Source organism: Oncorhynchus nerka, linkage group LG14, assembly GCF_034236695.1.
Source record: "Oncorhynchus nerka isolate Pitt River linkage group LG14, Oner_Uvic_2.0, whole genome shotgun sequence".
NCBI lineage: Eukaryota > Metazoa > Chordata > Actinopteri > Salmoniformes > Salmonidae > Oncorhynchus > Oncorhynchus nerka.
Genome location: NC_088409.1, coordinates 64,414,264 through 64,664,263, shown reverse-complemented (window position 1 = coordinate 64,664,263; position 250,000 = coordinate 64,414,264). Strand labels below are relative to the sequence as shown.

The window sequence follows — 250,000 nt, the reverse complement described above, 5'->3', positions numbered from 1 at the left end:
TTGTTTGGGTCCCCACAAGGATAGTAAAACAAACATGTGTGTGATCACATCAGCCAAATAACAGGGCTGGCCCCGCCAGGGCCCCCACTGTCAGCGCTGTGATCGATGGCCTCCGCTTTTGACTGCCTTCCCAGATTGGTCAGTGGTGAAGAGAGGAGCAAATATAGACCCTGTAAAAAAAGACAGAGGGGTCATCCCATCCAACCCCATCGCATCACTGACAGACGGATAGAGCGAGAGAGAGAACGAGGGAGTGAGAGAGAGAGGTAATGATGGAGAGAGAGAGATAGACGGTAGTGTAGTGTAAACCCGGGCCTGTTGATTGCCAGTCTCTTCTTTGATTCAGAAAGCAGACATGTCGTGCTGTTTTTTTCCCCTTTGTAACGCGTCCAGGAATCGCCGGCCTTGAGACAACGCTACATTTTAGTGATTGCAGCGCCGCAGCTGTGACCACAGGAATGCAGACTATCCGTCCTCCTCTCTCTCTCTCTCGCTCTCTTTTCTCCTTTCTCTCTCACTCTTTCGCTCCATCCATCTGTCTTCCTACCCTTGTCTTTCTATTCCCCCATTTGTTTTTCTTCTTTTCTCCCTTTCCCTCCCTCTCTCTGTTTACCCTGGGGGCTTGAGTCTGGCAACCCAGGGATATCTCTGATTAACACTGAGGCCTTGCTGCCAGGGGCCCTCTCTCTCTGCCCCCCTCTCTCTCTTTCTCTCTCTCCTTTTCTCCTTTCGCTCCCCCCTCTCTTTCTTTCTTTCTCTCTCCTCTCTCTCTCTCTCTCTCTCTCTCTCTCTCTCTCTCTCTCTCTCTCTCTCTCCCCCCCATGTGTTCCTGGAATGAGGTTTGTTTAGCCTGGCCTGTCTAGGCCTCTAGGGGTCACTGTTCAGGGCTCACACACACAGACAGGTAGACAGACTCTCCCTTGTACGACACAGTGGTGATGACACATGGTGCCCTCCCTCCCCTCCTTTCCCTAGCCCTCCCTGTGCCGTCTCTGGCAGGAGAGGCTGGTTCGTCCACAGACAGGCCAGTGTTTAGTCCACAGGAGGGGATAGCAAGCCTACCGCTGGGCCTGATACGGGATGAAGGGATGAAGGGATGACAGAGGCCACTCAGATACACACATATGCACACAGTAATGCACCTGAATACACACACCAACACATCAACACACACACACCTGGGATGACGCAGCAAGCAAGTCCTCTGCCCTGAATGCTGTCGTACACACGCCTGTAATCTGACACTTAGAAACAGCGGCTCCACAGACTTCTTCCAATCCCTGCTATCTGTTTCTGTGAAACAGTCTAGATTGTCAGCCAATCAGCTGTCCTGAGGGACAAAGCTATGAGTTAGCGCTGTAGTTTATTTGGCAGAAGACACACACACACACACACATACACACACACACATACACATACACATACACATACACATACACATACACACACACACACACACACAGAGGAGAGGGACTTATAGGCCTGTCTAACTCAAGAGCTTATTGTTGCCTCTCTCTCTCTGTGTCTCCATATAAGTCAAGCTGAGATGACTGGGTGTACTTGACCCCTCACTCTCCCTCCCTCTCTCCCTCACTCTCCTCTCTTCTTCTCCTCCACTCCTCTCCTCTTCTGCGTGTGGTCCAGCCACCTGTCTCATATAGCCTATAGTAATGGAGCTGTCAAATTCCAGTCCTACTCCTCCTGTGTGTGTGTGTGTGTGTGTGTGTGTGTGTGTGTGTGTGTGTGTGTGTGTGTGTGTGTATGACTGGAGGGTATTTTATCTGCCTGCCAGCCTGGCGTGGGCCTTCCTCTCTCTGGCCTGGCTGTCTGGTCCTGTACTTTACTTGGCAGAGCTACAGGCTGCTCCAAGCTGCTACAGGCTGCTCCAAGCTGCTACAGACTGCTACAGGCTGCTCCAAGCTGCTACAGGCTGCTACAAGCTGCTACAGGCTGCTATAGGCTGCTACAGGCTGCTACCGGCTGCTACAGGCTGCTACAGGCTGCTACAGGCTGCTTCAAGCCGCTACAGGCTGCTATAGGCTGCTACAGGCTGCTCCAAGCTGCTACAGGCTGCTACAGGCTGCTCCAAGCTGCTACAGGCTGCTACAGGCTGCTATAGGCTGCTATAGGCTGCTACAGGTTGCTACAGGCTGCTATAGGCTGCTACAGGTTGCTACAGGCTGCTACAGGCTGCTATAGGCTGCTACAAGCTGCAACAAGCTGCTATAAGCTGCCACAGGCTGCTACAGGCTGCTATAGGCTGCTACAGGCTGCTATAGGCTGCTATAGGCTGCTCCAGGCTGCTATAGGCTGCTATAGGCTGCTACAGGCTGCTATAGGCTGCTATAGGCTGCTACAGGCTGCTACAGGCTGCTATAGGCTGCTACAAGCTGCAACAAGCTGCTATAAGCTGCCACAGGCTGCTACAGGCTGCTACAGGCTGCTACAGGCTGCTATAGGATGCTACATATTGCTATAGGCTGCTACAGGCTGCTATAAGCTGCTACAAGCTGCTACAGGCTGCTATAGGAGGATGCTACAGGCTGCTCCAAGCTGCTCCAAGCTGCTACAGGCTGCTACAGGCTGCTTTAGGAGGCTGCTACAGGCTGCTATAGGAGGCTGCTACAGGCTGCTATAGGAGGCTGCTACAGGCTGCAACAGGCTGCTACATGCTGCTATAGGAGACTGCTACAGGCTGCTATAGGAGGCTGCTATAGGCTGCTACAGGCTGCTATAGGAGGCTGCTACAGGCTGCTATAGGAGGCTGCTACAGGCTGCTATAGGAGGCTGCTACAGGCTGCTACAGGCTGCTACAAGCTGCTACAGGCTGCTACAGGCTGCTATAGGCTGCTATAGGCTGCTATAGGATGCTACATGTTGCTATAGGCTGCTACAGGCTGCTATAAGCTGCTACAAGCTGCTACAGGCTGCTATAGGAGGCTGCTACAGGCTGCTACAGGCTGCTACAGGCTGTTATAAGCTGCCACAGGCTGCTACAGGCTGCTATAGGCTGCTACAGGCTGCTACAGGCTGCTATAGGATGCTACATGTTGCTATAGGCTGCTACATGTTGCTATAGGCTGCTACAGGCTGCTATAAGCTGCTACAGGCTGCTATAGGAGGCGGCTACAGGCTGCTCCAAGCTGCTCCAAGCTGCTACAAGTTGCTAAAGGCTGCAACAGGCTGCAACAGGCTGCTACAGGCTGCAACAGGCTGCTACAGGCTGCAACAGGCTGCTACAGGCTGCAACAGGCTGCTACAGGCTGCTATAGGAGGCTGCTACAGGCTGCTACAGGCTGCTTTAGGAGGCTGCTACAGGCTTCTATAGGAGGCTGCTAGAGGCTGCTATAGGAGGCTGCTACAGGCTGCTATAGGAGGCTGCTACAGCCTGCAACAGGCTGCTACAGGCTGCTATAGGAGGCTGCTACAGGCTGCTACAGGCTGCTTTAGGAGGCTGCTACAGGCTTCTATAGGAGGCTGCTACAGGCTGCTATAGGAGGCTGCTACAGGCTGCTATAGGAGGCTGCTACAAGCTGCTACAGGCTGCTATAGGAGGCTGCTCCAAGCTGCTCCAAGCTGCTACAAGCTGCTACAGGCTGCAACATGCTGCTATAGGAGGCTGCTACAGGCTGCTATAGGAGGCTGCTACAGGCTGCTATAGGAGGCTGCTATAGGAGGCTGCTATAGGCTGCTACAGGCTGCTATAGGAGGCTGCTACAGGCTGCTACAGGCTGCTATAGGAGGCTGCTACAGGCTGCTATAGGAGGCTGCTACAGGCTGCAACAGGCTGCTACAGGCTGCTATAGGAGGCTGCTACAGGCTGCTACAGGCTGCTATAGGAGGCTGCTACAGGCTGCTACAGGCTGCTATAGGAGGCTGCTACAGGCTGCAACAGGCTGCTACAGGCTGCTATAGGAGGCTGCTACAGGCTGCTATAGGAGGCTGCTACAGGCTGCTATAGGAGGCTGCTACAGGCTGCTATAGGCTGCTACAGACTGCTATAGGATGCTACATGTTGCTATAGGCTGCTACAGGCTGCAGCAGGCTGCTATAGGAGGCTGCTACAGGCTGCAACAGGCTGCTACAGGAGGCTGCTATAGAAGGCTGCTACAGGCTGCAACAGGCTGCTATAGGAGGCTGCTACAGGCTGCTATAGGAGGCTGCTACAGGCTGCTACAGGCTGCTATAGGCTGCTACAGGCTGCTACAGGCTGCTATTGGCTGCTACAGGCTGCTACAGGCTGCTATAGGATGCTACATGTTGCTATAGGCTGCTACAGGCTGCTATAAGCTGCTACAAGCTGCTACAGGCTGCTATAGGAGGCTGCTACAGGCTGCTCCAAGCTGCTACAAGTTGCTACAAGCTGCTACAGGCTGCAACAGGCTGCTATAGGAGGCTGCTACAGGCTGCAACAGGCTGCTACATGCTGCTATAGGAGGCTGCTACAGGCTGCTATAGGAGGCTGCTACAGGCTGCAACAGGCTGCTATAGGAGGCTGCTACAGGCTGCTATAGGAGGCTGCTACAGGCTGCAACAGGCGGCTACAGGCTGCTATAGGAGGCTGCTACAGGCTGCTATAGGAGGCTGCTACAGGCTGCTATAGGAGGCTGCTACAGGCTGCTACAGGCTGCTATAGGAGACTGCTACAGGCTGCAACAGGCTGCTATAGGAGGCTGCTACAGGCTGCTATAGGAGGCTGCTACAGGCTGCTACAGGCTGCTACAGGCTGCTATAGGCTGCTACAGGCTGCTACAGGCTGCTATAGGCTGCTACAGGCTGCTACAGGCTGCTATAGGATGCTACATGTTGCTATAGGCTGCTAAAGGCTGCTATAAGCTGCTACAAGCTGCTACAGGCTGCTATAGGAGGCTGCTACAGGCTGCTCCAAGCTGCTCCAAGCTGCTACAAGCTGCTACAGGCTGCAACAGGCTGCTATAGGAGGCTGCTACAGGCTACAACAGGCTGCTACAGGCTGCTATAGGAGGCTGCTACAGGCTGCTATAGGAGGCTGCTACAGTCTGCAACAGGCTGCTACAGGCTGCTATAGGAGGCTGCTACAGGCTGCAACAGGCTGCTACAGGCTGCTACAGGCTGCTATAGGAGGCTGCTACAGGCTGCTATAGGAGGCTGCTACAGGCTGCTATAGGAGGCTGCTATAGGCTGCTATAGGAGGCTGCTACAGGCTGCAACAGGCTGCTACAGGAGGCTGCTACTGGCTGCTTTAGGAGGCTGCTACAGGCTGCTACAGGCTGCTTTAGGAGGCTGCTACAGACTGTTACAGGCTGCTATAGGAGGCTGCTACAAGCTGCTACAGGCTGCTACAGGCTGTTACAGGCTGTTACAGGCTGCTATAGGAGGCTGCTACAAGCTGCTACAGGCTGCTACAGGCTGTTATGGGCTGTTACAGGCTGCTACAGGCTGTTACAGGCTGCTATAGGAGGCTGCTACAAGCTGCTACAGGCTGCTACGGGCTGTTACAGGCTGTTACAGGCTGTTACAGGCTGCTATAGGAGGCTGCTACAAGCTGCTACAGGCTGCTACAGGCTGCTACAGGCTGTTACAGGCTGTTACAGGCTGCTACAGGCTGCTACAGGCTGTTACGGGCTGTTACAGGCTGCTACAGGCTGCTACAGGCTGTTTCGGGCTGCTACAGGCTGCTACAGGCTGCTACAGGCTGTTACAGGCTGCTACAGGCTGCTTTAGGAGGCTGCTACAGGCTGCTACAGGCTGCTTTAGGAGGCTGCTACAGGCTGTTACAGGCTGTTACAGGCTGCTATAGGAGGCTGCTACAAGCTGCTACAGGCTGCTACAGGCTGTTACAGGCTGCTACAGGCTGCTACAGGCTGCTACAGGCTGTTACAAGCTGCTACAGGCTGTTACAGGCTGCTACAGGGTGCTACAAGCTGCTACAGGCTGCTACAGGCTGCTACAGGCTGTTACAAGCTGCTACAGGCTGCTACAGGCTGCTACAAGCTGTTACAGGCTGTTACAAGCTGCTACAGGCTGTTACAGGCTGCTACAGGCTGTTACAAGCTGCTACAGGCTGTTACAGGCTGCTACAGGCTGTTACAAGCTGCTACAGGCTGCTACAGGCTGTTACAGGCTGCTACAGGCTGTTACAAGCTGCTACAGGCTGTTACAGGCTGCTACAGGCTGCTACAGGCTGTTACAGGCTGCTACAGGCTGCTACAGGCTGTTACATGCTGCTACAGGCTGCTACAGGCTGCTACAGGCTGCTACAGGCTGTTACAGGCTGCTATAGGAGACTGCTACAGGCTGCAACAGGCTGCTATAGGAGGCTGCTACAGGCTGCTATAGGAGGCTGCTACAGGCTGCTACAGGCTGCTACAGGCTGCTATAGGCTGCTACAGGCTGCTACAGGCTGCTATAGGCTGCTACAGGCTGCTACAGGCTGCTATAGGATGCTACATGTTGCTATAGGCTGCTAAAGGCTGCTATAAGCTGCTACAAGCTGCTACAGGCTGCTACAGGCTGCTCCAAGCTGCTCCAAGCTGCTCCAAGCTGCTACAGGCTGCAACAGGCTGCTATAGGAGGCTGCTACAGGCTACAACAGGCTGCTATAGGAGGCTGCTACAGGCTGCTATAGGAGGCTGCTACAGTCTGCAACAGGCTGCTACAGGCTGCTATAGGAGGCTGCTACAGGCTGCAACAGGCTGCTGCAGGCTGCTACAGGCTGCTATAGGAGGCTGCTACAGGCTGCTATAGGAGGCTGCTATAGGCTGCTATAGGAGGCTGCTACAGGCTGCAACAGGCTGCTACAGGCTGCAACAGGCTGCTACAGGAGGCTGCTACTGGCTGCTTTAGGAGGCTGCTACAGGCTGCTTTAGGAGGCTGCTACAGGCTGTTACAGGCTGTTACAGGCTGCTATAGGAGGCTGCTACAAGCTGCTACAGGCTGCTACAGGCTGCTACAGGCTGTTACGGGCTGTTACAGGCTGCTATAGGAGGCTGCTACAAGCTGCTACAGGCTGCTACAGGCTGTTACGGGCTGTTACAGGCTGCTACAGGCTGTTACAGGCTGCTATAGGAGGCTGCTACAAGCTGCTACAGGCTGCTACAGGCTGCTACAGGCTGTTACGGGCTGTTACAGGCTGCTACAGGCTGCTACAGGCTGTTACGGGCTGTTACGGACTGTTACAGGCTGCTACAGGCTGTTACAGGCTGCTACAGGCTGTTACGGGCTGTTACAGGCTGCTACAGGCTGCTACAGGCTGCTACAGGCTGTTACGGGCTGTTACAGGCTGCTACAGGCTGCTACAGGCTGTTTCGGGCTGCTACAGGCTGCTACAGGCTGTTACAGGCTGCTACAGGCTGCTTTAGGAGGCTGCTACAGGCTGCTACAGGCTGCTTTAGGAGGCTGCTACAGGCTGTTACAGGCTGCTATAGGAGGCTGCTACAAGCTGCTACAGGCTGCTACAGGCTGCTACAGGCTGTTACAGGCTGCTACAGGCTGCTACAGGCTGTTACAGGCTGCTACAGGCTGCTACAGGCTGCTACAAGCTGCTACAGGCTGTTACAGGCTGCTACAGGGTGCTACAGGCTGCTACAAGCTGCTACAGGCTGCTACAGGCTGCTACAGGCTGTTACAAGCTGCTACAGGCTGCTACAGGCTGCTACAAGCTGTTACAGGCTGTTACAAGCTGCTACAGGCTGTTACAGGCTGTTACAGGCTGCTACAGGCTGCTACAGGCTGTTACAAGCTGCTACAGGCTGTTACAGGCTGCTACAGGCTGTTACAAGCTGCTACAGGCTGCTACAGGCTGCTACAGGCTGTTACAGGCTGCTACAGGCTGTTACAAGCTGCTACAGGCTGTTACAGGCTGCTACAGGCTGCTACAGGATGCTACAGGCTGTTACAGGCTGCTACGGGCTGCTACGGGCTGCTACGGGCTGCTACAGGCTGCTACAGGCTGCTACAGGCTGTTACAGGCTGCTACAGGCTGTTACAGGCTGCTATAGGAGGCTGCTACAGGCTGCTACAGGCTGCTACAGGCTGTTACGGGCTGTTACAGGCTGCTACAGGCTGTTACAGGCTGCTACAGGCTGTAACGGGCTGTTACGGACTGTTACAGGCTGCTACAGGCTGCTACAGGCTGTTACGGGCTGCTACAGGCTGTTACGGGCTGCTTTAGGAGGCTGCTACAGGCTGTTACAGGCTGTTACAGGCTGCTACAGGCTGTTACAGGCTGTTACAGGCTGCTACAGGCTGCTACAGGCTGTTACAAGCTGCTACAGGCTGTTACAGGCTGCTACAGGCTGTTACAAGCTGCTACAGGCTGCTACAGGCTGCTACAGGCTGTTACAGGCTGCTACAGGCTGTTACAAGCTGCTACAGGCTGTTACAGGCTGCTACAGGCTGCTACAGGCTGCTACAGGCTGTTACGGGCTGCTACGGGCTGTTACGGGCTGCTACAGGCTGCTACAGGCTGCTACAGGCTGTTACGGGCTGCTACGGGCTGCTACGGGCTGTTACGGGCTGCTACAGGCTGCTACAGGCTGCTACAGGCTGTTACAGGCTGTTACAGGCTGCTACAGGCTGCTACAGGCTGTTACAGGCTGTTACAGGCTGCTACAGGCTGTTACAAGCTGCTACAGGCTGCTACAGGCTGTTACAGGCTGCTACAGGCTGTTACAAGCTGCTACAGGCTGCTACAGGCTGCTACAGGCTTCTACAGGCTGCTACAGGCTGCTACGGGCTGCTACGGGCTGTTACGGGCTGCTACAGGCTGCTACAGGCTGCTACAGGCTGCTACAGGCTGTTACGGGCTGTTACAGGCTGCTACAGGCTGTTACAGGCTGCTATAGGAGGCTGCTACAAGCTGCTACAGGCTGCTACAGGCTGTTACGGGCTGTTACAGGCTGCTACAGGCTGTTACAGGCTGCTACAGGCTGTTACGGGCTGTTACGGACTGTTACAGGCTGCTACAGGCTGTTACAGGCTGCTACAGGCTGTTACGGGCTGTTACGGGCTGCTACAGGCTGCTACAGGCTGCTACAGGCTGCTACAGGCTGTTACGGGCTGCTACAGGCTGCTACAGGCTGCTACAGGCTGTTACGGGCTGCTACAGGCTGCTACAGGCTGTTACAGGCTGCTACAGGCTGCTACAGGCTGCTTTAGGAGGCTGCTACAGGCTGCTACAGGCTGCTTTAGGAGGCTGCTACAGGCTGTTACAGGCTGTTACAGGCTGCTATAGGAGGCTGCTACAAGCTGCTACAGGCTGCTACAGGCTGTTACAGGCTGCTACAGGCTGCTACAGGCTGCTACAGGCTGTTACAGGCTGCTACAGGCTGCTACAGGCTGTTACAGGCTGCTACGGGCTGCTACGGGCTGTTACGGGCTGCTACAGGCTGCTACAGGCTGCTACAGGCTGTTACAGGCTGCTACGGGCTGCTACGGGCTGTTACGGGCTGCTACAGGCTGCTACAGGCTGCTACAGGCTGTTACAGGCTGTTACAGGCTGCTACAGGCTGTTACAAGCTGCTACAGGCTGTTACAGGCTGCTACAGGCTGTTACAAGCTGCTACAGGCTGCTACAGGCTGCTACAGGCTGTTACAGGCTGCTACAGGCTGTTACAAGCTGCTACAGGCTGTTACAGGCTGCTACAGGCTTCTACAGGCTGCTACAGGCTGTTACAGGCTGCTACGGGCTGCTACGGGCTGCTACAGGCTGCTACAGGCTGCTACAGGCTGTTACAGGCTGCTACAGGCTGCTACAGGCTGTTACAGGCTGCTACAGGCTGCTACAGGCTGTTACAGGCTGTTACAGGCTGCTACAGGCTGTTACAAGCTGCTACAGGCTGCTACAGGCTGTTACAGGCTGCTACAGGCTGTTACAAGCTGCTACAGGCTGTTACAGGCTGCTACAGGCTGCTACAGGCTTCTACAGGCTGTTACGGGCTGCTACGGGCTGCTACGGGCTGTTACGGGCTGCTACAGGCTGCTACAGGCTGCTACAGGCTGCTACAGGCTGTTACGGGCTGTTACAGGCTGCTGTTACACAGGCTGTTACAGGCTGCTATAGGAGGCTGCTACAAGCTGCTACAGGCTGCTACAGGCTGTTACGGGCTGTTACAGGCTGCTACAGGCTGTTACAGGCTGCTACAGGCTGTTACGGGCTGTTACGGACTGTTACAGGCTGCTACAGGCTGTTACAGGCTGCTACAGGCTGTTACGGGCTGTTACGGGCTGCTACAGGCTGCTACAGGCTGCTACAGGCTGCTACAGGCTGTTACGGGCTGCTACAGGCTGCTACAGGCTGCTACAGGCTGTTACGGGCTGCTACAGGGCTGCTACAGGCTGTTACAGGCTGCTACAGGCTGCTACAGGCTGCTTTAGGAGGCTGCTACAGGCTGCTACAGGCTGCTTTAGGAGGCTGCTACAGGCTGTTACAGGCTGTTACAGGCTGCTTAGGAGGCTGCTACAAGCTGCTACAGGCTGCTACAGGCTGTTACAGGCTGCTACAGGCTGCTACAGGCTGCTACAGGCTGTTACAGGCTGCTACAGGCTGTTACAGGCTGCTACAGGCTGCTACGGGCTGTTACGGGCTGCTACAGGCTGCTACAGGCTGCTACAGGCTGTTACAGGCTGCTACGGGCTGCTACGGGCTGTTACGGGCTGCTACAGGCTGCTGCTACAGGCTGCTACAGGCTGTTACAGGCTGTTACAGGCTGCTACAGGCTGTTACAAGCTGCTGCTACAGGCTGTTACAGGCTGCTACAGGCTGTTACAAGCTGCTACAGGCTGCTACAGGCTGCTACAGGCTGTTACAGGCTGCTACAGGCTGTTACAAGCTGCTACGGGCTGCTACGGGCTGTTACAGGCTGCTACAGGCTTCTACAGGCTGCTACAGGCTGTTACAGGCTGCTACGGGCTGCTACGGGCTGCTACAGGCTGCTACAGGCTGCTACAGGCTGTTACAGGCTGCTACAGGCTGCTACAGGCTGCTACAGGCTGCTACGGGCTGTTACAGGCTGCTACAGGCAGTTACAGGCTGCTATAGGAGGCTGTTACAGGCTGCTATAGGAGGCTGCTACATGCTGCTACAGGCTGCTACAGGCTGTTACGGGCTGTTACAGGCTGCTACAGGCTGCTACAGGCTGTTACGGGCTGTTACGGACTGTTACAGGCTGCTACAGGCTGTTACAGGCTGCTACAGGCTGTTACGGGCTGTTACGGGCTGCTACAGGCTGCTACAGGCTGTTACGGGCTGTTACAGGCTGCTACAGGCTGCTACAGGCTGCTACAGGCTGTTACGGGCTGCTACAGGCTGCTACAGGCTGTTACAGGCTGTTACAGGCTGCTACAGGCTGCTTTAGGAGGCTGCTACAGGCTGCTACAGGCTGCTTTAGGAGGCTGCTACAAGCTGCTACAGGCTGCTACAGGCTGTTACAGGCTGCTACAGGCTGCTACAGGCTGTTACAGGCTGCTACAGGCTGCTACAGGCTGCTACAGGCTGTTACAAGCTGCTACAGGCTGTTACAGGCTGCTACAGGCTGCTACAGGCTGTTACAAGCTGCTACAGGCTGCTACAGGCTGCTACAGGCTGTTACAAGCTGCTACAGGCTGCTACAAGCTGCTACAAGCTGTTACAGGCTGTTACAAGCTGCTACAGGCTGTTACAGGCTGTTACAGGCTGCTACAGGCTGCTACAGGCTGGTACAAGCTGCTACAGGCTGTTACAGGCTGCTACAGGCTGTTACAAGCTGCTACAGGCTGCTACAGGCTGCTACAGGCTGTTACAGGCTGCTACAGGCTGTTACAGGCTGCTACAGGCTGTTACAGGCTGCTACAGGCTGTTACAAGCTGCTACAGGCTGCTACAGGCTGCTACAGGCTGTTACGGGCTGCTACGGGCTGCTACGGGCTGCTACGGGCTGTTACGGGCTGCTACGGGCTGTTACGGGCTGCTACAGGCTGCTACAGGCTGCTACAGGCTGTTACAGGCTGCTACAGGCTGCTACGGGCTGTTACGGGCTGCTACAGGCTGCTACAGGCTGCTACAGGCTGTTACAGGCTGCTACAGGCTGCTACAGGCTGCTACAGGCTGTTACGGGCCTGCTCCAATGGCAAAGGGATTGTTGACGTTTCGACACCAATACAAGTCTCCCAACAGTCTAATTCTCCCCTCTCTGGCTGAGGTGTACAGCTGAAACTACCAACATGTTGTTCAGTGACATGGTTGTCCAGTGGTCCTCCAAAGAAAGTTAAGTTAGGGATACTAGGTCCTGGCACGGGGAGAGGAGTGTGGTAGGGTTCAGTCTCTTAGCCTGGTCCCAGATCTGTTTGTGCTGTGGCGTGACAATGACCGTAGGAGTTGGCAAGGCAGCTGAAACAGATCTGGGACCAGGTTAATAGACCGCTCTCTCCTGATTAAGTTGCTTATTGGTTCAGTACCCTACAAGCTGTTACACTGGCCAAGCTGAGTTAGAACAAGTACAACAATAATTGTTTTTAATAAATTAGGTTATGTTTGTTGTACAATTACAGTCTTCTACCCACTTGTTATCATTTTGACTCTATTTGACTGTATTTGAGATGTTTGTGTTTTGTGTGTGTGCGTGTGTGTGTGTGTGTGTGTCAGGAGGCCTAACAGAGCTCATCAACAGACAGGATGTCAGTCAGATCTCACCATTGTAATAAGGGAGATGTTGTCACCCAACAGGGGAAATGGACATTAATGTGTGAGGGTGACTGAGGACGAGCAAGGAGTCTGGCTCTGAGTGTGTGAAACTAGCTACATACACACACACACATGTGCACACACACACACACAGACAAAAGCACACATACACACCATCCCAACAAGGCAGTCCCCCTCCCTAAGCTGTCCCAGATAAATAGCAGCATTGATAGGTTCTCACCTCAGTCTCCTGGTGAGACAAAGGGAAACATGGGAGACATTACCAGGGAGACTGACTGAGGAGCAGACATAGTGGGAATTCAGTCCTATTCCCAAACAACCTGTGTTCCTGTCACCTCCTATTCCAGCTGGTCACTTCACACACAAAACCATCACAAGGCACACTAACACACACGGGTGGGGCCGGCCAGAGATGGGTGGGGCTGGGTGGAGATGGGTGGGGCTGGGTAGAGATGGGTGGGGCTGGGTGGGGCTGGGTAGAGATGGGTGGGGCTGGGTAGAGATGGGTGGGGCTGGGTAGAGATGGGTGGGGTTGGGTAGAGATGGGTGGGGCTGGGTGGAGATGGGTGGGGCTGGGTAGAGATGGGTGGGGCTGGGTAGAGATGGGTGGGGCTGGGTAAGGATGGGTGGGGCTGGGTGATATTAAGGGAGGGATGGAATGCAGATGAGGTAGGTGGAATGGGGTATGGTGGGGGGGTTGGGACAGGGGGGTTTGTTGCTAAATAGGGCAGGGTGGAGTGGGTGTGTGTGGGGTGTTGTTGAGAATATTGGACCACTACATCATGTGGTCTGCTGGTTTAAAACAAAGAGCCCCTGGTCCAATTTGGAACCCCAGAGACTAGGGGGCTTGTTGTGCACTCCGCATCCAGCCTCCAGTAGTGTACTTAAAGGGAGGGGGTGAAGGTAGTTAAGTTCAGGTGGGCCCTGCTCTGGACTTCAAACACTCACATTAGAACCAACAGTCACTCACAGGATATTACACTGTGTGGATGGTGAGAGAGAGGACGCTTTGTATCGGGCCCATTAGAGCATAAACCGATACTAATGAAGCCATTTCCTGTACAAACGGAGCGACTCGGGAAGAAACTGCCTCTGCTTTTAATCCAGTCCCAGTTAAGACGCTGGGATTTGGTACTGGCTCGTTCTTTCACACTGGTTACTGGGTCGTTCTTTCACACTGGTTACTGGGATTTGGTACTGGGTCGTTCTTTCACACTGGTTACTGGGTCGTTCTTTCACACTGGTTACTGGGATTTGGTACTGGCTCGTTCTTTCACACTGGTTACTGGGATTTGGTACTGGCTCGTTCTTTCACACTGGTTACTGGGTCGTTCTTTCACACTGGTTACTGGGATTTGGTACTGGCTCGTTCTTTCACACTGGTTACTGGGTCGTTCTTTCACACTGGTTACTGGGATTTGGTACTGGGTTGTTCTTTCACACTGGTTACTGGGATTTGGTACTGGGTCATTCTTTCACACTGTTTACTGGGATTTGGTACTGGGTCGTTCTTTCACACTGGTTACTGGGATTTGGTACTGGCTCGTTCTTTCACACTGGTTACTGGGATTTGGTACTGGGTCGTTCTTTCACACTGGTTACTGGGATTTGGTACTGGGTCGGTGTTTCACACTGGTTACTGGGATTTGGTACTGGGTCGTTCTTTCACACTGGTTACTGGGATTTGGTACTGGCTCGTTCTTTCACACTGGTTACTGGGATTTGGTACTGGCTCGCTCTTTCACACTGGTTACTGGGATTTGGTACTGGGTCGTTCTTTCACACTGGTTACTGGGATTTGGTACTGGCTCGTTCTTTCACACTGGTTACTGGGATTTGGTACTGGGTCGTTCTTTCACACTGGTTACTGGGATTTGGTACTGTGTCGTTCTTTCACACTGGTTACTGGGATTTGGTACTGGGTCGTTCTTTCACACTGGTTACTGGGATTTGGTACTGGGTTGTTCTTTCACACTGGTTACTGGGATTTGGTACTGGGTCGTTCTTTCACACTGGTTACTGGGATTTGGTACTGGGTCGTTCTTTCACACTGGTTACTGGGATTTGGTACTGGGTCGTTCTTTCACACTGGTTACTGGGATTTGGTACTGGCTCGTTCTTTCACACTGGTTACTGGGTCGTTCTTTCACACTGGTTACTGGGATTTGGTACTGTGTCGTTCTTTCACACTGGTTACTGGGATTTGGTACTGGGTCGTTCTTTCACACTGGTTACTGGGATTTGGTACTGGGTCGTTCTTTCACACTGGTTACTGGGATTTGGTACTGGGTCGTTCTTTCACACTGGTTACTGGGATTTGGTACTGGGTCGTTCTTTCACACTGGTTACTGGGATTTGGTACTGGGTCATTCTTTCACACTGGTTACCAGCGGAACCCCTCAGGAAAGTTAATTACGCATGATTAATGGTGCGGTTTCCTTCCAATGATATCTGTGACGGCACAAAGCTGTCGCAAGGCTTGTCAGGGAGAATTTGAGCTGAATAAGTATTTATGTGATCGTATGTGATGGGTCTCCTCTCACCAGCACCGGCCCTCATCAATCAAGACCTAGCTGCTCACAGTACTGGGAAATTGGTCTATCAGCGTGGCTGGGCTCCCTATACCCCCCCTCCACCCTCCTCCTCCATCCACCTCCCCTCCTCCCCATTCAATCAGGCCCGGGGCTACAATGCTTCTTTAGCTCTTACTTCTGACCAACACAGGGGTCACAGGGGTGTGGGGGGGGAGCGGGGGGGAGTCAGAGCTGAGCCCATCCATTACAGCTCTTGTTTCTCTCAGTGGCAGCCGGACGACGGGTTTCTATTAGGAGCTCCCGTCTATTCAGCACCAAGATTACACTAGCTCCCCCCCCCCCCCCAAGCCAGCCTTGGTCTCCCCACCCCCTCGCCCATTCCTACCCACCCTGGGGGCCTCTGCCGCCTCAACTCCTGCCCCTCATCCCCCTTCAGTGTTTTACACCGCACAGTCAGTGTTTTTTTCTCTGGCCGAGATGACAATAAACAGCAGAGAGAGAGAGAGAGAGAGGGAGAGGGAGAGGGAGAGAGAGAGAGAGGGAGAGAGAGAGAGAGAGAGAGAGAGGGGGAGAGAGAGGGAGAGAGAGGGACCTGGCCACTGGCTGGAGGGGAAGAATGAGAGGAGACACTCTGACCTGTGGTTTAGTGCTGTTGGCTGGGTGTGGATGGGTGTAAACTCTCTGCACTGTCGGCCCGGGTAACGGGATGGCTTTGAAGTACCGCCATGTATACACACAGTCCTTCCCATCCCATCAGTATCCCCTTAACCTCCCCCCCACACACACACATACATACTCTCTCTCTTTCGTAAACAGATGTGAAGAGCTTGAGCACCTGGCTAGAAACATTGGGGCCATCTCGGTCTAAAATGTACACAGTCCTGGATCAGTCCTAGTTACATCATCAATACGAGCCGGCCTAGATTTCATCATTAACACGGGCCGATGGAAGATCAAACCGCCACACCTCCTGTGTTTAAGAAGCTCGTTTGTCTCCCTGGGTTGAAGAGACTCTTCATTTACTTAATATGTGTTAGCACTTGAGTGCCGCAAGAGAGAATACTGTTAGGGTTGCAACCCTCGGGTGAATGGATGGGGGTCTTCCTGTCAACGTGAGAGAGAGAGAGACAGTGCGCCTGTCAAACAAACAGAAATTGAATACGTCGCCTTTTATCAGAATATCCACAGTGTGTAAATACTCCCTCTCTCTAGATTATGACTAACCTCACTTCTTATAAACACCAGGAGTGAACACATTTGTCAGGGACATAGAGCTGAGGGTGTGAGGAAGCTGGAATGTTCTACTCTTCTCAGGGCAAAGGAGGCTCTACTTGGGAAGGAGGGAGGGGAGGAGAGGAGGACAGGGGTGGGGAGGAGAGGAGGGGAAGGGAGGAGAGGAGGGGAGGACAGGGGTGGGGAGAAGAGGAGGGGAAGGGAGGAGAGAAGAGGAGGACAGGGATGGGGAGAAGAGGAGAGGAGGACAGGGGTGGGGAGAAGAGGAGGGGAAGGGAGGAGAGGAGGAAAGGGGTGGGGAGAAGAGGAGGGGAAGGGAGGAGAGGAGAGGAGGACAGGGGTGGGGAGAAGAGGAGGGGAAGGGAGGGGAGGAGAGGAGAGGAGGAAAGGGGTGGGGTGGGGTGGAGAGGGGGGAAAGGAGGAGAGGAGAGGAGGACAGGGGTGGGGTGGAGAGGAGGGGAGGGGAGGAGAGGAGGAAAGAGGTGGGGAGGAGAGGAGGGGAGGGGAAGAAAGGAGAGGAGGACAGGGTGGGAAGGAGCGTGTGTGTGGTCATGCGTGTAGAGAGGAGGAGAGGAGAGGAGGACGGGGTGGGAAGGAGAGTGTGTGTGTGCATGCGTGTGGAGAGGAGGAGAGGAGAGGAGGACGGGGTGGGAAGGAGAGTGTGTGTGTGCATGTGTGTGGAGAGGAGGAGCGGAGAGGAGGACGGGGTGGGAAGGAGAGTGTGTGTGTGCATGCGTGTGGAGAGGAGGAGTTGAGAGGAGGATGGGGTGAGAAGGAGAGGGGATGTGTGCATGCGTGTGGAGAGGAGGAGAGAAGAGGAGGACGCGGTAGGAAGGAGAGTGTGTGTGTGCATGCGTGTGGAGAGGAGGAGTTGAGAGGAGGATGGGGTGAGAAGGAGAGGGGATGTGTGCATGCGTGTGGAGAGGAGGAGAGAAGAGGAGGACGGGGTGGGAAGGAGAGTGTGTGTGTGTGCATGCGTGTGGAGAGGAGGAGAGAAGAGGAAGACGGGGAGTCTGGGTGGGGCACGCCAGTACTTTAAGACTCTCTCACTCTCTCTGGCTGGTTTAGGGCCTGCTGGCAGCGGCTGGACGAGTTCACAGGATCGGAATGCTTCTGCAGGGGCAGCGTAATCAGGACCAACTTCCTCTAATTGAGAAACAAGGTTGCCTCGCTCCCCGGGTCTTTTGTTTCAGTCGGGCCACGCTGACAGAAAGGAGGAAGCTGCCGTCTGACAGCTACGGGACATGTTGTGTGTGTGTAAAAACAGTGTGTCCCTTTGTGTGTGTGTGTGTGTGTGTGTGTGTGTGTGTGTGTGTGTGTGTGTGTGTGTGTGTGTGTGCGTGTGCGTATGCGTGTGCGTGTGTGTCTAAGCATGGACAGTAACTATGGTGTCTATATCTGGGTCTGTGCCACACGTGTACTGTATTTATGTGGGTATGTTTGTTTGTTCTGAGCCATCTCTCCACATGCAAACAGAGAGATTTAAAGGGGCAGTTAAACACTAAATAACTCATACCCTCCCATTGCTAGTCTCTCTCAGTGCAGTCGGACACACCACTAACCACTGTCTTTAACTGTTAAACTAACCCTTAGGTCCATAACGGTACTGTATCCAGATAACTAACATGTTTGTTACTCGTCTGTTCCTGCGTAAGCAAACACCTCCATTGTGGCTTTCCTTTATGAGTATCTCAGAGAAAGACTACTGACCTAGGATCAGGTCTCCTTTGTCGATATAATCATTGTGATCGAAAAATCTAAACTGAGCCAAGATCAGAGGTGCTTTGTGATTGTGAAAACCGGCCCTGATTCCTTCCAGGTTAATGTCCTGGCTTAAAGGGGTTTTGTTGCTTTTCTCCAGCAGCTTATAGAGCGTGGGCCTGGGACTTTTGTCTTTGTTAAATGTTGTGTGACAATGGAATTTTCAGAGGTGCCATCCAGATAAAGAAGTGAATTGCGAGCCAAGGGGAGAGAGGTCGGGTATGATGATGATATGGGTGGGTGTCATGCTCCTTCAGTTGTGCCAGAGCGGGGAAGAAGGGAGGGAGGGATGGTCTGGTCATAGTTCAGCAGTCCTCCATCACTGCAGGCCCCAGATCCACCATCGATCCCCGGCACACCCCGCCAGCAGACACCACCTGTGATTGATCCCCAAATCAGTCCCTCACAAACCAGCGCCGTAAAAACCATAACAACCCATCATAAAAGCTGATTTATCTCTCCCCGGCCCCAGCCTCCGGTTCCAATATTAACCCAAAAGTGTATGACACCAGAATGATTGGTCTGGAATTGAATAAACCTTGAGTATTGACGCACCATGTCTGATGACTCAATCAAGTCGGACTGCTGCAATGTGCCATGGTGTGATTGCATTGTTTCAGGGTTGAGGGTAGACCTGCATGCCCACACATCACACACACATACACACCTTTTGACTGTTGGGGAGGAGATGGGAGCATAATGCATAGTTTCTCAAATAAGTCTCAGATTCCCAGGATTTGTGTGGACTGCAGCTAAATCAGATGTGTGTGTGTGTGTGTGTGTGTGTGTGTGTGTGTGTGTGTGTGTGTGTGTGTGTGTGTGTGTGTGTGTGTGTGTGTGTGTGTGTGTGTGTGTATGTGTGTGTGTGCGTGCGTGCGTGCGTGCGTGCGTGCGTGCGTGCGTGCGTGCGTGCATGTATGTGTGTGTGTGTGTGTGTGTGTGTGTGCATGCGTGTATGTGTGTGTGTGTGTGAATTCCAACTGGAAGCTGTGTCATATAATGAGAGTGTTGGTCTGAATGGCAAAAGCATGTCGGAGCTGTACCATGTACCCTGTACTCAGCACAAAGATCTCAGTTAAATATAATTCTGGCCAAACTCCTCTGGGCCTCTGATGGTGCTGGAAACCGGTGAAGCCTTAAATAGGAGCTGCTCCACTAACCCATGGAAGAGGGTTAGTGAGTTTGTTGGCTTTTTCTGACGTTCTTGAGTATTTTTTTTTGCATTGATAATGCAAATTACTTTGGACTCCAATGAGGATGTTTTCAAAGTAAATCACTGTCTTACAATACAGGCAAGTGCTCACCCACAAAAATGCATGCACTGATTCTTGTTTTGGGTCTTATTATGGAGGCAGAATGTGTTGGTTTCTTAGATCATTGGAAAGTCCTTGTGAATTAAATGTGTGGTTTTGGTATTTTCTGTCATTAAAAGGTGTGTGCAGACCTAACACGAAAAAAATAAACGCTTCAAGAAATGGGGCAATTCATGGAAAGCCGTATTTGGAAAGGCACGCCCTCAAGCCATCAACCCGCGCCTTGACTCTGCGCCTTGGTGACCTGTGCGTGATGCCATGGTTATGTCTGAACACCTGCGTGTAAAAACTAGTCAGGGTAAAACTGGTCATTAACAAGTTTACCTTTCTGAAATGACATAAATCTCACCTAGACACCGAGGAGGGGGAGTTTTTAGGGTGGGATGGATGGAGTGGAATGGGCTCTCTTAGAGAAACGGGTGTTTGAGTGTCTTGCTTCATCAGACATTATATGTGACGGCTATTTCACATATCCCGGAAACAGTCAATATTAGCCTTTCAATTGGTCACGGTGTATGAAAAGCACGCAGTCCCTGTCTCAACTGATCTCCATTTCAAACGTGGCCGGACAGCTCCATAAATGTAATGAATGTGCGACACCCGCTCCTCTGGTCTGAAGTGGTGTGTTCTATTGCATCTTTCCTTACATCAAGGGGCTCTTTTAAAGATGATATCTACGAGCGTTTAAGAAGCAATTTGTTCACCCTGCAGCGACCAACAACATGCTCTAATTACCGGGCTTTATCCGGCCGGGTGGGGCGGGCTGGCTGGCTTGCTGGCCAGGCTTGTTTTACTTTCCAGCTCTCCGACGATGAATTTATGTTTTCAAAACGTTACCTTTGACTCCAGTGCGACTTTATCGCACCCCGTGGTCCACCTACACATACAGAGTTGCCTGTGTGTTGAGGCGCTGCGGAGGAAGTGTCTGTGTGATTACCGCAGCCTGTTGGACCTCTCTCAGACTCAGTAACACCCCCCCCCCCACCCGCGACGGTGCATTCCTCCGGCTGCTCTTTGGAGCAGGGGCACACGCCGGGTAGCTCAAAAAAAATCAGCTGCATGTATGTTTTCAAGTCCTCGCCCCACTCTCTGATTTGTACATTTACCTCCTCCCACAGTGTGAATAGTAGCCTACATTGTACCTCAGGCCAGTGGTCATGTTTGGTCAATGCCTTGTTTTAACGCTCCAGTCACGTCTAGTCATTCCTGCTGTCAATTCAATTTACTTCATTTTAGCTACAGGAGACAATATATCTTATTCACATGCAGAATCTCTTATAGATGTGGATCTTTCTGGAATCGGAATAAAAGCGAATTGAACCGTCAATGTGCAGCAAAGATAATTTTAAGCACACGTTAAAAATACTTTTAAGCACACGTTATTCACTAACATAGATCCGAGTTCATGCATCACATAGCCTATATCTGACAGTATTATAATTATATCAAAACTAAGCTTAACTGTGAGGTTAGACATTCATCACAGCATCCGATTGCTGTTAAAGCCTATACCATAGGCCCATAGGTTAATTAATATATTTTAAAGCAACAGGGATCAAAAAGCTTTTCCTAATTCTCAGTTTATTGCATTGCCTATTTATACTTCGTTTTTTCTAACATCTCCTAGTTATATTTTAGCTGTCAGCATATGTCTGCTTCTCCCCCACTGCTGGTCAGTCTCGGGTGGGAAAGCGCCTGCATGTTGTCGGGATGGAACCTGGCCTGGGCCCCACTGCAGAGCAGAGCTGTCACGGGAGTAGGCTGGGGGGCCGCTAAAACAGAACAGACAGTGCCAAAATGATGGGGTACTAATTCGGAAAACACGCAAGGCCCAGTCATCAAAGGCGGAAGAATTTGTAGGAAATCATCCCTCTCCCGGAATGCCTGTTTGACCCCGGCAAATGAAAATAATCCAAAGGAATTAGAAGTGAGCTGGTCTGGTCCTGAGAGCCCCGGGCGGCAGGGAAAACATAGCGGCCGCGCTGTGTCGCTCGGAGGAGCTGGGCTGAGCCAGGGGGCCGCTGACCTTGTCCACATAAAGCTGTGATTTATGAAGTGCAGGGCACAGCAGCGGGGCTTCTGTCTTCTCCCGGAGAACCAAATTACCGAGGTGGAGATTAACACGCGCTCGCAACGGGTCTACTTCCAGACCAAGGAAATGTTTTATTTAAATTTTTCCCCTTTCATTTCCTCTGCTCTCTTTTAATGCGAATTGGTCCGTGAGGAGACTCCGGGACTTTTTGGAGGGGTGAGGGGTGGGGGTGTTCGGTGTTCGGGGGTGTTCGGTGGGAGAGATAGTAGCCATATGCAAAAATGTCCGTTTCTGCTTTGACTTCAAATTTCAAAAGTATCAATGCAGTGTCTATTTCACTCACCTGGATATGTTTACGATATTGTATTGTATTTGTTATGTATTTTTTAAAATCTCGATTAGGTTACATTATAGATATTAGAACACATATTTAGAACACTCACATTTTCAGCATAATCATTACAAAATAAAGGTGTTGGCTAATTCGCAGTGAAGTCACTATAACTGTTCAAAGTCCTAAAATTACACACCATGACACGGGTGTTGTATCAAAAGTTATATCACTCCTAAATTCGTGTGAGTTTTTAAATATGTTTTTGCCACCTGATTGAATCGCCTCACACTTAACCAAAATAAATAGTCTAGGTGGGCCCGTCTGTAGAGACTCATGATGGAGGCTTAATGCAGCTTTTCGCCCGTGTCAATGGGAGGTCTCTCCATATGAATGGTGGAACTATTTCATGTGGATTTGGCTGCGATATTTTATTTTTCTTCCATTTTTTCTCTCTCTTTGGGAGGATGTGCTGGAATTCACCTTATACACAGTGCTTCCATTAGAGCGACTCAGCAGCCTGACTCGTTTCGGCGGTCGGCATCAGGGAGTAGCTCCCTCATGGAGTCAGTTTGCACCTACCCGGCCCAGGAATCCCCACCGAGGGGCTCGTGGTGCCGTAATGCTCTGACTCATACACAAGCTGAGTGTAGATAAACAAGTCAAACAAATGAAGCCCCTTTATAAACCAGATACTCACTAATGCATTTTGAAGTAAAGCCATATATTTTCAAGGGGATTTAAGTTAAAACTGTAACTAGGCCACTAAGGGACGTTCATTGTCACCTTGTTAGCAACTCCAGTGTATATGTGGCTTTGTGTTTTAGGTTATTGTCCTGCTGAAAGGTGAACATGCCTCCCTGTGTCTGTTGGAAAGCAGACTGAACCAGGTTTTCCTCTAGAATTTTGCCTGTTCTTAGCGCTATTCCGTTTCTTTTTATCCTAAACTGCCTAGTCTTTGCCGATGACAAGCATACCCATAACATGATGCAGCCACCACCATGCTTGAAAATATGAATAGTGGTACTCAGTGATGAGTTGTGTTGGATTGGCCCCAAACATAGAACTTTGTATTCAGAACATGAAGTTATTTTCTTTGCCATATTTGTTGCAGTTTTAATTTAGTGCCTTAATGCCAACAGGATGCATGTTTTGGAATATTTGTATTCTGTACAGGCTTCCTTCTTTTCACTCTGTCAGTTAGTTTAGTATTGTGGAATAACTTAAATGTTGTATATCCATCCTCCTTTTTCTCCTATCACAGCCATTAAACTCTGTAACTGTTTTAAAGTCACCAATGGTGAAATCCCTGAGCGGTTTCCTTCCTCTCCAGCAACTGAGTTCGGAAGGACGCCTGTATCTTTGTAGTGACTGAGTGTATTGATACATACAATATCCCATAATGTCAAAGTAGAATTATGTTTTTAGACATTTTTACAAATCCACAAAAACATTTTTACAAATCCACATTCAAAGGGATATTCAATGTCTGCATTAAATAAAAAGATATATCTACCAATAGGTGCCCTTCTTTGGAGGCATTGGAAAACCTCCCTTGTCTTTGTGGTTGAATCTGTGTTTGAAATTCACTGCTCGACTGAGAAACTCGCCAATTACAAATAATTGTATGAGATGAGTCATTCAAAAATAATTTGAAACACTGTTATTGCACACAGAGTGAGTCCATGCAACTTATTATGTGACTTAGTCAGCAGATTTTCACTCCTGAACTTATTTAGTTTTGCCATAAAATAAAACATTTCAAGACATTTCAGCTTTTCATTTTTAATTCATTTGTAAAAATGTCTAAAAACATAATTCCACTTTAACATTATGATATATTGTATGTATGCCAGTGACACAAAATATGACTTTGATCAATTTAAAATTCAGTCTGTAACACCAGAAAATGTGTAAAAAGCCAAGGGGGTGTGAATACTTTCTGAAGGCACTGTAAATAGCCCACTGATATCCTGTGAAACTCAAGCGTAAATCATTTGTTAAAGCAAAGTAGCCTCATGTTTCCTACACTGCAATATAAATTGGGAAATGCTTTGAAAATGTAGTGATGGATTTGTCCAATACTTAAACTGAGAACATTTTCCCAAGTAATTGAGTTGCTAAAACAAACAACTAATACAAACAAATCAGCATGAAAACCCTTGAGAAATTTCACAGCACTTTTAAGTCGGTGTTCAAAAAACATTATCCGGATGCCGCAGATGTGAAGTGTCACCCAAATCAGAATGAAACGGTAAGTGGCGTAAAATAGGAGAAATAACACAAGCCTCGAGCAGGCTTTTTGGTTTGTAATCTGTTATTAAACAGCTATTACACACTTTATGTGCTATAATCATAATAACAAAGGCTTGGGTTCTTTTGATAAAGCCGAACTATTTAATATACTTACGTAATATAATGGACTAGACTATATGGCGAGTTTTTCAAATAAACATAAATTAGACTATGGTTTAAAACACTATACATGGGGGCTTTAACAAATGAACAAATGTTTTAAAATTCACTTCCACGGCTCCTCTTATTGTGGATCCAAGAAATGTATTGTAGGTCGTTCAGGTGATTATATATTCAGGCCCATGCAACTGAATCTTTCATGTCTCATCTAGCAATTTAACGCCTTCGTGTAGACGATGTTGTGTGCTGCAATTCTGCGGACGAGAAAGCAATGACCCCCATCTCAATAACTCAGCGTCTCCGCGCTTGACTGATGCACTTTTCTCAGGAGATATAGGCACACAGGCTGGGAACTTCGTTCAGTATGGAAGGCTTACAACACAAATTTAGGCTATCCATGAATCTAAACCCTGTTAAATTCTCCACTAAAGAAAACACCTATCAAAATGTGTCTGCATGGCATTAAAGAACGTATTGAAAGGCAACTAATACCTTGTAAAAGTTTGTTCAGTTGAGAACGCCATCTCCCGACTAGGGAGAGAAGTACAGGCTGAGAATCCGTGAGCGGTCTCTGGTCCAATCTACATTTACCCCAATTTACCCTGGTCACTCGGACCTGCTAGTGATACCACAAAACCCTTGTTTATCCACAAACGTTTCCTCCCTTTCAGAAAGAGCTCTGGGTCTCTATCAGAATCCTCGATCAGACCCGGAGAGGCCCGGCCAATCACTTTCCCAGATTACTTGCATTTAATACACAATGGATCATAAAACAAATCCCTCATCCTGACAGGAAGAAAATAGAACAGCTCATAGCTTGAGCTTTCCCAATTTATGGCTAAATTAAAAAGGCTTCCAACAATGGACAAGTCGAGGAAAGGCAGGAAATCAATGAGCTGCGGACCGGGGGCTCTTTTGAGTTCTCAAGCAGCGCGGACTATGGGAATCTCTGGCGAGGTCCACCTTATTTACACATGATTTTTCCTGTCCTTCCTGCACATTTGCTCTGCAATTTCATCAAACAATGGGAATTATCTGGGATAGAAGGTCAATGTCACAGATAGCGGCCACTGAGACATATTAATAATCTCTTCGCCCCCCCACTCCCCTCACCCTCTCCCAGAACATTATAGACTCCTGTTCATGCTTGCCCTGAATAACCAAGTAGGCTATAGCCTACTTTTCTATTATTCTAAGTGGTCTATTTTTTCCCGATTTGATTATCCAAAAGAGTTTAGAGTTGGACATAAATGTTAAGAAAAAAGAGTGAAAATTATTATAAAAAAAAAAGTTTAAACATACAAACAAGCAACAACAACAATCAAATCAGAAACAAGTCTTAATTGTATGCATGTTGGCCCTGCTGTATATGCAAGCTGTTACCATTCATTGCAGATCAAGCTTAGCAGAATCATATTTAGAAAGCTATAAATTGGATTGGCATGTTTAGAAATGTGTGTAACAACACCATGCAGGACGACGGCATGTTTGGTCACCTGCGTCCTACGTCTCTCAGAGCGGCGAGGGCGAGACGGGTCACTGGGGCGCATGCCTTGTCTGTCCCGTAAAGCAGGTGCTCCAAGCAAACAAGGAAAGCGTCACTTAGGCCTAACAATAAAAGTTGTTGTTTTCACTTGGACTATTAATGAGGCTTTATTTAATTAAAACAATGCCTTTTACACGCCATTACGTATTTTATTAATAACACAATTGTTTTTTAACTGTACAATATTCTTAGATGAGAGTCACTGTCATCATTCAGTAGTCTAAGCTAATAGCATTTTGTGCTTTAACTGGGCTTGGAGTGAGCCGCGAACCCACCCCTCATTGCTTAGGGAAAAACGAGTGAAACGCGAATGATTGCATAATTATTCGGTGGTTTCATCAAAGGCAAATTGGGCTGGTGTGTGTATGTAGTCAATCCCATAGAAGCCCATCCCGACCTCTCTCTGACCTCGCCTCTCCACCGGTCCCCTGTCACTTTAAAATTTACTGCGGGTAGCGTCGCTCAACTTCCGACTGCGGACAGGCAAGATAGCCCGTTTTGCATTGCTCTCTATGGATGGGCGAGCAAGATCCTCTTTAAGAGACAGTCCGTGAAACAGAAACACACACATCACACAGTACGGGACGCGCAAGTAGGTGGGCGATCCTTCCATCTCACTATCACGCGCCGGGGGGAGAGAGAAAGGAAAAGTTGAATCGTCGCTCGCTCCGCCGCGCTGACACCTGGGAACAGTGAAGGTTCAGAAAGAGAGGAGCGGACGAGACGGGCTCGCGCGGACGGGCTCAACTTGGACCAAGTTAATGTGCCTAGGGATTATGCCGGTGTCTACATGACAATAAGCGAGCGAGCGAGAGAGAGAGAGAGAGAGAGAGAGGAGCAAACGTCTTGTGGGTCGGAGAAAGAGAAAATACACTGTTAAATCCCTTGGCGCTTTCAAGAACACAGGGCACTACACAAATGGAGCAAAACTAAACGCACGATACATTTTCACATTTTTGTGCTTATTTCTCCATAATTGCAGTTTTCATCAACTGTTTTTTAAATTTTTATTATTTCTGCGCACGTCGTATTTGCAGATATTGTATTGTTGCACCTATTGTGCAGAGGATTTACCACGGTAAGCAGCGATCTATTCTGTAACCTTTTTTTTTATTACCAAACGAACATTCTAACGTGTTCTTTCTCAGTGATACAATTATGGTCATTAATTGTATGAGCTCTCAATATAAATGAATTGTCAAAACTATTGACAAGTATTTTTAAAGAGTGAGTCAATACGTTTTCATCAGACATTATTAAATATTGTAGGCAACATAAACATCGATTGGTGTTCTTAACCGATATTCAGTTATGGATCAGAACATTATGTATTGCTTCTTCTTCACGTAACTGTTATCACTTATCATTTCCTGCGGTTGATTTGTTTCCGAATCAAGTTTATTTTCTATGTCAGTAATAGGCTATATGCTTTCTTTTTTTAAATCGTGTTTATAGGCATATTATTGGTTCGTTTTTATTGATTAAAACATTATTTGTGTTTAAATTATAGGCAATAAGTAAGATGTCATTTTGCATTGTCTTGCGGAATTTAATTCATACTGCAAAGGGAATTGAGCAAATAGATAAAGATTATGTGCATTTTCGACATGTGTGCTTATCACATTTTCAAGGCAGGCCAGAAAAAAACGAGCATTAGGCTATTTTGTTATTTTGTTATATTATTTGTAATTTATGTTATACATTGTGTAGCCTGCAACGAACTCCTGTCCTGGCTGACATTCACAGTGGCCTTTTCACACGATTTATATCTCTCCTTAATTCGTTGTAAAAAAATAAAATAATTATTGAATAATTATCAGGCCTATCATTTATCTATTCCTAGCATCTATCTAAGTAGAATTGCGTTTTATTGTACGTATCGTATAGGCCTGCTTTGGTCATATGGTAATATAGTTAATTTACTGAATATGATAGGGTAGTTAATTATGCCTACATAGCTTATAATAAAGTCGAAATTAGGGAGTTCTTTATAAAACGGGTTGTTTCTTTTGAGTGAATGACGTGCATTAAAGGTTATTTGCATGTCGCAGCCCGCTTGGGTTAACGTGTTTTGGCCCTTTTCACTCCTAAATATTAGGCGCTATTGTTCAATATATCCTCATCATCAAACCTCTGAGAGACTTTTCAATCAACTTCAGCTTTATAATAATATTACGTTTTATTTCAAAAGAAAACCAGTTGATATCAGGAATTGTGGAATAGAGTAAATGTTTCAACAAATGTGTGTAATAATAATTTAATTACACCGTTTTTTTGTTTCGACAAAATACCAACACTGATTATGGGGTTGCTTTTTGTGCTTTAATTTATTCAGCACAACTCAGTATTTCATTTGTTGGTCACTTGATAATAAGCATTGTTATGAAACATGTTGCACACAGTGAAATGGCTCCAATATGTTCGTTTTTATTACCATATTCATGGAATAATTGTAAATGTTCAGCAATAAAGAAATACATTCGTTTTAATGTCTTAAAAACATTGTTTTACACGTCAAGTCATTGAAAGACATGCCTTTTAGTTCAGCACAGTGACATTCAGCACAGTGATATTCTCTATTGCGTTTCACTGCTGTCATAGAGAGTGTGACTGTTCGTGTGTATGAGTTTGAGTGGGTTTTTCATTTGTGTGTGTGTGAGAGAGAGCAGGAACCAGTTCAAGGTGTGTGTGTGTGTGTGTGTGTGTGTGTGTGTTCCTGTCCTGCGTGTGTAATACTGCAGCCTCACAACAGTGTGGCCTTGTTTCTCGGTGGGAGGTATGTGGTTCGTCCATGTGGACACAGTAACCTGTGCAGAATCAGATAGAGATCAAAGTGTTAACCCCCCTCCCCTCCCCTCTCTACCTCTCCAGATCTTGGACGGGTCGGGCCATGTAAAGTTCTGTGTGGATGCCAGCGAGCCTGATATCGGGAGCTGGCTGAAGCACATCCAGTTTTCCCCCACGGCCCACCAACACAACCTGACGCCGTGCCAGATAGATGATCAGGTATGTGAAGAGAAGACCGCCCTCCTACCTGCCACAGGGCCTCAGTGAACCCCCATGTCCTGCCTGCCTGCCTGTTGTTGTGTTATAAGGTGTTATTGTGATCTAGTTCAGATAGCCCCTGTGCAGCCCACTGCGTTCAGTATCAGGTCCCCCCTCTCCTCTCCTCACACACACACACACACACACACACACACACACACACACACACACACACACACACACACACACACACCCTACCTCAGAGGGCCCATCTGTGTGTTGTGTTTCTGTGTAATTGTGTCTTGGCTTCGGTGTGTCGAGGACCACAGGGCCAGATCACACACACCACACACGGCTGCCGTGCTGATAGTCACAGACACTTCACACACGCTTGCACTGTAAACCTCCAGATATGTGTGGAATGCCCCATGGCTCTTTCTCTCCTCACCTGGGAAAGACAGGACAGGAAGTCCTATCTGACACATAGGGGCATTTTCACTTCACTCATTCACTGGTTAAATCGTATTTTATGGACTCAGATTACACACACATACTCCGATAGTAAGGGAGACTTTATTTGTCATGGACAGTGCATTCCATGTCTTGATGGAAGATACATTGATAGAAACGTTTGCATCACTTTTCATTACTTCTTCATAAATAGTTTCTAAATACTTGTATATGTTGCAGATAACAGATAAGGAATCGGTTTCAAATGTAATATTGATGACTGGATGTAATTTGTAACTAGAAACATTGTCATCATGATTGTACTCATCATTAACATTATCATAACGTCACTATACAAACGATTGTTTAACACTCCAAATGATTTAGGAAAAGTGTATTTTGAGAGGAAGACTACTTCAGATCCTTATTTGACACGGTAGTATAATGAATCCCAATGGGTGTGTCCCAGTTGTCACCCTATTTGCTATAGTGCACTGTGTATGCCCCCTATAAGAGCTCTGGTCCAAAGTAGTGCACTATGTAGGGAATAGGGTGCCATTTGAGACGCAGACCAATGTGATGCAGTGTTTGTTCTGATTGGCCCTCTCTCTGAGGTGTGACTGACTGTCTTCACTGTGGTTCTGCTCGGGTGTCTGTCTAAGTCTGGCCTGGATCATGGACAAGGCTGTGATGAGATTATTGTTAGGTACCACACACTGTCACAACACTGTCTTCATATGTCTTCCGGTCAACCCTCGTGTTCCTCATAGCACAGCAACGGCCCACAAAGCCCGTCGAGGCGTAAATTACGTGTGTAAAGTGAAGTGGTCTGGTTGGATGTCAGGAAAGTCTGTCAGTTATGCCGGTTTCTATCAGAGTATGAATGTGTGTGTTTGTTTGTCTTTTATATGCCTCGTAATCCACACGCTGTGCTGGATCGGGCCCTTGAGCAGGACTATGTGAATGTTCATTGCGGTTCTGATGGCTCCCCGTGCTCCTCATCCTAAAGCTGGATGTGAGGAATGTAGTCCCTTACCTCCTTCCAACAGGTTTTACAGCTGCTGGGAAGTGCTGACTGTGAAGTCAGCCTGAAACCACATATTACACCCTCTTACACAATCAGTCCCACATTGTGGACTAGCCTGGCTTCAATCCTCTTATTTCTGACCTATTCCTGTTTATAATAAAACTTTATGTCCAATCTCAAGAGGGTGAGGAAAGTAAAGGAGAGGAAGAGGGGAGTGGAGGAAGGGAGGAGAGAGAAGAAAGAGAGCTAGAAGAACTGTCAGGGGTTCCTACTTGTGTGTGTGTGCGTGTGTGTGTGTGTGTGTGTGTGTGTGAGTGTGTGTGTATGTTCGGGCATAGAGAATAGCAAGGCTTGCGTAGTGCTGCAGCAGTATGGAGTGTGTGATCATGTCTTAGCTATAAAGTATAAACATGTGTAACATGTTATTTTAAACAGTGTTATTACCGATAAAAATAACTATTCATCAACGTTCTGCAATGTAGTCGGTGACTATTGGGTCTCATTCAATCAATGATCTGAGATCAGATCTGTTGGGGGGTAAACTTTTTTTTTTTTTGATTCAGCACCGTAGCGGTGACTAAAACTGCTCTCTGGTCAGATTCACCTGTGATCATCACTGAGCATTGTACAGAGAACAGATTTGAAGTACATTTAGTATGGGAAATGTCTCAACCACATCCCACACGTACAGTAGCCTACATGGGACAGGCTGAAGGGTAAATGGATTAGCGGTGTAATTCTCATGATCTGACGAGCGACTAAAGACTCTTTCATAAGACTGTGGATGGATATGAGGGCTAATCTCATTAGCCATATGGATTCTCCCACGCCGCACAAAGAGACATGAAGTGGATGAATTGACTGTTTTAATGTGTGAAAGGTTCTGTGATCATAGAAATAGACTGGAGAGCTGAGTGTCTCAGTGTGGAAGTGCTGATCTAGTGTCAGTTTTGTCTTTTGGATCATAATGAATACAATTATATAGACAGGGAGGACCTGATCCTAGATCGGGACTCTAGCTGGTGGCTGGCATACCTGATAGATGACCTATCTGAGAGGAAGGACGTTGGAGGAACAGAGAGGGCGGGTCAGTGTCCAGAGGAAAATCGGACTCTTTGTTTGCACTTGTGACTAATGATGTCAAGGCAACCAACTTCTCCAAGATAATAGCCTCTGATACGTCTGTAGTTATGACCTCTACAAGAAACAGAGTGAGAGAGAGAGAGAGTGAGAGAGAGAGAGAGAGAGAGAGAGAGTGTATTGTGTGTGTGTGTGTGTGTGTGTGTGCATGTTTGTGCATGTGTGTCTGCTCATGTGTTTGTCTATGTGTGTGTGTGCGTGTGAGTATGCGTGTTTGTCTAGGTACCTATCCTCAGTGCCTCCTTGTGTTTTATGTTAGCCCAATCCCCCGTTGATAATGCAAGGTAATAAAGTCTAATAATGATTGTGTATCCTGTGACTCCTGGCTGGCTCTGGAGGTCAAGGCTTGGGGTTCTGGAGGTCAAGGCTTGGGGCTCTGGAGGTCAAGGCTTGGGGCTCTGGAGGTCAAGGCTTGGGGCTCTGGAGGTCAAGGCTTGGGGCTCTAGAGATCAAGGCTTGGGGCTCTAGAGGTCAAGGCTTGGGGCTCTGGAGGTCAAGGCTTGGGGCTCTAGAGGTCAAGGCTTGTGGCTCTAGGGGTCAAGGCTTAGGGCTCTAGAGGTCAAGGCTTGGGTCTCTGGAGGTCAAGGCTTGGGGCTCTCTATCCTCGTTGGTTCTCGTCTAGTCCAAAGGTGTGGCTGGCTGGCCCTCACAGTGTGAACTCAAACCCTGTTCTTATCTAGCTCTCTGTTATTTCTAGCTACTGTCCGTTTACAGCCCCAGAATAGGCTTCTCTCATTCTGTGTCAGCCAGCCCTTATAGGGGCAACTCATAAGGCTTTTTGAGAGGAGTTGGAGATCTGTACAGTGCAGAAACGTTCAACCAGTTTGTGTTTTTGTGTGTGTGTGTGTGTTTCGTGGTGTGTACGGTATGTTTATTTGTGTGTGTTTGAGTGTTTGTCTGTGGCGGCCCACAGGGAAGGGGTGTTGCTGAGGGGAATTCCCCCATGTTGATACTCACTGCAGTGCCTGTGTGCCAGATTGTACACCATCTGCACAAGAGCAGAGATACTAGCTGCAGTAACTTGCTCCCCGCGGCCACATTCTGCCCCTTCTGTGCCACGGTCCACTAGCGGCTGTAACCTAAACCCAGATCAGTTTGTGCTGTCTTGCCAACTCTTTGTCACTCATTGTCACGCAAGACAGCACAAACAGATCTGGGATCAGGCTATCAGTGTCTGAGGGCGGAATCCCTGCAGCCCTAGATGGCTGTCTGAACTGGTCTGTTATTGTTCCCAACCATCCATATTATTGTGGCCTGTTGGTCTGAGGGCTAAAGTCCTGGACCGAGAGCTGTTGACCGCTAGACCGGCAAGAAGGAGCTGGGAGGGGGTGAGAGGGGGGCTCTATACAGACGAGGGGGGCAGCTGAGAGAGCTAGCCGCTCGGCTATTTGGACCCTCTCAGTTCCCTGCATTCTCCTCCTGAACAATGGGGTCGAGGCTGGCTCCCCTCTGACCAGGCCGCTTGGCCCTCGCCCTCGCTGCCGCCACGCAGCACTGATGTCATGGGGAGCCGGGTACGTTATCTCCCAGGGCCAGTGTCCCTGTGACCCGCGCCCTTGTCAGTGTCCCTGTGTCTCCCCTGTCATATTCCTAATAACCCCCCCTTCCCGTCCAAATGTCACCACGGTGCTGTATGGGAAGTTAGTAAGTTAAACCTTCAAGGCGTGCCAAAAATAACGCCATCTGTGATTGTTTGGCAAAGCATCTATTGTGTTCGTATGGGAAGTCCCACAGATCTCAGGGTCTCTCAGATGACCCATTCACTATAGCCCCCCCCCACACACACACACACCTTGGAGTGTTTTTTATTGTGTAGATTGTGTGTGTAGTGTGTAGTAGTGTCTGTGAATGTGTGTTTGTGTGTGGCGTAGCGTATACGCTGTGCATGTAAGTGTTTGCCTTTGACTGTGTACTGTATACATGTAGCACCACAGGTAGTCATGTGACCCTTAGTACTGGTCATCTCTCCATATTTATGTCACCGTGCACTAGGACCATGAGCATATAGCAGTCCTTTTTGATAAAGCATAGCATGATACTGGTATTGAGTGGGCAGGTGGAGTTTTGCCTACTCACACACACACACACACACACACACACACACACACACACACACACACACACACACACACACACACACACACACACACACGGCATCACAAATATGTCACCATGCACTGCAGCAGTATCACATCTCCCAACACGATTTACTGCCTCTTCCTCTGAGGTCCAGCCGTGTTGAGAGCATTCTACTACTGACATATTATGTGGTCCTCTCTGCTTCACGCTCGGCCCCCAATATCCTCCCTGTTTTCTAAACTGTGTGTGTGTGTGTGTATGTGTGTGTTGAGGCAACGTTTGTTTGCTTTCTGGATCAGTGTTTTTGTTTCAGTAAAGTGGAGGTGAGTGTGTTTTATATGGTGTTGGTCGACAAGGTTTTGAGTGTGTGCGTGTGTACTCATGTATGGATATACTGTAACGTCATATGTTTAAATCTGTGTGTGTGTGTGTTCTGCAGATTTTCTACAGAGTGACTCGAGAGATCCAACCAGGAGAGGAGCTGCTTCTGTACATGAAGGCAGAGGATTATTTATGTGACAGCATGGCTCCTGATATGCACGGTCAGTTCACACACACACACACACACACACACACACACACACACACACACACACACACACACACACACACACACACACACACACACACACACACACACATACACACACAAATATACACACATACACACACACACACACACACACATCAACAACACACATACACACACACACACTTAAGACATTCTTCCCCTTACTTCCCCCTGTCCAGAGGAGAGACAGTATCGCTGTGAGGATTGTGACCAGCTCTTTGAGTCTGTCTCTGAGCTGCTGGACCACCAGAAGGTTCCGTGTGGGACACCCATCTCAGCCTTCCTGGGGAACCCTGGAGGGGACAGTAGTGACCTGGAAGGCCTGGAGCCCCACGACCTGCACCTGTCCCACAGCCTCAGCCACGATGGCCACGACCACGACGGCCCCCAAGAGTGTAAGGAGTGTGATCAGGTGTTCCCCGACCTCCAGAGGTGAGAAGGCGTCCTCTTTCCACCTTGTTGATAGGACCGGGAAAACTCGGTGCCACTCAGCTCAGAACCCCTCTATGTCACTCAACCTGCACCCCCCTCACATGCCTGATGACGGCTGCATATCAACCTGAATTTATAGGTGTCTTTTGAACTGTTATTGATCCTGGGTAAGGTCCTTGTTTGCACACTTCGTTCATGTTACTTTATTGGGTTGTTTTTAGTTGAGAGGCTAGTGAGGCAGAGGGTTGGAATAATGTTCCTCTGTCTGTCTGTCTGTCTGTCTGTCTGTCTGTCTGTCTGTCTGTCTGTCTGTCTGTCTGTCTGTCTGTCTGTCTGTCTGTCTGTCTGTCTGTCTGTCTGTCTGTCTGTCTGCCTGTCTGTCTGTCTGTCTGTGCATCTCTCCTACAGTCTGGAAGCTCACTCTCTGTCTCACTCGGAGGAGAGGGAATACAAGTGTGACCAGTGCCCCAAGGCCTTCAATTGGAAATCCAACCTGATTCGTCATCAGATGTCACATGACAGTGGCAAGCACTACGAATGTGAAAACTGCACAAAGGTACAGTCATGTACCTGCTCAAAGGTACAGTTGTGTTTGGGTGGGTAGGTAGGTGTATGTTACTAGAGCAGGGCTCTCCAACGCTGTTCCTGGAAAGCTACCATCCAGTACGTTTTCACTCTAACCCTCATCTAGCATACCTGATTCTAATGATTAGCTGGTTGATAAACTGAATCAGGTTAGGTACAACTGGGGTTGGAGCAAAAACCTACAGGAACAGGGTTGGAGAGCCCTGTATTAGAGTATATTTTGTGTTGAATTGAATGTGTGAACAAGTGTACATGTACGTGCATGCATCTCCTATATATACTGTATCCATAGTCGCAGATGGGTGACCCCCCCCGTGTGTCCCCCTCGTCGTCCCCCCCCAGCAGGTGTTCACAGACCCCAGTAACCTGCAGAGGCACATCCGCTCGCAGCACGTGGGGGCGCGGGCTCACGCCTGTCCCGATTGCGGGAAGACCTTTGCCACGTCCTCTGGCCTGAAGCAGCACAAGCACATCCACAGCAGCGTCAAGCCCTTCATATGTAAGTCACTCAGACCCTTCATATGTAAGTCTGCACGCTTTTTCCACATATTCTACTAGCTTGTTAGAACTAATTTAGAAAAATCGCTAAAACGCCCCGTCTCTTATGTTCTGACCTGGTACATAATACTAGTTGACATGTGAGTTACTCCATGATAGATTTTAACGCAGTCCCATACCTATTTTGACCCTCTCATTGTTTTAAAGGGGAATTTCACTTGAAAACCATTTCTTCATATATTCTTCATTAGTCTACTTTTGATACTGTCCCAGAGAATTGTGCATATCAACATTCAACTTTTCAAGATATGTTGCTTCCAGTCTCCTGTAGCCCTAAATCAAGCAAGAGCAAAACATCTCTTTAGGATTCATTTAGCATATTCATGAGAATATTCCAGGAAGTAAACACAGATCTTCTATTATAATAGCTATGAGGCTTGTGCATATATGTGCAAAATAAAATGTTAAACCATATTAACGGTACTCTGATGAGAGCTATGTGAAAAAAGTGGTTTTAGGGTCAAATGCCCCTTTAAATATCAGTCCTTTAAGTACTTCAAAAAACTCCATACAGTAGCACTTTAATATTCATTCATATTATTTGGTATTATTTATTATCTATCAATTTTGAATATCATTGAATATAATATGTTGTGATTGTAGGATTAATTCTATACATTTAATGTAGGAAATGTTGAATGGTACTGACTTTTGAGACATTTTGATAGTGGCATGTTGATGTTGGTAATATGTACATATCTATAATATACAAGATTGCATAAGGAGAACATAAAATGTTTCATTCCACAGGAATTGTAGTCACAGGGGAGTGCTATTTTGAAGGAGAATGGTATTTCTGTTATTAGCTGAACAACAGCAGTACGTGTCCCATGCCCCCATCTCAGCAATCGCACACCTTGTTGACCCAATGACCCCTAGTAATGACCTCACACTATGACCTCACGTTTTAACCCTACTGTTGTCCCACACATTGACCTGTTCAACCATCCGTGACCCCCCCCCCCCCCCCCCCCCCGTTGACCCCAGAGCTCATACATTTGATCCCACTCTCTTTCACACTCCCTGTAAATGCCAACCCTGTGGTCAAACATTACAACCACGACCACAACCACAACACATGATGACCAGACCCCAGTTTTGCTTTCCAGAGAAAACACATTTTCAGAGTTTTTCCTTGTTAGGTCAGGTAGTCAGGAAAATCTTCTGGCCCCAATAATGATTTTTCACACTTTCACCTCAAACACAAAGCACAGTGATCTTCACCCTTTGACCCCATCTCCGTGACCCCACACGCAGGGCAGAGGGGCTTGGTCCGCCTGCGGACCACCATCTCCCCTCTCCCCTCTAAATGCACCATTCCACGCAAATAGCAACCACATGTCCCCTCCACCGTGCTCCGAATGGGAGTACATTTGCAGTAATCAGTTGAAAATATGCAGGTTTGAAAAAAGCTAATGCCTGTGTAAAAAGACAGAACGCCCTCAGCCCTCAGCCATGACAGCCCTGACAGAGACCATGTGTGTGTCCGTCTTCCGTCTTTGTTTGTCTGTGTGAACAGTATGTCGGTCAGCGTGTGTGTGTGTGTACATGCATGTGTGTGTTTGTACCAAGGTAGAAATTCTGTGGCTGTGTCTGTCTGAGGAACATTCCGACCCTGGTCTTTCATTCAGACACATGGGGCTGTCTTACTCAGAGCTGCTCTTCACAGGAATGTGTTTATAATATTTAGTTACAGTTTATGGAGACCTGACAAAACACACGTGTGGAGTGGATCAGGTCCCTCACACCCTGTGTGTCATGTGTGTCTGTTGTAAGTCTGTAAATGTCAGCAGTATGTGATTTACAGCCCCGGGCTTCTACTCGTTCTACAACAGAGAGGAAACGGATAACAACACCCACGTTATCCAACGAGCCTCAGGCGCATCAAATATTTACGCCTAGACTCAACATCTCTTGATCAATTACGACGTTGACTCCTTCGAAGACATAATCATTCACTCGGAGACCTTTGCCCTCGATTCAAAGAGCATTCATTATTACAGCACGGTATGCACGTCATTGTCTTTCACAAGTTTCCCAGTACATTTCCAAACCACCATATGAAAGAATAAACACCGTTAGACGACATACTTTATATTGTGATGAGTAAATATTTGAATCAATCACATTCCTATAAACTACAATATTATTCAATATCATACATCTTTTTTTAAGAGTATGTTTTGATATGAAATTGTCATCCACTTTCCATTTTTACGGATGCCAATGTAAAAATAAAGAATATATAAAATAGAGAATTCCAATAGAGAATATGAAACAATGAATGACTATTATCCAGAAGCTACTGTATGTATAGATATGATCTCTATACTGTTTTTTTTTTTTAAATTTATCTAGCTATCATCTAGCACAGGGATCTCCAACCTTTTCTAGATTGAGAGCTACTTTAAAAAATGTCACAAGCTACTCGGAATACTTTTTTTTTTGTCTGGCCCTTTAATAGCTCACCGAGCGAATGAGGAATGATGGTTCTGTACTGCTGCTGCTCATGTCATAGCAAAGTTTGCAAATAATAGATACAAATGATATACTTCTGCTAAGTAAGGCTACTTTGCAGTTATCATTTAATTGAGAACGTTTTGGGGAAAGTATTTCTGTCAAAACCCACAATATGGTTTTCACATAAACCTGCTTACACACGGAGTGATAGACAAACGTTCGAAGCACACAGACAGACAGGGCAATATTGGTGGAAATCAATTGGCAGACTTTGGCTTTTTAAGCCAATAGTGGCTAACCAGGGGTGAGATAATGATAATGTCAGTGTTGTGTTGATTAGATAGTAGCTGAGAGCTTCAAGTGTCTGATTCTTGTGAGATTTGTTTGTGACAGTTTTCAGTTGAAAACATGAAAAATAGCAGGAACTTTAAGAATTGTTTAGCGAGCTACTCATTTGTGGGCTGTGAGCTACTTGTGGTCAACCTGTTGGAGACCCCTGGTCTAGCCACTATGTTCTGTTCAACAATGTGGTCTGCCACATAGCAGGGTTGGCGTCCATGGGGTCAGACAGGGAAGGGACTGTGGGACTGTGGGAAGGTTACAGTGAGCTAGATGACAGGGACAGGGGGGAGTGGGGGGTGTGAGGGGAGGCGGGCAGCGGAGGACGTGAGCCCTGTCCCTGGGAACCCGGACCTGCAGGATAGGATTCATTCAACTCTGCTTCCTTCACAGGCTCAAAATAGAGCCATTGTGCCGTGTGTCTGCAAGTGAGTGTGTGTGCGTGTGTGTGTGTGTGTGTGTGTGTGTGTCATGAGTTATGTGATATTTTAATATCTGTGAATGTGTCTGCATAAATCTATGTGTGTGTGTGTATGTGTGTGTGTGTGTGCACTCATATGTGTGTTCTTGTCTATTGTGAGTTTTGTGAATATCTATGAATGTGTATGCATGTCTGTGTGCACACGCGTGTGTATGTACGTGTACGTATGTGTTTGTTTACAGTCTCCTTGGGAGTCTGACCCTGGGAGCACAATGCCTAGAGGTGCACTGTGTTTCATGTGCAGGTGATGCCTTCCACTGACTCAGTCTCAGCCCCGAGGAACAAAGCCCCATGACAATGCTAGGATCTGGCGACTCATCTCACCCCCCCCCCCCCTTCACCTCACTGAAATAACATTCTCAGACTAGGACACCCAGCCAGTCTCTCATGTACTGTAGTCCACCATCCTGAAATGCATGTGTAGTGTCACGACTAAAGCCTGGTGGTTTTCCTTACGACTGGATCTAAGGGAAAACTCTTGGCCCTTATGGTCGGAGATGTACTCTGTGTATGTGTGGGTGTATGTGGTGTTGGACATTTCTCTGAATGTCCCGTGTCTGTCTCCCTCTCCCTGCAGGCGAGGTGTGCCACAAGTCCTATACGCAGTTCTCCAACCTGTGCCGCCACAAGCGCATGCACGCCGACTGCCGCACCCAGATCAAGTGTAAGGACTGTGGCCAGATGTTCAGCACCACCTCCTCCCTCAACAAGCACCGGCGCTTCTGTGAGGGCAAGAACCATTTCACGGCAGGGGGGTTGTTCGCTCATGCCCAGGGCATGTCCCTCCCCGGTGTCCCTGGTGCCATGGACAAGGCCGCTATGGGTGGGATGGGGCACAGCAGTGCCAGCCTGGCAGACTACTTTGGGAACCGGCACCACAGTGGCCTGACGTTTCCATCCGCCCCTGGCTTCCCCTTCAGCTTCCCGGGCCTGTTCTCTTCTGGACTGTACCACCGACCCACCCTCATCCCGGCCACCTCCCCAGTCAGACGGCCCCTAGGTCCAGGTACGGAGCACAGCAAGGGCCCCCTCCTGTCGCCCAGCCCCAGGGCCCAGGAGGCCAGAGAGCTGCTCAAGACCCTCCGCAAGGAGGCATCGCCCGGCAACGAGCAGCCTCAGGGGACAGAGCAGCGACAGGCCCAGGGCTCCTCCTCCAAGCAGAGGCATGGCGGCGGCAAGATGAGCAGCCAGTCAGAGAGCAGCGACCTGGATGACGTGAGCACGCCCAGTGGGAGCGACCTGGATACCACGTCAGGCTCGGAGCTGGAGAGCGACATCGAGAGCGAAGGCCAGCGGGAGAGGGCACCCCGGGAGAACGGGAAGGGGCCCAAGAGGAAGGCGGGCGGAGGCCCCCAGAGCCCCACCATCCTGACCAGTAACCATACTAAGGAGTTCCAAGGCGGCCCCGCCTTGTTCCCTCCCTCGCTGGACGAGCACACGGCTGTCTCAGGGGCGGTCAATGACTCCATCAAGGCCATCGCCTCCATCGCTGAGAGGTACTTTGGCTCCACGGGGCTGGCGGGCCTGCAGGACAAGAAGGTAGGCGCCCTGCCCTACCCCTCCATGTTCCCCCTGCCCTTCTTCCCAACCTTCTCCCCACCCGTCTACCCATTCCCAGAGAGAGAGCTCAGACCTCCAGGCCTCAAGGGGGAGCCCCAGTCCCCACCTGATGAACCCACCAAGAAAGGCCAGAGCAGGACCTCTGAGTCGCCCTTTGACCTTACCACCAAGCGCAAGCAGGAGGAGAAGGTCCCCGCCCCCTTTACCCCCGTCTCCAATTCCAAACTGGAGGCCTCCTCACGTTCCACCAATCAGGACCAGCCGCTGGATTTGAGCATGGGCGGCACGAGGCACCGCAGCAGTAGCCGCACCTCCCGGAGGGAGGAGTCGAAGAAGATCCACGTGTTTGGAGAAAACACGGCAGGGGTGGAGCTTCCTAAAGCCGACACCTCTCTGCAGCACGCTAGGCCCACCCCCTTCTTCATGGACCCAATCTACAGGTACTGTGAATCTCTAGAACTAAACCTCCCCAGTTCAAATATCACTCACTATCAGACTCATTTAGACCCACTGTGTGTTATTATATTCTGTGTTAGCAATATGTGTCTTTAACTTCCTATACTTTTTCCTAAATCGTTGGATGTGAATGTATTTTAGTGTCGGTGTCTAAGAACTGATAGAGTTGTAATATTAGCAGGGTTGAGAAGAGGAAGATGAACGATCCGTTTGAGGCTCTGAAAGACAAGTACATGCGGCCCGCCCCCGGCTTCCTCTTCCATCCACAGGTACGTCCTGTCCTATCTCAGTGTTACTGTAGCTTCACAAAGACAGCCAGACCAGGGGCCCTTTTTGGTTTTGAGGCCCAGGCACGGTGAGGCAATCTGGGGTTGGTCTGGAGGTGGTCCGAGGTGGTCTGGTTGTGATGGGGACCAGAGCCAGTGTTCAGCCTGATCCATGCTAAAGCATGTTTGGGTCTGGTCTGTCCTGTTCTCAGATATCTGAACCAGATGTGGGAGAATGTGGGAGACTGAAAAGGGCACAAAGTGACACGTCCTCACATATGTGTCTTTGACTAAAATATAAAAAAATGATACCCTTTTAAAGTTGCAGAATTTTGCCCCCGGACTCTACGCTGCCTGTGATTTCTCTATCGTGTGTAGCGTGACTCAGTGTGTGTGTGTGTATTGACATGCGTTGACATTCATGCGTTCGCTCTTCCCAGCAGTGAAAATTGGCCCGTAGGAAAAGTGAAAACATTTTCTCAGGGTCTGCTGTTTTTCACTGACCGTTTCAGGCCTGGTTTTTACTGGCTGTTTGAGCCGTCTGATTTATGTCCCCTCTCCACACTCTGTGAACCAGTCTCTAACTCTGTAACGCCACATGGCCGTGGCACGTGGCTTAATGAGGTGTCCTATCAGTAGAAACAGTAACAGCGTTTAGGCCATTTTTATTACTTTATGATGTCTGGACACACAAATCAGTTGCAGAAACACTCTGGGGCTCTTTATTTTGCAGTTGTACATTTTTGGGTTAGGGGTTTGTTACCAAGTCACCTGACCCCTTGTGACATCCTCATCCCCCAACCAATGCCCATGTGTTTCCAATAAAAAGCTGTTAATCCGTGGTCTACTTCCTGGTTCTGACTGCTCTTTTCCTTCTGTCCTGCCCCTCAGTTTCGTATGCCAGATCAGAGATCCTGGGTAAGTTTCCTCTATACCTATATGTCTCGGTGCTTCCGCCTCCCCTAGACCCCCAGACTCCCCCTGTGTGTGCATGGGTCCTCATCATAACACCCTCCATGTCACTCAGCCTGCGCATAGCTCTGGCCAATCTCCAGCAACTACTGACCAGGCATCATCCAATCACAAGCCATCAATTCTTATCGATGGATTTTAGACCTGTTTGTTGATCACATTAAAAAAAACAAGGTTTTCTCAGCTTGCGATCTGCTTTCTCACTCATTTTGGTAAAAAATTCATGTAAACGTTTAGATTAATTTCGAATTACTAATTTGTCCACATGACAGGCCTGGGATTTATAGCAGGGTTCCACCCTGTACTGCTAACGACACTGTGGGTTCTATATATATTTGCTTATTTGGAGAGTAAGGCAGTGCTGTTGGAATGGGCACAGAGCGGGTGAGATGAAGGGGGGGGGGACAGGGGGGACTGCTTTGCATCAGCGCGAGGGTAACAGTCACTTAGGGACCCAGGGAGGGAGGGGGAGTTCCTCCCTCTGACATCTGTTTCCAGATAAGATCAACAATTGAGAATGCATCTCACTAATTAAGGCGCTCTCAGCATCACTGACATCTGAAGATAACTAATCAACAGCTGGCCCCACAGAGACACTACGGCAACAAGCAAGTTCAGACAGGAGGGGGGTTACATCTAAGGGGGATTTTAGGGGAATCACATTTAAGTAAATGTGCAGGTATTTATCCACCTTGTTCCCACAATTAGACTTCTCACAATCTGTATTATATCAGATGAGATCTAGAGAACCTGACTTAAAATCTATACAAATCTATACAAATCTATAAAATCTCAAAGGCTTTAGAGCCGTTTCTTCTGATTCTGACTTCTCTCACCGGTAGTAGACGACATGGAGGGTTCTCACAGAGAGAGTAACACAGCTGAACTGAACAGCCAGAGAGGAAGGAGAACGAGTGTGTATCAGAGGGAGGGTTGCCTCAGTAGACAGAAGAACAGCCAGGGTGGGCCTAGCTGTTTTAGCCTCAGCTTCTCGCTCTCAAACTAAAGTGTCTTATCTTGCACGACGGCTCAATATGGCGGACAGTTTTAGGGCTCCTAATGCGCAGGTGAGTTATGGCCTCTCATTGAGCAAGGAGGGAAACAAACTGAGCTTTAGCCCCCATGCCCATAAAGAGCCCCAATGAAATACATATTGCACATTCACAAGAAATATGGAAGCATTTCACCCCCACCTTTCCCTCCCGTTCCCCTTCTCACGAGGGAGCCTTTGATTCACGGCACGGAGCATTGGCATATTCATAATCAAACGGACCTGACACCCCACATCCTCCCGCAGTCGGAACTTTACACCCAACCGTCACTCTTAATCAGCCCTGGCCTATAACGTCTGTGGTCGTTCATCATCGATCAGTTTCTCCATCTCTGTTTTCTCTCTGCTCTTTTTCTTTGTTGTCTGTCTGTCTGTCTGTCTGTCTGTCTGTCTGACTGACTCTTGCTCTCATTCTTCCTTTCACTCCCTCTCTCTACCGCTCCCTCTCAATCTTTCTTTCTTTCTTCCTCTCTCTCTCTCTCTCTCTCTCTCGCTCTCCATCTCGGTAAAGTATCAGAGTAACATGAGGTTGGAACAGTGAGATGGAATGTCAGGCGGTGAACAGGGCCCATGGTGCTGCTGGAGGCCCCCAATCACTACTGATTTGTTACCTTATTGAAATAAGAATAAGGAACACAATCAAAATTCAATACACGCAAAATAATGCAAATTTGTGGCACCTTAAATAAAAAGCTGTCCAATGCTAGATAGGCTGATAGGCTGACAGGTCCCGCAGCCTGCTGGGACATCATCCCCCCCTCTTTCCTCTTCTCCTCCCCCATCCCTCCATCCCGCTCCCTCTCAGCACAGCGATATCATTATTGCCCATGTCTGGCCCTTGATCAGTAATGTCAACATCTTTCATATTGACGAATGTGCTGTCTGCCTGCATTGTGCACCGAATGGTTTAGAGCCCAGCAGTGGATATGAATCACTCCTCTGCCCCTGCACACACACAGCGTGCGCACATTGTGCACATACACGCAAACAGACGTAGCGCATGCAAGCACACACACAGCGTGCGCACATTGTGCACATACACGCAAACAGACGTAGAGCATGCAAGCACACACACAGAGCAAACAAGCACCCAGACACACATCCTCACACAATAACACACTCTTTCTTTCTTTCTCTCACACACACACACACACACACACACACACACACACACACACACACACACACACACACACACACACACACACACACATTCTCTCACAGACATTGTTGGCAGTTAATCAATTATGACCACCAAGCAGCACACACACACACACTAACACACACACACATACACACACAAACACGAACACACACACTAACACAGACATACACACCATCTGACATGTACATATATTTCCACTTTCCTCCAAGGATTTTATTAGTAAATTGCATACAGTCCTTCTGTGTGTGTGTGTGTGTGTGTGTGTTTGTGTAAAACACAGTTGATTACATTCATACTCCACCTGACCTGACTTCCACTGGCCACTAGTCGTGGCATAAATCTGCATAATATTCCCATATACAATACCCTAATACCAGCCCTGGAAAGGACATTCAGTAACACTCTGATCTGTGTAAAGTACAGTATTGGTTTCTATCTTCAATATGGCCTAGTTTGAATACAGCCTTGGTTAGTGGTGTCTTAGTGGTGTCTGCTGCCACTAGCTTCTGGGGCAACTTGAGGAGTGTTTCGAGACATCGGGTTGTATTATTCACTCTTTTGGTTGTGCATCATTCTGGTGGGTGGCGACGGGAATGAACCCTCATCTAATGTGTCGGGCTCCACCAAAGGCATATCCGTCATCTCTAGGAACACTACTTATCAGTTGTAAGGTTAAATGTGTCCCTCGCTATCAAATAAATGTCTGAATCCAACTGCCTAGTTCGACCACGCACTTCAAGCAAAACACTTCCTACCACGTAATCTACCACTGTCTGTACAGCAGCAACGTGGTGCGGTTCGGACATAGTGGGATTCAGAGCTTTATTTGATAGCGAGGGACACATTTAACCTTACAACTGGTAAGTAGTGTTCTAGAGATCATAGATATGCCTTTGTTGATGGGGAGAATGATGCGCAAGCAAGGGAGTCAGTAATACAGCCCAATGTCCCAGAAGACTCCAGAAGTTGCCCCTGAAGTTATGCTGAAACCTGCCAGGTGGTCAATTTAAATAAGGTGTGTTACTAACTGACTGACTTGTTTAAATGAAGGTTTTTCCTGACCATTCATGTGACATGTCTCTTCTCAGATGTCGGCCATTGAGAACATGGCGGAGAAGCTGGAGACGTTTGGTTCACTTAACCCCGAGTCAGGTGACCTGATGCGCTCCGTCCCCTCCATGTTTGACTTCCGAGCCCCGCCCACTGCCCTCCCCGAGACGCTACTGCGCAAGGGCAAGGAGCGCTACACCTGCAGGTAACCACGGAAACCGTTTACCGCAAATAGTACCAGAGGTTGTTTTGGAGATTTTATACAACTGTATTTTATTTTTTACATTTTGTCTTCACACTACTTAATCTCTGATTTTGGCCTTGTGACTTTCTGATTGAAAGTCCCATGGTTTTGGTAAATTCCTATTTCTATACTTCTAAATTCATGAATTGAGTTGGATTTAATTGAATTTGATTGAATTGAATTGGAATAGACCCTGAACCTGAAAAGTTATTATGTCCTTGAGTGTATGTCCTATTTCCATTCCATGTCCTTGAGACACATTTCTACTTAATTTCCATGGCTGGCCAGTGTCAACCCTTTGAGGTGACTGTGTGTGCTGTGTTACTCTGTGAGGGGCTGTGCTTGGCTCCCTCTCTCTCCCACTGTTTACCCAGGGAGTTGGCCCTGATTAGCAGATTAATACGAGAGGTTTTGGGGCCCCGGCGGCGCTTTGATCTAACGCTTTGCTGTGTGTGTGGACAACACCCACTCTCTGCACCTACCCACTGCTACATTATACGCATAAAGTTACTCACACACATTCCATTAGCTTCAACTGCTGAGTGTGGGAGTGAAATGAATATTCACATAGCTATTTGTTAGTGGAATTATGCAACCATAAGACAATGCATAAATTATGTTGCACTCCAGGAGGTTTTATCAGTTATTTGATAGAGGTATTTGTTCTTTGGAATCTTTTTGGATTTATTGTGATAAGGTGTGTTTTTCCTATTGTGTGTTGTGTGTTGTCAATACTGCATGTTCTAAGATATGCCACATACATTTGAATACATCTTCTGATGGTAATTTTACTCTAAGATGTATGGTGACATGAGGTGTTCTCTGCCCATCAGATACTGCGGTAAACTATTCCCACGGTCTGCCAACCTGACCCGCCACTTAAGGACACACACGGGAGAGCAACCGTACAGGTAAGACTCACACACACACACACACACACACACACACACACACACACACACACACACACACACACACACACACACACACATCATGCGTGAACATACCCAGCATAAAAGGAGGGTCAGCTGTGGGATGAGGGATGTGGGAACAGGAAGTGATCATTCCGTGCTGACAGAATAACATCCCTCTAACCCTCCTCCAACGTCAGTTCGTCTCACCCTGCGAGCACAGACAATACTGAACGAAGACAGGACAGCTTTTCATCACAGTATAAGCCATCTGTTAATGTCTGTCAGATAACTACACTGTCTGAGTCCTCCCAGACAGCCATCGTTCATCTATCAGACCCAGTCTGCTGCTACATGGATGTAATCCCAGAGAATTCCTGTCCATAGTTACGCGCAGCATTCTTGTGTTTTCCTACGCCATTAAAAGACTGGGACAATTATCATTCGGCTAAATGTTTTGCCTCATGAAAAATGGTGGCCAACGTCTGGTTGACAGGAGGGGGGTTTGAACTTAAAGGGTGTGGCAGGGAGAGGAAAGGGGGAGGGGAGAGGGGAACACAGAAGAAGGAAGTTTGGTGAAAAATGGGGGTGATGAGGAGCATGGGCAGATGTCCGGGGGTAGTAGCTGGAATAATGACTGTGATGTCGGACTCGGAGCCCGCACACACACACACACACACACACACACACACACACACACACACACACACACACACACACACACACACACACACACACTGACACATACATACAGTACACAGTCCAGGGGAGGCCAGTTGACCACAGGGGAGAACCTCAGGCCTCTGTAGCAGCCTGATAGATTGAGCCTCTACCCGCTGGCACATCATTAAAGATCTCTGCTGTTTATTGTACTTTTTGCGAAGATAACTGGGCGCTCCTGAGGGACGGCCAATCGGGCGAGCTAATTCCAGCTAGAAGAAAAGATGTAATCATCTTGTATAATTTTGCATGGGGGGGGGGCTTGGCTCTAACAGATTTGTTGTATGCCTGTTTTGTGAGAGAAGAATGTGAATGTGTGTATTGCGCTGGCGGAAGATAAGAGACAGAGCTGGTTTCACCTTGAACGAGCTCCTCCATCATGTCTGAAAGAGAATACATGTGTGTGTGTATTCAACCGTGAATGTGTACAGCATCATTTGAATCATTCATTGTTAAAGGGATACTTCAGAGTCAGATGAACTCATGGATGCCATTTGTATGACTCTGCATCCAGTAAGAAGGAGGTTAGAGGTAGTTTTGCGAGCCAATGCTAACTAGCGTTAGCGTAATGACTAGAGAGTCTATGGTATCTACTAGCATGCTAGCAGTTACCATAGACTTCCAGTAATTGCGCTAACACCAGTCAGAAGTTACATTAACGCTAGTTAGCAGCTTCCTTCAAACTGCACGCAGAGACATAGAAATGGTATCTATGAGTTCATATGACTAGTAGATGAAGTCCTGAAGTATCCCTTTAAGGCCTATGTCTTTCTTGTGTTTGCTTTCACTGTATCTACTCCAGCATGTGTGTAGTGTATTTGTACTGTTCCCCATGAGTCCCACCTGTTTTTTGACCTTTGACCTCTTGGAGTGACCCCTTACCTATCTGTCTCCTCAGGTGTAAGTACTGCGACCGCTCGTTCAGCATCTCCTCCAACCTGCAGCGCCACATCCGCAACATCCACAACAAGGAGAAGCCCTTCAAGTGTCACCTGTGTGACCGCTGCTTCGGCCAGCAGACCAACCTGGACCGTCACCTCAAGAAGCACGAGAACGGTAACCTCTCAGGTGAGAGAGCCTCTCAATCAAACAATCAATCAAGCAATCAGTCAAAGCCCTTGTTACATGAGTGGTGCTTCACTGAAACCTAGGAAATGAACCTGTGTAGCAGTAGTGAACTTACATCCAGTAACTTGCAGGTGCAGGGTGTCATGTAAAAATATACCCAGCGTGAAATAGTTCCCAATCGTTCTGATTGTGACGTCATGTTGTAAAATTTCTCGTAGCGTGAAAATGTTCCCAGCTCTTTATGTGGATGGCTTGAGCTCGTGCGGATGTCTCTCTCTCACCGTTGCTCACCCTTGATTTAGCTAGCTAGCCGGTGGAGACGGCTTGTTCTCAGAGGTGTCCAGTTTTAGCTTGTTTGTATAGGTACATACCAGAAATAACGTAATGAAAGAAAGACAGATACACATTTGAATGCTCCCGCAGTTTTATTGTGAAATGTTTCGACCCTTACGAACTCCTTTGGGTCCAAGCGTTGTGCAATGAAACTGCGGGAGCATTCAACAGTGTGTCTTTCTTTCTTGAAATGAACAAAACTGCTGATGAATCAAATCAGATATATTTATATACTGGGTGAGCACTCACTCACTCACTCACCCTCAATTGCCTCCGTAAATTCTCCAGCTGTATATAATGTGAAATGTAATTTACTTACGGTTAAAGAAAGAATTTGGGGAAACTAAGAAATGAGATGAAATGAATCTGTCGCCCGTCTCTGCGACAACACAACTGCGTTCTGACTGTTCACCGACTCTGCTGCAAATCATCGCCGGTTGAGTTTGATAGGCCGCTCTGCGTTGCAGCGACTCACTGAATCACATCAGAAACGTGGAGGCAAGCAGGCGACACCTGGCCAGACGCCCGTTGTAAAGCTAGTCCGGTTGCTAGTCAGCTAGTCAGATACAGTCACTTATTAAAGCAAGCATTGGCATTCTCTGGAGACCTAGAGACTCATACACATGGTCCCGTCACTTATTAGAGTCAACATAATATTGGTTCACTTAAATACTTCCAGGTAATAAGGCCAGTGGAAGTGTGCTATTCGTGCAGGCCTTGGTCCAACACCAACAGGAGATTCAGTACATACTGGTACACCCGGTCAGTGGATTGGTTTCTCGTCAAGTCTCTGATCCTAAATAGTTTCTTGTCATCCAAAGGGAGAATCCAATGGGGCTGACACTGTGTCACTTAATTGTATTCTTTTAATACTAATATTCAAACGGACTGATTACAATGTTGTCTTTCTGTAGGAACGGCTGCGTCCTCCCCTCGGTCAGAGCTGGACAGCAGCAGTGCCATCCTGGACGACAAAGAGGACTCCTACTTCAACGAAATACGAAACTTTATCGGCAACACAGGCCAGAACCAGCCGTCCCCTGACCATTCTGAGGAAGGGTAAGTCCCATGTTTTGTCTGGATGTGCATATACAACATGTATGTGTGTGTCACAAAAAATGCTTGGACAAACAGTACACACATTCATCATTCATCTTATCCTCTGTAGCGCACACCCACACACGCACAAACGAGAGGCCTGCTTTTCTGCAGCACATATCCAGTGCTTGAGGCTAAACATTGAGGTGATTATAGACAAACATGGGGGGACACGGCCTCTCTCTGCTGGCCTGCTAGGGCATTCTGATGCACATCAGCCTTTATTCATTTGTGTGTGTGTGTGTGTGTGTGTGTGTGTGTGTGTGTGTGTGTGTGTGTGTGTGTGTGTGTGTGTGTGTGTGTGTGGAGTCTCAGACCAACAAACAATCATCACTGACGACATCTGGGATAATTACCACGTTTGGAAACGTGCTGGAGCTTTTCACGAATGTTGACTTTGGGCCATGCATGTGCACCGGTATCGGCCTTGCATACAATTATGTCTGATGATTATGCTAATCAATTCTTGTAAAACTATGATCAGCTTCGGGATAGGGGTCGGCTACAGGTCGCGGGTTTGTTTTTACGTGCCCTGGGTTTGATCAGGGAGGTAGAGATAGAGATCTCTCGGTCTTTCTTTTGATTGTGTAAAAAAGGGGTTGTGGGTGCAGCGTCACAGAGACGTGGGGAGAGAGGGGAGAGGAGGGGGTGAGGCAGGAGGACCCGGGAGCGACTAGCTCCCACATCTGGAAGCAACATGTCCGCCTACAGGAAGAAAGTCGGAGAAGGTGGGGTCAGGGGGTCGGCCCGTGTTTCCTTTCAAAGTGCAGCGCTCCTGAGTACCTCTGATAGATACTTTATCCCCAGCAAATTACCGCGTTTGAAAGCGTAATTAACGAATCTGTTTTCATAATCACAGAGGCTCTGGTCTCGGCCCGGGCGCTGCTGGTCTCGCTATGCGGTGCGCGGCGATGTCGACACGACATGGCAACTACCTCTTTGGCAGTCCTGGCCCTCTCCCAGTCCCACCCAGGGGTGCGTTGCTTTTCAACTCTGTCTAATTCCCGCTATAATCGCCCCACTCTGATAAATCTAGAGGTGGATAGCAGATTCTCTAAAATATCTACCGCAATTGTTCTCCCACTCCTTCTCTTCCTCGACTCAGCTTTTCTTCTTCTTCAAATAGATCATTTCCTGGACTCTTCAAGGTCCTCTAATCTATGAGCGATTTTGGCGGGTGTATAAGTAGGGTCCACAGCCAGACTTTGTTTGCTAGCCTCGTCTAGAAGCAGACATAGTTGGGAGCTGACGAGAGACATCCCAGAGTGTAATTAGTGAATCGGTCTTAATGTGGTTCAAGATGATTTACCAAATGGTGGTTTCCTGAGTCTGCAGAGACAGTGGGCAGATACAACCCCAGTCAGGTTTTGATAGCTGGGCCTTTTCTCTCCGTGGGGACCAGGGAAATGGGCCGCTTGGCAAGGCCCTCATAACTCTTCCACCAAATGGGTCTGTCAGCTAAATATTTTGCCTATTAGATGAATCCGAGATAGTAGGAAAATAAACAACGGGAGAGGCCGAGTAGTGCTGTTAAGTGCTGCAGCGATCAGCGAGACGCTCATAGAGCCTGTGCCCAGAGGGGCCCTCGAGACGTGATGACAAACGGGATTCCGGCTCTGCCTCTCTCTGCCCCAGCTCAGCTGCCATGGCTCGCTCCACCCTGCTCTACCCACTCGCTCTCTATCCTCTCTATACTCCCATTGTTCACTCAGGAAGGAGGGACTCTTACAGGGACTGACTGGCCAAAATATACAAGACCACAAGACCACATTTCATTATAAAGTTTGATGTAAAAATGAGTGGGAGTTAGCCTTGTATCCATAACTGCATGGTGCATGGGAATGATAGAAGGTTAGAATTGGCTTCAGAACGTACAGTCTGGATACAATGTGGCTAAGTGTGAGTGTGTATATTGCTTATGTAAAGTTTGTGCAGTACTGTGCTAGTGATGTGCTAGGTTTTACACATGTATTTCCTGGTCTCCGCTCCTAGGTTGAACGGGGGTCCTTTCGAGGAGGAGAAGCCCCTGATGGCCAGCCACGGGTCACGTGACCTGGAGGAGGGGGAGGGGGAGGAGCTTGGCGCCGAGGAGGAGGAGGAGGAGGAAGGGGAGCAGAGCGACTCCGCTGCTGGGAAACCTAGAGACGAAGCTCCCCCCAGCAACCTAGATGATGACATCATACACAACGAAATAGAATTTGACGGACCTAGCGATTTGGACCTCAACTGCAAGACCTCCCCAAGGAGGTAATAGTAGTGAGGATATGCCTCCAGCATAAATATCCACTCACACAACCATGTAGACTAAAATATATGGACACATACATATATGTATCAAGCTGAGACATTGTGACAGTATATTGGCATTCCCCGAAGGGATCATTGGATGAAATTGAGTTGAATTGAATTGAGTTGAATTGAATTAATTTAAGTTGACTTGAGAAGTTGAATTGAATGTTGACAGGGATTCGGTTGTCTCCCTCCTCTCCAGCTATGAGGAGGAAGAGGATCAGAGTAGCTACTCTGCGCTGGATCACATCCGCCACTTCTCTGACATGCATAAGATGGAGGACAGTGAGTTCAGTGACGGGGACGGCACTGCCTTCGGCTCCCCCAGCCTGCCTGAGGCCGTCAAACAGCCCCTGTACAGGAAATCCAAGTCCCAGGTGGATGTGTGTGTTTGATGTGTGTGTGAGATATAACATGATAATGTACAAAAAAGTCTGAAAATGTATGCACTTATTCACTCTGAATAAGAGCATCTGCTAAATGACTAAAATGTAAATGCACGTGTGTGTGTGTGTGACTTTAGGTGTGTATTGGAGTTAACCTGTCCTTCTCCCTCTCCCTCTCCCCAGGCGTACGCCATGATGCTGTCTCTGGCTGACAAGGACGCACTCCACCCAACCAACCACACACCAGCCACCATGTGGCACAGCCTGGCGCGGGCCGCTGCTGAGTCCAGTGCCATCCAGTCCCTCAGCCATGTATGATACCCCGATCCCTGACCTCTAACCCCCCCCCCGACCCCAACCTATCGCACTGGGAGCCCTTGGGGGCCGTCAGCGGGGCCCCTGGCCCTTCACAGACTGCCGAGCAGAACCACGGCCCATCTGACTGCTGAGCAGAATGCCTTACACACGAGCAGGGTCACCGTCCACAGAGAACCGCCCAGCCCTCCAAGAGATCCAACAAAACATCCCTCCTGTGACCTTAAATTGAGTCATTATGTTTGTTATCGACGACAATGATGATGATAGTGATTATTGATTATGGTGAAAATAAAAATGCTAAATAATAATAGCTGTATTTATTCTGGTGAGTTTCTATGTTTTGCACAGCAGCGGCGGCTGGTAGGAGGGATGATGGAGATGGTTTTGTTAGATGTTACATTGCTAGAGCATGTCATGTGTCCACTCAGTGGAACTGTGTCACGTGTCCACTCAATGTCATGTGTCCACTCAGCTGAGAACATTTGTCCTCTGTGTGATGTCGTTTGTATTTGGAGAACCCATTCGGGACCGCGGTCCAACCACGGTTTGATATGTGTACAGAGTACAGACCCTACCTAGCCCCACATAGCCCAACCTATTCTTACCAGGCCTCACCTAACCACCCCTAGCTCCATCTAGAATCACACAATCCTACCTAGACCTACCATGCCACAATACAGCTAACTCACCCCACATTGCCCAACCTAGACGGAGACCTGGCCTTCAGACCATCTCAGCTGGATTGGAGTATCAGTGAAATATGTTACGAGAATGATTCCCCTTAACCCCTGGATATAAACAGGTGTTTTCCATCAACATGTACTTATATAAATGCTAGGATACTTGGAAGGGTGGTGCTGAGTAAAGACTCGGGTCCAAATGAACCACACCTCTCCGAGAAAGATGGTGCTACAAACGCATTACGACAAGATTGTTGATAAATGAAGAACAAAAGAAAAAGAAACATTGAAAACGGAGAAAAAACGGACTGGTTTTACCACCTAAGAAGGAGTTTGCATAGCTGCGTGTGTCTGCACAATCACAGAACTGTACACGAGTGTCTGCAAACTGCGGCTCTGAAGCTGCACTCGGTCCCACCCTGCTGCGCTCTCTGTGAAAGGATCTAAGTAGTTTGTCGTTTTAGCGGAAGAAAAGAAGAAACCACAATCTTTTTTTTTTACTCTGAAAAAGTAGCAAGTGCTGAAGTTTATCGTTATTAAACAGTAAAAAGGGCATCTCTCCCCCTTTCTCGAAACCCCAAACTCATCGTAGTCGGCCAACGATACCACTAATTAGCCTAAATGCTAGTTTTTAGCTACCCCCATCCTCGTGTCTTTCATTTTGTAGACAATCATGTTTTTTTGTTGTTGTTTTTTTCTACATTTTTATTGTTGTTGTTGATGTTATTGCTGTTGTATGTTGAGAATTGTATTTATTTCTTGGCAAACTGTAGTTTGTTTACTGAATAGCACTGCTCTTACCCATAGCGAAGGGGAGATTCCTCACTGGGGCCTACTCCAGAACTCAATGGGGTTTGTAGATGACGTTTGAGTGCCGGATAGTATTAAACATACCATTCACTCTTTATTCTTCTAATGAAACTGGTTGATGATGAATAGATATTACTTTGGTTTTTTTTTGTACGACAATTTATTGATCCAATTGTAAATGGAAAAAACAAACCTTATAAAGACATGAACAAATAAAAAGATGCCAGGTATAAGTTCTTCATAATCGCATGATTGGTCTCCATAGATCTGTATCTGACAGTTTTCTACGGTTGTCTGCAAGCTTGTGTGCCGTTCAGTCATGTTAATCCCTTGTGCCAAACCTATAATAAATAACAGATTATATTCATTTATCCTCCCATTTTGAGGGACCAGACTGTTTGTTTGTCATTGATGTTTCTGTTTTTGTTTATAATCCATTTAAAAAAGTAATCAGCAAGTTGAGGTACTTTGTTTTAATGCTTTCTACAATGTAACTGTAATGCATTTCAATTCAATACTGTGGGAGGAGCAACTAAGAAATAAAGGACTACAATGTGGATTAAGTGTGTTTCTCTCTGTCTCCCGCTTTCTCTTCCTCTCTCTGACTCTCTCTATCTCTCCCTGCCCCCTTCCACTTCCCTCCCTCCCTCATGTCCAGACAGTGTGTTAAAATAAGAACTGGGAGTCAGAGAGACACCTGGCCCTTTCTCCTGGCTCTCTCAGGGCCTCCAAGCGCGAGACTGAACTCTGGTCCCCCCTTTCTTCCCAGATCCTGGCACAGAGAGCGAGAGAGACAGAGGGAAAGAGAGATTGAGCCAGACACAGAGGGAGAGAAAGAAAGAGAGAATGAGCCAGACACAGAGGGAGAGAAAGAAAGAGAGAGAAAGAGAGGCTGAGGGAGAGAGGGATGGAGGAGCTGAATGTGGTAGTGTAGTGGAAGCGGAGGCAGGAATGTGTCCTCTTTATTTGGGGCCATGTTGTGGGCCATGATGGATGAGGCGGGGAGATGTGATGACCTGGCTCATCGCTCAAACGCTCAATAAGACTTCCCATCCTGCAGGCGTCCCTGTCAGAACCCCCCTTGCCCCTCCTCATCCCTCCCACACCCCCTCTGTCACGGCTCGCATATGTGGGCGGACATTGTGGCTGAGAAGCCCCACTCACTTCCATTGTCCAGTCATGAGTGGGGGGTTAGAGTGGGGTGTTTGGGGGACTGACAGTGGCTATCCCAAGCCCAGACTCTCCAACGCACGTACAGTGGCTCTCAATAAGCCTAATGGATGGGATGTTTTTTTAAGCGGGCCTCGTCGATCAGCCCCGCCGTTACGTCAGTTCTCCTCCGAGCAGCTCCGCGGGGTGTCCAGCTTTGATGAGGTCACGGCGGGTCAGGCAGTGTTGATGAGGTCAGTGTGGGTCATCCAGCATTGATGAGGTCAGCCTGTGCGAACGGTGCAGGGTCGTAATGGAGTGGAGGTGATAATAGCCTGGAGTATAGGAGGCTATAGGCTGAATGGACCAGTGGGGACAGTATGTATGTATGGACCATTACTGACCTGGCCCACCACAGGGTCATAACACAACCTGCACTACGCCCTCTGCTGGAGATTATTATAGTAACAACTTAAAGACATGCTCTGGAACTTTGGCAACTGGATGTGTCACAATGTGTAGTTCATATATGCATAATCTATGAGCAGAATGACTGTTTTACCTCAAATAGCCACAAAATCCCTGAGCAGCGCCATTTTCCCTACATTTCCCACCCATGAGCCAGCCCCCTAGCAATTCGAGTTACAGCCAATGAGCTTCAGCCCCTTGTCTTTTGATTGACAGCTAGCAAGATGCACACAGAGCAGAGAGAGAGAGAGAGACAAAGATGAGAGCAATGACGTGCTGCACATATCTGCACAGATATGACGCAGTACAACATTTCCGGGGACCTGTTTTGTCTCTTGAGTGCTACTTTCAGAACTACTAGCTAAAAGGTATGCGAAACTTAAGGAGAATCTCTTTAAGTGTTTTCAATGTCATGCTCAAAGGCTAAACTAAGATACTTGTCATTGTAAAGAATACTAGCCAGGCTATTACTTCACCATAGAGTCAAATCCATAGACCAAAGAGGGGCATTCCCTCTTGAAATAACTCCAAATTATGAATTGAAACTAGGGTAGTGTGTGTATGAATGTGATTGAGTGTGTGTGGGTGGGGGGTGAAGGGGGCATGGGTAATAGCTTGGCAGTGTACCCTGTTGGGCTCCTCAGCATTGCTAATTTGATCATGGTGGATTAGCACATGCCAGTGTCGCCCATGCCTCGGCTCACACTTAATCCACACACTGAGACCCGTTATTACCACCATTAACCCACAGCTCAACATAAAGACCTATGTGTGTGGGAGTGGGGCTGGCAGGGCCGAATGGACACTGTGTGTGTGTGTGTGTGTGTGCGTGTGCGTGCGTGCATGCATGCATTTACCCAGGCAGGGGTAACACAGTACAGCAGTGTGGATTAGTTAATGTGATCTGGTTTATTTAATTGAGGTGTGTGTCAAAGAGGCGGGGTGTGTGGTGCCCCCGTGGGGTGTGTGTGTGCGTGTCAAGTGTGTGTGTGTGCGTGGGCGTAGTAGTGGGCTGTGGCGGTCCTCTCCTCAGTAGGGCTGGGAGCCACTCAGCTAATGGGGAAGCTGGCAGAGGCTCAGAATCCATCAGGACTCATTATGGCCTAGCCCCCCCTCCCTCCTCTCTCTGCTGCCACGGCCACCCGCCCAGTGGGCCCTTGTGTGGCACACTGTCGCCCGTTCACTGGAACATACATCACACCCCAGAGAGAGAGAGAGAGGCAGCTGGCTCTCATACTGATTAACTTGGCACCCCTGCTGACTCAGATGCCAGGGGAAACATCGTTGAAGAGGAAGGCATGGGTGTGTACAGTACAAGGGGCGTGGAGGAATGGAAAGGAATGTGCTTGCTTACAGTTGGCACCAAGCGACAGCCAAAAAGGGGGGAACTCCAACAAATCATCACACTGAGTTTTTGTCTGGTTGTTCAATAGTGGCAACACCCCCAGTGTTTCCCTACATCCCTGGGTACTTGTGTAGTGAAGGGATAAGCCAGCCATCCAGCCTGGTCAGGCTACAGACAGGACAGCCTACCCAGGCAGCTCCTTTCCTCCCTGGGAACAGAGCTGCCGAGCTCCTTAACACCCCTGGTGGTTTCATTGCGCTATTTGTTTTTCTCCCCAGGGGCTATGGGTCATTAATGTTATTGATGGGGGATCAGCACAGGCCAGCTAGAGGAATCAGCTAGAGGAACAGGCCAAGGGAAACAGGCTAGGGGAACAGGCCAAGGGAACAGGCCAGGGGAACAGGCCAAGGGAAAAGGCTAGGGGAACAGGCCAAGGGAACAGGCTAAGGGGAACAGGCCAAGGGAACAGGTTAGGGGAACAGGCCAAGGGAACAGGCTAGGGAACAGGCCAAGGGAACAGGCTAGGGGAACAGGCCAAGGGAACAGGCTAGGGGAACAGGCCAAGGGAAAAGGCTAGGGGAACAGGCCAAGGGGAACAGGCAAAGGGAACAGGTTAGGGGAACAGGCCAAGGGAACAGGTTAGGGGAACAGGCCAAGGGAACAGGCTAGGGGAACAGGCCAAGGGAACAGGCTAGGGGAACAGGCTAGGGGAACAGGCCAAGGGAACAGGCCAGGAGAACAGGCCAAGGGAACAGGCCAGGAGAACAGGCCAAGGGAACAGGCAAAGGGAATGGGCTAGGGGAACAGGCCAAGGGAACAGGCTAGGGGAACAGGCCAAGGGAACAGGCTAGGGGAACAGGCCAAGGGAACAGGCTAGGGGAACAAGCCAAGGGAACAGGCCAGAGGAACAGGCTAGGGGAACAGGCAAAGGGAACGGGCTAGGGGAACAGGCAAAGGGAACGGGCTAGGGGAACAAGCCAAGGGAACAGGCCAGGAGAACAGGCCAGGGGAACAGGCAAAGGGAACGGGCAAAGGGAACGGGCTAGGGGAACAGGCAAAGGGAACGGGCTAGGGGAACGGACAAAGGGAACGGGCTAGGGGAACAGGCCAGGAGAACAGGCCAGGGGAACAGGCAAAGGGAACGGGCTAGGGGAACGGGCTAAGGGAACAGGCAAAGGGAACAGGCTAGCGGAACGGGCAAAGGGAACAGGCTAGGGAAACAGGCAAAGGGAATGGGCAAAGGGAACAGGCTAGGGGAACAGGCCAGGGGAACAGGCAAAGGGAACAGGCCAAGGGAACAGGCAAAGGGAACGGGCAAAGGGAACAGGCAAAGGGAACGGGCAAAAGGAACAGGCAAAGGGAACGGGCAAAGGGAACAGGCTAGGGAAACAGGCTAGGGGAACGGGCAAAGGGAACAGGCTAAGGGAACAGGCTAGGGGAACAATCAAAGGGAACAGGCCAGGAGAACAGGCTAGGGGAACAGGCCAAGGGAACAGGCTAGGGGAACAGGCTAGGGGAACAGGCCGAGGGAACAGGCCAGGGGAACAGGCTAGGGGAACAGGCCAAGGGAACAGGCTAGGGGAACAGGCAAAGGGAACGGGCTAGGGGAACAGGCCAAGGGAACAGGCCAGGGGAACAAGCCAAGGGAACAGGCTAGGGGAACAGGCAAAGGGAACGGGCTAGGGGAACAGGCCAAGGGAACAGGCCAGGGGAACAAGCCAAGGGAACAGGCTAGGGGAACAAGCCAAGGGAACAGGCCAGGGGAACAAGCCAAGGGAACAGGCCAGGGGAACAGGCCAAGGGAACAGGCCAGGGGCACAGGCCAAGGGAACAGGCCAGGGGAACAGGCCAAGGGAACTGCCATGCACATGGTTTTAATATGACAGTCTTAATCAGGGCAGTCGTGTTAGCGGAACCACTTTGAGTTTGTTGTTGAATACCGGAAAAAAGACTAGGACTACCAGTTTAAGTGCGTCCCAAATGGCACCCTTTTCCCTACAAGGCATACTACCTTTGACTAGAGCCCTGCTCAAAAGTGCATAATATAGGAATTAAGGTGCCATCTGGGACAGAGACGATGATTCAGAATAAATACATTCAGATATCCCACACACACACACACACACACACACACACACACACACACACACACACACACACACACACACACACACACACACACACACACACACACACACACACACACACACACAGTTGTCTCATGGTCAGGTAGGGAGAGTCAAGATTTTTCGTATAAATTCTTGTTTTTTTGCACCATGCTCAGCGCCATCCAGTGGTGGACATAGAACAAGTGCACCAGACTGTGTTTCTAGATGAGATCCATTCACTAGGGCCCCAATTCCCACCGGAGTTAAGCACACATAAAGACACATAAAGGGAAAGCTATTCCCTTTTTATGCACTTCTCTCTCTATAATTATTCTGACCTTGAACTTAAGCACGAGAACTGCATGCTATTCACCCGCTATTCATCAGGGTGATGTACGAAATGAAGGTGTGGCGGAGGTGTCTACAGGAAAAGGCATCTACCTTCTTTTTGCAATAGAAATACACAGCATTCTCCATGCATTATCATTTATAGATGGATAAGAGCTAGCGATAAGAGCTAGCGATAAGAGATTCTTCTTGATCCAAATCAGTCAGGTTTTAAGACTAGTCATTCAACTGAGACTGCTCTTCTCTGTATCACGGAGGCGCTCCGCACTGCTAAAGCTAACTCTCTCTCCTCTGCTCTCATCCTTCTAGACCTATCGGCTGCCTTCGATACTGTGAACCATCAGATCCTCCTCTCCACCCTCTCCGAGTTGGGCATCTCCGGCGCGGCCCACGCTTGGATTGCGTCCTACCTGACAGGTCGCTCCTACCAGGTGGCGTGGCGAGAATCTGTCTCCTCACCACGCGCTCTCACCACTGGCGTCCCCCAGGGCTCTGTTCTAGGCCCTCTCCTATTCTCGCTATACACCAAGTCACTTGGCTCTGTCATAACCTCACATGGTCTCTCCTATCATTGCTATGCAGACGACACACAATTAATCTTCTCCTTTCCCCTTCTGATGACCAGGTGGCGAATCGCATCTCTGCATGTCTGGCAGACATATCAGTGTGGATGACGGATCACCACCTCAAGCTGAACCTCGGCAAGACGGAGCTGCTCTTCCTCCCGGGGAAGGACTGCCCGTTCCATGATCTCGCCATCACGGTTGACAACTCCATTGTGTCCTCCTCCCAGAGCGCTAAGAACCTTGGCGTGATCCTGGACAACACCCTGTCGTTCTCAACTAACATCAAGGCGGTGGCCCGTTCTTGTAGGTTCATGCTCTACAACATCCGTAGAGTACGACCCTGCCTCACACAGGAAGCAGCGCAGGTCCTAATCCAGGCACTTGTCATCTCCCGTCTGGATTACTGCAACTCGCTGTTGGCTGGGCTCCTGCCTGTGCCATTAAACCCCTACAACTCATCCAGAACGCCGCAGCCCGTCTGGTGTTCAACCTTCCCAAGTTCTCTCACGTCACCCCGCTCCTCCGCTCTCTCCACTGGCTTCCAGTTGAAGCTCGCATCCGCTACAAGACCATGGTGCTTGCCTACGGAGCTGTGAGGGGAACGGCACCTCAGTACCTCCAGGCTCTGATCAGGCCCTACACCCAAACAAGGGCACTGCGTTCATCCACCTCTGGCCTGCTCGCCTCCCTACCACTGAGGAAGTACAGTTCCCGCGCAGCCCAGTCAAAACTGTTCGCTGCTCTGGCCCCCCAATGGTGGAACAAACTCCCTCACGACGCCAGGACAGCGGAGTCAATCACCACCTTCCGGAGACACCTGAAACCCCACCTCTTTCAGGAATACCTAGGATAGGATAAAGTAATCCTTCTCACCCCCTCCCCCCTTAAAAGATTTAGATGCACTATTGTAAAGTGGCTGTTCCACTGGATGTCTTAAGGTGAACGCACCAATTTGTAAGTCGCTCTGGATAAGAGCGTCTGCTAAATGACTTAAATGTAAATGTAAATAAGAGTTTGGAGAAGGGGATTGTAAATACACATAGTGATTGTTTTAGATCATTTTTCCTTATGTTCCCTGGAGATCAATGTGAAACCATCCACATGTATTGGGCCCCTTTTCCACAGTGAAATGGGCTATAAATAGATGTGCCGTTATTCCGAATTGTAATAGTGTGCCCATAATTTGCTTGGGTGAAATTTGGGCACGCAAGATATAGGCTTCTGTAGAGCTGAACCTGCAGAGTTGCTTTAATTATAGCCTAGGGAACAGGCTAGGGGAACAAGGCTTTTGTCCTTTTACAATTTGTTTCATGTTAAACATTAGCCACAATCAGTAATACCCACAGACATTTATAACTGTCACTTTAGTGTTCATTTTCTTCAATTTGTAGCTTACATTTCACATCATTCCATTGACCTTTCTTTCCTCTGTCACGTCTGTGCAGTTGTTCCTGAGGGTCACTAGCATTACTGGATCATATTAGGCCAACGCTGTACAGTCATTTAGGACATGTAGCCTATTAGAATCACTATGGAACAGACCACACGTAAGCAGGTTAAACCTGGAGCCTGGCGTATGGTTCGTACAGTTCCATGATTAGTCAGAATGAGGGTAGATTTATAGGACTATTGTTCAACCTCTATTGTGCACTTTTGTTTCCCACCTTCCAATATTTCATGGATGGAACTTGAATATGACAACTTTCAGAATGAATCAAACCACTGTATTTTTGATTCATCAATATATTTTGTGCATCAAGGCTCTCCAAACATGTTTTTTTTATTTAAATGATTCATACATACTTTCCTAACCCTAAAATGTGCCTAAATAATCACAATGAGACTATTTTGTTGTTGTAATGATCTTTCTATTAGAATGTTAGAATGTCATTTCACAGAGGTTACAACACAGAGGTTACAACACAGAGGTTACATAGAAACCAAACAAAGTGCACGACACAGACTAAGTAGGAGTTAGAATACAGAAAAACACTATACAAAAAAGGCAGTCAGAAAAAATATAAAAACATCACAATTATAACGTGTCATTTATGGGAGGTTTTCTAAATAGGACCTCAATGGAGACCAGATTTTCAACAACAAAAAAAGTAGGGTTAGAAGTGCAGAAGCTTGAGAAAACCACATTCTCGCAGATGGTACTTCAGGTGTGGGCAAAAATAACAATATGCATTCTTTGGGTAAGTAAACAAGGGTATTGAACAAACGTTCAGTGTCAGGGTCAAACACAAGATTCACAAACAAAGTAGAGCAAATATACATTCTGTGAAAAAGCTCATTGTCTACCCAAGATCTTTTGGATGTGTAAATGAAAAGCATTCCAATAAGACTGGATTCTGCTACAGTACCAAAATAAATGTGCATGAAGGTGCCAGTGTCCTGTTTACGTTCTGTGAAGGCGGACAGGTGTAAAGTAGGTTCTATGAAAAAAATGGGAATTCTTATTGTTTGCTTATGGAGGTGCATTTTGGGGTAGACCCTTTCACAGATGGAAGAGCATTTTTCCTCACCGAGTGCAAGTCCATTGTCTCTCTCCCAAACATGTCTCAACGCATCATAGGATGAGGCACTTCTGTTCAGTAAATTATAATGTATGTCGTGGATTAAACCTCAGTAGGATTCGTAAATAGTTTTTCAACTTCAGTCATTTGGAAACGTAGTTTATCGACTTCCTTCTGACCCTCTATGAAGTGTCTAAATTGTAGGTACTTTAAAAATCTGTTGGGGCCGTCAAACTCAGTTTTTATCTGTTGGAACGATTTAAAAGTGTCCTGAGTAAATAAAGGCCCTTCTTTTTCCAGTCCAGAAGTCCAATACTCCTTATATTTCCAAGCTAAGAGTGTATTATGTGCTGTAAAAATGTCAGATAAGGCCTGGATTTTTTTCAAAGCTATTAATAAATGGCAAGGAAGCTAATGCTCTTGAATGACATGCTACTGATTCCATCCCAACCCAAAGTGAGTGGCATCGGTCTAGGCGCCAACTAATCATGTGCTTGATCTGAGCAGACCAGTAATATAGATTTGGCAAAGAGACCCCTCCTAAATCCTTAGGCTTATTGTCCCAGATATATTCAGATATATTGGCATTCATTTTCTGAAAAAAGGACTGCGATAGATGGCAGGGGATATTTTGGAATAGATCATTTAGCCGAGGAAGGATATTCATTCTGACGACATTAATCCTGCCAAAAAGAGAGTTTTGTAGAGTAGACCAGTTAACCAGGTCCTGTTTAATCTTTGTGAGAAAAGGAATATCATTTGAAGTGAACAGGTCTTTAAGATTTGGAGTAACATATATGCCCAAGTATTTTAAGCCTGTTTCAGTCAATCGGAATAGAGACATCATTTCTAAGTTGATTGTAGAGGGGATATTCAAAAGGTAAAGCCGTGGATTTGTCCACGTTAATTGTATACCCTGACAGGTTACCATATTCAGATATGATGTCCGTTACTCCAGTGACAAAGGTCTCTGGTTTAGACATGTGTATAACCACATAATCAGCAAATGATGAAGTCCTATGCCCTTCGTCACCCATTGAGATGCCCCTGGTGTTATTACTAGACCTTATTGCCTCAGCCAGTGGTTCTATGACTAACGAGAACAGAGCAGGAGATAAAGGACAGCCTTGATGACAGTCCCTACCAATAGGAGATCTTTCTGATAATTGACCATTTGTGTGAACTGACGCTGATGGGTCAGAATAGAGTCACCCAGATTAACTTTTTCTAATACAGGTAACAAGAATTGCCACTCAACTCTATCGAAGGCCTTTTCGGCATCGAGAGAGACCATGAGTGCAGGGTCTTTCATTCTGCCAAGGTGGTTTATGATATTCGAAGCACGTCTCACATTGTCCGATCCAAATCTGGATTTGACAAAGCCAGCCTGATGAGGTCTGGATATAGGACCTCCAACCTGCGATCAAGTGTCTTAGCGACTATTTTAACATCAACTCCTAGCAAACTGATAGGTCTAAATGAAGAGCAGTTTAGTGGGTTTTTGTCCTTTTTTTAGTATCAGGCTAATCTAATGGATGCAGTTTTCCAGGGGCTTCATTTTATAAAATAGACTTACGATCAATTTTGATCTTAAGTATGACTTCACGCAGAAAACCACATATAAGTAGTTATTTATAAAACCTTACTTTGACGTGGAAATGATCTTATCTCTACTCAAAGTCTAGACTTGACGTAAGTGATTTTCCTGCTGGTTATGTAGGGCTATTCTTTTTTATCCCTTGCAGTTTGTCAAACCATTTCTTTTTCACTTCAGCCACAGTTCTGTCTTGCTGCCCCACGTCGTTCACTGCAGCGCGACACACTCCCAAGATACCTGTTTGACTTTGTTTGTCAACCCACTATTTAGAGATCACAGGTGCGTAAGTTACAAATGGGCTTCTTAGAACCTGCGTAAACAAGGTTTTTATGCTCAGTATCTTTTATGAATCGAACGTCAGCACACCGTCGGAAATGATCTTACGACCAAGTTGAAGTATAAATCTAAGAACATTTTTATAAATGAGGCCCCAGAACTTTGGTATGATGTCTCTTTTGGAAAAAAAAGCAGACCTATTTAGGTGAAGTGCTGGCTAACAGAGTGGAACATTACCCTGATGAAGGCAGCTTGTCTGTCGAAACGTTATCAGGGTGATGAAGGCAGCTTGTCTGTCGAAACGTTATCAGGGTGATGAAGGCAGCTTGTCTGTAGAAACGTTATCAGGGTGATGAAGACAGCTTGTCTGTCGAAACGTTATCAGGGTGATGAAGGCAGCTTGTCTGTAGAAACGTTATCAGGGTGATGAAGACAGCTTGTCTGTCGAAATGTTATCAGGGTGATGAAGACAGCTTGTCTGTCGAAACGTTATCAGGGTGATGAAGACAGCTTGTCTGTCGAAACGTTATCAGGGTGATGAAGACAGCTTGTCTGTCGAAACGTTATCAGGGTGATGAAGACAGCTTGTCTGTCAAAACGTTATCAGGGTGATGAAGGCAGCTTGTCTGTCGAAACGTTATCAGGGTGATGAAGGCAGCTTGTCTGTCGAAACGTTATCAGGGTGATGAAGACAGCTTGTCTGTCAAAACGTTATCAGGGTGATGAAGACAGCTTGTCTGTCGAAACGTTATCAGGGTGATGAAGGCAGCTTGTCTGTCGAAACGTTATCAGGGTGATGAAGGCAGCTTGTCTGTCGAAACGTTATCAGGGTGATGAAGACAGCTTGTCTGTCAAAACGTTATCAGGGTGATGAAGGCAGCTTGTCTGTCGAAACGTTATCAGGCTGATGAAGGCAGCTTGTCTGTCAAACGTTATCAGGGTGATGAAGACAGCTTGTCTGTCAAAACGTTATCAGGGTGATGAAGACAGCTTGTCTGTCGAAACGTTATCAGGGTGATGAAGACAGCTTGTCTGTCGAAACGTTATCAGGGTGATGAAGGCAGCTTGTCTGTAGAAACGTTATCAGGGTGATGAAGACAGCTTGTCTGTCGAAACGTTATCAGGGTGATGAAGACAGCTTGTCTGTCGAAACGTTATCAGGGTGATGAAGACAGCTTGTCTGTCGAAACGTTATCAGGGTGATGAAGACAGCTTGTCTGTCGAAACGTTATCAGGGTGATGAAGACAGCTTGTCTGTCAAAACGTTATCAGGGTGATGAAGGCAGCTTGTCTGTCGAAACGTTATCAGGGTGATGAAGGCAGCTTGTCTGTCGAAACGTTATCAGGGTGATGAAGACAGCTTGTCTGTCAAAACGTTATCAGGGTGATGAAGGCAGCTTGTCTGTCGAAACGTTATCAGGGTGATGAAGACAGCTTGTCTGTCAAAACGTTATCAGGGTGATGAAGGCAGCTTGTCTGTCGAAGCGTTATCAGGGTGATGAAGGCAGCTTGTCTGTCGAAAGCGTTATCAGGGTGATGAAGACAGCTTGTCTGTCGAAACGTTATCAGGGTGATGAAGACAGCTTGTCTGTCAAACGTTATCAGGGTGATGAAGGCAGCTTGTCTGTCGAAACGTTATCAGGGTGATGAAGACAGCTTGTCTGTCGAAGCGTTATCAGGGTGATGAAGACAGCTTGTCTGTGAAAGCGTTATCAGGGTGATGAAGACAGCTTGTCTGTCGAAACGTTATCAGGGTGATGAAGGCAGCTTGTCTGTCAAAACGTTATCAGGGTGATGAAGGCAGCTTGTCTGTCAAAACGTTATCAGGGTGATGAAGACAGCTTGTCTGTCAAAACATTATCAGGGTGATGAAGACAGCTTGTCTGTCAAAACGTTATCAGGTTGATGAAGACAGCTTGTCTGTCGAAAAGTTATCAGGGTGATGAAGGCAGCTTGTCTGTCAAAACGTTATCAGGGTGATGAAGACAGCTTGTTTGTCAAAACGTTATCAGGGTGATGAAGGCAGCTTGTCTGTCAAAACGTTATCAGGGTGATGAAGGCAGCTTGTCTGTCGAAACGTTATCAGGGTGATGAAGACAGCTTGTCTGTCAAAACGTTATCAGGGTGATGAAGACAGCTTGTCTGTCAAAACGTTATCAGGGTGATGAAGGCAGCTTGTCTGTCAAAACGTTATCAGGGTGATGAAGACAGCTTGTCTGTCAAAACGTTATCAGGTTGATGAAGACAGCTTGTCTGTCGAAACGTTATCAGGGTGATGAAGGCAGCTTGTCTGTCAAAACGTTATCAGGGTGATGAAGACAGCTTGTCTGTCGAAACGTTATCAGGGTGATGAAGACAGCTTGTCTGTCAAAACGTTATCAGGTTGATGAAGGCAGCTTGTCTGTCAAAACGTTATCAGGGTGATGAAGACAGCTTGTCTGTCGAAACGTTATCAGGGTGATGAAGACAGCTTGTCTGTCAAAACGTTATCAGGTTGATGAAGACAGCTTGTCTGTCGAAAAGTTGCACATAAATATTTTTGCATCTGAGCTCCTAGAGTGTGCGGCTCTCCTTTATTTTTTTTATGTCTCTTTCGATCATATCATTTAGAGCAGACATGAAGATAGGGCATATCTCAGGCCAGAACTTCTTGTAGGACTCTGCCAAGAAGCCATCTTGCCCTTAATCCAGATTCAGCCTCTTTGCCAGAAGGCATTGCCTTAATAGTTTCCCAAACCTCTTCAGGAGTAATTCAGCATCTAGTCTATTTCTATGCTCATCTGATATAAATGGGCAAGAAGATCTTATTCAGATATTTTGGAATTTCGTCGTTGGATATTGTACATTGTGAAGTATAAAGAGATTTATAGAAGTCGCAAAACGTATTATTGATAAGCAATGGATCATAAGAAGTGGAGCCACCTGCCATCCTTATAGACTTAATACATCTTTCATTCCGTTCTTTTTTAATTGGTGTGCAAATAGTGTTTTGTATGATCTAAATTGAGTTTGGCCTCAGCACAAGCTAGTGAATTCCAGTTCTCCTGAGTTGGTGGTTGTTTATGAAGAAGTTCTAAAGGCCTTACTTCAGCCCCCAACCTTTCACTGTTTTCCATCCTGAGCTTCTTGATCAGAGAGGCTTGGGAAATTATATGACCCCTTATGGTTGCTTCAGCAGCATCCAAGACAGTTGCAGCTGAGATGGCTTTGGGGCGGCAGGGTAGCCTAGTGGTTAGAGCTTTGGACTAGTAACCAGAAGGTTGCAAGTTCAAACCCTCGAGCTGACAAATCTGTTGTTCTGCTCCTGAACAGGCAGTTAACCCACTATTCCTAGGCCATCATTGAAAATAAGAATTTGTTCTTAACTGACTTGCCTGATAAAATAAAAAGACAGGAGATTGTTGAGTCAGTAATGTGATAATTAATATTTTATCACAGAGCAGAATTGTTAAGCAGAGACGTATTAAGTCTACAATATCTGGTTATGGGGATTGTTTTGCCAATTTCAATATCTATATACACTGGGGGCATGGTCAGAAATTACTATAGAACCAATAGCACATGACTGGACTACATACATGTAAGTAGAGGGCATAAACAAATGGTCCAATCTAGAATATGAATTGTGGGGTCTAGAGTAGAAAGTATAGTCTCTGACAATAGGATTTAGTTCTCTCCATACATCTACTAAACCAGATAAATCACAAACGCTTCTGAGAGCATTTGAGGCTCTATGATTCGAGACTAGAAAGATCAGAGTATTATTTCATCTACCAGTTGGTGCTGAAACGGAGACGAAGATGCATTCTTTCATTGATCCCTACTTTCTGAACACTTTTCTCAATGTATTCTAGTCTGTCGGCAAAATACAAATGAATGGTACACCGTATTTAAGTGACAGTTTAAGATAAATGTACTGCAAATCCTATTGAATGAAAACTCCATGAGAAGATCTGCTGGCCAGCAAGTGGGAGGGTTTTCAGCAGTTGAATTACAATTGTTCAGAATGCAAGGGAACCACGCCTGCAAATCCTGTTATGTACCTGTCTGTGTAAGTCTGAATACCAACTACTGAGAAGCACTTAGTAGTGGGGATGTTGACGTTATAGTCTCAATGAGCAAGGCAGAGGCAAAAAGCCTGATATGGATAGTGTTGGTGCAGAAATGGCAGGAGCAGTGGAATAGAGACACTAAGGGCAGGCATTTATTTCAAGTACAGAGGAAAGTCGGGGAGGGGAGGACGGCAGTAAGGGACAAAAGAGAGGAGGCTATTTTTACAAGATTAAGGGTGGGACACAGCCAGGTGAATAAGATCTTAAATGTGGTAGGAAAGCATCCAACAAGAAAGTGTGATTGTTGCCAGGAAACAGAGACCGGGGAGTATGTATAGAAGGAAAGAGAGAGGATGAGACATATCAAATCAAATCAAATTGTATTAGTCACATGCGCCGAATACAACCTTATCGAGAAATGCTTACTGACAAGCCCTTAACCAACAATGCAGTTCAAGAGGCTATATACAGGGGGTACCGGTACCGAGTCAATGTGTGGGAGTACAGGTTAGTCGAGGGAATTTGTATAGTGACTATGCATAGATAATAAACAGCGAGTAGCAGCAGTGTAAAAACAAGCCTTTTGGTCTTAGACTTGGCGCTCGGGTACTGCTTGCCGTGTGGTAGCAGAGAGAACAGTCTATGACTTGGGTGACTGGAGTCTTTGACAATTTTTAGGGCCTTCCTCTGACACCACCTAGTATATAGGTCCTGGATGTCAGGAAGTTTGGCCCCAGTGATGTACTGGGCCATACGCACTTATGTTCGGATGCCGAGCAGTTGCCATACCAGACGGTCGTGCAACTGGTCAGGATGCTCTCGATGGTGCAGCTGTAGAACGTTTTGAGGAGCTGGGGACCCATGCCAAATCTTTTCAGTCTCCAGAGGGGGAAAAGGTGTTGTTGTGCCCTCTTCACAACTGTCTTTGTGTGTTTGGACCATGATAGTTCGTTGGTGATGTGGAAACCAAGGAACTTGAAACTCTCGACCTAGTCCAATTCAGCCCCGTAGATGTTAATGGTGGCCTGTACTGCCCTCCTTTTCCTATAGTCCACGATCACCTCCTTTGTCTTGCTCACATTGAGGGAGAGGTTGTTGTCTCTGACTTCCTCCCTATAGGCTGTCTCATCGTTGTCGGTGATCACGCCTACCACTGTTGTTTCGTCAGCAAACTTAATGATGGTGTTGGAGTCGTGCTTGGCCATGCAGTCGTGGGTGAACAGGGAGCATAGGAGGGGACTAAGCATGCACCCCTGAGGGGCCCCAGTGTTGAGGATAATTGTGGGAGAGTATGAGGGAGAAGGGGATACAGGAAATTAGTTTAAAGAATATATTGTGTAGAACTTCATTAGATATAGTCTCAAATATTTTGTTATCTTTTTTAAGAGGGCAGGTAGCATTTAGTTTCCCCCTGTCTCTGGCCCAATCTCCAGTACTGTACGTGGCGGCAATTGGATGCCAACCGCCGATAAACCCCACCGAAGAAGAAGACAACTACTGAGAAGTGCGTAAGAAAGGCACGATCTCTAAGTCGGAATTGTGCCCTAGACTTTCACACTTATGAGGATTTATTATTATCACAGGGCCGTCTTGATTCAACAGTGAGAACATTCAGTTGTTGGAGTAGATATTGTGGGTTGATTGTGATAATAATTCAAGTAAACTACACACATTGTCAGACTAGAACAGATGAATAAACAAAAGGAAGCCTTTGCATCCCTTGCTTGGTGTTAACAGTCAAGAGTGTGGGAGAGTTCCTAGATACCCATCTTTTAGCAGGCTTGGCATTTCACATTTATTTTCCTACGCAACAACCAAACAAATGGCGCAGGACGACGCGTTGAAATGATTTCCCCCTGGGGTTTTATCAGAGCCGCTTGCTTTGTCCGTTCCAGTTCAAATGACTTGCCCTCGTGAGATCTGACTGAACACAGAGGGAGAGAGAGAAGTAGGCTACTAATCTTCACGACGTAAGACAACGAAGTGATAGAAATCGCTCTTTGCCGAGAGAGTGGAGTGTACGCTTAATTACAGCGAAAAATTACCCAGATGTGATCTTACCTTGCAACGGGCTATTTCATCGCCGGTTTCCTGCCTACCCTCCTCCCAACCCCCTCCTGCTCTGATCACCCTCACTTGGCCCTGAAAACTCTGCCTGCTCCCACCATGACCACAGTGCTGTGTTGTGTTCAGGCCTGGCACAGCTCAGCACAGCCTCTGTCTAGCCCAGAGAGATTACAGTAGGTCTGAAGTGAAGGGGTAGTAGTACGGTGGGTTGGGGGATGAGAGGTGGGGAGGGGATGGAGGCCTGTAGAGGTGGGGGCGGAGGTGAGAGGTGGGGAGGGGATGGAGGCCTGTAGAGGTGGGGGCGGGGGTGATAGGTAGATCAATGATGTGCAAGGAGCCCTTTAGTGATGGGAAGGAAGAGGTGGATAAAATATAGGATTAGGGTTGAGGAGGATGGATGAAATACGGGATTAGGGCTGGGGATGGAGGGTTGCTCAGGGGGGACTGGGGGATGAGAGGTGGATTAGAGATGAGGAGGGAGCTGTGTGATGGAAAGGGTTGGGTATTAAAGATGGGGAGGTGGATAAGGGCTGGGAATAGAGCCCTCTGTGGCCACCCAGGTCTGGGAGGATGGATGGCCTCTGTGGGGCTGTTTGACTGGAAACAGGTGTGTGTCATCTGAAGATGAAGGCCCGGCTGATAAACATTATTGGAGAACATCTGTTGCTTGTCACAACACGGGTCCAGGCCGAGTAGCCCCCATCCATCAGCCAGGGGCTCGGTCTTGCGCTCGCGGCCCAGCTTGCACATCACTCACCCGGGGACGGAGGCGGCCGATGTGGGCTGCCTGGTCCACGCCTGGTCCAGACACCTGCCCGGCGGTGGATGCTGGAGACGCTCCACTGCACTTGAGAAATGCCTGGGGGACAGACGGACGTCCCAGCCACCCCCTCCTCCTCTCCACCTCTGCTATGCTCAGGTGCCCCCCCCCCCCCCACACACACACTTTCTGACAGGTTTCGTACTAGGTAACGGTCTGGCTCATTGCTCACCTCTTGACCTCCCTGGCTGATCTGTGGAGAGCCTGTGCTCCCTGGTCTCCAATCCTCCATCACTGCTCTGTGACAGGCCGTCTCAGACCCCCGCTACTCTCCCCCATTCATACCACCCCCACACCCCACTGACATGCCTTTCTCTAAGCTCCCAGGCAGAGGACCCAATACCATGCTACACTGCTCCCAAATAAAATGGCCTCTCTCCTAAATGTGGTGATGCGATATTAGGGACAGAAATAACAGACAGATGTACCACATGTAGTAAAAAGAGAATTTGATAGAAATTCAAGATGTATCAAAATAGCACCATATACATAAAGCCTGCCATCAGGCACATCGTACAGTACATGTTATGCGTGGTATGAATGGCAGTATCCTGATGTACAGTTCAAATGCTTTGCAATATTCTAAAAACCCTTCTACATGAAAATATACTGATTACTTGGCTAAGACGTCTATAGGTCATAGTGCCATTGAACTGAAACACTTACAGTAACAGACAGTAACAGCAGTAATCAATTGATTTGTGACTTACCTGATCTGACAGTGCAGTAAGTGATCCTATCAAATCGAACGAACAACTAAAAGCAATTTCTAAATATATTAACACTTTATGACAAGCAATCAGGCGCACACTGTCAAAAGAAACCAGTAAAATACAACACAAAATAGTCTCACTGTATATGATATGATAGTATGACAGAGTGCCGTCAAAAGGAGAGACAGTACCAGTGGACACTTTGGGAGTGATGGCTGTTGTTCCCATGTCAGTCTGACCAATGACTCTGAGGCTAGGCCACGGGTAAGCAATAGGAGGCTGCAGGCTTTTGTTCCAGCCCAGCTCTAACACACCCGATTCCACTAATCACCTAACCGTGGTCTTTATTAATCATGTGTGATAGTGATGGTCTGCACACACTGTGCCCCTCCAGCACCGTAGTGCCCACCCCTGTACTTGGCTTCCCAAAGCCGCATTGGGGTGAGGACAGAGACGTTGTGAATGTACAGGAAGTGTTTGACCTGTGGTTAATGACAGGCTAGAACAGTTGACTTGGGGCAAGGGTCCAGTCCTGAGACAATCAGGCAGGGAACACAATAGAGCTCAGGTGACATTTCCAATGTCCACCACCAGCAGCACATCAATGTTCCAGGTGCTTGTGTAGCCTGCTCTCTCTCTCTAACTAAACCGGCATTCTGCACCTTTCTACAGGCTCACAAAAAGCCACCGCATATTTCTCAACCAAATGTGCAGAATACAGGTGTAGACATAAGAATACATTGCCTTGTGTGTCTGGTCCAGACCTGAATCACCTTCTGGCTGTATAACTCTGTCCATCTATCCATCTGTCCAACTGTACACAGCCTTCCCTTGATTCCCTAGGATCCCTGATTGCATATTTGGGGAACCTTGCTGAGTGTTCAGTGTTTGAGACGTCTTGCGGGGGTATTTGGGACATCTAGTTTGGGATGTGGGGCCTCCAGTGCGCTACGAGTGGGAAAGACCAGACGGCTTCTTCAGGGAGGGAGAGAAGCCCAACGCTGGGACCTCTGCAGTTTCTAGTAGTCCTGAAAAGAGAGAAGAGGCAGACAAAAATACATTTGGCACCTTCTAGAAATCAAAAGCAAATGTTCTTTGGCGTTCGGGGAGTTGCTGGTGAGCTAGGGTGTTTTCTGGTCGATCTGGACGGTCTCCCGTAAACTGGGCTTGTGGGGGAAACCGAGACAGCTTCAAGCCAGACACCCCTCTGGGTGTGGATTAAAATAACTGTCAGGGGCCGGAGCGGCTATTGAGGGAGACAGGGAGACACACAGAGCTGAAGGCCTGAGGCTAACACACTTGCCAACGCACTATTTCATGAAAACCTGGTTCAGCTTTACAACTCTGGTCCTTGGTGTCTGCTGTGATGGGCTGTAGGTATCATTCACTCATCAGGGCGATGTGTGTTTGCGTGTGTGTGTGTGGCTATGTGTGTGTACGCATGTGTTTGTGTTTGCATGCATGTGTGTTTGTGCGTGTATACAGTACCTTCTGTACATGTGGGGCCCAGCCAGATAACAGGACACAGGCAGCGGCCATTACGAGCGTCACACTGGGCCTGATGGGAACACTGGCACTGCAGGGAGCAGTCCGGACCAAAACGATCTCTTCCACAGTCTGACGGACAGACATGCGAGACGGAGAGAGAGAAAGAATGACAGAAAAGAGTGGAAAGAGTGGCAGAAGAAAGGCCGACACAACGAGGAAAAGATGGAGGGAGACAGCACACAAAAAATAAAATGGCAGATTTAAATACAGTAAATGACTAGTCATTTTTCTATTAGGTATAGGCATATAATCAAATCCAATCAAATTGTATTTGTCACATGTGCCGAATACAACAGTTGTAGACCTTACAGTGAAATGCTTACTTATAAGCCCTTTAACCAACAATGCAGTTTAAGAAAATACATAAAATAGTAAGAAATAATGAAAGAGCAGTAAAATAACAATAGCGAGGCTATATACATGGGGTATCGGTATAGAGTCAATGTGCAGGGGCATCGGTTAGTCGAGGTAATTGAGGTAATATGTACATGTTATTAAAGTGACTATGCATAGATAATAACAGAGAGTAGCAGCAGGGTAGAAGGGGGGGGGGCAATGCAAGTAGTCTGAGTAGCCATTTGATTAGATATCTTGTGGCTTAGGGGTAGAAGCTGTTTAGAAGCCTCTTGGACCTAGACTTGGAGCTCCGGTACCGCTTCCTGTGCGGTAGCAGAGAGAACAGTCTATAACTTGGGTGGCTGGAGTCTTTGATCATTTTTAGGGCCTTCCTCTGATACCACCTGGTACAGAGGTCCTGGATGTTAGGAAGCTTGTCCCCATGTACTGGGCCGTACGCACTACCCTCTGTAGTGCCTTGCGGTCGGAGGCCATGCAGTTTCCATACCAGGCGGTGACGCAACCAGGATGCTCTCGATGGTGCAGCTGTAGAACTTTTTGAGGATCTGAGGACCCATGCCAAATCTTTTCAGTCTCCAGAGGGGGAATAGGTTTTGTCGTGCCCTCTTCACGTCTGTCTTGGTGTGCTTGGATCATGTTAGTTTGTTGGTGATGTAGAAACCAAGGAACTTGAAACTCTCGACCCGCTCCACTTCAGCCATGTACATGTTATTGGCGGCCTGTTCGGCCCTCCTTTTCCTGTACTCCAAGATCAGCTCCTTTGTCTTGCTCACATTGAGGGAGAGGTTGATGTCTCTGACTTCCTCCCTATAGGTTGTCTCATCGTTGTCGGTGATCAGGCCTACTACCGTTATGTCATCGGCAAACTTAATGATGGTGTTGGAGTCGTGGCTGGCCATGCAGTCATGAGAAACAGGGAGTACAGGAGGGGACTAAGCACACACCCCTGAGGGGCCCCCGTGTTGAAGATCAGCGTGGTGGATGTGTTGTTACCTATCCTTACCACCTGGGAGCGGCCCGTCAGGAAGTTCAGGATCCAGATGCAGAGTGAGGTATTTAGTCCCAGGTCCTTAGCTTAGTGATTAGCTTTGACGGCATTATGGTGTTGAACGCTGAGCTGTTGTCAATGAATAGCATTCTCACATAGGTGTTCCTTTTATCCAGGTGTGAAAGGACAATGTGGAGTGCAATAGAGATAGAGTTTAGAGGCCCAATAGAGTTTGCAGGCCCTGCCACATCCGACGAGCGTCGGAGCCGGTGTAGTACGATTTGATCTTAGTCTTGTGTTGACGCTTGCCTGTTTGATGGTTCGTCGGAGGGCATAGAGGGATTTCTTATAAGCATCCGGGTTAGAGTCCCACTCCTTAAAAGCGGCAGCACTACCCTTTAGCTCAGTGGGGATGTTGCTTGTAATCTGGACTGTAATCTGGACAAGTCCTGAAGTTTAGCATCTGCTTCACCTGACCACTTTTTTATAGACCGAGTCACTGGTGCTTCCTGCCTTAATTTTTGCTTGTAAGCAGGAATCTGGAGGATATAATTATGGTCAGATTTGCAAAATGGAGGGTGAGGGAAAGCTTTGTATGCGTCTCTGTGTGTGGAGTAAAGGTGGTCTAGAGTTTTTTTCCGTCTGGTTGTACAGTTAACATGCACAAAACAGTACAAATCAATATGTAGCAGCCGGTGAAGGCTCTCAGTTTTAAAGGCATACCTAAGATCCAGTACTGCAAGAGATAGAGCGCTGTTGCAGTGTAGAGGAGGTCGTACCTTTTTCACATCTCTGTCCAGTCTTCCCTGGGGGGCAGAGACACTGTCCCATGGCTGGATGACAGGGGGCCCCCCCAACACAGTCACATGACTGCTGACAGCCCTCCCCAAACCTGCCAGCCTCGCACCCTGGGACAAACAGACACAGTGAGACACCCACACACACACACACACGTGTGTACTATGTGTCTCCCCCCACACACACACACACACACACACAGGTCTGTCTTTATTACTTCATTATAGAGGGTAAACTATCTGGCTGTCCTGCAGCTGCTCTGCAGTGCTCAGTGCTCTCCTGCTGGGGCTGAAGTGGGCATGTAGGCCCTCACACTGAGCTGAGGAGCCCAGAGCAGGCAGGAGGGAGGAGGCCACAGAGATGCAACAGGAATGCATTAAACAGTCTGTCTCCGCTGTGGCTGCCTGGAAACACCTGTATCTCATCCAATAACCACGTCTGCCTGCCTATCTGCCTGCTCACAGAGAAGTGCCAACACATGCTTGTATTCATACTGTATGTACTCTCTCTCTATCGTTTTCATAGACATGCACGCACACACACCCACCACAAAAAAATGCCATCACAAATGCATATGTACAGTATGTTTGTAATATCCACACGTATGGCTTTCCTGTTATTGAAGAGAACTGAAGTGCTGACCCTCCTGTCTCTATATGAGACCAGAGTGCGAATCAGATTGTGTGATCTTCCCCTCTGTCATCCAGTACTCACGTCTCTGACACAGGGAGCCACGGTAGCCAGGCGGACACGCACACCGGCCCGTCACATGATCACATGTCTGTCCCGCCCGGCAGTCACACGGACGGGCACAGTTCTGTCCGAAGAATCCAGAGGGACACCCTGGGGACAGGGTGACAACACAGGAAAACGTTTTGTTGTTAGTTTCAAATACAAGAGCGCAACCAATCATCACAATCATGTTCATTTGGCACCAAATGTTAGAAAACAGATTGAAACAAGAAGGGGCTAACAATAAGAGACGCTCATTTTCCTTTTTTGTTGGAAATGTTAAACATTGTGTGCCCACATGAACACAACCCACCTCCTCCTTCATTAGAAATATAGGGCCAGGAGTTTTTCCTGGACAGGTCACATGGTGAGGAAAAACTCCTTTCCCTAACCATATTCTTTTTTTAAGCAACAACATACGGTGTTCACAGGAGTGTCCGTAGTGTCCGGCAGTGCAGCTGCAACAGCCAGTGAAGCGGTCACATGTCCCGTTATTCTGGCAGGGACAATCCAGTGCACAGTCTGACCCGTACTTCCCCTGGACACACACTGGAAACACAGACATATGGTAGAGACATACAGTAACAACAACACAACACTCACAACCAACATTCCATCTGTCTGTACTTTTACCACAGGCGGCTGGTGGCACCTTAATTGGGGAGGATGGGCTCAGAGTAATGGCTGGAACGGAATCAATGGAATGGTTTGTGATTTCCATGTGTTTGATGCCATTCCATTCACTCCATTCCAGACATTATTATGAGCCGTCCTCCCCTCAGCAGCATCCTGTGACCTGTAACTGATACTGCACACATAACAGTGGAATTACCTGATATAAACATAGAGACACACTGTAAGCCAGGGATATGGGAAGTTACTGTGCTCACAGTGACTGCTGGTAGCTACTATTCAAAATAACACAAGTCTTCATTGTTTTGTCATGGCTGTTGGGTCATCTAACATTGTTTCAATGTTGTAACAAACAGAGTAAAAAGAAACGAAGCAACTTCAAGAACAGACAGGTAAACTAAAGTAGTACTGAAATACAATTAAACTCAGCTGACCCTTTGCCCTGCCTGACGTTATACTAACGTTATCCTGATGTTGTGTTGATGTCATCCTGAGGTTACCTGTCTCACAGCGTGGTCCCGTCCAGCCCAGCCCACACCTGCAAGTCCCGTCCCTGGCCTCACACAGCGCTCCGTTCCGACACACACACGTGTTCCTGCACTGCAGGCCATAGCGCCCCCTAGGACAAGCTGGAGGAACAGCAAGGCATTCGATAGTAATCATCATCATCACAGCACTACCAAGGCCAGCATTACGTGTAGCTCTGTTCTTTGGCTACCAAGCCAGCAGTGAGCCCACCACACAGTTAAACACACACACTACACACAGACACACACACACAAGTTTATTTAAGCAGCAGTTAATTAGCGAGATGGCAAAGTGGTCTCATTTGGCAGCGATATAAAAGAATAATCATGTTTCTCTGGGTAATTTAGATTGGGAAAACAATAAGCGAATCACTTTGATTCTCCTGTTTATTTATTTGTTTCCTCGCCAACGCCATCGACACGGAACATGGAAAACGAGCTACTTATAGGTCTCTGTAAACATTCAACACAGGAACATAAGCAGTGGCACGTCCACAGACGTATGGTGCTCACTAGGAGAGCAGAGCGCTTACGAACACCATCATCTGGAATGGATGGAAACTCCCGTTTGCACCCCAGTGGAACTACTGATAAAAGGCGAGGTTAGGGAAACTCAATAACCCTGCTTCTGTTCTCCAGAAGAATACGAGCCTCTGATCATTCATATGGTGAATTTGTTAACTAAATACACATTGAAAGCTAATTTGGTTGGTTGGTTGGTTGGGTGGATTCCACAGTAGGATGCTGAGGGGAGGAAGGCTCATAATAATGGCTGGAACAGAGTCAATGGAATGGCATGGTTTCCTGGTGTTTGATGTTTTTGATACCATTCCACTCATTCCGCTGCAGCCATTACCACGAGCCCGTCCTCCCCAGTGAAGGTGCCACCAACCTCCTGTGGTGGATTCCCAGTTGCCAATCAGACTCTGTGTTCTTGATGAGTTCATAGTCTGCTACAAACATTTACTGGTGCATGACAAACAGTGCCGGACCGGGAGCCAAAAACTGCTCTTCACATACTCAATGGCCCAGAGACACAAGGTTAGTTGTGAGGTAAAAGTCATTATTACCTTGCTGGCAGGACTGCCCGATATTACCTGGGGCACAGATACACCTCCCAGTCACAGGGTGGCACTGCCCTCCCTCCCCACAGGAACACAGATGGGCACAGTCCTGCCCAGAGCGCCCCGCCGGACAACCTGGCAGTACGAAGAAAGATATGAAGGCACCATTCAAATGATTTAAAAGTGCAGCTTCTTTTCTTCCTCCTCCTTCCTTAAAGTAATCACTGATTAGGAATGACTCAGCAAGTGGAAGCGGCATGACGGAGCCCTCGCGTTCATCTGTCTAATCCTATCTAATCCCAACAGTCTTCGGACCGATTCCTAGCCGAACACTGTGTATATCTTTACTCTATATAGAAGATTCTGATTCATAGTCAGAAGATGACTTGTCAAAGACGGTTCATTTTCACCCATTACAGGTGTGCTGCAGACTTACCAATGCTGCAGTCAGCTCCTAGGAAGCCCGGTGGGCTGCAGACTTACCAACGCTGCAGTCAGCTCCTAGGAAGCCCGGTGGGCTGCAGACTTACCAACGCTGCAGTCAGCTCCTAGGAAGCCCGGTGGGCTGCATACTTACCAACGCTGCAGTCAGCTCCTAGGAAGCCCGGTGGGCTGCAGACTTACCAACGCTGCAGTCAGCTCCTAGGAAGCCCGGTGGGCTGCAGACTTACCAACGCTGCAGTCAGCTCCTAGGAAGCCCAGTGGGCTGCATACTTACCAACGCTGCAGTCAGCTCCTAGGAAGCCCGGTGGGCTGGGCTGCAGACTAGGAAGCCCGGTACCAACGCTGCAGTCAGCTCCTAGGAAGCCCGGTGGGCAGCAGACTTACCAACGCTGCAGTCAGCTCCTAGGAAGCCCGGTGGGCTGCAGACTTACCAACGCTGCAGTCAGCTCCTAGGAAGCCCGGTGGGCTGCAGACTTACCAACGCTGCAGTCAGCTCCTAGGAAGCCCGGTGGGCTGCAGACTTACCAACGCTGCAGTCAGCTCCTAGGAAGCCCGGTGGGCTGCAGACTTACCAACGCTGCAGTCAGCTCCTAGGAAGCCCGGTGGGCTGCAGACTTACCAACGCTGCAGTCAGCTCCTAGGAAGCCCGGTGGGCTGCAGACTTACCAACGCTGCAGTTAGCTCCAAGGAAGTCCGGTGGGCTGCAGACTTACCAATGCTGTAGTCAGCTCCTAGGAAGCCCGGTGGGCTGCAGACTTACCAATGCTGCAGTCAGCTCCTAGGAAGCCAGGTGGGCTGCAGACTTACCAATGCTGCAGTCAGCTCCTAGGAAGCCAGGTGGGCTGCAGACTTACCAATGCTGCAGTCAGCTCCTAGGAAGCCAGGTGGGCTGCAGACTTACCAATGCTGCAGTCAGCTCCTAGGAAGCCAGGTGGGATGCAGACTTACCAATGCTGCAGTCAGCTCCTAGGAAGCCCGGTGGGCTGCAGACTTACCAACGCTGCAGTCAGCTCCTAGGAAGCCCGGTGGGCTGCAGACTTACCAATGCTGCAGTCAGCTCCTAGGAAGCCCGGTGGGCTGCAGACTTACCAACGCTGCAGTTAGCTCCAAGGAAGTCCGGTGGGCTGCAGACTTACCAATGCTGCAGTCAGCTCCAAGGAAGTCCGGTGGGCTGCAGACTTACCAACGCTGCAGTCAGCTCCTAGGAAGCCCGGTGGGCTGCAGACTTACCAATGCTGCAGTCAGCTCCTAGGAAGCCAGGTGGGCTGCAGACTTACCAATGCTGCAGTCAGCTCCTAGGAAGCCAGGTGGGCTGCAGACTTACCAATGCTGCAGTCAGCTCCTAGGAAGCCAGGTGGGATGCAGACTTACCAATGCTGCAGTCAGCTCCTAGGAAGCCAGGTGGGCTGCAGACTTACCAATGCTGCAGTCAGCTCCTAGGAAGCCAGGTGTGCACTCACAGGTCCCTGTCTTGGTGTCACAGCGGCCGCCATTGTTGCACTTACATCTGGCCTTGCAGTTTGGCCCATATGATCCCTCACGACACTCTGGGGTAAGGAGAGAGAGAGAAAGAAATACATTTCACATTGAGGATAGCAAAGGGACATTTTGGAGAGGTTCTCAAGAGGTTCTCGGAGGTCTCGTACGTCATTAGCCCAGAAGTTGTCCTCCTCCGAGCAGGGCAGTGTAAATAGAGTTTTCTTGTTGAGCTCAACACACCACACTATATATGGTAATAGCAGAGCAATGTTTTTGAAAGAGCTGAAATGTATAGACATTTTCCTTATATTTGAGACTTGTTTTATTGAGTTTCTACAGCCTGTTACATTCTGAAATTGTCACAGTAGCTGGCGGCTGCACTGAGCTACGTAAAACTACGGAAGCCCATTCCCGACACCATATTTTTTGTGTCATCTAGAATAAAAATTTGACAACATGACATTGCCTTCAGAAAGTATTCACACCCCTTGACTTTTTCCACATTTTGTTGTGTTTCAGCTTGAATTTAAAATTGATTAAATTGAGAGAGAAAAAAATGTTATGGCAAGCCTAAATAAGTGCTAAATATGTGCTTAACCCTTTGAGTATGGTGAAGTTATTAATTACACCTTGGATAGTATATAAATACACCCAGCCACAACAAAGAAACAGGTTTCCTTCCTAACTCAGTTGCTGGAGAGGAAGGATTTCACCATGAGGCCAATGGTGGCTTTAAAACAGTTACAGAGTTGAATGGCTGTGAAAGGAGAAAACTGAGGATGGATCAACAACATTGTAGTTACTCCACAATACTAACCTAATTGACAGAGTGAAAAGCGGAAGCCTGTACAGAATAACAATATTCCAACAACATGCATTGTTCAAACTGCAAAAAATGTAGCAAAAAAAATAACCTTATGTCCTGAATATAAAGCATGATTCATAGGGCAAATAAACACAATACATCACTGGGTACCACTCTTTTTCAAGCATCAAATCAAAATCAAACCAAATGTATTTATATAACCCTTCGTACATCAGCTGATATCTCAAAGTGCTGTACAGAAACCCAGCCTAAAACCCCAAACAGCAAGCAATGCAGGTGTAGAAGCATGGTGGTGGCTGCATCATGTTATGGGTATGCTTGTCATTTTATTTATTTATTTATTTATTTATTTCACCTTTATTTAACCAGGTAGGCAAGTTGAGAACAGGTTCTCATTTAAAATTGTGACCTGGCCAAGATAAAGCAAAGCAGTTTGACACATACAACAACACAGAGTTACACATGGAGTAAAACAAACATACAGTCAATAATACAGTACAAAAATAAGTCTATATACAATGTGAGCAAATGAGGTGAGATAAGGGAGGTAAAGGCAAAAAAAGGCCATGGTGGCAAAGTAAATACAATATAGCAAGTAAAACACTGGAATGGTAGATTTGCAGTGGAAGAATGTGCAAAGTAGAGATAGAAATAATGGGGTGCAAAGGAGCAAAATAAATACAGTATGGGGAGAGGTAGTTGTTTGGGCTAAATTATAGATGGGCTATGTACAGGTGCAGTAATCTGTGAGCTGCTCTGATAGCTGGTGCTTAAAGCTAGTGAGGGAGATAAGTGTTTCCAGTTTCAGAGATTTTTGTAGTTTGTTCCAGTCATTGTCAGCAGAGAACTGGAAGGAAAGGCGGCTAAAGGAAGAATTGGTTTTGGGGGTGACCAGAGAGATTTACCTGCTGGAGCGCATGCTACAGGTGGGTGCTGCTATGGTGATCAGCAAGCTGAGATAAGGGGGGACTTTACCTAGCAGGGTCTTGTAGATTACCTGGAGCCAGTGGGTTTGGCGACGAGTATGAAGCGAGGGTCAGCCATCGAGAGCGTACAGGTTGCAGTGGTGGGTAGTATATTGGCTTTGGTGACAAAACGGATGGCACTGTGATAGACTGCATCCAATTTATTGAATAGGGTATTGGAGGCTATTTTGTAAATGACATCGCCGAAGTTGAGGATCGGTAGGATGGTCAGTTTTACAAGGGTATGTTTGGCAGCATGAGTGAAGGATGCTTTGTTGCGAAATAGGAAACCAATTCTAGATTTAACCTTGGATTGGAGATGTTTGATGTGAGTCTGGAAGGAGAGTTTACAGTCTAACCAGACACCTAGGTATTTGTAGTTGTCCACATATTCTAAGTCAGAACCGTCCAGGCAGCGATCGGTTGAAGAGCATGCATTTAGTTTTACTTGTATTTAAGAGCAATTGGAGGCCACGGAAGGAGAGTTGTATGGCATTGAAGCTCGTCTGGAGGGTTGTTAACACAGTGTCCAAAGAAGGGACAGAATTATACAGAATGGTGTCGTCTGCGTAGAGGTGGATCAGAGACTCACCAGCAGCAAGAGCGACATCATTGATGTATACAGAGAAGAGAGTCGGTCCAAGAATTGAACCCTGAAGCACCCCCATAGAGACTGCCAGAGGACCGGACAACAGGCCCTCCGGTTTGACACACTGAACTCTATCAGAGAAGTAGTTGGTGAACCAGGCGAGGCAATCATTTGAGAAACCAAGGCTATCGAGTCTGCCGATGAGGATGTGGTGATTGACAGAGTCGAAAGCCTTGGCCAGATCAATGAATACGGCTGCACAGTATTGTTTCTTATCGATGGCGGTTAAGATACTGTTTAGAACCTTGAGTATGGCTGAGGTTCACCCATGACCAGCTCTGAAACCAGATTGCATAGCGGAGAAGGTATGGTGGGATTCGAAATGGTCGGTTATCTGTTTGTTGACTTGGCTTTCGAAGACCTTAGAAATACAGGGTAGGATAGATATAGGTCTGTAGCAGTTTGGGTCAAGAGTGTCCCCCCCCCCTTTGAAGAGGGGGATGACCGCAGCTGCTTTCCAATCTTTGGGAATCTCAGACGACACGAAAGAGAGGTTAAACAGGCTAGTAATAGGGGTTGCAACAATTTCGGCAGATAATTTTAGAAAGAAAGGGTCCAGATTGCCTAGCCCGGCTGATTTGTAGGGGTCCAGATTGTGCAGCTCTTTCATAACATCAGCTGACTGGATTTGGGAGAAGGAGAAATGGGGAGGGCAAATTGCTGTGGGGGTGCAGTGCTGTTGACCGGGGTACGGGTAGCCAGATGGAAAGCATGGCTAGCCGTCGAAAAATGCTTATTGAAATTCTCAATTATAGTGGATTTATCGGTGGTGACAGTGTTTCCTAATCCTCAGTGCAGTGGGGAGCTGGGAGGAGGTGCTCTTATTCTCCATGGACTTTACAGTGTCCCAGAACATTTTTGAGTTTGTGTTGCAGGAAGCAAATTTCTGCTTGAAAAAGCTAGCCGTGGCTTTTCTAACTGCCTGTGTATATTGGTTTCCCTGAAAAGTTGCATATCACGGGGACTGTTCGATGCTAATGCAGAACGCCATAGGATGTTTTTGTGTTGGTTAAGGGCAGTCAGGTCTGGAGAGAACCAAGGGCTATATCTGTTCCTGGTTCTAAATGTCTTGAATGGGGCATGCTTATTTAAGATGGTGAGGAAGGCATTTAAAAAAAATAACCAGGCATCCTCTACTGACGGGATGAGATCAATATCCTTCCAGGATACCCCGGCCAGGTCGATTAGAAAGGCCTGCTCGCTGAAGTGTTTCAGGGAGCGTTTACAGTGATTAGTGGAGGTTGTTTGACCGCTGACCCATTACGGATGCAGGCAATGAGGCAGTGATCGCTGAGATCTTGGACAAGGGAGTATTTTTTGTTGATAAAAATAAGTGGAATAGAGCTAAAAACAGGCAAATTCCTGGAGGAAAACTTGGTTCAATCTGCTTTCTAACAGACATTGGGAGACAAATTCACCTTTCAGCAGGACAATAACCTCAATCACAAGGCCATACACTGGAGTTGCTTACTAAGACGACATTGAATGTTCTTGAGTGGCCTAGTTACAGTTTTGACTTAAATCGGCTTGAAAATCTATTGCAAGACTTGGAAATGGCTGGCTAGCAATGATCAACAACCAAATTGACAGAGCTTGAAGAATAAAAAAAATTATAATGTGCAAATATTGTACAATCTAGGTGTGCAAAGTGCTTAAAGACTTACCCATAAAGACTCACAGCTGTAATTACTGCCAAAGGTGTATTGAATACTTATGTTGAATACTTATGTAATGAAGATATATTAGTGTTTTATTTTTCATAATTCGTTTTTAAATGTAGGAATTTTTCTTCCACTTAGAGTATTTTGTGTAGATCGTTTACAAAAAATTACAAATTAAATCCATTTTAATCCCACCTTTTCCACAAAATGTGGGAAGAGTCAAATTTTTATTGAATGAAACACTATGGGATGGTACATTTCATGCTAACATCATGCTTTCATTTGTGTTTGGAATTCATTATCAGTTTATACGTTTAAATGTTAATAAGCTAAATGTCCCTTACCTTGAGCTAAGAGATGGTGGGGCATCTAAACCCTTGTGGGGCATTTAATCCCTGAACAATGCCTCAAGACCACAGCCAATTGCATGCAAACAACAATGCAGCTAACTTGGCTAGTCTTGCGAGGAAGTGAGCTAGCCAGCTAGTTAGCTAGGTAGTTTTGTTGTATCTTGTATCCACAACAAAATGTGGAAAAAGTCAAGGGGTGTAAATACTTTCTGAAGGCACTGTATAAATTTGGAGATTATGTCTAAGAATAACCCAAAAAATGTGGTGAATGAAGATGCTTCTGAACCGAAGAAAAATGTGTTGTCTGGCTTTCAGGAAATGGCAGTTAAAGACAAAGACACTGACTTTTGAATACCGATTTTAGACCCAATCACCATCTCTTCAAACTAAGTAAACTCCAGTTTGTAACATTCCTTACAAAATGGGCTTTTAAATTAAGTGTGTTTCAATATAGTGAGTATGATAAACTAACGAAAATGTACATTTGTATGAACTTTTTGATATTTTTATTTAGACATTTTGAAAATACTAATATTAATGGACCAGAATACCAAAGAATCAGAAATCAGAGGTTACGGTTACCTGTTCTGCACGGAGAAACGGAGAGAGAGAGAGAGAGAGAGAGAGAGAGAGAGAGAGAGAGAGAGAGAGAGAGAGAGAGAGAGAAACTCGTTCTTTGTATAGTGCACTGCGATTCCATTGTTGAAGCCACACAGTCATTTCACAGAAGTGGACTACCTAACACTGGTCACTACTTACTGAGTTCACAGTTGTTTCCATAGTAACCAGGCAGACAGGTACACCTTCCAGTGACAGGGTGACACTGCTCATGGTCCCCAGAACACTGGCACATCTGGCTACAGTTAAGCCCGAACACACCTGATGGACACGCTGCAGGAGACACAAGCATGTACAATAAGGACGGGAGGAGATGGACATAGAGGCACACACTAAAAGACTCAATATGATCTGGTTTACATTGCAACATGGTGTATGCTTGTACATTCATTTCGAAACCCAATCTCTATGCGGACATAATAAAATGTAAGCACTCACTCACATTCAAATACCCATTCACACTCAGACAATGCAGTAGTTCACAGACACTCACATAGTCACACAAGGGAAGATAAATCTTTGAAACAAACATGTTTTTTTCTCTCCCTGAAACCACAGCACTTACTGAGGCAGCGTGTAGGACAGATAAGAAACGACTCCAGACTAAAGAGGCAATTACAGCGCTGTCATTATGCAAGTCTGCCTTCCAAAAGCCCTTATCCACCCAGGAGACAAAAACAATGTCTCCTGTTTTACTTGGCAACCCGAGTGTAACGTTTATCAGATGTCTGCTGAGTGTGTGAGAGAAAGGAGGGAGTGGGGGGAGAGGAGTGGGGGAGAGGAGAGAGGAGGGTGTGGGGGGTGTGTGTGTGTTTAAAGAGAGGTGGTGAGATGGTAGTGATGTGCTCTTACTCTCCTCACAGCCGTTCCCAGTGAGACCAGCAGGGCAGCCACATGTCCCAGTAACGTGGTGGCAGGACACCCCAGACTGACACTGACACCGCTGGGCACAGAAAGCACCGTAGACCCCAGGCAGGCAGGCTGGTGCACATCAGACACACATTCATCACTAACTAATGTATATTCACTTTAAACAGTGACAATTGTTGTTGTGTGTATAACTGCCTTGTTTAAATAAAGATGAACACTCCTTATAATAACAATTCATGATTTAACCTCAAACTGAATGTATCTATCTCAGTCCCAGGTATGCATTCAATTAAAACATGGATGGATTTGAAAAACGAATGTCAATTGTTTTCTACGGTAATTGACCTCTCATAGTATAACTTAAGTATGTATGATTTGATAATCTGTTGTTTCCAAAGGGTCCTTTTCCGGCCCCGACACTCACGTTTGTCGCACTGGGCCCCTCTCCATCCTGGGTGACATTCACACCTGCCTGTCACACGGTGGCAGCTTGTCCCGTGGCCGCACTGACACCTCTGCTCACACCCTTCTCCATGGAGACCGTCTGGGCAGGCTGCAGCACAGACACATGGGTGGTGTTCAGTAGGGCACAACGTAGCAATATGGTTTAGAAACGGTCTGAAAACGAACATCTGTGTTCTTATTTGAAAAGTACAGGTAGGACTTCCCCATTTAATTATGTTTCAAAACGTTTTCTCCCTTCAGAACATGACCCAACTGCTCTCTCCTTTAAAGACAGAAACAGGTGATTGGGTTTATCTCAATAGTCATTAGTGGCTTTCTTTCCTCAACTCCTGTCCTTCATCAACACTGAACAGGGTAGCGGAATGCATATCTCTACGTTGGCTTCTGACAGACTGCTTTCACCTATCCAAAGATATGAGGGAGGAAGCCAGTCTAAACTATTGGGATGCACCTCTTGCATTTGGAAGCAGTGATGTCAGGTCACTTGTCTGACAGTGCTCTCCAGTCCAGCCAGGGGGACAGCTACACCCCCCAGTCACTCTGTCACACGCCCCTCCGTTCTGACAGCTGCAGGTTTGTGTGCACCCCTCTCCATAGGACCCCTCCCCACAGTCTAGGAGAGGCAGAGAACAGAGGCCTCAGATCACACAATATATCCACCACACAATGAGCTGAATCCTAACCAGGAAACCATGTTACTGACTAGGGCTTTCTAGTAAATCATGCATTGATGCCAATGGGAGATTTGCACAATAATTTGATCCTAGGTTAGATTTGGACCAAGGTGAGTACAGCTATTAACGCCCTAATTCCTCTGGTTGATTTGACCTCCAGGGACAGAGGGGGGGACTCACCCAGCTCGCAGGCTGCTCCGGTCCATCCTCTGGGGCAGGAACACTGGCCAGTCACGCTGTCACAGAAGCCTCCATGCTGGCACAGACACAGCTGGGAACAGTCCTCTCCATACCTCCCAGCAGGACAGGCTGAACACAGTAGTACACACACAGTAGTACACACACAGTAGTACACACACAAAATACATTTAATCAGAGGATGTCATTGTTCAATACAATTCAGACAGATAGAAATGAGGATGAGGATTCAGTTAGGCTGCACTGAGTTTATGTTCGAAAGCAACTTACACAGACCAAACACGTACAATTATTCTATTCATACACTCACCAACTGCTGTGATATTTCATCGTAATTGGAATAAATTAATATTAATCACCTATCACTTGCTGTTTTAGGGAATGTTTTGCCGAAAGTTATTCTGGTAGAAGGGAGATTTCAGTTCCATGCAGAGCTCCTGATGTGCTGGGTTAGTTTAAGGTTAAGTTAAGGTTAGTTTAAGGTCAGACTGGGCCCTATACTGGGTTGACCGATGAGCCACTCACCCTCTTGGCATCTGGCTCCGGTCCATCCGGCTCCACAGCTGCAGCGGCCGCTGATGTGGTTACAGGTGGCCCCGTTCTGACACTCACAGCTCCGGCTGCAGTTCTTCCCAAAACCACCCTCAGGGCAGGCTGCCTCCCACACAGGACAGGATACACAGTCATATACTTAAATACAAGTCATCATTTTATACAATAGCACTAATATGAAGTGGTCTGCTCTACTGGAAGTCTGGACACAGATATACATTACATTTACATTACAGACGTAGGGTTTTCATTTGAGCCAGTTTGCTACAGCAGGAAAATAATAGCAACAGGAAATGTGAATTATTATGTGGATTATAATTAATAGACATTTTTGTAAGGGGTGATACATTTTTCTTAATGGAATGTCAAGTCTGAAATGTCAAAAGTGGGAAATACAAAGTTCAGAAGCCATTTTAAACCTCAAACACACAAGTTTTAAATGTCCTGCGTCGCAGGAATGTAATCCTGCAACAGGATGATCAAATTGAAAACTTTGTGTATTTAAGGTTTAAAAAGTCTTCTGAAGTTTGTAATTTCCACTTTTAAAATTTCAGACTTGACATTCCATCAAGACAAATGTAGACAAAAAAAATGTCCATTAATTATAATCCACATAATAATTCACATTTACTCTTGCTGCAGGTTTATTTTTCTGCTGTAGCAAACTGGCTCAAATGAAGATCCTACGTCTGTATGTGGTTTAGCCAATTCCTTTTGTCATTCAAGACTGACATGGGACACGATGGAGTGGTTGACTGAACCAGCAACATATCTGATCGATGGAGAGATATGGCTTCAACGTCCTTGTCTTGTATTTCTTGCTTGGGATATGGCCAAATCCATACGTTTGCACGTCTGTATAGAGCACATTCATTTGACCTATCTGAACTAGTCACTAATGTCTGAAATGAAATGACATTTGAGTAACGAGGGAGAGATGGGGGAAACAAACTAACCACAGCAACTTGTCATTAAGCCACGCAAGTGGGTTTGGGCTGACTCAAAACATGCTTTGGGGAGACCAGGCCCTCTCGAATAAGAATTGAGAATGACATGGTCTGATCTTTAAGAGGGCATTTCACTAGATCCATTAAAACGGCATGAAGACTTTAGAGAGCAGTGAATAGAGACTTTGCATGACAGTACAGAGGGTAAAACTGATGGTCCTAAAACGTGGATGTATTTATCCAGAATCTGACGCAATTAACGATGTATGCTGGAGGGACATCCTACCAGCCCCCCTACACCCCTCCCACCCCTTACGCATCCCTAAAAAAGGAATTGGCAGGGTATCGTTAAAAAGATAATTGTTTTCAAACACATGGGAGATGGTATTTAGGGTGAGAGGATGCCGTGATGGGCCGGTAGAGAGGCTCCCTCACACCCTGTTTTAATGATGTGGCTACCCTACCCAGAATGCAGTGTGGTCCCGACCAGCCAGGGGTGCAGAGGCAGGCTCCTGTGATGTGGTGGCAGCGGGCACCGTTCCTGCACTCGCACATCTGGCCACATTCAAGACCGTAAAACCCGTCCGGGCACACTGCAAGCCAAGATAAAACATCCTCTGGTTAGGGACTGGCAGCTTCCCACACAGAGGTAAGGATGCCAACTTTTTCCTCTCTCTCTTTCTGTGTCGCTGTCTCTTTGTGTGTCTCTCTCTGTCTCCCTCTCTCTCTCGTTCTGTGTCTCTCTCGGTCTCTTCCTGTGTCTCTCTCTTTCTCCCTCTCGCTCGCTCTTTCTGTGTCTCTCTCGGTCTCTTTCCCTCTCTCTTTCTCTCTCCCTCTCTGTCTGATCTCTCTCTCTCTCTCATCTCTGTCTTACCACCTACCAAAAATACCATATGAAATTGCAGTACCCTGCTCTAGCAGTTCATTTGTGGAGCGTCTGCATTCGTTAAGTGAGCTCACGTCCCACATGTGAGGAGTATCCATGCCACATCAAAGCCTGCAGAGACACGGGGGCCAGGCCTCCCCCTGAGGGGGTGGGAGAGAGGGGCACACACACACACCAAGGACTGGTAATTAGAACACCTGCTGGGTCCACAGGCCCGTCGTCAGGGTCTAGGGTCCCAGCCCAAAACAAAGCCAGGTTACTGCATGCGGGGCGCGCACACACACACACACACACACACACACACACACACACACACACACACACACACACACACACACACACACACATACATACACACACACACATTCAGTATATAATGCATATAGACACTTGCACACATACACTCCTGCTACCACTGGTGTTCAGTAATGCCAGTGGCCCAGGTCTGTTTTCCATTCATAGAGAGAGAGAGCAGGGGGAGCTAATAGTTGAAACTGTCTGTGGAGTCAGTAGACAACCATGGAGTTTAGTAAACATATTGTCTGTGGCCCAGAACAGGTCCACCAGTGATGTTATGGAAAAACCTTGTATAAATGTGGAGGGATGAAGAGGGGGCTTTCCCACTGTGCTGTAAACATTGCCTAAACGCTCGACTAAACTGTGAAACAGGCAGGAATGCCCGTGTTTACTCAGTGATTCTCGTTGATTGCTCAATTTGTCACCGAAAAGTGCAAGATCACAGAGCAACAGCTCTAATGACAACACTTACTATCAGTTGGTATGTTAAGAGCAGTTACTACAACACAGGCACAGCATCATTTATGTCTTTGTTTGGGGAAAAGCTGCGATGACAACACTTACTATCAGTTGGTATGTTAAGAGCAGTTACTACAACACAGGCACAGCATCATTTATGTCTTTGTTTGGGGAAAAGCTGCGCTCGCTTTGGCTGTGTTCCTGATTGATAAACAGATGCAGTAGGACACACCTCCTTTTAGCCCTAGTGGTGTGTGGGGAAGGCTGGCACTGGTTTGGGCACTGACTGCTGCTCAGTCTGAACATATCTCTTGTTCCAATTGACCCTATGCCAAATAACCCATCTCATATGCTGTACATACATTGGTACTTTTGGCCTGAACGTGCCTTTTCTCTTAGCCTGGTCCCAGATCTGTTTGTGCTGTCTTGCCAACTCCTATGGCCATTGTCATGCCAAACATGAGCAAAGCATAGGAGTAGCCAAGACAGTACAAATACATCTGGGGGATCAGGCTACTTTTTCCCACGCTGCCACTATAATCTGCCTATGTGGTGGTTCTACTATAAAGTTATACTGTCTCATTACAGCCTGAGCAGGGAAGATAATGGATCCATCTGTGTGTCTGTGGTGCTGTTTGTCTGTGGTGCTGTGTGTCTGTGGTGCTGTGTGTCTGTGGTGCTGTGTGTCTGTGGTGCTGTGTGTCTGTGGTGCTGTGTGTCGGTGGTGCGGTTTGTCTGTGGTACTGTGTGTCTGTGGTGCCGTGTGTCTGTGGTACCGTGTGTCCGTGGTGCTGTGTGTCCGTGGCGCGGCGTGTCTGTGGTGCTGTGTGTCTGTGGTACTGTTTGTCTGTGGTGCTGTGTGTCTGTGGTGCTGTGTGTCTGTGGTGCTGTGTGTCTGTGGTGCTGTGTGTCTGTGGTGCTGTGTGTCGGTGGTGCGGTTTGTCTGTGGTACTGTGTGTCTGTGGTGCCGTGTGTCTGTGGTACCGTGTGTCCGTGGTGCTGTGTGTCCGTGGCGCGGCGTGTCTGTGGTGCTGTGTGTCTGTGGTACTGTTTGTCTGTGGTGCTGTGTGTCTGTGGTGCTGTGTGTCTGTGGTGCTGTGTGTCTGTGGTGCTGTGTGTCTGTGGTGCTGTGTGTCGGTGGTGCGGTTTGTCTGTGGTACTGTGTGTCTGTGGTGCCGCGTGTCTGTGGTACTGTGTGTCCGTGGTGCTGTGTGTCCGTGGCGCGGCGTGTCTGTGGTGCTGTGTGTCTGTGGTGCTGTGTGTCTGTGGTACTGTGTGTCTGTGGTGATGTGTATCTGTGGTGCAGGGCTATTATTTAAGGTGCTGGAGCGCACATTTATTTTTCAATTATGTTATTATTTCTCAATCAAAGTTTGTACCAACAGATGCACCTTATTCAATATTTACCAGTGAAATGTCCAAACTCAAAACTGTATATTTTATGATATTTTTATATTTAAACTTTATTTAACTAGGCAAACCAATTAAGAACAAATTCTTACTTACAATGACGGTTTACCAAGAGGCAAAAGGCCTCCGATGGGGACGGGGGCTGGGATGAAAAATAACATGTAGGACAAAACACACATCATGACAAGAGAGACACCACAACACTACATAAAGAGAGACCTAAGAAAACAACACAAAATGGCAGTAACACAACATGACAACAACATGGTAGCAACACAACATGGTACAGTATCAACATAAACATGGTACAAACGTTGTTAGGCAAAGGACAAAGGGCAAAAAGGTAGATACAACAATGCATCAGGCGAAGCAGCCACAAGTGTCAGTAAGAGTGTCTATGATTGAGTCTTTAAATGTAGAGATGGAGATACAACTATCCAGTTTGAGTGTTTGTTGCAGCTTGTTGCCAATCATCTGCATGCCAATCATTTGATCTCAATCAGTTCCATGGGAATATGAATTTAGATCTTCTTGAAGGACTGTTTCTAAGTGAATTAGAGCCGATGGTGTTTTAAACTATTAGGCTTTCTTGTATTTTGTTTCAATCAAAGCATAGGCTATCCTACCTAGTGTTGCGCGCTGTTGAGTTTTGGCTGCATTAGAACAAAAACTGTGACTATTCAGCTACAACGAGCGTCCTTAAAGCTCATGAGCCCCAAGTCCATAACAAACTGTTTTGAGGACAGCTGTTTTAGCAACACCTCATAGAGTTTTCTGTCTTTGGCTGTTCTCGTTAGGGAGTGAAGTTTATGCATCATAAGGGTTACATGAATACAATCAAACCTCTCTGAAATGAAAATGGATGGCCCTCCCTTCAGCAAAATACATTTAACCTTTTCTGACCCGGAACACAAAAGAATCATTTAAACATACAGTGAATAGCAGAGAAGATGGCTAAAATATTGCCTTTATAGTATAAACATTACACGAATCTATAATCTTATTTGCAGGACCGAGAAAAAAAATGTCCTTTTATAAACATTCCATGCAATTCAATTTTTACCAGATTTTATTTTTATATCACACAAATGACCGAAATGACAGGCTAAGAATGGACAGAGAGAGAGGCCTATGTGTTCATCTATCATATTTCTCCACTGCTAAATCACTGTGTTTGGTTTGCAAACTGTCCCTGTTCCCAAATAATTACATCTGAGACATCATTAGGTATCTGAGCATGCTACATTCAAAAGTTAGGTCTACCTTTCCACCCCAGACAGAGTAGGCCTACCTTTCCACCCCAGACAGAGTAGGCCTACCTTTCCAACCCAGACAGAGTAGGCCTACCTTTCCACCCCAGACAGAGTAGGCTTACCTTTCCACCCCAGACAGAGTAGGCCTACCTTTCCAACCCAGACAGAGTAGGCCTACCTTTCCACCCCAGACAGAGTAGGCCTACCTTTCCAACCCAGACAGAGTAGGCCTACCTTTCCACCTCAGACAGAGTAGGCCTACCTTTCCACCCCAGACAGAGTAGGCCTACCTTTCCAACCCAGACAGAGTAGGCCTACCTTTCCAACCCAGACAGAGTAGGCTTACCTTTCCACCTCAGACAGAGTAGGCCTACCTTTCCACCCCAGACAGAGTAGGCCTACCTTTCCAACCCAGACAGTGTAGGCTTACCTTTCCAACCCAGACAGAGTAGGCCTACCTTTCCAACCCAGACAGAGTAGGCCTACCTTTCCACCCCAGACAGAGTAGGCCTACCTTTCCAACCCAGACAGAGTAGGCCTACCTTTCCACCCCAGACAGAGTAGGCTTACCTTTCCACCCCAGACAGAGTAGGCCTACCTTTCCACCCCAGACAGAGTAGGCTTACCTTTCCACCCCAGACAGAGTAGGCCTACCTTTCCACCCCAGACAGAGTAGGCTTACCTTTCCACCCCAGACAGAGTAGGCCTACCTTTCCAACCGAGACAGAGTTGGCCTACCTTTCCACCCCAGACAGAGTAGGCCTACCTTTCCAACCCAGACAGAGTAGGCCTACCTTTCCACCCCAGACAGAGTAGGCCTACCTTTCCACCCCAGACAGAGTAGGCCTACCTTTCCACCCCAGACAGAGTAGGCCTACCTTTCCAACCCAGACAGTGTAGGCTTACCTTTCCAACCCAGACAGAGTAGGCCTACCTTTCCAACCCAGACAGAGTAGGCCTACCTTTCCACCCCAGACAGAGAAGGCCTACCTTTCCAACCCAGACAGAGTAGGCCTACCTTTCCACCCCAGACAGAGTAGGCCTACCTTTCCACCCCAGACAGAGTAGGCCTACCTTTCCAACCCAGACAGAGTAGGCCTTCCTTTCCACCTCGTACAGAGTAGGCCTACCTTTCCACCTCAGACAGAGTAGGCCTACCTTTCCACCTCAGACAGAGTAGGCCTACCTTTCCACCCCAGACAGAGTAGGCCTACCTTTCCAACCCAGACAGAGTAGGCCTACCTTTCCACCCCAGACAGAGTAGGCCTACCTTTCCACCCCAGACAGAGTAGGCCTACCTTTCCAACCCAGACAGAGTAGGCCTACCTTTCCAACCCAGACAGAGTAGGCCTACCTTTCCACCTCAGACAGAGTAGATCTACCTTTCCACCTCAGACAGAGTAGGCCTACCTTTCCACCTCAGACAGAGTAGGACTACCTTTCCACCCCAGACAGAGTAGGCTTACCTTTCCAACCCAGACAGAGTAGGCCTACCTTTCCAACCCAGACAAAGTAGGCTTACCTTTCCACCCCAGACAGAGTAGGCCTACCTTTCCAACCCAGACAGAGTAGGCCTACCTTTCCAACCCAGACAGAGCAGGCCTACCTTTCCAACCCAGACAGAGTAGGCCTACCTTTCCAACCCAGACAGAGTAGGCCTACCTTTCCACCCCAGATCTGTTTTATTTTCTTCAAATTCTTAAAGCTAACAAGGGGTAGGCCTGTGCTTTTTCTAATTTTATTTAATAAAAGGAAGTCCTATGGCATACTCTCTCATTAATTTGAGTCTTGGTTTTAACTTAATAGCCCTTCACTGACATAGAGGTGTGCTATTTAAAGAGTGCATGGTGGGTGGAGGAATTGACCGACAAATCGATGGATATAGCAGCTCATAGCCTAATTTTGCCTGTCAAACAGGTAGTCCTACCTCTTATTTCTTAAATAGGAAGAAATAGGCTCCAACACAAAGCCCTTTCGTTGTTAGTAAGTCTAATTAAAATGATGGTTGAAATGAATTATGCCTTCATGAATTTGCCTACTTTCAGCACCATAAGCTGTCCATTTCTGATTGATTGTGCTGTGGCTGCTGCTTCAAGTTTCAGCACCACAATGTAAATGACTTGAATCTGGCTTATTGTGAGGTTAATAACTCTGATAAATACATCAAGGGCAAGAAACATATTGTTTTTATTCAAATCAATCACAGTAGTAGTAAGCTATTAAAGTTGACATTATCTTCGGGCTCTCCTTCTAAAACTGAACAGAACATAGGCTATAGGATAATATTGCATTTTCTGGAATAGGCCTAATAAAATAAAAGTCTTTGTTCGGCAGCACAAAAGAAATGATGCATCAGCATGATCAGAGCAAGCTGGGGCTCAGGGTTGGAATATCCATTACAGTGTGTAATGCAGCCTCGTTTTATTTACACCATCCCACTGTTGCATAAGACTCAGGACGGAAGTACATTTTCCTTGAAATATACCTTTGCTCTGTGCCTCCCCCGAGCATGCACTTCATAGCCTATAGCCACACTAAATACATTATAGGTTTGATATTGTGCGCCCAGCAGAGATAAGCAACTGATTCTAAAACACTTAGAAATACTGAAATTTCATCAATTACAAATTACAGTGCCTTGCAAGTAATTCACCCCCCTTGGCATTGTTTTTATTTTGTTGCATTACAGCCTGTAATTTAAATGGATTTTTATTTGGATTTCGTGTAATGGACATACACAAAATAGTCCAAATTGGTGAAGTGAAATGAAAAATAAACAACGGAAACTGATGACTGCATATGTATTCACTCCCGTTGCTATGAAGCACCTAAATAAGGTCTGGTGCAACCAATTACGTCACATAATTAGTTAAATAAAGTCCACCTAAGTGCAATCTAAGTGTCACATGATCTGTCACATGATCTCATTATACATACACCTGTTCTGAAAGGCCCCAAATTCTGCAACAACACTAAGCAAGGGGCACCACCAAGCAAGCGGCACCATGAAGACCACGGAGCTCTCCAAACAGGTCAGGGACAAAGTTGTGGAGAAGTACAGATCAGGGTTGGGTTATAAAAAAATATCTGAAATTTTGAACATCCCACGGAGCACCATTAAATACATTTTTGAAAAATTGAAAGAATATGGCACCACAATAAACCTGCCAAGAGAGGGCCGCCCACCAAAACTTACGGACCAGGCAAGGAAGGCATTAATCAGAGAGGCAACAAAGAGACCAAAGATAAGACTGAAGGAGCTGCAAAGCTCCACAGCAGAGATTGGAGTATCTGTCCATGAGACCACTTTAAGCCATACACTCCACAGAGCTGGGCTTTACAGTAGAGTGGCCAGAAAAAAGCCATTGCTTAAAGAATAAAATAAGAAAACACGTTTGGTGTTCGCCATGTGGCAGGTGGAAGACTCCCCAAACATATGGAAGAAGGTATTCTGGTTATTGAGGTTATTCTGGTTATTATTCTAAAATTGAGCTTTTTGGCCATCAAGGAAAATGCTATGTCTGGCACAAACCCAACACCTCTCATCACCCCGAGAACATCATCCCCAGTGATGCGTGGTGGTGGCAGCATCATGCTGTGAGGATGTTTTTCAAACTGGTCAGAATTGAAGGATTGATGGATGGTGCTAAATACAGGGAAACTCTTGAGGGAAACCTGTCACCTTCCAGCAGGACAGTCTTACAGAGATTTGAGACTGGGACAATTGGAGGTTCTTAAACCTTCCAGCAGGACAATGACACTAAGCAAACATCACAGTGGCTGCCAAGACATACCCCAAAGAGACTTGCAGCAACACAAAGTGTTGACTTTGAGGGTAGTTTAGTCAGGTTCTGTTTTTTTGTCTTATTTCTTGTTTTTTTCACAATAAAAAATTTTGTATCTTTTATCCCAAATGATACAAAGAGCCTAAAATCTATTTTAATTCCAGAGGAAAAACTCTTAAGCCACTGTACATCCTCCTATGGATTAGATAAAAACCTAAAGAGTGACCATTTTCCTCCAGGTACCCATTCTATAAATTTAGGTCACCTCAAAGTGAGTGAGTGAGCCTGACCAGGAAAAGGAACTTCTCACCCCTTTTGCCACTTGTTGCTGCAGTTTGGCCAATTGGGCTGCTACACATGTTTTCCTCCAGACGAGCTCTTAGTCTTTGAAGGATCTTGGTGGTTCCAAGCTTCTTCCATTTAAGAATGATGGAGGCCACTGTGTTCTTGGGGACCTTCAATGCTGCAGAAATGTTCTGTGGAGGCCACTGTGTTCTTGGGGACCCAATGCTGCAGAAATGTTCTGTCTCGGCGCTCTACCGACAATTCCTTCAACCTCATGGCTTGGTTTTTGCTTTGACATGCACTGTCAACTGTAGCACCTTATATAGACAGGTGTGTGCCTTTCCAAATCACGTCCAATCAATTGATTTTACCACAGGTGGACTCCAATCAAGTTGTAGAAACATCTCAAGGATGATCAATGGAAACAGGATTCACCTTAGCTCAATTTCGAGTCCCTTAGCAAAAGTCTGAATACCTTTGTAAATAAGGTATTATTTACATAAGTAACTAAATGTGGAAAAGTCAAGGAGTCTGAATACTTTCTGAACGCACTGCATTTATTTAGTTTGTCATTCTATCGTTTTCCATGGAATTTTTGTGGTAACTAAATATAATTAATTTAGAATTTATCAGAATTCATTTTCCAGAAATATTTTGACCAGCTCTGTGTATTCTCATGTTGAAGCGAGTCTGTTTTACTGAGGCAGCACTACAACCCTGGTGCTGTCTCTGTGGAGCTGTCTCTCTGGGGTGCTGTGTGTCTGGGGTGCTGTGTGTGGGGTCTGGTGCTGTGTGGGTGCTGTGTGTCTGGGGTGCTGTGTGTCTGTGGTGCTGTCTCTGTGGTGCTGTGTGTCTGGGGTGCGTGTGCTGTGTGTCTACGGTGCTGTGTGTCTGTGGCACGGTGCTGTGTGTCTGGGGTGCTGTGTGTGGGGTACTGTGGTCTGTGGCTGTGTGTCTGGGGTGCTGTGTGTCTGTGGTGTGTGTCTGGGGTGCTGTGTGTCTGGGGTACTGTGTGTCTGGGTGTCTGTGGTGCTGTGTGTCTGTGGGAGTCTACTGTGTGTCTGGGGTGCTGTGTCTGTGTCTGGGGTGCTGTGTGTCTGTGTGTGCTGTGTGTCTGTGCTGTGTCTGGGGTGCTGTGTCTGGTGTGCTGTGTGTCTGGGGTGCTGTGTGTCTGTGGGGGTACGGTGCTGTGTGTCTGTGTGGGGTGCTGTGTGTCTGGGGTGCTGTGTGGGGTCTGTGTGTGCTGTGTTTCTGGGGTGCTGTGTGTCTGCTATGGGTGCTGTGTGTCTGGGGTGCTGTGTGTCTGGTGTGCTGTGTGTCTGTGGGTGCTGTGTGTCTGGGGTGGGTACTGTGTGTCTGGGTGCTGTGTGGGGTGCTGTGTGTCTGGGGTGCTGTGTGTGGTCTGTGTGTCTGGGGTGCTGTGTGCTGTGTGTCTGCTGTGTGCCTGTGTGTGTCTGGGGTGCTGTGGGTGCTGTGTGTCTGGGGTGCTGTGTGTCTGGGTTACTGTGTGTCTGGGGTGCTGTGTGTCTGGGGTGCTGTGTGTCTGGTGTGCTGTGTGTCTGGGGTGCTGTGTGTCTGGGGTGCTGTGTGTCTGGGGTGCTGTGTGTCTGGTGTGCTGTGTGTCTGGGGTGTGGTGCTGTGTGTCTGTGGTGTGTGTGTGTGTGTGTGTGGTGTGTCTAGTGGCCATAGAGATCAGTGTACTGGGGTGCATGTCTATGATGGTGGCACAGTACTGGTGGTATTTGTGTCAACATCTGGTCTTGGGATGGCTGTGTGTCTGATGGGGTCTGTGTGTCTGGGGTAGGTGCTGTGTGTGTGTGTGTGTGTGCTGTGCAGAGATGTGTGTGTGTGTGTGTGTGTGTGTGTGTGTGTGTGTGTGTGTGGTGGTAGTGCCAGACTGATGCCATTCTTGATGGTGGCACAGTACTGGTGGTATTTAGTCAACATCTGGTCAGTGGCTCTGAGTAGATGAGGAGCTGGCAGAGATGCAGAGACATTTCACCATGACATTCACCACAGCCCACTTTTCTGACCAGCAGACCTCTAGTAATTTAGTAACCTATGTAATCTTCAACCAACACAGTTATAGGGTTATCAATTATCTTACACAGTTATAGGGTTATCAATTATCTTTATCAATTTACAAAATGTACTTAGTTTACATTGGAGATCAACCAAATCTTCAAATGATCTAAATGGGTTAATTTACTATTCTTAATTTGAAGGGGGAAAAAAACATTTTCTGAATTCTCCTTTACATACACATTTAAAATACATAGATAGATTTTGGGATGCTGGTTTGAGGCTACCAAACGCCATAGCCAATCCTTTCCACAAGAAGAGAGCGATTGGTTTCCACTTAATCCCAGAGTGAAGTGTCAATTGAGATTGTCCTGGGCTGGCTTGCTATTTCAACTGTGGATGGAAGGTTTAAATTGTCTGCTGTGCCTCTGTTTATAGTCAGTACTGGGAGTCCTCAGACTCCACCAGCCACCAGTGTGCTGCTAGCTACATCGCTGATTAAATTAGCTCTTTAAAGGAGCAATCCGGGATTTGAAAAACAACAAACTGGCACAACCACTTCTTTTGGGTAATCAGCTGAGGGTTGGAGAAATGTAACGACTCGCAAATTCATGGATGTGTAAGGACTGGTCATCCAAAGATCAAAATGATAGTTTTAACCATGTTTGATATGTGGTTTTTACAAACAACGGAGTGAAACAAACTCATATTGACAGGGGTAAGAGAGTTAAACTAAGCTCATGAGGCATTTATGCGTTATATTCTTTAACAATCAATGGCTATATGTCATTCATTCGAATGTTCAAAAATGGATGTACCAATCCCTGATTGCCCCTTTAAGGAAGTAATGAGGATTATTTCCAGATCCCAGCCTGTGTGTTAAAGCGTTGTGTCCTGTCAGCCTAGTTAGCCTATAAACCAAGGCAGGAGACCACACAGACAGACAGACAGAGACATGGAAGGGGAAACTCTGGCCCTCGCTGACTAGTAGAAATCACTTCCTGACTGCCCTTAAAGGAAGAGGCCCCTGTACAATATGGGGAAACTAGACACCTTATTTAAGGGGGGGTACTTTAGAAACAGAACAGTGGGAGACAGCGAGAGAGAGAGAAAGAGAGAGAGAAAGATAAAGAGAGAGAGAGAGAGAGAGTTTGAGAGAGAGAAGAGAGAGAGAGAAGAGAGAAGAGAGAGAGAGAGAGAAGAGAGAGAGAGAGAGAGAGAGAGAGAGAGAGAGAGAGAGAGAGAGAGAGAGAAAGAGAGAGAGAGAGAGAGAGAGAGAGAGAGAGAGAGAGAGAGAGAGAGAGAGAGAGAGAGAGAGAGAGAGAGAGAGAGAGAGAGAGAGAGAGAGAGAAAGAGAAGAGAGAGAGAGAGAGAAAGAGAGAGAGAGAGAAATATATATATTTGAGTTTCCATGGTCATTTCCATTGAGGCTGATGTCTATGATGTCTATGTTGGAAACCATTGGCTTGTTATGGCTAGGAATTTTAAATCCTGCAGGTCAGAAGGGTGTGTGTTAATGTATCTTATGATATAATGTGACATGACTGTGATTCACGCATGAAACAGGCTATATTTTACAGCACTGGTAACTGAATATTACACCACAAATTTACTTTAGACCGTTTCAGTCAAAGCCTAATCAAAATCAAATCAATTAGCTAGTCAAGCTTGAGACCAGCTACTCTGGGATATTCACATATCGTTGGCCTTGTTTTACTGTAATTGGACTGTGTGTGTGAGACTGCACAGGGACCAGCGCCCTCCAGAGTCTAACATAGGATTTTTGACTGGAAAAGTTTTCACTGAAAAAGTCAACCGCAGTGAGCAGCTACACAGATTCTAGAGAAGAGAGTATGATGATCTCAAAAAACCCAGTCAAATCTTAATCATTAAAGAGTACTTATAGCAGTTAGAACAGCAATACAATAGTCCCACAACAGGAGTTGATCACTTACTGATATTTAATCAAAGCACCTTGGACAGCTTGACACCAGATTCATTGTCAATTTATTCTCGGTGTAGAGACATGTTATTAGGTGCGCCTTATGGGGGGGGGAGTTAAGATGATTCTAAGGGCCTGTGACTGTCAGGGGTCCTAAAAATCTATTAGAACATTAGGTAAAAATTGTTCAATATTAAATTATTCACCTATCATCATTAATATAATATTTTATTTAAAATGTACTAATATTTACATGAAATGGTTCGGTCCTGCCCCCAACACAGGCGCGAACAGTACTTGCTAGCAGTGAATTGCGAGTAAGGGGTGCCGGTGGAGCATCATGTCTCAGCTTCCCAAAGAAAAATCTCGTTTCCAAAAACAAAAAGAAAGAAAAGAAAGACAGGAGAGAGAAAAGAAAGACAGGAGAGAGAAAAGAAAGACAGGAGAGAGAAAGACAGGAGAGAGAACAGAAAGACAGGAGAGAGAACAGAAAGACAGGAGAGAGAAAAGAAAGACAGGAGAGAGAAAAGAAAGACAGGAGAGAGAAAAGAAAGACAGGAGAGAGAAAAGAAAAACAGGAGAGAGAACAGAAAGACAGGAGAGAGAAAAGAAAGACAGGAGAGAGAAAAGAAAGACAGGAGAGAGAACAGAAAGACAGGAGAGAGAACAGAAAGACAGGAGAGAGAAAAGAAAGACAGGAGAGAGAAAAGAAAGACAGGAGAGAGAACAGAAAGACAGGAGAGAGAAAAGAAAGACAGGAGAGAGAACAGAAAGACAGGAGAGAGAAAAGAAAGACAGGAGAGAGAAAAGAAAGGCAGGAGAGAGAACAGAAAGGGCAACAGAATGTCACCCAATGTTTCACAAAGGAAGGTGGGTGTCGTCCGCGAGTGGTGGAAATTAACCTGGTAGTTTAGTCCGTAGTGAAATAGGCTACGTTTTATCCCCTAACATTAGTTACTTAATATCTTCACAGAAAATTCTGAGTGTTTACATTTCGCTCCTCTTTTAGCCAACATTTAATCAATGCAGGCAAACTTCATACTAAATCAGTTGTACCTGCCCCTGCCTGGTGCCAGGCCCAACAGATGCAGTTTCAGCAGCCCTGTCACCCCATACCCCTGACCCAGCCCTGTCTCCCCATCCCCATACCCCTGAACCAGCCCTGTCTCCTCATCCTCATACCCCTGAACCAGCCCTGTCTCCTCATCCCGGGTATCCTGGAAGGACATTGACCTCATCCCGTCAGTTGAGGATGCCTGGTCATTCTTTAAGAGTAACTTCCTCACCATATTAGATAAGCATGCTCCGTTCAAAAAATGCAGAACTAAGAACAGATACAGCCATTGGTTCACTCCAGACCTGACTGCCCTCGACCAGCACAAAAACATCCTGTGGCGGACTGCAATAGCATCGAACAGTCCCCGCGATATGCAACTGTTCAGGGAAGTCAGGAACCAATACACGCAGTCAGTCAGGAAAGCTAAGGCCAGCTTCTTCAGGCAGAAGTTTGCATCCTGTAGCTCCAACTCCAAAAAGTTCTGGGACACTGTGAAGTCCATGGAGAACAAGAGCACCTCCTCCCAGCTGCCCACTGCACTGAGGCTAGGGAACACGGTCACCACCGACAAATCCATGATTATCGAAAACTTCAACAAGCATTTCTCAACGGCTGGCCATGCCTTCCGCCTGGCTACTCCTACCTCGGCCAACAGCCCGGCCCCCCGCAGCTCCTCGCCCAAGCCTCTCCAGGTTCTCCTTTACCCAAATCCAGATAGCAGATGTTCTGAAAGAGCTGCAAAACCTGGACCCGTATAAATCAGCTGGGCTTGACAATCTGGACCCTCTATTTCTGAAACTATCCGCCGCCATTGTCGCAACCCCTATTACCAGCCTGTTCAACCTCTCTTTCATATCGTCTGAGATCCCCAAGGATTGGGAAAGCTGCCGCAGTCATCCCCCTCTTCAAAGGGGGAGACACCCTGGACCCAAACTGTTACAGACCTATATCCATTCTTCCCTGCCTATCTAAGGTCTTCGAAAGCCAAGTCAACAAACAGGTCACTGACCATCTCGAATCCCACCGTACCTTCTCCGCTATGCAATCTGGTTTCCGAGCCAGTCACGGGTGCACCTCAGCCACACTCAAGGTACTAAACGACATCATAACCGCCATCGATAAAAGACAGTACTGTGCAGCCGTCTTCATCGACCTTGCCAAGGCTTTCGACTCTGTCAATCACCATATTCTTATCGGCAGACTCAGTAGCCTCGGCCACTGCCTTGCCTGGTTCACCAATTACTTTGCAGACAGAGTTCAGTGTGTCAAATCGGAGGGCATGTTGTCCGGTCCTCTGGCAGTCTCTATGGGGGTGCCACAGGGTTCAATTCTCGGGCCGACTCTTTTCTCTGTGTATATCAATGATGTTGCTCTTGCTGCGGGCGATTCCCTGATCCACCTCTACGCAGACGACACCATTCTATACACTTTCGGCCCGTCATTGGACACTGTGCTATCTAACCTCCAATCGAGCTTCAATGCCATACAACACTCCTTCCGTGGCCTCCAACTGCTCTTAAACGCTAGTAAAACCAAATGCATGCTTTTCAACCGATCGCTGCCTGCACCCGCTTGCCCGACTAGCATCACCACACTGGATGGTTCCGACCTTGAATATGTGGACACCTATAAGTACCTAGGTGTCTGGCTAGACTGCAAACTCTCCTTCCAGACCCATATCAAACATCTCCAATCGAAAATCAAATCAAGAGTCGGCTTTCTATTCCGCAACAAAGCCTCCTTCACTCACGCTGCCAAGCTTACCCTAGTAAAACTGACTATCCTACCGATCCTCGACTTTGGCGATGTCATCTACAAAATGGCTTCCAACACTCTTCTCAGCAAACTGGATGCAGTTTATCACAGTGCCATCCGTTTTGTCACTAAAGCACCTTATACTACCCACCACTGTGACTTGTATGCTCTAGTCGGCTGGCCATCGCTACATATTCGTCGCCAGACCCACTGGCTCCAGGTCATCTACAAGGCCATGCTAGGCAAAGCTCCGCCTTATCTCAGCTCACTGGTCACGATGGCAACACCCATCCGTAGCACGCGCTCCAACAGGTGTATCTCATTGAGCATCCCCAAAGCCAACACCTCATTCGGCCGCCTTTCGTTCCAGTACTCTGCTGCCTGTGACTGGAACGATTTGCAAAAATCGCTGAAGTTGGAGACTTTATCTCCCTCACCAACTTCAATAACCAGTCTCCCATGCCCATACCCCTGAACCATCCCCAAAAACCAGCCCTGTCTATCCCCATACCCCTGAAAGCCCTGTCTCCCCATGCCCACATCAGCTATCTGAGCAGCTAACCGATCGCTGCAGCTGTACATAATCTATTGGTAAATAGCCCACCCATTTTCACCTACCTCATCCCCACAGTTTTTATTTATTTACCTTTCTGCTCTTTTGCACACAAATATCTCTACCTGTACATGATCATCTGATCATTTATCACTCCAGTGTTAATCTGCAATATTGTAATTATTCGCCTACCTCCTCATGCCTTTTGCACACATTGTATATAGACTCCCCTTTTTTCTCTACTGTGTTATTGACTTGTTAATTGTTTACTCCATGTGTAACTCTGTGTTGTCTGTTCACTCTGCTATGCTTTATCTTGGCCAGGTCGCAGTTGCAAATGAGAACCTGTTCTCAACTAGCCTACCTGGTTAAATAAAGGTGAAATCACCCCATCCCCATACCCCTGAAAAAAATAAAATAAAAATCCCCATCCCCCCTGAACCAGCCCTGTCTCCTCATCCCCATACCCCTGAACCAGCCCTGTCTGTCCCCATCCCCATGAACCAGCCCTGTCTCCCCATCCCCATCCCCCTGAACCAGCCCTGTCTCCCCATCCCCATACCCCCTGAACCAGCCCTGTCTCCCCATCCCCATACCCCTGAACCATCCCATCCCCATACCCCTGAACCAGCCCTGTCTCCCCATCCCCATATCCCCCCCTGAACCAGCCCTGTCACCCCATCCCCATACCCCTGAACCAGCCCTGTCTCCCCCCCATGCCCATATCCCCCCCTGAACCAGCCCTGTCTCCCCATGCCCATACCCCTGAACCAGCCCTGTCTCCCCATCCCCATACCCCTGAACCAGCCCTGTCTCCCCATGCCCATACCCCTGAACCAGCCCTGTCTCCCCATGCCCATACCCCTGAACCAGCCCTGTCTCCCCATCCCCATACCCCTGAACCAGCCCTGAACCAGCCCTGTCTCCCCATCTACCCCCCATGTCTCCCCATCCCCATACCCCTGAACCAGCCCTGTCTCCCATCCCCCCCTGAACCAGCCCTGTCACCCCATCCCCATACCCCTGAACCAGCCCTGTCTCCCCATGCCCTGAACCAGCCCTGTCTCCCCATCCCCATCCCATCCCCCCTGAACCAGCCCTGTCACCCCATCCCCATACCCCTGAACCAGCCCTGTCTCCCCATGCCCATACCCCTGAACCAGCCCTGTCACCCCATCCCCATACCCCTGAACCAGCCCTGTCTCCCCAGCCCTGTCTCCCCAGCCCTCCCCATCCCCCCCTGAACCAGCCCTGTCTACCCCTCATCCCCATACCCCTGAACCAGCCCTGTCTCCCCATCCCCATACCCCTGAACCAGCCCTGTCTCCCATCCCCTCCTCATCCCCATACCCCTGAACCAGCCCTGTCTCCCCATCCCCAAACCCCTGAACCAGCCCTGTCTCCCCATCCCCATACCCCTGAACCAGCCCTGTCTCCCCATCCCCATACCCCTGAACCAGCCCTGTCTCCCCATCCCCATACCCCTGAACCAGCCCTGTCACCCCATCCCCATATCCCCTGAACCAGCCCTGTCACCCCATGCCCATACCCCTGAACCAGCCCTGTCTCCCCATCCCCATACCCCTGAACCAGCCCTGTCTCCCCCCCATACCCCCCATCCCCATCCCCCCCTGAACCAGCCCTGTCTCCCCATCCCCATATCCCCCCCTGAACCATACCCCCCTGTCTCCCCATCCCCATACCCCTGAACCAGCCCTGTCTCCCCATCCCCATACCCCTGAACCAGCCCTGTCTCCCCATGCCCATATACCCCCTGTCTCCCCATCCCCATACCCCTGAACCAGCCCTGTCTCCCCATCCCCATACCCCTGAACCAGCCCTGTCTCCCCATGCCCATCCCCATCCCCCCCTGAACCAGCCCTGTCACCCCATCCCCATACCCCTGAACCAGCCCTGTCTCCCCATGCCCATACCCCTGAACCAGCCCTGTCTCCCCATCCCCATACCCCTGAACCAGCCCTGTCACCCCATCCCCATATCCCCCCCTGAACCAGCCCTGTCTCCCCATCCCCATCCCCCTGAACCAGCCCTGTCTCCTCATCCCCATACCCCTGAACCAGCCCTGTCTCCCCATCCCCATACCCCTGAACCAGCCCTGTCTCCTCATCCCCATACCCCTGAACCAGCCCTGTCTCCCCATCCCCAAACCAGCCCTGAACCAGCCCTGTCTCCCCATCCCCATACCAGCCCTGAACCATCCCTGTCTCCCCATCCCCATACCCCCTGAACCAGCCCTGTCTCCCCATCCCCATACCCCTGAACCAGCCCTGTCACCCCATCCCCATGAACCAGCCCTGTCTCCCCATCCCCCCCCCCCTGAACCAGCCCTGTCTCCCCATGCCCATATCCCCATACCCCTGAACCAGCCCTGTCACCCCATCCCCATACCCCTGAACCAGCCCTGTCTCCCCATCCCCATACCCCTGAACCAGCCCTGTCTCCCATCCCCATCCCCATACCCCTGAACCAGCCCTGTCTCCCCATCCCCATCTCCCCCCCTGAACCAGCCCTGTCTCCCCATGTACCCCTGAACCAGCCCTGTCCCCATCCCCATCCCCCTGAACCAGCCCTGTCTCCCTCATCCCCATATCCCCTGAACCAGCCCTGTCATCCCCATCCCCATATCCCCCCCTGAACCAGCCCTGTCACCCCATCCCCATACCCCCCTGTCTCCCCATCCCCATACCCCCCCTGAACCAGCCCTGTCACCCCATCCCCATACCCCTGAACCAGCCCTGTCTCCCCATCCCCATCCCCCCCCTGAACCAGCCCTGTCTCCTCATCCCCATACCCCTGAACCAGCCCTGTCTCCCCCATCCCCATATCCCCTGAACCAGCCCTGTCTCCTCATCCCCATACCCCTGAACCAGCCCTGTCTCCCCATCCCCAAACCCCTGAACCAGCCCTGTCTCCCCATCCCCAGCCCTGTCTCCCCATCCCCATCCCCTGAACCAGCCCCTGAACCAGCCCTGTCTCCCCATCCCCATATCCCCCCCTGAACCAGCCCTGTCTGTACCCCCTGAACCAGCCCCCATGCCCAACCCCTGAACCAGCCCTGTCTCCCCATCCCCTCTGTCTCCCCATCCCCATACCCCTGAACCAGCCCTGTCACCCCCATCCCCATACCCCTGAACCAGCCCTGTCATCCCCATGCCCCATACCCCTGAACCAGCCCTGTCACCCCATCCCCATACCCCTGAACCAGCCCTGTCTCCCCATCCCCATCCCCTGAACCAGCCCTGTCTCCTCATCCCCATACCCCTGAACCAGCCCTGTCTCCCCATCCCCATAGCCCTGTCTCCCCCCCTGAACCAGCCCTGTCTCCCCATCTCCTCATCCCCATACCCCTGAACCAGCCCTGTCTCCCCATCCCCAAACCCCTGAACCAGCCCTGTCTCCCCATCCCCATATCCCCTGAACCAGCCCTGTCTCCCCATCCCCATACCCCTGAACCAGCCCTGTCTCCCCATCCCCATACCCTGAACCAGCCCTGTCTCCCCATCCCCATACCCCTGAACCAGCCCTGTCACCCCATCCCCATATCCCTGAACTGTCTCCCCATCCCCATACCCCTGAACCAGCCCTGTCTCCCCATCCCCATACCCCTGAACCAGCCCTGTCATCCCCATGCCCCCATCCCCCCTGAACCAGCCCTGTCTCCCCATCCCCATACCCCCATCCCCATACCCCTGAACCAGCCCTGTCTCCCCATCCCCAGCCCTGTCTACCCCCCATCCCCATACCCCTGAACCAGCCCTGTCTCCCCATCCCCATACCCCTGAACCAGCCCTGTCTCCCCATCCCCATAGCCCTGTCCCCATCCCCCTGAACCAGCCCTGTCTCCCCATCCCCATACCCCTGAACCAGCCCTGTCTCCCCATCCCCATACCCCTGAACCAGCCCTGTCTCCCCATCCCCAACCCCTGAACCAGCCCTGTCTCCCCATCCCCATCTCCCCATCCCCCCCTGAACCAGCCCTGTCTCTACCCCTGAACCAGCCCTGTCTCCCCATCCCCATACCCCCTGAACCAGCCCTGTCATCCCCCCCATCCCCATACCCCTGAACCAGCCCTGTCTACCCCCCCATGCCCATCCCCCCCTGAACCAGCCCTGTCTCCCCATCCCCATAGCCCTGTCCCCTGAACCAGCCCTGTCACCCCATCCCCATACCCCTGAACCAGCCCTGTCTCCCCATCCCCATCCCCCTGAACCAGCCCTGTCTCCTCATCCCCATACCCCTGAACCAGCCCTCCCCATCTACCCCCCATCCCCATACCCCTGAACCAGCCCTGTCTACCCCTGAACCAGCCATCCCCATACCCCTGAACCAGCCCTGTCTCCCCATCCCCATACCCCTGAACCAGCCCTGTCTCCCCCCCATCCCCATACCCCTGAACCCCAACCCCTGTCTCCCCATCCCCATACCCCTGAACCAGCCCTGTCATCCCCATCCCCCTGTCACCCCATCCCCCCCTGAACCAGCCCTGTCTCTCCCCATGCCCATACCCCTGAACCAGCCCTGTCCCATCCCCACCCCACCAGCCCTGTCTCCCCATCCCCATACCCCTGAACCAGCCCTGTCTCCCCATCCCCACCCCTGAACCAGCCCTGAACCAACCCTGTCTCCCCATCCCCATACCAGCCCTGAACCAGCCCTGTCTCCCCATCCCCATACCCCTGAACCAGCCCTGTCTCCCCATCCCCATCCCCCTGAACCAGCCCTGTCTCCTCATCCCCATACCCCTGAACCAGCCCTGTCACCCCATCCCCATATCCCCCCCTGAACCAGCCCTGTCTCCCCATCCCCATCCCCATACCCCTGAACCAGCCCTGTCATCCCCATGAACCAGCCCTGTCTCCCCATCCCCATACCCCTGAACCAGCCCTGTCTCCCCATCCCCATCCCCCCATCCCCATACCCCTGAACCAGCCCTGTCTCCCCATCCCCCCATCCCCATCCCCCTGAACCAGCCCTGTCTCCCCATCCCCACCCCTGAACCAGCCCTGTCTCCCCATCCCCCCCTGAACCAGCCCTGTCTCCCCATCCCCATACCCCTGAACCAGCCCTGTCCCCATCCCCATACCCCCCATCTCCCATCCCCTGAACCAGCCCTGTCTCCCCATCCCCATACCCCCCCATATCCCCATACCCCTGAACCAGCCCTGTCATCCCCATGCCCCCATACCCCTGAACCAGCCCTGTCATCCCCATCCCCATATCCCCCCCTGAACCAGCCCTGTCTCCCCATACCCCCCCATACCCCTGAACCAGCCCTGTCACCCCCCCATGCCCATGAACCAGCCCTGTCTCCCCATGCCCACCAACCCCTGTCTCCCCATCCCCATACCCCTGAACCAGCCCTGTCTCCCCATCCCCATACCCCTGAACCAGCCCTGTCTCCCCATGCCCACCCCTACCCCCTGAACCAGCCCTGTCTCCCCATCCCCATACCCCTGAACCAGCCCTGTCACCCCACCCCATCCCCATACCCCTGAACCAGCCCTGTCTCCCCATCCCCATACCCCTGAACCAGCCCTGTCCCCATCCCCATACCCCTGAACCAGCCCTGTCTCTCATCCCCATACCCCTGAACCAGCCCTGTCTCCCCATCCCCATCCCATACCCCTGAACCAGCCCTGTCTCCCCATCCCCATACCCCCTGAACCCCCTGTCTCCCATCCCCATACCCCTGAACCAGCCCTGTCAGCCCCCATCCCCATACCCCTGAACCAGCCCTGTCTCCCCATCCCCATACCCCCTGACCCCCCAGCCCTGTCTCATCCCCTCATCCCCATCCCCCTGAACCAGCCCTGTCTCCCCATCCCCATACCCCTGAACCAGCCCCCATCCCCCCCCTGAACCAGCCCTGTCTCCCCATCCCCATACCCCTGAACCAGCCCTGTCTCCCCATCCCCATACCCCTGAACCAGCCCTGTCTCCCCATCCCCATCCCCTGAACCAGCCCTGTCTCCCCATCCCCATCCCCCTGAACCAGCCCTGTCTCCCCATCCCCATCCCCTGAACCAGCCCTGTCTCCTCATCCCCATCCCCCTGAACCAGCCCTGTCTCCCCATCCCCATAACCCCCTGAATACCCCCTGAACCAGCCCTGTCTCCCCATCCCCATACCCCTGAACCAGCCCTGTCTCCCCATCTCCCCATCCCCATCCCCCTGAACCAGCCCTGTCTCCTCATCCCCATACCCCTGAACAAGCCCTACTCCCAGCTGAAGAAAGAGGTGAGCAGCATTGTGTTGAATGACATGTCACTTGGCATAATTGCAGGGGTCCGTGGGAATTAATTTTTCTATTATTATGAAAAAATATATATATTGAATTGAATTTTTCCACATAATGATCATTATATGAAACAAAATCAGCCTATAGTCTATATTGGATGCTGGACAGTTCGAAGCATTGAGTGACTCAGTCTGTATAAGTGACAGACAATGTTAAAATAATACCTTCAAGTCATATGGCCAAGGTATGTCTCCATGGCTTTGATGCAGACTGAAATGTGGTTATTTTCTGACATCTAGTGGTGTTGATATGCAACTGCAGGTAATTTGGGTCAATATTCTGCAGGATTCAGTGCTATTACATTTTTTCCGTGGTGCATGCAGTTAAATTAAGTCAACGAAATGGTAGTAACTGAAATGTTGGTTATGATGTTATTACAAATGGTATTATATTATAGGATATATTATCATATGCGTCATGTACACTCTACAGAGCCACAGACCCAGGAACCTCTTCAAGTGATAAAGTTTTGTCAGGGAGGAGTGTGGAAGTGGAGGAAGAGGTGAAAGACAGTGCAGGCAGTACCAATGCAGATGATGAGGATGGAGCAAATGAGGGAAGGTGCACAGAAAGAGACAGACAAAGTGAGGATGTTGAAAAACAAGCTGATCAATGACTTTGCTAGCAAGAAGGCTCAGCGCTGGGTTCTTGGTGAGTAAGGCTGAGCATGGGCCAGTGATAACTGTTAAATGGCTATGGATATTGGATCACTACACACATGATGACCACAGGCTGAGAACAGACTGAGAACAGACTGAGAACAAGATATATCTCAAAGTAATGGCTGGATTGCTATAAAATGTGTAGTGCACAATCATTTTTTGATTTATCCGTTATTTTACCAGGTAAGTTGACTGAGAACACGTTCTCATTTGCAGCAACGACCTGGGGAATAGTTACAGGGGAGAGGAGGGGGATGAATGAGCCAATTGTAAACTAGTCAAGACCCCAAGTGGAAGAAACCTAGTGATTTGGTGACCTCTTGACCTTTCCTCTAGCGCATTCCATTTCTATTTTTTTTCTTTCATTTTCCATTTCCACTTTTACAGCTGCTTATTTTCTAGTTGGTATGCATACTTACAACTCTGCTGCTGATTTGATTATTTTGTAGAATTCTATAGAATGATATAACAAACAACAAAATAATCAAATCAGCAGCAGATTTGGTTTTAGCCCCATCTATAGAGGATAATGTTAGTTTGTTTTAATTGAAGAGGTTAATGTATTTTTAAGTTATATTTATTTTAAGTTATTCATTAATGTTAAGAGAATTTTCCATTCAAGAATTTTACCATTAAAATGACATTTCGACTGTAAAAGATGATGGCCTTCAGCACATTTCTTATAGAGGGGATCAGTCTTGCATCAAATAGTGAATTCCACTGTATGCAGAATGTTGCATGCATGTCTGCACAGTGTTATATTTTCACAGCTCACTGTCAGTAAATATCGTACAGTAAATATTGGACTACAAGAGAGTTGCACGCCTGCAAAGGTCGCGTTATTTAAAGCTTTGAATGGGTCTATTGGGTTCTGGAGGTGTGTGGTTACAGCAATTGCGCAGGGTTGGTATGGCCTGTGGTGGTGGGGCCCAATGTGATAACTTTTCATGGGGCCCAAAATCCCTGGTGGCGCCCCTGCCTGTTATATAGCTGTATATTGTTACGCCAGTCACAGAACTGTAATTCTGAGTGACTTCTCTACTAGACCTTTCATTACTAGACCAATAGAAGAGACCATAAGAGAGGGGTTACCGCCTGGTATAAGGTCATTTAACTGACGCACTTATCCAGAGCAATTAGGGTTAAGTGCCTTGCTCAAAGGTACATTGGAAGATTTTTCACCTAGTCTAATCGGGATTCAAACTAGCAACCTTTCGATTACTGGCCCAATGTTCTTAACCATTAGGCAACCTGCCACCCTATAAATGAAGGGTTTGATTCCAAAATGCGATATTTACATTTTCAAACATTTTGGTGAGTCAACTTGAATTAAAAATGCATATTGTGAAAGAGATAGAGCTGTTGTTTTTGTATCTTACCATGACATGGGCTAGTGAAAAGACAGACATGATTTGGTATCTTACCATGACATGGGCTAGTTTTAAGACAGACATGATTTGGTATCTTACCATGACATGGGCTAGTGAAAAGACAGACAATGATTTGGTATCTTACCATGACATGGGCTAGTTTTAAGACAGACATGATTTGGTATCTTACCATGACATGGGCTAGTGAAAAGACAGACATGATTTGGTATCTTACCATGACATGGGCTAGTGAAAAGACAGACATGATTTGGTATCTTACCATGACATGGGCTAGTGAAAAGACAGACATGATTTGGTATCTTACCATGACATGGGCTAGTGAAAAGACAGACATGATTTGGTATCTTACCATGACATGGGCTAGTGAAAAGACAGACATGATTTGGTATCTTACCATGACATGGGCTAGTGAAAAGACAGACATGATTTGGTATCTTACCATGACATGGGCTAGTTTTAAGACAGACATGATTTGGTATCTTACCATGACATGGGCTAGTTTTAAGACAGACATGATTTGGTATCTTACCATGACATGGGCTAGTGAAAAGACAGACATGATTTGGTATCTTACCATGACATGGGCTAGTGAAAAGACAGACATGATTTGGTATCTTACCATGACATGGGCTAGTGAAAAGACAGACATGATTTGGTATCTTACCATGACATGGGCTAGTGAAAAGACAGACATGATTTGGTATCTTACCATGACATGGGCTAGTGAAAAGACAGACATGATTTGGTATCTTACCATGACATGGGCTAGTGAAAAGACAGACATGATTTGGTATCTTACCATGACATGGGCTAGTGAGAAGACAGACATGATTTGGTATCTTACCATGACATGGGCTAGTGAGAAGACAGACATGATTTGGTATCTTACCATGACATGGGCTAGTGAAAAGACAGACATGATTTGGTATCTTACCATGACATGGGCTAGTTTTAAGACAGACATGATTTGGTATCTTACCATGACATGGGCTAGTGAGAAGACAGACATGATTTGGTATCTTACCATGACATGGGCTAGTGAAAAGACAGACATGATTTGGTATCTTACCATGACATGGGCTAGTGAAAAGACAGACATGATTTTGTTCAAAATATATTGCAAGGTCATTTTATTTGAGAGAGATAAAATGTGGTTACTGGCCCAACACTATTAACCCCTAGTCTACCTTGCTATTTGGTGACAATGGATAGTTTCTGGTAATTACCTCAAATAATTCAAGTGTACAAACCTACACTTGTCTCAATTAATTTCAAAGAAACTAAAATGTAATGAATATGCTATTATGAGTTAATTGCCATTTGAAGAATTCCAAAGTAACTACCTGCTGAATAGCAGGACGTAAAATAAAGGTTACCCATAGAGTATTAGTAATAGGTGATTAAATGTAGTGCACTTTATTCACAAGTCTTACTTTTCTCACAGAAGGTTCCGGTCCATCCAGAGGAGCAGGTGCAGGCTCCACTCACATGGTCACACAGAGCCCCGTGCTGACACTGACAGTCCAGGGCACAGCCCCAACCATAGCTGCCCTCCACACACTCTGGGGGAACAGGGGAGCATGGACAACATCAGACAGAGATATTACCAGCCAAAATATATACGCTTTTGCTGCTGTAAAGGCATGTGTTTTGTCACAGCACAAATAATCCTGCAGGAACAGGATATTAACGTGTAGTCCATCATTTTGCGTGTTCGATAGTTAGGCTATTAGCTGGCCAAAAGTATTCTACAAGAAAAGTGCAATACTATTAATATGACCGTGTGTTAGCGTAGGTTTTCAGTGAATTTATGTCAATCACAAAGCTCATCTGCATTTCCTGTGGTGCAGGAAAATGATCATCAACAAAAGAGTGATAAAATGAAGATCCTACATCTGTAGAACACTTGCTTTGAGCCAGATCTGGTCCAAAGATGTACTACAGTGTATTAACCTAAAGATGGCAGTATTTCCAAAGCAAGGTCTTACTCTGTTCACAGTGGTCTCCAGTGAAACCAGCCTCACACACACAGCGTCCAGTCACTGCATCACAACTCAGGGCTCGGTCTGCACAACGGCACCTGTTGGAGCACTCAGAGCCCCAGGACCCCTCCTCACAGGCTGTGGAGACACGCACGCACAACATGTTTTCTTTACCAACCTCTGTGTGTGCATGTGTGTGTGTGGGCGCGCACCTGCCTGTGTGTGTGTGTGTGTGTGTGTGGGCGCGCACCTGCCTGTGTGTGTGTGTGTGTGTGTGTGTGGGCGCGCACCTGCCTGTGTGTGTGTGTGTGTGGGCGCGCACCTGCCTGTGTGTGTGTGTGATAGTGGTGCTTACGCGTAGTGCAGCCGTGTCCTGTTCGACCCGGGGGACATGTACAGTGTCCAGTGACAGGGTCACAGCTGGCATCAGGATGACAGACACAGGCACTCACACAGCCTGGCCCATAGGACCCTGGTGGACACACTGTGAAGCAGAGAAATAGTCAGGGTGAAATATAACACAGTATATCATAAGGTCTTTCTCTCTCACAGTCTCTCTCTTTCCTTTCCCCTCACTTTAGCAAGACTGTAGACTGCTGCCGTTGATTTATTTCACTCACCAGTCTGGCAGAGTTGTTCTGTGTACCCAGGGTTGCAGTCACAGACTCCTGTCTGTGTGTTGCAGGAAGCGCCGTTCTCACACGCCCTACATGGGAACTGGCACTTCAACCCCCATAATCCCTCTGGGCAGTCTACGGGGGGGGGGGGAATTCAGGGCTATAGCTATTGACCAGTTATAGAGCAGTTTTGGTGGTCAGTTCATTTGGTCAGGATAAGCCCCAATTGAGATGTATGACCATCAACACCACATGGTCTAACTGACTTCAGGTCATTGGTTTAAGAGCAGATGAAGAGCAGGTCTGATTGGTGGACCGATGTCTTCCAATACTACTGTACTGTTTTGAATTTAGATTGTCACCCCAGATTTGAAAAACAGCGAGGGACAATATGGAAGAAACGGCATGATATTTAAGTGAAAGATAAATACAGTATAACAATGAGTAATAATACATTTAACAGCAATACAGGTATTAAATACTGAGTTATGAAGCATTATAACTACCTTGTTGACAGGCATTTCCTGTCTTCCCAACAGGGCAGATACACTCTCCTGTCATGGGGTCACAGGGTGCTCCTCCACACACACAGGTCCGGAGGCAGTTCTCCCCGAACTGACCAGCACTGCAGGCTACATACAGATACACAGAGGACGGAATGATGGAGGGAGAGAGAGACAGAGAGAAAGGGTTACACAAACCTTTTTTCATTTCCTGTATATCTCCCTCGCTGGGATCGTGTGCAGTAGCAAGGCGATCTCAAAGCGGACTGATGTTGCATGGCCCGCTTTCACAACCTCGTGTCAATTCAAAGCTAAACAAAACCATAAAGAGATGGATGATTTGTTTGCTTTAATAAAAGGGAACCTCATGGAGGTCTGGACGATGCATTAGCTCTAAAATAACCCCTCCATGTTATCTTGTCCGGTCTGTAGGGAGACAGAGTCATGATTTAAACAGAGCTCCTTCTTTAATATCTCTGGACCATAGGAGAGACTAACGCTACTGAAACGTTCCACTGGTCTGTAGAGCAAGCTGCCAGAAGAGGAACACTAGTGAAGCCTATTGAGCAAACTAACACACACACACGTACGCATACGCACGCAGGCACTCACACACTCCCATTCATATTTCCACATTCATGAGGGAACAGTACAACATCGCTCTCTCTGAATGTAAGGTCAGGAGTTGTTCCTGAATGGACCAGGAAACACTCCTGTCCCTAGCTACATGCATTGTGGTTTGGGAGTCTCCTCCACAAGGGGGTTGGCTCACCCAGCTGACACAGGTTCCCATGGAGCCCTGCAGGACACCTCCAGGTGCACTCTCCACTCCTAGGGTCACAGGTCGCCCCACCTGGACAGTCACACTGATGGCCACAGCCACTACCATAGAACCCTGGATCACACTCTGGAGAGAAACACACGCACACACACACACGTGCACACAGACACACACACACACGTGCACACAGACACACACACGTGCACACATCCATAAACACAGAAGAGGAGCTTCACTATTATCCAGACAACCCTGAAACAATGTCATTTTTCTTTTTCAATAACCTCAATATCTGTATACTGTATTGTCTGAGCCAGAACAGCTAACCTTGCTGACACTGAGAGCCATGGTGGCCAGGTTTGCACAGACAGGTCCCGTTCTTGGGATGGCAGCCCAGGGAATGGTCCAGAACACAGTCACACTCCTCAGAGCAGCCGACACCATAGGTCCACCTGGGACAAGCTGGAGAAGGGAAGGTACTGTCAGTACATCTCTAGGATCAGGGACCAAGCTACAGAAAGGGAATTAACATAATGTTCTTCATCCGTCACTACTGCAGTGTTCCTACAATCTGGTCCAAGAGACACAGGCAGCGCAGGCTTTTGTTCCAGACCAGTACTAAGACACCTGATTCAACTGAACTGTTTAGTTTATTAGCTGAATCAGGCTGGAACAAAAGCTCCAGAGGGCAGAAGAACACTCCTGTGCTACATTAAGATGTCAGTCGTGGTGGCTGCTGGGTACTGTAGTCTAGAGGATACAGGTACTCACGCAGGTGGCAGAAGCGCCCGTACAGCCCCGGGGCACACAGGCAGGCTCCATAGAGACGGTGGCAGCGCCCGTTGTTGGGGCAGTTACACCTCCGCCTACAGTGTTTCCCAAAGTATCCTTGTGGGCAACCTGTCAACAAGACACAGAAGAGTTGCACATGTGGTTAGACCAGATTTTGCCCTTCCAGCATGTAGCCTGGTCCGTGCGTGTGTGTGTGTGTGTGTGTGTGTGTGTGTGTGTGTGTGTGTGTGTGTGTGTGTGTGTGTGTGTGTGTGTGTGTGTGTGTGTGTGTGTGTGTGTGTGTGTGTGTGTGTGTGTGTGTGTGTGTGTGTGTGTCAGTCCCTACCGTCTTCACAGAGCTGGCCCTGCACCCCTGGTGGGCAAACACACCTCCCAGTCACTGGTTCACAGGAGCCCCCATTCTGGCACCGACACAGGCTGTTACAGGCCTGTCCATAGGTCCCTACAGGACAAGCTGGGAGGGGAGGAGGAGAGAGAGAGGAGAGAGAGAGAGAAGAGAGAGAGGAGAGAGAGGAGAGAGAGAGAGAGAGAGAGAGAGAGAGAGAGAGAGAGAGAGAGAGAGAGAGAGAGAGAGAGAGAGAGAGAGAGAGAGAGGAGAGAGAGAGAGAGAGAGAGAGAGAGAGAGAGAGAGAGAGAGAGAGAGAGAGAGAGAGAGAGAGAGAGAGAGAGAGAGAGAGAGAGAGAGAGAGAGAGAGAGAGAGAGAGAGAGACATTCTATCACTTGTCTTTCATATTATCTTCTTCACATGAGGGTCTTTCTTAGCTTTTTGCACTTCCCACATTAATCCCACACGGTTTGTATAGAAATGACCACACAACCCAGCTGGACCTTCTAAATGGGTTCAGTAAAAGCCAGTCAACATTCCATGTCACACTTCTTCTGCATAACTAGTTGATGAACCTCTGGGGGAAAATGTGTCAGTTAGCAATTAGTCATGTTTGTAGCCACGCGGCAATGTGGCAAGCTAGGCTAGTGCAAAATCAATACATAACAAGTTCTAAGAAAACGGAATATTTTTGGTTTGATTTGTACTTTACTTCTATTCCTCTCTGCTTACACTGTATCCAGGCAAACACAGCACTGCCTTCCATATCTAACACATGCTGTCATGCAAAATGCAATAGCATGTCTACATAGCGTGCATTATGAACACCAGCTCTTTCCATGACATAGCGAAGGGGATACCTAGTCAGTTGCGAAACTGAAAGCAGTAAACCCTTGAGGCGGTTCTGGGTGCAACTCAATAGCAGGAAGGTGTTCTTAATATTTTGCACAGAGCAGTGTATTATAATGATATTCTCCTCTCTACTGTGGTACTTGTCTTCTTCCCAATCTAACGATTAAAACCTAATGAGATGACAGAAATGGCCGTTCTCTGCTATGTTTTCAATCTTCCCCACTGGTCAGGGAAAATGGCCTCATCATAACCTAACTCTTCTTGGTGTGAATTTGAACACTAGCCCAAAGGAGCATGTTTAAATGTATAACAATGACTGATTGTAATGGATTTATCCCTACGTGGCTCCACAATTCCAAACATAATTATATCCCTGGTTCAGGTCCAGCCCAAAGACACTCATTAATCATGTTTGGTTGTGAAACAATGGCTTCTGATCTCTTTCTAACACAGTGTTTGACAGTGGACATCCCTGGCCTGGGGGCTGTATTCTGTCTATGGGGCACTTGGCCACTCTCCAGGCCAGATCTGGGTTCAAATACCTAACCCTGAGGACTAACCAATCAAATAACTGCCTGCTCAATAATATGCACCGAATAACACTGAAACTCTATCAGATGATTGACGATTTCCAAGGGTTACAGTGATAATAAGAGAAGCTGGGGAGAGAAGAGGAGAGCGACTTACTCTCGTTGCAGATGACGCCAGTCCATCCAGGTGTACATTCACAGTGTTCTCTGTCCGCCCCACACGCTGCTCCGTTCTCACAGTCAGCACAGCTCACACCACAGTCATCCCCAAAGGAATCATCTAGACACACTGAGACACACACACGCACAAAAACCATGGCATGATTTACCATTTTTGAGACAGAGTATATGTGTGACAACGTTGATCATCAACCAGGCATGTATGTAAGCACTGATTCGCTACCTATGTGGCTGACCAGGGTGAGTTCCCCCCTCTGTGCCTCTTCCTCCTCATCATCACCATAGGGTGAGTGCAGGGCTGCAGTGTACTGCAGGAGCTGAGGGGGGCGTCGGAACAGCAAATCTGGCAACCGGTGCACTTCCAGATCTTCCTCTGGGTCATCCTCCTCTTCATCGTCATCCAGGTCACTGTCGTACAGCGCTGCATTGGGACAGACAGACAGACAGACAGACAGACAGACAGACAGACAGACAGACAGACAGACAGACAGACAGACAGACAGACAGACAGATGCAGAGGAGACACTCAGAACACTTTCACATTCAGCACATTTACATTACATCTAACTATACTATATTATACTATACTGTATTACACTATACTATATTATACTATACTATTCTATATTATACTATATTGTATTATACTATATTATACGAAATTATACTGTAATATACTATAATATATTATACTATACTATATTATACTATCCTATTCTGTATTATACTATACTATATTATACTATACTATACTATTTTATGCTATACTATAATATACTCTACTATATTCTACTATACAATATTATACTATACTAAACTGTATTATACTATACTATGCTATACTATAATATATTATACTATACTCTACTATATTGTACTGTAATATACTGTACTATACTATACTAAACTATACTGTACTGTACTATACTATCATTTACATTCCATTCATTTGAATGCTGAAGGTGATTTTAGCATTACTATAGCCTGCTGTTTGAAAACATCACAAATGTCTCTCAGAGTTACTTTCACATGTTTAAAAACAATGCATATAAATTCACTGTGAAATTACAGCACAGTATAGCATAGTATAGTAAAGTATAGTATCGTACATCATAGTATATTATAGCAGAGCAAAGCATCAGAGGGGTTGGATTAAATGAGGAAGACACATTTCAGTTGAAGACATTCAGTTGTACAACTGACAAGGTCTCCCCTTTCCCTTAGTATAGTATAGCATAGTAAAGTACAGAGGAGTATAGCATAGGATAGTATCGTATTGTATAACTTAGCATAGTATAGCGCAGTATAATATTAGGATCAAATATCACTCACAGATGCAGGCTCTCTGGTCGTTGTCCAAACGGAAGCCCATTCTGCAGAAACACTCGTAGGTCCCCAGTGTGTTCACACAGTAGTGTTCACAGACAGAACTCTCTGCCAGGCACTCATCAATATCTGACAAGACCACAAAACAATAGGAAGTACTTTGCATATTTAGAAGGTACTATACAAGTGTCCAATTTGCATGATCAAAACTAGTACAATGAGTTATTAGACACTGTCAATTCATAATCATCTTCTCAGTGATGGATCATCAATGTTGACTGGATGCCTAAACATGCCCCTTCAAGTCTATCAAATCACATGTCACATGCTCCACATACAACACCTTACAGTGAAATGCTGACTGACAAGCCCTTAACTAACAACGCAGTTCAAGAAATGAAATTAAGAACATATTTACTAAATAAAAGTAACACAATAAAATAACAGTAACGAGGCTATATACAGGGGGTACCGGCACCGAGTCAATGTGCGGGGGAACAGGTTAATTGAGGTCATTTGTACTTATAGGTAGGGGTAGAGTGACTATGCATAGATAATAAACAGTGAGTAGCAGCAGTGTAAAAACAAAGGAGGGGGGTTTGATGAATTGTTCAGCAGTCTTATGGCTTGGTGGTAGAAGCTGTCAAGAGTCTCTAGATAACTGTGTTGAATTTCATACTAACCATACTTAACATTCAGTCATCTCTGTCTTATACAATAATGTAAACTCAATCCAGAGTCAATTTGGACCAAGATAATGAGTGGATGCTGGTCAACGTATTATCCTCTTACCATTGCAGCCACAGCCATCTGCATGGAGCCTGTAGCCTGCCTTGCAGCTGCACTCATAGCCCCCTGGGTAGTTCTTACAGAAATGACTGCAGCACGCCTCCCCACTCTCACACTCATCACTGTCTGGGGAGGTACAACAAAAGATGATTGTTCATTTGGGCACGCAACGGAAAACATTTCAATACATTTTGCAACGGAAATTGTTTCAGAAGAAATATACAATACCAGTCAAAAGTTTGGACACACCTACTCATTCAAGGGTTTTTCTTTATTTTTACTATTTTCTACATTGTAGAATAATAGTGAAGACATCAAAACTATGAAATAACACATATGGAATCATATAGTAACCAAAAAAGTTTTAAACAATTCAATATATATTTTAGATTCTGCTTTTCCTTCTCTCCGTGGTCCAACTCATCCCAAATCATCTCAATTGAGTTGAGGTCGGGTGATAGTGGAGGCCAGGTCATCTTATACAGCAATCCATCACTCTCCTTCTTGGCAATCCCATAGAGCAGTGGTTCCCAAACATTCAACCTCCAGCTGCGTACCCCCTCTAGCACCAGGGTCAGCTGCGTACCCCCTCTAGCACCAGGGTCAGCGCACTCTAAAATGTAGTTTTTTCACCATCATTGAAAGCCTGCCACACACACACTATATGATGCATTTATTTAACATAAGAATGAGTGTGAGTTTTTGAACACAACACGGCTCGTGGGAAATAACAGAGAGCTGTGACAAAGAGCTCTTATAGGACCAGGGCATAAATAATAATAGAATAATAATCAATAATTTTGCTCTTTATTTAGCCATTTTACAACCTTAATTGTTCATCAAAAATTGTGAATAAATCACCACAGGTTAATGAGAAGGGTGTGCTTGAAAGGATGCACATAACTCTGCAATGTTGGGTTGTATTGGAGAGAGTCTCAGTCTTAAATCATTTTCCACACACAGTCTGTGCCTGTCTTTAGTTTTCATGCTAGTGAGGGCAGATAATCCACTCTCACATAGGTACACGGTTGCAAAGGGCATCAGTGTCTTAACAGCGCGATTTGCCAAGGCAGGACACTCTGAGTGCAGCCCAATCCAGAAATCTGGCAGTGGCTTCTGATTCAATTAAATGTTCATAGAACCGCTTGCTGCAATTTTGACGAGGCTCTCTTGTTCATATATTGGTAAGTGGACTGAAGGCAGGTCATGACAGGGATAACGAATCTAGTTGTTTGTGTCATCCTTTTCGGGAAAGTACCTGCATAATTACGCACCCAAATAAGCACTCAGGTGCTTCGCTATATCACATTTGACATGGTCCGTAAGCTTGAGTTCATTTGCACACAAAAAATCAAACAATGATGGAAAGACCTGTGTGTTGTCCTTGTTAATGCAGACAGAGAAGAGCTCCAACTTCTTAATCGTAGCTTCAATTTTGTCCCGCACGTTGATGATATTACTAGTTTATCTAGCATATAATCGATGCGGTGCCTGTTAATTTATCATTGAATCATAGCCTACTTCGCCAAACAGGTGATTTAACAAGCCCATTCGCGAAAAAAGCACTGTCGTTGCACCAATGTACCTAACCATAAACATCAACGCCTTTCTTAAAGTCAATACACAAGTATATATTTTTGAACCTGCATATTTAGTTAATATTGCCTGCTAACATGAATTTCTTTTAACTAGGTAAATTGTGCCACTTCTCTTGCATTCTGTGCAACAGAGTCAGGGTATATGCAGCAGTTTGGGCTGCCTGGCTCGTTGCGAACTGTGTGAAGACTATTTCTTCCTAACAAAGACAGCCAACTTCGCCAAACGGGGGATGATTTAACAAAAGCCCATTTGCAAAAAAAGCACAATCGTCACACGACTGTACCTAACCATAAACATCAATGCCTTTCTTAAAATCAATACACAGAAGTATATTTTTTGAAACCTGCATATTTAGTTAACAGAAATCCAGGTTAGCAGGCAATATTAAACTAGGGAAACTGTGTCACTTCTCTTGCGTTCATTGCATGCAGAGTCAGGGTATATGCAACAGTTTGGGCCGCCTGGCTCGTTGCAAACTAATTTGCCAGAATTTTACGTAATTATGACATAACATTGAAGGTTATGCAATGTAACAGGAATATTTAGACTTATGGATGCCACCCGTTAGATAAAATATAGTGTCACGTTTTATCAAGGTGGGTGGAATCAGGCGCAGAGAGCAGGTTTCAGATATTTGACAGTTTATTCTCCGGCGCACAAAAACCACGGTCAACCCAACACAAAGGGTGAATAATCCAACACAGGATCAAAAATAGACCGGAGAATAAACCACAAGCACTACACCAAATGACATGAATACAAAAACAATCCCGCACAAAACAAGGGCGGGACAACCTACTACATATAAGGACGTTAATTAAACTAAAATACACACAGGTGAAACTAATAAGACAAAACCAATAGACAAACGAAAAAGGGATCGGTAGTGGCTAGTAGGACGGTGACGACGACCGCCGAGCACCGCCCGAACAGGCAGGAGAGCCAACTTCGGGCGGAAGTCGTGACATATAGAACGGTTCCGTATTTCACTGAAAGAATAAACGTTTTATTTTCAAAATGATAGTTGCCGGATTTGACCATATTAATGGCCTAAGGCTCGTATTTCTGTGTGTTATTATATTATAATTAAGTCTATAATTTGATATTTGATAGAGCAGTCTGACTGAGCGGTGGTTGGCAGCAGCAGGCTTGTAAGCATTCATTCAAACAGCACTTTTGTGCGTTTTGCCAGCAGCTCTTCACTGTGCTTCAAGCATTGAGCTGTTTATGACTTCAAGCCTATCAACTCCCGAGATTATGCTGGTGTAACCGATGTGAAATGGCTAGCTAGTTAGCGGGGTGCACGCTCATAGCGTTTCAATCGGTGATGTCACTCGCTCTGAGACCTTGAAGTAGTTGTTCCCCTTGCTCTGCAAGAGCCGCGGCTTTTGTGGAGCGATAGGTAACAATGCTTCGAGGGTGGCTGTTGTTGATGTGTTCCTGGTTCGAGCCCAGGTAGGGGCGAGGAGAGGGACGGAAGCTATGCAGGTGCACTGGCAATATTAAAGTGCCTATAAGAACATCCAATAGTCAAAGGTATATGAAATACAAATGGTATAGAGAGAAATAGTCCTATAAATACTATAATAACTACCGTAATTGCTGGACTATAAGCCGCTACTTTATTCCCACGCTTTGAACCTTGCGGTTTATACAATGACGCGGCTAATTTATGGATTTTTCCCGCTTTCACAAGATTCATGCCGTCAAAAAACTGAGCACCGTCACATAATGTGACGTAAATCGAGCGCGCTCAAACTTCCCATCATTCTGATTACGGTAGTAATTTTGTCACCCTCATCATGGCAAAGACACCGAGAAATGCATTTGATGCAGCTTTCAAGTTGAAGGCGATCGATCTGGCTGTTGGAAAAGGAAAGAGAGCTGCTGCACGGGAGCTTGGCCTTAATGAGTCGATGATAAGACGTTGGAAACAGCAGCGTGAGGAACTGACTCAGTGCAAAAAGACAACAAAGGCTTTCAGAGGGAAGAAAAGCAGATTGCCCAAAGTATTTGCAGCCACTCAACATCAGTGTAAATCGTGCATTTAAGGTGGCGCTCCTTGTTCAGTGGGAGTCTTGGATGACAAGTGGGGAGAAATCCTTCACTAAAACGGGCTGCATGCAAAGAGCAACTTATGGTCAAGTCTGCCAGTGGGTCCTGACAGCGTGGAGCATTGTCAAAAAATCCACTATCATCAACGGGTTTCGAAAGGCTGGACTGCTGCGTGTTGAAGGGGCAGCATGAGCTCAGCAGGGTATTTGCCTCCGGATGAAAGTGACGAGAGCGACAATGAAAACGATCCAACATCGGATGAAGCAATTCTGAGGCTATTCATCTCCGACACCGAAGGAGATGACTTCAGTGGTTTCAGTGCACAGGAGGAGGAAGATAGTGACCAAGTTCATTTGTTTCAATGTACCGGTAGGCACCTGCGGCTTATAGACATGTATTTATGTACAAAATACATATTTTTTATAATTCAGTGGGTGCGGTTTATATTCAGGTGCGCTTAATAGTCCAGCAATTACGGTACAACCTAAAACTTCTTACCTGGGAATATTGAAGGAACCACCAGCTTTCATATGTTCTCATGTTCTGAGCAAGGAACTTGAACGTTAGCTTTTTTACATGGCACATATTGCACTTTTACTTTCTTCTCCAACACTTTGTTTTTGCATTATTTAAACCAAATGGAACATGTTTAATTATTTATTTGAGGCTAAATTGATTTTATTGGTGTATTATATTAAGTTGAAATAAAAGTGTTCAATCAGTATTGCTATAATTGTCATTATTACAAATAAATAACTAAATAAAAATCGGCCGATTAATCAGTATCAGCTTTTTTTGGTCCTCCAATAATCGGTATCGGCATTGAAAAATCATAATCGGTCGACCTCTAAAAAATATCCTCTCATGTTGTCCTGGTTTCCAGTGGTTTGCAGAAGAGGATGTCTTCCTTAATTGACCCTCTATAAACGTAACGGACATATACCAGGAGCATTGCCAGACCCGCCACGTCTGTTGACTCATACAGCTGTAACGCATATAATTCACTGACTTGTGTGCAAAGCAGTCATTGTTTCAAAACATCTGCTGCCATGTTACTGATGTGTCGTGAAACAGTGTTGTTTGATGGAGGCATTGTCTGTATAGTTTTGTGGGCCTTTTCCCCCAGCATTGTCCGTTCCAGCCATACCCGCAGCAGCAGAAAGAATGAAGTCGAAACGAGGCTACTCAGGCGAGAGAAAACTCACCCAAATGTGTAGCCCCGTTGGAAAATATAAATGTACTGTTTGAAAATTTGAAGAAAAAATAAATTAATAATTGTATAATAATATCTATTTTTTAATGTGAATCACATTTTTATTTGGCGTACCCCTGACGGCATTGTGAGTCCCCCAGTTTGGGAATACCTGCCGTAGAGGATGATGGACTGTCGTTTCTCTCTGCTTATTTGAGCTGTTCTTGCCATAATATGGACTTTGAGCTGTCTTCTGTATACCAACCCTACCTTGTCACAACACAACCCAGCTCAAATGCATAAGAAGGAAATAAATTCCACAAATGAACTTTTAACAGGGCACACCTGTTGATTGAGAGAATGCCAAGAGTGTGCAAAGGTGTCATCAAAGCAAAAGGTGGTTACTTTGAAGAATTTGTTAAACACTTTTTTGGTTACTACATGATTCCATATGTGTTATTTTACAGTTTTGATGTCTTCACTATTATTCTACAATGTGGAAAATAGTGAAAATAAAGAAAAACCTTTTGACTGGTACTGTATATATTTGGTGCTTAATTAACAAGACCCATATTTGATCTGTTCCTTCTATACTCGCCATAGACTAAAGAACGAAATTGACTAAACGAGAATGACTAAACCAGGAGTTTTTCCTTACCTTTTGACCTGACCAGGAAAAACTCTGACAAGCTCTGACAATGATGACCCAACAGAGAGTACCCACCCACACATGTCTTCCTGTCCTCAGCCAGTTGGTATGCTTGGTTACAGGAGCAGAGGGGTCCGTTGGTGGTGTGTTCACAGTGGTGGGAGCATCCTCCGTTGTTCTTCTCACAGCTGTCCACGATCTCCATCTCAATGCCTGCAAATAGGAGGATACAACCAGTCAAGTGAAGGATGGCACCCAACAACAGTATCCGTTTGCAATACACCAAAACATTAGCCATCTTTCACACGTTAGCGTCACATGAACATACTGCAATTAGGGTCAGGGAGATTTTCCTGATCATGTCACCTGACCAGGACAAACTCCTGACCTTAGTTATAAGCCTACGACGAGGGACCCAGGCTTATTTTTGGCCCTAACCATGATATTACACAACTGCCTGCTTTAGTTGAATTTACTGAATGTAAGTCACTTTGGGTAAGAAGAGCATCTGCTAATTGACTCTAATGTAAATGGTCATGTATACTCACGGTAGCACTGTTTTCCGTCAGCGCCCAGCTCAAAGCCAGGGTTACACACACAGCTGAAAGAGCCCAGGGTGTTGACACAGCGATGGGCACACATGGCCTGGCCCGAGCTGCACTCATCTATGTCTACAAAGGATAGCATGAGATACTGTAAGTCAATAGGGCACAGTCACAAAGCACAAGCAGAGATTATATTACAGGGATCCCATTTTTATTGATATGAGGCTATGAATGAGGCTACGAATATAAGCTAGGTACAACATGACCACTTCCTCTGTTTTCGAGGCGGGGAAAATGCTTCTGGTTAAGAAATTGACTTGTGGGTCAGTGATCTGCTCTTGACCTTTCATCATAGTAATGCTAAAGCACAAGCCTGGTGGTGGGCTGCTCTGGGTGATTATGAAGCATACTGCAAACACACACACACACACAAAGGCATGCACGCACGCACTCACACACACACACACACACACACACGCAAAGGCATGCACACACACACACACACACAAAGGCATGCACACACACACACACACGCAAAGGCATGCACACACACACACACACACACACGCAAAGGCATGCACACACACACACACACACACACGCAAAGGCATGCGCACACACACACGCAAAGGCATGCACACACACACACACACACACACACACACACACACACACACACACACACACACACACACACACACACACAGAGTGTTGTGTTTAATGAAGTTGCCTGAACCCTATAGGCTTCTAGCCACCCCATGTTATAGTAGTAACTTCCAGCCATAGCATTAATCAGCTTTAGGCCCCACACACAGCTCCAGTCATACATACGACCCCGGAGGGCTGGGTCATAAAGCCTCAGCTCTAATGGCCCCGGGACAATGGCAACTCTATGATGAATGTTGTCCAGGAGCACTGATTTGAAGAATAGCAAAGGTTTATATTAACGGAGTGTCAGTTAAACCACCATTAAAACTCAATGTTCACAAAGTTCATGAGTTGGATAGAGGTGATGGCTATGATTTTTCAGTGGCCAGTTCTCAATGAGGGCTTTAATGGACTAGGCTTGCTTTCTTAAGAGGGTTCATGGTGGTGGAGATTTATAGACAAGTTCGTAAAAGTCTCTTTCACTCTTGGACATTTCTGGGAAGGTTGTCTGCATGTAACAGCATATTGAAATATGAGAACCATAGTTTGTGTGTGTGTGTGTGTGTGTGCATATCAGCGCATTTCCAGACATACTGTACACGTGTGTGCTCTTACCCTCACAGCCCTGGCTGTCTCTGGCCAGTGTGTACCCTGGTCTGCAGCTGCACTCAGCTTCACCGTCCACAGAATGACATAGCTGAGCACAGCCTCCATTCCTGTCCACACAGGGGTCCCTCACTGACAGACAGACAGACAGACAGACAGACAGACAGACAGACAGACAGACAGACAGACAGACAGACAGACAGACAGACAGACAGACAGACAGACAGACAGACAGACAGACAGGGGGCAGACAAACAGACAGGGGGCAGACAAACAGACAGACAGACAGACAGACAGACAGACAGACAGACAGACAGACAGACAGACAGACAGACAGACAGACAGGGGGCAGACAAACAGACAGACAGACAGACAGACAGACAGACAGACAGACAGACAGACAGACAGACAGACAGACAGACAGACAGACAGACAGACAGACAGACAAACAGACAGACAGACAGACAGACAGACAGACAGACAGACAGACAGACAGACAGACAGACAGACAGACAGACAGACAGACAGACAGACAGACAGACAGACAGACAGGGCAGACAACCACAGAGGGCAGACAGACCAGGCCACAGTCAGCACAGCATGTGACTTCATGACCTTCATGTAACTCAGTGTCAATTTGCTAAGAAAGTTTTACTTAGTCATGTCCTGGTCATGTCAAAACGGAAGCCTTCCTCCTGTTCTTTATATGTAACTCTTTGCTCTCCATTCTAACATAAAGACACTATTGTAGTCAAGACTCACACTCGCAGTGCTTCCCATCCCTCTTCAGCTGGTAGTTCATACGACACTCGCACTTGTAGTGGTCGTTGCCCATGTCCACACACTTCTGTTCACAGCCACCATTCTTCACCGAGCAGGAGTTCACAGCTTCATAGTTGGGACAGACAGAAAGACAGACACAAGAAATGAACAACTTCACATATGACAGACTAGAGAAAAATATTTCTGTGTGCAAATGAAATGATGTGGCAACTGTCAGGAGAGAGGTATTCGACAGCATGCTGAGGTAGTTAGAAATGTAGGATCTTAATGTAATCACTCTTTTGTCGCTGAATTTTATGCACAGCAGGAAAAGCAAACTTGTATTGTATTTGAGATTTAAAAAGGCTTCCAAAGTTTGCAATTTCCACTTTGAAATTTCAGACTTGATTTGCCCTAACAAAAAATGTATCAACCCCTACAAAAATTACCATGAATTATAATCACATTTTCTGTTGCTGCAGGATTATTTTCTTGCTGTAGAAAACTAACTCAAATTAAGATCCTACATCTGTACTTTCGCTAATGTTGTCTTTGATCAACATTTGGTGAGTAAACGAGTAACCCTTCCTAGAGACCTGTCACTAAAGTGTGAATCCAAAGAAGGAAGAACCATATTGTGGGCTACAACACTGTTGGACCAGCTCCATCTTTTCACAACACCATAATGGGAACTTGTGATTACAGAAAGCTCTAAAGACTGGAAATTGGATAATGATGGTTCCAGGTTCCAGCTTTCTCCAGAGGGTGCCCCTGGTTGGGTTCTAATGCTCTTTCCATCCGTGAGTATCCCTCTTATGATTTACTCCTGTGCTGAGTAAGGAAGTCAGTGCTGGGCCTTCAGGGTGCCTTAAAGACAGACCAGATTACACAGACGGCCTGTAAAACTGGAGGGGGAAAGGTTAGCTTTAACTGTGATGACTTCAGCAGACGCAATTAGGAAGCCAAGCAGAGACACCTCCCCTCTCATCCCCCTCATCCCTCAACCACCACCCACCAATCCTGAGTCTACACCCACAGGGCTGGAGACAACAGTGGACTTTGTCTTCACTAACACTAATGCTCCCACACAAGTGATATTTGATCAGGTTTTATTGATTATAGGGAGCAGCAAATAGTGAGTTGGGCATGACCTTTTTTCAAAGTTATTTTTGTTGTCCAGCTCCTGTGCCAATAGGTTGGACCTACATAAACACTCTTAATTTCCAACGTTGGGAATCTAAATCCTTCTCTTGTCCTCCTAATGGAGCCTCGAGCACTTGATGTAGTTTCCCATCACTTCAGACCAACTGGTAGTCGTGTGGTTGAGTAGCTGTGTTCTCTCACATTGGAACTTGGTGCTGGAGACACAAAACAGAGACACTTTCTCCATTGGTGGAAGTGTGAATCGCGGTCCAGTCTCCTGGAGTTTCAAAGGCAGCACCAGATGTTACCTTCGTTAGCTACGCAGGCGCAAACCAAAAAGTAGCGTCATTCGAAATGGCAAGAAGCAAAAACCTACTAAAAATGAATTAGGTAGTAAGCTACGGAACAGATGTTGGAAAATGTGTGGAGGAGATTGTTTGGTGAACTGTGCTTGTGTAATGAGTAACCTTGACTGAGACCTGAATATTGGAGTATTGGCTTTCAATGCCTAAACCAATGCCTTTAACTCAGAGGGCTAACTTCAACTCAGAGGGCTAACTGTAACTCAGAGGGCTAACTGTAACTCAGAGGGCTAACTGTAACTCAGAGGGATAACTTCAACTCAGAGGGCTAACTGTAACTCAGAGGGCTAACTGTAACTCAGAGGGCTAACTGTAACTCAGAGGGCTAACTTCAACTCAGAGGGCTAACTGTAACTCAGAGGGCTAACTGTAACTCAGAGGGCTAACTGTAACTCAGAGGGCTAACTTCAACTCAGAGGGCTAACTGTAACTCAGAGGGCTAACTGTAACTCAGAGGGCTAACTGTAACTCAGAGGGCTAACTTCAACTCAGAGGGCTAACTGTAACTCAGAGGGCTAACTGTAACTCAGAGGGCTAACTTTAACTCAGAGGGATAACATAATATTGAGTTGTGCTGACGACCGGGATCGAATCTGGTCTCACATGGTCATTACTCACCAATGCAGGTCCTTCCATCAGTGTGCATGCGGAAGCCCTGACTGCACTCACAGTGGTAGGAACCTGCCGTGTTCACACAGGTCTGCTGGCAGCCGCCATTCAGCTCCTCACATTCATTCGCGTCTACGGAGGAGACAGATGGACAGACAATCAAACCTGGGCTCAAAAACTATGTGAAAATGTTCAGACTTTGAGCCAATATTCTCAGACACTCTCAAAGCAAGTGTGCTGCAGAACAAGTTCATTTTAATAGGAGGTTGTGTCAGTGAATTCCCTCTATGGGCATTGATGAAGGAAGTTTGAAGGAATGCTTTATTATGATGGAATAATACACAAACCTTTAGACAACATTTGTGACTTGAGCACTCTAACAGACATGAACCAAAAAATGGCCACATTCATCAGGAGACTAATATGTGTGTTACAGTGGATGTGTCCCAAATGGCAACCTATTCCCTATATAGTGCACTACTTTTGACCAGAGCTCTATGGGGTTTGGTCAAAAGTAGTGCACTAAATAGGGAGTAGGATGCTATTTGGGATGTAGTGTTTTCATGGGTGTTCCAGAGGAGAGTGTTAAAGGCCCAAGTTATAGCGATGCTTGTCATGACCCATGACCGTGTCACATTTAGGAATGCAGTAAAAATGTTCCGGCACTGTAGTTCTTTTTTGTTTGACAACAATCTCATAGTTGGACACTGACACAATAAGAAGGTTGGCTTGATGATGGAAGTGATGACTTCACGAGAGACTGTTTCAGGAACACAATGTTTATGACCACTTTATAGACTAACTCACCACTTCGATACAATTAAATCAACCATTAATGTTGAATCACCAATTGGACACACATTCTCTTCATCAGTGGAAGTTTGCGTACAGCGCTTTGCTGTTAACTCTAATGACTAGGACCAGGAGTATGTTCTGACCACATGACCTGATTAGGAAAACCTCATGGACCCTACTTATAGCCCTCTGAATTGGAGTGCAGAGTTCTTCCTGGTCAGGTCATGTGGTCAGGAATTCCTCTAGCCCTAGTATTGATGATTCACCACTGACACTCCTTCAACACAGGTTGTCTGCTATGCAGCAGAACTGAGTGTTTAGGACCATTCCAGAACCATTCTGGTACATTAAAAACATATGTTCCATGTTGTTCCATGTTCTAGGGAGCAGAGGCATGATGAGGAGACAACATACCTGAGTGCTCCTCCAAGGACAGTCAACGTTGACGACCCATTTGGAGGACACAAACGAGTCGAGCGGTTTCAACTACTTTCTGGTTCCTGCTAATCCCTAGTGGGATTTGCACTGCAGGCAACTACTGGTGATGACAGTAGCACTGATACAGAGTCAGATGTATTTTCACTCCCCCTAATGGTTTATTTTATGATTGGGCCTAAGGTAATCTGATACCAGATCTGGGGTTAAGGGCATTCTCTATTCATCACAGCAGTCTCAGCTCGTGGGAATGTTCTCATAATGAACTAAATGCTACTTTAATTAGGTAACCTCCACTAGAAGAGGCTAAGAGCGGGTCAAAGAGGAGGGCTGTCTGCCATGTAAGGAGCCTTTTCGTAAGCGGCGCATAGATTGTGAGGTTCAAGGACTGAAAAGTCACATGCCAATCCATTTAGACCAATCAGCTGCCTCGCTGAGTGAGGATACCTGAATGGTAATAGTTGCGGTGGAAGTTTGGAAGGTAACATATTTAAGGTTTGTCGTGTGAGAGGATTTCAGCAGGATACAAAGGACATCTTTCATTCAAGCGTAAGGCTGAGATTCTGGGAGTTGGGTTGGGGGTTGAATGTCGTCTGAATGTTATTGTGTGGCAGTCTTGACCTGAGCAGAAGAGGCTGCGTCTGCCTGAGAGGCTGACAGCTGTTTGGGGAGGTGACCGCCCATCCCCCGCATCTCAACTCCAAAACTCCACTCTCCTAGGATTAACACCATCCTTTGTGGAGGGTTGCAGACAGAAACATTTAACCCTGGAATGGTCTGTTCCAGAATCAAAAGGGTTTGTTGGAACATGGCTCCTACAGACTCCTACACCATTTTGGAGACGTCTTCAGTTTATCTCTTCACTGGTGTCCAGTGATCAAACTCTCACTAGATAGTGGCACCGTCCCATGTCAGGGCTCAAAGGCTAAGGGCACCTGTTGACACCTGCACCCCCTCAGAGCAACAGGGCCATAGCCCTGTCAGCTAACGCAGACAACTCAGCTAACTCAGCATGCTTCTGTCAGAACAAATAGGCAGGGTTTTGATTTCACTGGTTGACCAGATCTCCACCCCTGTTCAGATTGTGTTCCCTGTGTGTGTGTGTGGTCTGCTAAGCTCTTTTGTGTCTCTGACTCTTCCTGTCTCTTTCTGAAGTGGAGAAAACAGCACAGCACAGAGCCTGCAAGAGGACATTTGTGGATGACCTACGCCCAATCCTCAAGGAGCATTTTTTTTTGGTTTTTGGTTTTAAGGTTGAAGTCCTTCTCTGCCCTCCTGACCACCACACCCACCCAGGAGGCCCAGCTCGCCCTCTTTCTCACCCTGACAGGCCTTGTCATCAGGGCCCAGTCGACTGCCCTCGGGGCACTTGCAGTAGAAGCTTCCAATGGTGTTGCAGCAATGTCCCTCACAGCCGCCGTTAGCTGTCGAGCACTCGTTGACATCTGGGGAAGGAAGGAAAGCCAGAACCTCCGTTTTTATAGCCTACAAACTGCAATGTAAGCAAAACTGAACCCAAATCCATTGTAAACTGTGGAGCTTTGGAGCTTCTCCCTTCTTTAGATGAATCATTCCCCTCTGTTTTGTAAGACGTTTTTCTCTCTCAACCATAAAGGAAGTCTCTCTAACCTTTCAGTAAGTTCATTTTCTCTCCCTGACTTTGTAGATGTCCCAGCGGTCCAACAAAGGGCCATCTTTAAGACAGACCCTGCTTTAAGACAGACCCAGCTTTAAGACAGACCCAGCTTTAAGACAGACCCAGATTTAAGACAGACCAAGCTTTAAGACAGACCCAGCTTTAAGACAAACCCAGCTTTAAGAAAGACCCAGCTTTAAGACAGACCCAGCTTTAAGACAGACCCAGCTTTAAGACAGACCCTGCCTTAAGACAGACCCAGCTTTAAGACAAACCCAGCTTTAAGACAGACCCAGCTTTAAGACAGACCCTGCCTTAAGACAGACCCAGCTTTAAGACAGACCCAGCTTTAAGACAGACCCTGCCTTAAGACAGACCCAGCTTTAAGACAAACCCAGCTTTAAGACAGACCCAGCTTTAAGACAGACCCTGCCTTAAGACAGACCCAGCTTTAAGACAAACCCAGCTTTAAGACAGACCCAGCTTTAAGACAGACCCAGCTTTAAGACAGAGACAAGACCCAGCTTTAAGACAGACCCAGCTTTAAGACAGACCCTTTAAGACAGCCTTAAGACAGACCCAGCTTTAAGACAAACCCAGCTTTAAGACAGACCCAGCTTTAAGACAGACCCAGCTTTAAGACAGACCCTGCCTTAAGACAGACCCTGCCTTAAGACAGACCCAGCTTTAAGACAGACCCAGCTTTAAGACAGACCCTGCCTTAAGACAGACCCTGCCTTAAGACAGACCCAGCTTTAAGACAGACCCAGCTTTAAGACAGACCCAGCTTTAAGACAGACTCTGCCTTAAGACAGACCCAGCTTTAAGACAAACCCAGCTTTAAGACAGACCCAGCTTTAAGACAGACCCAGCTTTAAGACAGACCCAGCTTTAAGACAGACCCAAGACAGACCCAGCTTTAAGACAAACCCAGCTTTAAGACAGACCCAGCTTTAAGACAAACCCAGCTTTAAGACAGACCCTGCCTTAAGACAGACCCAGCTTTAAGACAGACCCTGCTTTAAGACAGACCCAAGACAGACCCAGCTTTAAGACAGACCCTGCCTTAAGACAGACCCAGCTTTAAGACAGACCCCGCTTTAAGACAGACCCAGCTTTAAGACAGACCCAGCTTTAAGACAAACCCAGCTTTAAGACAGACCCAGCTTTAAGACAGACCCAGCTTTAAGACAAACCCAGCTTTAAGACAGACCCAGCTTTAAGACAGACCCAGCTTTAAGACAGACCCTGCCTTAAGACAGACCCAGCTTTAAGACAGACCCAGCTTTAAGACAAACCCAGCTTTAAGACAGACCCAGCTTTAAGACAGACCCAGCTTTTAAGACAAACCCAGCTTTAAGACAGACCCAGCTTTAAGACAGACCCAGCTTTAAGACAGACCCAGCTTTAAGACAGACCCCGCTTTAAGACAGACCCAGCTTTATGACAGACCAGGCTTTAAGACAGACCCAGCTTTAAGACAGACCCTGCCTTAAGACAGACCCTGCCTTAAGACAGACCCAGCTTTAAGACAGACCCTGCCTTAAGACAGACCCAGCTTTAAGACAAACCCAGCTTTAAGACAGACCCAGCTTTAAGACAGACCCTGCCTTAAGACAGACCCAGCTTTAAGACAAACCCAGCTTTAAGACAGACCCAGCTTTAAGACAGACCCAGCTTTAAGACAGACCCAGCTTTAAGACAGACCCAGCTTTAAGACAGACCCAGCTTTAAGACAGACCCTGCCTTAAGACAGACCCTGCCTTAAGACAGACCCTGCCTTAAGACAGACCCAGCTTTAAGACAGACCCAGCTTTAAGACAGACCCTGCCTTAAGACAGACCCTGCCTTAAGACAGACCCAGCTTTAAGACAGACCCAGCTTTAAGACAGACCCAGCTTTAAGACAGACCCAGCTTTAAGACAAACCCAGCTTTAAGACAGACCCAGCTTTAAGACAGACCCAGCTTTAAGACAAACCCAGCTTTAAGACAGACCCTGCCTTAAGACAGACCCAGCTTTAAGACAGACCCAGCTTTAAGACAGACCCAGCTTTAAGACAGACCCAGCTTTAAGACAGACCCAGCCTTAAGACAGACCCAGCTTTAAGACAGACCCAGCTTTAAGACAGACCCAGCTTTAAGACAGACCCAGCTTTAAGACAGACCCAGCTTTAAGACAAACCCAGCTTTAAGACAGACCCAGCTTTAAGACAGACCCAGCTTTAAGACAGACCCAGCTTTAAGACAGACCCTGCCTTAAGACAGACCCTGCCTTAAGACAGACCCAGCTTTAAGACAGACCCAGCTTTAAGACAGACCCAGCTTTAAGACAGACTCTGCCTTAAGACAGACCCAGCTTTAAGACAAACCCAGCTTTAAGACAGACCCAGCTTTAAGACAGACCCAGCTTTAAGACAGACCCAGCTTTAAGACAGACCCAAGACAGACCCAGCTTTAAGACAAACCCAGCTTTAAGACAGACCCAGCTTTAAGACAGACCCAGCTTTAAGACAGACCCTGCCTTAAGACAGACCCAGCTTTAAGACAGACCCTGCTTTAAGACAGACCCAAGACAGACCCAGCATTAAGACAGACCCTGCCTTAAGACAGACCCAGCTTTAAGACAGACCCCGCTTTAAGACAGACCCAGCTTTAAGACAGACCCAGCTTTAAGACAAACCCAGCTTTAAGACAGACCCAGCTTTAAGACAGACCCAGCTTTAAGACAAACCCAGCTTTAAGACAGACCCAGCTTTAAGACAGACCCAAGACAGACCCAGCTTTAAGACAAACCCAGCTTTAAGACAGACCCAGCTTTAAGACAGACCCAGCTTTAAGACAGACCCTGCCTTAAGACAGACCCAGCTTTAAGACAGACCCTGCTTTAAGACAGACCCAAGACAGACCCAGCTTTAAGACAGACCCTGCCTTAAGACAGACCCAGCTTTAAGACAGACCCCGCTTTAAGACAGACCCAGCTTTAAGACAGACCCAGCTTTAAGACAAACCCAGCTTTAAGACAGACCCAGCTTTAAGACAGACCCAGCTTTAAGACAAACCCAGCTTTAAGACAGACCCAGCTTTAAGACAGACCCAGCTTTAAGACAGACCCTGCCATAAGAACAGACCCAGCTTTAAGACAGACCCAGCTTTAAGACAAACCCAGCTTTAAGACAGACCCAGCTTTAAGACAGACCCAGCTTTTAAGACAAACCCAGCTTTAAGACAGACCCAGCTTTAAGACAGACCCAGCTTTAAGACAGACCCAACTTTAAGACAGACCCAGCTTTATGACAGACCAGGCTTTAAGACAGACCCAGCTTTAAGACAGACCCTGCCTTAAGACAGACCCAGCTTTAAGACAAACCCAGCTTTAAGACAGACCCAGCTTTAAGACAGACCCTGCCTTAAGACAGACCCAGCTTTAAGACAGACCCTGCTTTAAGACAGACCCAGCTTTAAGACAGACCCAGCTTTAAGACAAACCCAGCTTTAAGACAGACCCAGCTTTAAGACAGACCCAGCTTTAAGACAGACCCAGCTTTAAGACAGACCCAGCTTTAAGACAGACCCAGCTTTAAGACAGACCCAGCTTTAAGACAGACCCAGCTTTAAGACAGACCCTGCCTTAAGACAGACCCTGCCTTAAGACAGACCCAGCTTTAAGACAGACCCAGCTTTAAGACAGACCCAGCTTTAAGACAGACCCAGCTTTAAGACAGACCCAGCTTTAAGACAGACCCAGCTTTTTAAGACAGACCCTGCCTTAAGACAGACCCAGCTTTAAGACAGACCCAGCTTTAAGACAGACCCAGCTTTAAGACAGACCCAGCTTTAAGACAGACCCTGCCTTAAGACAGACCCAGCTTTAAGACAGACCCAGCTTTAAGACAGACCCAGCTTTAAGACAGACCCAGCTTTAAGACAAACCCAGCTTTAAGACAGACCCAGCTTTAAGACAGACCCAGCTTTAAGACAAACCCAGCTTTAAGACAGACCCAGCTTTAAGACAGACCCTGCTTTAAGACAGACCCAAGACAGACCCAGCTTTAAGACAGACCCTGCCTTAAGACAGACCCAGCTTTAAGACAGACCCCGCTTTAAGACAGACCCAGCTTTAAGACAGACCCAGCTTTAAGACAAACCCAGCTTTAAGACAGACCCAGCTTTAAGACAGACCCAGCTTTAAGACAAACCCAGCTTTAAGACAGACCCAGCTTTAAGACAGACCCTGCCATAAGAACAGACCCAGCTTTAAGACAGACCCAGCTTTAAGACAAACCCAGCTTTAAGACAGACCCAGCTTTAAGACAGACCCAGCTTTTAAGACAAACCCAGCTTTAAGACAGACCCAGCTTTAAGACAGACCCAGCTTTAAGACAGACCCAACTTTAAGACAGACCCAGCTTTATGACAGACCAGGCTTTAAGACAGACCCAGCTTTAAGACAGACCCTGCCTTAAGACAGACCCAGCTTTAAGACAAACCCAGCTTTAAGACAGACCCAGCTTTAAGACAGACCCAGCTTTAAGACAGACCCAGCTTTAAGACAAACCCAGCTTTAAGACAGACCCAGCTTTAAGACAGACCCAGCTTTAAGACAAACCCAGCTTTAAGACAGACCCAGCTTTAAGACAGACCCAGCTTTAAGACAGACCCAGCTTAAGACAGACCCAGCCTTAAGACAGACCCAGCTTAAGACAGACCCAGCTTTAAGACAGACCCAGCTTTAAGACAGACCCAGCTTTAAGACAGACCCAGCTTTAAGACAGACCCAGCTTTAAGACAGACCCAGCTTTAAGACAGACCCAGCTTTAAGACAGACCCAGCTTTAAGACAGACCCAGCTTTAAGACAGACCCAGCTTTAAGACAGACCCAGCTTTAAGACAGACCCCGCTTTAAGACAGACCCAGCTTTAAGACAGACCCAAGACAGACCCAGCTTTAAGACAGACCCAGCTTTAAGACAGACCCTGCCTTAAGACAGACCCAGCTTTAAGACAGACCCAGCTTTAAGACAGACCCAGCTTTAAGACAGACCCAGCTTTAAGACAAACCCAGCTTTAAGACAGACCCAGCTTTAAGACAGACCCAGCTTTAAGACAAACCCAGCTTTAAGACAGACCCAGCTTTAAGACAGACCCAGCTTTAAGACAGACCCTGCCTTAAGACAGACCCAGCTTTAAGACAGACCCAGCTTTAAGACAAACCCAGCTTTAAGACAGACCCAGCTTTAAGACAGACCCAGCTTTAAGACAAACCCAGCTTTAAGACAGACCCAGCTTTAAGACAGACCCAGCTTTAAGACAGACCCAGCTTTAAGACAGACCCAGCTTTTAAGACAGACCCAGCTTTAAGACAGACCCAGCTTTAAGACAGACCCTGCCTTAAGACAGACCCAGCTTTAAGACAAACCCAGCTTTAAGACAGACCCAGCTTTAAGACAGACCCTGCCTTAAGACAGACCCAGCTTTAAGACAAACCCAGCTTTAAGACAGACCCAGCTTTAAGACAGACCCAGCTTTAAGATAAACCCAGCTTTAAGACAGACCCAGCTTTAAGACAGACCCAGCTTTAAGACAGACCCAGCTTTAAGACAGACCCAGCCTTAAGACAGACCCTGCTTTAAGACAGACCCAGCTTTAAGACAGACCCAGCTTTAAGACAGACCCAGCTTTAAGACAGACCCAGCTTTAAGACAGACCCAGCTTTAAGACAGACCCAGCTTTAAGACAGACCCAGCTTTAAGACAGACCCAGCTTTAAGACAGACCCAGCTTTAAGACAGACCCAGCTTTAAGACAGACCCAGCTTTAAGACAGACCCAGCTTTAAGACAGACCCAGCTTTAAGACAGACCCAGCTTTAAGACAGACCCAGCTTTAAGACAGACCCAGCTTTAAGACAGACCCTGCCTTAAGACAGACCCAGCTTTAAGACAGACCCAGCTTTAAGACAGACCCAGCTTTAAGACAGACCCAGCTTTAAGACAGACCCAGCTTTAAGACAGACCCTGCCTTAAGACAGACCCAGCTTTAAGACAGACCCAGCTTTAAGACAGACCCAGCTTTAAGACAGACTCTGCTTTAAGACAGACCCAGCTTTAAGACAAACCCAGCTTTAAGACAGACCCAGCTTTAAGACAGACCCAGCTTTAAGACAGACCCAGCTTTAAGACAGACCCCCAAGACAGACCCAGCTTTAAGACAAACCCAGCTTTAAGACAGACCCAGCTTTAAGACAGACCCAGCTTTAAGACAGACCCTGCCTTAAGACAGACCCAGCTTTAAGACAGACCCAGCTTTAAGACAGACCCAAGACAGACCCAGCATTAAGACAGACCCTGCCTTAAGACAGACCCAGCTTTAAGACAGACCCAGCTTTAAGACAGACCCAGCTTTAAGACAGACCCAGCTTTAAGACAAACCCAGCTTTAAGACAGACCCAGCTTTAAGACAGACCCAGCTTTAAGACAAACCCAGCTTTAAGACAGACCCAGCTTTAAGACAGACCCAGCTTTAAGACAGACCCAAGACAGACCCAGCTTTAAGACAAACCCAGCTTTAAGACAGACCCAGCTTTAAGACAGACCCAGCTTTAAGACAGACCCTGCCTTAAGACAGACCCAGCTTTAAGACAGACCCTGCTTTAAGACAGACCCAAGACAGACCCAGCTTTAAGACAGACCCTGCCTTAAGACAGACCCAGCTTTAAGACAGACCCCGCTTTAAGACAGACCCAGCTTTAAGACAGACCCAGCTTTAAGACAAACCCAGCTTTAAGACAGACCCAGCTTTAAGACAGACCCAGCTTTAAGACAAACCCAGCTTTAAGACAAACCCAGCTTTAAGACAGACCCAGCTTTAAGACAGACCCTGCCATAAGAACAGACCCAGCTTTAAGACAGACCCAGCTTTAAGACAAACCCAGCTTTAAGACAGACCCAGCTTTAAGACAGACCCAGCTTTTAAGACAAACCCAGCTTTAAGACAGACCCAGCTTTAAGACAGACCCAGCTTTAAGACAGACCCAGCTTTAAGACAGACCCAACTTTAAGACAGACCCAGCTTTATGACAGACCAGGCTTTAAGACAGACCCAGCTTTAAGACAGACCCTGCCTTAAGACAGACCCAGCTTTAAGACAAACCCAGCTTTAAGACAGACCCAGCTTTAAGACAGACCCTGCCTTAAGACAGACCCAGCTTTAAGACAAACCCAGCTTTAAGACAGACCCAGCTTTAAGACAGACCCAGCTTTAAGACAAACCCAGCTTTAAGACAGACCCAGCTTTAAGACAGACCCAGCTTTAAGACAGACCCTTTAAGACAGCCTTAAGACAGACCCAGCTTTAAGACAGACCCAGCTTTAAGACAGACCCTGCCTTAAGACAGACCCTGCCTTAAGACAGACCCAGCTTTAAGACAGACCCAGCTTTAAGACAGACCCAGCTTTAAGACAGACCCAGCTTTAAGACAGACCCAGCTTTAAGACAGACCCAGCTTTAAGACAGACCCAGCTTTAAGACAAACCCAGCTTTAAGACAGACCCAGCTTTAAGACAGACCCAGCTTTAAGACAGACCCAGCTTTAAGACAGACCCAGCTTTAAGACAAACCCAGCTTTAAGACAGACCCTGCCTTAAGACAGACCCAGCTTTAAGACAGACCCAGCTTTAAGACAGACCCAGCTTTAAGACAGACCCAGCTTTAAGACAGACCCAGCTTTAAGACAGACCCAGCTTTAAGACAGACCCAGCTTTAAGACAGACCCAGCTTTAAGACAGACCCAGCTTTAAGACAGACCCAGCTTTAAGACAGACCCAGCTTTAAGACAGACCCAGCTTTAAGACAGACCCAGCTTTAAGACAGACCCAGCTTTAAGACAGACCCAGCTTTAAGACAGACCCAGCTTTAAGACAGACCCTGCCTTAAGACAGACCCTGCCTTAAGACAGACCCAGCTTTAAGACAGACCCAAGACAGACCCAGCTTTAAGACAGACCCAGCTTTAAGACAGACCCAGCTTTAAGACAGACCCAGCTTTAAAACAGACCCAGCTTTAAGACAGACCCAGCTTTAAGACAGACCCAGCTTTAAGACAGACCCAGCTTTAAGACAGACCCAGCTTTAAGACAGACCCTGCCTTAAGACAGACCCTGCCTTAAGACAGACCCTGCCTTAAGACAGACCCAGCTTTAAGACAGACCCAAGACAGACCCAGCTTTAAGACAGACCCAGCTTTAAGACAGACCCAGCTTTAAGACAGACCCAGCTTTAAGACAGACCCAGCTTTAAGACAGACCCTTTAAGACAGACCCAGCTTTAAGACAGACCCAGCTTTAAGACAGACCCAGCTATAAGACAGACCCAGCTTTAAGACAAACCCAGCTTTAAGACAGACCCTGCCTTAAGACAGACCCAGCTTTAAGACAGACCCAGCTTTAAGACAGACCCAGCTTTAAGACAGACCCAGCTTTAAGACAGACCCAGCTTTAAGACAGACCCTGCCTTAAGACAGACCCAGCTTTAAGACAGACCCAGCTTTAAGACAGACCCAGCTTTAAGACAGACCCTGCCTTAAGACAGACCCAGCTTTAAGACAGACCCAGCTTTAAGACAAACCCAGCTTTAAGACAGACCCAGCTTTAAGACAGACCCAGCTTTAAGACAAACCCAGCTTTAAGACAGACCCAGCTTTAAGACAGACCCAGCTTTAAGACAGACCCAGCTTTAAGACAGACCCTGCCTTAAGACAGACCCAGCTTTAAGACAGACCCAGCTTTAAGACAAACCCAGCTTTAAGACAGACCCAGCTTTAAGACAGACCCAGCTTTAAGACAAACCCAGCTTTAAGAAAGACCCGGCTTTAAGACAGACCCAGCTTTAAGACAGACCCAGCTTTAAGACAGACCCCGCTTTAAGACAGACCCAGCTTTATGACAGACCCAGCTTTAAGACAGACCCAGCTTTAAGACAGACCCAAGACAGACCCAGCTTTAAGACAGACCCAGCTTTAAGACAGACCCAAGACAGACCCAAGACAGACCCAGCTTTAAGACAGACCCAAGACAGACCCAGCTTTAAGACAGACCCAGCTTTAAGACAGACCCAAGACAGACCCAGCTTTAAGACAGACCCAGCTTTAAGACAGACCCTGCCTTAAGACAGACCCAGCTTTAAGACAGACCCAGCTTTAAGACAAACCCAGCTTTAAGACAGACCCAGCTTTAAGACAGACCCAGCTTTAAGACAGACCCAGCTTTAAGACAGACCCAGCTTTAAGACAGACCCAGCTTTAAGACAGACCCAGCTTTAAGACAGACCCAGCTTTAAGACAGACCCAGCTTTAAGACAAACCCAGCTTTAAGACAGACCCAGCTTTAAGACAGACCCAGCTTTAAGACAGACCCAGCTTTAAGACAGACCCAGCTTTAAGACAGACCCAGCTTTAAGACAGACCCAGCTTTAAGACAGACCCTGCCTTAAGACAGACCCTGCCTTAAGACAGACCCAGCTTTAAGACAGACCCAGCTTTAAGACAGACCCAGCTTTAAGACAAACCCAGCTTTAAGACAGACCCAGCTTTAAGACAGACCCTGCCTTAAGACAGACCCAGCTTTAAGACAAACCCAGCTTTAAGACAGACCCAGCTTTAAGACAGACCCAGCTTTAAGACAAACCCAGCTTTAAGACAGACCCAGCTTTAAGACAGACCCAGCTTTAAGACAGACCCAGCTTTAAGACAGACCCTGCCTTAAGACAGACCCTGCCTTAAGACAGACCCAGCTTTAAGACAGACCCAGCTTTAAGACAGACCCTGCCTTAAGACAGACCCTGCCTTAAGACAGACCCAGCTTTAAGACAGACCCAGCTTTAAGACAGACCCAGCTTTAAGACAGACCCAGCTTTAAGACAAACCCAGCTTTAAGACAGACCCAGCTTTAAGACAGACCCAGCTTTAAGACAGACCCAGCTTTAAGACAGACCCTGCCTTAAGACAGACCCAGCTTTAAGACAGACCCAGCTTTAAGACAGACCCAGCTTTAAGACAGACCCAAGACAGACCCAGCTTTAAGACAGACCCTGCCTTAAGACAGACCCAGCTTTAAGACAGACCCAGCTTTAAGACAGACCCAGCTTTAAGACAGACCCAGCTTTAAGACAGACCCTGCCTTAAGACAGACCCAGCTTTAAGACAGACCCAGCTTTAAGACAAACCCAGCTTTAAGACAGACCCAGCTTTAAGACAGACCCAGCTTTAAGACAAACCCAGCTTTAAGACAGACCCAGCTTTAAGACAGACCCAGCTTTAAGACAGACCCAGCTTTAAGACAAACCCAGCTTTAAGACAGACCCAGCTTTAAGACAGACCCAGCTTTAAGACAGACCCAGCTTTAAGACAGACCCTGCCTTAAGACAGACCCAGCTTTAAGACAGACCCCAGACAAACCCAGCTTTAAGACAGACCCAGCTTTAAGACAGACCCAGCTTTAAGACAAACCCAGCTTTAAGACAGACCCAGCTTTAAGACAGACCCAGCTTTAAGACAGACCCAGCTTTAAGACAGACCCAGCTTTAAGACAGACCCCGCTTTAAGACAGACCCAGCTTTATGACAGACCCAGCTTTAAGACAGACCCAGCTTTAAGACAGACCCAAGACAGACCCAGCTTTAAGACAGACCCAGCTTTAAGACAGACCCAAGACAGACCCAAGACAGACCCAGCTTTAAGACAGACCCAAGACAGACCCAGCTTTAAGACAGACCCAGCTTTAAGACAGACCCAGCTTTAAGACAGACCCAGCTTTAAGACAGACCCAGCTTTAAGACAGACTTTAAGACGGACCCAGCTTTAAGACAGACCCAGCTTTAAGACAGACCCAGCTTTAAGACAGACCCAGCTTTAAGACAGACCCAGCTTTAAGACAGACCCAGCTTTAAGACAGACCCAGCTTTAAGACAGACCCAGCTTTAAGACAGACCCAGCTTTAAGACAACCCAGCTTTAAGACAGACCCAGGTTTAAGACAGACCCAGCTTTAAGACAGACCCAGCTTTAAGACAGAGCTTTAAGACAGACCCAGCTTTAAGACAGACCCAGCTTTAAGACAGACCCAGCTTTAAGACAGACCCTGCCTTAAGACAGACCCTGCTTTAAGACAGACCCAGCTTTAAGACAGACCCTGCTTTAAGACAGACCCAGCTTTAAGACAGACCCAGCTTTAAGACAGACCCTGCCTTAAGACAGACCCAGCTTTAAGACAGACCCAGCTTTTTAAGACAGACCCAGCTTTAAGACTTTAAGACAGACCCAGCTTTAAGACAGACCCAGCTTTAAGACAGACCCAGCTTTAAGACAAACCCAGCTTTAAGACAGACCCAGCTTTAAGACAGACCCAGCTTTAAGACAGACCCAGCTTTAAGACAGACCCAGCTTTAAGACAGACCCAGCTTTAAGACAGACCCAGCTTTAAGACAGACCCAGCTTTAAGACAGACCCAGCTTTAAGACAGACCTGCCTTAAGACAGACCCAGCTTTAAGACAGACCCAGCTTTAAGACAGACCCAGCTTAAGACAGAAGACAGACCCAGCTTTAAGACAGACTTAAGACAGACCCAGCTTTAAGACAAACCCAGCTTTAAGACAGACCCAGCTTTAAGACAGACCCAGCTTTAAGACAGACCCAGCTTTTAAGACAGAGCTTTAAGACAAAACCCAGCTTTAAGACAGACCCAGCTTTAAGACAGACCCAGCTTTAAGACAGACCCTGCCTTAAGACAGACCCAGCTTTAAGACAGACCCTGCTTTAAGACAGACCCAAGACAGACCCAGCTTTAAGACAGACCCTGCTTTAAGACAGACCCAGCTTTAAGACAGACCCGCTTTAAGACAGACCCAGCTTTAAGACAGACCCAGCTTTAAGACAAACCCAGCTTTAAGACAGACCCAGCTTTAAGACAGACCCAGCTTTAAGACAAACCCAGCTTTAAGACAGACCCAGCTTTAAGACAGACCCAGCTTTAAGACAGACCCTGCTTTAAGACAGACCCAGCTTTAAGACAGACCCAGCTTTAAGACAGACCCAGCTTTAAGACAGACCCAGCTTTAAGACAGACCCAGCTTTTAAGACAGACCCAGCTTTAAGACAGACCCAGCTTTAAGACAGACCCAGCTTTAAGACAGACCCAGCTTTAAGACAGACCCAACTTTAAGACAGACCCAGCTTTTGAAGACAGGCTTTAAGACCCAGCTTTAAGACAGACCCAGCCTTAAGACAGACCCAGCTTTAAGACAAACCCAGCTTTAAGACAGACCCAGCTTTAAGACAGACCCAGCTTAAGACAGACCCAGCTTTAAGACAAACCCAGCTTTAAGACAGACCCAGCTTTAAGACAGACCCAGCTTTAAGACAGACCCAGCTTTAAGACAGACCCAGCTTTAAGACAGACCCTGCCTTAAGACAGACCCAGCTTTAAGACAGACCCAGCTTTAAGACAGACCCAGCTTTAAGACAGACCCTGCCTTAAGACAGACCCTGCCTTAAGACAGACCCAGCTTTAAGACAGACCCAGCTTTAAGACAGACCCAGCTTTAAGACAGACCCAGCTTTAAGACAAACCCAGCTTTAAGACAGACCCAGCTTTAAGACAGACCCTGCCTTAAGACAGACCCAGCTTTAAGACAGACCCAAGACAGACCCAGCTTTAAGACAGACCCAGCTTTAAGACAGACCCAGCTTTAAGACAGACCCAGCTTTAAAACAGACCCAGCTTTAAGACAGACCCAGCTTTAAGACAGACCCAGCTTTAAGACAGACCCAGCTTTAAGACAGACCCAGCTTTAAGACAGACCCAGCTTAAGACAGACCCAGCTTTAAGACAGACCAGCTTTAAGACAGACCCAGCTTTAAGACAGACCCAGCTTTAAGACAGACCCAGCTTTAAGACAGACCCAGCTTTAAGACAGACCCAGCTTTAAGACAGACCCAGCTTTAAGACAGACCCAGCTTTAAGACAGACCCAGCTTTAAGACAGACCCTGCCTTAAGACAGACCCTGCCTTAAGACAGACCCTGCCTTAAGACAGACCCAAGACAGACCCAGCTTTAAGACAAACCCAGCTTTAAGACAGACCCAGCTTTAAGACAGACCCTGCCTTAAGACAGACCCAGCTTTAAGACAAACCCAGCTTTAAGACAGACCCAGCTTTAAGACAGGCCCAGCTTTAAGACAGACCCAGCTTTAAGACAGACCCTGCCTTAAGACAGACCCTGCCTTAAGACAGACCCTGCCTTAAGACAGACCCAGCTTTAAGACAGACCCAGCTTTAAGACAGACCCTGCCTTAAGACAGACCCTGCCTTAAGACAGACCCAGCTTTAAGACAGACTTTAAGACAGACCCAGCTTTAAGACAGACCCAGCTTTAAGACAAACCCAGCTTTAAGACAGACCCAGCTATAAGACAGACCCAGCTTTAAGACAAACCCAGCTTTAAGACAGACCCTGCCTTAAGACAGACCCAGCTTTAAGACAGACCCAGCTTTAAGACAGACCCTGCTTTAAGACAGACCTAAGACAGACCCAGCTTTACGACAGACCCTGCCTTAAGACAGACCCAGCTTTAAGACAGACCCCGCTTTAAGACAGACCCAGCTTTAAGACAGACCCTGCCTTAAGACAGACCCAGCTTTAAGACAGACCCAGCTTTAAGACAAACCCAGCTTTAAGACAGACCCAGCTTTAAGACAGACCCAGCTTTAAGACAAACCCAGCTTTAAGACAGACCCAGCTTTAAGACAGACCCAGCTTTAAGACAGACCCAGCTTTAAGACAGACCCTGCCTTAAGACAGACCCAGCTTTAAGACAGACCCAGCTTTAAGACAGACCCAGCTTTAAGACAGACCCAGCTTTAAGACAGACCCAGCTTTAAGACAGACCCAGCTTTAAGACAGACCCAGCTTTAAGACAGACCCAGCTTTAAGACAGACCCAGCTTTAAGACAGACCCAGCTTTAAGACAGACCCAGCTTTAAGACAGACCCAGCTTTAAGACAGACCCAGCTTTAAGACAGACAGACCCAGCTTTAAGACAGACCCAGCTTTAAGACAGACCCAGACAGACTTTAAGACAGACCCAGCTTTAAGACAGACAAGACAGACCCAGCTTTAAGACAGACCCAGCTTTAAGACAGACCCAAGACAGACCCAGCTTTAAGACAGACCCAGCTTTAAGACAGACCCTGCCTTAAGACAGACCCAGCTTTAAGACAGACCCAGCTTTAAGACAGACCCAGCTTTAAGACAGACCCAGCTTTAAGACAGACCCAGCTTTAAGACAAACCCAGCTTTAAGACAGACCCAGCTTTAAGACAGACCCAGCTTTAAGACAGACCCAGCTTTAAGACAAACCCAGCTTTAAGACAGACCCAGCTTTAAGACAGACCCAGCTTTAAGACAGACCCAGCTTTAAGACAGACCCAGCTTTAAGACAGACCCCGCTTTAAGACAGACCCAGCTTTATGACAGACCCAGCTTTAATACAGACCCAGCTTTAAGACAGACCCTGCCTTAAGACAGACCCTGCCTTAAGACAGACCCAGCTTTAAGACAGACCCTGCCTTAAGACAGACCCAGCTTTAAGACAAACCCAGCTTTAAGACAGACCCAGCTTTAAGACAGACCCTGCCTTAAGACAGACCCAGCTTTAAGACTTTAAGACAGACCCAGCTTTAAGACAGACCCAGCTTTAAGACAGACCCAGCTTTAAGACAAACCCAGCTTTAAGACAGACCCAGCTTTAAGACAGACCCAGCTTTAAGACAGACCCTGCCTTAAGACAGACCCTGCCTTAAGACAGACCCTGCCTTAAGACAGACCCAGCTTTAAGACAGACCCAGCTTTAAGACAGACCCTGCCTTAAGACAGACCCTGCCTTAAGACAGACCCAGCTTTAAGACAGACCCAGCTTTAAGACAGACCCAGCTTTAAGACAGACCCAGCTTTAAGACAAACCCAGCTTTAAGACAGACCCAGCTTTAAGACAGACCCAGCTTTAAGACAGACCCAGCTTTAAGACAGACCTGCCTTAAGACAGACCCAGCTTTAAGACAGACCCAGCTTTAAGACAGACCCTGCTTTAAGACAGACCCAAGACAGACCCAGCTTTAAGACAGACCCTGCCTTAAGACAGACCCAGCTTTAAGACAGACCCCGCTTTAAGACAGACCCAGCTTTAAGACAGACCCAGCTTTAAGACAGACCCTGCCTTAAGACAGACCCAGCTTTAAGACAGACCCAGCTTTAAGACAAACCCAGCTTTAAGACAGACCCAGCTTTAAGACAGACCCAGCTTTAAGACAAACCCAGCTTTAAGACAGACCCAGCTTTAAGACAGACCCAGCTTTAAGACAGACCCAGCTTTAAGACAAACCCAGCTTTAAGACAGACCCAGCTTTAAGACAGACCCAGCTTTAAGACAGACCCAGCTTTAAGACAGACCCTGCCTTAAGACAGACCCAGCTTTAAGACAGACCCAGCTTTAAGACAAACCCAGCTTTAAGACAGACCCAGCTTTAAGACAGACCCAGCTTTAAGACAAACCCAGCTTTAAGACAGACCCAGCTTTAAGACAGACCCAGCTTTAAGACAGACCCAGCTTTAAGACAGACCCAGCTTTAAGACAGACCCAGCTTTAAGACAGACCCAGCTTTAAGACAGACCCAAGACAGACCCAGCTTTAAGACAGACCCAAGACAGACCCAGCTTTAAGACAGACCCAGCTTTAAGACAGACCCAAGACAGACCCAGCTTTAAGACAGACCCAAGACAGACCCAGCTTTAAGACAGACCCAGCTTTAAGACAGACCCAAGACAGACCCAGCTTTAAGACAGACCCAGCTTTAAGACAGACCCTGCCTTAAGACAGACCCAGCTTTAAGACAGACCCAGCTTTAAGACAAACCCAGCTTTAAGACAGACCCAGCTTTAAGACAGACCCAGCTTTAAGACAAACCCAGCTTTAAGACAGACCCAGCTTTAAGACAGACCCAGCTTTAAGACAAACCCAGCTTTAAGACAGACCCAGCTTTAAGACAACCCCAGCTTTAAGACAGACCCAGGTTTAGACAGACCCAGCTTTAAGACAGACCCAGCTTTAAGACAGACCCCGCTTTAAGACAGACCCAGCTTTGACAGACAGACCCAGCTTTAAGACAGACCCTGCCTTAAGACAGACCCTGCCTTAAGACAGACCCAGCTTTAAGACAGACCCTGCCTTAAGACAGACCCAGCTTTAAGACAAACCCAGCTTTAAGACAGACCCTGCCTTAAGACAGACCCAGCTTTAAGACAGACCCAAGACAGACCCAGCTTTAAGACAAACCCAGCTTTAAGACAGACCCAGCTTTAAGACAGACCCAGCTTTAAGACAGACCCAAGACAGACCCAGCTTTAAGACAAACCCAGCTTTAAGACAGACCCAGCTTTAAGACAGACCCAGCTTTAAGACAGACCCAGCTTTAAGACAAACACAGCTTTAAGACAGACCCAGCTTTAAGACAGACCCAGCTTTAAGACAGACCCAGCTTTAAGACAAACCCAGCTTTAAGACAGAACCTGCCTTAAGACAGACCCAGCTTTAAGACAGACCCAGCTTTAAGACAGACCCTGCTTTAAGACAGACCCAAGACAGACCCAGCTTTAAGACAGACCCTGCCTTAAGACAGACCCAGCTTTAAGACAGACCCCGCTTTAAGACAGACCCAGCTTTAAGACAGACCCAGCTTTAAGACAGACCCTGCCTTAAGACAGACCCAGCTTTAAGACAGACCCAGCTTTAAGACAAACCCAGCTTTAAGACAGACCCAGCTTTAAGACAGACCCAGCTTTAAGACAAACCCAGCTTTAAGACAGACCCAGCTTTAAGACAGACCCAGCTTTAAGACAGACCCAGCTTTAAGACAAACCCAGCTTTAAGACAGACCCAGCTTTAAGACAAACCCAGCTTTAAGACAGACCCAGCTTTAAGACAGACCCAGCTTTAAGACAGACCCCGCTTTAAGACAGACCCAGCTTTATGACAGACCCAGCTTTAAGACAGACCCAGCTTTAAGACAGACCCTGCCTTAAGACAGACCCTGCCTTAAGACAGACCCAGCTTTAAGACAGACCCTGCCTTAAGACAGACCCAGCTTTAAGACAAACCCAGCTTTAAGACAGACCCAGCTTTAAGACAGACCCAGCTTTAAGACAGACCCTGCCTTAAGACAGACCCTGCCTTAAGACAGACCCTGCCTTAAGACAGACCCAGCTTTAAGACAGACCCAGCTTTAAGACAGACCCTGCCTTAAGACAGACCCTGCCTTAAGACAGACCCAGCTTTAAGACAGACCCAGCTTTAAGACAGACCCAGCTTTAAGACAAACCCAGCTTTAAGACAGACCCAGCTTTAAGACAGACCCAGCTTTAAGACAGACCCAGCTTTAAGACAGACCCTGCCTTAAGACAGACCCAGCTTTAAGACAGACCCAGCTTTAAGACAGACCCAGCTTTAAGACAGACCCAGCTTTAAGACAGACCCTGCCTTAAGACAGACCCAGCTTTAAAACAGACCCAGCTTTAAGACAGACCCAGCTTTAAGACAGACCCAGCTTTAAGACAGACCCTGCCTTAAGACAGACCCTGCCTTAAGACAGACCCAGCTTTAAGACAGACCCAGCTTTAAGACAGACCCAGCTTTAAGACAGACTCTGCCTTAAGACAGACCCAGCTTTAAGACAAACCCAGCTTTAAGACAGACCCAGCTTTAAGACAGACCCAGCTTTAAGACAGACCCAGCTTTAAGACAGACCCAAGACAGACCCAGCTTTAAGACAAACCCAGCTTTAAGACAGACCCAGCTTTAAGACAGACCCAGCTTTAAGACAGACCCTGCCTTAAGACAGACCCAGCTTTAAGACAGACCCTGCTTTAAGACAGACCCAAGACAGACCCAGCATTAAGACAGACCCTGCCTTAAGACAGACCCAGCTTTAAGACAGACCCCGCTTTAAGACAGACCCAGCTTTAAGACAGACCCAGCTTTAAGACAAACCCAGCTTTAAGACAGACCCAGCTTTAAGACAGACCCAGCTTTAAGACAAACCCAGCTTTAAGACAGACCCAGCTTTAAGACAGACCCAGCTTTAAGACAGACCCAAGACAGACCCAGCTTTAAGACAAACCCAGCTTTAAGACAGACCCAGCTTTAAGACAGACCCAGCTTTAAGACAGACCCTGCCTTAAGACAGACCCAGCTTTAAGACAGACCCTGCTTTAAGACAGACCCAAGACAGACCCAGCTTTAAGACAGACCCTGCCTTAAGACAGACCCAGCTTTAAGACAGACCCCGCTTTAAGACAGACCCAGCTTTAAGACAGACCCAGCTTTAAGACAAACCCAGCTTTAAGACAGACCCAGCTTTAAGACAGACCCAGCTTTAAGACAAACCCAGCTTTAAGACAAACCCAGCTTTAAGACAGACCCAGCTTTAAGACAGACATAAGAACAGACCCAGCTTTAAGACAGACCCAGCTTTAAGACAAACCCAGCTTTAAGACAGACCCAGCTTTAAGACAGACCCAGCTTTTAAGACAAACCCAGCTTTAAGACAGACCCAGCTTTAAGACAGACCCAGCTTTAAGACAGACCCAGCTTTAAGACAGACCCAACTTTAAGACAGACCCAGCTTTATGACAGACCAGGCTTTAAGACAGACCCAGCTTTAAGACAGACCCTGCCTTAAGACAGACCCAGCTTTAAGACAGACCCAGCTTTAAGACAGAGACTTAAGACAGACCCAGCTTTAAGACAAACCCAGCTTTAAGACAGACCCAGCTTTAAGACAGACCCAGCTTTAAGACAAACCCAGCTTTAAGACAGACCCAGCTTTAAGACAGACCCAGCTTTAAGACAGACCCTGCCTTAAGACAGACCCTGCCTTAAGACAGACCCAGCTTTAAGACAGACCCAGCTTTAAGACAGACCCTGCCTTAAGACAGACCCTGCCTTAAGACAGACCCAGCTTTAAGACAGACCCAGCTTTAAGACAGACCCAGCTTTAAGACAGACCCAGCTTTAAGACAAACCCAGCTTTAAGACAGACCCAGCTTTAAGACAGACCCAGCTTTAAGACAAACCCAGCTTTAAGACAGACCCTGCCTTAAGACAGACCCAGCTTTAAGACAGACCCAGCTTTAAGACAGACCCAGCTTTAAGACAGACCCAGCTTTAAGACAGACCCTGCCTTAAGACAGACCCAGCTTTAAGACAGACCCTGCTTTAAGACAGACCCAAGACAGACCCAGCTTTAAGACAGACCCTGCCTTAAGACAGACCCAGCTTTAAGACAGACCCCGCTTTAAGACAGACCCAGCTTTAAGACAGACCCAGCTTTAAGACAAACCCAGCTTTAAGACAGACCCAGCTTTAAGACAGACCCAGCTTTAAGACAAACCCAGCTTTAAGACAGACCCAGCTTTAAGACAGACCCAGCTTTAAGACAGACCCTGCCATAAGAACAGACCCAGCTTTAAGACAGACCCAGCTTTAAGACAAACCCAGCTTTAAGACAGACCCAGCTTTAAGACAGACCCAGCTTTTAAGACAAACCCAGCTTTAAGACAGACCCAGCTTTAAGACAGACCCAGCTTTAAGACAGACCCAGCTTTAAGACAGACCCAACTTTAAGACAGACCCAGCTTTATGACAGACCAGGCTTTAAGACAGACCCAGCTTTAAGACAGACCCTGCCTTAAGACAGACCCAGCTTTAAGACAGACCCAGCTTTAAGACAGACCCTGCCTTAAGACAGACCCAGCTTTAAGACAAACCCAGCTTTAAGACAGACCCAGCTTTAAGACAGACCCAGCTTTAAGACAAACCCAGCTTTAAGACAGACCCAGCTTTAAGACAGACCCAGCTTTAAGACAGACCCTGCCTTAAGACAGACCCTGCCTTAAGACAGACCCAGCTTTAAGACAGACCCAGCTTTAAGACAGACCTTAAGACAGACCCTTTAAGACAGACCCAGCTTTAAGACAGACCCAGCTTTAAGACAGACCCAGCTTTAAGACAGACCCAGCTTTAAGACAAACCCAGCTTTAAGACAGACCCAGCTTTAAGACAGACCCAGCTTTAAGACAGACCCAGCTTTAAGACAGACCCAGCTTTAAGACAGACCCAGCTTTAAGACAGACCCAGCTTTAAGACAGACCCAGCTTTAAGACAGACCCAGCTTTAAGACAGACCCTGCCTTAAGACAGACCCAGCTTTAAGACAGACCCAGCTTTAAGACAGACCCAGCTTTAAGACAGACCCTGCCTTAAGACAGACTTAAGACAGACCCAGCTTTAAGACAGACCCAAGACAGACCCAGCTTTTTAAGACAGACCCAGCTTTAAGACAGACCCAGCTTTAAGACAGACCCAGCTTTAAGACAGACCCAGCTTTAAGACAGACCCAGCTTTAAGACAGACCCAGCTTTAAGACAGACCCAGCTTTTTAAGACAGACCCAGCTTTAAGACAGACCCTGCTTTAAGACAGACCCAGCTTTAAGACAGACCCAGCTTTAAGACAGACCCTGCTTTAAGACAGACCCAGCTTTAAGACAGACCCAGCTTTAAGACAGACCCAGCTTTAAGACAGACCCAGCTTTAAGACAGACCCAGCTTTAAGACAGACCCAGCTTTAAGACAGACCCAGCTTTAAGACAGACCCAGCTTTAAGACAGACCCAGCTTTAAGACAGACCCAGCTTTAAGACAGACCCAGCTTAAGACAGACCCTGCTTTAAGACAGACCCAGCTTTAAGACAGACCCAGCTTTAAGACAGACCCAGCTTTAAGACAGACCCAGCTTTAAGACAGACCCTGCCTTAAGACAGACCCAGCTTTAAGACAGACCCAGCTTTAAGACAGACCCAGCTTTAAGACAGACCCAGCTTTAAGACAGACCCAGCTTTAAGACAGACCCTGCCTTAAGACAGACCCTGCTTTAAGACAGACCCAGCTTTAAGACAGACCCAGCTTTAAGACAGACCCAGCTTAAGACAGACCCTGCCTTAAGACAGACCCTGCCTTAAGACAGACCCAGCTTTAAGACAGACCCAGCTTTAAGACAGACCCAGCTTTAAGACAGACCCAGCTTTAAGACAGACCCAGCTTTAAGACAGACCCAGCTTTAAGACAGACCCAGCTTTAAGACAAACCCAGCTTTAAGACAGACCCAGCTTTAAGACAGACCCAGCTTTAAGACAGACCCAGCTTTAAGACAGACCCTGCCTTAAGACAGACCCAGCTTTAAGACAGACCCTGCCTTAAGACAGACCCAGCTTTAAGACAGACCCAGCTTTAAGACAGACCCAGCTTTAAGACAGACCCTGCCTTAAGACAGACCCAGCTTTAAGACAGACCCAGCTTTAAGACAGACCCAGCTTTAAGACAGACCCAGCTTTAAGACAGACCCAGCTTTAAGACAGACCCAGCTTTAAGACAGACCCAGCTTTAAGACAGACCCAGCTTTAAGACAGACCCAGCTTTAAGACAGACCCTGCTTTAAGACAGACCCAGCTTTAAGACAGACCCAGCTTTAAGACAGACCCAGCTTTAAGACAGACCCAGCTTTAAGACAGACCCAGCTTTAAGACAAACCCAGCTTTAAGAAAGACCCAGCTTTAAGACAGACCCAGCTTTAAGACAGACCCAGCTTTAAGACAGACCCCGCTTTAAGACAGACCCAAGACAGACCCAGCTTTAAGACAGACCCAGCTTTAAGACAGACAGACCCAGCTTTAAGACAGACCCAGCTTTAAGACAGACCCAAGACAGACCCAAGACAGACCCAGCTTTAAGACAGACAAGACAGACCCAGCTTTAAGACAGACCCAGCTTTAAGACAGACCCAGCTTTAAGACAGACCCAGCTTTAAGACAGACCCTGCTTTAAGACAGACCCAGCTTTAAGACAGACCCAGCTTTAAGACAGACCCAGCTTTAAGACAGACCCAGCTTTAAGACAGACCCAGCTTTAAGACAAACCCAGCTTTAAGACAGACCCAGCTTTAAGACAGACCCAGCTTTAAGACAGACCCAGCTTTAAGACAAACCCAGCTTTAAGACAGACCCAGCTTTAAGACAGACCCAGCTTTAAGACAGACCCAGCTTTAAGACAGACCCAGCTTTAAGACAGACCCAGCTTTAAGACAGACCCAGCTTTAAGACAGACCCAGCTTTAAGACAGACCCAGCTTTAAGACAGACCCTGCCTTAAGACAGACCCTGCCTTAAGACAGACCCAGCTTTAAGACAGACCCTGCCTTAAGACAGACCCAGCTTTAAGACAACCCAGCTTTAAGACAGACCCAGCTTTAAGACAGACCCTGCCTTTAAGACAGACCCAGCTTTAAGACAGACCCTTTAAGACAGACCCAGCTTTAAGACAGACCCAGCTTTAAGACAGAGCTTTAAGACAAACCCAGCTTTAAGACAGACCCAGCTTTAAGACAGACCCAGCTTTAAGACAGACCCAGCTTTAAGACAGACCCTGCCTTAAGACAGACCCAGCTTTAAGACAGACCCAGCTTTAAGACAGACCCAGCTTTAAGACAGACCCAGCTTTAAGACAGACCCAGCTTTAAGACAGACCCAGCTTTAAGACAGACCCAGCTTTAAGACAGACCCAGCTTTAAGACAGACCCAGCTTTAAGACAGACCCAGCTTTAAGACAGACCCAGCTTTAAGACAGACCCAGCTTTAAGACAGACCTGCCTTAAGACAGACCCAGCTTTAAGACAGACCCAGCTTTAAGACAGACCCAGCTTTAAGACAGACCCAAGACAGACCCAGCTTTAAGACAGACCCTGCCTTAAGACAGACCCAGCTTTAAGACAGACCCCGCTTTAAGACAGACCCAGCTTTAAGACAGACCCAGCTTTAAGACAGACCCTGCCTTAAGACAGACCCAGCTTTAAGACAGACCCAGCTTTAAGACAGACCCAGCTTTAAGAAACCCAGCTTTAAGACAGACCCAGCTTTAAGACAGACCCAGCTTTAAGACAGACCCAGCTTTAAGACAGACCCAGCTTTAAGACAGACCCAGCTTTAAGACAGACCCAGCTTTAAGACAGACCCAGCTTTAAGACAGACCCAGCTTTAAGACAGACCCAGCTTTAAGACAGACCCAGCTTTAAGACAGACCCTGCCTTAAGACAGACCCAGCTTTAAGACAGACCCAGCTTTAAGACAAACCCAGCTTTAAGACAGACCCAGCTTTAAGACAGACCCAGCTTTAAGACAAACCCAGCTTTAAGACAGACCCAGCTTTAAGACAGACCCAGCTTTAAGACAGACCCAGCTTTAAGACAGACCCAGCTTTAAGACAGACCCAGCTTTAAGACAGACCCAGCTTTAAGACAGACCCAGCTTTAAGACAGACCCAAGACAGACCCAGCTTTAAGACAGACCCAAGACAGACCCAGCTTTAAGACAGACCCAGCTTTAAGACAGACCCAAGACAGACCCAAGACAGACCCAGCTTTAAGACAGACCCAAGACAGACCCAGCTTTAAGACAGACCCAGCTTTAAGACAGACCCAAGACAGACCCAGCTTTAAGACAGACCCAGCTTTAAGACAGACCCTGCCTTTAAGACAGACCCAGCTTTAAGACAGACCCAGCTTTAAGACAAACCCAGCTTTAAGACAGACCCAGCTTTAAGACAGACCCAGCTTTAAGACAAACCCAGCTTTAAGACAGACCCAGCTTTAAGACAGACCCAGCTTTAAGACAAACCCAGCTTTAAGACAGACCCAGCTTTAAGACAACCCCAGCTTTAAGACAGACCCAGGTTTAGACAGACCCAGCTTTAAGACAGACCCAGCTTTAAGACAGACCCCGCTTTAAGACAGACCCAGCTTTATGACAGACCCACCTTTAATACAGACCCAGCTTTAAGACAGACCCTGCCTTAAGACAGACCCTGCCTTAAGACAGACCCAGCTTTAAGACAGACCCTGCCTTAAGACAGACCCAGCTTTAAGACAAACCCAGCTTTAAGACAGACCCAGCTTTAAGACAGACCCAGCTTTAAGACAAACCCAGCTTTAAGACAGACCCAAGACAGACCCAGCTTTAAGACAAACCCAGCTTTAAGACAGACCCAGCTTTAAGACAGACCCAGCTTTAAGACAGACCCTGCTTTAAGACAGACCCAGCTTTAAGACAGACCCAGCTTTAAGACAGACCCAGCTTTAAGACAGACCCAGCTTTAAGACAGACCCAGCTTTAAGACAGACCCAGCTTTAAGACAGACCCAGCTTTAAGACAGACCCAGCTTTAAGACAGACCCAGCTTTAAGACAGACCCAGCTTTAAGACAGAACCTGCTTTAAGACAGACCCAGCTTTAAGACAGACCCAGCTTTAAGACAGACCCAGCTTTAAGACAGACCCAAGACAGACCCAGCTTTAAGACAGACCCTGCCTTTAAGACAGACCCAGCTTTAAGACAGACCCAGCTTTAAGACAGACCCAGCTTTAAGACAGACCCAGCTTTAAGACAGACCCAGCCTTAAGACAGACCCAGCTTTAAGACAGACCCAGCTTTAAGACAGACCCAGCTTTAAGACAGACCCAGCTTTAAGACAGACCCAGCTTTAAGACAGACCCAGCTTTAAGACAGACCCAGCTTTAAGACAGACCCAGCTTTAAGACAGACCCAGCTTTAAGACAAACCCAGCTTTAAGACAGACCCAGCTTTAAGACAGACCCAGCTTTAAGACAGACCCAGCTTTAAGACAGACCCAGCTTTAAGACAGACCCAGCTTTAAGACAGACCCAGCTTTATGACAGACCCAGCTTTAAGACAGACCCAGCTTTAAGACAGACCCAGCTTTAAGACAGACCCAGACCCAGCTTTAAGACAGACCCTGCCTTAAGACAGACCCAGCTTTAAGACAAACCCAGCTTTAAGACAGACCCAGCTTTAAGACAGACCCAGCTTTAAGACAGACCCAGCTTTAAGACAGACCCAGCTTTAAGACAGACCCAGCTTTAAGACAGACCCAGCTTTAAGACAGACCCAGCTTTAAGACAGACCCAGCCTTTAAGACAGACCCTGCCTTAAGACAGACCCAGCTTTAAGACAGACCCAGCTTTAAGACAGACCCAGCTTTAAGACAGACCCAGCTTTAAGACAGACCCAGCTTTAAGACAGACCCAGCTTTAAGACAGACCCAGCTTTAAGACAGACCCAGCTTTAAGACAGACCCAGCTTTAAGACAGACCCAGCTTTAAGACAGACCCAGCTTTAAGACAAACCCAGCTTTAAGACAGACCCTGCCTTAAGACAGACCCAGCTTTAAGACAGACCCAGCTTTAAGACAGACCCAGCTTTAAGACAGACCCAGCTTTAAGACAGACCCTGCCTTAAGACAGACCCAGCTTTAAGACAGACCCAGCTTTAAGACAGACCCAGCTTTAAGACAGACCCAGCTTTAAGACAGACTCAGCCTTAAGACAGACCCAGCTTTAAGACAGACCCAGCTTTAAGACAGACCCAGCTTTAAGACAGACCCAGCTTTAAGACAGACCCAGCTTTTTAAGACAGACCCAGCTTTAAGACAAACCCAGCTTTAAGACAGACCCAGCTTTAAGACAGACCCAGCTTTAAGACAGACCCAGCTTTAAGACAGACCCAGCTTTAAGACAGACCCTGCTTTAAGACAGACCCAAGACAGACCCAGCTTTAAGACAGACCCTGCCTTAAGACAGACCCAGCTTTAAGACAGACCCCGCTTTAAGACAGACCCAGCTTTAAGACAGACCCAGCTTTAAGACAGACCCAGCTTTAAGACAGACCCAGCTTTAAGACAGACCCAGCTTTAAGACAAACCCAGCTTTAAGACAGACCCAGCTTTAAGACAGACCCAGCTTTAAGACAGACCCAAGACAGACCCAGCTTTAAGACAGACCCAGCTTTAAGACAGACCCAGCTTTAAGACAGACCCAGCTTTAAGACAGACCCTGCCTTAAGACAGACCCAGCTTTAAGACAGACCCAGCTTTAAGACAGACCCTTAAGACAGACCCAGCTTTAAGACAGACCCTGCCTTAAGACAGACCCAGCTTTAAGACAGACCCTGCTTTAAGACAGACCCAGCTTTAAGACAGACCCAGCTTTAAGACAAACCCAGCTTTAAGACAGACCCAGCTTTAAGACAGACCCAGCTTTAAGACAGACCCAGCTTTAAGACAGACCCAGCTTTAAGACAGACCCAGCTTTAAGACAGACCCTGCCATAAGACAGACCCAGCTTTAAGACAGACCCAGCTTTAAGACAGACCCAGCTTTAAGACAGACCCAGCTTTAAGACAGACCCAGCTTTAAGACAAACCCAGCTTTAAGACAGACCCAGCTTTAAGACAGACCCAGCTTTAAGACAGACCCAGCTTTAAGACAGACCCAGCTTTAAGACAGACCCAGCTTTAAGACAGACCAGCTTTAAGACAGACCCAGCTTTAAGACAGACCCAGCTTAAGACAGACCCAGCTTTAAGACAGACCCAGCTTTAAGACAGAACCTTAAGACAGACCCAGCTTTAAGACAAACCCAGCTTTAAGACAGACCCAGCTTTAAGACAGACCCAGCTTTAAGACAGACCCAGCTTTAAGACAGACCCAGCTTTAAGACAGACCCAGCTTTAAGACAGACCCAGCCTTAAGACAGACCCTGCCTTAAGACAGACCCAGCTTTAAGACAGACCCAGCTTTAAGACAGACCCTGCCTTAAGACAGACCCTGCCTTAAGACAGACCCAGCTTTAAGACAGACCCAGCTTTAAGACAGACCCAGCTTTAAGACAGACCCAGCTTTAAGACAAACCCAGCTTTAAGACAGACCCAGCTTTAAGACAGACCCAGCTTTAAGACAGACCCAGCTTTAAGACAGACCCTGCCTTTAAGACAGACCCAGCTTTAAGACAGACCCAGCTTTAAGACAGACCCAGCTTTAAGACAGACCCAGCTTTAAGACAGACCCAGCTTAAGACAGACCCAGCTTTAAGACAGACCCTGCTTTAAGACAGACCCAGCTTTAAGACAGACCCTGCCTTAAGACAGACCCAGCTTTAAGACAGACCCTGCCAGCTTTAAGACAGACCCAGCTTTAAGACAGACCCAGCTTTAAGACAGACCCAGCTTTAAGACAAACCCAGCTTTAAGACAGACCCAGCTTTAAGACAGACCCAGCTTTAAGACAGACCCAGCTTTAAGACAGACCCTGCTTTAAGACAGACCCAGCTTTAAGACAGACCCAGCTTTAAGACAGACCCAGCTTTAAGACAGACCCAGCTTTAAGACAGACCCAGCTTTAAGACAAACCCAGCTTTAAGACAGACCCAGCTTTAAGACAGACCCAGCTTTAAGACAGACCCAGCTTTAAGACAGACCCAGCTTTAAGACAGACCCAGCTTTAAGACAGACCAGCTTTAAGACAGACCCAGCTTTAAGACAGACCCAGCTTTAAGACAGACCCAGCTTTAAGACAGACCCAGCTTTAAGACAGACCCAGCTTAAGACAGACCCAGCTTTAAGACAGACCCAGCTTTAAGACAGACCCAGCTTTAAGACAGACCCAGCTTTAAGACAGACCCAGCTTTAAGACAGACCCAGCTTTAAGACAGACCCAGCTTTAAGACAGACCCTGCCTTAAGACAGACCCAGCTTTAAGACAGACCCAGCTTTAAGACAGACCCTGCCTTAAGACAGACCCTGCCTTAAGACAGACCCAGCTTTAAGACAGACCCAGCTTTAAGACAGACCCAGCTTTAAGACAGACCCAGCTTTAAGACAAACCCAGCTTTAAGACAGACCCAGCTTTAAGACAGACCCAGCTTTAAGACAGACCCAGCTTTAAGACAGACCCAGCTTAAGACAGACCCAGCTTTAAGACAGACCCAGCTTTAAGACAGACCCAGCTTTAAGACAGACCCAGCTTTAAGACAGAAGACAGACCCAGCTTTAAGACAGACCCAGCTTTAAGACAGACCCAGCTTTAAGACAGACCCAGCTTTAAGACAGACCCTGCCTTAAGACAGACCCAGCTTTAAGACAGACCCAGCTTTAAGACAGACCCAGCTTTAAGACAGAAGACAGACCCAGCTTTAAGACAGACCCAGCTTTAAGACAGACCCAGCTTTAAGACAGACCCAGCTTTAAGACAGACCCAGCTTTAAGACAGACCCAGCTTTAAGACAGACCCAGCTTTAAGACAGACCCTGCCTTAAGACAGACCCAGCTTTAAGACAGACCCCAGACAGACCCAGCTTTAAGACAGACCCCTTTAAGACAGACCCAGCTTTAAGACAGACCCAGCTTTAAGACAGACCCAGCTTTAAGACAGACCCTGCCTTAAGACAGACCCAGCTTTAAGACAAACCCAGCTTTAAGACAGACCCAGCTTTAAGACAGACCCAGCTTTAAGACAGACCCAGCTTTAAGACAGACCCTGCCTTAAGACAGACCCTGCCTTAAGACAGACCCTGCCTTAAGACAGACCCAGCTTTAAGACAGACCCAGCTTTAAGACAGACCCTGCCTTAAGACAGACCCTGCCTTAAGACAGACCCAGCTTTAAGACAGACCCAGCTTTAAGACAGACCCAGCTTTAAGACAGACCCAGCTTTAAGACAGCTTTAAGACAGACCCAGCTATAAGACAGACCCAGCTTTAAGACAAACCCAGCTTTAAGACAGACCCTGCCTTAAGACAGACCCAGCTTTAAGACAGACCCAGCTTTAAGACAGACCCTGCTTTAAGACAGACTAAGACAGACCCAAGACAGACCCTGCCTTAAGACAGACCCAGCTTTAAGACAGACCCAGCTTTAAGACAGACCCAGCTTTAAGACAGACCCTGCCTTAAGACAGACCCAGCTTTAAGACAGACCCAGCTTTAAGACAAACCCAGCTTTAAGACAGACCCAGCTTTAAGACAGACCCAGCTTTAAGACAGACCCAGCTTTAAGACAGACCCAGCTTTAAGACAGACCCAGCTTTAAGACAGACCCAGCTTTAAGACAGACCCTGCCTTAAGACAGACCCAGCTTTAAGACAGACCCAGCTTTAAGACAAACCCAGCTTTAAGACAGACCCAGCTTTAAGACAGACCCAGCTTTAAGACAAACCCAGCTTTAAGAAAGACCCGGCTTTAAGACAGACCCAGCTTTAAGACAGACCCAGCTTTAAGACAGACCCCGCTTTAAGACAGACCCAGCTTTATGACAGACCCAGCTTTAAGACAGACCCAGCTTTAAGACAGACAGACCCAGCTTTAAGACAGACCCAGCTTTAAGACAGACCCAGACAGACCCTTTAAGACAGACCCAGCTTTAAGACAGACCCTTTAAGACAGACCCAGCTTTAAGACAGACCCAGCTTTAAGACAGACCCAGCTTTAAGACAGACCCAGCTTTAAGACAGACCCTGCCTTAAGACAGACCCAGCTTTAAGACAGACCCAGCTTTAAGACAGACCCAGCTTTAAGACAGACCCAGCTTTAAGACAGACCCAGCTTTAAGACAGACCCAGCTTTAAGACAGACCCAGCTTTAAGACAGACCCAGCTTTAAGACAGACCCAGCTTTAAGACAAACCCAGCTTTAAGACAGACCCAGCTTTAAGACAGACCCAGCTTTAAGACAGACCCCGCTTTAAGACAGACCCAGCTTTATGACAGACCCAGCTTTAATACAGACCCAGCTTTAAGACAGACCCTGCCTTAAGACAGACCCTGCCTTAAGACAGACCCAGCTTTAAGACAGACCCTGCCTTAAGACAGACCCAGCTTTAAGACAAACCCAGCTTTAAGACAGACCCAGCTTTAAGACAGACCCTGCCTTAAGACAGACCCAGCTTTAAGACAAACCCAGCTTTAAGACAGACCCAGCTTTAAGACAGACCCAGCTTTAAGACAGACCCAGCTTTAAGACAAACCCAGCTTTAAGACAGACCCAGCTTTAAGACAGACCCAGCTTTAAGACAGACCCTGCCTTAAGACAGACCCTTTAAGACAGACCCTGCCTTAAGACAGACCCAGCTTTAAGACAGACCCAGCTTTAAGACAGACCCTGCCTTAAGACAGACCCTGCCTTAAGACAGACCCAGCTTTAAGACAGACCCAGCTTTAAGACAGACCCAGCTTTAAGACAGACCCAGCTTTAAGACAAACCCAGCTTTAAGACAGACCCAGCTTTAAGACAGACCCAGCTTTAAGACAGACCCAGCTTTAAGACAGACCCTGCCTTAAGACAGACCCAGCTTTAAGACAGACCCAGCTTTAAGACAGACCCTGCTTTAAGACAGACCCAAGACAGACCCAGCTTTAAGACAGACCCTGCCTTAAGACAGACCCAGCTTTAAGACAGACCCCGCTTTAAGACAGACCCAGCTTTAAGACAGACCCAGCTTTAAGACAGACCCTGCCTTAAGACAGACCCAGCTTTAAGACAGACCCAGCTTTAAGACAAACCCAGCTTTAAGACAGACCCAGCTTTAAGACAGACCCAGCTTTAAGACAAACCCAGCTTTAAGACAGACCCAGCTTTAAGACAGACCCAGCTTTAAGACAGACCCAGCTTTAAGACAGACCCAGCTTTAAGACAGACCCAGCTTTAAGACAGACCCAGCTTTAAGACAGACCCAGCTTTAAGACAGACCCAGCTTTAAGACAGACCCTGCCTTAAGACAGACCCAGCTTTAAGACAGACCCAGCTTTAAGACAGACCCAGCTTTAAGACAGACCCAGCTTTAAGACAGACCCAGCTTTAAGACAAACCCAGCTTTAAGAAAGACCCGGCTTTAAGACAGACCCAGCTTTAAGACAGACCCAGCTTTAAGACAGACCCCGCTTTAAGACAGACCCAGCTTTATGACAGACCCAGCTTTAAGACAGACCCAGCTTTAAGACAGACCCAAGACAGACCCAGCTTTAAGACAGACCCAAGACAGACCCAGCTTTAAGACAGACCCAGCTTTAAGACAGACCCAAGACAGACCCAAGACAGACCCAGCTTTAAGACAGACCCAAGACAGACCCAGCTTTAAGACAGACCCAGCTTTAAGACAGACCCAAGACAGACCCAGCTTTAAGACAGACCCAGCTTTAAGACAGACCCTGCCTTAAGACAGACCCAGCTTTAAGACAGACCCAGCTTTAAGACAAACCCAGCTTTAAGACAGACCCAGCTTTAAGACAGACCCAGCTTTAAGACAAACCCAGCTTTAAGACAGACCCAGCTTTAAGACAGACCCAGCTTTAAGACAGACCCAGCTTTAAGACAGACCCAGCTTTAAGACAGACCCAGCTTTAAGACAGACCCAGCTTTAAGACAGACCCAGCTTTAAGACAGACCCAGCTTTAAGACAAACCCAGCTTTAAGACAGACCCAGCTTTAAGACAGACCCAGCTTTAAGACAGACCCAGCTTTAAGACAGACCCTGCCTTAAGACAGACCCTTTAAGACAGACCCAGCTTTAAGACAGACCCAGCTTTAAGACAGACCCAGCTTTAAGACAAACCCAGCTTTAAGACAGACCCAGCTTTAAGACAGACCCTGCCTTAAGACAGACCCAGCTTTAAGACAAACCCAGCTTTAAGACAGACCCAAGACAGACCCAGCTTTAAGACAAACCCAGCTTTAAGACAGACCCAGCTTTAAGACAGACCCAGCTTTAAGACAGACCCAAGACAGACCCAGCTTTAAGACAGACCCAGCTTTAAGACAGACCCAGCTTTAAGACAGACCCAGCTTTAAGACAAACACAGCTTTAAGACAGACCCAGCTTTAAGACAGACCCAGCTTTAAGACAGACCCAGCTTTAAGACAAACCCAGCTTTAAGACAGACCCTGCCTTAAGACAGACCCAGCTTTAAGACAGACCCAGCTTTAAGACAGACCCTGCTTTAAGACAGACCCAAGACAGACCCAGCTTTAAGACAGACCCAGCCTTAAGACAGACCCAGCTTTAAGACAGACCCCGCTTTAAGACAGACCCAGCTTTAAGACAGACCCAGCTTTAAGACAGACCCTGCCTTAAGACAGACCCAGCTTTAAGACAGACCCAGCTTTAAGACAAACCCAGCTTTAAGACAGACCCAGCTTTAAGACAGACCCAGCTTTAAGACAAACCCAGCTTTAAGACAGACCCAGCTTTAAGACAGACCCAGCTTTAAGACAGACCCAGCTTTAAGACAGACCCAGCTTTAAGACAGACCCAGCTTTAAGACAAACCCAGCTTTAAGACAGACCCAGCTTTAAGACAGACCCAGCTTTAAGACAGACCCAGCTTTAAGACAGACCCAGCTTTAAGACAGACCCAGCTTTAAGACAGACCCAGCTTTAAGACAGACCCTGCCTTAAGACAGACCCTGCCTTAAGACAGACCCAGCTTTAAGACAGACCCAGCTTTAAGACAGACCCAGCTTTAAGACAAACCCAGCTTTAAAACAGACCCAGCTTTAAGACAGACCCTGCCTTAAGACAGACCCAGCTTTAAGACAAACCCAGCTTTAAGACAGACCCAGCTTTAAGACAGACCCAGCTTTAAGACAGACCCAGCTTTAAGACAGACCCTGCCTTAAGACAGACCCTGCCTTAAGACAGACCCTGCCTTAAGACAGACCCAGCTTTAAGACAGACCCAGCTTTAAGACAGACCCTGCCTTAAGACAGACCCTGCCTTAAGACAGACCCAGCTTTAAGACAGACCCAGCTTTAAGACAGACCCAGCTTTAAGACAAACCCAGCTTTAAGACAGACCCAGCTTTAAGACAGACCCAGCTTTAAGACAAACCCAGCTTTAAGACAGACCCTGCCTTAAGACAGACCCAGCTTTAAGACAGACCCAGCTTTAAGACAGACCCTGCTTTAAGACAGACCCAAGACAGACCCAGCTTTAAGACAGACCCTGCCTTAAGACAGACCCAGCTTTAAGACAGACCCCGCTTTAAGACAGACCCAGCTTTAAGACAGACCCTGCCTTAAGACAGACCCAGCTTTAAGACAGACCCAGCTTTAAGACAAACCCAGCTTTAAGACAGACCCAGCTTTAAGACAGACCCAGCTTTAAGACAAACCCAGCTTTAAGACAGACCCAGCTTTAAGACAGACCCAGCTTTAAGACAGACCCAGCTTTAAGACAGTCCCTGCCTTAAGACAGACCCAGCTTTAAGACAGACCCAGCTTTAAGACAAACCCAGCTTTAAGACAGACCCAGCTTTAAGACAGACCCAGCTTTAAGACAAACCCAGCTTTAAGAAAGACCCGGCTTTAAGACAGACCCAGCTTTAAGACAGACCCAGCTTTAAGACAGACCCCGCTTTAAGACAGACCCAGCTTTATGACAGACCCAGCTTTAAGACAGACCCAGCTTTAAGACAGACCCAAGACAGACCCAGCTTTAAGACAGACCCAAGACAGACCCAGCTTTAAGACAGACCCAGCTTTAAGACAGACCCAAGACAGACCCAAGACAGACCCAGCTTTAAGACAGACCCAAGACAGACCCAGCTTTAAGACAGACCCTGCCTTAAGACAGACCCAGCTTTAAGACAGACCCAGCTTTAAGACAAACCCAGCTTTAAGACAGACCCAGCTTTAAGACAGACCCAGCTTTAAGACAAACCCAGCTTTAAGACAGACCCAGCTTTAAGACAGACCCAGCTTTAAGACAAACCCAGCTTTAAGACAGACCCAGCTTTAAGACAGACCCAGCTTTAAGACAGACCCAGCTTTAAGACAGACCCAGCTTTAAGACAGACCCAGCTTTAAGACAGACCCAGCTTTAAGACAGACCCAGCTTTAAGACAGACCCAGCTTTAAGACAGACCTTAAGACAGCTTTAAGACAGACCCAGAGACAGACCCTGCCTTAAGACAGACCCAGCTTTAAGACAGACCCAGCTTTAAGACAGACCAGCTTTAAGACAGACCCAGCTTTAAGACAGACCCAGCTTTAAGACAGACCCAGCTTTAAGACAGACCCAGCTTTAAGACAGACCCAGCTTTAAGAGCTTTAAGACAGACCCAGCTTTAAGACAGACCCAGCTTTAAGACAGACCCAGCTTTAAGACAGACCCAGCTTTAAGACAGACCCAGCTTTAAGACAGACCCTGCCTTAAGACAGACCCTGCCTTAAGACAGACCCTGCCTTAAGACAGACCCAGCTTTAAGACAGACCCAGCTTTAAGACAAACCCAGCTTTAAGACAGACCCAGCTTTAAGACAGACCCAGCTTTAAGACAGACCCAGCTTTAAGACAGACCCAGCTTTAAGACAGACCCAGCTTTAAGACAGACCCAGCTTTAAGACAGACCAGCTTTAAGACAGACCCAGCTTTAAGACAGACCCAGCTTTAAGACAGACCCAGCTTTAAGACAGACCCAGCTTTAAGACAGACCCAGCTTTAAGACAGACCCTGCTTTAAGACAGACCCAAGACAGACCCAGCTTTAAGACAGACCCTGCCTTAAGACAGACCCAGCTTTAAGACAGACCCCGCTTTAAGACAGACCCAGCTTTAAGACAGACCCAGCTTTAAGACAGACCCTGCCTTAAGACAGACCCAGCTTTAAGACAGACCCAGCTTTAAGACAGACCCAGCTTTAAGACAGACCCAGCTTTAAGACAGACCCAGCTTTAAGACAAACCCAGCTTTAAGACAGACCCAGCTTTAAGACAGACCCAGCTTTAAGACAGACCCAGCTTTAAGACAGACCTTTAAGACAGACCCAGCTTTAAGACAGACCCAGCCAGACCCAGCTTTAAGACAGACCCTGCCTTAAGACAGACCCAGCTTTAAGACAGACCCAGCTTTAAGACAAACCCAGCTTTAAGACAGACCCAGCTTTAAGACAGACCCAGCTTTAAGACAGACCCAGCTTTAAGACAGACCCAGCTTTAAGACAGACCCAGCTTTAAGACAGACCCAGCTTTAAGACAGACCCCGCTTTAAGACAGACCCAGCTTTATGACAGACCCAGCTTTAAGACAGACCCAGCTTTAAGACAGACCCAAGACAGACCCAGCTTTAAGACAAGACAGACCCAGCTTTAAGACAGACCCAGCTTTAAGACAGACCCAAGACAGACCCAAGACAGACCCAGCTTTAAGACAGACCCAAGACAGACCCAGCTTTAAGACAGACCCAGCTTTAAGACAGACCCTGCCTTAAGACAGACCCAGCTTTAAGACAGACCCAGCTTTAAGACAGACCCAGCTTTAAGACAGACCCAGCTTTAAGACAGACCCAGCTTTAAGACAGACCCAGCTTTAAGACAGACCCAGCTTTAAGACAGACCCAGCTTTAAGACAGACCCAGCTTTAAGACAGACCCAGCTTTAAGACAGACCCAGCTTTAAGACAGACCCAGCTTTAAGACAGACCCAGCTTTAAGACAGACCCAGCTTTAAGACAGACCCAGCTTTAAGACAGACCCAGCTTTAAGACAGACCCAGCTTTAAGACAGACCCAGCTTTAAGACAGACCCAGCTTTAAGACAGACCCAGCTTTAAGACAGACCCAGCTTTAAGACAGACCCAGCTTTAAGACAGACCCAGCTTTAAGACAGACCCAGCTTTAAGACAGACTTTAAGACAGACCCAGCTGCCTTAAGACAGACCCAGCTTTAAGACAAACCCAGCTTTAAGACAGACCCAGCTTTAAGACAGACCCAGCTTTAAGACAGACCCAGCTTTAAGACAGACCCAGCTTTAAGACAGACCCAGCTTTAAGACAGACCCTTTAAGACAGACCCAGCTTTAAGACAGACCCAGCTTTAAGACAGACCCTGCCTTTAAGACAGACCCAGCTTTAAGACAGACCCAGCTTTAAGACAGACCCAGCTTTAAGACAGACCCTGCCTTAAGACAGACCCAGCTTTAAGACAGACCCAGCTTTAAGACAGACCCAGCTTTAAGACAGACCCAGCTTTAAGACAGACCCAGCTTTAAGACAGACCCAGCTTTAAGACAGACCCAGCTTTAAGACAGACCCTGCTTTAAGACAGACCCAGCTTTAAGACAGACCCAGCTTTAAGACAGACCCAGCTTTAAGACAGACCCAGCTTTAAGACAGACCCAGCTTTAAGACAGACCCCTTTAAGACAGACCCAGCTTTAAGACAGACCCAGCTTTAAGACAGACCCAGCTTTAAGACAGACCCAGCTTTAAGACAGACCCAGCTTTAAGACAGACCCAGACCCAGCTTTAAGACAGACCCAGCTTTAAGACAGACCCTGCTTTAAGACAGACCCAGCTTTAAGACAGACCTTTAAGACAGAGCTTTAAGACAGACCCAGCTTTAAGACAGACCCAGCTTTAAGACAGACCCAGACTTTAAGACAGACCCAGCTTTAAGACAGACCCTGCCTTAAGACAGACCCAGCTTTAAGACAGACCCAGCTTTAAGACAAACCCAGCTTTAAGACAGACCCAGCTTTAAGACAGACCCAGCTTTAAGACAGACCCAGCTTTAAGACAGACCCAGCTTTAAGACAGACCCAGCTTTAAGACAGACCCAGACAGACCCAGCTTTAAGACAGACCCAGCTTTAAGACAGACCCAGCTTTAAGACAGACCCAGCTTAAGACAGACAGACCCAGCTTTAAGACAGACCCAGCTTTAAGACAGACCCAGCTTTAAGACAGACCCAGCTTTAAGACAGACCCAGCTTTAAGACAGACCCAGCTTTAAGACAAACCCAGCTTTAAGACAGACCCAGCTTTAAGACAGACCCAGCTTTAAGACAGACCCAGCTTTAAGACAGACAGACCCAGCTTTAAGACAGACCCAGCTTTAAGACAGACCCAGCTTTAAGACAGACCCAGCTTTAAGACAGACCCAGCTTTAAGACAGACCCAGCTTTTAAGACAGACCCAGCTTTAAGACAGACCCAGCTTTAAGACAGACCCTAAGACAGACCCAGCTTTAAGACAGACCCAGCTTTAAGACAGACCCAGCTTTAAGACAGACCCAAGACAGACCCAGCTTTAAGACAGACCCAGCTTTAAGACAGACCCAGCTTTAAGAAGACTTTAAGACCCAGCTTTAAGACAGACCCAGCTTTAAGACAGACCCAGCTTTAAGACAGACCCAGCTTTAAGACAGACCCAGCTTTAAGACAGACCCAGCTTTAAGACAGACCCAGCTTTAAGACAGACCCAGCTTTAAGACAGACCCAGCTTTAAGACAGACCTTAAGACAGACCCTTTAAGACAGACCCAGCTTTAAGACAGACCCTGCCTTAAGACAGACCCAGCTTTAAGACAGACCCAGCTTTAAGACAGACCCAGCTTTAAGACAGACCCAGCTTTAAGACAGACCCAGCTTTAAGACAGACCCAGCTTTAAGACAGACCCAGCTTTAAGACAGACCCAGCTTTAAGACAGACCCAGCTTTAAGACAGACCCAGCTTTAAGACAGACCCAGCTTTAAGACAGACCCAGCTTTAAGACAGACCCAGCTTTAAGACAGACCCAGCTTTAAGACAGACCCAGCTTTAAGACAGACCCAGCTTTAAGACAGACCCAGCTTTAAGACAGACCCAGCTTTAAGACAGACCCAGCTTTAAGACAGACCCAGCTTTAAGACAGCTTTAAGACAGACCCAGCTTTAAGACAGACCCAGCTTTAAGACAGACCCAGCTTTAAGACAGACCCAGCTTTAAGACAGACCCAGCTTTAAGACAGACCCAGCTTTAAGACAGACAGACCCAGCTTTAAGACAGACCCAGCCTTAAGACAGACCCAGCTTTTTAAGACAGACCCCTTTAAGACAGACCCAGCTTTAAGACAGACCCAGCTTTAAGACAGACCCAGCTTTAAGACAGACCCAGCTTTAAGACAAACCCAGCTTTAAGACAGACCCAGCTTTAAGACAGACCCAGCTTTAAGACAGACCCAGCTTTAAGACAGACCCAGCTTTAAGACAGACCCAGCTTTAAGACAGACCCAGCTTTAAGACAGACCCAGCTTTAAGACAGACCCAGCTTTAAGACAGACCCAGCTTTAAGACAGACCCAGCTTTAAGACAGACCCTGCCTTAAGACAGACCCCTTTAAGACAGACCCAGCTTTAAGACAGACCCAGCTTTAAGACAGACCCAGCTTTAAGACAGACCCAGCTTTAAGACAGACCCAGCTTTAAGACAGACCCCTTTAAGACAGACCCAGCTTTAAGACAGACCCAGCTTTAAGACAGACCCAGCTTTAAGACAGACCCAGCTTTAAGACAGACCCAGCTTTAAGACAGACCCAGCTTTAAGACAGACCCAGCTTTAAGACAGACCCTTTAAGACAGACCCAGCTTTAAGACAGACCCAGCTTTAAGACAGACCCAGCTTTAAGACAGACCCAGCTTTAAGACAGACCCAGCTTTAAGACAGACTTTAAGACAGACCCAGCTTTAAGACAGACCCAGCTTTAAGACAGACCCAGCTTTAAGACAGACCCAGCTTTAAGACAGACCCAGCTTTAAGACAGACCCAGCTTTAAGACAGACCCAGCTTTAAGACAGAGCTTTAAGACAGACCCAGCTTTAAGACAGACCCAGCTTTAAGACAAACCCAGCTTTAAGACAGACCCAGCTTTAAGACAGACCCAGCTTTAAGACAAACCCAGCTTTAAGACAGACCCAGCTTTAAGACAGACCCAGCTTTAAGACAGACCCAGCTTTAAGACAGAACCCAGCTTTAAGACAGACCCAGCTTTAAGACAGACCCAGCTTTAAGACAGACCCAGCTTTAAGACAGACCCAAGACAGACCCAGCTTTAAGACAGACCCAGCTTTAAGACAGACCTTTAAGACAGCTTTAAGACAGACCCAGCTTTAAGACAGACCCCAAGACAGACCCAGCTTTAAGACAGACCCAGCTTTAAGACAGACCCAGCTTTAAGACAGACCCAGCTTTAAGACAGACCCAGCTTTAAGACAGACCCAGCTTTAAGACAGACCCAGACAGACAGACCCAGCTTTAAGACAGACCCAGCTTTAAGACAAACCCAGCTTTAAGACAGACCCAGCTTTAAGACAGACCCAGCTTTAAGACAGACCCAGCTTTAAGACAGACCCTGCCTTAAGACAGACCCAGCTTTAAGACAGACCCAGCTTTAAGACAGACCCAGCTTTAAGACAGACCCAGCTTTAAGACAGACCCAGCTTTAAGACAGACCCAGCTTTAAGACAGACCCAGCTTTAAGACAGACCCAGCTTTAAGACAGACCCAGCTTTAAGACAGACCCAGCTTTAAGACAGACCCAGCTTTAAGACAGACCCAGCTTTAAGACAGACCCAGCTTTAAGACAGACCCAGCTTTAAGACAGACCCCTTAAGACAGACCCAGCTTTAAGACAGACCCAGCTTTAAGACAGACCCAGCTTAAGACAGACCCAAGACAGACCCAGCTTTAAGACAGACTTTAAGACAGACCCAGCTTTAAGACAGACCCAGCTTTAAGACAGACCCCCTTTAAGACAGACCCAGCTTTAAGAAGACCCAGCTTTAAGACAGACCCAGCTTTAAGACAGACCCAGCTTTAAGACAGACCCAGCTTTAAGACAGAGCTTTAAGACAGACCCAGCTTTAAGACAGACCCTTTAAGACAGACCCAGCTTTAAGACAGACCCAGCTTTAAGACAGACCCAGCTTTAAGACAGACCCAGCTTTAAGACAGACCCAGCTTTAAGACAGACCCAGCTTTAAGACAGACCCAGCTTTAAGACAGACCCAGCTTTAAGACAGACCCAGCTTTAAGACAGACCCAGCTTAAGACAGACCCCTTTAAGACAGACCCTGCCTTAAGACAGACCCAGCTTTAAGACAGACCCAGCTTTAAGACAGACCCAGCTTTAAGACAGACTTTAAGACAGACCCAGCTTTAAGACAGACCCAGCTTTAAGACAGACCCAGCTTTAAGACAGACCCAGCTTTAAGACAGACCCAGCTTTAAGACAGACCCAGCTTTAAGACAGACCCAGCTTTAAGACAGACCCAGCTTTAAGACAGACCCAGCTTTAAGACAGACCCAGCTTTAAGACAGACCCAGCTTTAAGACAGACCCAGCTTTAAGACAGACCCAGCTTTAAGACAGACCCAGCTTTAAGACAGACCCAGCTTTAAGACAGACCCAGACAAACCCAGCTTTAAGACAGACCCCTTTAAGACAGACCCTTTAAGACAGACCCCTTTAAGACAGACCCTTTAAGACAGCCTTAAGACAGACCCTTTAAGACAGACCCTGCTTTAAGACAGACCCAGCTTTAAGACAGACCCAGCTTTAAGACAGACCCAGCTTTAAGACAGACCCAGCTTTAAGACAGACCCAGCTTTAAGACAAACCCAGCTTTAAGACAGACCCAGCTTTAAGACAGACCCAGCTTTAAGACAAACCCAGCTTTAAGACAGACCCAGCTTTAAGACAGACCCAGCTTTAAGACAGACCCAGCTTTAAGACAGACCCTGCCTTAAGACAGACCAGCTGCCTTAAGACAGACCCTGCCTTAAGACAGACCCAGCTTTAAGACAGACCCAGCTTTAAGACAGACCCTGCCTTAAGACAGACCCAGACCCCTTTAAGACAGACCCAGCTTTAAGACAGACCCAGCTTTAAGACAGACCCAGCTTTAAGACAAACCCAGCTTTAAGACAGACCCAGCTTTAAGACAGACCCAGCTTTAAGACAGACCCAGCTTTAAGACAGACCCAGCTTTAAGACAGACCCAGCTTTAAGACAGACCCTGCTTTAAGACAGAGCTTTAAGACAGACCCAGCTTTAAGACAGACCCAGCTTTAAGACAGACCCAGCTTTAAGACAGACCCAGCTTTAAGACAGACCCAGCTTTAAGACAGACCCAGCTTTAAGACAGACCCAGCTTTAAGACAGACCCAGCTTTAAGACAGACCCAGCTTTAAGACAGACCCAGCTTTAAGACAGACCCAGCTTTAAGACAGACCCAGCTTTAAGACAGACCAGCTTTAAGACAGCCTTAAGACAGACCCAGCTTTAAGACAGACCCAGCTTTAAGACAGACCCAGCTTTAAAGACAGACCCAGCTTTAAGACAGACCCAGCTTTAAGACAGACCCAGCTTTAAGACAGACCCAGCTTTAAGACAGACCCAGCTTTAAGACAGACCCGCTTTAAGACAGACCCAGCTTTATGACAGACCCAGCTTTAAGACAGACCCAGCTTTAAGACAGACCCAAGACAGACCCAGCTTTAAGACAGACCCAAGACAGACCCAGCTTTAAGACAGACCCAGCTTTAAGACAGACCCAAGACAGACCCAAGACAGACCCAGCTTTAAGACAGACCCAAGACAGACCCAGCTTTAAGACAGACCCAGCTTTAAGACAGACCCAGCTTTAAGACAGACCCAGCTTTAAGACAGACCCAGCTTTAAGACAGACCCAGCTTTAAGACAGACCCAGCTTTAAGACAGACCCAGCTTTAAGACAGACCCAGCTTTAAGACAGACCCAGCTTTAAGACAGACCCAGCTTTAAGACAGACCCAGCTTTAAGACAGACCCAGCTTAAGACAGACCCAGCTTAAGACAGACCCAGCTTTAAGACAGACCCTGCTTTAAGACAGACCCAGCTTTAAGACAGACCCAGCTTTAAGACAGACCCAGCTTTAAGACAGACCCAGCTTTAAGACAGACCCTGCCTTAAGACAGACCTTAAGACAGACCCAGCTTTAAGACAGAGCTTTAAGACAGACCCAGCTTTAAGACAGACCCAGCTTTAAGACAGACCCAGCTTTAAGACAGACCCAGCTTTAAGACACAGACCCAGCTTTAAGACAGACCCAGCTTTAAGACAGACCCAGCTTTAAGACAGACCCAGCTTTAAGACAGACCCAGCCAAGACCCAGCTTTAAGACAGACCCAGCTTTAAGACAGACCCAGCTTTAAGACAGACCCAGCTTTAAGACAGACCCAGCCTTAAGACAGACCCAGCTTTAAGACAGACCCAGCTTTAAGACAGACCCAGCTTTAAGACAGACCCAGCTTTAAGACAGACCCAGCTTTAAGACAGACCCAGCTTTAAGACAGACCCAGCTTTAAGACAGACCCAGCTTTAAGACAGACCCAGCTTTAAGACAGACCCAGCTTTAAGACAGACCCAGCTTTAAGACAGACCCAGCTTTAAGACAGACCCAGCTTTAAGACAGACCCAGCTTTAAGACAGACCCAGCTTTAAGACAGACCCAGCTTTAAGACAGACCCAGCTTTAAGACAGACCCAGCTTTAAGACAGACCCAGCTTTAAGACAGACCCAGCTTTAAGACAGACCCAGCTTTAAGACAGACCCAGCTTTAAGACCCAGCTTTAAGACAGACCCAGCTTTTAGCTTTAAGACAGACCCAGCTTTAAGACAGACCCAGCTTTATAAGACAGACCCCTTTAAGACAGAGCTTTAAGACAGACCCAAGACAGACCCAGCTTTAAGACAGACCCAAGACAGACCCAGCTTTAAGACAGACCCAAGACAGACCCAGCTTTAAGACAGACCCAGCTTTAAGACAGACCCAAGACAGACCCAGCTTTAAGACAGACCCAGCTTTAAGACAGACCCAGTAGTGCTTTGATGACTTTTTTTCTAGAGAGAAAAACTAAACCATGTCCTAACTTCAGTCCTGTTGTTCATCTGCTGGGGCCAATGTAGCTGGAAGCAAGGCATAAGGAACAGGGGAAGCTAGCTACATAATATAGCTTGCATATGCCATACACATTGATGAGGAAGAGCCCGGCAAACTCTTGTTTTGAGGTTCAGAGTCAGTGTAAAACAGTTTCAAGCTAAAGGGTAAAGCCAAAGCACACTATTTTCATCACTCCACAGACAGATGCTTGGCCTTAAATTGCAGTCATTACTTTGCATTTGGAATGTAAACAGGTACTCCCAATTAAATGACGATGCTGACAGAGTCAGTCGGGCATGAGAACTGTTTTCATTCTCTTCACGTTTTCTCTCTTTCTTTTTTCTCTCCTCTGAAATGGTTTCCAGCTTGTTGCTGCCTGGTTGTTTACCCCTTGTTCTCTTCCATTAATACCACAGGCTCTGTGGTGCTGGTATCATGACTCCGATCAGCTCCTTTTTACAGTGATCTTGTGGAATGTCTTCAAAGGAGATATCATTCGACACAATATACTGCTAATACAATCAAGCTGTGTCATTCAAACACACTCAACATGTGTGAGAGTTTCTCATTCAGATATTTGAGCGTGCTCCATTTCAAACCCACATGTGCATAGAGTAATGTTAAATGTTCGCACAATGTCATAGTTTGTTTCTTTACTTGCATATGGAGTAGCATTCAAGCTTTCTAGCTGAGTCAGTACATCTGTTGTTAGATGGTTCTGAGTTCCATCATGGCTCACTGTGGGGACAGACAAGAGGTCCTTGACTAGAGTTCATTTGTCCTCTGTGTGCTGATCAAACGCTGTGTGGTTCGACGTCCCTGTAGTTGAGATGTATTGGGACAACAGCTTATTGTCAGTCAGTACAGGAATGTGTGGACAGAGGTGTGAGAATTCTCTAATGCCTGTCAAGGCAATCTCAGCCCCCCACACAAACACACACACACAAACACACAAACACACACACACACACACACACACACACACACACACACACACACACACACACACACACACACACACACACACACACACCACACACACACACGCTGGCCAATCCTGCATCCTGACAGCCTCCTATGAGAAGTGTTCCTCTGGTGGGTCATATCTTATGGTGGAGGAAGACATTTGACATTCTGTCCCTGTCTGTTTGCTAATGATTTACTGTGAACCCGTGGCTATAAATAAACTAATGGTGCCATTGCCCCTTAAATTACCAAACATTTCACAAGCAGAGTTCCCCAAACCTTGAGAGATAGAGAGAGAGAGGCAGAGAGGCAGAGAGAGAGAGAGAGAGAGAGGCAGAGAGAGAGAGAGGCAGAGAGAGAGAGAGGCAGAGAGGCAGAGAGAGAGAGAGAGAGAGGCAGAGAGAGCAGAATTAGGCCGATACCCATTAATTATCAAAATCCAGAAAAGAGCCGTTAAATTCTACAACCACCTAAAAGGAAGCGATTCCAAAACCTTCCATAACAAAGCCATCACCTACAGAGAGATGAACCTGGAGAAGAGTCCCCTAAGCAAGATGGTCCTGGGGCTCTGTTCACAAACACAAACACACCCCACAGAGCCCCAGGACAACAGCACAATTAGACCCAACCAAATCATGAGAAAACAAAAAGATAATTACTTGACACATTGGAAAGAATTAACAAAAAAACAGAGCAAACTAGAATGCTATTTGGCCTTAAACAGAGAGTACACAGTGGCAGAATACCTGACCACTGTGACTGACCCAAACTTAAGAAAAGCTTTGACTATGTACAGACTCAGTGAGCATAGCCTTGCTATTGAGAAAGGCCGCCGTAGGCAGACATGGCTCTCAAGAGAAGACAGGCTATGTGCTCACTGCCCACAAAATGAGGTGGAAACTGAGCTGCACTTCCTAACCTCCTGCCCAATGTATGACCATATTAGAGAGACATATTTCCCTCAGATTACACAGATCCACAAAGAATTCGAAAACAAATCCAATTTTGATAAACTCCCATATCTACTGGGTAAAATACCACAGTGTGCCATCACAGCAGCAAGATGTGTGACCTGTTGCCACAAGAAAAGGGCAACCAGTGAAGAACAAACACCATTGTAAATACAACCCATATTTATGCTTATTTATTTTCCCTTGTGTACTTTAATCATTTGTACATTGTTACAACACTGTATATATATATATATATATATATATATATAGATATATATATATAATATGACATTTGTAATGTCTTTATTGTTTTGAAACTTCCAATGCCCCTTGAATTGAATTTAATTAATTTAATTGAGAGAGAGAGAGAGAGAGAGAGAGAGAGAGAGAGAGAGAGAGAGAGAGAGCAGAGAGAGAGAGAGAGAGAGAGAGAGAGAGAGAGAGAGAGGGGGCAGAGAGAGAGGCAGAGAAAGAGAGAGAGAGAGGCAGAGAGAGAGAGAGAGAGGCAGAGAGAGAGAGAGAGAGAGCAGAGAGAGAGAGAGAGGCAGAGAGAGAGAGAAAGAGAGAGGCAGAGAGAGAGATAGAGAGAGATAGAGAGAGAGAGAGGGGGCAGAGAGAGAGAGATAGAGAGAGATAGAGAGAGAGAGAGAGAGGGGGCAGAGAGAGAGGGCAGAGAAAGAGAGAGAGAGAGGCAGAGAGAGAGAGAGAGAGGCAGAGAGAGAGAGAGAAAGAGAGAGGCAGAGAGAGAGAGATAGAGAGAGAGAGAGAGAGAGAGAGAGAGAGAGAGAGAGAGAGAGAGAGAGAGAGGCAGAGAGAGGCAGAGAGAGAGAGAGAGAGAGAGAGAGAGAGAGAGAGAGAGAGAGAGAGAGGCAGAGAGAGAAGGGGGATAAGAAGTGGAGTCAGCTCTGTGAGTTAGCAGTCTTTTACAACCATTTGGCTCTTTTTTGTTTGTGTAGATTGAGACCACATGACAAATCAGTGTCTCCCCATAGCAAAACTGTGTATGTTGGAGCCCAGATAATCACTGAACGCAGTCTTAACTCCCTAACCACATTGCTGCCCGTGGCTCTTCTCGTTCCTATCCGAGGGAAGCAGGAAACACACCACATTATTACCTTAACCGTACAATAATTATGGTCATTAATGTTTGTTTAGGCCTTGCAGCTGAGATGTTGACAATAAGGAAGTCTCCTTTTAATCCCCTTTTGAACTTCTAAAGCTTAGGCAAAGGGACATCTAAAGAACGCACCTCAAAGGAGAAGAGTAATACAACAGAGAGCACTGAAAGACACGCAGATGCTTTGGCAATAAAAGATAAGCAGGTTGAGAGCTTGCTAATCTGCTCCTGTTGAAGTGCTCAGTGAGCTTTCACACACACGTGCATGATCACACACACACACACACACACACACACACACACACACACACACACACACACACACACACACACACACACACACACACACACACACACACACACACACACACACACATTGTCCATGAGCCTCTGTGGCCTAGAGCGGAGGGAAGACATCCATCCAACAAGAGAAACTGTACAGGAATTCCAAACAGACATCAGAATGGCAGTTCCTTCAACTGCGATAGAACAACACACACACACACACAAATACACACACACACACAACACACACACACAGCCATCAGAAACACTATCTATCAGACAGCAAATTATGTTTTATGTCTCTACGAAGTGTTGTTGGTCATGTCAGAGTTTGGTAGCTGGCCATGTCATTATCATTGCACAAATATTATAGGCTGCCATACAGAAAACACATAGCAGCCCAGCCGTTAACTGTAATCAGTAGCAGGCAAGAACAGCAGACCGACTGTAGCTAGACATAGACAGAAAGAGACAGATTGTAGCTAGACATAGACAGAGACAGACAGACTGTAGCTAGACATAGACAGACAGACAGACAGACTGTAGCTAGACATAGACAGACAGAGACAGACAGACAGACAGACAGACAGACAGACAGACAGACAGACAGACAGACAGACAGACAGACAGACAGACAGACAGACAGACAGACAGACAGACAGACAGACAGACAGACAGACAGACAGACAGGCTGTAGCTAGACAGACAGACAGACAGACAGACAGACAGACAGACAGACAGACAGACAGACAGACAGACAGACAGACAGACAGACAGACAGACAGACAGACAGACAGACAGACAGACAGACAGACAGACAGACAGACAGACAGACAGACAGACAGACAGACAGATAATGGATGTGAGTCACCGCTACAGGCAGAGGGGGAGGACAGGAAAGAAAAAGAAACAAGACAGTGAGAGAAATAGAGGGAGGGAGACATATGGATGGACAGAAAACAGCCGTGAGAGAGATGGGGGCAGAGGGAAAGAAGGTCCAAAATATGTTTTTGGACTGACCCAGCAGAGATCATATGTAGCAATCCCTTATGGGTTGAGAGTACCCTTACTGCAAAGAATTAAGGACTGGTGTGCTCAACTCTGAATTCCTTGCATAGAAGCAGTCTCTTTGGCTGCAAGGTTAGAAGTTCATAATATAGCCTAAAACTAACTTAAACTGATTAAGGCTGTTGCAAAAACAAGTCTGTTCATCTCGGCTCCTAAAAATGAATGAAATCGTTTATGCCTTTTCCCAAAGAGTGTGGTTAGCCATGTGAGACTCATCAGGACTATTTTCCAATGCTGAGATTAGGTCATCCCTGAGCCTCACCTGAGAAACATTGCTTACAAACACGTAATGGATGAGATGTGCAGGAAGTGTTTGACTGAGTTGTACTGACTGGAATGTTGTATCCCTGTTGGTGGATTGATCTCTATTCTCAAGTCATTTGATCAATGCTTTCACTTGCATTTGTCGACATGCAAATAAACATTGACTCCATTGAGAATAAATATTTGTGCCATGCAAATGACATGGCCAGCTACCAAACTGTGTTTATGATGGTAAGGGTAGGTAACAACACATCTGCCACGCTGATCCTCAACAAAGGGGCCCCTCAGGGGTGCGTGTTCAGTTCCCTCTTGTACTCCCTGTTCACCCATGACTGCACGGTCAGGCACGACTCCAACACCATCATTAAGTACACTGCTGCTACTCTCTGTTTGTTATCCATGCATAGTCACTTTAACTCTACCTACATGTACATATTACCTCAATTACCTCGACTAACCAGTGCCCTCACACATTGACTCTGTACCAGAACCCGCAGTATATAGCCTCCACATTGACTCTGTACCAGAACCCGCAGTATATAGCCTCCACATTGACTCTGTACCAGAACCCCTGTATATAGCCTCCACATTGACTCTGTACCAGAACCCCTGTATATAGCCTCCACATTGACTCTGTACCAGAACCCCCTGTATATAGCCTCCACATTGACTCTGTACCAGAACCCCTGTATATAGCCTCCACATTGACTCTGTACCAGAACCCCCTGTATATAGCCTCCACATTGACTCTGTACCAGAACCCCTGTATATAGCCTCCACATTGACTCTGTACCAGAACCCCTGTATATAGCCTCCACATTGACTCTGTACCAGAACCCCCTGTATATAGCCTCCACATTGACTCTGTACCAGAACCCCCTGTATATAGCCTCCACATTGACTCTGTACCAGAACCCCCTGTATATAGCCTCCACATTGACTCTGTACCAGAACCCCCTGTATATAGCCTCACTATTGCTATTGTTTGTTATATTTCAATTTTAATTCATTAAAAAAAAAAGAAATCTAACTGCATTGTTGGTTAAGTAAGCATTTCACTGTAAGGTCTACACCTGTTGCAGTCGACTCATGTCCAAAATCACATTTTGATTTGTTGTGTTTTTGGTGTAACATGATACTCCTGATACTCCTGGGTTGGGAAACCCAGCTCTATTGCATAACACAAAAATAATACCCAACAGCTCTTGGTTTAAAATGTGTATGTCCGCACGGCCTCAGAAACCAAGGATGGGTCGCCATATTGTCATTCCAGGCCACACCCATACTTGGTTTCTAAGGACAAGCAGGGTCACCTGGGAGAGAGAGAACGGAAATAAAAGGTACCCTTGTTACCTCCTACTTCAACCCAGCCCTACACCACCTCACCAGCACCTGATCGACCCCTAGCCTCTACCCCCTTGGCAGCAGATCCGAGAGGATTGGATTGGTGTATCCAAGAGGTAAGAGGAAAGGTGGAGCTATTCCTTCAAACTAGCCGATCTATTCAGATATACAGTACTTGAATTGTCAAGGGATAGGGGTGGCTAGTGGTTGATTTGGAGCTCAACGTTTGAGAGTGAAAGTAGTAGTAGGAGGACCTCCCACCCCAACGCTGCCCTACACACCACCTCAACACACACTACCTCAACACACACTGCTCAACCCAACATTGGTTCAGCACATTCTTCCTCAGCAAGCGTCATGTAAGGAGCCCTGCCGCCCAGTGCCCCGCCCAGCTACCCTGCTCTTTTCATTAACTCATTGGGAGGTCACATCAGCCCCTGACCCTGTGACCCCATCCTCCAGAGATGCCCACTTTGTTCCCATTGGGACTGCAGACCCTGATGAGCTCTCAATAACAGGTCCCCATCGTTAATCATTATTCTCCAAGAGCCAGGAGCAGGAATAATTTAGTTGGCAGATGTCGTGCACGCTCAATTAGCATGTGCTGCTGCTGGGGGAGAGGACCTTAGGAGTGGCGATAGGCAAGAATTCAGGAAGTTATCCATTGTCTGAAGCAGGAAGAGGTTACTAGTAATAGCAGAGATGGAAGAGGACACCCCATTCACTGTTTTTTTCTGGTTCAATAAAAGTCAATGAACTAAGTAGACCAGACCCAGCTGCTATTGTTGTATTTGTGTCTATGCGAGACACACCCAGTTAAGTAGACTGGAACTGACTATTTTATTTCATTGGTAAACTGAGTGAACTATCTTCATTTAATGAGTGAATTCTATTCATTTATCTACCATCTTTGGTAATAGCCAGCAGACATGTGTTGATGGACTATATGCACTGACCCTTTTGACTCATCACATACTATTATCTATCCTCTTGCCTAGTCACTTTATCCCTACCTTTATGTACATATCTACTTCAATTGCCTCATACCTCATACCTCATACATAAAAGCCTTCCCCATTTCTCCTTCTAAGTTAAATCCATTCTGCTGAAGTTCTGAAAGAGCTAGAAAATCTGGACCCCTACAAATCAGCCGGGTTTCAATCTGACCCTTTCTTTCTAAAATTATCTGCCGAAATTGTTGCAACCCCTATTACTAGCCTGTTCAAGGGTGGGTTCAGTTGTCATCTGAGATCCCCAAAGATTGGAAAGCAGCTATGGTCATACCCCTGTGTCAAAGGGGGGACACTCATTGACCCAAACTGTTACAGACCTATATCTATCCTACCATTTTTAAGGTCTTCAGTAAAGCCAAGTCAACAAACAGATTACTCATTGACTCATTACTGGAATCTCATATACTAGGTTATCTGCTCATTGCATTATCTGGTTTCAGAGCTGGTCATGGTTGCACCTCAGCCATTTCAAGGTCCTAAACGTTGTTTAACCGCCATCGATAAGAAACATTACTGTGCAGCCGTATTCATTTGATCTGGCCAAGGCTTTCATGTATGATGATCAACCACCGGACCCTCAATGGCAAAATAATGACAGCCTTGGTTTCTCAAATGATTGCCAAATCGCCTGGTTCACCAACACTTCTCTGATAGAGTTCAGTGTGTCAAATCGGAGGGTCCCAATAATGACCTCTGGCAGTCTCTATGGGGTGCCACAGGGTTCAAATCTTGACCGAATAACAACTTCTCTGACCCACATCAATGAGGTCGACCCAAATAATGCTGCTGGTGAGTCTAATGATCCACCTAATGACGCAGACGACACCATTCTGTATACTTCCAACCCTTCTTTGGACACTGTGTTAACAACCCTCCAGGCAAGCTTCAATGCCAAATAATCTCCTTCCGTGGCCTCCAATTGCTCTTAAATACAAGTAAAACTAAACGCATGCTCTTCAACCAACAATGACCTGCACCTACCCGCCTGTCCAACATCACTACTCTGACGGCTATAGATCTGACTTAGAATACGTGGACAACTACAAATACTTAGGTGTCTGGTTAGACTGTAAACTCTCCTTCCAGACCCATATCAAACATCTCCAATCCAAAGTTAAATCTAGAATTGGCTTCCTATTTCGCAACAAAGCATCCTTCACTCATGCTGCCAAACATACCCAGATTTAAATTGACCATCCTACCAATCAGTCTGACTTTGGCAGAAAGTGATTTACAAAATAGTAAAACAAGCAGCTGTTAGTTCAACAAATTCAATGCATTATCACAGTGCAATCAGTTTTGTCACCAAAGCCTCATAATGCATGGTACCCAAATAGAGTTGTACTGAATGATTCAGCTGGCCCTCGCTTCATATATTAAGTGCCAAACCCACTGGCATTCATAAATGTCATTACAAGACCCTGCTAGGTAAAGTCCCCCTTTGAGGCATCTCAGCTCGCTGGTCACCATAGCATCTCCCCACCTGTAGCACACGCTCCAGCAGATAGGCAGTCTATTAGTGTGGGGCTTTCTCTAGTCACCCCCAAAGGCAGTCTGTTAGTTTGGGCTTTGAGGCTGTTAGTGTGGGGCTTTGAGGCAGTCCTTCCAGTTCTCTGCAGTCAATGACTGAACGAACTATTACAAAAATCTCTTAAATTGGAAACACTTATCTCTGTTACTGGGGCTTTAGGCACCAACTGTCAGAGCATCTTACAGATTAGTGTGGGGTACATGAGGCAGTCTATTAATTGGGGCCCAAACAACTACCTCTTTCCCAACTGTATTTAATTTATTTATTTATTTTGCTCCTTTGCACCCCATTATTTTTATTTCTACTTTGCAGGCATTCTTCCATTGGGGCAAAACTACCATTCCAGTGTTTTACTTTGCTATATTCTATTTACTTTGCCACCATGGCCTATTTTTGCCTTTAGGCCTCTTCTCACCTAATTTGCTCACATTGTATATAGACTTGTTTTTTTTTACTATATTATTGACTGTATGTTTGTTTTAGTCTATTAGTGTAACTCTGTGTCAGTTGTTAGTGTGGAACTTCTTTGGCGTGAGTCTTTATCAGTTGGCCAGGTTGCATATTGTAAATGAGAACTTGTTCTCAACTTGCTTACCTGGTTAAATAAATTTGTGAAATAAAATAAAAAATAAAAAATAAAATACCCTGCACATCATGGAGCTGGGGTACTGGTACCCTGTGTATATAGCTAAGTTATCATTACTCATTGACTGGTGTAACCAATGTGAAATGGCATTAGCTATGTTAGTGGTGGTGCATCTAACAGCTTTTCAATCGTTGAGGGATTACTTGCTCCTGAGACCTTGAAGTAGTGGGGTTCAGGTGTCTCTGCAAGGTGGTGATTGACTCCGCTGTCCTGTGGTGGGATTTGTTCCACCATGGGCCAGAGGGTGTCAGTTTTCACTGGGCAGAGGGTCCCTGTCTTCCTCAGTGGTAGGGGGCGAGCAGGAGAGGTGGAAGCTATATGGTTATACTGGTAGGGCCTGATCAGAGCTGGAGGTTATCGTTACTCATTGACTCAGTACTGGTACCCTGTGTATATAGCTAAGTTACCATTTATTAATTGACTCAGTACTGGTACCCTGTGAATATAGCTAAGTTACCATTACTCATTGACTCAGTACTGGTACCCTGTGTATATAGCTAGGTTATCGTTACTCATTGTATATTATAATGTGTGTTATATTTCTGGTTTTCTCTCTGCATTGTTGGGAAGGGCCTGTAAGTAAGCATTTCACTGTCTACACCTGTTGTTTACAAAGCATGTGACAAATAAAATGTGATTTAATTTGATTTAGAGCGTTAGCATTTCCCATGTATGATGATGAGGACACAATAAGGACCCAACAATGACCAAAATAATGACCCAATAATGACCCAACAATGACCCAAATAATGACCCAAATAATGACCCAACAATGACCCAACAATGACCCAAATAATGACCCAATAATGACCCAATAATGACCCAAATAATGACCCAATAATGACCCAAATAATGACCCAACAATGACCCAAATAATGACCCAATAACAACCCAACAATGACCCAAATAATGACCCAATAACGACCCAAATAATGACCCAATAACAACCCAAATAATGACCCAACAACGACCCAAATAATGACCCAACAACGACATAATGACCCAACAACGGCCAATTTCAAATAATGACCCAACAAGACCCAAATAATGACACCAGTGGACCCAAATAATGACCCAACAACGACCCAAATAATGACCCAACAACGACCCAAATAATGACCCAACAACGACCCAAATAATGACCCAACAATGACCCAAATAATGACCCAACAACGACCCAAATAATGACCCACAACTGGACCCAAATAATGACCAATGTCAAATAATGACCCAATAACAACCCAAATAATGACCCAACAACGACCCAAATAATGACCCAACAAATAATGAGAAATAATGACCCAACAATGACCCAACAATGACCCAAATAATGACCCAACAATGACCCAAATAATGACCCAACAACGATCCACATAATGACCCAAGTAATGACCCAACAAAGACCCAAATAATGACCCAATAATGACCCAAATAATGACCCAACAATGACCCAAATAATGACCCAACAATGACCCACATAAAGACGTTAGCAAGCTGTTGCATATCAACAGCTGCAGTTGACAGTTTCTTGATATTTTCAGCATCTATAGATCAATTTGAAGAATTCAAAGAAGTGTGCAGCCAAAAATGTCTGTAGTCTACTATGTTGCTATTTTAAGTGTGGTGACGAGTGGCTTTTATTTAAGTCTACCTCAGATTTATAGTACAGTAACAATCAGTCTGATTCCTCTGGGCCAGAAAGTGAGTTTTTGAAAGAGTTCAGTAAAACAAGCAGCTGTTAGTTTAAGTCCAATATCAACACATTGGTTAATGCAATCAGTGCTATGTGCCACGAGGCCTCATAATGCATGGTATCCTTTTCAAATAGAGTTGGACTGAATGATACTCAGGTGGGCCAACTCTTAAAAAAGCACCCATATTAAGTGCTAAGAAAAATACATGCCCATTCATAAATGTATTATGAATGACTCCATAGAGTACATGTGAAACAATTTTCTTTGAGGCATATTGGAGGCAGTCTATTAGTGTGGGGCTTTGAGGCAGTCTATTAGTGTGGGGCTTTGAGGCAGTCTGTTAGTGTGGGGCTTTGAGGCAGTCTGTTAGTGTGGGGCTTTGAGGCAGTCTGTTAGTGTGGGTCTTTGAGGCAGTCTATTAGTGTGGGGCTTTGAGGCAGTCTATTAGTGTGGGGCATTGAGGCAGTCTATTAGTGTGGGGCTTTGAGGCAGTCTGTTAGTGTGGGGCTTTGAGGCAGTCTGTTAGTGTGGGGCTTTGAGGCAGTCTGTTAGTGTGGGGCTTTGAGGCAGTCTATTAGTGTGGGGCTTTGAGGCAGTCTATTAGTGTGGGGCTTTGAGGCAGTCTATTAGTGTGGGGCTTTGAGGCAGTCTGTTAGTGTGGGGCTTTGAGGCAGTCTATTCGTGTGGGGCTTTGAGGCAGTCTATTAGTGTGGGGCTTTGAGGCAGTCTATTAGTGTGGGGCTTTGAGGCAGTCTGTTAGTCTGGGGCTTTGAGGCAGTCTATTAGTGTGGGGCTTTGAGGCAGTCTATTAGTGTGGGGCTTTGAGGCAGTCTATTAGTGTGGGGCTTTGAGGCAGTCTATTAGTGTGGGGCTTTAAGGCAGTCTATTAGTGTGGGGCTTCTTTGGCAGTCTATTAGTGTGGGGCTTCTTTGGCAGTCTATTAGTGTGGGGCTTTGAGGCAGTCTGTTAGTGTGGGGCTTCTTTGGCAGTCTATTAGTGTGGGGCTTTGAGGCAGTCTGTTAGTGTGGGGCTTCTTTGTGGCGTGAGTCAAGTTAATTTCCAGTTGGGTTGTTGAACATATTCATGATAAGATGGCCATGCTACAGGTCCTACATCTGGGTTCTACATTTTCAGTCAGTTGATGAGATGACGTAGTCACAGTGGGTGGGCAGAGGAAGACATAATGCAACAGCAGGCTGCAATGCATCATGGAGCTGGGTGTCACATCAGTACCTGCATCCCCTGACGATGACCATCCAGGCCAGGTAACCATGAGTCGTATGGCATCAGAATGTGGAGGGGTTTCGTTATGGATGCCATGCAGCCTAGGTTGGAGTCAGAGGGAAACATCAAGGCAACATAAAGGCACCATTCCTTTTGGCCCATCCATTCTGCCCAGCCTAATGTGCTACACCTCTGTTAACACTATACAAGTGACACACTCTCCCTCTGAAGCTCCCTTAGACCATGCTGCTGAGGTCATATTGTGTGTGTGTGTGTGTGTGTGTGTGTGTGTGTGTGTGTGTGTGTGTGTGTGTGTGTGTGTGTGTGTGTGTGTGTGTGTGTATGTATGTGTGTGTGTGTGTGTGTGTGTGTGTGTGTGTGTGTGTGTGTGTGTTTACATATATACTGTGAAGATAAGTTGGTCTCCATACAGTACAATACAGTACATCCAGGGCCTAGAGGACTAACAGATTTGGATGCTATAACACATACCACACACGCCTTCAGTCCAGCTTGAAATACAACACATCCCATTTATCATCCTTGACATCCACCAGCCATAAAGCACCCAGTGACCCGGTGGGCCTACAATAAACTCTCTCTACAATCCCACTCTCTGAACCCCTCAACTCTCCTGGGTCTCTTACACCTTCCTCTATGTTAACCTTGGCCTCCCCTCCCAGCTCACTGTCCACCTCCCTGGCCTCCACTGCACTGGGTTGATCCGCGAGATTCTAAAACCCACGGACCGCCAGTTACCCATCCCTGCCCTGGGACATTAATCAGCTGCTAACTGAAGAACTGAAAGACAGACTGACTGACCCACACTGGTTAGGGCCATTGGAGGAGGTAATGGGGTTTCTACAACAGTTCTATATGGAGACAGCTAAAGAAACACACAAGACTGTTTCTAACTACGTATGAGTCTGGTTGTAGCCACAGTGTCTTCTGACAAGATAACAAAGGTAACTCCACTTGCTGAGGAAACACACACAGGCCATCTCCTCTTTCTCACGTCCCTTAGGATAATGGGTTAAACTAGCCATACCTCAGGGACACCACTATACAATTTGGATACACTTGTGCTTTCACATCGGTGGAACAAATCCATGTATAAATCTGTAATAAATGGAAAGTGTTTCTCCCCTGACATTTCTCTGACAAATGGTGATTACAGCTTCCCATCAGGTCCTGGAACAGAACAGACAGCTGGTGGAACAACACTCTGGTGTTCCAATGCTCTTACATAGACCACAGGCCCTCCTGCTAACCTCATTAAGTGTTATTGGCATTGCCGGCCCGGTCCTCCCCCTAAATCCTCCCCCCCCCCCCCCTCCACCCAGGAACGTCTCTCTTCCTTCCCCCAGAAGACTGACCTGTTTGAAGTGAAAGAGCACCAGATAAATCAGGTACTGTGCTGCTGAATCCTAGCCTGTTAAGTCTCTCTTCACGCAGTGGACCATTGCTGTGCAGCTCTATGGAAACCTGTAGGTCTCAAAACTCGGAGGACAGAACCGATAGCCATACTTTCATTTATTATTCAACTCCTCTGAATAGCTGGAATTTGAACCTCAGAGAGGAAAGAATAGGATTTCAAGCACACTGTAAGTCTTGAGTTCCCACATTTCTTTTGTAACCGTTTGCTGGAAAAACATAGTCTGGAGATTAAGGGGGAAATATTGATCAGTTGTCATGGCAATATCTGATTTCTAACACATCCTTTAGATCCAGCTTTTCTTCTAGAGAAAGTAGAAAAAGGAAATACAAAGTGAAATAAGTATTCTCATATGATTTGGACAAGGCGTCGTTATTTCCCCTGAGAACTACTCATCAAAAACAAACACCATTTTTGACGGCTTGTTTGTTCAGTTGTAATGATAAATAATGAAATACACAAGCATAGCAATTCCGATATTTCATAACTCAAATATCCGCTTGGTAAACAACATTTAGAAAGTTTGCATATAGAAAATACATATTCGAAACATATTTAGACCCCTTGACTTTTTCTATATTTTCTTACGTTACAGCCTTATTCTAAAATGGATTCAAAAAATACAAATCCTCATCAATCTACACATTCCCTATAATGACAAAGCGAAAACAGGTTTTAGAGATTTTTGCAAATGTATAAAAACAAACAGAAATACCTTATAAGTATTCAGACCCTTTTCTATGAGACTTGAAATGTAGCTCAGGTGCATCCTGTTCCCATTTATCATCCTTGAGATGTTTCAACAACTTGTTTAGAGTCCACCTGTTGTAATTTAAATTGATTGGACATTATTTGGAAAAGCACATACCTATAAGGTCATTATATATCATTCTTAAATGGAAGACATTTGGAACCACCAAGACACTTTCTATAACTGGCCGCCTAGCCTAGTTGTCCTTCTGGAAGGAGAACCTTCCAGAAGGACAACCATCTCTGCAGCCCTCCACCAATCAGGCCTTTATGGTAGAGTGACCAGACGGAAGCCACTCCTCAGTAAAAGGCACATGACAGCCGGCTTAGAGTTTGCCAAAACACACTTAAAGGACTCTCAGACCATGAGAAACAAGATTCTCTGGTCTGATGAAACCAAGATTCAACTCTTTGGCCTGAATGCTAAGCGTCACGTCTGGCGGAAAACTGGCACCATCCCTACGGTGAAGCATGGTGGTGGCAGCATCATGCTGTGGAGATGTTTTTAGCGTCAGGGACTGGGAGACTAGTCAGGATCGAGGGAAAGATGAACGGAGCAAAGTACAGAGATCCTTGATGAAAACCTGCTCCAGAGTGCTCAGGACCTCAGACTGGGACGATAGTTCACCTTCCAACAGGACAATGACCCGAAGCACACAGCCAAGACAACGCAGGAGTGGCTTCAGGACAAGTCTCTGAATGTCCTTGAGTGGCCTAGCTAGAGTCCAGGCTTGAACCCGATCGAACATCTCTGGAGAGACCTGAAAAAAGCTGTGCAGCAACACTCCCCATCCAACCTGACAGGGCTTGAGAGGATCTGCAGAGAAGAATGTAAGAAACTCTCCAAATACAGGTGTGCCAAGCTTGTAGCGTCATACCCAAGAAGACTTGAGGCTGTAATCACTGCCAAAGGTGCTTCAACAAAGAACTGAGTAAAGGGTCTGAATACTTATGTAAATGTTCAGATATTTATTTTTAAAACATTTGCAAAAATGAATTTTCTGGCAACAACTCTGATGTAAATTCCTGCAGTCAGCATGCCAATTGCACACTTCCTGAAAACGTTAGACATCGGTGGCATTGTGTTGTGTGAGAACTGCATATTTTAAAATGGCCTTTTATTGTCCCCAGCACAAGATCCACCTGTGTAATTATCATGCTGTTTAATCAGCTTCTTGATATGCCACACCTGTCAGATGGATGGATTATCTCGGCAAATGACAAATGCTCACTAACAGGGATTTAAACAAATTTGTGCACAAAATTTGAGAGAAATAAGCTTTTTGTGCATATGGAAAATGTCTGTGATTTTTTATTTCAGCTGATGAAACATGGGACCAACATTTTACATGTTGCATTATATTTTTGTTCAGTGTAGATATTCTAATGTCTGTTATCAATATTAATTGTGTTTTTAAAACTATATGAAGCGAGAAAGCCAAATGAATGTCTCGCGGGTTGGGATAACTTGAATTAGGGTCCCTCATGGGGGCGGCCACACATTGCATTACTCAACACTCTCACTGAGCTCCTGAATGGCTGAACGGGCACATCATGTCTTGTTAGGCATGGGCCAATAACCTAATGAACAAGACCATAGGTCAAAGTGCAATGTTAAAATATTCTTGGAGGAGCTGAGGAACTTTCCAAGAGCCTGCCACCAGGGAGAAACGCATTGAGAGCTCCAATAATCAGTCCCCAGTTCAGGGGGAGACAGAAGTCAAAGTTTCAGTCAGTAGAAGCGGAGAATGCCATATCAGGAAGTTCTGAATTCTGTGAATTCTGAAAGTGAATTCTGTTCCGACTGTCGTAACAATTTAATGTTTTCGTCTATCACGAGAGACTAGCAAGGAGGTGATGTCATCAATGAAAATGCACTATTGAAAATGAGAAGACGACGGAATGTGTTGCACTCAATAAGCCTTGAATTATTGGTGCACTTAAATCTGGTGTAGAACATATGGTCACTCATGCAGAATCAATCCATTTTATATGAGCACTCCTCTAGCTGCGCCGTGAAACGAAATAACATTTTGACTAATAAAAACACATCAAATGGAGGGTGGAGGACCGAGCTGTGAAGCGTTGCCTTAAAGGGGCAATATTTACTACTGTTCATGTTTTCCTCATGGACTGTCAGTGCTGTCAGGGCTGCAGCGGTTTGACTGAAAAACAGATCAAGGATTGTGGCGTTAAAGACGACTGTTCAGTTTGTAAATGTGGCCTGCTTCTCTCTATAGACATTGTCTCCATAGTCTCTCTCTGTGCTGTAGCGTAGCACATGGATTTAGGACCTAATATAATAAGGATTTTCACAGAGCATATGTTTGAATAAGATTTACAGGACGCTGGTCGTGTGCTGGGCTCCTTACTGTGCACATATTTCCCTCTTTCATTTTTAAATATTTTTTATGGAGTTCATAAAACTGTATTTGTTTTCTCTGAGTGCTGGACAAATGAGTTGAAGGATGAAAACTGGGGTCTGGGCTTGCCTTTGTATACATAAGCAACATCACACAACTGTCGCCCCTGGGAGATGAAGCACTCACTCATCAAATAAACTGAAGCATATGCGTCAGATCTATGTGAAGAGTTATGGACCGAAGCTTGACAAACACCAGTAGATCTGCCCAGGCCCGGTCATGATATGAATGATACTACTGTTCCTACACAGTTGGAGTATTCCCTTGTGTGGGCGGTCGGCCATAATAAAACATGGGATGGTTGAAATGTGCAATCAGAATCCAATCAATAATGGCGGACATTGTGATGACAGCCCATCTGTGTGCAGTGTATTTGACGCAACCTGATCAATCATGTTTGAAGAATGTACCGTATTAATGTTCAAGATTGAACAGCCAAGCATTTTGTTTGTCACGCCTACATACGGAGGTGACAAAACAAGTCTGAACATACAGACCTTAAATGCACTGATGTTTAGCCCACAGATCTGACCATTAAGATACATCTATGCCTATGTTCCAAAAGGCACCCTATTCCTTACGTAGTCACACCATATATATTCTAATATGTGTAAATAAGGTTGGACTCTATGGATCAGGCCTTAACGTTAGCATGGAACACCTACAATGGGAACGCCAAGAGCATAACAACTTGAGCTCCCAGTTCTCCCCTTGGCCCCCAGCAGGTTGGCTGTCCATTAAAAAGGAAGCAAACAAACATCTGCTGCCTCTTCAAATGGCCTCTCTAGCTCCAGCTGAGACAACTCTGAACATACAGTACTGTATCTCTTATTTAGATCGGATCAGCCTTCCACTGTGTCTTCCAGTAAGGCAATTGACCGAGGGGGCTTTGACTCTCCTTCTCACTCCCTAAGAGCCTCTATCCTTCTATCCTCGGCTCTAACACAGGCCCAGTACACCTGGAAAGGCCATTCCGGCCCTACCAATCCACGGCCAAGTCACTGGTAATGTGCTGAGGGCTCAGGAACGGAGAATCGGCTCAAGGTGACGGATGGTTAATGGCTTAGACAGACAGAAACCGGTAGATTTCTTCTGTTTTTGCTACATGTTGTTGATTTATATGAGGCGTATTGGAGGCATGTTTTGGAGATTCTTCTCTCTTATGACTGCATCTCCACATGGTCCTCATTAGTTTCACACACAGGTTGTGAAAGGTTAAGGACAACTAATAATAGGATGGCACTTTTATTTGACCATGTTTGAACTACCTGTATTGTAATTAGACAGAGAATCCATTCATTAAGCCCGTAGGTTGGCACCAGGTGATACTAGGACTGGTTTCAATCAGGTCCTCCAGGATAAGAACCATCAACGCTCAATTTGATCTGGTGTTCCACCTCTACTGAGGGAAAATCAGTGCAGAGCAGATCGATGGGCATATGGTGAATCTCACAGACGATTACCCAGGATCCTCGCCACTAACATGGTAAACACAACACCTTAATGCACAGAGAGCAACGAGGAATCTTTTTTTTTAGCGTTCAGGCGAGTTCATTGCCATATAGCAGCCATTATGGCCCTAATGATGCTAATGCTAAGCACGTAGCGCACTGGACAGTCAGGGTATGCCTGTTAATAGCTACAGGCTTCTATCTACACTCAGACACATGGTTCCACAGTCCACACACATCCCACATTTACAGCAGGATCACTTGCAGCTCTTACAATGGGAAAAATATCAATAAAAATGTGGCATTTTATCAGTCATACGATGGAATTGTAAGATCTATATCTAAGCAGGGTCAGTTCACTGGAGGGTGGATTTGGGTCTACTGATGCCAGCAGACTTGATCTATCTCTATCAGCTTGGCAGTAAGTGAGATCTTGGCCTGGCCAAGTGACCCAAACCCTCTGTTTCGGCCTGGTCATCACAAAGCCAACTCTGCACCTGCTTTGCTTTTGAGGAAGAACTGATCTCTTGACTGTTCGTAACCTACAGAAAAATATGTTTTTTGCGTACCAACTAACTCTCAGGCTCCGGTGAAGACATACATGGCAGACTGCAGCACGTATCCAATGGGCAAATGAAAGATTAACAGAGATGTAGCGTGTTTTCCGCTATTAACGCCAGACCTCAAACATTAGTGATAATGGAGTCTCTCTCCTGGTGCATGATGGTCCTACGGAGGTGCGGGAGAAGGTCACTATCTTGCAGTTGGAAGCTGGCGGCTTCACGCTAGTCAAAGACCTAAGACCTCTACACCTTCCACATCCTGTCGGTCAGAAAAACACTCTTCGCCGGCAACATCTGTGACATCGCGTGTGAGGGGAAAAACTACGGTGTTATTCTAATTTTAACATAGCAGCTTCAATTGAAAAGCCAAGCCACCTTGCCTGCCTTAGGGCCTCCCAGTGGACCAGCGTTTACACTGCTGAGCAAGCCTTCTCTCACAAAAGCAGATATCCATTACAGCAAAAGAAAACTCAGTCCAGACTCAAACTTCTCGTAAAGATTCTTTGGCACCATTGTAACCATTCAATGTTTTTGCTGCTTTAAATATATACGCTTATGAGGATTCTTGTTTATTTGCTAATGTTTAGTGGTTCAATAATCCGGCCTTATTGCTGGCTCCGTCTCTGATGTGTTTGGTAAAGCCTGTCAGGCATTACCCCCAGAAGTTATACAACTCAGCATCAGGCAATTTGTTCCTACAGAGCTGGAAATAATCTGTGTGCAGTTAGAGTAGGTTGGACAAGTTGGATTACTCCACATTTATTTCTGTCTGCACGTTCTGAAATATAACTGACGGGCTTATCACCATTTCCAAATTCTATTCTGTGCATTACTTGAAAGATGTAGTGGGAAGGCGAGTGCCTTACGATTTCGGGATGTTTCTGACTGACCCCAAATGGTACAAGGACAATAGGGTCGAAGTCGCACCAATTATGTTTATAAATAGAAACAGGTAGGCTATCAATGCAGATCCAGATTAAAGCCAGGTAAACAGTAATTGTGAAACCATAGAAACTCAAAGAGGAACTTGTCTGATGTACTAAATAGGAGACTAGTAAGAATGTTATCCAGTGGTTACACAACCAAGATGTTATTAAAGACAATTAGGAAGAGAACCTCCAGAGGGAAGTTCATGAAGGTTATACCCGCCTTGTTAATCGCAGCTAATCATGCTGTCAAGTTTTTGGGGGGGGTTGGGGGCTGTGTCTAGGGGTGGAGGGGTGAGAGGGTGGACGTCTGTGTTCAGGAGTTCGGACCAGACCTCAAAGCTGATTTGAACAAGAACACACGTGTTGCCAGCCAACCCACAGTCCGACCTGTCAGTGGTCATCCAACGGTTCCCGCTAAAGCTCGCTACATAAACACATTTCTGTTCAAGGAATCTGGAAGACATTCTTGAATTGGCCCAGAACAAACAATGAAAACTGTACTCATTACAACCAGATGCAGGGTATTAATCTTGATCCCAAACACAGGCGGGAGAATTAGAATAACTTCAAGCACTTTAATCTGTTAACTAGGTCCTCCAACTTCCATTTAGCAGTCAGACTCAGTCAGATTCAGGGATTTAACCGAGCTAAGACCGGAGGAATTTGGAGCGTAAATGTTGGTTACAGACGAGATTATGTCATCCCTTTGTCAGCTGACAGCGAGCAACTGCAAACCACTTTCCAAGCCCTTTGGGTTTAAAGGCAAATAAGTCTGGTCTTTTGTCTCACAGTCACAAGATCATCAGACCAATAAATGCTCCTGTTACCCAGGAGCCCAAACAAAACACTCAGTTTCCTTCAGAGACTCTTGTGGGAGTGGGACTAACCAGAGAGACACTCCATAGCAGGCAAAAGACTCCGAGAAGAGAGACTGTCCAATCAGTCAACCAACACTCCCACACACACCTGCTGAAGTGAAACAAACTCTCTCACAGACAGTCACAGGCTCTCTCTCTTTATAGAAATCAATAGAGGAATCCAGGGGAATCTTCTCATCATGTCCACTCTGGTTTTCCCTCTACTCGTAATGCAGGGTTTTCAATCCAAGCTTTACAGCTGTGAGACTAAGCATTGGTCTGTATGGTTAAATAAGAATGGGTATAAATGGGACTTAGGGCACATTACAAAATGCCCCAAGACTACCTAGATACAGTCCACAAGGCATTTCCTCAAGGCACATTACAAAATGCCCCAAGACTACCTAGATACAGTCCACAAGGCTTCATTTCCTCAAGGCACATTACAAAATGCCCCAAGACTACCTAGATACAGTCCACAAGGCTTCATTTCCTCAAGGCACATTACAAAATGCCCCAAGACTACCTAGATACAGTCCACAAGGCTTCATTTCCTCAAGGCACATTACAAAATGCCCCAAGACTACCTAGATACAGTCCACAAGGCTTCATTTCCTCAAGGTCTGATTAAGATTGGAATGTTCGGGAGCATAGTCTGACCAATACTCTCCAGAGCCATATTATACACACTCTCTAGTATACACAGTATGATTCTGTCCAGATCCATCCAAACATACACACGATCACACATCATCACAGTCTGAGAAGTGAGGAGAGTCAAGACACCACTAGCAGTTGTCCTCAGTGGTTGCTGATGAACAGCAAGTGTCAGACCCCAGACAGTGCTACTTGACTATGGTCAGGAAGTCTCCACACACACACACACACGCACACGCACACACACACACACACACACACACACAGTCTTGCAGAACTAAACTTGTGGGGACACACAATTCAGTCCCATTCAAAATCCTATTTTCCCAAAATCCTAACCCTAAACCTAACACATACCCTAACCCAAAAACCTAACCATAACCCTAACCATAACCCTAGCGCCTTACTCTAAAACTAACCCTAGCTCCTAACCTTAACCCTAAACCTAATTCTAACCCTAACACTAATTCTAACCTTAACCCTAAACCCCCTAGAAATAACATTTGACCTTGTGGGGACCAACAAAATGTCTCCAGCTGGTTAAAATAAAAATTGTTTGCTATTCTTGTAGGGACTTCTGGTCCCCACAAGTATAGTTAAACACGTCCACACACACACACACACACACACACACACACACACACACACACACACACACACACACACACACACACACACACACACACACACACACACACACACAGAGAAAAATGAGGGAATCCTGGAAAGTAAAAGTCAATGTAGCAGGATGTTTTCCTCTGGGAGAAATAAACGTGGTTGAGAGGGTTAATTTCCTCCAGCTCATAGCCAGATGAACATTATTCAAGCAAGGTACCACAGAAAGAATTCCCTGGGCAATTTAAATGCATTGAGTCAGCATATTTTTTAAAAGCCATTTATTTCTGTCTGCTAACTAGCATGTCATTAGGAAGAGACTCCAACAGAGAGAGACAGAGCGAGGGAGGGAGGGAGGGAGGGAGGGAGGGAGGGAGGGAGAACCTCTGGGAAAGGAGGAAGAGTGTCTAACAGTGACCTGTTTCTCTCTGTATAACTGACAGATCTAGGGGTCAATTGAGGACATTAGATGAGCAGTATCAGTATCTTCACAGTGATAAAAACAGAATCTCAGTCAGCCAAACTAACACCTGGAACCCCAGTCTCTTACTTGAACGTGATAAATGTCATGCTGCGACACCAGAAATGTTTCTGTTTCTAACAGATAAAACTAATCGGATCAAACTCAGATGGGGTGTAGCTATCAGCTGACTTGGAAGGAACATATGTGTGAGAGACATGATTGCAGTCACCCGAGTTAGCATTATTGTCTCAGCCCCTAACCCCTCTCACCCAGACACACACAGAGCTATCCACATACACACTTATCCACACACGCACACATTCACGTAAGCACACACACACACACACACACACACACACGACTGTGACTCCTTCTGACTACACTAAATGCCAGATATACCGTGTGACTCCTTCTGACTACACTAAATGCCAGATATACCGTGTGACTCCTTCTGACTACACTAAATGCCAGATATACCGTGTGACTCCTTCTGACTACACTAAATGCCAGATATACCGTGTGACTCCTTCTGACTACACTAAATGCCAGACATACCGTGTGACTCCTTCTGACTACACTAAATGCCAGATATACCGTGTGACTCCTTCTGACTACACTAAATGCCAGACATACTATGACTTCCACAGCTCAATCATTTTGCTGCATAATCCACCAACAGCGAGAGAGCAGCGAATTCCCCAGGCACTGTCCATGAAAGCCTTTTCACAAAAACACCCTGAACAAAATCTGGCTTGTCTGGCTAAAACCAGATGTGACCTGTCCCCAGCATTTCATCGTCCCTGCTCATTTCCTGTTTCCTTACTTCCTGCAGACTGACATGTCGTTTCACCAAAGCCCGGCCGCTCTAAAGCGTAACGAAGTGAGACAGAGTAGTGTTCACAAGCGCCGTAAACGGAGCCAATAAGACCGGCCTCGGATGTCTCAGACCTATGGTGTGTTTAACACGTTGTGGAGAGCACTGAGGCCGGGGCGGGAGCATCGACCCACAACACACAGCATCAACGCTACAAACTGCATGTCACAATCTGAAGGATTACAATTAGAATAGTGCCCTCTGACATCAGTGATTAGAAGCAGGTGGACGATTGGCCCCCACATCGGCGAAGGAGGCGGTGTCGCAGTGTACCGCCACAGCTTGGCGCTCGCGCCAAAGAGGGCTCCGTTCAAGAAGTCAAACTTATGAGGAGTGTTGAAAAGAAGGAGGAGGGAGCGAATCGGCAGTTTGTACTGAGTCTCCCTAATGTGCTGGCAGAGCCAGGCTTCACTTACAGGCTTCTGTCAGTGTGCATTCTCCTTGGGTCCGGGCCTAGAGAGCGTGAGTTGTGGTGAAAACACATAACGCCAGATCCCTGGCCTCTGTAACCCAACAGCCTTTCTCTTTCTTTCCACACTCCCTTACTGTCTGCCTCTTTCTCAGGAGCAAAGCTGATCTCAGTATGAGTAACAGACATTGGTTTTAATGGTCCTTCCACACGCACGGGTGTGCTCACTGTTTCCCGATGTGAAAGAACTCTGTGAACAACACACTTTGCATGTTTGAGGGAATTGGCCTGCTAAATGCTGTGCAGAATCACTTAACTATGAATGTTCTTACATCCAAAATAGCTACTTATGATGAACCTGCACAGCACCTTGCTCAGGCCGATCCTCTTGAATGCGTTGATTGTCTGTATGTATGTCTGTCTGCCTAATGGTTAACGGATATACTTATTCCACATTTTGTCGTGTTATAGCCTGAATTCAAAACATATTTTTCTCTCACCCATCTACCCACAATACACCATAATGACAAAGTCAAAACATGTTTTCAGAAATGTTTGCAAATTTCTTGAAAATTAAATACAGAAATATCTCATTTACATAAATATTGACACCTCTGAGTCAATACATGTTACAGTCACGTTTGGCAGTGATTACAGCTGTGAGTCTGTCTGGGTAAGTCCCTAAGAACTTTGCACACCTGGATTGTACAATATTTACCCATTATTCTTTTCAAAATGCTTCAATTGGTCGTTGATCATTGCTTAACCATTTTCAAGTCTTGCCATAGATTTTCAAACTCGGCCACTCAGGAACATTCACTGTCTTCTTGGTAAGCAACTCCAGTGTAGATTTGGTCTTGTGTTTTAGGTTATTGTCCTGCTTGAAAGGGGAATTAATCTACCAGTGTCTGGTGGAAAGCAGACTGAAGCAGGTTTTCCTCTAGGATTTGACCTGTGCTTAACTCCATTCCATTTATTTTGTATCCTGAAAACTCCCCAGTCCTTAATGATTACAAGCATACCCATAACATGAGGCAGCCACCACTATGTTTGACACCAGTGACACAAAATCTAAATTTAATCAATTTGAAATTCAATGCTGGAACACAACAAAATGTGAAAAAAAAGTAAAGGGGTATGAATACTTTCTCAAGGCACCGTAATAGACTAAGATCGCCCGCTATATATCGGTTCAGACCCAAACATATGGGCCTGAGGAACAGACAGTCAACAGGCACTGTAGTGTACATACCTATCTGTATCGCTAACGGTTTCTGTTCCACAACATCCACATGAATATATGGACCATAATATACCATTGCGGGTGAGGCCCTTAAGTACATTGGGATGTGGCCCCTAAGGTCCCATAAAGGCTGACTGATTTACCTGTGGCACACAGGCATGAGGTTAGTAATTCATACTTTAAAACCAGGGGGTTCCCTGGTGGTTATCTAATGGTTCTCCTGGGGTTCCAGGTGACTCAGGGCTGGGTAAAGCGTGGATAAAGCCAGTCTGAGATCCAGAGAAAGGATCGCGTGCCTCCTTGCTGTGTGATGATGTTATCCAGACGTGTTCTATACAACACAGACCAGGATTAGGGAACATGGAGGAAAGCAAACATCATAAATCTACATTGGAGAGGTTAGCTCTCTCCCCTCTGTCTATCTCTTTCTTCCCTTTTCCCTGTTCCCTCAACCATTGACAAATACAAAATCCACAACAGAATATAAAAGTCTCAACATGATCAAATAATTGTGCCATCTCTCTCATGGTCTGACAATGTGGTCTCTTTAAAATATGGTGGTTGGTACCCCTACACATATCTATCTCTGTCACTCGGTATCCTGCAGATTGTAAATATGGTACTGGAACCGGCCCTGTAAATAGCTTCTTACTTTCTCCTATTCTTCTTATTTCTTATTTCTTGTGTTTTTGTTGTACCTTATGTTATTTTTGTTGTGCTACATCGATATTGATTACGGCATTGTTGGGTTTGGAGCTTGCAAGAAAGGCATTTCAGTGTACCTATGCACGTGACATTAAGAGCGTGCAACATGAAATACTATGGTTATATACAGTAGGTCAACATTCTGACATATTTCTAATGATATGGTTCGAAGTCTACCCTACATTCTGCCACCATCGTGTGCCCCTTCACTCAACACTCCTCTCCATCTCCACCATCCAACAGTTTTTCCGACTAGCGGGGCGTGGCTCTCCCTGAGCGACTACAACTGCTGGGTTCATGGCTCCAGGTATGTAACAGAGGTCCAGATCTAAATAAACGTCCCATTCACCCACCAAACCTGGTTTGTATTAGTACTGTGGAGTGGCTCCAAGCTCTGACTACGGTGTGTTAAACTTTATGTAAAATGCTTTGAGCACTTGATGGAAAGTGCTATAAATGAAATGAATGATATTATCATTACCAAAAGGTAGACTCAGCAATATAACAAAGATGCAGAAAGTAAACAGCATAGTGGGTCAATTTCTGCAACAACTAAGAGCGTTGAAGCGTGAGGCTCAACTTCTCCACGGTTTTGGGCCCCTGGCTACCACACCGGAACATGCGAAGATACTGTGTGTGACTGTGGAGAGAGCAAAGTCTTGCATCTTGCTCATCACAATATCTGTGGTGCTGCTCGTGGCATCAGCATTTCACTGAGTTGACAGAGCTGCATCAACTACCTCATGCTTTAACCCAGATACTGGGTACTGGCTTAGGTATACTTTCCACATCATATAAACTAAACAGAATTTTAAAAACTATCTGCTCAAGCTGTGCTGGTCATTGAGACAACACAAAGACTGCACTTATCTAATCCAGGGAGAATCGCCATAGTATTACAACCACCACACTCACATCTTTTCAATTCAACGGCTCAGACACAAGAGGTATGTGGCAGGGTCTACAGTCAATTACGGACTACAAGAAGAAAACCAGCCCAGTCACGGACCAGGATGTCTTGCTCCCAGGCAGACTAAATAACTTTTTTGCCCGCTTTGAGGACAATACAGTGCCACTGACACGGCCTGCAACGAAAACATGCGGCCTCTCCTTCACTGCAGCCGAGGTGAGTAAAACATTTAAACGTGTTAACCCTCGCAAGGCTGCAGGCCCAGACGGCATCCCCAGCCGCGCCTTCAGAGCATGCGCAGACCAGCTGGCTGGTGTGTTTACGGACATATTCAATCAATCCCTATACCAGTCTGCTGTTCCCACATGCTTCAAGAGGGCCACCATTGTTCCTGTTCCCAAGAAAGCTAAGGTAACTGAGCTAAACGACTACTGCCCCGTAGCACTCACTTCCGTCATCATGAAGTGCTTTGAGAGACTAGTCAAGGACCATATCACCTCCACCCTACCTGACACCCTAAACCCACTCCAATTTGCTTACCGCCCAAATAGGTCCACAGACGATGCAATCTCAAGCACACTGCACACTGCCCTAACCCATCTGGACAAGAGGAATACCTATGTGAGAATGCTGTTCATCGACTACAGCTCGGCATTTAACACCATAGTACCCTCCAAGCTCGTCATCAAGCTCGAGACCCTGGGTCTCGACCCCGCCCTGTGCAACTGGGTACTGGACTTCCTGACGGGCCGCCCCCAGGTGGTGAGGGTAGGCAACAACATCTCCACCCCGCTGATCCTCAACACTGGGGCCCCACAAGGGTGCGTTCTGAGCCCTCTCCTGTACTCCCTGTTCACCCACGACTGCGTGGCCACGCACGCCTCCAACTCAATCATCAAGTTTGCGGACGACACAACAGTGGTAGGCTTGATTACCAACAACGACGAGACGGCCTACAGGGAAGAGGTGAGGGCCCTCGGAGTGTGGTGTCAGGAAAATAACCTCACCCTCAACGTCAACAAAACTAAGGAGATGATTGTGGACTTCAGGAAACAGCAGAGGGAACACCCCCCTATCCACATCGATGGAACAGTAGTGGAGAGGGTAGTAAGTTTTAAGTTCCTCGGCATACACATCACAGACAAACTGAATTGGTCCACTCACACAGAGAGCATCGTGAAGAAGGCGCAGCAGCGCCTCTTCAACCTCAGGAGGCTGAAGAAATGTGGCTTGTCACCAAAAGCACTCACAAACTTGTACAGATGCACAATCGAGAGCATCCTGGTGGGCTGTATCACCGCCTGGTACGGCAACTGCTCCGCCCACAACTGTAAGGCTCTCCAGAGGGTAGTGAGGTCTGCACAACGCATCACCGGGGGCAAACTACCTGCCCTCCAGGACACCTACACCACCCGATGTTACAGGAAGGCCATAAAGATCATCAAGGACAACAACCACCCGAGCCACTGCCTGTTCACCCCGCTATCATCCAGAAGGCGAGGTCAGTACAGGTGCATCAAAGCTGGGACCGAGAGACTGAAAAACAGCTTCTATCTCAAGGCCATCAGACTGTTAAACAGCAACCACTAACACTGAGTGGCCGCTGCCAACACACTGACTCAACTCCAGCCACTTTAATAATGGGAATTGATGGGAAATGATGTAAAATATATCACTAGCCACTTTAAACAATGCTACCTAATATAATGTTTACATACCCTACATTATTCATCTCATATGAATATGTATATACTGTACTCTATATCATCTACTGCATCCTTATGTAATACATGTATCACTAGCCACTTTAACTATGCCACTTTGTTTACATACTCATCTCATATGTATATACTGTACTCGATACTCGATACCATCTACTGTATCTTGCCTATGCTGCTCTGTACCATCACTCATTCATATATCTTTATGTACATATTCTTATCCCCTTACACTGTGCATAAGACAGTAGTTTTGGAATTGTTACTTGTTGGTTATTACTGCATTGTCGGAACGGGAAGCACAAGCATTTCGCTACACTCGCATTAACATCTGCTAACCATGTGTATGTGACAAATAAGATTTCATTTCATTTGATGTATTTTTATTTTTACCTTTATTTTACTAGGCAAGTTAGTTAAGAACAAATTCTTATTTCCAATGACGGCCTAGGAACCGTGGTTTAACTGCCTTGTTCATGGGCAGAACGACAGATGTTTACCTTGTGATCTCTTGCAACCTTTTTAGGTCAAACCAAATCTGAACGCTATGCAGGAGTGAACCAATAAAGCATGGAGAACATTGTACAGCATCCCCCTCCCCGGTCTTCTTGTCCTTAATAGGTTTAGCAGTCAGAAAGCCAAGGTTATGGTTCTGCAGGGCTAACTCTACTGCAGCAAAGCGCAGACAGGTAGGACAGGAGCTCTGAGCAACACAGCACAGCTTCATTACTCTGAATGAGTTGACAGAGCTCTTGGCAGGTTGAAGCCTCTCTGCTGACCTGGGACACAAAACCAAGGGAAATGTTCAGAAGCAGAGTGACGCAGAAATAGTTTTTAAAGAAATGTTCACATTTCTAATGCAATACCTACGGTGGGACCTAATGAACACAAACCTGGACTGGGTCTAAGAAGGTGTGGATCATCTTAAAGACGGTGGCATAGTTCATCTGGTGGACATGGGAATATGGTTTCAACTCTGATAATCAATGTCCCACTGCTGAGATATTGTGAAACTACATGGGAATAACCTTGGAATAGGCTTGGAACATTGGAGCATGTGCGTATGAATGGGCATTGCTTTTAGAAAATATACCAAAAAGGGGGAAAAGTCTGTCAGAGAGCTGCATTCAAACACATCCACCAACTCAAAAAGCAGCTCACTTCGATCACACCTTCAATCACAATCACACATTGTATCTATATTTATACAACGGGTGGGTCTAATCCTGAATGCTGATTGGTTAAAAGCACATTCCAGCTGGTGTCTATTCCATAGGTTACCACTGACTAAATCTATGACGTTAAAATCCTTATTTACTCTGTTCCATCTGACTGCACAATCCACTGTCTCATCACCCAGACAAGCAATTTATAATGTTAATCTCCACTACAAAAAGCATCGAGATATTATCTGACATTTCTTTTAGACTAATATTTAGTTTTCAACAGCGGAGATTTGTATAAACATTGCTGTCTTTTTCACCAACATTTGCAACATTGCTTCAATATTCAAATTCCATCTCCAGCTCTCCCATAGTAATGACAGACAGGCAGCGTTTCTCAGCCAGTCGAAATCATGAATCAGCTGGCATCCTTTTTATGTACAGTTGAAGTCGGAAGTTTACATGCACCTTAGCCAACTACATCCTGATATTTAGTCCTAGTAGAATTCCCTGTTTTAGGTCAGTTAGGATCACTTCATTTTAAGAATGTGACATGTCAGAATAATAGTAAAGATAATTATTTCTTTCAGCTTTTATTTCTTTCATCACATTCCCAGTGGGTCAGAAGTTTACATACAGTCAATTAGTATTTGGTAGCACTGCCTTAAAATTGTTTAAATTTGGTCCCACAATAAGTTGGGTGAATTTTGGCCTATTCCTCCTGACAGAGCTGGTGAAACTGAGTCAGGTTTGTAGGCCTCCTTGCTCGCACACACTTTTTCAGTTCTGCCCACAAATGTTCTATAGGTTTGAGGTCAGGGCTTTGTGATTGCCACTCCAATACCTTGACTTTGTTGTCCTTAAGCCATTTTGCCACAGCTTTGGAAGTATGCTTGGGGTCATTGTCCATTTGGAAGACCCATTTGCGACCAAGCTTCAACTTCCTGACTGAGCTCTTGAGATGTTGCTTCAATATATCCACATAACTTTCTCTCCTCATGATGCCATCTCTTTGTGAAATGCACCAAGTCCCTCCTGCAGCAAAGCACCCTCACAACATGATGCTGCCACACCCATGCTTCACGGTTGGGATGGTGTTCTTCGGCTTGCAAGCCTCCCCCTTTTTCCTCCAAACATTATGGCCAAACAGTTCTATTTTTGTTTCATCAGACCAAAGGACATTTCTCCAAAAAGTACGATCTGTGTCCCCATGTGCAGTTGCAAACTGTAGTCTGGGTTTTTTATGGCGGTTTTGGAGCAGTGGCTTCTTCCTTGCTGAGCGGCCTTTCAGGTTATGTCGATATAGGACTTGTTTTACTGTGGATATAGATACTTTTGTACCGGTTTCTTCCAGCATCTTCACAAGATCCTTTGCTGTTGTTCTGGGATTGATTTGCACTTTTCACACCAAAGTAAGTTCATCTCTAGGAGACAGAATGCGTCTCCTTCCTGAGCGGTATGACGGCTGCGTGGTCACATGGTGTTTATACTTGCGTACTATTGTTTGTACAGATGAACGTGGTACCTTAAGGCGTTTGGAAATTGCTCCCAAGGATGAACCAGACTTGTGGAGGTCTACAATTTGTTTTCGGAGGTCTTGGCTGATTTATTTAGATTTTCCCATGATGTCAAACGAAGAGGCACTGAGTTTCAAGGTAGGCCTTGAAATACATCCATAGGTACACCACCAATTGATTCGAATTATGTCAATTATCTTATCAGAAGCTTCTAAAGCCATGACATCATGTTCTGGAATTTTCCAAGCTGTTTAAAGGCACAGTCAACTTAGTGTATGTAAACTTCTAACCCACTGGAATTGTGATACAGTGAATTATAAGTGAAATAATCTGTCTGTAAACAATTGTTGGACAAATTACTTCTGTCATGCACAAAGTAGGTGTCCTAACCGACTTGCCAAAACTATAGTTTGTTAACAAGAAATTTGTGGAGTTGTTGAAAAACGAGTTTTAATGACTCCAACCTAAGTGTATGTAAACTTCCGACTTCAACTGTATATATACAAAGAAATGTAATTTGAAAAAAGGTCAAACGAAACGAAGTGCAGCTAGTTTGCAGTCTTTCCAGCTTCAGTTTGAAGTGATTGTGTTAGTTGTGTTGATGGCTAGCTTCTCTGAAAAACAGTGTCCTGGCTTGGGTAGCAACCCTAGACTTGGGGCGGCAGGGTAGCCTAGTGGTTAGAGCATTGGACTAGTTTCCAGAAGGTTGCAAGTTCAAACCCCCGAGCTGACAAGATACAAATCTGTCGTTCTGCCCCTGAACAGGCAGTTAACCCACTGTTCCTAGGCTGTCATTTAAAATAAGAATTTGTTCTTAACTGGTTAAATAAAGGTTATGGTTTTTTACAATCACTGTGGCACTAATTTCAGAACCTTGATGTTATTTTTCAAAACACAAAACTCACAAAACAGATGATCAAAATGCACATTTTCCAAAACTTTAACACTATTTCCAATTGCTTGGATAAAATACACATAAAGCTAAGATCATTTGTTCATTGAACTAAAAATCCCCTGTTCAAAATGACACAACTTAACATCAAAGTATTACTATTTCAAAATGCAATTCACACATTACATCTGAGATGACTGTCTATTCATTTCATTACAGCGATCTTACTATCAATTGATACAACTGCTCAAAATGATAAGTAACTGTTGCATTACTCTTAATGCATAGATTTATGGAAACTGACAAACAATATTCCATGTTTAGGTCATGAAAGTTTTAGGATAATCAGATCCATTGACACCAATTACATTGGAACACGCACCAATTGGACTACATTATCTATGGATGTAATATTTCATCATCATTCTCTATCAGACACTGTTTCTATGGTCCCATGTACCACTTTTCCAGACCATGTTTTCAGATTTGACATTACTTTACACTCACCGGCCACTTTATTAGTACTGGGTAGGACCCCCTTTTGCTTACACAACAGCCTAAATTACTCACGGTGTTGTACGTTAAGAGATGCCCTTCTGTACACCACTGTTTTAAACGGCTGTTATTTGTGGCCTTTCTGTTAGCTTGAATGAGTCTGGACATTCTCCTCTGACCTCTCTCATTAACAAGGTATTTTTGCCCACAGAACTGCCGCTCACTGAATGTGTTTTGTTTATCGCACCATTCTCTAAAAAATCCCAGGAAGGCAGCTGTTTTTGAGATGTTGGAATCACCATGTCTGGCACCAACAATCATACCACGGTCAAAGTTGCTTAGATTACTCATCTTGCCCTTTTTAATGTTTGGTTGAACAACAACTAAAGCTCTCTACTCTATATACTCTATATATTGAGTTACAGGCTGCCACATGACTCGCTGTTCGAAGGAGCAGGCTATTTGCGTTAACATGCAGGTGTACCTAATAAAGTGGCCGGTGCGTGTATGTATTTAGGCCCTTGTAATTGCTTTTCCAATACTGCCAACTCGTTACTGATGATTGATTTCACATTGTGGTACGAGTATATAGTGAAATGAGTGGTATCCACCTACAACAACCTAGCGATAACATGGAGCCGGCAGGTGATCCAGGTCACAATCAAGCAGTGGGAGGAGGAAGACGTGGTGGTCAAAGGAATGGCAGGAGACAAGCACCTCTTCTGAGAGGTGGTCGTGGGCCTCGTTTGAGAGGTGTGGGGGAACATTCTAGAGGACAAGGTCACGGACCAAGACAGAGGCAGCAACAGCAGAGAGTGTCCAATGAAATACGAGCAATAGTTGTAGATCATGTCATAAATCATGGCATGACAATGGCTGAGGCAGCTACAATGATTCAACCAAACCTCAGAAGATCAACCGTGGCCTTAATCATCAGAACTTTCCGCAATGAGAATCGGTAAGTCTTCAGCATGCACTAAACATTCGGCTACTCTCAACTGTCACATGACTGTACACTGCATGCCAATGTGTACCACAGAGTAGGTGATGTGACTAAATGTGTTCTTACTATAATTTTCCCTGCAGAATTGAGACTAGGCCAAATAGGGGAGACAGAGGCAAAATTCTGACTGACCAACAAGAGCGGGCTGTGGTCAATTTGGTTCGGGGCAGAAATTATATTCGCCTTACAGAAATTCAGCAGCACATCTTGGCCATTGACGACATCTTCAACAATGTGAAAGCCATCAGTTTGCTGACTATTGCACGCATGCTGAAAAGGCACCAGGGTCTCTAAAACAACTATACCGTGTGCCTTTTGAAAGAAATGCAGACCGAGTGAAGCAACTGAGGACTGAGTATGTTCAGGTATGTTCAGTTTCAAGATGCCAAAAATTCTACATCATTCTAATCAGTCATTCTCTTTCCAAAATGTATTTTTAGAGGGTGATGGAGCTGGATGCTGACGAAAACCATCACATATTCCTCTTTTTGGATGAGACTGGCTTCAACCTGGCCAAAACAAGGAGGAGAGCTCAGAATTTCATTGGCCAGCGGGCAACCATCCAAGTACCTATATCGGAAGATGGTGTGGTGAGATGCCGACCTTGTATTGGATCATATAATGCAGCTCTCCTTGTAACCTTCATTTTGTCTCCACATGAATTTGTCTCCACATGAAGGTGGAAGGTATATGATAGACGCCCTCACGATCAAGCCACCCTTCTCCAGGCCATGGATGATGCATGCACTGACATCACAACAGACCGGTGTCAGGCCTGGATTCGCCCGAAGATTCTTCCCAAGATGTTTGGCTAATGAAAACATCCATTGTGGATGTGGATGAGAACCTGTGGCCAAATCCAAAAGACAGGGTTGATGGAAATATAGAAGTACAGTAATCAATCCTTTGTTTTGTGATTTACAGTAAGCCGGGTGAGGAACACTGCAATTTATGTTTTACTGAAGTTTTTTTATTTTCTGTAGCTAATTATTTTTGTTTTGATTCAAAGAAACCTATGTTGTGATTTTATTGTATTTCATCAATACATGTCAGATTTTGTTCAATGATTCCACTGTCTGTAGTATTCTCTCTAATAGTCCTTTTACAGTGATGTATTTATGTGTAGCACCATAATGAAACATGCATCACATATTTTGTACAACAATATTTTGTCATGCCCTGACCGTAGAGATCTTTTTATTCTCTATGTTTGGTTGGTCAGGGTGTGACTCGGGTGTGAAACTCTATGCTCTATGTTTTGGCCGGGTATGGTTCTCAATCAGGGACAGCTGTCGATCGTTGTCTCTGATTGGGAATCATACTTAGGCAGCCTTTTTCCTTTATTTGTGGGTAGTTGTCTTTGTTATAGTGACCTGTATAGCCCTAGTAAGCGTCACGGTCGGGTTTTTTTGTTTCTTGATTTGTTGGCGACATTATAATAAAGTAAAATGTACACTGACCACGCTGCACCTTGGTCCAGTCATTTTCAAGATGATTTTCGTGACATATTTAATGATTGTTCGAACAACTACACAGTGACACTATCAGTATCTTGTGTGTGGGTGATATAAACTATTGTTCCTATGGTTTTTCATGATAAATTAGTTATTTGAACCAATGATTCTGCAAGTGCAAGGTTTCTTTAAAGATATGAATGCAAGTGATGACAGTTTTGAGTTTTATGTCAAGTTTTGAAAAATGACCAAGGTTCTGAAATTAGTGCCAAAGTGAATGTAAAAAATATCAAAACATTTTTTATGAAAATATGTCAATTCTTATTTGAATAGGTTGGTAACCCACTATAAAAGTGATAACGTTCTCTCCAGTCAGAAGGATTAAAGTGATAACGTTCTCTCCATCCAGAAGGATTAAAGTGATAATGTTCTCTCTAGCCAGAAGGATTAACCTCTTGCCTCTACTTGGGACGCTTGCGTCCCAACTAGAGCTCTGGAAATGCAAATGCACTACGCTAAATGCTAATAGTATTAGTTAAAACTCAAAAGTTCATTAAAATACACATGCAGGGTATCAAATTAAAGCTACACTCGTTGTGAATCCAGGCAACAAGTCCGATTTTTAAAATGCTTTTCGGCGACAGCATGAGAAGCTATTATCTGATAGCATGCACCAATACACTACAACAGAAAAGCACAGCAGGGGACGTAAACAAAATAATTAGCATTTCGGCGTTACACAAACCGCACAATAAAATAGAAAACAGTCATTACCTTTCACCATCTTCTTTGTTGGCACTCCTAGATGTCCCATAAACACTATTGGGTCTTTATTTCGATTAAATCGGGCCATATAAAGCCAAGATATCGTTATATGTAGACTGTGTGATAAACGAAAAAAACAGCGATTTCACAACGTAACGTCATTTTTTAAAATTCAAAAAGTAGACGATAAACTTTCACAAAACACTTCGAAATACGTTTGTAATGCTACTTTAGGTATTAGTAAACGTTAATAAGCGATAAAAATCATCCGTAGGCGATGTAAATATCATTAGCTGTCGTCTTGGAAAAAATTTCAGGAGAGAGCTCTTCCGGAATGATCTGGGCGGAGACCGGAGGTAAGCGGTGCCCCTGTTTCGGTTCAACCAAGAATCAAAGATGATTCAATTCACAAGACTCTAGACAACATGGGGATGCTGTGGGAGTTGAATGCTCGGTCTTATCTAATTCGGCTCACTGTTAACAATTGCTGGAAGTGGCGCAAGGATATTTATTTCCATTTTCTGTGATCAGGTTTTCCTGCGCTTTCCGATGTAACGCACGTTATGTAATAGCCACAGTCGTGATTTAACCCGTTTTAAAAACGTCCGAGGGTTTCCTATCCACACATTCTAACCATATGAACGTACTATATTCCTGGCATGAGTAGCAGGGCGCTGAAATGTTGCGCGATTTTTAACAAAATGTTCAAAAAAGTAGAGGGTCGACTGAAGAGGTTAAAGTGATAATGTTCTCTCCATCCAGAAGGATTAAAGTGATAATGTTCTCTCCATCCAGAAGGATTAAAGTGATAACATCCTCTCCAGTCAGAAGGATTAAAGTGATAATGTTCTCTCCATCCAGAAGGATTAAAGTGATAATGTTCTCTCCAGCCAGAAGGATTAAAATGATAATGTTCTCTCCATCCAGAAGGATTAAAGTGATAACGTCCTCTCCAGTCAGAAGGATTAAAGTGATAATGTCCTCTCCAGTCAGAAGGATTAAAGTGATAACGTTCTCTCCATCCAGAAGGATTAAAGTGATAATGTTCTCTCCAGCCAGAAGGATTAAAGTGATAATGTTCTCTCCATCCAGAAGGATTAAAGTGATAACGTCCTCTCCAGTCAGAAGGATTAAAGTGATAACGTCCTCTCCAGCCAGAAGGATTAAAGTGATAATGTCCTCTCCAGCCAGAAGGATTAAAGTGATAATGTTCTCTCCAGCCAGAAGGATTAAAGTGATAATGTTCTCTCCAGCCAGAAGGATTAAAGTGATAACGTCCTCTCCATCCAGAAGGATTAAAGTGATAACATTCTCTCCAGTCAGAAGGATTAAAGTGATAACGTTCTCTCCATCCAGAAGGATTAAAGTGATAACGTCCTCTCCAGTCAGAAGGATTAAAGTGATAACGTCCTCTCCAGTCAGAAGGATTAAAGTGATAACGTTCTCTCCATCCAGAAGGATTAAAGTGATAATGTTCTCTCCAGCCAGAAGGATTAAAGTGATAATGTTCTCTCCATCCAGAAGGATTAAAGTGATAACATCCTCTCCAGTCAGAAGGATTAAAGTGATAACGTTCTCTCCATCCAGAAGGATTAAAGTGATAATGTTCTCTCCAGCCAGAAGGATTAAAGTGATAATGTTCTCTCCATCCAGAAAGATTAAAGTGATAACGTCCTCTCCAGTCAGAAGGATTAAAGTGATAACGTCCTCTCCATCCAGAAGGATTAAAGTGATAATGTTCTCTCCATCCAAAAGGATTAAAGTGATAACGTTTTCTCCATCCAGAAGGATTAAAGTGATAATGTTCTCTCCATCCAGAAGGATTAAAGTGATAACGTTCTCTCCATCCAGAAGGATTAAAGTGATAATGTTCTCTCCATCCAGAAGGATTAAAGTGATAATGTTCTCTCCATCCAGAAGGATTAAAGTGATAATGTTCTCTCCAGCCAGAAGGATTAAAGGAGGGCAGCAGCTCAGGCCAAGCAGCCATATTCAGCCAGTTCTCACTGAGAGGGACACTGTTTCTCTGTGTGGAGTCAAATGCATAAAAAGGTCAAGGATTAAGTTTAGAAGTTGTGTAATTAGTGTAATTTTTTTCGACTTCGTCTTCTTGGGCTTAACAACACCCGTGCCAATATATCCTCCAAACACCGGCTTCTCTGGCATGATCACTTAAGAATATTCTTGAATATAAAATTACACTAATTACACAACTTCTAAATCGAATCCTTTTTCATGCATTTGACTCCACACAGAGAAACAGTGTCCCTCTCAGTGAGAACTGGCTGAACGTGGCTGCTTGGCCTGAGCTGCTGCTCTTTTTTAATCCTTCTGGCAGGAAAAGAGGATAAATCTACTCTGAGGTGGAGGAAGGAAAGATGTTAAGGGAGAGAGGGGGAATAAGAGGTCAAAGCTCAGCGCCAGCTGTGCCACCAGAGACCCTGGGTTCGCGCCCAGTCTCTGTCGTAACCGGCCGCGACCAGGAGGTCCGTAGGGCGACGCACAATTGGCCTAGCGTCGTCCGGGTTAGGGAGGGCTTGGCCGGTAGGGATGTCCTTGTCTCATCGCGCACAAGCGACTCCTGTGGCGGGCCGGGCGCAGTGCGCGCTAACCAAGGTTGCCAGGTGCACAGTGTTTCCTCTGACACATTGGTTCAGCTGGCTTCCGGGTTGGATGAGCGCTGTGTTAAGAAGCAGTGCGGCTTGGTTGGGTTGTGTATCGGAGGACGCATTACTTTCAACCTTCGTCTCTCCCGAGCCCGCACGGGAGTTGTAGCGATGAGACAAGATAGTAGCTACTAACAACTGGATACCACGAAATTGGGGAGAAAAAGGGGGTAAAATTCAACAACAAAAAAAGAGGTCAAAGCTGCTGTGTTCACAGAGGGAACCGAATCACAGGATGCTAAAAACCTTGATGGGAAAGAGTCAGGCTTATCTGTGTCCCCCTTCCCTGTCACCTGATTATTGTGTGTGTCCCTATGTTGTTCAACCTTCCCTGAAAACCCAAGCAGCTCTTTCCAAACAAACGAGCGGGACAGCCACCAGAAACAAACACTGATGTGTCCCTGTGAAATGTCACAGCCGGAGGAAGAGCAACAAAGAGAACCCCTGGCAGGACCTTCCTCCTGCTATGTGTGTGTGTGTGTGTGTGTGTGTGTGTGTGTGTGTGTGTGTGTGTGTGTGTGTGTGTGTGTGTGTGTGTGTGTGTGTGTGTGTGTGTGTGTGTGTGTGTGTGTGTGTGTGTGTGTGTGTATGTGTGTATGTGTGTATGTTAGCGTGCCTGAGTGTGTGTGTGTTGTGCCTGAATGTGTGCTGCCCTGAGTGTGTGTGTGTGTGTGTGTGTCCATGCGTGAGCATGGGAAGGGGTTGTAACTAATTGTTCTCTGTTCTCTCTTGGCGGGAGTCTTCCTTAGAACATCAACTAACAAGCGTTGTCCTCTCGCTTTTGGCCGGATGACAGAGTGTTAGGGGTCAGAGGGTCAGGGAGAAAGGAGAGCAGACCAAGAGATGTTCATGAGAATGTTAAAGACAGGAAGAATACTTCTGGATCATGTTACTTGTAACAGATCATGTTCCAGTCCACATTCCACTAGTATGCTTTCACCTAAGGTAAATATTCTTTGGGCCTGGACAATAGAACTGTACTTGCTTCATAGTTGGAAAACAAGTTGCTAAGGGGGTTCAATAGTGATTGCTTGCTGATTAGCTTGAATAAACATGAACTATGAAGGATGGACCATTGAATGTTGACGGAATACCAGTCATTGGCCCATATTCACAAAGTGTTTCAGAGTTGGAGCTGGTCTAGGATCAGGCTCCCAACTGTCCATATAATCTTAGTCATTATGATCTAAAAGGTCAAAGATCCTATTTCAGCACTCCTACTCTATGGGAAGACTTTATGTGGATACTGGCCCTGGTGTCCAGACAGGCAGTGTCTGTTCCATCTGTGAGAACCTCAAACTGCACACGCCCTCATTATCAATCAACCAATCAAATGTATTTATAAAGCCCTTCCTACATCAGCTGACATCACAAAGTGCTATACAGAAACCCAGCCTAAAACCCCAAACAGCAAGCAATGCAGGTGTAGAAGCAAGGTGGGTAGGATCCAGCTTGCAGACTGGAGGACAGAGGACAGAGGACCGAGGCAGGGTTGAGTTAGCCCCCTAGCGCCTGGGGCACCAGCCTTCAAAGGACCCCTTTTCTCCCAGAGTGCACTTCTGCCACCTCTAATTACCCAGCAATCCCCGTCGAGCGGCCACTGCCGATCGCAACGACAGGAAAGGAAAATGTATGTTGTTCAAAGTGAAAGCACAAGGTCTGCACTGTGTCCATTAGAACATTAACAGTATGCTCTCCTTTAAGCATATACATGTAGGTCAGTCTCTAGAATACACCGCAAAGGGGTGGCTAGTGGGTACAGGGTGGACACTGAAGGTTAAAAAACATTGACCTTTACAATATTGTTGAAGTGTTTAGTCGAAAAAAGTAATCTGTGTTTCTCTCTGGCCTCTCATTCCCTCTTTCTCACTCGCTCTCTCTCATTCCCCCTGTCTCTCTCTCTCTCTCCCACTCTCTCTGTCTCTCACTCTCTTTACAATTCTCTCACAATTCTCTCCGCCCCCCCAAACCATGGCAAGGTGTCCACAACATGTTCTCTGTCTCTGACTCCGTGATGACTCACTCACCATACTGGCAGCGTGTTCCTTGGAAGCCTACAGGACACTGACAGATCTGGTCACCTCCCTCATCACACCTGCCCCCATTGAAGCAGGTATTAGCAGCACACACCCCTGTAGAGCACAACGCACATCAGTCATTTCAGTAGCACCTGCAAATACTCAGACACATCATGGGCATGACAACACATGATCAATTCATTTTATATGTATCGATAGCGCTACATTATTCCATAGATACATGTGTTAATATGAAAATAATATCCAGTGTTTGTCTTTGAACTCACGGTGCAAACATCCCCTCTCCTTGCCCCTCTGTGTCCACCCAGGGCAGCACCTGGTCACTCTGTGCACATCCATACTGTACACCTGCCTGTAGGCTGTGTAGTAGCCTGTTCTGCAGAAAAGAAATAACATACAGGTGAAGGATCTTCATTTGATCACCCTGTGTGGAGGAGAACTTTCCTGCAATGCAGGAAATGTTAAACTTGTAGTGTATTTGAGGTTTGAAAAGGCTTCTGAAGTTTGTAATTTCCACTTTGAAATGTCAGACTTGATTTCCCCTCAAACCCTAAAAAAAAATCCATGATTTATAATCCACATAACAATTCAAATTTCCTGTGGCTGCAGGACTATTTCCCTGCTGTATGAAACTGGCTCAAATGAAGATCCTACATCTGTATGAGCCCAGTTATGATAGGAGAGACTGAGTACAACTATCCAACAACAACAACAACAACAACAACAACAACAACAGGGTATTGGAGAAGATGTGCCACTCACCTCCTTTCGTAGCCAACACACCAGCGGTGGCCGGTGCAGCCTTGCTTCCAGACCTTGACCATCCGAGTGAAGGCCTGGACACAGGGCTGGCGTGCACCCAGCATGGACAACTCCTGCTCCGCACACACATTAGGCCTGCAGAGACACAGAGAGGATGGTTCAGTCTGTAACACTTTACATGAAGTTGCTTGTATACCTGTGTAGTAACACTATAATTACTCTGGGTACAAGGGCTACATTGGTATATACCATGTTGTTGTCATCAATTTAATCATTGATTTACAACGGAGTAAAAATGGAGATGAGCGGTTTAGATATCCTTCAAGTGATTCGTGAGACACAGGACAGGAGAGGGTCAGGGTTGAGGCTCATGAGAGAGAGTTGCTACTCTTCCCCTTCTGACACACCAGAGTTGCTGACCCTCATCACGAACCACCCAGCAGCTCCAGACCCTCCCGCGTCTTGACAGGTGCCCAGCGTGTTCCCCCCAGATGAGGTGTGTGTGTGTGTGTGTGTGTCACCAGGGAGCACGCCGACACAGGGGAAACACTGACACAATCCAAGAGGAAGCAGATGCACACATTCCAACAGACACAGTAACATACATTACCTAGATGTGCTATCTTATGTCTATTCACAGCACCAGATAGACCTGGGAAATGAGCCATTGGATTGAGTTCAGCAATGACAATTGGACATTGTTAGGAGTATCTCATTGTTTAGCTCAAGGCACACTATACAGTTTGTGCATTGACCTGCTGTGGCTCCGTAATGTAAAGTAAAATCATTCTATCTGCATCTGTAGTCTGGGTTTTGGTCTGTTCTCCTTTAGAATTCCCTAGACTCATGTTCTCAAATACTCTGCTAGACTTGGACAGTGTTCCAGATACTCAATAAACAACCAATGAAACCCTCCAGGCAATACCAGTTTACAATCTCAGAAAAGAAAACATGTCAGAATGTGTGTGTGCTTGTATTTGTGCGTGTGCGTGCATGACTTGGTGCATGTCTGTCTGTCCGCCAACGAAAATGCCAAGGGAATCAGCAGCTGAACAACTGAATATCTACATACCATAATAAATATATCAAAATGTTTTCGGAACAGGGATTTGTAACACACTTTTGTCTTTATAACACACTTTTGTCCAAATGTGTATTTCTGCATCTGCACACACCATCTGGGTTCAATAGACAGCAGGCTAGGTTAATTAGCTGAGAGAAGTATAAGGCTCCTACATGAAAAAAACACTCCTGCATGCGCGTCCTGCACACGCTCATTCTTTTCGGGAAGTCTCTTGAGAAATGCACATTCCTTTACATCCTCAGTATAATAGTGGTCATGTTTGCAGGGTAACGTATAATATGGTACATTTTACGTGAGGTGCACAAAGAGCGACGCCTAGAGGACAAATGCATCCAGTTGACTGTTGTGTCAAAAAAGACAAGAGTAAATTATACAGATATAACGTTGTATCCAACAGTAGAAAACAGTGACAACAAAGCCTAATAACCATGATTAGAGGTTGTGGGTGATCCCTTTAACCAAAAGTAGGCCGGCCTATTGAAACATGCTGCAATAACACATTACCATTGAAGAGCCGCAAATACCAAACGAAGCCTTTATTCATTTGACTATTTACAGACTCAAATGTCCATGTGTCACATGAAGGCTATAGTGTGCTCATGTATTAGATGATTCAACACAAAATAGTCGTGCAACTCTAAAGTCACTCACATGTCAGGTTGTAACTCCAGAGATGATGCGATGCGCGTGGTTTCCAGTGCTATCATACACCAAATTAAAATGTCCAAGAACATTATTAATTCACACAGAGAAGACCACAAAGTAAAGAATGATGTGGTGATAGGTAAATATCTCCTATAGTCGCGTCAAATAATCATGTGCATCCTGCCTCCGACTGAAAACGCTCCGAAACAAGACTACAATGCTTCGTCTCCAGCCACAAGATTGTACCGTATCTAGAGAGCTTGAGAGAAGGTCTTGTTGTCCCTCAGTTTGCATCCCCCTTCACCGTATGGGCTCCATTCACAAGAGTCCCGGAGTACCACCCAGGACCACTAGAGGGTCCCTATCATTACTAATGAGATCCATCTCTACCTAGCTCTCCGCTACCTAGAGCTTTTCAACGGTGTATTTTAATCAATGAAAAGTGTAGCCTTTTGACTGGTTTGATTACTCATCCATTCGCGGCCTTTTTTTACGAGATCAAAAAAGTGTACCAACCCTAAGACTTTTGACACCTTCCTGCTATATTCTTTTTTCTCTGGAACCGATAGGCCTATTTTATAGTGGCTTGTTGGAGTTTATTGACGTTTATATTAGATCTCGTTGAGTTAGAAACAACGATCTCCAGTGTTGTTGTCGTGAATGTTTTAATAGCTATGTATTACAGGAGACTGCCCTTCTACGCAAATTTGCAGTTTTCTCATATGTTAATTCAAATGTAGGCTCACGGTACTGAATGCAGAGTGGGACATTAATGGCTGTGTGTGTGTGTGTGTGTGTGTGTGTATCTCTCTACATCCTGCACTTTCCCTTCTCTCCACTTCTTTCTCTCTGTTTTTCTCCCTCTTTCTCTCTTTCATCTTCTCCTTCAATCACTTCCACTCCAATTTCACTTTCTGCATCTCCTCTGCCTTCTCTTCTCCATCTACTTTTATTTTGTAGAGGAAGAATAAGATTAACATCTCATTCGCTGTCTTTTTTCATCATCTCTCCTGTTCCTGTAATATTCTACCTTCTCTTATTCACATCCAATTTCAACCTTTCCACCGTCTTATTCTTCCTATCTAATTTCTCTTTCTCCTTTTCCAACTTTCCAACTTTCAACAATATTTCAGGTTTCTTGCTCTTCTTCTCAAGTTTCTCTTTCTGCATATCTAGCCCCTTGTCTTTCAGCTCTACCTACTCCCCCTTCTTCTCCATCCTCCGATTCTCCTTCTCCGCCACCTGTCTCTGCCTTGCCACCTTCTCCTTCCTCTATACCCCCTCCTTCCTCTTCTTCATTTCCTCCTTTGCGTTCTCCATTCCCTACCTCCTCCAACGCATTCCCCTTTATTTCCTCCTCCCTTCTTATGGATCTTCTCCGGCAGTTTGTAGAGCGTTTTCACAGTGTCTTCTATCATCTCTGCATCCACACTCTCTTTAACTCTCTGGATTTCCCTCTAAATCTCTGCACATGTTTTTGCTCCAACCTTCAAAAAATGGTGATACAACTGCTGAATAAGTAGGCTTAATAATTTGTACCAGTTAATAATACACCAGGCAACATTTTAGGAAAATCGATGCATTCTTATGATCAAACAATAAAAAAGTCGCTCAAATATGTTTTGACCTATGGTTAATAGGTACCTACCATGTGAGACAACCTTTATTTTAACTTCACTACATTCCCAAAGAAAATAATGTACTTTTTACTCCATACATTTCCCCAGACACCAAAAACATTTTGAATGCTTAGCAGGACAGGAAAATACTCAAATTCATGCACATGACAACATCCACAGTCATCCATACTGACTCTCATCTGGCAGACTCTCTAAACACACATGCTTCGTTTGTAAATTATGTCTGAATGTTCGAGTGTGCCCCGGGCTATCCGTCAAACAACCTCCACTCATCACTGTCAAACGCTCCCTGAAACACTTCAGCGAGCAGGCCTTTCTAATCGACCTGGCCGGGGTATCCTGGAAGGATATTGATCTCATCCCGTCAGTAGAGGATGCCTGGTTATTTTTTTAAATGCCTTCCTCACCATCTTAAATAAGCATGCCCCATTCAAGACATTTAGAACCAGGAACAGATATAGCCCTTGTTTCTCTAAACAGCCACCATTGAGTGGCTGCTGCCAACACACTGTCATTGACACTGACCCAACTCCAGCCACTTTAATAATGGGAATTGATGGGAAATGATGTAAATATATCACTAGCCACTTTAAACAATGCTACCTTATATAATGTTACTTACCCTACATTATTCATCTCATATGCATACGTATATACTGTACTCTACATCATCGACTGCATCCTTATGTAATACATGTATCACTAGCCACTTTAACTATGCCACTTTGTTTACTTTGTCTACATACTCATCTCATATGTATATACTGTACTCGATACCATCTACTGTATGCTGCTCTGTACCATCACTCACTCATATATCCTTATGTACATATTCTTTATCCCCTTACACTGTGTATAAGACAGTAGTTTTAGAATTGTTAGTTACATTACTTGTTGGTTATCACTGCATTGTCGGAACTAGAAGCACAAGCATTTCGCTACACTCGCATTAACATCTGCTAACCATGTGTATGTGACAAATAAAATTTAATTTGATTTGATTTGATTTGACCTAACTGCCCTTAACCAACACAAAAACATCCTTTGGCGTTCTGCATTAGCATCGAACAGCCCCCGTGATATGGAACTTTTCAGGGAAGCTAGAAACCAATATACACAGGCAGTTAGAAAAGCCAAGGCTAGCTTTTTCAAGCAGAAATTTGCTTCCTGCAAAACAAACTCAAAAAAGTTCTGGGACACTGTAAAGTCCATGGAGAATAAGAACACCTCCACCCAGCTGCCCACTGCACTGAGGATAGGAAACACTGTCACCACCGATAAATCCACTATAATTGAGAATTTTAATAAGCATTTTTCGACGGCTGGCCATGCTTTCCACCTGGCTACCCCTACCCCGGTCAACAGCACTGCACCCCCCACAGCAACTTGCCCAAGCCTTCCCCATTTCTCCTTCTCCCAAATCCAGTCAGCTGATGTTCTGAAAGAGCTGCAAAATCTGGACCCCTACAAATCAGCCGGGCTAGACAATCTGGACCCTTTCTTTCTAAAATGATCTGCCAAAATTGTTGCAACCCCTATTACTAGCCTGTTTAACCTCTCTTTCGTGTTGTTTGAGATTCCCAAAGATTGGAAAGCAGCTGCGGTCATCCCCCTCTTCAAAGGGGGGGACACTCTTGACCCAAACTGCTACAGACCTATATCTATCCTACCCTGCCTTTCTAAGGTCTTCGAAAGCCAAGTCAATAAACAGATTACCGACCATTCCGAATCCCACCATACCTTCTCCGCTATGCAATCTGGTTTCAGAGCTGGTCATGGGTGCACCTCAGCCACGCTCAAGGTCCTAAATGATATCTTAACCGCCATCGATAAGAAACAATACTGTGTAGCCGTATTCATTGACCTGGCCAAGGCTTTCGACTCTGTCAATCACCACATCCTCATCGGCAGACTCGATAGCCTTGGTTTCTCAAATGATTGCCTGGCCTGGTTCACCAACCACTTCTCTGACAGAGGTCAGTGTGTCAAATCGGAGGGCCTGTTGTCCAGGCCTCTGGCAGTCTCTATGGGGGTGCCACAGGGTTCAATTCTTGGACCGACTCTCTTCTCTGTATACATCAATGATGTCGCTCTTGCTGCTGGTGAGTCTCTGATCCACCTCTACGCAGACGACACCATTCTGTATACTTCTGGCCCTTCTTTGGACATTGTGTTAGCAACCCTCCAGATGAGCTTCAATGCCATACAACTCTCCTTCCGTGGCCTCCAATTTTTCTTAAATACAAGTAAAACTAAATGCATGCTCTTCAACCGATCGCTGCCTGCACCTGCCCGCCCGTCCAACATCACTACTCTGGACGGTTCAGACTTAGAATATGTGGACAACTATAAATACCTAGGTGTCTGGTTAGACTGTAAACTCTCCTTCCAGACTCACATCAAACATCTCCAATCCAAAGTTAAATCTAGAATTGGCTTCCTATTTCGCAACAAAGCATCCTTCACTCATGCTGCCAAACATACCCTTGTAAAACTGACCATCCTACCGATCCTCGACTTCAGCGATGTCATTTACAAAATAGCCTCCAACACCCTACTCAATAAATTGGATGCAGTCTATCACAGTGGCATCTGTTTTCTCATCAAAGCCACATATACTACCCACCACTGCGACCTGTACGCTCTCGTTGGCTGGCCCTCGCTTCATACTCGTCGCCAAACCCACTGGCTCTAGGTCATCTACAAGACCCTGCTAGGTAAAGTCCCCCCTTATCTCAGCTCGCTGGTCACCATAGCAGCACCCACCTGTAGCACGCGCTCCAACAGGTATGTCTCTCTGGTCACCCCCAAAACCAATTCTTCCTTTGGCCGCCTCTCCTTCCAGTTCTCTGCTGCCAATGACTGGAACGAACAACAAAAATCTCTGAAACTGGAAACACTTATCTCCCTCACTAGCTTTAAGCACCAGCTGTCAGAGCAGCTCACATATTACTGCACCTGTACATAGCCCATCTATAATTTAGCCCAAACAACTACCTCTCCCCCTATTGTATTTATTTATGTATTTTGCTCCTTTGCACCCCATTATTTCTATCTCTACTTTGCACATTCTTCCACTGCAAATCAACCATTCCAGTGTTTTACTTGCTATATTGTATTTACTTCTCCACCATGGTCTTTGTTTTGCCTTTCCCTCCCTTATCTCACCTCATTTGCTCACATTGTATATAGACTTATTTTTCTACTGTATTATTGACTGTATGTTTGTTTTACTCCATGTGTAACTCTGTGTTGTTGAATGTGTCGAACTGCTTTGCTTTATCTTGGCCAGGTCGCAATTGTAAATGAGAACTTGTTCTCAACTTGCTTACCTGGTTAAATAAAGGTGAAATAATTTTTTTAATTTTTTAAAATGACATTGTAGACAATTCTGGGCTTCCAGCTTTGTGACAACAGTTTGGGGAAAGCCCTTTCTTGTTTGAGCATGACAATGCCCCATGCACAAAGCGAGGTCCATACAGATCGGTATGGAAGAAATTGACTGGCCTGCACAGAGACCTGACCTCAACCCCATGGAACACCTTTGGGATGAATGGGAACTCCGACTGCAAGCCAGGCCTAATAGCCCAACATCAGTGCCCAACCTCACTAATGCTCTTGTGGCTGAGTGGAAGCCCTGCAGCAATATTCCAACATCTAGTGGAAAGCCTTCCCAGAAGAGTGGAGGCTGTTATAGCTGCAAAGGGGGGACCAACTCCATATTAATGCCCATTATTTTGAAATGATATGTTCGATGAGCATGTGTCCACATACTTTTGGCCATGTAGTGTATCTTTACTTTTACCCAAATATGACAATTGGGTACTTTTTCCAACACTGCAGAAATCATTACAACAGATATTATAACAGGTATTTTATTGTACCAAGAACAATCATTTTCATGTGACGTAAAACAACTTCCGGTTTGGGTCCCCACCCATTACATTCGTTCAGGGCTGCAGTGTACATTGTTGTCCCTTTCAGCTTCCTGGAATCACCATATAAGGATGCTACATCATTTGTAATGCACTCTTGAATCTTCAGCTGGACCATATCCATTTTTGCACGTATATTTAATTTATGGGAGAAGAACAAACCAAAGGGTAAGGCCAGCTAGGTAGCTACCACTACCAGCTAGAAATTGAGCTAGCGTGCTAGATAACTGCCTGTCATACCGACATTTCAAAGTATCTGGTCAGGCCGCAGTCAGTAGTTAGCTTGCTACTCGCTAAATACTATTTGGAATTGCATTTATGGGGCTTTATATGGGTAAACATTACAGACACTAAGCGCACCAACATATCTAGATAGCTAATTTAGCTAGCTAGCCAGCTTGATACCTATACAGCTATTTTTTGCTGATATTCCAGCCATCCAAGGTCTATTTTGGTTTCATTGGTGAAAATACTAGCTATTAGTAAGTGGTTCTCATTTGGAGAGTGGAGATACATTCAGGCCATTGATTCAGATGCTCCTTTTATCCTTATCACATGATAGCATCGCGAACATTCGTTATATTTTAATCCAATGACGAAGACCATCACCATCAAGGTTTCCTGGGGTATAGTTAGTTAAAAATAAGCCTATATGTGGCTACATGGACAAGCATTTTATTTTTGCGCCTCTTCTCTTAATACATAAACTGAAACTTGCTTGTCGTTGTATTATTGTTGTGAAGGGGAATCCCAAACTATGTTGTGTAACCAGTTAGTTGGGTTTGCTGATATTGAAAGTAAATGACGCTTTTAAAAATATTTTTCAGCCAAATGAACGGAGCAGCATTCCCCTCTCCCACTGCAGAGATGGCCGAGATGAACCGCATCCACTACGAGCTGGAGTACACAGAGGGCATCAGCCAGCGCATGAGGATTCCAGAGATGCTCAAAATTGGCCCCTACGGTCATGACAACCCCGAGGCAGGCTCACATGACCTGCACAACGTCATGATGCAGGTCCCAGAGAGGATCGTAATGTCAGGTAGCCACATTGGTCCTCCACAGGGTCTCTGTAGTGTTGATACTCGTGGACTATGTTCATTAGGCTCAAAATCGATGATGTTCTCCCAGACACGAGTTTCATTTTCCATTGCAAACTGTTTTAGGTTTCAAGTGTTAATAAACATAACCCTTTATTGGCCCTTATGTGACACCCCTCCTGCATGCTCTTCTCAGGAGACAGTGAGGACTCTCAGTTCCCCAGGCCCAGAGACCTGGACTTGATCCAGTCCACCCCGCTAGAGAGCCTGTCCCTGAAGACCCCTCCTCGGGTCCTCACCCTCAACGAGCGGCCGCTGGACTTCATGGAAATGGAGCGCAGTGCAGCCCCAGCCCAGCCCAGTGAGGAGGTAGTGGAGGCTGGAGAGTCTAGAGATGAACAGAGAAAGTACTGATGGGTTGATGTGATGGACCAGGGCAGGCATGTGTGAACAAGTGGTATCAAACCCTGGTCACCCAAGCAACTCAAGACTGTGCTAGCCCTTTGAGCTAAAGCTTAGACATTAGTTATTTGAGCTTACACAAATGTTCAGATCTCTGGCATGGCCATTTGTCTTGTGATCTTAGTTCACAGAACCACATCCTCTACACTGAATGTGGAGGCAAAGTCAGTATTTTACAGGAAGAGGATATTAGTATTTAACTGTTCTCCCCTTCTCATAGGTGCATTTGCAAGGGCGGTTGCGGCGGGAACGTTCAGCCAGCGAGAACACCACTGCCCGTCACAATGGCCAGATTGCCAGAAACGATTCAACGTAAGTAGCCTATCAACTGTGGTCCACATGCCAGTAGTGCCATGCACAATCCACCACCACCACACCCTTCTCCTCTTCTGGAAACCTGTCCTTTTCCTCCCATCTGTCCAGTGGTTTTCCCCTGTCTGCTGACATGTTTGTCCATCTCTCACTCTCTGTTTGTTGTGATAAAGACTTGGCTGTAGTTGGGTGTCTGTATCTCAACGGTGTTGTTGCTCACTCTGTAGCCTGTTTGGTTGAAACCTGTCTTTGGGTCTGCACCCAGTGCTGTTGCAATGCTGTGTCACTGTGAAGGTAGTGTAGTTTCCTCCTGTCCTGAGCATGGTACTAAAACTTGCTCTTAATTCTCTTCACTATTAACATATTAATATATTATACTGTACCAGGGAGAGGCACCTTACAGTAAACTTGGCATAGAGCCATTTAATTTGTGCAAAGCTTATTTCACTATATAAAGTCCTTGGGGATCCTCTTTTGTTCAGAGCATCTTTGTGGGGGATGATTCATTGGGACCTTTAATTAGGACCTTTCCATGCTTTTGTTTCTGCACCTCCCTTCCTGGTAGAGGGTTAGGTATAGTTCAATGGTGCACTAGTATGATCTGTTTGGCATCACCCCATCAGTACCATCTGTCACTCTTTGGTGGCTGTTATCTCTGCTCAGTGAGTAAAGTGCAGATGGTCTTTCTCCCCTCCCTCTTATTCACTCTCTCGCTCTCTCTGCTCTGTTTTCTCTGGCTTGGCCACTCATGTTGGTGGGGGCAGTGTGACCCCATTTCCCCCAGCCCCTCTCCGCATCTTCCCCCCTCTCGCCATGGCCGAGGACGAACAGAACCTGTACAGCGCTAGCGGCGTTCTCTCTTTCATCCAGTCCACCACGCGCCGGGCCTACCAGCAGGTCTTGGAGGTTCTGGACGAGAACCACCGCAGGTGACCCCATGACCCCTCTTAAGGTCATCTCTAGGCTGACCTCTCCCACTCTGCTCACCGTGCAGAGATTAACCCTGAAATTCAACACAGTACAATTGTATTAATTCTCTCTGAGGCAATGAAGTCCCTGCTGTTGTCTCTTTCGTGTGGACAGGGTCATCAAATCTCTGCAATTTGGACAATTTAAAAAATCTACGATAATTGAATTTGGATATTTGCTCGATGAACAAAATGATTTTTTCTTGACCATATTTTGATAATTTATTTTGGGGCAATGGGTAGGAAACACTTGGTCATTTCTAACATTCAGTAACACTATTAATATGTCATGATGTATATTTATCATTGCAAATCAAGATTGACTTTGCTTGATGTGCTGTTATTGAGCTGTGATAGGAGAGTAGTGTGTAGATCTCAGTCATATTTTCATTGAAAACAGTCCGTTTTAAATTAGTCCTCTTCTTGCTCTATCCATGTGTTGTAAGGCCATTCTCAAGCATTGTCAACAGCCAACCTATATAGTGATGTCTATTGTCTCCTCTGAGGAGAAGTTAGTGTTTTGGAGATTAATATATTGGCAGTCTTACAGAGGTCTGTTTTACACTGCATGATCGAAGTCATGAGACCTGAGTGAATGTGAGAGACTTTGGGATTGTAAGTGTGAGACTGTACTTTGGTGTGCTGCTCCATCTCTTTCTATTGCTTCCTCTCTCCCTTCCCTGTTTCTGCCCTCTTCAGCAAGCCGTCACTGCGAGGGGGGTCTGCCTCGACCTCTAACCCCCTGCATGAATCCAGGTAACTCCACCTGGCACGTAGACTTCACTCTCTTTCTTCCCTTTTCCTCCTCTCTCTTTTTCCTTTCATAATATAGGCCCCTCATACTCAACTCTGGACCCTTTTTTATTTGTTATTTTTAACATTTATTTAACGGCAAGTCAGTTAAGAACAAATTCTTATTTACAATGACGGTCTAAGAACAGTGGGTTAAATGCCTTGTTTAGAAGCAGAACGACATATTTTTACCTTGTTACTGGCCCAATGCTCTAACTACTAGGCTACCTCTTCAGCAAGCCAGTTCCACGCCATTTTCTTTCATTGTGCCCCCTAATCAGGAACTTATTTAGACATGGAACGTCAGGTGTGTACAGATAATGATCAGGTGGAACAGAACCAGCAGGCTCCGGACCTTGTAGGGTCAGAGTTGAATACCCCTGATATAGGCTGTAGTTATTGTCAGAGGATGAGTGTCATTGCTGTCAATGTTTCAAGTTTCCACTATTAGTTGAAAAGATAGTTGGGCAATGAGTAATGCCGGTCTTCGAACATTTCTCTATCAAAAAAATTCTCTACCTCTGCAAAGGGGTTCGTACCACGGGCGTTGTCCAGTGTTTTGCCAGTCACTTTTACATCACTGTAGCGAACCTTTGATAATTTTGAGTGGGAAAATAAAGACTACAACAAAACAAGACAGAGTTACACCTTTGATAATTTTGAGTTGGAAAATAAAGACTACAACAAAACAAGACAGAGTTACGGTGCATGCAGGAGTCATTAGTTTGGGAATTTAGATTAACTTTCACATAATTGTCTATGATACAAAATTGTGAAACAGTGAACCCCTTTGGCCAAAATAACTTCTAATGTAGGCTACTTGCCCACCGTCCCAGATTCAGGATCGGTTATATATTGTGTCTCCTTCTGATTTATACCAGGGGTGTGGTTAGAATGCTGATCCAAGATCTGCATGTGTATCAAGTGTATCAAATACTTGTTCTCCCCACTGTACAATGTATTGAAACAGGATGTTGACGACATTGCGGTTTATGTATAATACACGCATTTACTGCGCTGGTGTAGCTCATTGGTTACTTCGAACAATCAGATCGAACCACAGGCGCTGTACAGTGTTTTGCCAGTCACTTTTACATCACTGTAGCGAACCTTTGATAATTTTGAGTGGGAAAATAAAGACTACAACAAAACAAGACAGAGTTACGGTGCATGCAGGAGTCATTAGTTTGGGAATTTAGATTAACTTTCACATAATTGTCTATGATACAAAATTGTGAAACAGTGAACCCTTTGGCCAAAATAACTTCTAATGTAGGCTACTTGCCCACCGTTGAGATTCAGGATCGGTTATATATTGTGTCTCCTTCTGATTTATACCAGGAGTGTGGTTAGAATTCTGATCCAAGATTCAATGTATTGTGAATTTATTTATAATAGAAATACATTGAACTATTGTCAATCATTGATCATTAAGCTGAGAACTTCAATGTCATATTATGATCAATGATCAGAAATATCATCTTGCCTGATCCATGATAGAAATGGTTAACCAGGATGTGTTTGGTCTATTTCTCTTCACCCAAGGCTTAACCTGGCCACTCTAGACACTACTCTGGATGTTTCCATGGCTCCTGATGACATGGCTGTCGTAGATGCAGCAACGCTTCGACGTCAGGTCTGCTCCTAATACGTCTTGACTGTACTTCTACGGAAGGTATATCATTTAGCGGTTTTTGTTTTGGCTATATTGGTTGGTGGTGTTGATGTGATTGTCATTGGTGTGCCTGTAGATCATCAAGCTGAACCGGAGGCTCCAGCTCATAGAAGAGGAGAACAAGGAGAGGGCCAAACGTGAGATGATCATGTACTCCGTCACCGTAGCCTTCTGGCTTATCAACAGCTGGGTTTGGTTCCGCCGCTAGAATCCTTTCCTCGGAACCACTGACAGAGAGTGGAGAACATAGAAGAGGAGGGGAGAGGCTGTTTCAAATGGTAGAAAAATGTACTCTCTGCATTTAGCCACAGTGCTGGACAGCCTTGCTCTTGGGCAATGGGATGTTTGATTTCATTTTATTGTATACATGTACTTGTAATTATTTTTTACAATGCTATATATTTTTTTTGCTTAAGAATCAAAGAATGACTCGGCTGTAAATATTTCTTCATGTTACTCAGTTGTTATCATTGCTCCTGAGGTATTTCCAACAGATAAGAGGTCTAAAGAAAATGAAATCATAAGCCACGGTGGAGACGCATCGAAATGGGTTAAATATTTATTGGGAATTGGAATGATGTGAAAAGATTTTAAAAATAAATATATATTGTGAAGCACTGCTGTTATATTGTACGATAATACATAATGTAAAATTGACTCATGGTTTTAACTGATGTATAGTACTGCAAGGAAATATAAAGTCACACCGTTGCTATTACACCATTATGTTATTATTATTTATTCATTGTGTATGGGCCATATCCACCAAGCCATAAGCATGATATGCTTTTTCTCATATTTTATCTTCAGTTACTACCTTCTTTTTTCCCCCAAGAACTTTCTGGCTGAAGCACAATGTTATCAAATTGGTTGTAGTTTTCAGTTGTAATGTACCAGCATATTATGCTGAGAGTCATGCAATTTTATTGGAATAAATGACAAAATAGCTCATTTGGATGTTTGAGTTTAGTTATATTAGTTGTTACCAGTATTAATTAGCAGTGTTGGGGAAGCTACTCTGAAAATATAGTTGACCAATTACTTCACACTGAAAGAAGTTAAACTACATTAAAGTTACCCGTAAGAAAAATATAGCTTTTCTAAAGTGACTTATAAAAAGTAGTTTACTACGTCCAAACTACTTCATGAACGATTCTCACATCTAAATCTGAAATGTCATAGACTAAAAATTGCATGAACAGATCACCGTGTGATCAGATGTAAATTAGCCTATTAAATACAGTGATTTAGCCTATTAAAAACACCAAGCTACTGCTAAATCTAATGAAATTACTAGTTGAACTAAATGTAGGTCATTACTCCCTGCCTAACATTGTTAATTAGTATTAAGTATATTGTTATTACTATGTTATTACAACGTAAAATTGAACCGTTTATAATCTGGAACTAATTTGACGCTTTATGGTTGCTTTCCGGAAGGTTTTCATAGTCACACACCATCAGAAAACTGTCATGGCGTCTGGATACATTGTAAATCGTGGTGTGCTAACATTTGGAATTCACTATCAACATGTTTGTAGAAATGTACTCCTTACACATACCCGAGAGAAGAAGCGATGGATGAAAGCATATACTCTTTTGATGGAAAGAAAGTTGAAGATAGAAGGACCTCCACCACCTAAGCCACGGTATGTAAAATGCTAGCTTAGTAAGGTAACGTTATCTTGGCATCATAGGGGTCAAGGCCATTTGTGTTCATGGTTAGCTTGATAAGAAAGTTGACATAAATAGTGCACCTGTTCGTTATCTAATGCAATGCAATACGTCCCCACGGGAGGCCTAATGGTAGGCCGTCATTGTAAATAACAATTTGTTCTTGAGTTCTTAATTTTTATTTAACTAGGTACGTCAGTTATCTTAATAGGATCAATTTGATAATCGATTGGACATGGGCTATAGAATCTGGAGCAATTGACAATAAATACGGAAATTAGCTGGCTAGCCAATATAGAACAGACTACACTACATGAACAAAAGTATATGGACACCTGCTCGTCGTACATGTTATTCCAAAATCATGGCCATTAATATGACTTGCCTAGTTAAATAAAGTAAAAAAATAAACAAAAAAGTGCAGCGTGATTCATCACTCCAGGGAACACGTTTCCACTGTTCCAGAGTCCAATGGCGGCGAACTTTACACCACTCCAACCAACGCTTTGCATTGTGCATGGTGAATTTAGGCTTGTGTGCGGCTGCTTGGCCATGGAAACCCATTTTATGAAGCTCCAGGCAAACCGTTCTTGCGCTGACGTTGCTTCCAGAGGCAGTTTGGAACTCAGTAGTGAGTGTTGAAACCGAGGACAGATGATTTTTACGCGCTTCAGCAGTCGCCGGTCCCGTTCTGTGAGCTGTGTGGCCTACCACTTTGCGGCTGAGCCGTTGTTGCTCCTAGTCATTGCTACTTCACAATAACAGCACTTACATTTGACCGAGGCGTTGAAAGTCTCTGAGCTCTTTAGTAAGGCCATTTTACTGCCAATGTTTGTCTGTAGAGATTGTATGGCTGTGTGCTCAAGTTTATACACCTGTCAGTATCTTAGCTACATACTGATTGCATGTACCGTGATCTTCGTTATGAATTTCCTTATGTTCTGTCTCCTAGTGCTCAAAAACCTAACTGGGACTACCATGCAGAAGTCCAGGCATTCAGCAGCCGCCTTAAAGAAAGTATCTCCCCGGAGCTCCTGAAGACAGCCTTTGTGAACCCCTGTTACATTCAGTCAGAGCAAGAGAGGAGGCAGGCACTCGGCGTGGACTCTGAAATGGCTGCTCTGGTCCTGGGGGACAACATTCAGCTGCACAGACAGGGCTTGGAGTTCACCAAGAGCTTCTTGTCTGACTGGTGCAGGGCTAGCTTCCCTAGCCTGCCCAGCATGGGAGTGGTCGCCATTGTCGCGCACCTGACCAGTCATCCAGTCGTGTGCCTTGTGGCGCAGAACCTCGCCATTGAGGACCTAACTATGAGCGCTCAATTCCCGGTCCCTGATAAAGTATTGCACAGTACGTTCCTCGCTGTGATCGGAGCACTCCATGAGAGCAGTGGAGCTGAGAGAGCAGGACTTTTCCTTCGGGTAAGAAGATTCTTACAACTTTCAACACCCATCTCAACACTCATGATTAATTATCTCAAATTTACATTAGTTTGTGTAGCTGAAGATGATGCCCTCTTCTCTCCTTTCAGGATTTCCTGGTCACTCAGCTGGTAGGGAAAGACCTGTTTGAGATGTGGTCGGTGGTAAACCCAATGGGGCTGCTGGTGGAGGAGTTGTCCAAGAGGAACATGGCCCTCCCAGAGCCTCGCCTCACCAGGTCGGCCGGCGCCGGCACTGTGCTCCCACTCTACTTTGTAGGGCTGTACAGGTATGCCTCGCTGGTCACTCCCATCAGTACACCTCCTGATAAAGTCAGGAGATTTTCCTGACCAGGAATACGCTGTGTCCCAGGACTGAAAGTGTTTTTTTCTGGTCAGGACAAACTCTTTGCATTACTTATGGAGTATGTGTGAGGTATGTGGTAGTGTTCTGCCGGTACTTATTTGTTTGTTGATCATGTTACTGAGTGAGTATGTGTCCTCAGTGATAAGAAGCTCCTTGCCGAGGCTCCAGGGGAGACCGTTCTGGCTGCGGAGGAGGAGGCGGCGCGCGTGGCCCTGAGGAAACTCTATGGCTACACTGAGAACCGGAGACCCTGTGACTTCTCTGCAGCGGAGCAGCCTCAGGCTCCTGGCCTCCAATCCTTCAGCAGCAGCTAAAGGACGTCACCCCAAGCACTACAATGTCTTCCATCAGTTGATGACAGCTCTTGACACAACAGAGGGTCAAAGTCAAGTGGTTCCCTTAGCCTATCAGGACCAATCTCTGACAGACTCATACCTACAGACATAGGAATTACCCTCCAAACTATGTGGTCTCATCAGCCTTGCAATTAGAGGACTGTCCTTGGGCAAAATATTGTTTTTTTTGTGTAATAGATTATTGATCTAAAAGCTAAATGTTTCATGTCCATAATAAATCTGTATCCCTGAGCACATCTCTTCAAAGAAAGTGTATCATACCATCTTTGGTTTCACCTTGTCTGCTTATTATTAGGTGTTATTTATTGATGTTTGACATTAGTCTGCTCTATAAAAAACATGGTTTAGCAATGTGTAAAGTGTCTGGATTGATTTCACAAGAGCAGAATCCAAGACACTAAGTTGGCAAGTTATTTTTTTGGCTAGTCAGGATCACCTGCTGTGATTGGTTGCCAGGACAATGTCTCTGACATCCATAGTGGGAGATGTGGCTCCCTCCTTTATCCTCCACAAATGCCACAGCAACCAATTGGCACGACTTGGGGTGAGAACTCGGCTTGAGTGTCTGGCCTGGTTTATTAAATCTGTATTTTACTTTAAAAAGTGACGCCAGTATAGACACCCGTTTTAGCACTTTGCAAATGCACTTTTGTTTGCACAGTATGGGAACAACTGGATAATTGCTATAGAACTGAACTGGGTCATTTGTCTTTTACATCAAATTACTTTTACAGAGAGTATTTGGATTCTGTAATTCATCTTTGTTTCAAATTAAGTATTTTATCTGTAGTGATTGCAGGCAAAACTTAGCATGGCTGAACAGTGATGTTATATGTGGGTGTGAAATATGCACTTGTTTCACTCTCCATCTGGTCCACTTCATGCCAACTGTGCTACCCTCCCTCCCTGGTCCCTCAGCATTGGCAGCAGAACCTGTGGGCCTAGCTGCATTCTTTCTCATCAATTCTTTATTGAAGCTGTCATTTTGCCTTTAGGGGGAGAATTTCTGCAGGCAGAAAGTGTAGGCCAGCCCTAATAGGCCTACATCTTAATATATTAATCACTAGGATCACAGAGCAGGGTAGAAAGGGTTACATCCTCCTTCTCATTTATGTCCATTTGTATTTTGTCTTAAAATTGACATTGGATTCTGCACTTATTTTTCTGCGCTGATACATTTGTATTGATAGACTGACGTTTCTTGACCCGTGTTCAAAATGCATCTCAATGTAGGAGTGCTAATCTAGGTTTCGCCTTTTGAATCATAATGAATAAGAGGGGCAACCTGATCCTGGATCAGCACTCCTATTGTGAGATGCTTTATAAATACAGGCCCAGTACTCTTGACCTATGTTAAGCCAGTGTCCTCCAAGGTAAGTTGTCAAAACAGATCTCTCAGGTGTAGGCTACTCAGTGGGACCGAGTCACCCTTGGAGTTCTAGGAAACAGCACTTGTTTTTAAACAGTAGAAGCCATGAATGTGAAGCACAGTCACTCACATGGGGCAAGCAAAGCACAACAGCCTTTTCATTTACTATCAATGCAGTAGCCAATCACTGTCTGTACCCCAACATTGTGTGCTGATTTTTGTCTGAATGATAAGAAAATCAGTGAGAATAGCACACTCTCAAATTGTGTTCCACCACTAATAAATAAGCAATTTACGATCATTGAAATCTATAACACATCGTCGCCTAAAGTACAGTAGGTGACATACAAATCTTCTGCACATCTCTGACATCTTCACATCTTCCACACATCTGACATCTTCTATTCCAGGGATAATCAACTAGATTCCGCCGCCGATTCTTTTGTTGAGCTGATGGTCGGGGGGCTGGAACATAATTACAAATAATTTGTAGACTGCAAATTGACCGCAAGAATCCCAAAGAGATATAATGTTAGACTAAAACAATCACTTCAAACCTTGCTTACGTTTGTGTTTATGATCACGTGTCTCTCTATTATGCGTGGGAATACTTGGGAACAGATTTCTTAAATTAAAATCACTTGGAGCTGATTTCTTGTTTTTACAGTATTTTATGTCCCACAATGTAAATGAAAAAAATATATGTATTTTTTTTATTTTCTCAGAAGACTTACGGAGCAAAATAAAACCACCTCCGTGCCAAATTATATTCTAACTATTATATTCAAATTCTTGTTCCAATTAATGATAGACTAATAATAGATTTACATCTAGAGACGTTTGAGATGAGAGGGGTGTTTCCTCTTGGTATCATGAAAAGGAAAGTGCCAGGAATTAGGCCGCATTAAATTATAAGCGTCAATCCGTTGGGTGGCGCTGGTAAACCCATGGAAATCAGGAGCGTGCAGTGCGTGACTCTCCTCTCTTGACTTACAACGCCTCCTGTTCAGCCGACAGTCACAGTAGCCACTCTTCCTTTCAGAGTAGGTACCCGTTTAGCAGCAAAAGCTTTTCCCGTTACCTGCAATTCCCCATCCTTCCCTGGTTTTGTGTCCTTCCCCTATTTGTCACAGTCATGGCGGCGAGTGCGAAAAGAAAGCAGGAGGAGAAACACCTGAAGATGCTGAGAGAAATGACGAGTTTGTCTCCTAACAGAAAGTGCTTTGACTGCGATCAGCGCGGCCCAACCTATGCCAACATGACGGTGGGGTCTTTCGTCTGCACCTCCTGCTCTGGCATACTGTAAGTATAAATGTGATTGGATGAGTGACCTTTTCATTCCGCGTTGACAGGCCGCATTCAGGATGCTAACTACCTAGTTACTTGCTAGCTAACCGTTAGCTAAGTAGTTAGCTATAATCCATTCCTCCATGTCTCTTTCCACTTCGATCTTAAATTGTCTTGTGGGTTGGGTGTCTGCTGTGCTAGCTATAGCTAGCTAAATAACGTTTAGATATATTTCGCTAATCTGACTTTATCTAGTACAAGAATATGATAGTTCGCTAAATAACCAGATACAGTTAGCATATCTTAGCCACCAGCGAGTTTAGTAGCCGAATACTAGCCACATACTGTAACGGCAATTTACCAGTACAGTAGTTAGCTACAGAAGCTAACGTTAGCTGGATCAAATCAATTAACGCGTGAATCAGTTTAGTCAGCTACTGTACCTAACTAAATTGTAAACTGCTACATGTGAAGGTATGTTTAGCGAGTTTGAGATGTGTGGACAAGATGAGTATCATTTAAAAAAACGTGTCACCTGCTGCAGTAGTTTTCACACTGCAACCTGGACTCAGGAGTAGATGTAACATAGTGAACGAAAATCCGGGAGACCTAATTAGTATATGTTACATTTCGTATGCAGGGCTTTACACTGACCTTTTTTACAAGGAGCACATGTGCGCCTAAGTTGAAAAATGTAGACACACACACAGAAATGTATGTAGCCAGGGAACCAAAACAGCAGAGAAGTTGAGCCTCATGCTTCAATGCTCTTAGTTGTTTTGTTATATATATATTTTTATTTAACCTTTTATTTAACTTGGCAAGTCAGTTAGGAACATATTCTTATTTACATTGACAGCCTAGGAACAGTGGATTAACTGCCTTGTGGGGGGGCAGAACGACAGATTTTTACCTTGTCAGCTCGGGGATTCGATCTAGCAACATTTCAGTTACTTGCCCAACGTCCACTATGCTTTTTACTTCCTGCATCTAAGTCATATTGCTGAGTCTACTTAAATAAAAATTCCACCCGAAAACCATCCTTTGGTATTTGTTTCATTAGTCCATTGTTTATATAGCCCCACACAGACATACAGCTGGATGAGGCGTTTTGCATCATATGGGGCTAAATGTATCAATACTGGCTGTATTTCTGTATTTTGAAGGATATATATCTTGAAAAGTTGATTGTGACATGCAAAACGTTTAGGGACTATATCAACAATGGACTAGTGAAACAAATACCAAAGTATATTTTTTTGCTGGAGATTAACCTTCTATCTTATGTAACCATAACAAAAGTAACATATACTAATTTCAGTGTCCCAGATTTTGGTTTACTATTGTACGTCTAGTCTGAGAGTAGCCTGCACATGAGCCAGCTAACTTTTCTCCTTGGGTGACTAGCTAGAGATTTTTTTTTTCGCCCACCACACAGCTTTTGTTTTGGTCGACCACCCACCCAGCTAGCTATCAAGCCAGGCGAAGTTGACCATATTAAAACAAGTGTCATCTACCAAGCTATGCAGTTCATAGGGGCAACTCAATTGCAAAATGCCGTTTGACTATTTAACATTACAGTATTTCTGTGATGCAAGGTTGATGCTGTACCTCTGGCTTGTACGCTTGTGTAACCAAGCATCTGTATAGTTTGGGATTTGAGGATTAGTGGAACCGAAGCTGTGCTTTTCTCATTCCTACCCGCAACAAAATAATGCAATCTCAATTAAATGTCAAATATTGTTGAGGAAATGTATTTTAAAAGATCTGTGGGGAAAATAACACCACACAGACAGAGAATAAAACAAGAGAATTTTCTAGATTTTTATGTGCCACTCGGCTACTTCATGTCAACCTGACCTTGTTTGTTCAGAATCTGGCAATGCCTGGTGATTGAATGCATGGTAACGAATGACCTGTTACATATCTCAAACAGAGGACGTCATTGGTGACGAGGTAAAAATCTGTCGTTCTGCCCCTGAGCAAGGCAGTTAACCCAGTGTTTTTCCCGGGCGCCGAAGACGTGGATGTTGATTATGGCAGCCCCCCCGCACCTCTCTGATTCAGAGGGGATGGGTTAAATGCGGAAGACACATTTCAGTTGAATGCATTCAGTTGTACAACTGACTAGGTATCCTCTTTCCCTTTAATCATTTGCTGCTTTGCAGCTAGATTGAAGAACATCAGGTGTCTTCAACAGCATCAATCTTGTTTTCGCCATTGAAGGAATTCCTGCAGACATGCAAATGAGATGAAAATGACCCCAGCCCTCCCTGGTTTGCTAGCCTATAATATTCTTTAGTAGATCTATATGACGTAGCTATGCTCATCTTTTCATTATCACTTGAAGAACATCTTTCCTCTCGAGTCTTTGGGGGATTTCAGTTTTCACTCTTTCTTACAGTTAGGCCTGAAACCACCCATGTTGTGCTAGTCAGTACATTCAGCCATTTTTCACTATTATCAGTTTGTCTATGAGATTTGCTGTAGCCATTCCTCCCAGGCCACCACTGTTTGCCGAGCCCTTTGTGGAGACACTTGTGTAACCTTGTTCAGAAAGAAACACAACCACATTGCCTGTTAATTCAATAAGTTGTTAATTGTAATGTCCTGGTTACTTCGTCAATGCTGCCCAGCGAGACGCCAGTCGCCGGGCTTAGCTTTCCTACCCTCAATGCCTCACTGAGGTCAACCTGTCATGGTCCATTAGGGTAATGGTTAGCTTAATAAAGACAGAAAAGGTGAGGTGTGTGTGTCCCTCCCTGACTCTCTTATTAAGTCCTCCATAGCTCCGTAAAGAGGTAGGGGAACTGAGACTGACTCTGCAGCTTCCCAGTCTGGTTTTAAGGTGCAACCTGTCTCCGTGTTGGGTTTTCCTGTCAGAATTGTTCTCCTGCACCACAACCCTTTTCTCTTATGACACACACTGGATCAGTTTTAGGTGTGTATTTGCATCATGAGGTCGAGCCTAAATGCTACTATCTGGGTGGGCAGTGTTTCTCATGTCTTAGTTTTGGTAGCTAAGGGGGAGGGGTGGGGGGTGCGCTTCAACTGTGAGAACACTGTGTGATAATCATTGCAGATGGACAGAGTTTGGCCCTTCTCTCATCTCTGTAATGGTTCTGCAGGGATTCCTCTGTGAATTTCCCTGTGGTGCTGTAGTATTAAACTTTGATGTGGGATAATGGAATTATTTTCTAAGCTCAGACACACAGGCTCCTCTGAAGAGGTTCACACTGTCTCTGACTGTGTAATGTGACAAAAGAAGATGGTAGCCAAACCATAGCCAAGTGTATGCTACCTAGACTTTACCTACCAAACGTAGGCCTATAGGCTAGCCATATCAGATAGGTTATTCATATGTAGTCTAGCTAGTGGTCGATACCTTGTTCCAATGTAATAACACAGTAGCTAGGTGGTCATCTTTAGTACTGGCGGGATTATATTTGGTTTCCCAGCAGAACAATGACCTCACTGACCTATCCTCCTTTCTGCTGATCAGGCGATCCATTTTACTTATGCGGTGAATCTTGAGTCTTGTGCAAATCTTTCTTGGCAGGACTGAGCGACTGCCATGTTGCTGAGCTAGAGAGACGTGTGGGACTCAGGGGAAAGGACTGCTTCGCTGTCTGCCTCTTGGTACTGTATGTATGCAGGAAGCCTGGTGTGATTCTAGTGTGGGGAAGTGGTGGCATGGCCCTGTTTCGCTACATCAGCAGCAAGCAGGGTAGTTAAACAGGAAGTGGAAAAATGCAGGAAGTTGCGAATTGACTTCAGCTCTCTCACTTTGAGTGTAGAGGAGGTTAACACTGACTGAGAGACATCAAATGACTGTATGCGGGACAATTTCCCTGACTCAGATTAGTATTTTTCTTGGGAAACACTTTCAGTGGGGACTCTGTGTTGAGGAAGCATTTTAGTCCAGCAGTAGGCTTATTCTGGGTCTAAGAAACTGCCCCATTGTGTTCTTTGAGACCCATTTGTGCTTGGCGACTTATACAGACACAGACTAATCATAGTGTTACAAGCTCCTGGTTTAGGCCTATAATTTAAGGATGTGTGTGTTTGTATTTTTTATAGGATAGCTCTTAGTGCTGCTGGCATGTCTGTCCTTCCCACACCCTGAAGAGGAATCTGAGGGAAATGTGACCAGTTTCACACCCATCCTCCTGAGCTCTGTCTCTTTATTGACCCCATACAGGAACCTACCTTAAAGACCCCCCTCACTATTTCAATGCCCATTCATGGGACTCTCTTTTACTTCTGTTGATCCTAATGCCTTTTGATTTGGTTTGAGATTAATAGTTGGTTTTTGGTCTTGTCTTCTCGTCATCGATTTGAGTCGTTAACTAGGCCAGTTAGTTAGGCTAACTCATTTGAGTCGTTAACTAGGCCAGTTAGTTAGGCTAACTCATTTGTTGTTAACTAGGTCAGTTAGTTAGGCTAACTCATTTGAGTCGTTAACTAGGCCAGTTAGTTAGGCTAACTCATTTGAGTCGTTAACTAGGCCAGTTAGTTAGGCTAACTCATTTGAGTCGGTAACTAGGCCAGTTAGTTAGGCTAAGTCATTTGAGTCGGTAACTAGGTCAGTTAGCCTAACTAACTCATTTGAGTCAGTAACTAGGTCAGTTAGTTAGGCTAACTCATTTGAGTCAGTAACTAGGTCAGTTAGTTAGGCTAACTGATTTGAGTCGTTAACTAGGTCAGTTGGTTAGGCTAACTCATTTGAGTAGTTATTAATTAAGCCAGTTAGCTAACTGCTTGCCTACTTGTCAGGGGTTCAGAGCCAGGGCACCCCCCCCCCCCTCGCCTGTGGCTTGTTTAATGGGTGGGGTTAGAATCTACTGTGTAAACACATTCCATATGAAGGTGGAGAGGCTTTCCCCAGGAGGAACACAATGTTTGTTGTAGAGGTTTCCTTACAGTAGGAAGTTATTATAGTGACACATTGACCATAGTTCAGCGACCATAGTTATTTTCTGACCATGTGACTTGACCAGGAAAATCTCAGACCTATTTGAATTTTCTGGTTAATTTGATTAGTAAAAACTCCAGAGCCCAACCATAGTTTATGGTGACCTGAATCAAGATGACGGACCCTTGTCTTCTTGTAAGCATTGAATGAATGCTGAACAGTGCTGACGGACACCATGTTATCATCTACAGGGTCATCTGTTGGCTTTGGCTAAGAAGTGTGTGTGTCTGAGTACTACAGAGGCGTTGGCTGGTGAGGATGCTGCATAGATGGCCTCTGCTGGGATATGGGTTCAGCGCTCTCTGTCCCTCTCGGTCTGTCCCCCTCTGTCTCTGTCCCTCTGTCCCGGTCTGTCCATCTCTCGGTCTGTCCCCCTCTGTCCATCTCTCGGTCTGTCCATCTCTCGGTCTGTCCATCTCTCGGTCTGTCCATCTCTCGGTCTGTCCATCTCTCGGTCTCTCTCGGTCAGTCGGTCTGTCTCTCTCGGTCGGTCGGTCGGTCTGTCTCTCTCGGTCGGTCTGTCTCTCTCGGTCGGTCTGTCTCTCTCGGTCGGTCTGTCCCCCTCTGTCTCTCTCGGTCGGTCTGTCCCCCTCTGTCCATCTCTCGGTCTGTCCCCCTCTGTCCATCTCTCGGTCTGTCCATCTCTCGGTCTGTCCCCCTCTGTCCATCTCTCGGTCTGTCCCCCTCTGTCCATCTCTCGGTCTGTCCATCTCTCGTTCTCTCTCGGTCGGTCTGTCCCCCTCTGTCTCTCTCGGTCGGTCTGTCTCTCTCGGTCGGTCTGTCCATCTCTCGGTCTCTCTCGGTCGGTCTGTCCCCCTCTGTCTCTCTCGGTCGGTCTGTCTCTCTCGGTCGGTCTGTCCCCCTCTGTCTCTCTCGGTCGGTCTGTCCCCCTCTGTCTGTCTCTCATCCTGGAGGAGTCCGTATGCTAGGCGCTTCCCTGCTGGGTGTTTCCGCTCTCTACACATACTGTGTGAGAGTGAGAGAATAGTGTGAAAGTTTGACAATATCACTGGGTATGCAAATCAACTGGGTTTCACTGTAACCACGTACACACACTCAGTGATTACAAAGTGTCTGAATTGTTCAATTGCGGTGTGATGCCATCCTTTTTCAGAGCTGGAGGGGTTTGGAACTCTCTCCCAGTATCTGACCTACTTTCCTCCTCATGAGACTGTGAACTGATCCTTCATATGCCACACACACACACAGAGTCAAACGCTCACTTCGCCCTCATAGTTGGCTAACTGGCCGGTCTTAGCTAGAGAGAGAAGGTTGAAAAGTCAAATGTTCCCTGCACTTGTGACTACAACTGCGCTGTCGGGTGTGCTTTTGTGCCAGCATGAACATGGTCGGAATGATGCTTCTGACAGGCTGAATAGAATGTATGTATTGGTCTGGGTCTCATTCATTAGTGCACTTCACACCGTAGCAAAATGCTTTGCAGCGGAAAACAAGATTTTCTCAAGTTCAAACTCGTTCCTCCCAGTTTTGGTCTGTTATCTTTCGTTTGGTGTCTGGTATGTAACACAGGTTGACTGTAATCTCAGTGTGAGACCTTTATGTGTCAGTCATTCTATTTGTGACAAAGTGGATACACCCCAAAGCTCAATAGTAGATCTGAATATACAACTACCCCTGTAATTGGTCAGTAATTCAAATAACATTTTATTGGTCACATACTAGAGGTCGACCGATTATGGTATTTCAACACTGATACCGATTATTGGAGGACCAAAAAAAGCCGATACCGATTTACAATATATATATATATATTTTTTAAAATAATGACAATTACAACAATACTGAATGAACACTTATTTTAACTTAATATAATACATCAATAATATCAATTTAGCCTCAAATAAATAATGAAACATGTTCAATTTGGTTTAAATAATGCAAAAACAAAGTGTTGGAGAAGAAAGTAAAAGTGCAATATGTCCTATGTAAGAAAGCTAACATTTAAGTTCCTTGCTCAGAACATGAGAACATATGAAAGTTGGTGGTTCCTTTTAACATGAGTCTTCAATATTCCCAGGTAAGAAGTTTTAGGTTGTAGGAATTTATAGAACAATTTCTCTATACGATTTGTATTTCATATACCTTTGACTATTGGATGTTCTTATAGGCACTTTAGTATTGCCAGTGTAACAGTATAGCTTCCGTCCCTCTCCTCGCTCCTACCTGGGCTCGAACCAGGAACACATCCACAACAGCCACCCCTGAAGCAGCGTTACCCATGCAGAACAAGGGGAACAACCACTCCAAGTCTCAGAGCGAGTGATGTTTGAAATGCTATTAGCGTGCACCCCGCTAACTAGCTAGCCATTTCACATCGGTTACACCAGCCTAATCTCGGGAGTTGATAGTCATAAACAGCGCAATGCTTGAAGCATTGTGAAGAGCTGCTGGAAAAACGCACAAAAGTGCTGTTTGAATGAATGCTTACGAGCCTGCTGCTGCCTACCATCGCTCAGTCAGACTGCTCTATCAAATATCAAAGCATAGACTTAATTATAACATAACACACAGAAATACGAGCCTTTGGTCATTAATATGGTCGAATCCGGAAACTATCATTTCGAAAACAAAACGTTTGTTCTTTCAGTGAAATACGGAACCGTTCCGTATTTCATCTAACGGGTGGCATCCATAAGTCTAAATATTCCTGTTACATTGCACAACCTTCAATGTCATAATTATGTACAATTCTGGCAAATTAATTACGGCCTTTGTTAGGAATAAATGGACTTCACACAGTTCGCAATGAGCCAGGCGACCCAAACTGCTGCATATACCCTGACTGCTTGCACGGAACGCAAGAGAAGTGACACAATTTCCCTAGTTATAAGAAATTCATGTTAGCAGGCAATATTAACTAAATATGCAGGTTTAAAAATATATACTTGTGTATTGATTTTAAAGAAAGGCATTGATGTTTATGGTTGGGTACATTGGTGCAACGGCAGTGCTTTTTTCGCAAATGCGCTTGTTACATCATCACCCGTTTGGAGAAGTAGGCTGTGATTCAATGAGAAATTAACAGGCACCGCATCGATTATATGCAACGCAGGACACACTAGTTAAACTAGTAATATCATCAACCACGTGTAGTTAACTAGTGTTTATGATTGAATGATTGTTTTTATAAGATAAGTTTAATGCTAGCTAGTAACTTACCTTGGCTTCTTGCTGCCCTCGCGTAACAGGTAGTCAGCCTGCCACGCAGGCTCCTCGTGGAGTGCAATGTAAGGCAGGTGGTTAGAGCGTTGGACTTGTAACCAGAAGGTTGCAAAAAAGAATCCCTGAGCTGACCAGGTAAAAATCTGTCGTTCTGCCCCTGAACAAGGCAGTTAACCCACCGTTCCTAGGCCGTCATTGAAAGTAAGAATGTGTTCTTAACTGACTTGCCTAGTTAAATAAAGGTGGGAAAAAATTCTGCAAATTGGTGTCCAAAAATACAGATTGTTATAAAAACTTGAAATCGGCCCTAATTAATCGGTCGACCTCTATCACATACACATGGTTAGTAGATGTTAATGCGAGTGTAGCGATAATTTAACCCCATACACAGGCCGTGTACCAAATGACACCCTATTCCCAGTCTAGTGTCACTACTTTTGACCAGGGCACTCTGAGGGCCGCTCCAGTCAGTTGAGTGAGTAGTGCTGTATAGAACTGAAGATGGAAGGTGATGGATGGGTGATCCATAGTCCTACAATGAGCTGCTCTACCATTTGGGTAGCACTCATCCCTAATTTCAACAGAGGGCTAAAGGCAAGAGCAGTGAATAATTGAAGAACAGCCCTAGTCTAGTCTTACACAGCGTTGCTCCCTCCCTCCCATGTTCTCTAGAGCTTTTAGAGCTCTTGGGTCTCCATGGAGACTGTTTAGGCAAAGTGTGTGTGTGCGAGGACCACCATTCGCAGATTCCTTTTTACACAAAATATCTTGGCTGTCAAATTTAGTCCATTTTAGCAGTGAATGTAAACAGGCCTATTATTATAAACAATTTGCATTGTGAATAATGTCAAATTGTGTATTATACCATTAATACTCCCAACTGTCTTTTATAATATATATATATATATATTACAAAAATTGCGGACCACCTGCAGTACCCCGGACCACAGGTTGGAAACTAGTGGTCTAGAGCAAATGTTGACGAGACAAATCTTACTAACAAGTGCTGAGGCTCAGGTGTCCCGAGTGACACAGGGTACAGTTTCACCTGTTCCTCAGAACCCCCCCTTTCTTGAAATGGCGTGCACACCGGAGCAGAGCCGTGCACAGGAAATGGAGGCAGGAAACCGACCCGCCTGATGGCTCGGGCTCACTCACACATCACAAGGGGACTCTAGCACATACTCTAAAAGCTCACACACTTTCATCAAACACTTACTCACACACACATACACACACCTAGGCTAACTAACTGCCTTCAAGTGTAACGGAGCTAGGTGGCTCAACGAGCATTGCATGATAAGTAACCTTGCATGAGACTTAGACTAGTGTTAGATCGAGGCCTACCGTTTAGGATTGAGCTCAGTGAGCTAACACGGTCTTGTGTGTCGTGACGGCAACCTGGGTTTCAGTACCCGTGTTAGGCTATACAAGGGAAAAATTGCGCTCTCTCTCTCTCTCTCTCCCCCCTCTAGTGATGTCTCTGTTGTTGTCCCAGATTCTGCAGTCATAAGCCCAGCAGAACTCAGCACGTTCCTAATTAATCGCGCCAGTCTGAGGAGCTGTCAGTACAGGAATCTGAATCTTAATCTGTGATGCTTTACAATTAAATGAACCCCCTTCCTGCTTTCTCTCCCCTCCTCTCCCTCCCCTTTCCCATCTTCCTCCCTCTTTCTTCTCTTCTCTCCCCCTCTCCTGCCCTCAGGCGAGGGCTGAACCCACCCCACAGAGTGAAGTCCATCTCCATGACGACCTTCACGCAACAGGAAATCGAGTTTCTCCAGAAACACGGCAATGAGGTAGGGTCAAACATTGTGACCGGGCCCCACAGACCTCCCAGGACTGTTGTCAACATGGCTGATGTCTGCCTGGGTTGTATTCACTAGGAACCAAAGGGAAGCAAACAGGCCAAAATGAAATGCTAGTTTTTGTTGTCCAGCTCTTCCAGTTCTTAGCACCCCGATGGAAACTAGAATGCAGAAACACATAGGTTTATAATCATAAAGAAGTGTTTTTCAAGCCTGGTCCCAGATCTGTTTATGCTCTCTTGCTGACTTCTATGCTCATTTTGATGGCCAGGCACACAAACAGATCTGGGACCCGGCTGGTAGCCTATGTTTCTATTCAACTTCCATTGTCCTCCAAGCTAGGCCACCATTCGCATGTCCACCTCTTTTTGTTTGATAAAAAAATATAAAAAAAATAACCTGTATTTGACTTGGCAAGTCAGTTATTATTTACAATGACAGCCAAACCCGGACGATGCTGGGCCAATTGTGTGCCGCCCTATGGGACTCCCAATCATGGTCTGATGTGATACAGCCTGGATTTGAACCAGGGACTGTAGTGATGCCTCTTGCACTGAGATGCAGTACCTTAGACCACTGCGCCACTCGGGAGCTCTTAATCAGTCTAAGGAGGGCTGGCTGGCTGACTCCTTGTCCTCAATGCCCTGAGACTTACTCTAACCCCAGATCATGGAAATCCATACGTTGAAAGGCCTCACCCTTTCCCCCTTTTGGTTTTGGGTGACATTCCACAGATATTTCCCCTAATCCTGTAAAGTGTGATTTGTGTGTTCTCTGAGAATAGCGTGGTGGCCTGCCGACCGGGTGGCCACGGCACAACAGACACAGAGCAGCTCTTTCAGGAGATGGTGCTCTGATGCTCACTCATGCATTCCATGTGTCTGGTTATTTATTTAGTTGGCCCTGACACACACACACACACACTTTAATCTGCCAAGGATTCTGAATTGGAGTAATGCTCTTCTGCTAGATGATGTGGTAGTGGTACAGAATTGAGCCTGGGCTTGTCCTTGTTGCTGTTCTGCAGGCTATGTATGTCAGGGGCTTTATGTAGAAGAATATTCTAGGCCTATTGGAAACATCGACACAAGCCTTGGAGGACATGCATTATCTTCAGCCTTGACTTTACTGTCTGCTGTTGTCTGTCCTCTTTTTATAAAGGGTGTCTCTCGCTCTCTCTGGGTGTCTCTCGCTCTCTCTGGGTGTCTCTCGCTCTCTCTGGGTGTCTCTCGCTCTCTCTGGGTGTCTCTCGCTCTCTCTGGGTGTCTCTCGCTCTCTCTGGGTGTCTCTCGCTCTCTCTGGGTGTCTCTCGCTCTCTCTCTCTCTCTCTCTCTGGGTGTCTCTCGCTCTCTCTCTCTCTCTCTCGGGGTGTCTCTCTCTCTCTCTCTCTCTCTCGGGGTGTCTCTCTCTCTCTCGGGGTGTCTCTCTCTCTCTCGGGGTGTCTCTCTCTCTCTCGGGGTGTCTCTCTCTCTCTCGGGGTCTCTCTCTCTCTCTCGGGGTGTCTCTCTCTCTCTCTCGGGGTGTCTCTCTCTCTCTCTCGGGGTGTCTCTCTCTCTCTCGGGGTGTCTCTCTCGGGGTGTCTCTCTCGGGGTGTCTCTCTCGGGGTGTCTCTCTCGGGGTGTCTCTCTCGGGGTGTCTCTCTCGGGGTGTCTCTCTCGGGGTGTCTCTCTCGGGGTGTCTCTCTCGGGGTGTCTCTCTCGGTGTCTCTCTCGGGTGTCTCTCTCGGGGTGTCTCTCTCTCGGGGGTGTCTCTCTCTCGGGGTGTCTCTCTCGGGGTGTCTCTCTCTCGGGGTGTCTCTCTCTCTCTCTCGGGGTGTCTCTCTCTCTCTCTCTCGGGGTGTCTCTCTCTCTCGGGTGTCTCTCTCGGGGTCTCTCTCTCGGGGTGTCTCTCTCTCTCTCTCTCGGGGTGTCTCGCTCTCTCTCTCTCGGGGTGTCTCTCTCTCTCTCTCTCGGGGTGTCTCT

General features: G+C 46.3%; 5 protein-coding genes across 31 annotated transcripts in view; 4 read left to right on the top strand and 1 right to left on the bottom strand.

Annotated features, from left to right (window-relative positions):
- LOC115141695 (histone-lysine N-methyltransferase MECOM-like) overlaps positions 1-52,851 on the top strand; it is a 289,637-nt gene extending 236,786 nt beyond the window's left edge. The window contains exons 1-16 of one of the 18 annotated variants that reach the window (XM_029680830.2): positions 26,197-26,903; positions 28,697-28,831; positions 33,946-34,048; positions 34,257-34,509; positions 34,918-35,089; positions 35,437-35,617; positions 39,510-40,932; positions 41,127-41,217; positions 42,106-42,132; positions 45,491-45,657; positions 46,530-46,607; positions 48,226-48,395; positions 49,643-49,787; positions 51,819-52,073; positions 52,291-52,492; positions 52,685-52,851. In XM_029680830.2, the coding sequence (XP_029536690.1) occupies positions 34,000-34,048; positions 34,257-34,509; positions 34,918-35,089; positions 35,437-35,617; positions 39,510-40,932; positions 41,127-41,217; positions 42,106-42,132; positions 45,491-45,657; positions 46,530-46,607; positions 48,226-48,395; positions 49,643-49,787; positions 51,819-52,073; positions 52,291-52,492; positions 52,685-52,819 (3,348 nt within the window). In that variant the 5' untranslated portion in view covers positions 26,197-26,903; positions 28,697-28,831; positions 33,946-33,999 and the 3' untranslated portion in view covers positions 52,820-52,851. Of the gene's footprint in view, positions 1-26,196; positions 26,904-28,696; positions 28,832-33,945; positions 34,049-34,256; positions 34,510-34,917; positions 35,090-35,436; positions 35,618-39,509; positions 40,933-41,126; positions 41,218-42,105; positions 42,133-45,490; positions 45,658-46,529; positions 46,608-48,225; positions 48,396-49,642; positions 49,788-51,818; positions 52,074-52,290; positions 52,493-52,684 lie in introns of those variants that run through there. The other 17 variants (XM_029680814.2, XM_029680815.2, XM_029680813.2 and 14 more) reach the window with 17 other exon arrangements.
- Positions 52,852-72,056: 19,205 nt separating this feature from the next.
- Positions 72,057-221,071, bottom strand: LOC115141254 (multiple epidermal growth factor-like domains protein 6). 2 transcript variants are annotated; one of them, XM_065000274.1, is made up of 38 exons: positions 220,783-221,071; positions 219,048-219,182; positions 218,552-218,661; positions 218,274-218,378; positions 135,160-135,282; positions 132,617-132,739; positions 130,494-130,619; positions 129,741-129,863; positions 128,481-128,603; positions 128,008-128,145; positions 122,441-122,563; positions 121,655-121,777; positions 120,546-120,743; positions 120,300-120,431; positions 118,760-118,888; positions 118,414-118,542; positions 117,970-118,104; positions 117,634-117,768; positions 116,865-116,990; positions 116,362-116,493; positions 116,097-116,225; positions 115,748-115,879; positions 115,193-115,321; positions 90,147-90,275; positions 88,709-88,837; positions 88,166-88,294; positions 87,763-87,924; positions 87,271-87,399; positions 86,829-86,957; positions 86,118-86,249; positions 80,847-80,975; positions 78,991-79,119; positions 77,894-78,022; positions 77,181-77,309; positions 76,743-76,871; positions 76,010-76,138; positions 73,826-73,954; positions 72,057-73,365 (listed from the first exon to the last, which is right to left on the bottom strand). In XM_065000274.1, exons 1-38 carry the CDS (start codon positions 220,863-220,865, stop codon positions 73,286-73,288), a joined length of 4,863 nt encoding a protein of 1,620 aa, XP_064856346.1. In that variant the 5' UTR covers positions 220,866-221,071; the 3' UTR covers positions 72,057-73,285. The 2 variants fall into 2 exon arrangements, with proteins under 2 accessions (XP_064856346.1, XP_064856347.1); XM_065000275.1 differs by lacking the exon at positions 87,763-87,924.
- Positions 221,072-226,346: 5,275 nt separating this feature from the next.
- Positions 226,347-232,551, top strand: LOC115141694 (mitochondrial fission factor homolog B-like). Of its 3 annotated transcripts, none has more exons than XM_029680808.2 (8): positions 226,347-226,519; positions 227,179-227,393; positions 227,588-227,760; positions 228,074-228,165; positions 228,930-229,094; positions 229,833-229,889; positions 231,471-231,561; positions 231,677-232,551. In XM_029680808.2, the coding sequence occupies exons 1-8, from the start codon at positions 226,497-226,499 to the stop codon at positions 231,806-231,808; spliced, it is 948 nt and encodes a 315-aa protein (XP_029536668.1). In that variant the 5' UTR covers positions 226,347-226,496; the 3' UTR covers positions 231,809-232,551. The 3 variants fall into 3 exon arrangements, with proteins under 3 accessions (XP_029536668.1, XP_029536670.1, XP_029536669.1); XM_029680809.2 differs by lacking the exon at positions 226,347-226,519 and adding an exon at positions 226,585-226,685; XM_029680810.2 differs by lacking the exon at positions 228,930-229,094 and having other exon boundaries at positions 226,349-226,519.
- A 495-nt stretch (positions 232,552-233,046) lies between these two features.
- On the top strand, positions 233,047-235,682 carry LOC115142155 (large ribosomal subunit protein mL44-like). Its single transcript, XM_029681620.2, has 4 exons — positions 233,047-233,249; positions 234,227-234,695; positions 234,806-234,984; positions 235,201-235,682. Exons 1-4 carry the CDS (start codon positions 233,074-233,076, stop codon positions 235,373-235,375), a joined length of 999 nt encoding a protein of 332 aa, XP_029537480.2. The 5' UTR covers positions 233,047-233,073; the 3' UTR covers positions 235,376-235,682.
- Positions 235,683-237,723: 2,041 nt separating this feature from the next.
- LOC115141691 (arf-GAP domain and FG repeat-containing protein 1-like) overlaps positions 237,724-250,000 on the top strand; it is a 30,173-nt gene continuing 17,896 nt past the window's right edge. For 3 of the 7 annotated variants that reach the window (XM_029680801.2, XM_029680797.2, XM_029680799.2), the window contains exons 1-2: positions 237,736-238,088; positions 247,937-248,030. In XM_029680801.2, coding sequence (XP_029536661.1) covers positions 237,922-238,088; positions 247,937-248,030 — 261 coding nt within the window. In that variant the 5' untranslated portion in view covers positions 237,736-237,921. Of the gene's footprint in view, positions 238,089-247,936; positions 248,031-250,000 lie in introns of all 7 variants that reach the window. The other 4 variants (XM_029680802.2, XM_029680796.2, XM_029680800.2 and 1 more) reach the window with 4 other exon arrangements.

What these genes read in the sequence shown, in the direction of transcription:
- LOC115141254 (XM_065000274.1), bottom strand. Translation starts at nt 220,865, where the DNA reads ATGTTCTTGGACATTTTAATTTGGTGTATGATAGCACTGGAAACCACG. An exon ending in ACTGCTTCCAAATGCAAGAG is followed by an intron (nt 87,400 to 87,762) that starts GTGCATCCCAAT and finishes TCTGTGCTGCAG; the next exon opens with CCTGCCCAGACGGTCTCCAT. An exon ending in GGGACCACGCTGTGAGACAG is followed by an intron (nt 77,310 to 77,893) that starts GTAACCTCAGGA and finishes CTGTGTTTCCAG; the next exon opens with TGTGTGTCCAGGGGAAGTAC.
- LOC115141694 (XM_029680808.2), top strand. Translation starts at nt 226,497, where the DNA reads ATGGGAGAAGAACAAACCAAAGG. An exon ending in GGAGAAGAACAAACCAAAGG is followed by an intron (nt 226,520 to 227,178) that starts GTAAGGCCAGCT and finishes AATATTTTTCAG; the next exon opens with CCAAATGAACGGAGCAGCAT. An exon ending in ATTGCCAGAAACGATTCAAC is followed by an intron (nt 228,166 to 228,929) that starts GTAAGTAGCCTA and finishes TGGTGGGGGCAG; the next exon opens with TGTGACCCCATTTCCCCCAG.
- LOC115142155 (XM_029681620.2), top strand. Translation starts at nt 233,074, where the DNA reads ATGGCGTCTGGATACATTGTAAATCGTGGTGTGCTAACATTTGGAATT. An exon ending in CCTCCACCACCTAAGCCACG is followed by an intron (nt 233,250 to 234,226) that starts GTATGTAAAATG and finishes TCTGTCTCCTAG; the next exon opens with TGCTCAAAAACCTAACTGGG. An exon ending in GAGCAGGACTTTTCCTTCGG is followed by an intron (nt 234,696 to 234,805) that starts GTAAGAAGATTC and finishes CTCTCCTTTCAG; the next exon opens with GATTTCCTGGTCACTCAGCT.